Below are 272,279 nucleotides of genomic sequence, written 5' to 3'. Positions count from 1 at the left end.
TACCGTCAGTTGGGCAGTCAGGGCTGCGATTGCTCATATTTAAATTGTTAATTTCCGGGCCGGTATGGTAATTTTCAAAACCCCCAATCTTCGACGCATGTCTGTACCGCTGTCTACCGTTATTCAGCTATTGGTGTTTATGACACAGATGCAATTGATCTGTTCATTTCTCACAACATCATGTCTCTTTCGGAAGTGCATCTGCAGACTATTTTAGGGTTTTTACAGGAACTAGACTAGATGCTACTTCGCATTGCATTAGTTTCTCGCCTACAATGCCGTGGGAAAAAAAATTTCGGACTTGTAAAAACCTAGAAATCTGAAATAGCAATGGGGCAGTGCACAAAAGAGCCGTAATGTGGTTGAAAGCTCATCGAAAAGTATAACACTATCAGAGTGGAATTCCCTCCAAAATCTTTGGAACCGTAAAATAATTTGCCGCATCATACTAAACATTTTTGGGAATTCATGTGCGTGTTTTCGTACTCTAATCGAGTGCCATAAAAAGTCCCTGATAGGAGTGCTGCATAAGAAGCTTATGATAGAAACATATAAGATTGGTTTCAGAAGTTTCTAATAGATACAAACATTAATTAAATATCTGTGACCCACTGTCTTCTGTTCCGCGATAAAAATATAATTTTTGACCCATTCATTGAGAAAGGTTTGCCATCCCTGGCCTCTAGGAATAACATAACTGGGAAAACCTGGATCAGCGTTTCCCAAACTGTGTTCCGCGAGCGTCTTCGATATGTTCCGTGGAAAAGGAATCAAAAATGGTCGTCAATCTATGTCTAAGGAACGTGAAGTTGTCGCCCAACTGACCTGTTCGACATCACGTCACCGTCGGCCTTAAGTGGAGTAACTAGGGTGGGGTAGTGGCATTTTCGTTAACCGTCGGCCTAGCTTGTTGATTGTTAAGTTCATTAGCAAGTTTACATCAATGCTTTTGATTTTGCTATAGGCAAGCAATTAGGTAGAGAGGCAAACACTACGTAATGCAAAGTAAACGACATTGAATAGTAAACTGAATGAATTGATTCATATACACAGCGTTTAAATTAAGAAACAATACAACATTTATGATAAATGTAATATGTTCATAGTTAGGTATGTTTAACACAATTCTTTTAGTTTCCACGGCGCATTCAGCAACTCGCCACGAGAACCCATTGGGAAAATATTTCGAGTTCACCAGACGCCTAACACTTTGAAATGTTTGCTTATTTTTCGTCTTCAAGTATCATATTATCCTTCTTTATTAAAAATAAACACTGAAACCTATTTATTTGACACGAAGTGGGCCTATGAGTCGTTTTCTCAAATTGTTGTTGTTTTTCTTCCTAGTATCCTCCTTGTTGCTGCATTTTTATAACAATAAAAAATTTTCCCTTTAACAATTGGACTAATGAACTATTTGCACTATGTGGCGGTTCCACGATTGCACTTCAACGATCTAGTGGTCAGCGAAGTCGGGAGTTTTTTGATGAGGTAGACCAGGATGGTTCAAACCCTGTCATGCTGATACATTCCGTGCGGCCCACAGACCAATTTTAGCGTATATTTGTATCTAATAGCAGAACGTTTTTTAGCTATTCCAACTGGGGTTGGGATCCCGAGATTCAAACCCCCTTTTCTAATGCTTTGTGCCTTTATTTTAGTAATAAAACACTTCTCCATTTTTAAGCGTGGGTCATGTGACAGTAGCGAAACGCAGAGCCGACTTAACGCCGCGCAATCCAGTTTTATTTTTAGCTAGGTCCCGAAATACCAACTTAGACGGACTTGGTTGTTATTTGACGATGGCACTAAGCTTGCTCACGCTGCAAGTTTTCAAATTACTCAAATATAACAATTCGTAATAAAATGAGTGTCACATGAAAGGTGACATAAGGAAAACACGGCGGAAACGTATTTCTTTGCCCATCACACAGTGTCTAGTTTGACTTCAAGTAATATCTGTCACGAAAGAATATAATGAGCTCTCAAGAAATTTTGTCGAGAAGAGCGCAGCATTAATTTGGCTACATTCCTATTTCTTACGTAGTATAGTTCATCTGTGCCACCCTCCCAGACTGATATTTTCCCGAATAGGGAATCTGTCTGTACATGTTTAAAATGTTTAATATTGTGTATTTTAGCTTTGAAAGTAGCAAAGCGCTCAGTTTTACGAACAGGTTGAATGTAGGAAATAAGTGACACAACAATGACTATTTCTACGCTACATATTGGTAACTAAGGTAAGGTTACACCACAATGTTAATTTTCTATAACCATACACAAAATTAGCTTATCTATTGTGAAGTTCTAATTGCGCTCATAATTTCAACCGTTGAATGGGGTTAAAAGGGCGCTTGTACAATAGCGTTCGTGGTTTGGCAGGCCCGAAAAAATTGGACACTGCTCTCGTTCAAATGCATTCCTTATCACGTAAAAATCGTGTTGTTCTGCTGTTTCTTTTACGTCATTTCATCTTGTATTTAGCAATTTGGTGAAACTTCGGTTTTAGCAGAAAATTACCACAGTAGACCCAGTAAATTATGCCAAAAATAAAAACGTTTTTTGCTCAGGAACTAAAGCAAAAGTATCCATGGTTTAGATTTAGGAAAGATCGAGCTGGTAGCGAAGCGGAGTGCATTACTTGCGACTACAGTTGCTCGTTGACAAGACAAGAATGCATTATTGCATTGTCGTCACATCGTCTATTGTCGCTACTATTTTTAATCCTCGAGAATTTAGTAGATAATATACATATATCTCAGGCACAGGTGGTATATGGATCTACCAAACGATGTGTCCTCCTTTTACGATTTGAAAATATGGTCACCTTAATTGACTCACTTATGTGACTGATCAAGAAGATGTCAATGAAGGCATGAAAACTTAAGTTTAAGTGGCTTCTTGAAACATTTTTCACAGATTTTTGGAAATGACGGTGAAATTTAGCTTGCTTTTATAGCCTATATATATTTTACACTAGCGTCATCTCAGACGCTCGGCTTCACAACTGAAGCCTTATCATACCAACACCGAAGCGTGATATTAATTAAGCATTGCTCTTGTGTTTTGTCAAACGATGCATTTGTAATTTTGTTCAGTAGCAAAAAATGTATCCTTGGAATGACCGGACCCAGGTAAATTTTGTGTACGGTCCTTTGGTAAAAATAGTTGAGTAGCCCTGCTATAGGCTATTTTTAGTTAGTTCACAACAACCCCGCGGAACTAACTTGTCCCATTATGGCGTCATATGGACGCCATTTTCGATCATTCGGCTCGAGTAGTGTAACGCAAACAAGCCTAATTTTAGTAGTTTTAAAAGGCTATTGGGGCAGATTTAAATTAGTAGGTATATTCCGAGGGCGCAGAAATCCGATGGGATGTCTCAATCAGTATCGAACCCAATACGGGGCACTTACATTGAGAACCCACGCCGCTCGGTAACAAACATAATATAGACGCAACGCACAGTTAGTAAAGTAAAGTTTATTTCGATTTTCCGTAACACTAAAACAAATATATAGGCAATGCAAGTCAACACACACACATATAGCCTTCGGGAAAGTAGGCAAAATCTAAAACTCTTCGAGACCTGATTATGCTAGGGCTACCAACCGTCCCGGGAATGGCCGGGACAATCCCGAATTTGACGTCTGGCGTCCCGGAATTTGCTGACAACCAAGGCGTCCTGATGGCGCAATAAAACCTCCATGTTGATTTTCCCATTAGGATAGTAGACACACACAGTTTCACAGTACAACAGGCCTAAATGACTAAAACGAACTAAATTTTTCGACAGTGAAGGCGACGTCAAATGGGACTGTAGCTAAATATTGATGTCAATTTTACATTAGAAATTCGCCCCTTTTAGACACTCCAGCTGCATAACTGAATTGTAAACGTCCTTACACATGGTAGTACAATGAGAGAAATATTTTATTATTTTGTCAACCAAAAAATACAGTCATCAATAAAATAGCCACAACCACAATTTTGAGAAAAACGCAAAAACCAATTTGGATTTTTTTCATTTTTGAATATCTAGCTAGATATTCACACTTAGTAAAGACCTGAGCTCTGGTTATTTTGATGTGCATGAGAATATCTTTGTAATCAATATTTGTTGGCACTTCAGCTTCAATTCCTTCCTGCTTTTTACCCCTATAAAGCTTTTTGGCCCATTCTGTTCTCAACAATTTCTGAAATTTTTTGTATGGGATGAAAGGTAAAACAAGGTGACTTAGGCCTAAGTTGCACTGAACAAATTTTTAGGGATGTAAGTTTCGGACATTTAATTTCTCATGCCCATCATATTGGAACTTAGGACTATCTTTTTTCAATATTTTGATGTTTCGAGCCATGCACTACATTGTATTTATTTACATTTATTATTGAAAAATTCAGGATTTTCAAGAGACCTTGTAGAGTCTACAAGATGGTGGTCTTGAAATCCTGAATTTCTCAATAATAAAATTTTTAGCTGGACTTGGGCCCATTCTGTTTTTAACTTCTACAAAATATTATAGTCCCAAGTCCAGCTAAAATTTTTAATTTTTGAGAAATTCAGGATTTCAAGACCACCACCTTGTAGAGCATGGCTAAAACCCCAAAATATTGAAAAAAGTGAATTTTCCAAAAATGTGACCTAGGCCCCTTCTGTTCTCATCCGGCGATATACGCTGAAGTGATTAATAGTAACACTGAAAAATGACTAGTGGCAAAACTTGAACTATTACGATAATATTTTTACAATAAATTTGTGAACAAAATGAGGGATGTGATGGAAAATCATACTTAACTGATAACTAAATTCAATGGGGTTTGGACGATAATAATCAGAAAAAAAAAAAATTGGCTATATATACAAAGTGGATCAGGGACCAAAAAATAAATATGATGAGAATGTGTCTGAACGTGAAAAATAATAAATAAAATAAAGCGCAACTCAGTGGACATACACATTACACAGTATTAAAAAAAGTAACACACTGGAAAGGGCAAGAGGAATTCTATTCATAGGTTTGTCATAATCTGAAAATGTTTAAAAAATGCATGAACTTTTTATATATGTTTGGAATTTTTGCGAACTTGCACTCCAAAAATGTTAATACTTATAATGTACTTATCAATAAGGTTTAGCAGGTGGGGTTTTGAGAATGTTTCTGACTCACATAAAGGATCAATCAATAGGAAAATTCAATAATTCACATCTTGGGAATCGTGTCTACAAAACAAAGCGAGCAATGATCATCATAGGAATAGTGAACATTTTTATTTAAATCTTTGGTGTTACAGTATGATTCATGAAACCATTACAAATAAACTAATAGTCCAGATCAATTTGGAAATAATTTGATTAACCAATAAAAAGAAATAATACTTATCAAATAACAAAGACACGAGAAATGGACCATTTAATTGATCAAGAATAATATGTAATATTATATGAAATATGAAAGACATAGAAAAGAAGTGCTATTCGATTGATCAACAATTAAAATTTTAACAAATAAATACCAAAGACATGAAAAAGGTACAATAATTGAAACTTCAGCAGTATGTGTACCAAGTGACGGTTAGGCCCATATTTATTCTGACCTTCCTCATCTTAGTTCCATCACGAGCTCTGGACTGCCCATGTCAGCCAAGCGATGGCGACTACATATGAGTGGATGAGAAAAAACGCAAAAAAAGGCACCCCCGTGTTATAATGAAAGTGTTATGTTGTTTCATATCGCAAAAAACGATTAGAGGGAAATCCCCCCCCCCCCCCAATTTTCACATTTTTGTGCTTTTTTATATGACCCAACATTATAAGTTTATGACACAACTGGTTCGTCCTGGAGTCGGATGTTTCAATCAAACCTAAAACGTTTAAGAAATGATTTACAAACATTCAAACTGGCAATTAAAGTTTACTTTGGCATTCACAACTCACTGTAGGGCTATTGTTATTTTTTGAAACTTCATCTCAGTCAATATTTTAGTTAATTCAGGTCTTGATGATTTGAATTATTTGGTGGATTTGACACATCGAATATTGTCATCCCCTTTTATTTAGATTTTTTCCATTTATCCGTACTCTTCGGATCAAATTGGTATTCTTCAAAAATAAGTCTGAAAAAGGAATGAGTTGTAGGTTACACAATGAACGTACTTTCGAAATAACAAGCGTTCAGCATCCCATTTTTAACACAAAATATAATTGACAGTGACTTAACGAAACACGCATTCAGTTCAGAAATTCATTATTTCCACTAAGCTCCGAATTGTCTACTCATAATGCTGCTAATTACTATAAATTTTTGTTACCGCAGTACTTTAAACAATCGTGACAATGAATCTGATACATTCAATGCAATGTTCTGACTTTGCATTACTTAGGAAGATTTGAAAACAGTTTCCCTAACCTGACACCTGAAGCCAGCAGTTAGAAAATCTTACTAATTTAACGTAACTCTCAACTTTCCTGGGGTCAGAGCTAACTTAAATGAGTCGAATCGGCAACGTGACATAAATAATTAAATATGACATCATCCTAAAACTGTGTACAACCTATCTTTCCTGGTGTTAGTTTGACATTAGGCCATTCGTTTGACTAACCTCACACAAGGAACTGCCTGGGCCAGATTTCCAGCCTTTACGTCGCCTACAATTATTTTCCCATTTCCTCCTTCTCTGCATCTGATGATAGCTTCAATAGTTGCACTGTTTTGCTATTCCCGCTGCAATTAAGAGCCGAACGGCCTTTAATTCTATAGCAGAAGTCACCAGCCTAGCCGCGGATCACGCAGAACCGCCGTAACCTCGCAGGCGATGTTGATCGAAAATGGCGGCCAATTTCCATTGTTGCGCAACTTAGGTATATATGGGCTTTGGTTCACAATGCTATGGACCTTTCCCCGACCTTTAACCCCCGGAAAATTTTTCCTATACTTTACCATTGCAAAATTTTCGGGGCTATTTTAAGAGTGGTTTTACGAGTTGGCGCTTGTAAAATGGAGTATGTGTTTCAAACCATCATTATGATTCATCGCATACAACAATCTGTTTTTTAAAAGTACCGGTAAAGAATTTCAGGCTAGTCTATCACAGCTATTTCTAAACTAATTTTTATTACTGCAATTTAATTAAAACTCCTGGGAAGACAGAGTGATCTTTGAATTATCTGATTTATATTTAGGTTTCTGAAACACAACTGAAAACTAACGAATAGAGATCAAAAACGCGAAAACGAGGTAATGTTTACAACCACGCTTGAAAATCTGTCTGAGCGAATGCGAAAAGGAGGCATTGTTACGTCACTTTTTGCATCTTGCTGATTGGCCAATGTCACAAAGTAAACAAGGAAGTCGATGCTCGGGGAAAGGTCCATTGAGAACACAGTCCAGCTACCATCAACGGGTGCACCTGGAACTGCTCATTTATAGAATGATGATTCTCAGTCCAAGCCTGTGTAACTTCCAAAATAAGCGATCCCTTATCACGCGGGACTTTAAATCAAGTACAATTGAATAAATCAACAAAAGATTAATTGACGATATTTTCTAAACTACGATCACATGAATCAACTGAGGAAACCCCCCCGCCCCCCCCCCCCCCCCCCCAAAGAATACCCAACTGAAGAACCTCCACCCAAGTTAGACCAACTGTAGAATCTCCACCCCAGCTAAGACCAACTGTAGAATCTCTACCCCAACTAATCCTAACCCTACTAAATAATTAGTCCAAGTCAAATAAACATAAAGGATCAGCTGGTATTATCGGCTTAGGTGGTTTAGGGGAGGGGGATATTCTGAATTCTGATATTCATACTGAAGAACCTTCACCCCAACTGAGGAATCATGAGGCATACATGGTGACCGTACATTGAACCCATGTGTATATCCGCGGGTTCAATCTGTATGCGGGTGCTGAAACCTAGAAGAAAACTATGGATCAAAACAACGACATCTGACGCAGTTCATCAAATTTAAATTTTGATATATTTTTAAAATTTCTGATCCATGACATTTCAGCAAGCGCAATTTCATCACACGTAATTCATTCATGTCCGTAAATGCTTTATCACGAATCTCCATTATTTGATGCCTCGTGTTATATATATACTGCATTGACCTTAGACATGTGCTTTGTTATCCCAGGCATTTCATTCCAAACAATCCTCGATATAAATATATCCTTTGATATGGAAGGGCCAACTTCATTTCAAGATGAACTCAAAAACATTTCTCTTTTATTAGTAATTACACATGATTGAACTGGTATCTCGTGTTCTCTCTAATCATACTCCAACATTGTTAAATGAATTACCAGCTCAATGTGTGTGTACCTTTGTTGAAAGTTGGCCTGTATTGTCAATATAACAGTAGTGTGAAGTGGAAAACATAAAGTATACAAATAAATTGATAGAACTGGTATACACGAGTTCGGGATAATATCACCACTCACAAGACAGATTAATAATGTTCAGCATGCACAGTTTCGTGTTGCATAATGATGTGAAATGGATAAAAAACTGAACACGGTAAACACGGTTCTATAGAACCGTCTCACGGAATTTTATGATATCAGCGAACCGGTTAGCATTACTGAAAAAACATGACTTTTTGTAACAGAACCGGCGGCAAAATATGACTTTTGTGATGGAACCGGCTAACAAAAAATTTGAATCCCACCGCTGGTTACAACTGTATGATTTTAAGACGTCCACAATCCCCCAATGTTATTTCGCATCAGCCCCGCCGACGGTGACGCGATATCGAATGGTCAGTTGGGCGACAACTTCACGTTCCATAGATCACCATGGCGACCATTTTCGACGTAGTTTTGATTCTTTTTCCACGGAACACTTCGAAGACGCTCGCGGAACACAGTTTTGGGAAACGCTGTCGTAGACTATCACTCTCTTGGTAAATCTACGATTTGTACTGCCCAGACGCTCAGGTTGCAACTTGAACCATGTGTAAAGTTGGGTAATATATATAATAGTGTGACTTAGTAGCATTCTAATTTGACCGATTATTACACCAAACAGCCAAAAACAAAATAAAGTGGTAAAAACTTACTCTAGAATCAGTTCTTTAAATATTAAAGCCTATTGACGGGCGGTCAGTACCGGTACGTTCATTCTGTCATTGCATAAAACGCCATTGCATGATCCCCTTACATTCAGAACTTTCTATGCGTTAGCATTTCTGTTTTCATCGCATTATTGTTTCAATTTTTATAAAACTACGCGATGAGGAACTAGGATTAACAGCAAAAACAGAAGTTAAACACCTTACTCGCAAATGCGCGAGGCAAGTTCTGCATTGAGTTTTCAGTACTACGTGTTCAAGGGTCATTTTCGTTGAAGCGGTTTTCAAAAATCCATAATTAGAAAACTAAGACAACTTTATGTAAATAGTAAGCATCAAAAATCCCCCCAGAGGGGCGCGAGAGATTTCAAGAAACTACACTTGGGACTTTTTCTTTTCTTACCTAATTCAATAATTTTGAAATTTCATGCATCTCTTCGTCTTGTTGCTTTATGTCGATGTAATAATGTGTCGTAAAATGATCCTTTTCTTTCAATGTCACTACTCACAAGTCCAGTTCTCTTCAACCGGGTATATCAATCAAGTGTATACCAGACCATATGTAGGGTATACGAAGGGTGTACAGCCAAAGTCATGGATTAACAAATTCCAATATAATATATTATGAAGTAATTAATTGGAGACAACAATGCAAGCGCGGCGCACTTGAAATATACAATGTCATTTACGCAAGAACCGATTTGAGCACATTGTTACATCACAAATATATAGAATAGATAATGCAGGCGTCCGCGTCTGGGTTGAGGATATCGGCCGCCATGCACGTAGCTTGATTCGCGCTGAACATTATTCCCATTGACGCTATAGGGCCGTCAGTCGAATTTTGACCGTCCACAACTTGTATACAGTAGCCCATCAAATTGCATGGTGATATTGCAATATCGCCAGTTTTTTTTTACAATCTCTGTGCTTAAGATTTAATGTTTATTTAAGCCCTAATAAAGCTTGGTATTTGTAAGGTATACAAAGTTCTTGAAAAATTGTGAAAGATATACCACGGTAAAAAGAAAATGGTTGAAAAACACTGCACTAGACTACGCGTGGCGAAATAGAATAAGCATGCGTGAACATATATGGCTGTAAACGTTTTGTTGTTTTCGTGGTTTTGTGTGTTAGCTTATTTGACAGCTTTCAGTTGTGCTTCCAAAAATAGCTGTATATCGGATACCTTAATTTTCTTTATGTTTTCCGATGACCTGTAGTTTGGTTGCAATCATTGTTTTATCGTTGCCGCGCCTAATAACTAGAGAATACATTGCACAACCAAGCAATCTCGTTATTAATTGAGTCCTTGAAACTGACAGCTGAAAGAAAGCCCAGTCTCGGCACGCGGAGTCTAGTCTAGAACAATACCGGTACCAAGAACCCTACAATCTGACAATGTCATTAGTTAGGCATAAACGTAGCTATTTATATGCGGAATCGTACTAGTAACCGGACGGCAAGACAATTTATATCTTTTCATTTTATAATTTAGCCATTTTAAAATTATAATAACTAATAATACAAAAAGATCAGAACGTTGACTCCGGGCACTCCTTGATGTTAGACCCGCGATTTTCCATACAATCTGATTAGATTCATTGCTAAACTCTGTAATGCCACTGGGTATTATTCCAGTATTGCTTTTTAACTGAGTTATTGTAGAGTGGACTTTTCCATGATTATTCTATGTTTGTGACATACATATTTTCCATGCAGTACTTCCATGTTTGTTTGTCCTGTCTCTTGTGCACGGTACCGGTACCGTAATTTGTTTGTTGGGTTTTTTCAGTGTAATGAAATAAATTGATTCAATTGATAACGTATCATTGTATAATATGTTATTTCTATGGATGGTGACAAAGCCTATTCCGCCTTTACAATTCGACCTTTCGGGGTCCAAAGACAGGTGAGAACTGGTCCAATTCCTAATGTAAGTCACCAATATCAATATTTTCACCCCGGTGTACAATAACATTGCACACTGGCTAGATGAAATTTGACATTTTCATTTCGCGAATTGTCAAAAATGGATATTTCGTCATTCTGAAAAAGCTTTTTTTTGATTTTTTATTCTTTTTGTTCCTTGAGCTAGACAAATTGTCAAAATATCTGGTGTTGGATTGTTATTAATTTCACATTTGGTGAAGAATATTACCTAACTATATAGTAGTCTACTACCAAATAATAGGGATGAAGACGAGCGAGTGAAATATGAGGTAGATATATTTAAGAGCGCTGATTACACTGGTAGACTGGTACTGGTAGAACTATAGAGAATAATTTTGAAATTCAAAGAATAATTTATGATCGTCCCTCGGAAATGAAAAGCCTAATAGCACATGACGTAAAACCAAAATGCGAAACTCGAAGTGTATTACCCAGCTCTAATACTACTAACAATGCACCAGATAGTAATAAAGACGAGGAAGAAATAATTCAATTTTAGTTTAGCATGATAGCCTAATGGTTAACTCATTGTTAATCTAAGACGCCATGTTAAATTATATGATTTTCAGTCATGATCAGCTTATCCCTTTATCCCAGCTTAGAACAATAGTGTTGTTTTTTTTTTGCAAAGGCTGCATTCAGAAAATCTTGTTCACAAAAAACAACATTGAGAAAAGTACTCAATTTAGCTAAAAACCACTAAAATGCCAAGCTACCGTCACCATAAAAAAGTAGGCCAATTGCGCTTGTGTTAATGAATATCGATTTATATGAGACTTGAAGAAGTTCATGTCAATATGAACAGGAAAACAGTTATTTGATACACTTTAGCTTGTAATCAATACCAACCATACAGTTTTCCATTTCCATCGCCATATTTTCTTACCTTTTCTTCAATGGTTATTTCTCTATATTTCTTGCTCAATATACTGGTGATTTCAAGATTAGTTGAATCTTTGTAATTCGCAGCATAATTCTCTCTTTCACCGAGGAAGAATTGGAAGTAAGGAGTCAAAGGTCGTTTGGAATGATCAGGATGTTTCTTCACATTTCCTTTGTAGGGATTCTAAAAATATTAGATGGCTTTTGAACCTGAATTTTCGTTGAATTCAACACGACTTAGTCAGTAGCCAAATCATCTGACAGCAATGGATATTTGTCCGTAACGCTCGAACAAACAGATGCACTGGCTTTTTAACAGAAATCGATCAGTAAAGATCGATAAGACTTTTTTCAAATCGTTACGACCCCCTGTGCAGTCATCACGAACCCCAGTTTTGGACCTTTGCATCGGATGAAGAAACAGGTTGACTTTTATCTTCTACTTCTTTATATTTTTCCTCCTCATCACTGCTGGTAGAATCCGATGTAGATTCTTCTTCTGATGTAGAATCTTCCTCTAAAAGTACTCCTTCTTTGATTTGAATAGAAACTTTTCCTTTTTGATTCCTGTGTGTCGATAAAAATAGTTCGTTGCTATAAAGTTTGGAATCGGAAAGTAGTAAGAATCTCATATTTAACTTGAGTAAAGGATATTCGATAAGACGCTTAATCTTATGGCGTATTTTTCGATTCCAATGGCAAATATAATTTAATCTAGGATTAAAAATGAATAAAGATTTTAACATCAACTCGTAATTGAACCTGAATTTTCGTTAAATTCAACACGATTTAGTCAGTAGCCATCAATCATCTGACAGCTATGGATATTCGTCCGTAACGCTCAAATAAAAATGAAGCTCTATCAAAATATATATATAACACGTAGACGACTAGCGTTATATTTGATGTCTGGAAAGTTATGTGTTGAATTTTTGGGAGACGTGTCTTAAAATTTTTTGACTCAAGCCAAAGATCCCTCAATTAATTGAATATATATAGGAAACATGGTTTTTATTCATAATAAGAATTGAAGATCAGAAATAGGGAAAAATTTGTACGTCATAAAGATTTTTCATTAAAACTTTCACTGATTTCACAACCTCATAGCCCTCGGTACCGTTCGCGATTTATCAATCACCTAACTAACTAACTAACTCAACTCATCGATGAATCTCATTCAATGGAGTAGCTTGCATAGCGACATGATTGCATTTTTAAAAATGAAGGAACCTGTTGTAAATTGGTTCGATACAGAAGAGAACCCGTTCCTAAAATTTAGTATACAACTACTTGATGACAACTGAAAGCTGAAATAATAAAAACAAAGAATGGTAACCTTTGCATCGAATGAAGAAGCAGGTTGACTTTCATCTTCTTCCTCCTCATCACTACTGTCACTGCTGGTAGAATCTGATGTAGATTCTTCCTCAGATGTAGAATCTTCCTCTGACTCCTTCTTTGATTTGAATAGGAACCTTCCTTTTTTGATTCCTGTATTTCTCTATATTTTTTACTCAATATACTGGTGATTTCAAGATTAGTTGAATCTTTGTGATTTGCAGCATAATTCTCTCTTTCACCGAGGAAGAATTGGAAGTAAAGAGTCAAAGGTCGTTTGGGATGATCAGGATGTTTCTTCACATTTCCTTTGTAGGGATTCTAAAAATATTAGATGGCTTAGGGGTTCGAGCAGGAGTAGGCAATTACTTTTTGTGAGGGCCAGTTAAACATGATAGACTTGGCTGGAGGCTTAAAACTCAATATGAAAAACTATGATTAATAAACAGTTTATTTACAAAAGCTTGCCCTTTTCGGTTCCAATGCCAAATATAATTTAATCTAGGATGAGAAATAAATAAAGGTTTTAACATTACCTCGTACTTGAACCTGAATTTTCGTTAAATTCAACACGACTTAGTCAGTGGCCAAATTATCTGACAGCAATGAATATTTGTCTCAAACAAACAGATGCACTGATCTGATTGACTTTTATCTTTTTCTTCCTCCTCGTCACTGCTGGTAGAATCCGATGTAGATTTTTCCTCTGATGTAGAACCTTCCTCTGAAACTATTCCTTCTTTGATTTGAATAGGAACTTTCCTTTTTTGATTCCTGTGTTTCGATAAAAATAGTTAATCTCAAATTTAACTTGAGTAAAGGATATTCGATAAGACGGCTTATTCATATGGCGTATTTTTCGATTCCGATGCCAAATATAATTTAAATCTAGGATGAGAAATAAATAAAGGTTTTAACATTAACTCGTATTTGAACCTGAATTTTTGTTAAATTCAACACGACTTAGTCAGTAGCCAAATCATCTGACAGCAATGAATAGTCGTTCGTAACGCTCAAACAAACAGATGCACTGGCTTTTTAATAGAAATCAATTATTAAAGATCGATCAGACTCTTTTCATATCGTTGCGGACCCCCTCCCCTGTGCTGTCATCACGAATCCCAGTTTGTGAAAAACTGCTTTAGAATATGTTCCAAATGGCCTGGGTTATATTTTTTTGTACTCATGAAGCTCCGTCTCTTTTTGTCATTGTATGGCGCTCACATTGGTAAAAAAAAGAATAACCTATAGACTAGGTTTTAGGAATATTTCGATTTCATTATTTTTTTTGTAAGTGACATCTTGTATTGAAATTATAATTTTGATAAAACATCTACACCTTGTGAGCTGTGAACAGAATAAATTTTCTTTCAACGCGAGTGTACGTTCCTGGAGATTGCAGTGTGCTGCGCTGATAGCCATCAGTAGGATTGTTACAGTGTTCAGCTTACAGTGCTGTTAGTTTTTGGCTTAGGTGAGAGAGAGGTTGCTAATTTAACTGGCGTTAGGTCGGAGACCGCATTTACTTACTTCGTTTAAGAAGAAGTCCACTTGATGTTGTAGGATTTTCCCAGTCTCCGTCGCTATATTGGCGTCGTCAACGAGTCCTAAAGCAAGAACCTTTTGCCTTCCAATTTTTGACCCAGATCTTTTAAGGCCGGGAAGCTTTGTCTAACAGTGTGAACTTCAGCATCCGAAGAGAGATTCTATCTGGTCCGGGAGATGATTCAGTTAGTCCTTTGATGGTGTCTAAGACCGCCTCTTTGGTTATAGGCTCAATCATCTTCCATGCTGTAAATCTTACAGGGGTAACCGGTCGATTGTCCTCGATATTCGGAGCTTCAATGGTGTTTTTTATAACGTTTTTAGTTTTTCTTTGGTGGGTCCATTCCCTTTGGTGCTGTTGGTTTTCCATCTCACGCTCAGCGCATGAAGATCGTTTCTTGCGGTACAACGCCTTAATCTTTTTGCATTGAATTCCGCGCTCTTGTCAGTTTCCCGGGTTGTTGTTTATGTGAGATTCGGTACGATACTTGACGGATAACTGATGAGCGAGAGGCGAAGCATGCTCATTGAGTATAGACTTCAATTCGTCACCGTCGAGTCGATCGTGGATGGCCTCGGTCTGATATTCCCAGAGATTCAAGGCAAGTAAGTACATGATCTTTATATCTGCTTTCAGGGAAGGCAGCTGCGGGATGCTTTTGTATGTCGGGGATTATTGATATCTCATGCTTTCCATTTTCTCTTTTACTGGTATCTTGTGTTTTTTCTTTTACACTTTGTATCTTAAGTTTTGCCTTTCTTTCATGTTTTTCTTGTATCTTTTGTTTTTCTCTATTTCTTCCCCCGGCGATTTGTCGTTTTATGCTTTTGAAATCGTCTCGGATTTATGACATCCGGAGTGCCATGAGAAAGAACTTTTTGCAGACGGGCATATCAGTTCCTTTTGATGCCTTCCCCCCTCCAAGCGTAGGTCTTCTCTGGCCAGCAAAAACACCTCCTCGTGGTTCCACCTCGAGATCGTACGGGGACGTGATCTTGATGGAATGTTGATGTGTGTTGCCTCCTCCGATGTACTCATAGCAGACAGGGACAGAGGTAATCTCGTTAATCCATTCATGCGCGTCACTAATTAGATGACGAGGCATTTGGCTAAAATAGAGGGGGGTGCGAGCTTTTTCTCGGTTCGCCCTATTTGCCCCTACAAACACACAATCACAACAAAATATCAAGTACACTCCACAGTTCATCGACCGGAGCTTGTTGCCATCTTTGCTCTTCGGGTTCTCTTGGAGTTTGGTCGGCGTTTCATCGCGTCATTATGTGGCTACTCCTTCTGCCTCACCAAGGATCTTTTCCTGATGTTGCACATATAGATGTTCCCCAGGGTACGCACAGACATTAACATGAGGTCGGCCCTTGTGATGCCCACGTATTAAAGGTCTCTTGCTGATTGTGGGCACCAGCATCCCCTCCAGTTGTTGGTAATGGAGGAGAACTTAACTTGATCTGCGGGGATCCCTGATTCCCGGGCCACGTATTCTCTCATAGACACCTTGTCATAGTAATCTATTCTTTTTTGGTGGCCCAGAGAAATAGATCCCATGGCGGAGTCAGACGTTATTTGGGCGTCTAGCACCTTGGCGCCAGTGACCTGACTCCAGCAGATTAGGTCGGGCTTGCGCATTCCTTTGTTTTAGTCTGCCGGCGACGAATTTTAAGAGTCGATCGTGCCGCCGGATCATAAGTCCCCACAGCACAGGGCAATGCTGGCTTATGTGTCCTAGGGCAGGGGCGGGCAACCCCTGGCACGCGTGCCAAACTTGGCACGTTAGCTCGTTTATTCGGCACGCGAGCGAGGCCTCAGAAATGAGATCGTCCTATTTCAGATAAATAGTTTCGAGATTGAATTATCTGATAAAACTCGGTGTTCGTTTATTCATCGTTTGTTAACAATCTGTAATTTATTTAAACTATTTTGTCTTTTCGTGACATATGGCTTCAAAGAAATATATACGGTGGATTATGGTGTAACAACTGAGCTCTCTACGAATTTTGTCGAGATGAACACAACGTTCACTTGGCTACATTGTTACGTAATATATATTTCTGATTGATTTATGGAGTTGTGCAGCTCATGTTGGTTAGAGGTATTTGCTAGCTTACTGTTATAAATTGATTTCAAAAGAAAGGAAAGGAATACAAGAGAAAAGTGCAGAAACCGAACTATTACATGATTGGGATGCCATTCCCGAGAATTTTTTTAAACCTAAAAACTTTGCAACTGCATTACTCTACAACAGGGGTCGGCAAACTGAGGGCCAAATGCGGCCCGCGAGCTCATTTGTTGTGGCCCTCGAACAACCCGACATTTATTAAATGAAAAAAAAACTGACCCAAAATTTATTATTGTCTGTACGCGGATTTACGTGGTAACAAGTTCTGCTGTATGGCGCTTGTTTTCTAATATGTAGCGTCAGTTACATGTCGTTCGAGTTAATTGTGATTTTTAAAATTCAAGGGAAACGCAGGGTAGCTCGCGACGAGGGCCGAACATTCCAATGTGTTTCGACAAAAAATTCGACCCGAGACCCAGGACTGCGTCACAGCTGATCTATGCGACAGTGTAAAACATGTGATGGGCACGTTCGGAAGCACATATTTCTGCAAACAGCTTTATCTAAAATGCATTACACTTGGATTAAACTTTGTACTCGCTTGTCAGATCTCCTTTGGACGACGTACCGTGGGCAAGTTGGCATAAAAACATCATCCTTCACATTAATAACAAGTAAATAAAAACAATATGTTGTTGGATAATATATATATTAAAAAACGGCACATACACATCTCATAGTAGCAGGCTTTTAACGCAATAATAGAAGGTGTGAATGCGCCACAATTTGAAATTCAATCTAGCGATTGTTCGAAGGCGGAAATATTGCGGCCTGTGCGCTACAGGGAATGTGTATATTTGGCCCGCAAGTACATAAAGTTTTCCGACCACTGTTCTACATGTTATCATCTGCATATGCTTGTGAATCTTTGTTCTCAGTTATGACTGGAACTTTATAAAGTCTCGTAACAAGAGTAGCCTGGAAGTTGAAACCAGTACTTCGTGTTTTTCTTCGAAAGTTACAAAATATAAACCCAATGTAAAATCTCTATCAGCGGTGATGCAGCAGCAGAAGTCCCAAGGATATAGAATAAGAAAAGCAGTCAAATTAATTTGTCGGATTGATATTTATCCAAATAGTGAATCCGTCTGTAGCCTACATGTTTAAACGGTTCATTATTATGTATTTTTGCTTTGAAGTAGCAAAGCATTGTTTTAATTTTGGTCGGCACGCGGAAGTATATCGTTGTTAACTTTAGCCGATTTTGGCACGCGAGCCGAAAAAGGTTGCCCACTACTGTCCTTTTCCTTCGGTTGGTGGGGCCAGTAAGGATCGGATTCGGGCGGGATCTAGATGACCGACTCTTTGTTCCCACGTTTAGTGTACTTCGACACCATTGATTGATGTTGTTACTTCAATGTAGCAGCTCGTGGGGTATGCTACCATTGATGGTGGTGTTCCCATCCTAATGGTAACTCGTCTAATACTCGAGTGATGTACTGAGTCAAGAGCCTTCTTCAAATCCAGGAATGCTATATGCAACGAATTTTGTTGCTTCCTAGCATTTTCCAATAAGGCGTCCAGCAGCATGATATTTTCTGCGCATCCGTCTATGGGAGGGAACGCCCGTTGTAGTGGTTTGAGAGAGACATGATTCACCCAAGTCGCCTTCCCAAGATCTTATGAAAAACCCAGGATATCAACGGACCTATCGTGATAGGTCTGAATTTCTCCAGGCTCGTTGGGGAAGGCATCTTTGAAATTAGTACTGTTCTTGAATTCGGGGTTGGTGTAAGTAATAAACGGTGCTATCACCTAACTATGATGTGGAGTGATATCGTGTGATCCAATGTGCGAGTAACACCAGAAATACTTAAAAAGCCCGATCCCAAATAGTTCATCCAATATTTGATGCTTTGACTTTATTGCATTATCGCAGTAGTAATGAACATCGATGAGTCAGTTTATTCCAGTAATTACACACAATTTATTCTAATTTATGATCATCACTCCAAATATTAGCTAAATAAGTAAAAACAAACATGAAAAATACGACTTACAAATTGACAAATTACGGAGCTTAAGGAACAGAGGTGCGCTCACTAAAACCACGAAAGAAGAGAGCGGCGTGTGGGAGAATTTACAGATGCGAGATTATTGGTCAGAATATACAGTCAAGTTGGCTCAATAGAATATATATTTGGGACTCGTCTTGTATAAACCATAGGAATAATACATGGAATTAATTATTAGTATCAAATTTTGGATATTAATCACTCCATTTAACCGAATATGAATGTACTACGCTTATAAAATTGAACAATTATCGTAAGACTGGCATGATTGCGAGAAATAGATATTACGAAACACTTTTCTGGAACACAACCTAGTGACCATAATTAAGATGAGGGAACATTTCTTACATACCGGGCCCAAATTAGAGAAAATGAAAAGTATTTTGTGTATTTTTTAAAGCGATAAAAGAAATGTTAAAACAGCACAATGTGTGAGACACATAAAAAAAATAATCAGAAATAACTAATCTGAAACAATGAGCATCATTAGACCCACATAAAAATGGTAAACGAAAATCTCTAGGGAAAGGGTAGGAATGAGGTACAAGCTTAATTCCTGTTGTGTCATATACAATGTGATATGTTATGTGAATAGGTGCATGTTATGTAGAATGTGTGTGTATGTGCGTGTCACTATATGGCCTCTAACAAGCACAATTTGCGAACATCCCTTACATAGGTAGAATTTGCAGTACGGACCTTGACCCTTCGAACAATACCATGCTTGTCAGGGTATGTCTCATCAACAATAGCCTTCGGCCAAGGACTACGAGGGGAACTATCATCAAAGATCAACACCAAATCGCCATCTTCCAGATTTCTTTGTGTAGTGTGCCATTTTTGTCTTTCTTGTAGCAGAGGCAAATATTCTTTCTTCCATCTATGTGTCGTGGTACTGCCTTTATTGGCGGTTTTCGAGAAATCGACGTTCCAAATACGATAATTTTTCGAAACTTCGTATTTGCGGAATATCTGAAAATTCATTTTCCGCTCAGTTAGTCTTTTTTTAAACAATATTTCCTTGTCAAATTTATTCTATTCATTCAGTTTAAAGATTTTTCATGTATTTCCGTGCTACAGTTATATTTTGATCAGCCTTTTCAATTTTTATATGTAACTATAAGTGAACATTATATGCGCGTAGAACATATATTCAATGTGTAAAAATATTCTGGCTGAAAGTGCTGCTAGCTTCACAGTGGTTCACAATTGTACTATTGTGAAGCGACTGTGGTCTTATATAGAAAACTGTACGTTGATTGTGTATGGCGCAGGGCTTCAGTAAAACTGACTTTCACAAACGGAAAGCCTGCCAGTTGTATAATATGCATACAATAGTAGTAGTAATAAATAATTCAACCTTTATGGTAAGAAAAGAATATAATTAAATGTACGAGAGTCTGTTTCTGGATTCAATGATTGCGTTCTGGAATCAAAGTTTAGCACACTGGAATTGTAAAATCAGAAAGGACATGATCAATGAATAAACGGTATTCCACAAGATCAAGATAGGATTAAATGTCTTGTGGAACTAACCGCTTTATACACAACTTGGAATAAATAAAGGTAGATTGATGAAAATCTAACGTCATATGACTCAACGGTGACAAATGTACAAAGATCAAAAAACAATTTACAATCGAATATGGTTTAACATTATAATAATGTTAAGGGTGCCAGAGACCAAGTTCTTAGTAACTTAGATCAGGCTCAAATATTACCAATATATAACTGACTTTGTTCTGATATTACATGGCATCACAGTGGATGACTAGCCAAGGTTTTTTCTTACATAATATCTTCTCATTCACACAGTGGTTCAATCAAAGTTGAATCAAATATGTAAAAAAAAATTCATAGTAGATAATAGGTAATAAAAATGTCATGCCGAGAAAAGACAATATGAGTTTTCACAAGCATGACTGACTGCTTGTAAAGGTGGGATAATTGTCACTTAATAAGAGATGAAACCTGAAATTTATGATTTAGGTCAATAATTAAGCTTAAGCTCACCCCTAGATATATTTGGTGAAATTAAAAATACAGTGAATACTTGTTGTAAGGCTGGGTCCATACAATTTTTGTTTTATTACACGAGAAATTCAGGTGTTTAATTTAAAGGTGTTATCTACAGGAAAGTATGCTTGGGCGAATAAGTAAATTCTCAATGCTTGAAAACGGCAGACTATTTCAATATTCTTCATTCCTTCTGCTGTACATAAAAAATCTAAATTCAGACCATTTGTATCGTTAGCGTCTATTCCTTTCTATTTTTTGAACTGAACTCGATATTTAGATAGAGAATATGTGCTTGAACTCTCGATGACAATATGGTCAATGAAGACATCCGGGATTGCTTAAATGTAGGCCTATGTAGTAAAATCGGAAACTGTAAAGTTACAGAAGGCGTCCCGCTTTGAAGTCAAAAAATATGATAAGGCTACATGAAAAATACATAATTTGGCAAACGGCAAAGATCTAGCCTGTTGTTCTATCATGTGGTGTCTGACATTTAATTTTGTCTACACTTGAATTTTTGTTTGCGTATGTTTATACCCAGCAGTGTCAGAAAATCTAGGACGTTTTGTACAAAAATTATGTTGTTCCTAGAATATATTCCAAATGCTCTCCTCGACATTAAAGAAAGAATTGCATTTATTTTGCAACATTGTCAATCACTCTTCTTTGGGTATTTCTTTATTTTATATCTGCAATTGCAGCCTTGAGTTCACCAATATTTTGAGGATTGTCCTGATACAAATTGTCCTTCGGACACCCTACATATCAAAATCTGAGAGTTTTCAGTCCGATAATTAATGTGCCCACTGGATGTCGTTGTTGACTTTTCTCTCAGGAAAGCAAGCGTCTGATTTAATGTATGGGGCGTCACCTCGTCATGCTGGAACCACTGCTAATAACCTCTATGAATCCCTTAAGTAATGTGCAGATTTTTCTTGGCACAACCATGTAATGTTCTGTATTCACCGTTTAAACTCTTTCATTTCCATGTCCTGACAGCAGAAAACCAAGTGAATGATTGACAATTTTGCGAAACTTCGGAGTATAATCATTCGCAAACAAAAGTTCAAGTGCAAATAAAACTAAATAATTTTTTCGGAAATATTTTTAAAAAAATTGTTTACATTTTCTAGATAACCCTCAGAAGCGAAAATGCACAAATAACATTGGGTTTATACTTTCAAACCCATGTTCAGTGTATCAGTATTCCATATTTTTGGCAACAGAATCAAATTGAAATATTCTCACGTGTGAGATTGGAAAACACTGGTCTATATATTACCGTGTAACAAAAAGACTGGTAACAGGATCAGAAAAGCATATTAAACCCATAAATTATAAAATCTATAGATGATTTGAGACAAAAATAACCTGGTTTGCGCTATCCCACTGGAAAATGTGTTACTGCAAAAGGTCCAGCACAGAACTCGAGTACATCTTGACCTCGATTAGTTGAGTTTGTTGTAATTTCGTATAATGCAATGATATTATTTGAAGATATTCAAACCACTGGAGCGTTTCCAAATGCACCGCCCAATAAAACTGGAACACGGTTCAAAACGAGTACACAGAATGCTATAATTGCTTTTGCAAAATTACGACGACAAGTTCTCACTTCTATGTCATCAACGGGACATACTAATTTTGCGTTCGATTTCAGCAGGGCTGACTTGGAACTTCAAGTCTCGCAAAACGAACTTAGTGCAAACGATGAACGCCAAAAATCTTAAAAAAGTTATATAGAATCAAATGTGAAATAAAAATGCTCGCGTGATAACCCACCATTAACTGTAACAGTTCGCACTGAAAGTGATATTAGGTTACGGTGAAACGCGGATAATTGTTACGTCACAATAGTAACAGTAAAGCGCGAATACGCGTTGCGTATAATAATAAATATCGTCCCTCGTTTCCATGGAAGCTTTGTACGCAAAACATGAACGAGTCATTCATGTTTCTAACATAAAATAGGCACGAATCTTGGAAATAAGCACGATATGGTAACCCTGCGTTGGTGTAATGTTAAAAAAAACGTATCTCACATGCATAAATTTAATTTACATACATATTATCGATAATTTTAATTACATTTGGAGAATTTTATTTGCTGGTGTCATATAAAAAAAAAGCAATAAGGAATGTACACAAAGCAAATGCCCCTTCAATCACTTGCTTGACGCAGTCGAACTTGAAAAGTCATTCTGGAATATTTTTAAACATTCATATATTTTTTATAAAAGCACTCATACATCTCATAACTATGTGAAATACTTTATATGTACGAGCTTGTGCGCATGAATCGAAGAAATATTGCCTTTGAACTAATTTAAAGCATAGTTAAACTGATAGCTAGATTAAGGGAATTTGTAGTAACATTTATGGCTAACCTGAATGTTTAATCATTTAATTTATATTTAGGTAACAGTAAAACTCATTTAGTCAAAAATATATTTCATTTTCTCTGCTCATATCAGGATATGCCTAGATCTTTAGGGCCATTTTTGCATACCACAATTTCCGTATAAATAAATCAAAAATGTCATGCAACAGATCCTTTTTTTCAATTTGGACTGGACTGCACCAGATTGCGAATATTAAATATTTCATTTGAACAAATATTTACTTAATAAAGCTTAGCACGGTTGATCACACTGAAATGCAACGGCACAGATGGGATTGGGTATTTAAATGTATTCGGTACGTTGTCTTGCATTGACAGTTTGAAGCATGAAACGTCAAGGAAAATTAAAAAAAATAACGAAATTCTTACGTTTATTATTGTATAAATATTAAATGCACTGGGAAAATACTGAAATGAAACTAAATACTGAGTGAAATAGTGAATGAACCTTTCGATAACGGTTGAAATCTAGTTTGCCCACTCCTTGGAAGCAGCCAGGGTGCGAAAGAATATTTCCATCACTTCAGGACGTTGGTCTATTGGCGTGACGCTGCTTTAGATCACATTCGGACATTCGCAAACTAGGCAATTGAACGCATACACTTGCGCATGAGTACTTTAAAACAGGGGTGTGCAAACTGCGGCCCGCGGGCCAAATGCGGCTCGCAGAGAAAAATTGTGCGGCCCGCGGAGAAGTGACAACTTTTCAGCAGTTTTTTTTTTAATTTTTGTGTTTTAACTCAACATTTCTGCCAGGACCCCAAACAATGCCGTGAAATCAATAACGAAAAGAAATATTTTTTTGTGCTTGCATCTACAGTAAAAACTCTACCTACGAAAGGCTCTGGATACAAAAAATTGACTTAGGAGAATTTCGTAAAAAACATTGCTTCGGCCAACGTAAGTTTTTTTCCATACGAGAGGCCAAAAACCGAAAACAAAAAACGCGTGTTGTGACATTTTTTTATTTTAGGTTAACCCTGCTAAAACGCCCAAAAACAGTGAAAACCCGTCAAAAAACACCAAGAACCCTGCTAAAACGCTTAATTTAATGCAGTGCTTGAATCACAGTCCAATTTGAATATCGCAAACTTCGATTACCGTTTTTCGTGTTTGTAAGAATATCGAATATGGCACACATATCCTATAGCGCCGCCGTCAACGTTTGGGTCTAAAACATTTTTCAATTATATCATATTTATCGCAATCGAAGGCAGTCGTGTGCGATACGGCAGTAAATTACAGTCGGCATGAAAGGATTTCAATTAGCGCTGACTTGAAGTGCTCATTACACGGCGAGGATGTTTTGGATTAGAAATATTTTACAACTTTTATCGTGTATTTCAATTTTGTCGAGGTAGTTTGTGCGACCTCGGCAATAAATCTGAAAGCAAATTGTGTTGTAATAAATTGTTTTCATCCGTTTATTTCGATAGTGACCGAATATAAGGGCAATTTTTTTCATTTCTTGCGTTTTAGATCGTATAAAATATATTATTTAGTATCTATCGCGGCGTCGTTGATGACAATATCGTTCAGTTTAAGTTAATGGTATTAATTTATAATCAAAAATAAAGTCATAACAGCCGACATGAAATATTTAAATCAGCGCCGACTCGCAAAATAAAATAAGATTTCCGGTCTCAATTCTCTTTTATTGGCAGATGATAATTCGGAAATCAGGTTCATGCATTTAAAAATGACGATGATCGCGTAATTACATTTGCGTTTTTCTGAATCAACGAATGGTGTCGTAAGCAATACGAAAACGAAGTCACCTGCTCTGCCACAAGCCAATCAACTATCTGCCATACCGTTGGCCCGTTCGTTTTCCGCGAGTACGTACAATAAGTCTAACTCAGTTTCAGCTGAGAAGACGATGCTACGCGTAACAGGTAAGACCAAAGAAAAAAACTTAAATGAAAATGCAAAATAAAAGGAGTAAATTCTAATTTTGAATTTCATATGCGTGTGCTCGTTTTCGTACATTAGGTTCTCTCCTAGATTTCAACTTTCAACGCCTCCTCCGACCACCGTCGTCCTACTCTCCATGGTCTTTTTTTAGCCAGTCAAATCTTATGTCCTACTTTTGTGGGGGATTGAACGGACCGTACTTAAAATTTTTTTACTTACGACGGGGCTTAGAACAAATCAATTTCGTCCCAATTACGGAAACCCCTTTACAAGTAGAAATTCTATGGTAACATAAAAGTACAGAGAAATACCGAATAAAAACTACAAATTTTTCGTATCAAGAGACTTTTGTATAGGTAGAGTTTCTAGGTGTGGCCCGTGGCTTCACCCAGTTACTTGTATTTGGCCCGCCTGTGAAAAAGGCTGCACACCCCTGCTTTAAAACATACGTATATTCCCATCTATGTATACTTGCAATAAGGCCAGATATTTTACACGCACATATATTGGCAGCGAACTTATAATGATTTCCACTGAAATAAAATTACTATGATACATATCGAATTCGAGTGACTGATTGAGTCGCGAGACAAAACAAAGAATATTCGCATCTTGATATCGTGTCTGGCTGCATCACGTTCATTATGATAATCAGAACATAGCAAACTAAATTTTGTTTTCAGTATTGTGCAAGTATATTTGAATTGCAGCACTCAAACGTATTGATCAGTGTAACGTGAACGTGCAAAGAAAAATAACATTACAAAAAAGCATGTAAGTAGAAGCTAAGATTGGATACTGTATCATTTGCAATGTAGCTATGCTATACGAAGTATATCGTACTTTATTTTTGTTGAGAAAATGAGCGTTTTGTTTTATAGCTGTTCTATGGCATATGTGGAAAATACCTATTAGTATTGTGCCTACTTCTTCAACTCTGTTTTGAATATGAAAAATTAGTTTGATACATAAATATCTAAAATTCTCTTAATTTTGCTACACGTAACACAGGAGAATTAACAGAAACTTATAATAACTATGATCCTGTGCGTTTCGTTACTTATGATGCCGTTATCATTTGCATTAGTATCGACTGCATCCATATCACAAAGATGCCATCTACCTAAAGTGACAAACGAACTAGACGCCGAGAAAGTGAATCTATAACAAATTGCCTTTTCACTGACTATAAATTCGATAGAGATTCCAGTGTGCGCCTTCGTCAGTTTTTTATGTTAAAATCTTGCAAATATTAGGCGATTTTCAATCTATATTAGATAAATGAAACCACATTCGCAAAATCTTTTGAACCTAATATTTGATCAATATTATAAATGACAAAAATGTTGAAAAAGTTTCCCAGTGTCTTGTGTTGAATTTTAATTCCCCAATTTTGTAGTTGATTGGAACTACTTGGTATGCTGGACTGCAGACCAATGATATTGCAGCGTCGATGATTTCCTGCGCCAGATTTAATAATTTCACTTCTACAAACTCCAGTTTCGGAATACTGCTAACGGAACACGGTGTTAGGTGAGTTTATGAGGAGCTTTTACTCGTAACAAAAAATATACTGTCCATCTGCCAGTAAGAACTTTTTTCGACAAAATGCATCATTGGGTAATTATAGTTTCACCATTTTATTAAATGAATGAATAAAAGAAGGTAGAGTTCGAATCTGTGTACGAAGATAAGCAATATGTGATCAATCTTGCAAATCAAAGCTATTTGTAATAAATAAATTGGTTAAAAAATTCATAACGACAGATGATCACATTCAAACAAATTCACATATCAGGTTATTTATTTCAGGTTTTCCCTGACTATTTTTATGCCCATTTCCTCCCCTGGGTTATAGCAAATCGAAAAGTTTCGAATGAATTTACCAATTCTAATATATTTTAGATTGAATACGAATGTTTTATTCGGTGTGAAACGTAATGCTAACCAGTACGAAAGGAAATGACACAATCGAAAAGTTATATGCTAATGTTAATATGTCAACTTCCACTTTTTCATAGATTTGTTCAATTTGGAGTTCATTTCAATAATGACGGAAATGGAACATATCTTTTGAGCAAATCAGACAGAAGTATGTTGTTTACATTTAATTTTTAAATACCATAAAACACATTCTCATTCTTTGATAAATTAAATTTTTGTAGAACATAATCACGCCAAGCACGAAAGCGAAATGAACGCAATGGATAGGAAAGCGGTGTTGGATATGGGTAAGCATACATTAAACAACGAATATGTCAAATTATTAAATATGTTACAGAGTTTGTTCATTGGGAGCTTATCGATTCACTTCTATTTTTTAAGACAACTTTTTCGACAATGGAGATCATGTGTTCTTGACTGACTATGAAAATTACTTCGCAATTTTTATATGTCCACCTAATGGAGTCGCTGGTAAAGGTATAACACATCACATTCATATCTAATGGAAGCAATATAACAATCTTTTTTAACACAAGAATAGTTCACTTCTCACAAAGATTTCATTAGCTTAATGATAAAGATATAAACATATTTTGTGTTGAGTCAGATCATTATTATTGCATGGAAAAACTTCATCTCTCCAGTGTACCAAAAGCTCAAATTTTGAATACATTCACTTTTCATTGTTATTTCAAATATGGAATGCTTATAATGGAACAGTTTTTCTGAATAATATTTATTTCATTCAGTATAGTAGTACTTATTCTCGTTTGCAGGGCACCGTTTGGTTTGGGGCTGTTTTTCAAATCCGACACCAACTTTGTCACAGGTTGCAGCATTCATCAATGTTCTTCATGAAGTCGGAATATCAGCCAACTTTCATGCTTCAACCTGTTCGGAAACAAACTGGTTGTCGATAGAGAAATGAAAAAATACTAGAACTCAAATTTCAAGAAGTTGATAAAAGTTATTTCTGATTCCGAAAAATTATTTTTAATAGATAATATTTTGAAAATGTTTTGCAATATAGAGTTATTATTGTTAATCCAGAATGTTTCATCAATTGCTTTGAAATATATGGTGTTTAAAGATTGTTGTTGTCGTAAAAAGGGTAAACCTTCAAACGCCGGATTTTCATTTCACTAAACAGACAGACATTACCATTTTTAAATGAAATATCTTTCGTTTGCACTACTTGAAGATTTGTGAGGTACGAAGTAAAAACAAAACAAAAAATAAATTATTCGACATTCACAGGCAACTCTCTGTATTATAAACGTATTCCTTTGTTGAAAAGGGTAATAGTAACAAAAAAATTAAAAAGTTACAATTTCAGACTGTTGCCAAGTACTTTATTGATGATGTTCAGTTCCTTCATTCAATTTGTGAATTTTATATATACACCTCAACTCCAGATCACGCAACAGGTTTTGATTGGATATCGAAGATGTGACGACATCGGTGGAAGCTGGAATTGTGGAACAGCCACGGTAACTTACCAGTACCATGACTGTCCCAGCTTTTCCAGACCCCGTGACGATGGCTAATGCTTTCAGTTTCAACGTGAATTGAAACACCTAATTGTTGTTTTTCGTAAGAAAACGTCCAACTTTCGCAGAGCACGAGGTCCGTTGGATGGCCGTACATTTGCACCCGTATATCCGCGCGTTCAATCTATATGAGGGTGCTAAAATCCATGGGTTAGGGTTAATATGGGTTCAAATATCCGTAAAAAAAATTCCGTAGATGCAATAGTATGCAGATGCAATTATCGTGGGTTCAAATGTAATGGAACCGATCCGTTGATTTTCGCTAAATACAAGATCCGCTGATGGACGGTCGCGGAAGCGCTAAAATTATTTTTAATTTTATATCGACGTCCCTCAAAAAACTTCAGATAGGAAAACGAATCCCACAGAGCCCACAGGAAGTTTTGAAATAAATAAAAGTGTTTAATTCAAAACACATTGCTGCATTCTCTGTCACTGGTATATGGAAATGCCTTAATATTCAAAATCGAGAATATTCGATTTATGGTATGTCAACCCCAAGTCCGCTAATTATTCCTGAGATATGGCCCAATCATGGATCAAGAGTATGAATATGCGAGAATGTATGCTGTGCAGCGCAACTGAACATACCGCCATACGATATCCCAATTGATCCATGAAAATGCAATATAGCATCGCACTCACTGAACTGGAAATATATTTCTGTGATCTACAGAGATAGAGTGCGCTTCTCTCTTATTTCCGAGAGACAATTTCAAGCCTCTCTTTTTTGGCGATAGACTTCCAACTTTTACGAGGCGCGTAATGCATTTCTTATGGGATTTGACAGAAATCAATTATTTGCGTCGATTTTACTTGCATATTCTCCTGATCTTGATTCGTTTCACATTTATGTATCAAACGCTAATATATCCCAGCCCGCCATACGGTGCTAATTTTGACTGTTTTATCAATTTGCGTTAAGTCGTGGATTAATAATATTGCCAACGTATCAGTCAAAAGCATCCAACAACGACCACAGAACATTAACCAACATGGCTTATCGGAATCGCTCCCCCTATATCGCCGTATTTTGCGTGGCGAGCTCAATATCATTGTGTGGCCTGGCTTCGTAGTACCCGAGCTATACATAAAAATGGAACTAAATGGATCTCCAGAAGTGTGTGTACCAATATGGAGATAACTAATTTTGTTCGCCTACTTTACACCAAGTTGTGTACAGGAACTGAAACCTATGTGAAGGGGGTATATTCACTTGACTAACACAAACAGTTCCCGAACTCGTAATAGAACTAAATTAAGGAAAATCGGAATAAAATGATGGCCTAACCCCAACCTGATACACACACTACGGGAGTATCAACTAAAGTGCGCTTCGCCCTCAATCGAAGGCGTGAAATCTTCCCCGTGAAGGTTATTGCGTTTTTATGATATCAGACAACACCAATTGCTTCCATTTATATCATCTATTATTCTATTGTGTAATCTCGTGAACAACCAAATTGTTTTCAGAACGAGATCCACATCAGGCTCTAAATTTATAACTTGAATATCATTGTATTTGAATATCCAGTAAGTGTCGAATATACATCCATATGCGGATCACTGGGTACTAAAATAGATGAAAAACAGGCCAAAACCAGATGCAGCACGAAGAAACTTTGGGAACATAAATGCAAAGATGGCGGCGATCAATTTATCCCGCGCTGAGACAACGCAAAACGAGAGAGAAGATCGTTACATGTATCTTCAGTTCAGTGCTTTGATCGCACTCCAATAATCAAACGCAACGTTGCATGTTTGCTCAACCGAAACAATTTACTAAGTCAGTGGTTAATTTCTCTCGCACTGGTATAAAATCATTCATAGACAGTTCTTTTCACTCCCTCGCGTAAATTTCCACAGAGCGACGGGCTGATCAAGTCTAATTATCTTTGCGCTAATTTGTTCTATAAAATGGATAGTTCTTTTCAAAGGAAAATAGTTTTAATAACGGGTGCATCGAGTGGATTAGGAGCCGCAATTGCTCGCAAATTTGCAGAGCATGGTACATTGTTGTCACTGACTGGAAGAAATGAAGTCAATTTGGAAAATGTTGCCAAAGACTGTAAAGATAAAGGAGCGAGAGAAGTGCTAACAATATTGGCTGACTTTGTAAATTTAGAAGATATTAAAAAAGTAGCAGAGAAAACCATTGAGAAATATGGAAAACTCGATGTTCTTATTAATAATGCAGGAGTGGCAAGATTTGGAGATCTGGAAAGTGTGAAGTTCCCAGATTTTGACTGGATGTTTCAAATTAATATCAAATCTGTAGTTTATCTGTCTCAGTTATTGATCCCACATTTAGTAAAATCCAAGGGAAATATTGTTAATCTCTCCAGCGTGGCCAGTACAATACAATATCCCCAAGCTCTTATCTACGGAATGACTAAATCTTCCTTGGATCAGTTTACGAAAACAATTGCTCTCGAATATGCTCCTAAAGGAGTTAGAGTTAATGCTGTGAATCCATCGGGTATACGGACATCACTACTTCGACATGAATTTGAGAATAATCAAGATGCAGATTCAGCATGGGACAATTTTGCCCAGTTTCATCCAATGGGTAGACTTGGGACGGTTGAGGATGTCGTCAGCGCAGTAATGTTTTTGGCATCTGATGCTTCTAGTTGGACGACAGGGCAATGTTTAGTGCTGGATGGCGCCAGGTCGTTAAATGCCAACTAACTCTAAACGTGGTTGTATTTTTTTTCTGAAGTCTTTCACATTTTTCATTTGTTGAGTTTGATCAATAAAACCATACAGAATGTCAGTTCTCTGTTATTATAATTGTGCTGATTTGCGTTAAACAATACCATACTATACATTCCAAACCTCCAATTCACCTTGTACCAGTGGTGAACTGTGGCCGGATCGCACCGGAACGGCGTTCCGGTTGTTTGACATTTTACTTCATTTTTCGTTCCTGTTGTTGAATAAAATTGTGGTACAAAAAGTCTAGTTTCTCTGGTAAACTTAGTTATTAATTTATGTTTTGTTACATCATAATTCGTACGTCTTTTTACAGTTTTACTTTAGTACAGCAGTAACGTGTAATAGATGTTTCCCCAACTTTTGACCCCGTGAAAGTTCATTCTATACCTTTCTAATAACTAGATTTGTATTGAATTGCTATGAATACTCTTATAATATTATACAAACATATTTCATATAATTTATTCGCAGTTCTGTAAACGTACGCGTCGTGTTGTGAATATATTACATTTTTGCAAATTAGGTGCGTTCCGGTTGTTACGATTTTTTCAGCTCATCCCTGCCTTATACACGTTGGTTGGTTGGTTATACAGCGGATTAACTTTTGCGCGATTCTATAAAGTGTGACAAATAATCACTTTCAAAAAGGGGTATTACACAAACATTGCATCGTTTCAAACATTAGTTTACAAACTCATAATATTCCTAAATTTGGAAAAATGTTGAGGGATTTGTGGGGATCTGGCCATACAGAGTAACTTGCTATCCGCTTCCCAAACCAGTCATAAAACCAAGACAAGTTTATTTTTATTAGCTGATCTAGTATTCAGCATTGTCGCATGCCGTTGGTGTTCACTCAGAGTAGACAGAATGGCCCGTCGCTCACGGCTCTTAGCGAATAAAGGGACGTGCTACGGTGCATACGAACTTGTGTAAAAAATCACTTATGATGTGTACTTTGGGCACATCTGCTATTTTTTTACGACATCTGCAGTTGAACGTTCAAAAATTGAAGAGACGAAGAGGCTGATTATTTTTTCAATTCAAACTTAATATTCTATTACTATTTTTCAACTATAATTTTGCTGAAATTGAATAAAGAGATTTACTCGTTGACTTACTACATTCCCGCCACACAAGGTAACATCATATTTTGACATAAATTTATTAGCAGAAAAGGTATAGGGTGTTACAGAGTTCTATGAGAATGTACTGCTTGAGGAATCCAATTGTACATACATCGCTGCGTTCAACTAGAAAACGAATTAACTTGTAACCTGTAGAGCAGTGGTTCCCAAACTTTTTACTGTTGGGACCCACTATTTATTACCACAGCTTATGGCGACTCATTTAATTTTTATGACATAACACAGAACACAGCAATGGCTAATCATCGCCAAACTACCGTGTTTCCTCGAAAATAAGACCTAATTTGAATTTTAAAAATGATTTTAATTAAACCCTACCCTTAAAATAAATTTAAAATGTGTGGAAGAGGATAGGTTCAATAACCTGATGTAAGGTGGTGATTACACCATTATTCAAGATTGTGTGATATCACAATTATGCTATTTTTTTATAGGAAATACAAATAAAAACAATGGATTTCGGTTTTTATATAATGTTTATTAAAAAATCTCGTGCTTTTCTAAAATGTAATTTTATTTTTAATGTATGAACACAAAAGAAAAACCAAAAAAAAAAAAAAAACCTAAAAAAAAACATAGTGTTATTCTTCAAAAGAAAATAAATCTAAATCCTGTCTAAATTTCAGGGAAACACGGTACAAAGTGCTGTACGGTGTACAAAACTGCTATGCTTAAAAAAAGCCACATGGTCATTCTTTGTGTAGCAAATTTTTGTTCCTTTGAGAAGATCGTAAAAAGGAAACTTTCACAGATAAGAATTTAAATTCAATTTTTTTTTCGAAGATTCACATAGTCGCCACCGATTCTAATAACCAGTATAAATAATCAAAGCTTTCTACATCTTTTCACGACCCACTAAGATTCCTTTTGCGACCCACCAGCGGGTCGCGACCCATAGTTGGGGAACCGCTGCTGTAGAGCATATATTCTGAAATTTAATGTGGCAGCTCGCAAGTCGCAACATCAATATAGGCATTCTACTAGTAAATTTTTATTACTCAACACTCGTGTAGCCGCTGACTAATGCATGAAATACATTAATTCATTTAAGTCTACACTTTGGCACGTAAATCTTTGTTCGTGGAATCGTGGGTTGACTCGCATATTTTATTTGGCGGTATTATCATATGTTCGCGCAATTCGACAAAAAGTGATAACATTGGCTTGATAAGGTAGTTGTTCGCACTAATCAGGCGCGAAATTCATGGTACAAAACTAAGCATGAACAGAAACTAATCATCGATCTCATGAATACCCACTCAAGCCGGAGAAGAATATTTGCAACATTCAATTTATATTGGAAATGAATACCGAACCAGCAAAAAATGCCAAATACTAGCACTATCAAATATACAGCACGAGAGGAGTTTCCGGATCTATCCAACCACAATAACCACATGGCAAAATGTTTGACAAAAGATATTTACAAAACCTTGAGATCCCGACAAAGTCCAAATGGATTCAACATCGACAACGTTATTCAAACCGGCGTTGATAATCCAGGTATAATGTTGATCTTTGTATCATCGTTATCCTTGTGACATGAAGCAATTTTGAACCCAAAATATGATATTGGTTTAGGACATCCTTTCATTATGACGGTGGGATGTGTTGCTGGGGACGAAGAATCGTATGAAACTTTTGCTGAATTATTCGATCCCGTTATTGAAGCTAGGCATAACGGATACAAGAAAACAGCCAAACATAAGACAGATTTGAATCCAGAACATTTGATGGTAAACAACCTAAACTGTGGATGCTCCAGGCTTGATAAAATCAGTAATTTCCCTCTCAGTGATTTTGTAACTTTTCAATAATAAGAGCTTGCTGCACATATTTTTCAACATAAACGTTCTTTTTATCGAGGTGATTATAAATAAAAATCATGCTGGAAAACAATATATGAATCGTTTTGATTGTTTTCAGGGAGGTGATTGCTTGGATGAAAAATATGTTCTTTCATCTCGAGTACGAACTGGAAGGAGTATCAGGGGACTATGCCTTCCGCCACACTGTAGCCGCGCTGAAAGAAGAAAAATTGAAGAAATTTCATACAAAGGTACTGATTTTGATCACTGTTTTACTGAAGTTACAAACATTCAACATCATTTAACCAAAGAACTTTTTTCTCAGCCTTAGAAAAGTTGGACGGAGAATTAAAAGGAATATATTACCCACTGAATATAATGTCAGACAAAGATCAGGAACAACTAATTAATGACCACTTCTTGTTTGATAAACCCGTTTCGCCATTGTTACTTTCCGCCGGCATGGCTCGTGATTGGCCAGATGCCAGAGGAATATGGTGAGTGATAATCATTTTATTGTGAAATTAAAAAATATTCAAGTACAGTTATAAAATGCAAAACACATTTCAGGCATAACGACAAAAAGAATTTTCTTGTTTGGATAAATGAAGAAGATCACCTCAGAGTAATCTCAATGCAGAATGGAGGGAAAATGAAAGAAGTTTTCACCCGTTGGTGCAAAGGACTTAGAGAGGTGCGTTTTGAAAATTAACGAATTCGACACAATTGCTTTGGAAAGTGATGCTCACTGCGTACAACAATAGCATTAAAATACAGTTGATCCATTCATTTTGTAAAATTTATTATATTGCAATTTTAATATGTCGTACCGTAAAAATATTTTAACGTTCCTTTTCAGATTGAAATTCAAATGAAGGAACTTGGTCGCGAGTACATGTGGAACGAACACCTCGGTTATATCCTTACATGCCCAAGTAATCTCGGTACCGGTGTTAGAGCTGGTGTTCACTTAAGGATACCTCTCTTCTCCCAACATCCAAAATTTGACGAAGTTCTCAGAAAACTTCGTTTACAAAAACGTGGAACAGGTGGAGTTGATACAGCAGCGGAAGGAGGAATTTTTGACATATCAAATGCTGATCGTCTTGGCTTTTCTGAAGTTGAACTTGTGCAAATGGTTGTAGACGGTGTTGAATTCATGATCGAATGCGAAAAGAACTTGGAAATGGGAAAATCTATTGAAGATGATGTTCGCCTACTTCAACAAAAATAATATTAGAACCTGACGATATTTGATTTTATTATGGCATTTCTTGTCAATAATATTCGATATGTAAATACATGACCACAGTGAATAAAACTGCAATTGTGTTTTTTTTAACTTGTTTTACCAAATGGGTGAGTTTGAGCTTTTAGGGTATTTGAAATATTTTTATTCGCCAGATTTACCGCTATCTCATAAACTTAAACAAAGTAAAAACAAACGACTAAATAAAAAAATACAGGATGAGATAGACAATACGTATATATATATATATATATATATTAGTTGCATCGAAAACACTTCTTACATTCTTATCAGAGTGAGATGTGATGACCCCACAAATTTTTTGTTCGTAATTATAAGTATTGGACAGGAAAACAATGAAGTTTCGTGTTTCAATTGGTTCAGACAAAATGAATCTTATTTTTGCCGACGAATTGTCGTTCAATTCAATCACAATGTAGCGGTATCTTCCGTCCACCTTTCATACATATCGCGACTGTAGAATGTTAGAATAAATATATTATGATCAATCCCAGAAAATAAGTTTGTAAAATTTCAACGAGTGCTGATTAAATAAAGCAAGAAATAGTATAAATTTTAAATTATGTCAGGTTTCAGTTGTTTGTGTGAGTCATTATCTCTGTCATGTGATATATTTTCGTCTTTGCACGAAAACGAATTGTTGCTTGAACAATTGTCTGTAACGTGATGTAATTGTTGTAAAGTTGAATTGTTGTTGTTATGGACTTGTGGCAAATAAAACAATAATAACCGATACTCAACATTTTGGTATCAAATCTAAGATTCTAATACAAATAAAGAACGCGCGATTGTGTTTTTAATCATCCATTATTAGTAAATAGCGCTGCTAATCGATCCTCGCACCGTTATCTGATACAATTGTCACGCGGCAAAAAAAATATGATAAGGAGTATCTATATGAGAAGCTCAAATGTTCATACTTTTTTGGATGGTTACAAAACGAAACATATATTAACAAACGCAACTTGTAGAGTTACCAGATAAAATAGACACGATGTGAATGGGGTGGACGTTTCCCACTAGAGAGAATAACAAAGGGTACTGCCAATGACGAAAGAAATGGATACTGTATTCATATATTTAAAAACGCGTACTAAGCGAAAAAAAATGGTTTTGGCCCCTTTTTTAAATTTTTGTATTAATCTTCCAGCCTCGGGCACTGTGATATATTTTTGAGATCAAGGAAACAAAAAATTCGGTTATCCAGAGAAGTAGGACTATAATTGTGCGCAAAAAAAATTTCACAGAGCATGTCACAGAGGGTTGTTTTTCATATCAATTTGCCTCATATTGCGGACTCCACATACGATAAAGTGCTTTACTTTGCTGACATTTGGAAATGCTCCTGCACGACATACCGTACTTCAAATGATTATTCATTGTCGATGGATTGTAAAAGTAGAATCTGAAACTCTCAGTTATGTCAGTAATAAAATGAAAAACGATTAGTTCGAAAATGGTTCATTCTTAACGCATTCAATAAAACACAAGTCTTTTTCCAGATAAATTTGTTTAACGTTTCAGTTACACATTGTAATCACGACCAGTGCGTGAACATCGTATACCACTTTTGAATAATAGACCTCACGTGAATTTGCGTGACCGACTGACCGACCAATTGTTATTTTAGAAAAGTAGACAACAGTTATTAATCTGGATTATCTAGGCAACACAACAATAAGGTAAAAACTGAAGAAGTGAAGTGTATAGGCTTCATTGTTCTCCTAAGAAATAATTTCCAGTCTTTATGAAAATTTAGTTTCCATATTTACAAAGAATAATGTTTAAAAAGCTGAGAAGAGTTTTACCTATGACCAAAATGTTCAAACCTCACCCGCATAAGATAAATAACGGAGCAAACATTGGAAGATGTTGTCTGCCACTTGGTAACCACGGTCGTCAAATATCATTTTAATCCTTTCCTTTACAAATCGTTTCCAGGTCTCTGCGTCACAAGAAAGATAGGTAAACATTGAAGTTAGGCGTGGGTCGTCAATACAGTAGATCATACACGATAATTTAACATTCTAGTTTGGAATTAGTGTCTGTACTGACACAATTTACTACCGTTATCTGGGAGATCAAGGTGTTTTATGGGAGTACGTGTGAATCTGTTTGTCTTTAGGCTGTGTTGTGTTTGATTTTGACAGGATTGGCTTAGTTTCATATTCAAGGCTACGCTGGGGCTATTTGAATGCATTGGCTGGACATTTTCAAATTACAAATATTAGCATGTTACCGTAAGACTGTGTATACTCAAGTCAGGTTAGGGTAAATTTATTGATAGGCGTAAAAATGGCACACCAGCAAAATTTAAGTAAAAGCTTTTTTAATGCAAACAGGAGGTTTTAACAATTTAGCGCTGTACAAAAATATGGAGTTACTTACTAATTATGTGGTTAGCTATCCAAAATTAAATATTCGCCATGTTGATTTCTGATCGGCTATTTGCTATTTAGCAATCACTTTTTAACTCTTGCGTGGGGTATTTGTGTCTGTCTACGTATGCGAATATGCACACTCAAATATATACGCAGTATTTGTAAAATACTACATTTGTAACTTATATATATACCAACAATTTTAGTAAGTTGGTTTTTCTCTATCACTTGATAATTTATAAATCTTTTGTTAATAAAAGAAGTTTTTTTGTCATACCTCTTTTTAATTTATTGGGGTTTATGGAACAAATTACCTGGCCATATCCTAATCCTAAATCGTTTACGAAATCTACCAGGTGGTCGCAGATGATGTTGTATGAACGTGATGTTTTACAAAAGGATGATTGCAATTACATAGGCGCTCTTCTTTTGTTCGAGTTCGGTATATGACGTTGTTTATATACAGCATGTGGAAAGGGAAATATAGTACATAATAACAATTTATTAAAAAGTTTCATTTCATTTTGTCTCTAAATATTTCATGATCATATTTGTATTTATAACCTAATTCAAGTTTATTTACAAAGATATTATAATAACATACATAATTGTTTTTCATCATTTCTATTAGGTACTCACAGCCAACTAATTTTAAATTATCTTACATAATTTTATGTACTGCTTAGTATCTTTGTAATGAGTTATAGCCAATATTTGAGATGACAAACGTATATAAGACATTTTTAAAATGACCACATAAACTTGAAAATGTTGCTAGTTAATTAGCCAACAACTCATTTACTTCTAGATATCGCAGTGACATCAGATATATTCTTCTATTGGATTTGCCCCGAACAACGGGATGGTTCAGTGCGCAGAGACAACAATAGAATATTGAATGTTTCTGTGTGTTATATATCACGGTGCACAGACCTCACAATCATATAACGTAATAGGTAGGCTTTCCGATAGGTAGATATATGAAGGGGCAGTGGAACTTTAAAATGTTAGCGAGGAAAGTCTAGCAATTTCACTATAAAGTAGCTCTCTCACTTATTCGTGATGCATTAAATATTATTGCGAACATATCGATTTTTTGATATGTTTTACAATAGGTATTTAGTTGACCAACCATGGCGTGGGTTAATATTTAATATTAGTCAGCTACAAATTTTTTTTTTTTTAGTTGCAGCGGTCGACCAATGAATTGAATACATATCAAAAACTCTATATTGGTGTAGAAATATAAAAAATATGGGGAGGTGAAACAACCAGATTAGGCTAATTTAGAGATTTTCACCTAAGTTTAAATTCCTGACAATCTTATTCATCAGTCAGTCTACTATTCGGAGTTTCATGTTTTCAGCATAAATTGAATAACATTTTTAAATGGTCAACAATTAATGCATTTAATCATTCTTTTAACTTCGATAGCGCGACTAGAAATATCGATTTATTTAGCACCATGGGTCGGCCACTATGGCTGCCTCCCAGATAAGAAAGTTGGTACTGGGAAAACAATTTTTCTGCTGGACTGTGAAAGTCGCTGTCAATGACATAAAATTCTGATAATTTTGTTGCGGTTTACTGAGGTGTCACATGTGAAATTTATTGAAAACAAAGGTAACTTTTCTTGTAGCTATATCCAGTAAATGTAAGTACAACGAACTCAATGAGATTTTTCAATGTCCAAAATTACAGTATTTCTTTTGAACGATTATCTTAATACGTTATGTAATTACGATTTTCAGAATGGTAAGGTGATAAAATAACCAGCTATAATTTATGGATGACGGTGCAGCGAGCAATAAAGGATAGGTCTGATCAAATATTTGCTTTCTAGCCAAGTAATTTTGACGACACAAGAAGTAATTTGTAAGCTATCTGTGGCTTGTCTAACCCGGACATAAACTTTCATTATTGCTTCGAAGAAATATTTTTCCTCGAATTGTTTAATGCCACAAACAATTTATAACAAATTTCGCATTTAAATAAATATTTCAAAGAATTTGAGTGTTAGCATTTGTATTATTTGCGAGTAACGCACTGCACATTACAAACATCGTGTTTTTGCTAAACTCAAACGTTGATTTTGGAATTGTCAAATTTGTTCGAGGTCTTCCTACTAGTGAGCCAATAGATCCTGGTATGGTCGCCAAAAAATCTCCAAAATCAGAATAAGGTGACAATCTATAGCAACAAGTACATACCTAGTACAAACTAGCAAATTTTCAGTCATGTTTTTTCAATATAACTAAGCGTTTACAATCTTGTCTTTTTTCCCAATTTCGTTTTTCGTCAACCTGGCTATTTCTTGTATTTTCTTATATCTATGCAAAATTAAAATGTTCAAAGTATAGTACAAAAACGACACAAACAACTATTCAAAGCACTATTCACTGAGAACAAAAATAATTCAGATAACAAGTTTATGTTTATCAAGTCTGGAGAGACAACCATTTCTATAACGTCATATTTACACGCCATTATTCATAGCATATTGTTTTGACAAAGCATCTTGATTCAACCCACTTCAAATTTAGAAGTATATTTATATAAACACACAGTTTAGACATCGAAACCCTTCACTCCAGAATGAAAATGGTTCTTAGTTCAATAAATTTATTTTCTCAAGCAAATAATATATTTGTTGTCTACCATGGACAAAGGTTAGATTGTAACCATCCCAATTCTCAAGCCATGAACAACATATGACGATATATAGATAAATAAACTCAGTCTGGCTAGGTAAAGTTCCTTTATCATGATTTCCACTTGTATAGCACACAGAGAACCCGCGAACAGAAACTCTCAAATTACGAGCCCACCCTTTTGTTCAAATCAGTATTGTTAAAGACTCAAAACTAATCGTCCTTCTATGTTAAACGTGTTTCTTTCAATCACTACGGACGTGCACTGAAGGGACAGATATATATTTTTTTTCTTGAAATCAACTCCTATCGACAACAAAACGTGGCGCCCGAAGCCCAAATGATAAGAGCAACTATCTATTGTAACTACTACCTTGTAAAGAATAGTATGTGGTTCTCTAGTTAGTGAATTTCACTAGTCTTTAACGCATTTTTAATTTTTTTCCCATTCCAGATTTTAGGTTATTTTATTTTTCATATTTTGTATTTGAAAATTTTTAACGGAAGTCGCTTTCTACTAATCAGCGACAATGTCGTCCGAAGGAGAAGGGTGAGTTTAGCTACATCTTTCATTAAGCAATAACATTTTCATATTCTACCAGTTTGAAGCGACAAAGACTTTTGAATTATTTTATTTTGCACTCAAGAAATGATAGTCAATTGGCTCTAGCTAGAACTTTTTATGTTGCACAGTGGGGTATACGTTTTAAACTTAAACAATATTGATGTTGCACATAAGATTTGCCGAAATTAAGTTTATCAAAATCATATCCTATTGATTGTATTAAATTCTAATTAAGAAAAAGAATATGCCAAATGCCTTTTCGTTAAAAACTTTGTATTTGATGGAAACCCAGTTCTTTATTCGAACATTGCACTAGTTACGGTCGACTTAAACTCATAAATATACACATACCATTACCCAACCTGAAAGTGTTTTTTGTTTCTTCAAAGGGTAAAAGTAGCTGTGCGAGTGCGGCCATTTAATCAGAGGTAAGATTTGCTTTTAGGCAAGGAATGTACATCTGTGATTGATAAAATAAATAATAATTCTAAATGCATAGGTATCTTAACGCATACATAAATTTAGTATCCGGTATGCTGTCAAAATGCCGATATGTATGTTTTTGTTATTTTTAGAGAAAGGGATCGAGGATCAGTATGTATTATTGAAATGGACCGAACACAAACAAAAATTACAAATCCGGATCCACAACCGGGTAAACACAACTTAGCTACTTTTTAATTAAGTTTTACTGCGAACAATTTATTACAAGCAAGTTAGCTGGTTCAGTGAATAATAATCACGAACTTCAAATTTATTCCGCGGAAAACAGGCCAATAAGTCGGCTCAATCATAATGTAATTTCAGAATAACTAATTTATAGTATACGGGTTATTGGAAATCTCAAATTTAATTTTAATTTATTTGTGCACAGTAATATCATACCATAAATTTTAATAACATTTCTTCCTTTTGAAATAAAAAATGTGCAAGAACAAATATTTTATCTGTCCTTCCGCTTACATAAATACTTAAAAATCGATTGGCATCTGGTGAGCAAATGTCTGGGTTTTTATTTCATTCTGTATTGTTTTAATCTTTTCAAAGCAGAATTTAGAACTGTGATATATTAAAATAGTTCTAATAGCACCGAAACGGCAATAAAAAACTTCTACCGGCTAATAAGAGATGGTTAATTTCGATTTGAAAACGATAAGTTGAAAATATCCTTAACTCGAAAGCACCAACTGGGCTTACGTGAATCCTCAATTTCTTCCACATACCCGACTATTATAAAGGTTATAGATATAGGTTTCGGGTTCTCTTGATACAAATAATCAATATCAAAAACGTGGCATAATAGACGTATATTAACATGAAATAAAATATAGGTAAAACATTAATACTAAAATTCTGTAAGCTATTTTTGGCTTAACGAAACAGCTATATACGCACCAATCTATCTATGATAGCTAAATATATATTCTATTTAAGATTGATTTATCGTCGATATATGTTCGTCTTGTTCTTAATCCGTACCATGCGTTGTAAATTACAACCTTGTACAACCATGTTGAAATAATTTTGTTCAAAATGATCCAAAATATAGCTCATTCAAAGAAAAATAGGTAACATCTTGTGGCATTAAAGTAGCGCATTTTATCAATGGTCCAAACTTGTCTGTATCATCACGCAAAATAAACATTATCATGATTTACAACCTGTCACCTTACCAACAAACAAATTGATATCATTTTCGGTGGCAAATCATTCCTTCGTTTTATCTTTCTTTGTTGACTTTTTATGTTGAGTTTCGAAGATTTCATAACAAATGTATTTAAACAGCTTAAATGTTCACCTTTGCATTACAAATCTCTTGAAAAATTCTGAAACAATTTTGAATTTGTTTATGGAATTAGGTACAAAAAACTCCTCTATTGTTCATAGTATGACGTTCACTGACACGGTATATCGGAGAAGCACCCTAGATGAGCAGTCTCTTTGATATAGTGAAATACCTATCGGAAGGTATAGAAATTATGATGACAACTACAGGATTCGAATCTGAACCGCTTTCCAAATAGCGAATTGCGCAATACACCATGATTCCAATTTTGTTTGGTCACTGCGTTTAACAGCTAGTTCCGAATTATGGAAAGGGTTCAATACTACTTTTGTGAACATTTTGAGCAATTTATGACTGTATACAAATAAAAAACACTTGGATTGGCGTAATATATCAATAAATTTGTTACAATGCAAATACTGAAATTTTCGAATTATGTCTTCGAAAATTTCATATTTGTTTATGACTGATGGCCAATGATGCACGGCCCTGCTGTGGCCCAATGATAAGACACTTCACTCTTTATTATTAATGTTCAATATGTTATGTGCTTCATGCCTGCTATGTTGTTGAATATTCTGATACTGTAAGTGGCTTCCAGAATATTATATTTAACGGGGTCTTTTATTTATCTTTCTAGGTGAAGATCCAAAAACGGTGAGTTTTCGACAACGTTACTTCCATAATATTTTACCCTAGATAAGTGCTGATTATGCTTATGGAATTAAATACTGCAATGATTGTTTCCCTTAGTCTTGCTTTGGTTAATGCTACAAATCAATTTTTAAAAGTCATAAAAGAGTTAAATTCTAAATGTGTAGTTGAGGGAATAAATACTTCGGAACATAAGGGAATACTCAAAAATTATTTTAAGAAAAAATAAAGGTATCAGGCACCTTTGTTTAATATATATTTATTAGAGTTCTGAGATCATTTTCATTAATCTCGATGTTTTTGTTTTTTCTATTTTATACCTTACATGTGAATCCGTAAATAAAGTGCGTGATCTGAACAGAATATCAAAGTTATTTTTCAGTCAGATTGATAGCTTAATAAACTGGCAATTACTTTCAATAAACTTCATGTCAGAATCGCAAGCATTTGATTTCAAATTATTTTTTTGAATCAGTTAAAACAATTGATTTCAAGTCAGACATTCTTATGACAAAGGCCATGCAGGATTACTATTCTAACAGTAACAAAGAAAACATATAACAAGACGCTTCGTTCTTTCATTGTTGATTTTATTTTTTGTCGTTTCAGTTTGCATTCGATTACTCTTACTGGTGAGTATTTCATGCGCTTCTATGCACATGTAATTATATATCATTACCTGGAAATAAAATTGAACTCGTTGAACTTTGATTTCTCAATTCCAATAACCGAAGTTTAATATATTTTTAAACTGCCGTATTTAAATCAAACGAATTTATTGTTATGACGTCATACCCCTGATCGACCCATAATATAATATTGCTGTGGTTTTGACTTACGCAAATTGATATTTATTTGGATTACTCAGTTCGTCAACGCTCGGCTATTTGTTCTGCTCATTTTGCGGAGCAGTAGAATTTTACGTCCTCTCTTAAATGAACTTACAAGAAGAGTCTAACCGCTATCGTTTCAGTACATCTCACAAGTTTAGATAAAGAACAAAATCTATTCAGCGGTATTTGCTTATTGGGTGTTCCCAGATTTAAGTGGAACTTTTAACACTAAAACGTCATACTTGCGTGATTAGTTATGAGAACATTGTGTCACACCAGCTTATATAAACTTCCCATTTTAGAGTAACTTTTCACACGAGGGGTAAAAGGTCATTCAATGGATCTGACAGTATTCTTAACAGGAAATAAAAAAAATATTGATTAATTTGTTCAAATAGTTATGAAACGCTTCTTTTTATGAAATTATGTACTATTAAGCGAATGCGAAGTTCATCATTTTGGTATTTTATAATAATTTGATTCATAAGAACCTACTAGTCTAAATGATAGAAATAATGCTTTGACAACGTTTGAATTCTATTTGGAATTGTATGTCACATTCTTTGGTTCCATCGTTTGTTTGGCACAAGTAGAACAAATAGAGAAAGTACATCCATCATTCTTTAGAAATCGTGTAATACAAAATTATTAGTCATTCGGTTTTGAGCATGGCATTTAACCAAACCTTTAACGCAAATATTGCGGAAGAAATTTTTCGTGTTCATTATCCAGTAAAAAACCTGCCCAGACAAGTGTGAACGCGGAAAAGGCCTATATTTACACACCAAATAGATCTATTACCTCGCCCAGACAACACATTCCAAGCCATAACATCTACGTCGAGAACCATCTACCAGGAAAGCATAGGCAATGCTTCCAAGCTATTTTTGTGATACATTATATACTTTTAAATATACATAGTTCTACAAATAAATTTAGGGCGTATACTAGAAGGGAATCTTGAACAACTTTTTAAATGTATCCAGGTCTCATGATGGATTTCATGATGATGATGGCGTATTGGTTGCCGATAACGACAAATATGCAACACAAAGAAGAGTATTTGAAGACTTGGGACAAGGTGTACTTGACAATGCTTTTGAAGGTTAGTCACAAATTACTTATAGTTGCGACTGATAACGGAAAGCAGTAATTTTCAACGCTGTTTGGCGCAACAAAAATTTATTCTTGTATCAGTGCCTAGAAGTGAGTCTAAAACCTGAACCCAATCATTTAAATACTGCTCATCGCCATTTTAACAACGTGTTTTGACATACTATTCAACGACATGGCACACTGTCTTTATATCTTCTGAGTATTTGCCTACAGTATATATACGTCCTTTTGCGCGGAAAGTTTCTAAGCAATTCCTTCCTTATTTACAACATCAAATTTCTAAAACGATTTGAAATGCTATTGTTTTCTGTATTAAAAAAAAACTTCCATTTTGATATACTATTCAGGATACAACTGTTCTCTTTTTGCTTATGGTCAAACTGGATCCGGGAAGTCATATTCTATGGTCGGTTATGGAAAGAATAGGTAAACGAATACATTAGTTTGATTTATCGTGCTGGTGGTAATGTATTTAACGCAGAAAATGAATATTATTTTTTATATCACAAGCTAACGATAAATCGCAATAAACACAAATAATTCAAATTGAAATACTGAACAATTCCTTGAAATAAACAAGGTAAGGTAATATGAAACTCTTGTAACCTTCTAGCAATTTTATTAAATTCGTCTGCATCTACTATCATTCATAATTTTGATGTTCCAACTCCAAATTTTTAAAACTTCTGATCTAGTATAGTATGTAATGAATATCGCGATTCCAAGGAATATATAAATTACGTTTTAGATAGTAGTCGTAGACTAAATATTTGTTACTTACATTTTAGGGGAATTGTGCCTATTTCCTGTGATGAATTGTTTCAAGCAATTGAAAGGGCATCGGGAGATGTCGTAAGTACAATTCTGTTTCGCCAAATTGAAACGTACATATTTTTCAGACAAAAATCGACAATTCTCCAAACGATATTTTATTGTATGAATTGGCGTCGGAAAATATTTAGTTTATAAAGTGTCAGAAAACATTTTCTTGAATGTCAATGAACAATAGAACAAATAATTTTTTTATAACTTTATGACTCGTAAGATAAAGTTTCAGGTTTTAAAATATACCACTCCCACGAAATTGCCATAAAAGTTGTTATTTGTTGAAATAGGTAGTAAGCACAGCTATGAAATATCAATTGATGAAATTTCATATATACTGATGTTTTTATAAAGATATAGCACTTTGATGAAAAGATTGTTGGTGGTTTAAACAAATAAAAATTCGGCATATGGAGAAATACGATTTTGCCATCTAACTTTCCTTAATTAATCCCCCATAATTGAAAATTTGACGAGTTCGTCATTCCCGTGGTAACTAATATTCCCATCTTGTGTATGCAAATGTCAGTATTATTGTGTTCAAATACAATAGGCTTCTTTCCAAACTCCTTATACTAACATTTTAATTTCACTGGATGAGAATATTATTTGTTTTAAATTTCTGTGTATTTCATTCATTTCTGACGTTGTTAATATCTTTATACTTCGATAAAACTTTTTATGTTTACAGAAATACGAAATTACGTTTTCTATGTTGGAAATTTACAATGAACAAGTTCGAGATCTGCTTACAAAGGACAATCCAAAAGGAGGACTGGCGGTTCGACAAAACCCAAAACTTGGTCTCTTTTATGTTGAAAATCAGAAAAAAGTCGCCGTTGGTAGTTACAAAGAAATTGAAAGAAGAATGGATGAAGGTATTCAAACTTTTAATTTAACCTCTCTACTACCTTCAATAGTAGAATGAAAACTGGAATGGATAATAACACGCAGCCAGTTCTGAATATGTAGCAGAGGTATACCTTAAACTTGAAAATTACTATCCCATTACATTATAACCATGCGATAAGAAGCAAACAGCTGTCCAATATGCCTTAAAACGAGAGAGGCCATTCAAATGACGATTGGAAACATTTAACAATGTTACACCTATGACATATGATCATTGAAAACTAAGTTTATATGACAGAGGCTTAGATATCTTATAGATACTTATAGGTTAAGAGTATACTTCTTGAAATGCAAGTTTCTATTGTTCACGTTCAACATTGTTCAATGTTGTGATTGATGAAACTATTTTCTATTGCAGCAGTAATTTGGTAGAGTTGAAACATTTAGAACGAGATAATTTGTACGAATAAATATTAATATTTTTACATAGAATTATACACAGATTAAGAATTATCTACAATTCTTCTTTTCTCAAAGAGACATCTGATGTATATCTGTAACTTTAATAACTATAACAGCTGTGTTTAACAGGAACGGCAAATAGAACTGTTGCATCAACGCAGATGAATGCTACAAGTTCTCGGGCCCATACTGTCGTCACGATCACATTCGACCAAATCATGAAAAAAGATGGAAACGAAACGAAAAAGAGTTCCAGCATTAATCTCGTCGATTTAGCCGGTTTGTTCGCCCTTTCCACGAGACTTTTTTGCATGCTAGCACTATAATCATACATTCAATTTGTTTTGGCCTAATATGACTGGGAGCATTGTCATTCAACATATGCACTACTAGAGTAAATCAATTTTTGTAAAAATTTAACGAGATTTCTATTATTTCCGTGTGTACTCAGGATCTGAAAGAGCTGACAGCACAGGAGCAACGGGTGATCGTTTGAAGGAAGGAGCTAATATCAATAAATCTCTTTCAGCTCTTGGAAATGTCATTTCGGTGAAGTCACGTTCAGCTAATATTTTAATACTTAAATGAATTTGTTAGACAACCTGTAATGATAACCTGCGGTATAGGTCTTGTAAGAACTGAATTTAAGATTTCTTTTTTCAATGTCAATTTGCAGTTCCTGTTTCTGATAAATGTAAAATCAACAGTAATTTGGTAATAAAACCAAACCCATAGAAAGGTTAGGCAACTTCAGTTACTTATGTGCATCATATGATTTATTTAATAAGGATATTCTCATAGTATTTAAAAAACACTCCCCATGGACTTTTTGATTTCTCTGACTCAAACTTATGTCTAAAATAATGAAAATGCCTATAACCGAGTGGCAGTATTATATATCAATCTATCACTTCAACAACTTTACCCCATCCATTTTTTTAAAGAATGCGAGCTGCGTTTTATTTTATCGTTGTTTTAAAACGCAATTCAACACCTAATCATTGGTGTTTGCTTTTGTCACAGGCTCTTGCTGATTTGTCAATGGGCAAGAAAAAGGTCCTTGTACCATATCGTGGTTCCATATTAACTAAACTTTTGATGAATGCTCTTGGTGGAAATTCGAAAACAATTATGATTGCTGCGTTATCTCCTGCTGATATTAATTATGATGAAACTTTGAGTACACTGAGGTATATATTTTCTGTTTTTTTCTAATTTTTGTGCTCATACAAAAACAACACTGCATTATAGAGATACAGATACCAGAATTGGTCGATTGTTTCAACCAAGATAACTACGTCCAGTAACTTACTAAACTTTAGTTTGTTTGTCAACTTTTCACTCATCACTTGCTGAAGTGTCATCGAAATCGTTTACCTTAATAAAATAACATCCCATTTTCTTTGACAATACAAACTAATTTTAATCAAACAATTATAGGTATGCTGACAGAGCAAAGAAAATTAAGAACAAAGCTGTCGTGAATGAAAATCCTATGGACAAACTCATCCGTGAATTGAGGGAAGAAAATGAACGACTTAAGGCTTCGCTAACTGGAGGGGTCGTTCTTACTCAAGAAAAAGGAATGAGTCAAGAAGGTATTATTGGGAAAATGATATTTAAACACCACAAATTTACTTTAAATTTTTCACATCTAATATTTTACACCTCTATTAATGTGTATCATAACTTTTTATCTCGTTATTCAGATGTTGACAAAATGCGTAAACAGATGGAAGACGAAATTCGTGCACAGCTGCTTGCTAACCAAAATGATTTAGCTGGAATGGATTGGGACGAGAAATTGAAAGAGGTGCAGCTATAACAATGTTATTCAATTCTTCACAAATTACTTCACACTATTTATAGTCAATAACAAATCATTCGATCAGCTGCAGATCATTTTTTACATTCCGTAATGTTTCAATAGGCCAGACAAGAAGAAAAGACTTCAATGAAGGAAACGAAGCTGAAAGAAAAGCAAAAGAATGTTCCACATTTGGTTAACCTCAACGAGGATCCAATGTTATCCGGAGTTATTGTGCATGGATTATCAAAGGACAAAGTTACATTGATTGGAAGAAAAGATGCCGATCCGAAGCCTAACATTATTCTGACAGGATTAAGGTTAGTCTACGAACTATTTACTATATTTTTATTTTTCTGATGGAAAATACCTCTGAATATTTTACGGCAAAATACCCTGGTCTGGATGAGAAAACCATATTTAAATTAAGGTCCATTTCCAAGTTTGCCTTTCCCCTTTTTTGCAACTCATTAATTTCGGCTGTTCAAATTCATATCTTACAGCATACAAAAAGAGCATGCTAGTTTGAGTTTGAGCGATGGAGAGGTCGTCATAAAACCCGGAAGTCAAGGCGCAAAAACGAAGGTCAACGGGACGCCATTGACCGGAGAAAGAAAACTTGAGCACAATGATAGAATATTGTTCGGTAATTAAATTAAAATTGATACAATTTTTTAATTATGTGATACAATTTTATCTGCAATTTTATATCTATTTCCTCAAAGGTTCCAATCATTTGTATATCTTCCAAAACCCACTCAAACCGACTTCTCCTGAAGGGACACCCGAAACTATAGATTGGGATTTTGCACAAAAGGAATTGGCAGAAAATAGTGGATTTTCAACTTTGCAGAGTGGCTTGACTAAAGGTAATATATTCATTAGCTTGTATCAAAAAAGTAAAGCAAAGGTTATTCAGGCATGAACCACAAAGATATGAAGATTTCATTTTATAACTTTATACTATATTTAACTTTATAATATTCTTTTATAATAAACAAACGGCTGAATCAGCAACTGTTTGAAACTTTACATATTTTTAGTAAATTGAAGAAACTGACCTTAAGGTGAAACCTTCCTCATAAATGATTATTCTAGTTTACCATAACTTGTAAAATATTGCTGTATGGTGGTATGAGAATAGGCTGAGGTTTCAAATAAATTTCTAGTATCTTTTAATCATATCTACTTGAATAGATCAACAAAAGGCTCAGGAACAGGTGCTTGAACTTCTTCCAATGATTGGTGAAGTGAATGCGGTATCTGAGGAATTGAACAAATATAGACATTTTGAACTTATTCTGATATCTGGTGCGACACAGGACGATAAAGATAAAGGAACACGGTAATACATATAATAGTCAAAAACAATAACGAACTTTTCCGTCAGGGATTATTCTATCATCAATTCGGGATTTAGTTGCAAATTACACATAACATATTTGCATATTAGGCAATTAGGTCGTTTGGCCTCAAGAATCCCATGAAGCGTTTATTTTATATATTCATTTTTCTTAATTTCATATTAAAGTCAACTAATCTATCGATTTTGGACCAAAATCAATCATCAAATACGCTCAATGCTTAGGTTTGATCTGGTTGCTTTTCAGTGAAACCAGACATAAAAATTGAATGTAATCTCCTTAGTTTTTATTTATTTATTCCCCCGTATTTAATTTTGTATTTAGAGTTATGGTTCGTGTAACCAATCTTCTCAATAAAAATGTTTGGATGTGGGAAAGAGGACAATTCATCAACAGACGATATATGATTCAAGTGCGTATACAGTTTTCAGATTATAATCAAAATTAAGTAACTAGAATATAATTCAAGAAAGTAAACCGGCATTGTCTTTATTTTAAACTTTAGGAATTGTATCAACAATTTGTCGATGGAGATGATTCGTACTTGACTATTGAAAAGGAGAAGGATCCGTTCTACGATCCACCGCAAGATTATTTGATTGGTTCGTCGAATGCATTCCTCCAATCTCTATCATATGCTCTTGATTTTGATGACAAACTTACAATAACTGACCACAAGGCAAGCTTTAGACTGCTTTTTGTGAAAAGTATACTCCAAAATTATATTCATTTCTGCGCAATAGAATTTGTACAGTATATCTTTAGCTATCTATATTATAGGCGTATATGAATACAGCGTATAACACTACACATCCAATACTTTGGATGAAAAGCCTCTCTTATCAACCGCAACGAATAACAATAATAATTTCGGTATTTTCTGACATATATATATATATATGAATATATATGTTTATTCTAAACCTGAAAGGATCAGCAAAAAATAATTCTCTAAAACAATGTCATTACAAAACAATTGTTTTGAATTTCATTGATTTTGAACATCGAATGCTTATACAGTTTGCCTATTTTAATAACTTGACAGGGTCAAGAAGAAGGAGGCTTATACGTTGTTGTATCACCATGCAATGCTAAAGGGAAACCTTTGCCAGAAGAGGAAAATTTTGTAGAGGATCCTTCAGAACTGATTGGGCAGGCTTATCATGTAAAGGTAGGAGTTTACTAATGTCAATATTAAAATAAACATTCGCATAATGAGACCCAAAAACTCTTGAATTGCTTTTACAAAAATGAGGACCATTCATTTTACATTCGAACGCTTGAACTTCTGTTTGTGATTGTACCTTGACATTTCAGTAATCTAGGACGGACGCTTAACTAGGTACAGCATTACTTTATTGAGATAAATACTAAGCACACTAATTGTCTAACTTCCGTGTTTGTATTACATTTAAGGTCACGGTAAAATCAGCAGATATTGACAATTCAAGATTTACCAATGGACTCTACGTACAGTACAAGTTCCTTAACGAATCTGAACTGACAACGACACCAGTTATCAAGGTAAAATATTAAATTAATTTAAAAGATGCTTACTATAAAACGAGAAATTCATTTAAAAAAGGGGAGAAAATGGTTACATATATGGTCACAAATGTCCATACACAAACTGCATTAAACAAGTATTGGTAGCCTGTAGTATACACAAAAATCTGTTAGCTGATCATCCAAATGTAACAAGTATGCCGAATAAATGGTGCACTGGCCTGGCGGTATGCTACTATAGCTCAGCTCTACTCTCATTTGTGAAATCTACCCCAAGATAGTACTACAGCGTGAGGTCTACCGCTGCATTTTCTACCCCTAATATCACTTATTTCTACATTTTCACATACTCTATGGATGACTGAAATGGATAACTGTTCTAAAATTCATAGGTCAACTACGAGCACATACATAACCAAATGTTTTTGATTTTTCAACACTAGGGAACACTGCGACCAGATTTCAATCACCAACGAATCATCTCTATCCCGTCCATGTCACAAGAACACTTAGACTTCTTCGACAACAGCAGTATTTCATTTAAAGTTTATGGCGTGCAAATAGATTCGGCTCCAGATGCAAGCGTAAAGAAACTTACCACAAAGGTATAAGAACTTCAGGTCGTGTTACTTGTTTTTTCGTAGCCCAGTACTTTTGTAGATGGATGCTGTTACTTTCGGCATGATTTTGATTTTTTTGCTTTTCCATTGTACAATTTGCTTAAATCAAAGTTCTAAGCTCTCGACAGGTGAAGAGATTCAACCTCGAATGACAAGCTTGCCACAGTGAAATCGGAAAATATCAGTTGACACCTGATTAAAACATAACACTACCGGGGCAATAACCAAGTAGAAGGTAATTCCGCTATAAAAGTTCTACTGGTAATAACTTCGTTTTATTTCAGGAACTGAAAGAGATGGACACCCAAATTCTTGTAGCAAAGAAACCGTTAGCAAGAAGATCAACAGCAATGTCTATCCATGACACACAGCAGAGAGCTGAGCTTCACACATTGCAAGGAAAATATAATCGTTTGGAAAGGAAAGAACGGCGAATTCAGGTAGGAATCCTGGCTTTTAAAAACATTGCTTTTTATAAAAAAATGACGAACTTGTACGACGGGTTGTCAGTCATAATCAAACAAGCGCATTTTGAAATTAATTAATAATTAATTAATAATAATTGAAATTAAAATGAAATATATATTACAGGAAATATGCAAAGAATGGTCAGCCAAACCCAAAAAGGAACAAGATTTCGACGGGTTAATGCGTGCCGTTAACGCGGTCGCTTTCAGCAGTGGAAATAAACTGAGGAATAAGGTTAGACTTGTGACGCAGGTAGGTTAATTTAATCCTATGAGATAGCATGGAGACTTATACAACTTGATTTCAAAATTCCTGATTCTTTTGGTGTTTCCGTATGGGTGAGTCCTTAAACATGTGAGATTGAATATAAACAGAATTTGTTCGTTGTCCTGTTTTGAAATTATTTAAGGTTTTGTTTAAATTGTTCACTGAAGGAGATGAAATTGCTACTTTCGCTAAACTGGTGTTTGTTGCCCCGCAGTAGAATTTAAATAATTATTATGCAACCGAAGATGAAAAAGCAGATGCATGCATCATAGGCATTTCCCAGATGCCAAGATGTTGTCCAAACAGACAATTTTTCCCCATTGGTTAGTATATTTTTACTTAAGTCACTCGTTTATATCGATTATATAATTTGTGAAACGTTATTGAAGCCTACATGGTCAAATGTGCTCGAATGAAGAGTGGTTGTTCTGCTGTTGACTTTTTCACTTTCCTCTCTCTTCTTATCAACGTTATCTCTCTCTCTGTTTCTCTTTTATGAAAAAGTGTCAGTGTTCACTATCAAACTTCAACTGCACAATTTCATTTGTTCGTGCGCTTGATTTTTTGCACAGGTTCTTCAAGCTCAAAAATATGTTCAAGAAAAACAAAGAGTGAGCGTGTTTGCTTTTTCCACAAAAACTTATCCGTTATCTCGCTATAGTTACTTACAATAATAGTGAAAATTGACATATCTGAGCTAATGCGCGATATACGGATAAGCTTTTGTAATTGTAGGTTTATTTGCCTGGTATGAAAATGCGGAAATGCCGGTTGTGCATGTTGCAGTGATAGGTTTGCTTGTGACGTCACTGATCTACGATGTAGTTTTTAATATGACGCATTACAATCATACCACCCATCTTGTGATTTGCTTGCAGTATTTTCAATTTGCTTCTAGACTCTAGATTTGGTGTTTGTTGTGATTTACTTTTTTAAATCAGTAATCGTTCAGTATATTTTATTTGTTAGACAGTAAGAGCAATAAAATTATTGTAATTGTAACACATAATAAAAGTGACATATAAAGAGGGAATACCTAAGAAGTACTACAATTCTTAAGTTGCAATTCGGGTCCATAGTAATTAGGTAATCAATCGAAATAGCATCAAAAACAAACAATTTTTCAACCAACTAATTTGTCGCAAACATTATTCCTAAATGATTATAATGCTCTCCGAGTATATAAAATGTATAGTATGTATTAATAATAGTCGTTCTATTGTATGTACTACATGGTAGAATTCATCTGTCAAGGCTTTAGTATGCTGTGTATTCTTCTTGCCATTAAAATATGAAATTATAAATTATCGAATGTAACACACTAACAAATTTAAATGTAAGTAATTAAATTGAAGAATATAACGTTGTAATACAATATATATATTTCAAAAAATGGTCTTCAAAAGCCGATATTCATGTTTGTTGTTGCTGTTTTCTTAGCAAGTGTGTTATTGAATGTGTCACATCTTCCTACCTTTTAACATATGAAAATATGTTCTCAGGCAGTACATAGTGTAAGCCGAGGATATAACGACTTTCAGTTTTTTTAACATCTGCTTTTTCATTTTCGTGTTGCATTATATAAATGTTTGTTATAATACTGAAATTAACAAAAATAGTTATAGTTAAGATCCCTAAGATGTATGAATTATAATTCGAATTGGTTGAACGTAAAGAGAGATGCATCTCTGCTGGGTCTCCGAAAAAAGTTTCTAACACTAGAGTCTTGTTCTTATCTCAATCCAATAGCCAGCGCACAGTCTCTGTGATCTGCAGCCACCTAATTCTAACCGAGTGACTCTCCTTACCGAGTGACCCTAACCCCTACTCGAATCTAAGAAAATGTTATGGGTACGGAAGAATATATATTACAGAAATTTGAACTCAACAGTATATACCTCAGTATATTCAATTCAACAGTATATAACTCAGTACCGTAAAAGTGTTGCAACTCACAAAACATCTGAGTACAATTTAGTATTATTAGCCAAAATTATATGTTGAGTCTTTGTTATAATTTGTTTCCTCACATGCATGCTATCTATATGCATACTATAGCCATCAATCGACGGGGACTCGTACAGTATATACAGTTTTGAAATGCCGCCTGACTCCAGGATAATTGCCGAACCGACAGAAGGACCTATCAAAGAAGAAGATGAACATGACACGCCAAAATCGAGCGCTAATGGCAAAAAGGTAGTTTGTTTGCCGTCGTAAGTTTGTAAAAAGTTCACGTTTGGGAATTGATAAATCACATTCATATCATTTTTACCAAATAAGATTAACGGTCATTTAGAATTTGCGTCAAGAAACCAAGGTGACGAATCCGCACATCGAAATTGTGCTTTGTCTGTCGCTCGTGTATTGCTACGTTTGATTCATTAAATATGCAAACGCGATTATTCCTTTCATTACATAAACCTTTATTTTAATTCGTCATCAATATTCATTGTCATATTAATTTCTCACTGATAACAAGACTAGACTCACGTTCGTGGTGTTCAAAAATGTGGTGCAGTGTGTATACTGAAGATGCCGCGTAAATGGTATTAGGATTTCGCAGTTGTAAAGTGAAATGATTGAAAACTGAGATTATATATGCATAGAATACCTTACCATGAAATAAAAAAAAAACTGTTTTGTTTTATCGCCCCCAATCAATAAGTCCTCTTCCTCGAGTCTTCCATTAGGTTGAAGAATATAATACTAGCACTTTTTTCGAGTTGATAACTATTTGTGGAGACCAATTGATTTGTTTTTATTGATAAAAAGTCTGGTATATCCGACTTCTGTCACGTACTAACCGTAAGCTGCAGCCGCAAATCTTTTTTACTGTGTTGTTTTGGTTTTATGGATCAACAAAAAATACGCTTTACCTTCTCTAAATGTAAGTTATTGAATCATGGCACTTCCAAATACTTACCAAAATTCTTTCACATTTCACCTCGTAAACAATTTGCATCATGCCCAATATTTGCACCAACGTTTTTCACTTGACATGTATTATAGCGTATTCGATTTACATTTTATAAAAAAAAGTGAGGCTAGGTGCTTGTTAAGCTTTTCTCAAGCTTCGACTAGAATATAATGGACAATATCACGCGTTTATAGTTTTAGTCATATTTTAAAGCTTATTCCACATTTGCATGTTCCTATACTTGTCACATTTTAATTTTCACTATATAAACATCATTCTTAATTCACACTTTTGTAAACAGGAAACGACTAAATATTTAACTTCTATATGTTTTTTTCAGATGAAAACAACAGCAACTACAAACGGTACAAGTAAACCGAAGGTAAATTTTTTAACAAATGGGTTTCACGATTATTTTATCGACCTAAATGCTATTATGTGGCTTTTGTTCAACTCTAAGATGTCTAGTTAAAGTTACATATAATTCAGCTTTGTTTCAGTGCAACTGAACAATTAAAATTATTATTAGGTGATAATGATTATTCAATCAACATATTTGATATTGTAAAGAAACCTAATATTCATTTATGATTTAAATTTTTTACAGTCAACAGTTTTTTTTTATATTTTTTCAATTTCAGTCGGCACCGAGCGGACAGAAACAAGCCGACGCAGGAGCTGACAATGGAAAGAGCTCTAAAGTTTGTGTTCTAATGTGAAAGCTTCCAATGAACTCGCATTGCCGCAGTAATGTCTGAAATATACACTTCAATTTAGCCCGATCAAAATTGCACCATATATAACATACACCTTTCTGGGCCTAATATATCTTTGTTCATGATTGATCGAGTAAAATTGGAGTATTTTTGTCTGAAGAATTTATTTTTGTATCACCCATATGCACTTGTTGTACAGAAACTACTGGCTATGCCAGTATCCTCTATTAATATTATAAGATCACAGTCATAAACTTGAGTATGAATATGAACATTTGATGCAGTGCACCACAGAGGCACGTATGTCTATAAGTTACAACCTGGAAGATAGTTATGACTGGAATATGAATAAATACTATTTTCATAAATAATTTTGTTATCTTTTATTTTTGCACCAATTCCACTGTTTTAAATCATTGCTGCAGATATGCTCCATTTTATTTTAATATTACACGTATGTACTTATTTTAGTGGATAGTTTTTTCCATCACGTTTAGTTCTAGAAATAAAATTGCACTTAAACCAGGATTGATACATTGATTTATTTATTCTGATCGAAAGTGAAGTATTTTAACACCAGATAATATCGCTAACAGTTCCATGTTTCCCTGAACAGACCAGGACCTAAACAAATCGATCAAAAAGTTTTTCATTTCACTTTCAAACTCTAAAAATTCTGCATCAAGTTAAAACTCGAAATGCGCCTTCCTCGGGAACCGCCGCTTCCGATCCGACAGATTATTCCTTATTGGACACGAACTGTTCGCTTTATTTGTGGGATGACATTTGTTGTTAGGGACACTTCGTTTTCTGCGAAACTAAAGGACCAATTGTTTTCAAATTGTCAGTGTATATTGTTGTGGTATGTGTTGAACAGGCTACCGGTACTGCGATGGTTAGACTTTCGTGTCCATACATTTGAGCATTACTAACTTAATATTTGCGAACTAACTATTTGCGAACAGACAACATGTCATTCAACAAAGTATGTCTTCAAGTGCGGAGGCAAATCTGCGAGGATAATCTATGAATCTCTCAATGTACAGTTATGCAACCATGATGAGGCATTTCCCGTTCGTACAAGTATAATGGTGAGCCAGTTTTGACAATTCACTGCATACCAGTGTTTTCACTTATCTGAGACTAATAATTCAAATTTCAAATATGCGAAATGCAAACAAGTGTCATCGCCGACACAGTTGCCTTATGCGAGGTGAACAGATATACTGACTGACAATTGATGGAATTTCCATTAAAAGATTATTTAGGGTAAGGTAGACACTTCGTCTAGCGATTTTGTACCGGAATGAATATACATACAGTATTGCTGATTATGCTGAATCTGGACGGTATAACAACTTTTAGTTAGTGTTCAACATTGAAGGCTTTTAGAGCCAGCAGCTTCAACCAAAAACTAGTTTGTGATCTCGAACAATATTTATACGAGATATGTGTTTTGCCAAACGTATATATATTTGTTAATAGTTCATATCGTGCCACGTTCACGACATATTTGGTGAGATTACTCCGATATTAATCTCTATGCCAGAGTTTGAATATTCTGTGTTACAAAAGAAACACATGCATTTTCCACGAAAAAAAAACAATTTCAGTGAGCTAAGTGATTTTTATTTGTTGTTCATGGTAAATAACAAAATTATTCCATTGGCAACTAATATACATATATAGATAATAATATATTGGACGAAATATCTTAATCTTATTTCTAAAACAAAAACGGTATATACCAAAAACAAAAATAGAACATGTTATAATTATAAAGTGTTTAATATATAAATATGTCAATGTTTTATGAACTAAATGTGCACCAACACCAAAATAAGAAAACGGTATTGTAAATATATAAAATTACTTTAGTCGGTTCAATGTGAGTTCAATTATTTTTATTTAGTACATCATCTGAGGTAATTATTCAGTCGACGTTTTAGCAGCACTTCCTAACTTATGTGTCGTTGCTACCAACTCTCTCTTTCATCATTCATTGATTAATGCATTTGAACATACAACAGAGCAAGATACATTCATTGAAATAGTAATAAATACATCGTAACCGCAACACAAAATAGTTTTAAGTAATTTTCTACAGAATAATAATTGTGTATTATTCGTTATCGGGTGAAGAAGTAAGGTATCCAGAGGAAATTAAATTCTAACTTTTTGTCACAACTAATTAGAAATTTCTCTGAACGAATTACTGAAATGTTTTAAAATTAAAAGGCCTTAGAGAGCATTATACCACGCAATTCATGAAATATATGATCTATGAAATATATCGAGATTTCTTGTTAAATCAAGAACTTAGTAATATAAACTACATCTATATCTTTGCATCTAACACATTTTTGGTTACAAACAAAACTTGTTTAAAATATAATTTAGATTATACGTCACTGTCTCTAAGATATTTTTGATATTCCCGACATTAATATTGAAAATGTTATTCACCGTCAGCATCATCCGAGTTCCAAGATGAGTTTTGAAAATGATTAGTGGAAAATTTCTCATCTGGAAATTGGGATGGATTCTCTGGATCGGGAGAGTTGTCACTCGTATTTTTTTCAAGTTCGGTGTCAGATATATTTCTAGAATTAGATTTATTTATTGTGATATTGTCTTGTTCTATATCCTGTTCATTTGATGACAAACGCGTTATTGGAGGTTTAGTCATTGTGTATCCATTTCCAGAACTAGGATGATTTGAACTTGAATCTCTTGACTCATTAGAAGAGTAATCATCACCGTACAAAGATTCGGAAGAACTCACTCTGAGTTTCTTTTTTGTGACGGAAGTAAAGGATGAACAACCGTATTGTTGTCTTTCATTGGATTCTTCATTATGAAGTCCATATGCTTGCTGTAAGTAATCACCCTCAATAATACCACGCTCCTCTGAAGGAGGATCAGCCCAAGGCTGTCGTTCTCCGGAAGCAAATATGGCGTAAAATATGACTCCAGAAAAATGAATGCACGACGCGATTATAAAGATAATCTTCCACTCGTCTATACTCTGTAAATAGAATTACTACAGCTTATTTCAATCTTTGAAGCGGAATAAAGTTCATATTAATCAGACTGAGTCAAGAGATTTGTGATGAAAAAGATGGAAACGGCAGATATTATGAACCAAAGATCTTTACAATATAATTACGTAAGATATTCAAGCATAAAACTTGAAATTTTGATGCAACCAATTTAATCTGTAGAGATCAAGTTGGCAATTTAATGGCATAGCTTTTGCTTTCGTTTACAGTATCCCCATGTTATTGTCAAAATACTACATCTGGAAGAGTATATTGTAGCCGCAAAATTATGTTTAAGACGTAACGTTGTTGTAACATTTTAATGCACCATATGCTTAGAAATCTTGACCTGACTTTAATTCTCTAGAGAATAAATGGTGTAAAGTGTAGAATATGAATCTAAAGTGCAACTCGAATTTCAGTGACTTTTTCATTTGCTGATTCCAGAAAGGACAGCCCATCTTACGGGCGTATGAAAGTTAATGTATCTATTTTGTAATGCATGCTTCTCCATCCGTGTTCATATATTAGTACAAGTTTGCCGAAACAAATATGCAAGTGTGCTGGGAATTCAACAGAGATCCTAAGTCTCCAATGTATATATAACCTTGACCTTAAAAGTCAGATATCGTCACAAGTTCGAGATTAACAATGCTACGCTTTTAACAGGACAATTTTTACAGGAATGTTTACAGCAGCGCATATATTGTAATGAATCGCAATACGTCAATCTGGAGTTTTTAAATTTAATAAATTTATTAACTAAATATGGTAACGCTATATGTGGTAAGTGTTTTTGAAACTGAAACTTAATATGCAAATTTTTAGATAAATCAATGAAATTGAAATTTTTATATTTCCCGTACTCCAAATATTGAATTTTATGTGTAAATTTGGCGTTACTGATTTTGTGAAGAAATAAAAGCAAATAATATACCTTATTTTTCGTCACGGCGCTGACGACAAGCGGACAAATCATTCCTGACAGAGTACCTGCTCCGTTCGATATTCCCATGAGAATACTAGCATACCTCGGTGCAATATCGAGATGATTGACGTTGAATCCTTGAAATAATTTTGACGATTAGAAAGCGATTATTACATAAATTTAATTTCAAAATGGGCCTTAAAGGGATTAAAATATGGGTCGATAAATTTTATAGCAATGGCACAGAGAATTTCACATACAGTTGTCCCAATGCGAAGTGTTGCATTCATTATTTTGAAATAATCTTAAATGTAAATTCAGGCCTTACAGTTATAATGTGAAAAATTTGGAAAAAAATGACTTGGCTGGAAGGATGTTGGTATTGACTGGAATAACTAGACTGCATTAAAACTTCAACCACCGATCTGTAAGAAAGAAGAAAAACTCAGACCAATTTGGGGAACTCTTGTATCAGAGATATCTTTTTATCTACGTCAATTGTCTACATCCAAAGCATTGGTTAATGATATGTAGGTAGTGGGTGGAAATGGGCATTTGTACCTGAAATACTCGTCTAGTTAAAATTTTCTTATTGAGTGCTATCTGTTTTGTTGTACATCAGACTCAAAATCGAAAAATGTTAGCTTTTATTTAATTTATCTTTTCCCCATCTAAGTGACACATTGAAAATAAGTCGCTCAATCATAATGCGGAGAATGGTATTATCATTCTTTCCTATTTTTCTTCGAACTTGGCTTTCGTATTCCACGGGGACAGAGTAATCAATTCAGTCTGAATTTCTCCGCTGTTTGTTATTCGACAAATAGAATGAAAATAAAAAATACCGTTCTGTAATGGGCATTCCAGAGAACGAATTCAAGCTACTTTTTGAATGATATGATGTACAATGTACGCATTTTGGCAAAATGTCGTATCGTTACTGAATATTTAACATATTCTGGGTTGATTTCATAAACCCTTACCTGATATTGCAAATCCACTGAACCCGACAGCGAACACCAAACACACGATTGCTACGGTCTGTCCGTGACTGCATCCGACAATGAGAAGGAAGAAGGCTTCCAGTCCGAATCCACCACAATTCATAATTTTTCGAACAGTAGTTGTAGTGAGAATATTATTTTTTCTCAAATAGTCGGCGATAACTCCTCCGACCGGCACAACTATAGTCATAACAAGATGTGGAACAGCTGCCAATATCCCCAACTGAAATTTATTCATAGGTAGGTAAGAACATGTAATTTTTAACGAATTTGTATTTATTCGTTAAATATGACTGGTGATCTTAGAGATAGCTGTTGATAAATGAATGGTGCCTTCGGAGTGTGTAATAGGTCTTGTCCGTGTAAGTCTAGACCTAACTATATATCTTCCCATGATAGACCATAGAAATTTATATTAATGATTTTTTGTTAACAAGAGCTTGTATTAATATTTATACGTGAATAAAGATGTCGTAATAAAAATCGATATATTTTACGAAGAGTTTCAAATGGATGACCCAATTAATTTCGGTTCATAGCACCCTAAGTTTTCAGGGCCAAACATTGATTGGTAAGTTGAATACCAGAGTTTAATGTCGTTGAAAAACTAAAACCGCATTATCTGGTTAGTAGTAAGACGCTTAATGGACTGCTTCCCTTTCATACTAGATTACATAAAAATTTAAGCCGTTTTCTAAGAATATATTTCGGTGATTATGTTGTTTTTTTACCAATTTTGTCAGACGAAAATTTTTTAAAAACCCAGAAATATAATTAAAAAACATAATCGTGGTTCATCTGATTAAAGCGTTGATATGAATAAAATAATAATTCAAAAGTTGAATAATATATTTGGTGAGTAATTTTGCTCATGGAAAGAATTGATGATTAGTGAAATATATACTACACAGATAGTCTGCTTTGACCACCGGCAAACTATTAGTCTTGAATCAACATAAAAATCGTAACAATATACTTTAATTAGGCCTACTAAAATTTGGACGATTCATAACAGATGTTATCTCAACAATCGCAATTTTGTCTTACAATTGTTATCGACTATCTAATTATCACGGAATAAGGTAATATATTACGCAATTGCTGTTAATGAGAAATATATAGAAAACAGATACCGTATTTCCCGGCGAATAAGTCTACCGGGTAAATAAGACGAGGCCCGTTTCCAAGCCTGAAAAAATGGGTTTTTGCAAATAACCTGCCAATAAGTCGATGTAGTAAAATAGCGTCATCATCGGAATCTCAAACTACCATGCAATGCCTTTTAAGCGGTCGACGCGTTTGCGCATTGGGTAAAATAGCCTATAATGACGTTTTCTTATAGGGTAATATTCAATCCATAATAACTACGGGAATTCAAACTGTCTTTAAATTTTAACCTAATTGTATTCAACTACCGATTGTGTCCACCATAAAAAAACATTACGTAATACATAATAAAGCGAATCCGAAAAAAAAATGAAAATTACCATACTCGCCTAATAAGACGCCTAAAGCGACTTATTCGCCGGGAAATACGGTAATTAATGCTGCTTGGAGGCTCATTTAAAGCAGCGAACAAGAATGGTGAATTAATGGAGCAATGCAGAATGAAGTCAAAGGTCAATGATTTTTGCATTGAAAATCTTACCTGTGAAATGTCAAAGCCGAAGACTTGTTCAAAGTAGGTTGGTTGACTTATAATCAACAAATAAAATGTCCAACTTCTGCAAAAATTAGCAACAATGATAGCCCAAACCGGCATGGATGTAAAAAACTTCTTCCATGGAGTTCCATTCCACTAAATTAAAAGAATTAAATATTTAGTGCATATAGATTGTATCTTTATACTGTAGTTGTCGAGCCAAAAAGCTACAAACAATTCGTAAGGAGATTTCTTATATCAGTCATTGACATGTAGTTTGGAAGAAGCTATGGTCGGCAAAGTTGATTTAGCGAGATCTGCTTGTAATTGAAAGGGTAAAGATTCCCAACTCCCCTGTTACACAGTTTACCAGGAACGGTAGGTGAAACATATCTCATACATTGTCAATAGTTTCGTACCAAATATTAGCAAATCCATGTAAAATTGAAGCTCAAAATGCAGTTTACTAAAGGGAGTTCCATGGCCATAAAGTGGCCAGGAACTTACAAAATACCTTTTGTATTGCAACTGAGTCAAGCTGGCCGATTGACTCTTTTATATAATTTGCTTCGTCAGTTGAAATTGTTGGATGCACTCCTGGGTTGTCAAAGGCGGTTAATACCCAAACAACAAACCAAATGATGCCAGCAGCACCTTAATATTAACAAAATAATATTTATTGGGACACTACCATCCAAAACTTCCACCATCTGTATGCAAACACATGATATTGTATTGATCGAAGCGTTAAATGAATTAAATCCAAACCACGTTAACATTTGGTGCATCAATAACACTAGATCCATCAATGGTTTCTCGTTTTGAATGAATTTCAAGTATGAAAATATGTATTCTTGTTGGAAATAGTTACAAAAAGACTTCATTTTAACAAATTTTGACCGGGTTCGATAATCAACAGGTTCATCTAAAGGAGTGTGCCATGACGGTCACACTCTTAGCACCATTTTGTTAAAAATAATCTCCACCTACGTAATCTTACCGAATACGTAGAAAACAGAAGGCCAATCCGCATAATCGACAAGTAATCCACCGATAGGCATTCCCACAACTGCGCCAGCATAGCTACCTGTATATATATATAAATCGTTTTGTCCACTTCGATAAACATTTCTTAGGACTAGATTAGGTAATTTCAGCCGCTTATTTCATATGCTTGAATTGGTGCTTTTATTTATATCTACAGACGGCAAGTAAGAAATCAACATTGCAATAGCGAAATAGTATTAATAAGGATTGAGCAAAAATGGACATAATATTTTCTTTATCGTTATATGAATGAAATAGGCAATGAAATTTCACTCGGGAAACCACTGATTATGACTGTGACATACTTGCTTGGGCGATTACGTGCGATTTGTATTCCAACCCACTTTATCAAGAACAAAAGTAGATAAAAAAAGAAGTTTATTAAAAATTTATGTGAATGTTTCGAAACTGACAAAAACTGAGTCTGGCGACGACAAAACTAAATTATTCATTGTAGCGCTCGTAAAAAACCAGTATACTAATATCTACAACATGCGGATGTGCCCGCAAAATGAATGACTTATTAACAAGCCGGAGACTGACACGAACTAGAGAAAGTTATTATTCGGATTAAGTCCAGCTTTTTCTATCAGGCAGAATATAATTCCCCGCAGCTTTCTGTCGCTTGGTAGTAGCGAATCGCTTATCGCCCATTGGGGCTAATTGAGATTCGCATCATCCTTTTACCAGTTGCTTTAAAAAGTTTATACTCAGAGGGAAAGAAAGGCATATGTTTTGATATTAATAGAAAATTTTCTAAAGTGATTCAACTATGAAAAAAAATGTAAATATCCGTAGAACTCTCTCAAAAATCATTGAATCAGTAATTGAAAAATGGTTCATTAAATTTATTCAATTATGGCTCCAAAATCGTAAAATCAATTTCACACTGGGAAGGTCGTTTGCATAATAGCTGATTGATGGGGTCGCCTTTGATAAAACGCCGCTATGACGCATCGTGTCTCATCGACAAGACATTCTACGAAATGTCAGACACGTCACTGCTGAAAACCCGCTTTTTTCTGCATTTATTTCATGCATTTTGTGGTTTGTTGTGTTGTGTAACAAATATGTTTTACAACCGTAACGCCTACGCATCTGTCTCCTAAGGCATGTACTTCAAAAAAAGACATCTGGCATGAATTATTTTAATGGACAGTATGACTTTTAATATCCGACGATAATAATAATAATAAGGCAATATAATTTGATTGCACCAAAATATATTTACATCTTTTTTCGTAACTTTACGTAACAGATGTGCTGTACCGGTTATCAAATTCAGGATCATTATATGTAATGTTCACCTATAGGAAAGTATTAGTTCAGTACTGACCGTTTGTGGATGAAACCGTTTAGGGGGTATCACATGTGATGTATGATTGGATATACAATAAGTTCACATCTAACTTATTTTTTTAAATACTGGTTAGTTCAAATTTATATACGAAATGTACCGAACTATAAAATACTTAAACATAAAATTGCCTACCAGAGAAGGATATTGTTGCAAGCCTAGATCTTTCCAAAGGTGGCGCCCATTTGCTCCATATTCCGTGACACGAGGGATATAGAACGCCCTGTAAAAAATAAACCCTTAATTCTGGAAAAAGTGAATAGTAAAATGCCCCTCGCATGCTTTAAAATTCTAGAGGTCCGCGGGGCCATTTCCCAAAAGATCAAATATTTCAGTATATTATCAATTATTAAGAAGGACGTAAATGTTAAAGTAAAACCACAAACTGAATATTTTAGCGGAATAATACACATAGTCAATCTTGAGAGAAAGATGCAAAAACTTAACGATAGCATCAATACAATGCATGCATGTCGTCTCGGTCACACTCAACTGCAAAATTAAGGAATATAAAAGAATGAATAAGGAATGAACAATGAAAAATTAGTTTTCTATCATCTTGGGTGTCGCTGCTCGATAACAAGCATTGGTTCCCCGTGGTTTCCCTTCCCCAGTAAAACTGTATGATTATATTTTTTAATCTCGAATATACACAGTGATACACAGTGAGAATTCTAAAATTGATGATTTATAATTTTGCACAATGGAAATCTTCATTACTTTAGCTGTGGTAACAATTTTTATACACGGTTAAGTCTAGTACCTTTGAACCAACTGTTACTTTGATCGCAAAAAAAATACTGGAAGTTCAAGTTTAAAACAAGTATTTCTAAATATACTTCGAAAACAGAATATGTATAGTACAAGTTTTAGTTTTTAAGTTTATCGTCCAATGTCGCATGGCCAGCTGGCGTGTTGGTGCAGACTAATGACCGTAAGATTACATGAAAATAGGGTATTTTCCTTCAGTATCCATTACCTCAGCTAATCCTTGCATTATCCGGATGAATATAAATAATGACCAATGAGTTCTTGCTGCGATTGGAAGTAGGAAGTTGAGAACACATGTTGAAAATATTGCACACCCGAACATTCTGAATAGAACATTATAATTTTAGTTTATTTTTCTTTCGACGACAAAATGGTTTAAAATAGGTGTACAGCTTTCCAGATTTCACAATAATTGACCTCTTGGCGTTAATGGTAGACACCATTGATCCCAATCTGACGTGTTCTAGAAGCTTGTAGACTTAAAGTAATCTCATGCCTCCGGCATAGATTTATATTCCCAAACCCAACATGAAATACGTAGATTGGTTTGTATAAATTTGTTCGCCATGTTATTTCCATTTTCGTTTTTGACATATATGAGCATGGAATTTTAACCGAATATTTTACACACAAAGTTTGCTTAATATATGTTTACCAAAAAAAAAACAAGAGAAATTTGAAATGTTAAAGCTTCGATAGTAAAACTATTGCAACATCTCATTCAAAGCGCAGCTCGCCTCCCAAGATAGTGAATATACTGTTTATATAAACATTTACCTGGTAGGAGAAAGCCTAGATGCGAGATATCCGGCAGGTATCTGAGTAACAATGTATCCCCAGAAAAATGCACCATGTACCACTCCTTGAGTTGCAGGACTCCAATTTAATTCTGGAAGCTACAATAACATTTATATTTTATTAATCGATATTAATTTACAGATTTCAAACCTCTAATATTTTATCTATAGGGTGGTATTGCGTAATATTTGAATTTTTTTCACAGCTGGCGATCCAGATTACCTCATTTTCGAAAATGCCATTCCATTTTAGAGGATATAATCAGAACATGTCCTTCGGGACACAATTACAACTACTTTTTTGTGTGATTACAAATTTCAACTTTGTTTTATAACATCGTACTTTTTCATGATGTTACCACATCTTCTCAAACAAGTATTATTCTTTTTTTTGGTCAATTTTTTTCATCGATATTGCATTAGCCAAATCAGATGTTAAAAACAATATTTTTTTGTGTATTCCGAATGATAATTTCGTGGAAACAAAAATTATGCTGATGGGAATTTTCTTCTTCCATAATAAGAGGGCAGAAAAACGTGAATGAACGTCGTCTAATAAACATTCCAAATATTAATTAAATTGGTCTTAATAGATTCCTAAAATAGTGCATCAAACTACCGAAATCATAAATATTTACGAATTAAAAATTTATGTCGCAAACGACGTTTACGCAAATATGAACCAGAAATAAGAATAAAGAAATTCTTTGGTGGGTGTGGAGTTTAAGTATCAGTTTTATTTATAGCTGACAGAATCCCATTTTGGGTATAATTTTCTACAAGATTACAAATTGTGTCACCAATTGTATGTCTATGGTAAGTTATTACGTTGCTTTTAAACAGTTCGAAAAATGAAATAAAATCTAACTTCTGTGTTTTAAATTCATTCATGATTTATAATTTCTTCCTTATGTTGCCTCATCGTTCATTATTTAGCTTAAAGTTATTCTGGATTCCTAGGTCAAATTAATCGGTGAGAATTTGTTAGAAATTCTAAGGAAGGGAAGAAAGCATAGACGAATTCATAAATTTAAAATGGAATATGATACAGGAGGTCACATTACATCACACGTAGGAAGTGCTTTATATCCTCATTCATACTTTTTATTCGAAAATTCTCTTTGTAGAATTTCTACATTGTGATTGAATGAATGATCGAAATTCAAATGTAATTTTAAAGTAATTCGACCTTAGTTATCCCACTACAAAGAATCACTATAGCAGGATGTTGATAATGATTTCCCGTTTTATTGCTATAACATCTTTGAAGCACACTTTGCAAGACGTGTTTCGAGTTATTCTTACAAGACTAATAATAATTTAAATTACTCGAATTTTGCAGTTGAAAAACTGAGAGATAAACGTATGATTGATCACCTTATAAATAATTGACAATTGAAAAATGAATAGAGACGGTTTTAGAGGAAGAATTTTTGATCAAGTCTACTAAATAAATAGGTACTTCTAAAATACATCGATACATACAATTTTGCTTCTATTAATATTTGTGCAATATCCTGTCATAAAAACATTTACTTGACCCTAGAAGTTCACGTTTGTTAATCAATCATATTATGAATTAACAAATTTAAATGACTTATAGTCTTATATAACTTATCTTATAGTCATATTTAATGCCAATTTTATGAAAACTGCCCCAAATTTACCATAATAGTCGTTTTCGTAACCCAAACTGAAGTTTATAACTGAAGAAGCAAGATGCATCGGTGAAATAGGAACCAAAGCTACCATTCGGAGCAGGCGATGTGGTCTTTGAGTTTGCAAACGAGGACTTTTCCAAATAGCCGAAACACGCGGTTTTCATTTTAAATATTAGTCAATGGCGTCTTGAATTTAAGTTTCACAAATACACCGCACCAGAAGTAAAATATTTTACACGTACCATTATAACTTTAGTCCCGTTTTCGCTATATTTTGTATAGTTATTGGACATCCTAACCATCGCCACACCAAGATTGCATCGCATTCCAAATGTTATGCAGAATCCTATTCCACTCAGGAAAGCAAGAAAATATCGCTTTGGGAACCATGGACAACACGATACATACTGAAGCATGGAAACGCTGAAATTAGAAGCAATTTTGTTACATTTGTAAAGATATATATAGATGTTGCAATTTCCACAATTTTTCCGATAGTGTCATCAAAGACACGCAGTTGCAGTAGAAATTCAACCAAATGGCAGAAGACAATTCAGACAAACTAAACCTTGTGAACAGGGTAACGTAATTTAATTTGGTTTTTGACAGAAAAATTTTGAATTGAAGATTTTTCTCAAAGAATAAAGTAAGTCAATTCGTCATTGAATATTTTTCAATTATGCATTCTTGCGTCATAAAGGAAACTAGTTTACATAATTTGATTTGCTCTTATTTTACACTTGATTGAATTTTCAATTTATTGTATTTATCTTTGCCGCATAATTGACACAAAATAAAGTCAAAATAAAGTTCTAGTGTTATATTTTATTACTTAATTGAAATATACTCTTACTGTAATGCATAAATTTTTCTTATAAGTCGCTGGACTTCATAAATGAATCCTGATTTCCTGCTTTCATTAAAATTTGACGAGTTACTTGGCCTCATATTGTAAGGATTCCATTCTTTTATTTCGTTGTTGTCATCAACTGAAAACCGACGATATTTTCCGTCCGGTGACATTATTAGTATATTTGTGAATAAATTGCTGGCAGAAAGAAAACAACTAACAACATATATATGAAATGAATTTTTTTAATAGTTAGTTTTAGCGTGATGAACGTATGATTTATTATTGTTCATTTTACCACAGATAGAGGAAAGGCTGTGAGAGGCTTTACTACGCGTACCAATCCAGGTCAGGTTTATCTGAGTTAAAGCAGTCAAGCTACTAAGAACTTACAACCATTCCAACTGACTAAGTTTCAACACAAATGATTATTAAATTTTTCTTTTCCTCAAATAGACATATTCAGAATATTTACAATAAATTTTCTTGGCTATAGTTGCAGATTTCATCCTATATTTGACCGCCATCTACGATCGCGACGCATAAACTGGAGAATGTCGCACGAGAGAGCCCCTTTTAGCTGCTGGAAGAATTCCACGAAAGAGGGAAATGAAATTTATTGCTATTATTCCGGTCAGGGCCAGATGGAATTCAGATATATTCAAAATTTAAATTCCTACTAAATACCGACGAAGCATGATCAGTACATGTGGAATATCTCCAAAGCGACTTCAGACATGTACCACGCATGGTAAAATCAATCAATTTTCTATCAGATGAGAGCAAGTTTCTTTTAAGCGAGGGCAGCACAACTAAAAGACTCTACAATAAATTATTCATACAGAATCATCGCGTAAATAGAGTGTTGACGAGGTCGCCCTATGTTTTAGTGAACATATGCGACCGTAAACTTTTCGTTAAACTTGTCTCGCCACAAGGTACACGGGTCGCTACAACAGGACTTTCTCAGTCAAAAACTGAACTCGAATCCGGTATTTGCCTTGTTTTGCGTGCCTGCGCGCCCAGATTAGCATACGAAAACATTTTCCAGCGCAATTTCAATATCTAATATAAAAAAACATTCTCATATGCATCAGCATAAAGAGGAAAATTGAATAAGTTCAAACAAATTCTACAATGAAGCGAAATTAAAATCTTAAAATTCAAAACCTTAATTTGAAAATTGAATGTATTTTATAAGAAAAAGTTTACTGATGGAAATATTCCATCAAATCAAAGAGAGGCCAATAATTATACCATTTTTTTAAGCAACTATACGTTATCTATTCTGACTCACCTATCGGTTGGCCTGGCTATCGCCTGTGAGCCTCACTCGCATATATAAACACACTCTGATTATCTTCATAGAAATGTATTTACATTTTCCTGATATCACATATGAAATACATGCTCACCAATGGATATTTACAGTTGAGAAAGAGATCGAAATGTGAAAATATACCTTGATAATGAACAGTGCTGTAACTAAAGTTTGATAATCACACAGTTTCTGGTTATAGATTCCATGCTTAGCTTTATAAACTACATCGATATTCAATCCAATGCATTGCACATCCATTTTATGATTAGTACTCTCGATGTTTAGAAATATTTATAAACGAGTTGAATCGATTTCCTTTTACGTAATTGCTTGGAAATTATTTTTTCTAACACACATTATTAATAAGTGGTAAGTTTAAGTATGATTTTATGGTATTGGAATGGGTGATGTAATAGCTGATAACTTCTACATTGACAAGTAAGATTCAACTCTAATTATTTGCGGTCAATGCCTGACTAAATACAATACTCAGCAAAATCATTTCAATGAATAATAAAAGTTGATGGTAAATCATAGTAGAATTTGCGAGAATTTTTTGAAGTATGAAAACCATTCATTCATGAATTTGTAAATTACAGCGGAACGTTAGTTAGGTCGCAAGGGACAAATTCATTGATTTGAATTGTCTTCCATTTACATAAATGAGAAGATAATCTATCGCTAAATACGAAGTTGCGAAACAATTTCATAATCACGAAAAGATTGTCCAATATGGCCGTGAAAGCGAATTACGTCTTTACGCACGCACTTTCCATCAATAGTAAAGAAATTAACGTTATTCTAATCACTAAATGTAATGAAGGTGATTTTCGAGTCAAGAAGCGTGGGCAGGGGAAAAACATTTCTTCGTCCAGAAATGTTGTACGGCATACCACGATTCCAGACCCAATAACTACTTTAATCAATTATTTAAATTCAGTAATGTTATCGCTGTTTGTTGACGCTGTTTGTGGTATACAGTAAATGGTTTGGTAGTGGCTCACATGATTAAAAATCTTTCCACCACATTTTTTAACATCTTGTTTGTAAAGACTTTCTGAATAGCAACGCCAGTTCGATTTGTATTATAAGCTAAATTCTCCCGCTTTTCGCAAGCGTCGCGGTTGGCATTTTGCCTAATAGTCCAACACATCGGTTGCCAAACTTTTTGTTCATGCGGAACCAAATTATCACGGAAAAAAACTCACGACACACTTACACGAAAATATGCAGCTTTTCGAATAAAACTCAATTTTGTTATCGCTAATGTGTACTTTATGCATTATAAAGTTTTTAAACACGTAGGCATACGGAATAAAAGCAAAAGATCAACTCTTCTTCCTCATCTCTGCTCGATTTTCCTTCGAAATGCTGGAAAAATCACCCATATTCGCTAAACTCGGTTCAGTAGATATTTGAACTGCAGTTCGCGAAATTGCACCATGTAGTTTTTCTCTCTATTGTCATATACCAAATAAAGGCAGACACTACGTAACAGGAAGTAAACGACATAGAAAAGGAAAATAAATTTATTTATTCATATACACATAATTTAAAATAGGAAACAAAAAAACATCAACTCGCCGCGGCGCACCCTTTGGGAACCGCTGGTCTAACATATGTTATCACATTTATTGCTTGTGAAGAAAAAAATAAATAAACTGACGGATAATCGCACCACTTCCCGCTGTTTTCTAGCCTGGTGCATCTGACTAGTATAATAATGACACCGATTGAAATTGCAATACCATTTCTATACTTCAAATGCAACGCAATTAGTGTACATTGTTTAGTTTTAATTTTTCATTGTCATTGAATAAGTGTTGTGCAGCGGTATATATAGACTACGGACTGGTGCCTTCCTTTGACATACTCGGATACTATGATCGCGAACAAATCAGAAATCTTGATGGCTGTGACGTAATAATGACGTGGGAAACATCGTACAAGTCGCAACTATTGCATATTTCTCATATTGACTGTGTCGGTAACAATGATAATTCATCATTTATTTTTGTGTATATGTGTGTTCATTGTTTTATGAAACTTTCCCAGAGCATCGACTTCCTTGTTCATTTCGTGACATTGGCCAATCAGCAAGATGCAAAAAGTGACGTAACAATGCTCCCTTTTTGCATCCGCTCAGACACTTTTCTCACTCAGACAGATTTTCAAGCGTGGTCGTAAACATTACCTCGTTTTCGCTTTTCTGAACTCTATTCGTTAGTTTTCTGTTGTGTTTCGGAAACTTAAATATAAATCAGATAGTTCAATGATTACTCTGTCTTCCTAGAAGTTTCAATTTAATTGCAGTAATAAAACATTAGTGTAGAAATAGCTGTGATAGACTAGGCTAAAATTCTATACCAGTACTTTTAAAAAACATATTGTTGTGTGCGATGAATCATAATGATGGTTTGAAACACATACCCCATTTTACAGGCGCCTTGTACAGGAGACTTGTCGTTGTACTACTTTTCCCACTACTGTTGGGTTACTTTTTGCCCTTCAAAAATCGTGAAATATTGAATATTATTTTATCAAATCATACTTTTGGTCAACTTTTCGTACAGCTTTTTGCTCAAATCGCGATTGTTTTTGTCAGCGTGGCGTGTTAGGCTGTAAACACTTTTAAGTTGTTGTTTATTCTCCCTGATTCAAAAAAATTATTTAACGACAACGATACTTTCTTTTTCTACTCGCCCAGAATTGGGAATTTGTTGAGAGCTATTATACAATAATCGGCGGCGAGTTGCTTAAGTCAAACAAAGGAGTGAAACGGCGACGCAAATTTTTTCATCGAAGAGCGGCAACTAAAAATATCAAAAATAAAATCGTAAACAATTTGTTGTAGTTTGCCCGCGACAGCTCAAAAACGCTTCTTTAGGCATTGTAAAAATGTAAATTACAAAATCACGTATGCCTATGGGTCATGGAACACATACAGTAAGTTTAAGCGGCGTTAAGAATCATAACGCCACTAGAATCGAAACACAGTTAATTGTGCGCGGATTTTTCTATTTTACTTGCCGTCGGAAATGTTCTTGTAAATATCATACGATTCATATTATAAGGTTAGAAACGCGACTTTTTCCCGAGTCGTGGTGATATTTAAGATAAGTAATTAGTATAATCAATCAATTTTTATTGTACTAAAACAAAAAGGCAAAAATACGGATCCATATTGTCGACGCAAACGCGGGTGAAATTGAAGACAATTAAATTATAATAAAGCAAGTCATTTTGAATATGGTCACAAAAAAGTATCCACACTAAATACAACCACGCATGTCTATCTCATATTTTTATACGCTAACAGAATTGAGCGGTATTTTAGACAAGTAATGTTTATATATATTTTGACACAAGAAGACGGAACCGCGAGTTACGTTGGACACAATTATATCAATATAGAAGAAAATTTTATAGATTCTCGTAGCTGTCATGAATTGAATATTTTATGGTATACCATGAAAAGTCGGCTTCATGAGCGCGTAATCGCGGCGTCTGTTTCAGAATGAAATATAAATTTCCTATTTTGAACCCCCCCCCCCCCCCCCTCCCTTGAAAATCCTGGCTGCGCGCTTGGCTGGCTGGGTACCTCACGGAAGTCAAAATTTTCATCATTTCAGCGTGAGCTACATGTAGCCCTAACCAAGATGATGGAATAAATTTTATCTTATTCAGTATTGTCGCGTTCACATTGTTTCTGGCTACAAAACTAATCGTGATTGACCTTCATACCTATGTCCTAAGTCGTGCAAAGACAGGTCGAAGGTAGAGATAGTAGTAAGCTAATTTCCATGCACGTTATCTTATAAAATAAATTTGTTTTTCATACGTTTGCTATTCAAATCAGACAGTTGACTATGCAAACCAAAACATAAAAAGGTTTGGCACGCGAAGGTGCTCATTATTCATAAAATGGCACGCTGAGTTCAAAAGGTTGCCGACCCCTAGCTATAGACGTTACCACATCTGAAAATACAAAATCCCTGTCAAAATTTTAATGAGCAAGTTTAACCAATTTTGTAACCAAAAGACTTATATTATGGTGTATATGGTATATTTTCTTCTATTTTACATTCTGTTGTGACAAAATAATTTGTCACTTTAATAGATGGGGAAGCTTCCCTTACTGCTTTCAGAACTTATATGTGATTTTGAGTCCGCGAAACCGAGATGTATGTTCCTGGTTTGCAAACTAAGCATTCTGCTCCCCATTCCTTCCTGCCTTTCCGGAAGCACGGGTGTTTTGCCTTCATATCGTCAGTAAATTTACATTTACGTTTATTATGAGGCAGCTTCACAGTCAAAACAGAGGACACAGGGAAACACGTCCGGCATCCAACCCAGCCGAGCGAAGAATAGGACGAAGATCCATTTTCTTACGACCTGAGAGTGATCGGAGTCTTACAGTAACCGGATCCGGATGAAGTATATCCAAATTAAGGGTCCTCGAAAAGCATATAGGCAAATCTAAGAAGACAAACTAAACTAAAACATACGGATAATAAAATCCGTGACACAGACACAGTAGGATTTTGAGCCTGGTGCCTGTGTTATTGTAATGTAAATTCATTTCGTTTGAGGCGTCGATCAACTGCAGAGGGATGAATATGATAAACCCGATGAAAAAGAAAAGCTTGATTGAAATTGTGATTCTACTTCACAGTCCAGATTTAAAAAAGAATCACTGTCGCAATTTTACTCGAATACCCATAGCTAAGTAACCTATCAATCAAACTGTTGTCCGTATCTTCAACCAGTTACTTATGCGTTCTGCGAAAAAACATCCTCATCACTAGCTTTAATTAAAACGAAGCAAAGAAATCGGCTGCACGCCGCTGCAGAGCTACGTGTTGCAGAAACTTCTCTGAGACCTCGTTTGCAATCCTATATTGGAAACGAAACACCAGCAAAATTCTCATCAGAGTTAATTGTGTTTGTACATGATTTGGCAAGTGCATGTTTTTTATGTGTGCCTTTCTCACGCATAATGGGTGCTCAACACTGCATTTCATTACGCAAATATATGGTATTTTTTATGTTTCACCCATTTCAATTTTTGGCCTGCACATTATTTGATAGTTTATCTTTGTGTGAAATGTTTTTAAGTGTTCATTTTGGTATAGAAGCATTTTGAGTGTCCGACATTGCATTAAATTACTCAAATATATGTTATTCTTTACTGTTCCGGTCATTTCATTTTTTTGCCGGTCCGCGAGTACATTTAATTTAATTTTACCGGTCCGCCAGGGTAGAAAGGTTAAGAACCACTGCTTATTTAGTTCTATGGACCTTTGACCCCCGAAAAATTCTTTCTATACTTTACCATTGCAAAATTTTCGGGACTATTTTAAGAGAGCTTATGCGAGTTGGCGCCTGTAAAATGGCGTATATGTTTCAAATCATCATTAGGATTAATCGCATACAACAATCTGTTTTTTAAAAGTACAGGTAAAGAATTTTAGCCTAGTCTATCACAGCTATTTCTACACTAATTTTTTATTACTGTAGTTGAATTAAAACTCCTAGGAAGACAGAGTGATCATTGAATTATCTGATTTATATTTAAGTTTCCGAAACACAACTGAAAACTAACGAATAGAGTTCAAAAACGCGAAAACGAGGTAATGTTTACGACCACGCTTAAAAATCTGTCTGAGTGAGAAAAGTGTCTGAGCGGATGCAAAAAGGGAGCATTGTTACGTCACATTTTGCATCTTGCTGATTGGCCAATGTCACGGAGTAAACAAGGAAGTCGATGCTCGGGTAAAGGTCCATTACGAGTCGGGAACTGTCTGTGTTAGCCAAGTGGATATACCCCATGCGCATTGGCTTCAGTCCCTTCACAGAACTTGATGTAAAGTAGGCGAACAAAATTAATTACCTTCATATTAGTGGCAACCTTATTTTTTCCTTTTTTTCTCCTGATCTTATCCTGTGTCCGTGCGTATATCATTTAGTTTTAATACTTTTAAGTGAGCGAACAGGTACTACTTCTTTCAACAATACCTTTTCATCTAAAATCTGTAGGATTTAAACCTTACTTGGGGTTTTGTTTTCTCTCCCGATTGTATAATCAGTTTTATTTATTTTGTTTTTATCAATTATTTTATCGTCTATTATGCTGATTGTGGAGTCGAAATAAACTTACGGTATACTCAATTGTCACACGTCACGCTGTGGGGCAAAGGAGCAAATAAGTATAAGTTTATTTCGACTCCATAATCTGCAATGGACGATAAAGCAATTGATAAAAACAAAATAAATAAAACTGATTATAGGGTCGGGAAAGCAAACGAAACCTCAAGCAAAGTTTAAAGCGTAGGCTACATATTTGAAGTAGTACGTGTTCGCTCACCCAAGTATATTAAAACTAATTAACGCACGCACGCACACACACAAACATACAATCATCGAGACATGATAAGCTCGAGAGTAAAAAAAGCGAGACATAAAATTAATTACTCAGTAAGAAGAAAAATATACAAACAAATAAAAAAAAATGAATAAATTCTTTTGCCACACCAAATTAATAATAGTATGAGGATTGCCGAATTGGATACCGAATTAGTCAAAAGGAGTTATGTACTGTAGATAGAAAAAATATTCCTCAAAAGATATCGTCAAGCTGATTATATTTGGAGTCACCTAATGCCAAATTACCCAATCAGAATTGCCAAGTTGGATGCATGAAGAGGTGGGCTAGACCTGCTTCCCTCACCAGATAGAAGCCAAAACTAATCAAACCAAATTAACGTCCAAATTATTTTAAATATTATTAATCAATGAGGTACCGGTAATTATAATTAAAATCAATTAGGACGGTATGATACAGAGGTAGGAAAATTGGTTACGTGAATATATAGGATATTAAAGGTTCAAGTAAGGTTTCTAAAGTCATGGATTAAAACAAGCAAATTTAATTGAGGTTGTTGATCGCTGCGGTCAGTTCGATTTCATCACGGATGATTCATCAGTCTGCAAGTTTTGTTGATGTATACACCTTTTATAAATATAAATGATTGATTGGTCGATTTGTTCTTAGTCAATTTATTGACTTGATAACGCATCTGGGCACTTTTTGGACAATGCTTTCATTCATTCAAACTTGATAAAGAGTGAATCCCAAGCTTCCATCAAAATTTGAAGAAGCCCGTTTTGTTGGGTGAACTGCATATATGAGTTGTTTGCATAAAGGCTCAGTTGACAGTGTTTTGTAGTTTAATTTAACAGTTTATAACTTCTTGGGACATAACCAGTAGCGGGATTCAGCCGGTTCGCACTGGTTCTGTAGAACCATCTCGCGGAATTTCATGAGATCGGCGAACCGGTTGGCATTACTGGTTACTGTCAGTGTTCTGTTTGTAACAGATCCGGCTAAAAAAAATATAACTTTTGTGAGGGAACCGGCTGACAAAAAATTTGAATCCCACCTCTGGACATAACCCATACCTGGATAACTGAACATTAAGATACATGTATTGGAATTTATTTCTTGCGTGTGCATGTATGCAGCCAACGACTTTTTTATGAAAAACAAGGAAACAGGCATACAACAAAGTAACATGTGCATTTTACAGACAACGATATACATACAGTAAGGTATAGTAATATACTAAATGTGCTACACAGAATATCCGCCCCAGGCGTGCATACATATCATTATTAATAGTTAATCCGAAATGCTCAGGGATGTCTTATGGATTTATTTTGTCCATAAAAACATTTATAGCGTACAAAGCGTACTTCTGATTATTGTTCAAATATAAATCATCAATATTATATTTCAATACACAGAAAATGTGATTTGACCTGTAACCATGTTGTTTCTTGTTGAATTTAATATTCCCAAATGATGGGTGTGTAGCAAAACCAATAATAATAAAAATTAGTTTCCAATAATATCTTCAGTATATTTAGAAGATGCAAAAAATAGTTTGAAAATAACGAATAATAATAAAAAATCATCAAGTTGAGGAATCTTTCAGACCTGAAAAAGTAACATATGGTAATTAATATATTCTAATGATAAGATAAGATGCAGTACACTCGAGATTCATCCTGGTCATAATTAGAGCTATACGACATCAGGATATATTACATTGATAAATTTTACTTGTGCATCTTTACATGCATCTTTAATAATCTCATAATTTCAGGAACTATGGAGAGATAAATTATTTGCTGCAACAGCAAACAAAGTAAAAAAAATGATATCATGATAAACGTATTACAAATATTTAAAAATATCTACCTTTGCTTTGTTTTGCACAGGCAGATAGAGTTTAAATTCTGCTGGTAATTCATCTTCTGAATATAATCTGTCTGAAAAATATACTCTTCTTATCCTGCAGTTTGCATGAATCTGAACAAAACAAGTAATTGTAAGTCTCACAATATTCAAACAATTTTACAAGCTAACTCTTGTTCTAAGTGTTTGCAAACAACGAAAGGGTGTAGTAACAAATCAGATCTGAATGTAGCATGAATGAACAAAAATATAGATGATACTACTCAATTGTAATTTTTGAAATGAAATTAAAAAAATCCTGCCTGAATGTATGATTACGCATAAATAAGGCCTTCATTTCATAACAGGGACTAGACATACTAACTAATCCAAATCCACAGAGCTGTGAAGCAAACTAAATAAAGGTGATACAGTTTACGTTCACCACAAGAACAAACTTTTCAGTCTGCGACCACAAAAAAATTCAGGGCATGCTCATTACAAACAAATTTGTTAGATTATTCATACTGTAAATTATTGTGCAATCGATGTAGTTGTTTTTAAAAGTAAATAAGTCCATACTTTAGATGAATAAAGAAAAATTAAATAAACTAATAACAATTGCTTTCCTATTAATTCAAAAAGCTCTGTAACACATCTGAGTATCTCTCACAGTTTGAGAACCACTGATTCAAAAGACTTGTATAACATTACCGACCTGTACTCGTAGTGTTTCGATGTAGTTTGTTCCATATGCTCTCCGTGTGAAATCAGATAAATTAAATTGAATCTGATTCCAACCATCATCTAGTCTCATAGGCATTGTGCAAATGAATGGCTTCACTCGTGTTGTACTTTGGTAATTAGAAGCTCTGAACCTCCGTCGTACATTTTTGTCATCTAAGACCTGATGTTAAAATTAATGTTTGCCCATTAGGATAAAATCCACTTTTGGTTAACCAAGGCTGTTTTGCATAAAAGCGATGGAGAGGTATTTGTGCACATATCTCTATCAACTGTGATATTAAATTTAAAACAATCATTTATGAATGAGGAAAATCTCATTTATTAATTAAACATCATTTTGGGATATATTTAAAATGAATACACATATTAACATATATTATAATTTTTTTGAACTTTGTTTAAAGAAAAACATTTGATTGCTACTATTAACTCTACAAAGAGAGAATTTTAGCAAACTATTAACATAACAACAGACAGAAACACTTTTGCCACTTTAGTAACACTTTATTGAATTTTACCAAAATAAACAACCTAAAAGATTTTATTCCCTAACAATTATAAAAAACTATTGGTTACCTACCTGAACCTCAAATGTGAAATATTTTTTCAGATTCTTAATAATCATAACAAGAAACGGTAACTTAATTCCGAGTGTTTTGTTACAATCTGCAGGACATGTGATAAATGTGGTGCTGACATTTGTTCCTTCAATTTCTAAAACCAATGACTGAATATCATTGTCTGTGATTCTCTTAATGTGGCCATTTCGAACCTGAATGTAGATTGAAAAGGAAGATCAGTATTGTATAATGATAATAATCACGGGTCGGTTGAAATATTCTGTCAGTATGAAAGATCTGAAGATTAGGATTAGGGTAACGGACTGACAATCAAAGTCTTGCCATAGTGCTAATCAAAAATAATTATTTTGTGATTTCCCATATATGAATGAAAATTGGTTTGCCAACCTTTGTAAACATTGCCTTACTTTGAACTATTGAGTTTTTTTTTCAATGACTAAACATGTGAAATATGCATATGTGTTTAAAAACTATAATAATACCTTACAATATGTACTATGAATTTATCCTGTACAATCGAGCTACAAATAGTAATTTAATTAGCAATTGGTTAGACTTAACATTATGACATCATAATATAAATACTAGAAACAATTTGAAGTTGATGTGAAAAATTGTAAAATTTGAAAGTTAAAAAAATTGAGAATCCCTGCTAAGAAATGGTTTATCCTGATTCCTGATTATTATATATTTAGCCAGATGCAATATTTCACTTAAGCTGTGGCATCCTGACATAAATAACAACTTTGTTTATAATTTTAAGTGGCTCAAGAACTTTGCTGCAAACTAACACAAATGTTGTTTTTCATTATTGTCAATTTCATCAAAGTTGAGCCCCGTGCAGATAAAGGTCGCCATGCAACGTTTCAAAAGAAGCAATGCATAGCTGCTTAATGATGAATACAGAAGATAACAATGACCCAAATAAATGGGTTTTACGAATTTACAACCCTCAAGACTTGGGGTGAAGAAGTAAACTCCTCAAAATACCATCAAACAACATCTGAAGCTGTGATGTGAAATGAGTGCCGAAACTGCTTGAATAATGCAAAACAAAAATAAGATGTGAAATTTTCGTGGTTTTTTGAAAAAAAGTCTCTCTGGCACAGAATAAAATTACTGAAAGACATGTTAACTTAAACTAAACCCACTCAATTTTCAACTAACTGGGACATGTCACATAAGGTACCGATAACGTTCCACGCGAGACAGACTTATTTTTTAGAAAAAATCATAATTTGGGCAGTATTTTCACATCACATTTTTGTGTGGCCTTATATAAGCATTTAAGGTGTACTTTGCTAGCCCCCAGACTTTATATGTAATGTCTGAATGTATTAACTGTGGATTCCAGATAAACATTGGTATTACAGTACTGTATTATGATATTCATAAAGCTGATTAACATAGTATTCAGGTATAAGACAATTATTGAAGCAGATATCCTGTAGCGAGTGATTGCAGTGTGTTACAAGAAAATTTCACTATTTCAGAATGTTATTTGAGCAATGTAGTGAAAAACTAAGACAATATAGGAATAAATAGAAACTACAGGAACAATGTTAATTGTTTTTGTGAGTTTACAGATTTAAAAGATAGAAAATACTGTACTGCTTGCAGAAAACACAAAGTCACATGCACTTTCTGACTGAATTGTAACCTCCCATAAAACATACCGTAATAACACATGCTGACATGACAGTGCCCTAAAAGAATATAGAGATATCTAAACCTACAACCAGACAACGAAACAGAGAGACAGATAATGACAATGGCTCAATCGCTATGATGCCTTAATATCAGATGAATATTCTGCTTTTCAGTCAAACAAGTAGTATATATATATATTATGCACAGTCACTGGAAAGTATTAAACTTACCTTTTTGTCCCAAATTTGTAATGGTTTACTTCCAATACTGTACAAAATTGACAAAAATCCACTTTGAAATGTATTTTTAAACATGACTAACGGCGAAATGTGTTTAATATACGAACTCTAACTAAGTACGATCTCATACGACTGATCTATAAAGCTATCGACTTCAGCAGCAAAAACAGATGAAAAAATACCACGAAACCACTAGCGACCGCCACGGATGATGCCACTCGGTTTCCACGGCCAGTTGTTATGGACTTTTCCGCCTTTCGTCGTTGCTACGAACGGATAGCAACGTGTATTCATCCGCGTAATATTTCATACGTTTTAGAGAGGTGATTTTGTGATATATAGTTGCAATATTAAAAATTGATGCATTTAATTTTTTATAAAATAGATTTTGATGAATTATCACGTACACAAACTATTGTTAACAGAGCAAATTTAGTTCATTGTTGCTATTGGAGATGCGTTTGAATACATTTATCCGACAGCCTAGGCTCAGTCGTCCGTATAAACTAGCAAAAATTATATAATTTGGGGAACTTTGAACATTTATTCTCCCAAATATGGGTAACTGATAACAAAATGTATAACTTTGTATAAATTTAACGAACGAATAGATCAAACGGTTTGGCATGGGGAGCTTATCGAACGAGAGCTATTTCACAGTATTCGTCAAAGGGATTCGACTTATACATTTTTGATATTCAGCAATACAGTATATACACCTGCGGATATGTATTCTTTAAAATCATGAACAACTGAGCCAGAATATTTGAGTCTCAACTAAATAGATTCCAGTTTAGGTAATACGCATTTAACCATTTGTTACGACCGAGACCGCGATTAACATGAAATAATAAATTTATTTATTAATTAATGTTTTTCTGTTGTGTAGTTTGATTGCATCGAGCCTCTCACGCCACAAATGAGGATACTCAGCATGTGGCCCTTGCGCCGGTTTTATGCGGCTCTTTTCGCCATGGTTATTTTAGGGGGGGGGGGGGACACAAGATAAGATAAGTTTATTTCTACTCCATAATCACCAGAAACGCGATAAAACGGTTGATAGAAACAAATAAATAAAAATTGATCATGAAATCAGGAGAGTAAACAAAACCTTGAATAAGGTTTAAAACGTACAGAATATAAGATGGAAGGTATAGCCAAAAAGAAGTGGTACGTGTTCACTCACCTTAAACTACTGAATCAAATCATTCACACTCGCACACACACACACACAACCAAAAGGCATTAATAAAATTAGAAAAAAGAGAGAAGCGTTAGATAAATTATATGGTAAAAAAAAATAATCACATAAAAAAAAATTAGAATAAAAGATAAGAAGTGTAATAAATAACAAGAATTGTTTGCCACACCGTTTTAATAATTTTGTAAAAAATCCCGAACAAGAGTGAACAGTATTTAATATAAGGAAAAAAATGATTTCGCCAAGCTTATTACAATTGGAGTTAAGTGCCGAATTGCCCAATCAAAGTTGATTGCATGAAGAGGTGGACTAGACCTTTTCATTCACCAAAGACATGCCAAAATATTGCTAAAATGTAGTCCAGATTACATCAATTAATAGATAGCTAATACTGGTAACATCGATATTATTACAATTGTTGTTTCGATTAAACATATTATTATTCGTCGTGCATTATTCTTTTACATTGTGTGTGTAGCGTACCGATAGTCTATGAAATAATTATCCAAATTCAAAATATCTTCCAAAACATCCAACAAATCCCCATCCCGCAGTCACAAAACCACAAACAAACATCCCAGATAACCCACCGGAGGACACATTTTATTTTGGTGAGAAGGAACCAGTATAATACAGGAGGGACAAAGACCGTGAATTTTTAATGACAAAGATACTCACTAATAAGTCACTAATTTTGTTAGCATCGCCGACTGTTTTCATCCGCGTCGCGTGATTATTTTGGGAATTAACATCGGCATTATGCCAGTTTTAATTTGATGAGAAGTTACATCCCGTGAAAAGTTACATCCCGTGAAAAGTAACCCTTGTTGCAAATTCAGTAAATACGATTATTACGTAATTTTGGCGATTCAACAACGCTAAAAATAGCGTTTTTGTTCAATTTATCACTGGCTCATAAATCAAGAGTCGTGGTATTTTCGTTAGCATTTACCGCAGTGGTTCTCAACCTTTTACTGACCGCGTAACACTTTACTGTTTTTTACTCTGGCCGCGTACCATTGGAATAGCCATTTTTTTGCGCGGCGAACAATGGCACAAGACACGCGCTATGGGAGTATTTTATAATGTGGCTCAGTGACCTAATTCGCAAGACGGACGAATACATGCCCATCTCAATTCGTTCGTGGACAATAGCAGGCGAGGGCGATTTATAAAGACTGGACTGACTCATAAGACGTTTCTCCTGCCCTTGACCCCAGAAAAATTCTTCCTATACTTTACTATTGTAAAAAAAAAATTACTTATTTTGAGGGTGTTTTGATGTGTTGGCGCTTATAAGCTGGTTTACGTGTTTGAAAACCATCATTTTTATTAAAATTAATCAACCATGTGCCGCTTACAGGCACTGATAGTTTAGATTAGTCTATCGCAGCATTTGCGAGACTCATTTTGATTGCAGCAACTAAATTAATGCTCCTTTGAAGACATAATGACAATTAAGATATTTAATTCACTATTTTATTGAAACGCAACTGAAAACTGACAAATAACACGCAGAACTACAAAATGAGGCAATGTTTTCTGATTGTTGCTGGTTACGGAAGTAAACAAGAAAATTGATGCACGGGGGGGGGGGGGGCATTCATAAAGGCCGTTCAGCGAATACAATCAGTATGGAAGATAAAGAGTTGTCGGCATTTTTTGGCCAACTCAAAAGTTAATTGTTGCAATAATTCAAAGCTGCTCGTGTACCCTTGATCAACTTCCGCGTACCACTAGTGGTACGCGTACCACAGGTTTAGAACCACTGATTTGCGGCTTATCTTCAGTCAAAAATGTGTGTTTCAGATTTACTTTTTTAACGATAAATAAATACGACGATATAGATAACATAGTACGGCGATTTCAGTTTCGGGCGAAATAAAACAATTATCGGCATTATATACCGACGAGACCGCACTCGAATTTTCTCCCGAATATGTTGATATATTAATATCTGCATTTATTGTACTAAATAAATTATACTCATTGGAACTGCAATAATAGCTCAAATTTGATAAATTCGCAATATCGCAAAAATACGAATTAAGACTGGATTTATCAGTGCAGCTTACCACGTATTTTCATATCTAGAGTAGAAATGCTTTTATTTTAACGTAAGTCGATGCAAACGTGAGATACGTTGAACACAGTTATCATGGAAAGACATTTTAAAATGCTCGAATCGGCTACAAATTGAATATTTTGCGCAATGAAAAAATAATTATAAACTGAAAAAGTAGGCGGTATTATCAGCGAGTGTCATGATCGCAGTGACTGCTTCACAAATAGTCGCGAAGTATTTATTATATAAGTATATTTTACATATTTATTTTGAACTACCGACGTAACAAAAAAATTCGAGCGGCAGCTGTCTCAAGTTTTGAACACTTTACAAGATCAACCGAAATTTGAATACAACTCTAAACGAAATGCCTGGACATCCCTAGTAATCAGTATTGATCAGTCACAAACCAGTAACTGCATCTATACTGCAAAATAAACAACATACAGCAACGTAGCAAACAAAATTATGTAACAATGTAACTAACAAAAGTAGCAATGCGCCTAAGGAGGTGAATAAAAGTTGGTATTATATGCTATATTATATATACTGCTCTATTATCCGGTTAACCGTCACAAGAATATCCGGATATCAGATTGCAAAATAACTCTCGGTTAACCGATAATCCAACCCTAGTATCGTGTATTTTTATTTTATTGTGTTATTTGACTGTCTTTGGTGGATGGACGCGTTTTTAACTTTGTCTTTAAGTTATGCTCGTCCTCCAGGTCCTCTGCGTTTTGTTTGTTCGTTTGTTGTTATTTTATTTTATACCAAAGGGACCAAAATGAAATTGATTGATTGATTGACGTCGAAGCAGATACGTGAACGTCTTCATTCAATTTACTTACAATCTTCCATTATTGCGTCACAATTAAATTCATTGTTGTGAGACGCGTTTACTGCACTACAACGGATGTCGTAATCGTATCGAAAACGAAGTTCGGCGACAAAAGTGCAGTTTAACACTGAGTAAAGTAATATAAGTGCACACAAATGTCACAGATTAAGTCATCGACTACTGAAACGAATGGTTTGAAAGTCTCTCTAGTCTCAGAGGAGGCTGCAACTGAGTTGAAGATGGTCCACCTTTATGAGGAAGACCAACTGAAATAAGCTTTGAGAGAAGGGGCCATTAGGTTATGAAAAAGCATGCCAATGAACAAATACCCCAATGTCAAACGAGCTGCGCTTAAGATATTGTCAATGTTTAGGTCAACATACGTCTGCGAATCTGTGTTTTCTACAGTAAACACATGAAATCAATCCCACCAAATAGCAATCTAAACAATAAATGGCTTGTAAATTCTGCCATAATGATGTTGGTTAGTTACATTTACAATAAACTAGCATTCTAACAGAGCTGAAAGTATATCTGATGTTCATGTGTGTTCTTGTTTATAATGTGGCTCTTCGCGTTAATAAAGTGGGAAACGCGACTCTTGGTCTCTGGCTGGTTGGCCACTCCTGGTCTAGATAAACAAATGCCATTGAAAATTTTATTTTTTCAGTGAGAATTGTTAGGCAGTTACCTAAAACCGAGTTTTACATAATTACGCGTATCTTGTGACTATCTTTTAGCAAAATAGAAAACCAAGCTAGTCTTAAGGGATTGAAAAAATAAGCTCTCAAATCTGCTTGAGGGATCTTGATGTTCATTATAGTTCCAACCATATTTCCAACTTTCTGTATTTACAATAGGTTTACACAAAACACAGAACCTATAAATTTCCCAATATGCCCACTTCCCAAGAAAATGAAGAGAATTTACTCAACACCCGAACTTCTGTTTGGGTATATTATTGTACCCAAAACTCTCAGTCTAAGTTTCATCAAGCTTAGCACAAAGATTATGTTGTCTCTAAAATATGTCTAAAATGACTTGGGTTCCGTTTTGGAGCCACTTTGTACTTTCTCACTGATTTGATTTGTATGGATTGTGTATGTATATGATTCCTGCAATTTACAGTATGTGGCCAAAAGATTTTTTACGTTGTAAACACACACAAAAGCCCTTCGTTCACTTCGCTTGCAGTCTCCCAACAATCCCACTTTACGAAAAATGTTTGATTCAATTTTCTGTTTTCAAATTTATTACATAGGATTTTCGGACAAGTGACAAACAAAGGACACTAAATAAAATTTCATCGGGTATATATTCCCCAATTTTTTCATCAACCAAAGCAGTATAACTCCGATATGTACCACAATATAATTATAACTTCAAAGTCGTACGGAAGATAATGTAGAAAATTCAAAGATATTATTTTTATAGAGCAATCATCATTTTAACACGCTGGGGTCAGGCACAAATATAAAACAAATCATCAGAATCTAAGGAAAATTTGATACCCAATGCGGTTGCAAATAACACATGCGTGCCACATTTCGAACATTTTGGTAGATAAACAAGTATAATTTAGCAATTTTCATTTAGTAAATCTAAGTATTCACTATTACAATTTATCGTACTCCGTCCATCCATATGCTCCATTCTGTTGAAGGAAAAAAATATAATGAGAAATGTCATTGGCGAACAAACAAGGTGAAAAACACCAAATATCCCAACGGAGACAAATGTTATTTTCTGATTTGTTTAAAACTGAACCAGCGCCATCTAACTTACCTTTGGCACGTTACTAACTATAATTTACGAAAGCAAATACTTATTTATTGGCTTTTCTTAGTTTCTAGATGAAGATGTATCAGATAGTTTCGTCTTTACTATATTCTTACCTTCGACATCGATGCTTCCATCACCGTTTTTGTCAGCATCTCTGAACAATTCATCCACTTCCCATGTTTCAACTTTAGGATCAACATTTAATGACATCAAAGCATTTTTCAACTCGGGCCAATCAATAAAGTTGTCACCGTTACTAAATTGCAAAAGCAATAAAATGAATTCAAGTGAATAAAATTTCCTACGTTGAAAGTGAACTGAAAGCCGTAGCAGAATGAAAAAAGTTTAGGTGATAAATACAATACAAATGAAGAATTTCTATTTGCAAATAATTATAAGAATGACTATATTCAATATATTTGTATGTATTCATTAGAAAAAAAAATATTATTATTTTTGGTTTCGAAAGATATTATGTTATTTTTCAGTTTTCAGCTAAATAAATTATGATGGTTAGAAATGTATGATTGACCAATCAAATTTAAACAGTAGACATTCAGGATATAAAATTTATTACATGCAGATTTTCTTACACATCAAAGAGTCTAAAAATATCTTTTAATTCTTCCTCGCCCAAATTCTTTCCTTCTTCGGCAATTTGCATAACCATCATAATCAAAAATTCATCAAAATCAATGGTACCACTTCCTGAAATAATATTAAAATGATATTGTTTAATCCTGAATATATACGAGTAAAAATATTGGAATCTATTTGATAATTATCACCAACTATTCAACTATTCAATAGTTATTCTCAAATGTGTAAAATTATTGACCATGGTTGACAGAAATTGTTTGAAAACACGAAAGAAAGCTCACCATCGACGTCAACTTCTTCGATAATTTTGTCTAGTTCATCTTTAGATGGAGTTTGTCCTAACAGTTTCATGACTCTTCCTAATTCTTTTGTGCTGATGTCGCCGCCACCGTCTTGATCAAAGATGTCAAAAGCTTGCTTGAATTCTGTAATACACAAAGTAAAATATTTGATGTTATCAAAAGATTGGTAATCTTCGATAGAGTTGTATGATAATTGATCCATCGTTGTCGCTTCCATTATCTTATTCAGAAAATATGAATGCAATTGAAGGGTTAGAAATAGCAGAAGTTGAAAGAAAAATTTATGTGAATCATTTTTTCATGATTTATTATTAACTAATATACAAAATTGTCAAAGACAATTATTCAAAGACAAAATATGTTCAACATTCAAATTTCATTTTTTCCTTGTCATGCGCAAATGAGTTTCTATGGGGAAGGATTTCACCGTAAAAGAATTTTGTCAACTTACCATTGATTTGTTCCTTCGTGAGAGAAGTTCTAGCTTCTTCTACTGTCATCGACTAAAGATATATTTTTATAGATGAATAAAAGTCAATTGAGTTGAAACACCAAATAAAATAGTAATTGATGCAATAATAAAATCCTATTAAAACGAACATTTAGGTAGAGTAAAAACGCCATTGCTTTAAATTTATCAGCTTCAACAGAAACCGGTATGTGAAAGGCAATCTTTGAAATTTTGCTCGAGCAAATTAGGCTTTTGAACCATATGTCGTTTTAATAACTTCTGCGCGAGAATTCAGAATGAATTGTACTAAATCCATAAGCTAAAAGATATGTTGAAATGTTAAATTAATTAGTCTTACACCTTTATTCTGCGGAAATATGCGCAAACAAATAAGTCTCTTGCCTAATCATATCTACACACCCACACAAACCCAATTTCCACTAACTAAAAGCAATTTTTTCCGAGTTCTGTATAGGAGAGACCAACATAGGAAAAATACCGCTAGCCACAATTGAAAAAATATCATAACAAAATATTATTTACCATTATGATTCCTTCAGTCGTTCCAACTATTCAGCTTAAATAAATTTCCACTCGCACACCAAATATGCCGGCTTGAACTATTTGAACTGCGACTAATAGATATCTGCGGTTCCAACAACTCCCAACGGAATGACAATCGGTCAATAACTTTCCTCCACTAAAGACTCTGGTATAATGATTTGATTAGCTCATTATGATCGACGTTTATTTTTAGTAGGTGCTAAAGTACGCCAGACACATCTGCCCTCGACGACATATGGCAAAGTGATAACAAATGTTGGCAGCGATTCGCACAAGCGTAAAAGATTATTTTATTGAAATGATCCATAAGAACAACCTTTATTGTGCGAATATGGCATAAGTTCAACTCTCTACGGCAGTTTAAAGTCGTACAAACGTGGCGCGAAAAATTGTGATAACTCAATTAGTATTCACAGTTTAGCTCTATTTAGGTTTTGCAACAAGTATATCATTTAATACATCCTGCAGTTTTATTGAGAACTTTTTATTTTGTTTTGCATTTTCCTATTATGTTGAGATCATGCATATTTCCAAACAGAACGCCAATTTTTAAGTTAAGTCATTTCCACTGCTGACGTGATTTTTCTCTATATATTTCGACTGAGTATCGCTGACCTAACAATTAATCAAGCTTGAATTTCATAACTTAAGATTCCAAAAAGGTCGGTTTGAAATGACTGTATATTCTTTTATTCAATTGCGGGGAATTATATGAATAATCTAACAAGTCATTACTGCCAATCCCATCAATTATATTATCTCTTATTGAAAAAGTCTTGAAAATTGGCCAATAGATGCAATATATTGCCATTCACGAAGATACATCTTCACACATTTGCATTATAATATATATGAAACTGATAAAATAAAGCAATAATGTTGACAACGGAAATTATGTAATAATACAGATAACAAGAGTACACTCGAAACAAGGTCCCAAACGGCTCATTTTGTGGGCGGAATATAAAATACTGTGATATCACATTACACAGCCATATTGTTGAAACTGGACCTTCCCAGAGCAAAATACATAGAAAGGCAAAAATATGTAATATGGCTCGTTAAGACAAACATGCATGAATGTATGATTGTCAAGCAAATAATAAAAAGGTATAGTTGACATTACTTGCTTGTAGTCATTTTCAAAACGATTTGTGGAAAATGAGTATATGTTACAATTCCCTGAAACCGTAAAAAAGTAATAATATTTTTATAAATTGACAGAGGTATGATTGTAACTATCACCTCGTAGAACTGCAACTGCTCCTTTTATCATATAAACTCAATTTAACATAAGCAATATAAAACAAACAAATATATAGTCTGGTATTAAGAGTTTTTGCATATTCAATGAAAATGTCTAATTTTGTTATTTTTTCTTATCCACCTTGTCATAATTCAAATGGTAACACTTTTATCAAATTTTGTAAATTATGTTAGCTCTGTTCAAGATTTCACAATACATTATTGCAAATGTTAGTGTGCCATTTTCAGTCTTATTTTTTAACTAAATTCGCTGCAATGTTCTCAAATTCTGAAACAAACTTTCGGGATTGATTTGTGAAAAATATTGATGTTTGTAAAACATATATATCGGCACCGAGTTGCTTTTCCCAGAAAATAAAACAGCAATACTGTTAACAAGTTTTGCTTGTTTCATGTCGACCCACATTTCAAGTGCCTCGTACGTATTTTTCATACCCAGATCCAATTCTTCTGACGTCATAGGACCCCATAAAGCACATTGGGCGATGCTTTGTATTGCACGACTGTCCAGATTTTGTGGTTGTTCAGTGAGTATATATACAATCTTTTTAAGAGCAAAAAGGTGCGGAGATGCGGCCGCAGGTTTTTGTGATCTGGAATTATGTATGTCTGTACCGATTTGGAGCATCCACGATACTAACTTTGCTATTTGTTGCATGATTGGTAACCTTCGAAAGCCCTCATCGTTCTCCGTAGAGTTTTCGTCCGCGCAATCCATATGAGGAAGAATCTGTAATAGTCCTCTTTCCTGGGTTACCACAAGATGGTCTGGTTTTATGCATGAAATACTGAATCCGGAAGAAGATAGATTGTCCATCGCCTGAAGCAGCTGAAGTAACATCAGCAGGATTTGCCTGTGAAATATAATATTTTGGTTTTCACAAAGCGTAATTTAATATTTATTATATATTATCTAATTTTGGCGTCTCATGTTTGGTATTATTGCAAAATATTTTACTGAAATGATGTTCAACATTGTGTTTGAATCGCGTATGCTACCAAAAGGGATTCGCTTTCAAGATTAAAAAAGAAGGCCATCATCTTAACAATAAATTGAAATACAATTCCTAATTGTTAGTATATAAAACAATGTTAATTTTGACGGCACCATTGTTATGGTGGAATTGTCTTTTTCAATGGTTGCGAAATATTGACATCAAAAAGTTCGATTCCATTCGAGGCGACGCCTAATCACTATAACTATAAACTGTTAACTATAAACTAAAAAATCTTATCAAGTGTACACCGCAGACTAAATATGCGTTACCCGAGGTTCTTACTTAGTTTTGAAATGGTTGGAAGTAGGATTACTAGCTTGCCTACTGCCGAGTAAACCTTATTTCGCAGTATGTTAGGATAAATGCTGTTTTTAAACTGCATGGTTGATTTGAATTCTTTGTGACTTGGGACTCTACAATAAATTCCCTATCTCTATTAATTTGGTATTTGGCACTCAAGATAACTATTTTCTCACATTTGAGAAGTGCGTGCCCTCACTTCACTTTGATGACGCCATTGTTTCTATTTTGGAATCAATTAGTCACTTATAAACACAGAAATGCATACGTTAAAATGTTGTTGAAAAAACGTGAGAGTGACACATTAACTCACTTGTGAACTTGTTTGGGTTCTTTTTCTTCTCCCAATCTCTGAAGATATTCAGCTAGTGACATAGCTGGTACGTTTGCCAATACAACGCACAAGGCTTTCACGGGTCTATCTCCATAAGCAGGGTTGATCAGCGAACCAGGCACTTGACAAGGGAAATGGCTGCAAACGCTGCATAGATTCGGGTGCGCCGTCAAAGTAGAGCAGTTTTCGAGTTGACGTATGAGGCGAGAGTTGATATCTTTTTGATCAAACATCTAAAATTAGGGAACAAATTCTCATTATTCTGTGAATGACCTTTCATTAAAATCTTCATATGAAGAAAGGACCATGTGCAGATATAACTTCATATCACTAGTTTTATGTGCACGTCTAAATATTGACAATAATTTTGTCCCGTCAGCAGAGGGCATGGATAGAAAAAAAAACTACAATTATTTTAGAAATAGGATTGAATTTTGCTCAACACATTGTAACAATTGTAACAATGGATTATAAATGCATATCTTTGTTTCTAAAGAAATGTTATTAGTTTGGTTGCACTTAAAAAATCATGGGTCAGAGAAGTTACTTTTGACTTGACAAACATAATAAGTCACCAACTCAACCTTATGAAAACCTTTCTTTTGAGGTGTTTAACGGGTTTGATTGAAATATATAAATTTTTGCACGATAGCTGTAATTGAGATGCTTAAATATGCCAAACGAGGACAAAGATTAATATACATGAATTCTTTAGACAAATACAGATGGGGAAATCGTCGTCGTGTTGTTGTAAATGCAAGTAAGAGCAAATATGCATCCTCAAACAACCTTCATCTAAATCTTCAAAACATAGCCATCTTTTCGTTATTGTAATTTTCTTTTGCTACCATCATGTAGAATGGGTTATTACGTATTATGTGTTTTCTATGGGTAGATTAAAATAGTAATGTTGAAATATTTAAAACGAAAATGAAGAGAAAACCGAACTTACACGTACAGAAAAATATGTTTTCTTCAATAGTCCATATGTAATACTCACTTAACGAATTCTAACTTCTCAATGTGCCTTTGTCTATATTTACCGCGCATGTAATGAGACAAATGAGATATAAAATAGAATGCAAGAAAAACTCTATATACCTGGCAAGCTAGCTTATGATCTGGATTGGTAGAAAAATGAGCAACATATAATACAGTTTTTCCCAAAATGCATTGAGGTCTTTTGCTGGCCAAAACTACGTCAGACCATGACGTAATCAAGAATCCACCAACGGGTAACTGATTTCTCCACTCCGTCAACCATTTTTCTGTAATCTTTAATAATGTTATAATATTAAAGCAAACTAATAATATTTTGAACACTGTGGTTTATGCGATTAAATGATAATTTGTATTTGCAAGTTAAATATAATATGACAGAAGAAATACCTGTAAGTATTCTGGGTGAATTATTGAGGATACACTAAAAAAATTTCATAATCCATACATTTCATCTAATTTACCAGCCTATCATTCGTTTCGGAACAATTAGCAAATTTGAAGGAGTTAGCCTCTGTATATGCAATTGAATTTCTTCAAGAAAAACAAAATACCATAGTCTTTTGTCACAATAAACTATACTGAAAATACAGACATATTTGCTAGGCCGTTAGTGTTTGCCAAAATTGTAGTATACAAGTGGTAATAGCTTATTGGTTATCTCAGTAACTTGTTCATCACTCATCATTTGTTAGAAATAACAGATTGAAATATGTTGAGCAGAAGTTGATATAAACTACCACATACATTCAGAACTGTAACAATAAGATGAGTGTTCATAAATTATGTCTATTTTAATGCTTCTTATTAAAGTCTAACTGTGTCTAATTAAACACAACATAAAAGTATTTTTTGATAAATAGTCAATTATGTTTTTCGTTCTTTGTTGGTGTATAGTGAAATAGTCTCGGAGTTATTTACTCGCGAGCGTGAGAAAAGTGTATAGTAATGTCATATAGCGACGTATTTTGACGTGGATTGTGACGTATTCGGAACCCAGAGCCCCTTTTAACGCTTGATATTTTTGAGCCGAAACTTACGGTGGAATGTAACACTGTCTGGTAGGGAATACGAGGTACACCATTCAACCGGAAATCAAATCCCATGGTTTTGCTTAACCAAACATGAGCGAAATATAGAATTCAGTTTAAAATAATAGTAATGTCTGTTGAAAAGACGAAGTAAGCTCTATTTTACGTTTTAGATAATATAATTTGTATTTTTGCCAATCCTATAGCAGAATGGCAATACTATTGCAAACCTTGTCTGTCAGAAAATTTCATGAACATTTCACAACGAAAACACGAAGTCTATGTGTGAGTGAATGCTCATGAAATGCGCAGTTTGGGCCAAAGTCAGTTTCGGCCTCTATTTGTGTAAATAGCATACATTTGAATACTGCAGAGGTAACAAAATTTTTGGATTCCATTAAAATTATGGTAAATTTTTTAAGGCTTGGCCGGCTCAAATTTCATTATTGGCGGATGTCATTTTATCTCAAAATTGCTTGTTTCTATTCACCAAAGTGTAAGTTTACAGTTATTTTGAATTTGCAAAAGTTGATACAAAAGTGAAGCGCAGCTGTTTTTATTCTATTCGGTGTCATCACATTCTTGCTGTTTTTAGTTCAAAGTTAGCTCTACCGTGGCGTATAACGCAAAGCTTAAAATAATAATATTTGGGACCGTATTTGTCAATTTCGATATGATAATTTGCAGGATCAAAATGCCATACTTTTTATGAGCAGGACATTCATAAATAATATAAATAAGCAACAACAGTAAATATACAACATAGTTAAATTAAAATTATCATTATAATGAAAATATTGAGGATGAACACGAATGTTAAAAAACATTCAGTTCATTTGTTTCCAATTGAAATTTTCTCTATCGTTTTGTCTACAATTTTAGGATCACTTTAGCATACAGATTCGTTTACTAGATGTTAAACCAATAGATATTGCAAACTTCCTGATACAATGAGAAATCGCTGACTGTGACAATACCAATATGGTGTACAAGCAAAATATTTAATACCTTTTTCAAGGTTTGTGCGTTAAGAGAAACGAGAGTTCTGTATTTTTCATGTTGTTGTGATGCATTGTTTGATGGTTGTTGTGTTCCGTCATTGTAATTTCTTCTTTTGTCTGAATGTCGTCTTCTTGGATGTTGTATGCGAGTTCTTTGGTTCCTATCTCTGGAAAATGCAGAGAAAAATATTTCATCAGATCGAAAAACATACCATGTTATATGCTAAGTCTATTTACAGGTTGTACTGTACTAAAATGGGTGGTTTTTTAATGGATTGATAGAATGAATGCTTCGAATTTATCGGAATTATTTTTTATTGAAATGTTAACCGTAAATATTTAGATACTATTGTTAATTTTTACAAATGCTAATATTGATTGACTTTTTATAACTTGCACAGATAGCGAGTTATGACAAATGAATTACATTTTTTCTAAGATGTATAAAACATGCCCTACACAGGCACGGTTATAAAACATGGAATAGGAATAAAAATGTACAGAAATCGGGGCTTGCTGAAGGCCGAACAACGAAAGATAAAGGAGTACTAAAAAGAAAGCCCCTACCTCATCGCTTTGTCATCTTTTTCATAATCATATCTTGTTCCACTTTTTCTTCTACCGGAATAATCGTCAAATCCATTTCCTCCTCTGTTGTTCTGTAAATATTATTTATATTTTGTTTTTTCAGACATGATCACAGAATATCTACATTTTAGATCAATTAAAAATGATGTATAACCGGAGTTTGATGCATTTGAATAAACTGATATCAAGTAGTCGGCTAAATACTCAATCATATACGTTTCAAACCTCATATGATGGTCTGTAGTCTTCTTCTGAATCTGAAGTCGAAGGCGAATTTCTTCGTTGGTTTCGAAAAGAATTGTGATGATCCGGACGTTGTCCACCTTAAATTTAAAAGTTTATTTTTGCTTCTATTAAACTTTATTATGCTTGGAATCATTATTTTGCCCACTCAATTATGGTGTCATAATACTAATATTTACCAAGTTTTGCATTTCTTTGATCATACCCATCTCTTCTATTGGTAATGACGTCACTATCGTCCTCGTCAGATGAACTTGCGTATTCGCGTGCTCTTCTTGAATGTAGCATTTTTCTTGCTCGACGAGAAGGCGGCGATATCAACTGTTTCTCACTGGAATTTTATCGATTGTTTTTTTTATTACTTTTCTACCAAATTACTTGGAAACGATGGCTTATATATCTACCGCATTACATAACTTTGAGAGACACATATGTATCGCAACATAACATATACTAACCGAGGTGGGTCCAATGGTTTCTGATGTCTTTCTGGTTGTGATGTCACCGAAGGGGCCTTCTCTACGGGTGACTGGACGTACAAGTTCTGATTGGCAACTAAAGTGAACAAAATAAACTCGTTGTTGAAGATATTTTCTACCTTTAACCTAGAATATATATGACTTCAAACAATTGAATTTCTGGGAGAAACGTGATTTTACGCTGTGTCATTAGATAGTAATTTTTTAGTTCAATTTCTTTAAAACTTAAAAATCGAAATAAGGAGAAATATTTCTGTATATATATGCATTATTTGTTTTATGTTTAGTCTGAACTTGGCACAAATGATAAAATTTCTAAATCTACAATATTAAGAACAGCAACACAAAATAAATAATATTGCTACTTATATAATCGTGCTGTCGGCTTTCACGATGCCACCCATATAGTAAACAAGGCCGTCATGCAATGCTAAAACATTCTCCTTGGTTTTTGTCTGGCTAAGCTCACCTCAGAGACACTTTTGACGAGTACATGCAATTTCAGTGGCATGTGTGGATTAAATTGCGCTGACGATATTTAAATGACATAACGTATTACAGAATGACATCAATTTCTTACTTGGACTATTTCTGGCAGAGTGCTTGATTTTATATTTCAATTATTTGACCATGCGCCAGGACAGATCGAGCTCAGATTTTGTAGATCAAAAGTTGAATATGCCCTTCCAAGTTTAAATAATGATCACCAAATTTGCTGAAAAACCTTAGCTCCCCATACTGAGCGTTTAAACTAAAGTGTTTTGCACAAATCAATACTGAAAGACAAGCAAATAACGTATTCCCAGAAAACTAAGACTTAGATGCAAAAGTGTGAAACTGTAAATTGCTGTTTTTTTGTGGATGATTCTTATTTTAACATAAAACGTACATTAAATAATACATTCAACCTAATGTATACAATTTTATTAATTGAAATTAAAAGTAGTAATCAAAAAGTGGAATAGTGGTTGACTATATCGCAAAAGAATTTTTTGTCGAGTGATCGAATGCTTTTAAAACCAAAATCTCACCATGAGCTTCCACGTCAAAATCTTGCATTGGCGCTGAAATCTCTTCTGCTGGTTCTCTCGATTTTCGTAGCAGTTTTCTGATAAAATTCACAGGATTTCTACCACGAGATTCGTCCTCATCTCCAGACTTACTGCGATCAGCAGAACGCCCTCTTCTCTCCGCAGTTTTTCTCGATATTCTGCGTGATAGTCTTGACCCTTTGCGTCGACGACCTTTCGCGTCATCGTCAACATCACTGTTGCCAGATTGTTGTGCAACTGATCCGGAATCACTCTGAAATCGTTCTTGGGATTTTGATCGCACGCGAAATTTGAATTTTGATCTGAGAGGAGATTTTTTGCGTTCACGCGAAGCGATTCGACCTAAGGACTTGGTGCTTCCTTTTAAAGATTCACTTGTGTCGAGCATTGATTCATCACTATATTGGGAACCAGATTTCATTGCTAAACCTTCATCTGTGACATTTTGTGAAAACATACCACTGTCACCGTCACTCTCTCTACTCTTCATTCTACGTGGAAGCGAACCGTCTGGAGAGGATGCGGATTTTTCTTTTTCATCAAGAGATTTTGACTTTCTATACATCTGTTTATTTTCCGGAATATTATTTGCAGGCAATTCGTATCGCTCGTCTATTAATATTGAAGGTCCGGAATTTGTTCTGCTCATAACATGCAGTTTACTCTTTGGATTTCCAACAAGTTGGCCTGAACTTTGTGATTTCGCAAAGCTTTTTCTGGGTGCAGGCAAAGGAGGCGGTGCCTGATTTCTATTTTCTCGCGGTCCTTCGTAATACCTGGTGTCTATATCGCTTGGTATTATCTCATCTAAGTCATCTTGTCTGAACTGTTTGTCATTTACATATAAATTATCCTGTGCATTTTCGTGTGGCTTCATTCCATGTAGATTCTGAGTATTGGGTGAGTTAAAAGCTGTGATGTTTGTGGTATTTTGTTGATCATATTTGTGTGAAAGCTCTGACCTGTAGCTAGAACTGCTCAAACTACCAAAACTATTTTTTCGTTTTGGAGATGGTGGGTTTTGTTTTGGTAAAAGTGGTGACTCCATTTTTCTCGCTGTAACTGGAGTAGTTTGCAGATTCTGATTGCTCATTAAATCTGCAAAATTGTCATATTGAGGAGGTTCGTATTGTTTGTATTGCTGTGAGACCGGGAACCTTTTCGTAGAAAGGGTTTTTGACTTCGGTTGTGCGTCGCCAAAATCTGGAATTTCCATTGATTCTAAAATTTCTTGAATGTCGTCCCACGCTTTTTCCATTGCGTCGGTTTGTAGCACGTGATTTCTCTCTTCCTCATCACGTGGTTGGATCTCTTCATACAAATTTACGTCATCTTTGAAAAGATCTTCTTCTTTTACATTGACAGGGATAGGTAGTACTTTCGGTGCTGGTTTTGGTGGAAGTGCAGGACCTTTCATACGTTTATCGACACTTGAGTCGCTGCGATCCGAAGATGATCTGGGTCTTTGACCCTGTATGGATTGCAGTTCTTTACGTCTAAGTGCGTCGCGCTTTTCTCTACTGTCTGATAGAGTTCTTCTGTTTGTACGTTGTTCTTCGTTTTTAACATTTGAACTCCTTGTCATATTTTTTGGCAGTGACTTTGGTGATGCAGTTGAAGGCGGCCTCTGGATTCCCTGCTTGTCCAATGACGACACGGCTGTACTGTGTCGGCCTATAATAGAAATCGATACAGTGTAAGTGGAGCGATAAAACCGCACCTATTTTTATTTAATTTCATCGAAATGAATCAATGAGTGTATTCAACATCAAGATGAAGTAATGAACGAATATATACTATACGGATAAATATATGAAAAGGTACTATTTACAACAAAACTAATCAGAATCCAAAAATTGTGTATTATTATCATATTTTTCTGTCCTTTTGATTGTATTGCTATCATTGTAACAAAACTCAATTTTTAAACACCCTCGAGCGTTGAATTTCAATAAAGTTCAATAAGCCAACTAATTTTTGTGATCTTAAATCGAATGTATACGGGTAATATGTACATATTATATTATCGATACCTTTTCTGGTAAACTGACGCGCCCAAATGCATTAGCCTATGTGATGAAGTTAGAATAAAATGTCTTTGAGTGGCTGCACAGTGAACAATTATTTTCTGTACTGAGTAAAATCAAGAATATTTAGTTACCACCAACATACAAGATTGTCTGCCTTATCAGCAGCAGCACTTCCCTTTTTATTAAAAGGCGAATTAGTGTGAAATGTATTGTTTAAAAATATATATTATATTACAAAGCAAATGTTTGGTATGAGATAAAAGAGTTTGGAAATGTCGGCTAGTCGGTTCTAATATAAAAGCATTTTACTGTTTTTTTTATTCCTAGCCCCCAATCTTTCGGGTATTTCGTAACCCAAATATTTGATTTTCCGTACTTACAATGTAATCCATTCCCTATTCAATTGCACAAAAATGCGATCGCCATGTTTCTGCACTTCGGACCATTGTGAAAACAAAAGTCAAGTTGTCACCAAACACTTGCCAAATCAGCCGAGCTTTTGTTGAAAAGGTAATTTTATATGACGGCTAAGGGCTAGCGTGATTTGGATTATTGGGTAACTCATCTTTCTAAATTAACCAAAATATTTCACAACCAGTCAAATTTTTTCATTTGATTAGACATGGCAATAACATAAATTTGTGAATTTCTTCCCTACCCTAGGTTGGTCGGATATTGCCCAACTTAATAGCCCTTATTTGGTATATCATTTCTGGATAGTTGGTCTCAAGTACTTGTGAGTTGTGAGGGTCTGTTTGTGAAGTATTGGATAACAGCACTGGACAGTTCAAAAATACCTTATCAATCCAAGCAAGATGAACTGGAATGAGGGCGTTCTTGGGCTAGTTTAGATTTTAAGCTGGAAAGTAGCTAGAGATTATTAGAAATTGTGATTCTAGAGTTTTGGGAGTTAATCATAATATTTCACAATAGATGATATGGACTGAAAAAACTATAGTCAAGTAAATCGAAATTTAACTTTCGAGTGTCTTTAGAAAAACATAAACATCACTGTTGTTACGCAAATAATTTTAAATTTGATTCAAAGTTTTTCATATTATTATATTATTTAAAGATTTTCTAATCAAATAAACGTCGAGATACTGGACATTTTAAAATGATGTTTTATTTAATTTAATTTTTTCCAGCCTAATAAATACCAAGGTTTTGATAACGTTAGACTTGTACAATACTAACAGCGACATATAAATGCCTTCAAGGCAATAAATACAAAGAAAGGATCAATGTCAAGCTAAAATAGAAAAATAAACTATTCAAGAATCATTTAAGCTTTTCCCACAATTGAAACGTGCTGCACCTTACAGTACAACTTTTTCTTACTTAGTAAATTTGTTAAAAAAATTTCGATACTGTCATTAAAGAGATCTTATCATTTGATAGACGCAAATTTACGGTCTGACGACTTTAAAATCTCAAAATGACCGGATGTTAGAACAAAGAATTGGTATGTAGGTTCGCTATTAAAAAATTTCAACCGTAAACGGAAACCACAACTTTACAGATTATGACAAACTATTTTTTCGTTAGATAATATATTATTGTGCAAGATTTTAAATAAGCTTATACCAATATGCTATTCGGTGTATATCGACAGTCGTATATATAAAATGTCTTACATTTAATTGTGAAGGGCATGAAAGATACAAAAGCAATCTAATTGATTCTATATGAACTTCTCTGTACTACAAAATTAATCTCGTAAATTTAAATTGTTTTATGAAAATTTATCTGAAATGTAATTTCAGCCGTCCGTCCCCACTTACTCTCTTGACATATACTGTGAATTTACCGTGAACTTATCAAAAAAATTATTTGTTATAAACCGGTAAAAATGCATACGACATATAATTATTTCATTATTTGTTTATGTTTTGAGTTTGAACGCCGCGAATAATAATATGACAAAGCCTGTAATTAAATCTTTAAATGACAGATTTCACTTAAACTCCATCCGCTTAAACTGAGCGGAAGAAATTCTTCGAAAAAACTAAAAATGTTGAAATAAGTTAAAAAAATAAATGATATAACTCTGACCGAATCCAATAATAACAATTCACGAGGACTATAAATCTTTAAAGCTTTTTCTTATATTTTTTTGGATTTAGTAGATAATTACTACTCCTGTAGTATAAACAATCAATTATATATCAGTATTATTTTTTTTTATGAAATAAGGGAGCTCAGCAAAGAATGGACAAATGCTAAGTTCCAAGTTCACTTACCGTTATATTCATCCAAGTTATCATATTCGTTGATTTCTTCCCTAGGTGCATTCTGATTCCTAGAATGCTGTCTGAGTTTGTGTAAATTATCTCTATTCTGATTCGCAAGTTGTCTCGCATCAATGCGTGGTTTTGGTGGAATTTTTCGTTTATTTTCCGCTTCATCGAGTTGTGCAAGATCAACCATACCGTAAGGCTGGACACCATCTTGCTCCGACTCATCATCGATGGAACTTGTATCATATGAATTAGGAAAACTCCCACCCGATCCTGTCTTTGTATTCTGCGTAAATTGAGAATTGTCTTTAGATTTCTGTGAGGACGATCTTGAGTTTCCCGATCCACCAGAATCTGAAATCGAGTTATTATCTGTTATACCATTTTGAATGGTTTTATTCGTAGATTTGCCATTTTCCCTACTTTCATTAAAGTTTGTATTGTTGTTTTTAACATTCGCTTGATCACTAAATGATTCATAAAACACACTGGAAGAATCGTCACTATGAAATGTATCCGATGCTGATTGACTTGGATGTTCTGATAACTCGTCATCCGAACCGTGCAAACTCCCGTGTGGAGAATCTCCTAAAACACTTTCTTCCTCCATAATAGGGGATAAAGGCTCATCAACAATTGAACGAGTTCTTAAAAGTTGTGGATGGCTGCATGTCTGCTGCGTTTGAGGTTGTGGTTCAGGTTTCTTTTCTTTCACCAATTGTTGTTGGCGATTGTGAATCGCTTCTTGAGTTTTAGGCACTTTTGGGGATTCAGATTCTTTCTTGGCTATATTGTTCGATGATTTGGGTAAATTCTTCTTTTTCGGTGGCAGCGCTGGTGGCTTCTCGGTTGGATTCACATTATTTTGCTTTTGGATCTTATGTTTGGCTTTTATATCGATCACCTCTTGGATTTTACGTTGCTCAATTTTCTCCATAATTTCCATATTATCGTAATAGATATTGTCATCTTCATAGTGTTGTTCCATGTTGGTAAAATCTATCTGTGATCTCAAACGTAAAATGAATATTAAATCTTATTGGGGTGCTGGCATTTTGCAACGTATTCTTTACGAAAAATCGTACTTCTCGCCTACTTTGATCGAGTTTCCCTGCTGCCCGCGGCTATCGTAGATTAGATTTCGATCAAAAGAAATTTTTCCATCTATCGCGTGTCCGTTTCGTAACACTGTTTCTGAAAAGTGCGAGGGTTCAGACCTGGTTATCGGTCGACAGTTGTCGCGTCATGCTCGGTGAGGCGTACGGGATTGTTTTTTGTTTGTGTTAGACTATACGGAAAGGAACACGACATACCTTAGCCAGCAGGTCGTGTCGATCGTATCTAAACATAACTCGTGAAATGCCGTGTTAATCCAGAAAGCTTTGATGTAAAAACAAAGCACTACCAACATTAATGTTTTGAGTACATGAATAAAAAATCATTGTGATTTTCTCACATCTATGATAAAAAAGTTAGAATTTGACTGCAGTTAAGTTCCCTTCTGCAAACCCTATTTGTACACTTTCATGGAATATTGTCAAGACAGCCGAGCAGAACAAATCATTATGTTTTTGCAATGTAGATATGTATATATTGGTAGCGATATTTTTTATTCATTATTATACCCAATAATGGCTGACGTATGAAAAACTTAAATTTTTCATAGTTTCATCTAAGGGTTCTTCACGTCAATATTTACCATATATCCACATCACATAACATAAGTGCATTTACAAATTATGTCATTATTGTGCCACGAACATGTGTGTTACAGTTTATTGTATTACTAACTACTCCACGTGAAAATTGTTCTATAGAATTTACAAATAAACCGTATAATCTGGTCCATTTAAATAGAGAGTTACACATACGCATGTAACAAATGTGATGAGGATTGAAAGCAATTGTGTATTATCTAGCGTTTTTGCATACCTTTCAGTTTACATGAAAACGTGTTTATTTTTTATTTCTGTAAGCCAAATAGTATCATGATTTGGAATATTGAAAAAAAAATTATGTCAAAGAAAGTTTTAGTTTCACCATTGCTATAAGCCCACGATATCAGTCAAAGCGCAGTTTATTCGTGGTTTCATTCTTGCTCTCTCCCGTCATCTAGCCATAGGAATTGCAATCCAAAGTTGGAAAATTTTGATTTGACTCAATGGAGACTAAGATTCGTTTCAATTTATTTACATAATAGTCTATGCATTCTAAAGGTAGAGAATATCTATATGTGAAACTGTTCGATCACTAAGATGATATTTCAACGACTTTTGTTCAAAATCAAATTAACTATATATATTGTGAAATCACTACATCTTACATCAGCTTACTGCGTTCGCACTTTCCGATAAACTAAAGAACCATATTTACAAAAACATATTTCTGTTTATTGAATATTTAACGTATCGGATATTGTATATATTGCACGAGTTGTGATAAAAAATGCGAAAAAAAAAATATATATATAGTTGAATAAATTACAATATATCCTAACAAATAATCCTCATAATTGATGAGTTTTATATTATAAAGTAGATGCCAGGTAATTCAACAAAAACTGAACCTTCATTAAATTGACCGCCATGCCATAATGAGTTCCATCAAAGCTTATAACGTTTCTCGTCAATTTTCGGAAATTGAGAACTGGTAAATTATATTTTCTGGCAAATAGTTCTAACTAACTCAAATGCATACTTATCACAGATTTCATTTCCCTGTTGTTTCAAATAAATTGGCGGCTTCAATAGACCAGCTGAGACAGGCGGTAGTATTATTAATTTAGGCCGAAATATTTTTCTGCCTTGTTCTGATTTAGTCTGACTTGTTGAACTGATATTCCGCACTGCATTGACAACGTGTTGAAGAAATTTACGTTTTACGTGGTTAAAGTTACAATCCATATGTAGTCCTACGCTAAGTAATATTGCTGTACCTGGCTTGTTTTGAAGCTTATTTACTAGCGCCAGCAATTTTTGTAATCTATTCACTTTATAATAATTGAAAGTATAGGCGTTAAATGGCGCATCTCCTTTTCCGCCACATAACAAATTTGTGTTTTCTATATCATCGAGTGATGTTCCTTTAAAACGACACTCTGGCCAATAAAATTGATCGTATCCAATGCAAAGTTGTTTCATTTCTTTTGTCATATTTTTCGTAAATGCCCCTTTCCAGCGATCGTCCGTGATTGTCAATATAAAAGCTCTAAACATTTTTCTTGCGAATGAATCTCCGACAAAATATAGTTCAGTCAAATTTGCTTTCTGAATTACTTCGCATGCAGCTTTAGCAGAGTAGTTTTGTGGCTTGCATCTGATATCGGAAGGTATCCATTCGCTAACTTCAGCGTGAAGAATTTGTCTCATGTCGACACACCTGTTGAAATAAACCATAGAACTTAATAATCACAAGAAAAGGCACTGTCTCTCATTTAATAAAGCGAAAAAAATTTCAATACCTTGTGCATCTACAACTGCCTGCTACACATTTCCCAGAGTCATAGTCACTACAACAAGATTTATCGCTGTTAGCATTGCACCAGCTTCCAACGTACGGCCAACTCGAATTTTCGAGTTTTGTCTGTAACCTATAAAGTAGAATAGTTTACAATTAATAATAAACTTGAATGGATGATGACATGCAAAGTCAAATTTCAAAGTCTCTAATATTTCTACGATTTTTTTTCAAAATTCAACACTCTCTGCAGTAAGTCGCCCCGTCAGGCAAGTGCAGTTTTAAGCACCTTGTGGCGTCTGAAGCTGTCGCAAAACCATGGCGGGATTTCCAAACCATGGTCGCTATGGTCAAACTACAGCGGCTGACTTTTTAGCTGCCACAAACAAATGGCGTGAGGCGGGTACCACGGCAGCAAATTAAAAACCAATGGCGGGTAAAATTGTGCTGTCACAACCAAGGCATGTAGGCTGTAATGGCAGGACTGCCCCTGATGGTGACACACTTTGGGTAAGTTGGAACATTTTCTTTATGGATACAGTTTTGATGGATTTGGGGTTAGGTTTCAAGTTTAAGATAATATAATTCAGCATGATAAGCTAAAATCTGACTTTGTGAATATACCGGTAATAGCGCCATAAAACCATGCCAAGAGACGCCGCGGTTCGTTCGTAGGCAGGAGCCTCCATGAAGTGGTAAGAACTGCGCCTCCCTTTTGTAGCCTCTATCTAGGATGTGAAACCGTGCTTACCGACGAAAACCACAGCTTTCATCGTCTCTCCACATTTTTGATTGAATTCCTTTCTCTTTCCTATATTGCTGAATACGATCGCCAATCTTTTTTCCTATTGGGTTATAGTAGCCTGAAGAACTATTATCAGATCTGTAGAACATAAAAAATAGAACAATTGAAATAACAATATCAATATAACAATATCAAAACCTAAAGATCAACAATAATTAATTATTAACATAAAACAATAGTTCCTATATCTTAGTTTGACTAAAATTCGAAATTGATTAAATATTTCGACTTTTGGGATCCATCAATTATTACAAAGTTTGCTAAAATTATCTCAACGAAGTAAAAAATCTTTGAGTTTTCTATAACGCCTGAACTTACATGGGTAGATCAGCCTTACGTATCCATCTTCCATCGGTTAGATTTGACAAAATATTTTCACATGTCGGCTTCAAGTAATTTAGACCAGAGATATCAATTTCATGCAAGTTGGCCTCTTTGAATACACTATTTGCACTGCGTTCTCGAATGCTTAGATACTTCTCTTTTCTAAAAATTGGTTTTATTTTATAATACCTATCAATAGGCGACGAAATTATAACAACAATAACCGCGCAGCACAGAAACAATATACCCCAAAATCGACGACACGAACTAAAACTTTGAGAATTCTCATTTCCATATAAATCCATTCAGAGATCACAGGTAGGTTCGTATAACCGATATGCTTCCAGCACTTCTTCAAAACATTTGGGTATTGAATGTTTCGACGCGCCATTCGAAGTAATAAAATGAACCCGGGGCGGTTCCTAGTGATAGTCATCGTTGGATCGTAATATGCTGTGACAATAAAACGTAATTGAATTGTATTAACGACCGCTTACGATGATTACTCATCAGATGTCTTCATTACCACTTGACGTCTAATAAAATACAATCTATTTATTCTCATATTCAACCATCACATGAGGATAGAATTTAGACATTTTACTTGAAAAAATTGTTGGTCTATTTTCGATTTACCAGTTACGCGATACAATGTTTTCGTGATTATTTTGCTTTCCTAAGAAATCACAAAAACATGCTATGATTCATATAAACCGCGAACTATAAATGCGATTTTTTTCACGTTGTTTTGTACAATAAATAAAAACTTGGCACTACTTAATAAATCTTGTTCTACTGCTTGTGTCCTCTTTCGTCGTTGGGTATTGACCTGCAGATTTTACCCTATAGAGCAGTGTTTCCCAACCCGAGTCCGCGGTCTCAAATGAGTCCGCAGAGCATTTGGATGAGTCCGCAACGAGCCAGAAATTCACTGCGGACCACGAACGTTTTTGCGAAACTTAACTATCAGCAGTTATGATTTACGTTAGAATTTACATATAAAGCAAGTTTATTCACATAACATAATTGCTGGATAATGAGTAGGGCTGGGCATATATTTGAATATTCAACTATTAGAATAGCAATTTACTATTCGAAAATTTGGTAACAGGTGACGCGACAGTTCACTTGCGCATTGCTTAATCAAACGATGGGACTCACTTGCGGATTTCCGACGAAAACACGAGTCTGCACACGTATCCATAGATGGTGTTTTTCGCGAGTTCGAACAACGAGGAAGAATTTTTTTTCTTCTGGTAGGGGTCAATTGTGGCAACCCAAATTTTTTAAATTGAAAAGCGGCAATACAAAATACTAAAAATAAAACGGGGAACACCATAATTTTTTTTATCCGTGGAACAAAAAAATTCCATAGGTGCAATAGCATACAGGTGCAATTGTCATAGGTTCAAATGTACGTGGGTTCAAATGTAATGGAACCATTTGCTTTACTCCCTCCACATTGGTACGTACAGTACCCGCCGTAAGTGTTGTACGAACAGCTCAGATTTGTCGAATTCACAAAAATAAGAATTAAAACAAACTATAATCGGGCAATTTGCCACGCATTTTATGTTCACGGATTGTCATGATATTTTCTGAGTAGTATTGCTTTTATTTCGTCCAGACAAACCGCAGATTAAAAAGATCACATAAAATTAATAATAAAGCAAGGCAATGAATATGTATTTTTGATTTACTAATATATATACTTTAAATATATTCTTAAAAAGTACTAAATCAAGTTGTACTTTCTGATAATTTATAGCAGATAGTCGGATTTTTCTAACGGCGATAACAAATTCGCAAGATCGCAAAAAATATGTATCAAAATTAAATATAATCGGGCAATATATTCTCACATTATTATGTTTGCAGATTGCCGTGGCATTTTAAAGAAGTAATGCTCTCATCCTGTCGTAACCCGTCGACTCAACCGCGAGTTACCATGAACACAATTAAAATAAAATAGAAAGACATTTTAAATTCTCGTCGTTGTCATGGATTGAATATTGTGCCGTTAAAATTCTGTTGTGTTTGGTTTTATTCACTTCTTCACACAGAGTACGGTTGCAATAAACGCACCTTGAGTCCGCAAAGGAAAATAGTCCGCGACCAAAAAAGGTTGGGAAACGCTGCTATGGAGCGATAGAAAGTGTTCGCTTTTAGGCTTCTTTTCCTATATTCAATAAATAAAATTTAATTTTTCACAGGAATTTTTGCTAAGAAATCAGTTGCTGCTTTCCGCTAATGGCAACTAAAGATTCCTAACTATGTCAGTGTTTGTTTTTGCTTTTTCGATCATTTGCGAAACAATTGCGATCACCATTAAGCTCATTATGTTTGATTATATTGAACCAAGTTTTAAATAAACTTTGCAGCATGAAAGGAAAATGGCAGCAATATCAGAAATTTCCCATTTTAGCACTGCCATACAGAATAAAATTTTTCATTACTCTTGACCCCCGTGCCCCGATCGACAGGCCTATCATACTTAGTTAAAGTGGTACTTGGAGCGCGCGCTGGTCATTTTTGTGAGTCACAATAATTGAAAACATATTTATTTTCTGTTCAATTAATCATCCTATCAGATTCATAAAATTTATAAAAAAAATATTGCAAAATTAGATGCATTTAATTGTAACAAAATAAATCCCGAAATGGGATAGTATTATAAGGTAGATTAAATCAATGTATGAACAATGCAAAAGGAAAAGCGTCATATGCTTGATCCATGTATTTACATACTTGCTTTAACTACAGGCGCCAAGCTCGATTAACGCTAACTTTTTCATCAACTTAACAGTATCTGTGGCATATTGTAAACAAAATACCGTAACGAGTGCGCGGTGGTTCTCAACGACGTCAACAAACATATTTTATCAATGAGAATTACTCTTCATCAATAACGGGATAATTAACACGAATGCGGTGTGGTAACTCGTGTACTTTCGTATCTAGAAATAAAATAGTAAACAGGGTTTTCGGTGTTGTTGTTATTTTTAGGGATAAAGTGAAAAAACGACAAGTTTTAAAGGAGCCGATTAAGATGAATATACGAGTAATGTGAAAGAGGAGTTTAAATAGATGAAAGATTTCCGAGTTTGGATTCTGTAAACGATTTTTAATAATAATTTTTGGATATATCATGACGCAGACTTGAAAGCAACCGCGTGTTTTTGTTTGTATACCTTTTTGTGGCGTTTCAATTTAAAATTGTTTCAAAAAAACAATATTTTGACAACGCATCAAAATACTTTTTTTTGCCAAATATGATTACGTGTAGTTGATATTCATTCGTGGATTACAAATCTAATTACTTGAAGAATCATTCAAAACATATGTACACTATGACGCTATCACCCCCGTGTGAAAAAATAACAGTTATATTTTATTGTGGTGATTTTTGCGTGAGAAATGGGACTTGGTTATAAAATAGGTAGAATAAATTTTACTTACCATACTTTTACTACGATACCTTTTTCTAATAGTGGTATTTTAGACGTGGATGCGTTGCCAATTGACGTGTGCTGAGTTTTACCTTGTCAACACGTTAGATTAGATAGAAAGACCAGTAGCTGATTAATTATATTAAAAGTTTTCAGATCAGATTAATTATAGGAAGGAATTTGAGGGAAATTCCCGCTGGTTTCAATAGAAAGATATTGCCTTGAGCAACTATTGTGTTTCAAAAATCCGTCGTATATACAATATGATTTATGTTATTTTTGTTGTACGAACTTAGCCGGACGATTCTGTTCAAGTTAATATTACTTGCTGATAATAACTGATTCATAAGCTCATTTCGGGTGGAGGTTAAATTTTTTCACAAATAATTGCATAATGAATTGCAACAATATTCGATATTTCAAACTTCGTGATAATAGCGTATAATTCCAAAAATATAGAATCGCCTATCCGATTCGGTACGACCTGAGCAACTTGCACACGGTTGCTTCTCGATAGTAGGAAACTTGATTCGACGCTAATTTTTGAATTTCGAAATTAAAAATAAATTGAGCAATGTTAGCAGGACATATAATTTATTTTAAGCCCCGTTTATTAAATTCTTCGCGGTTTATACCAATGAAATATGAGATAAAATATGGGTTATATTATGATCCTTATCGTGGCGGATTAGGTCAATTCGTGTTATGATAGTAAACCGTGAAATCCGGGTACACGGACCCGTGTCAATTTGAGTAGGTATTGTCCTCGTTGGAAAATTGCCATCGAAAAAATCACCATAAATCATAGACTCAACTTAGATAATTTAAGCAGTAGTGATATAGTCTATCTCTGGGACAGGCTAGATAAAACTTCTCAAGTATGTCATATTTTTGTTTAAAAACCCACCTTGACTACGCTAACAAATATACATTTTAATGTGATTTATCAGGTATAGGTATTTTTGATATCAAAATTAAGTTTGTATATTAGCGAAAACGTAATTTCTTTTTTTTTTAATAATTCAGAAATTAAAAAAGTAATGAAACGAAACAAGTGCACGACAGTAGAAAGAGCCTACTTAATGCAATATTTTATACGGCAAGACATAATCAAGAAATCGCTATTTGTTTTATGGTTTCATGTTTGTGAGGTCATAAAGCGATGTTGAGTATATCTTGTTTCTATTTTTTTAGTTACAAAGCTCAAAATAATTTACAGTTGTCAGGGCAAGACGAACATTAGTTCGAAATTTTTTTTCTCATATATATGATATCACACCACCCCCTAGATTCCATTGTTATTATTTGGTATACTTTGCGGTGAATAATAGTAGCATCAATCTTTTTCAATTGATATCTATTGTAACAATTTAAACTCAATATTGAAGTAGTTGCTATTGTCAGTCTTAACTATGTTTTAGTATAAAGTCCAAGTTGTGTTTTTCTCGTGGTTATATAACACTTGTGGCTAAAAATACCCTCCGATCAATCTGAAATGTTTAGATACAGATACACTCGAAAATTAGCTAGTTCAGAATTACTAAACTATGGTTCAGAATAAAATAATATGTGGAGTTGCATCAGTTGTAGGAATCTAATCTTGTGCTGGAATAAAGGTGCGGTTGATGATCAGTGGTTTGCCTGTTTGGGAACGTGAACATGCAAATGCGGAACTTTGTTTAATTCATTTTCTTGTTGTAATTCTACTACAATAAATTTTGAATCTTAGTTTAAAGTACATATACAAGTACCAGTTTATTCAAGTTGTTTTGCTTGGATGAGTTAGAGGAATAAGTGCAATTAATCAGAAAAAGTGGATATAATCTGACGATGAGCGGATGGTACGCATGCCTCTTCACCAGTTTCTTAATTACAATAGGTCAGTATAAGGCATATTCAGTGTAAGATATAGAAATAAGTAATGCTGATCAATAAGATAATTTGTGTCAGCTTATTTACATTTGTCTAAATCTAGATATGAAGTGATACCAATAAAAATATGTAATAGTCATTCGGATTTGAAATTGAGGACATCTTTGGCAATGAACGTTTGAACAAAATGTATGTTCGAATGATCATGTATAAGATTGTTAGTATTACTAAATTGCTATAACTCACGCCTACTTAAATTCTTTATTTTATTACGATTAGGAAATTGTAACTTTTATATACAAGTCAAGAAAATTTGAAATTAATTTGTCGATGTCAGCAGAAAATGATTATGGATTCAGCTCAGACACATTAATCTAGGTCGAAGTTTTACCAAAACAAGTCGTTGTTTAAGTATAGCATAAGGATATAAACCATTGTTACATTAGGGACGAAGTCTTGAAAATTATAAAAATGTTTGGTTTACCAAACAACTTGTTAACAATACATCCATTTTATGCAGGATTAGCGCAGGAAAATACAGGATCAAGTCTTCCGGTTTATTCGGAATGCGGTGGAGCAACAGCGGCTTTAGAGGGGCGGATAACATCTCCTGGCTATCCAAACAATTACGAAAATAACTTGCTCTGTCTATGGACTGTCAAAACATCAAGAAACATGATGGTTGAGGTATGTCTTTATATAGATTAATTGTTGTTAGTATATTGAAATTATAGCGACTTTAAATATTATATCTCAGCAAAAGAAGAAATTAATAAAGTGTCAAAATATAGCGATATAAATCAAATAAGTATAAAATGAAAAGAACCATTAAGTGATGACATTAAATCGTAATTCTATAATATAATTCAAGCCTTACGACTGGTGGTCTCCGGACAATTGGCCACCAAAAACTTACAAATCAGTTTTAAACACCGATAATACAATGCACCAAGAAGCAGTTATATATTTTCCAAAATAGGCGATATATTTAATCATTATCCCTATCAGGTCATAATCGAGAGGATTGGTATTGAGAATTCACAGAATTGTCAATACGACTATATGTCATTTACATTTGCTGGAGAAACAGCAAGAAGATTTTGCGGTTCATCTGTGGATGATGGAGTCAATCCTTTATCCGGATCTACCCCTTTAAATATTACATTGTCGTCAGATCAAACCATCACCGGAATAGGTTTCAGTGCCAAATATAAAGGTTCCTATAGCATGAAGAAGAGCATGTCTTGCTTTTCATACTGATCGATGCATTTCAGTATTTAGATTGTATTAGTGCATGGTCGCCTTTTGCTTTTCATGTGCACATAGTCACCCAATGTCACCTCATGGTAGCGAGTTAGCTTATAAACTAAGTCATACTTAACATTAAAGCAAAGGTTCATAATATAATAGAATATTATTTCGGAAAACGAACAATGTCCAAATCACGTTATTGTACCTTTAACTATCAAAAATATTTATTGTTGACCACATATATTCTCGTCTTTAAATAGGTGCAGTTTTCCTATTTGAACATATCAGAATCCTCACAGTGTTCTGAAGATTATATTGGTTTAGTCTATCATGGGACCTCTGGAAAGGGAGGGCGATATAAAATGTGCGGGTTCGGGGCAGGAAATGCAAAACGAACCTCTGGTTATGGACCGTTTGAAATTGTGTTAAAAACCAGTGTAAACAAAACGACATCTACTGGATTTTCTCTTACATTCAAGGGTGGGCAGGAGTAGATATGAATTGATGTTCCGAATTTAACCTGTTTTATTTATTTTTCAAATGAAGCAAGTTATACGTAGTTGTCCGTGAGTGTTCAAATGTTGTGTGTGTTTCAGCAGGAGCGTAGCCAGAAATTTTCAAAGGGGGGTTCTGAAATTTTTATTTGCTAAGTTTGATCGAAACAGCTATCAGGTCCGACCGATACGGAAAGATGATTTTTTTTTTACATTTCAAAAGGGGGGGGGGGGGGCGACCCGCAAAACCAGCCTCTAGCTACGCCACTGTGTTTCAGTAAAAATTAAAAATTTTACAAAAGAATCACAAACATTTTATGGATTCTTTCCCGTTTTTATGTAGAAAGCCAATTTTATGTATACGACATAAAATCATATATCATCTTTGCAACCAGCTGTTCTGAGCAATCTAGCGATCTTTTTTCGTGATTATTATTTCGAATAGTCGAAATACTGATTAGAAATTGCCGCTAGAAAAAATATCAATAAGATATGTTCACTAATGATGATGAGATATACTGGTGATGATGACCTGTTGTATCTATTTGTGTAAAAAAACATAAATGTATAAATATCTCTATAAATGTAGTTATATTTATAGTCAACGGCATATCATTCAGAATCGTGAGTGTGGATTTGTCACCGGACACAAGACTAATGCATTTAAAGGTCCATGAAACTTCAACAGCATTACAAGTTAACGACAATAGCCGAAATGGAAGCGCGCGTATTTTCCTGTGATAAACCGTCTAAATTCTATATCTCAACTTTACAAAGTTTCAGTTAATTTATGCCATTTTAAATCTTGCACGCTAAATAAATTGTTAGATAAATTCTCTTGCTTTAGATACACGATTGTTAAATCAACCCAATAGATGGGTAGTCTCTATTGCTCATAGACAGCTGCATGTGCACGAAGATAAGCAATATTTACTGTAAAGTAGATGGATAAAACGAACGCTAATAAAAATTTGAAATAATAACACAAATTTTTAATTCTATTATTATCATTCAGTGATAACTCCATGTGCCTCGGAGCCCTGTCAGAATGGTGGAACATGTAATCATTTAAGTTCTACAGAATACCAGTGTGAATGTCAGCCTGGCTACACCGGAACGAACTGCCAAACAGGTACGAAACTAAGCGATATTTTTTGTTTTGTGGAATGTTTCATGCATAACGTATACAAGCAACTAATCAGTGGTGGAAGGCCTACTAAGTTTTGAATGGCCGTTTAGTATGAGTTTATTATAGGATACCACTTTTCTTACGCCCTCGGCCAGGTGAAATGCAGCCCAATAGCGTCTAAACGGGCCGAATGGCATTTAGACCTATTTCAAACTTTGTCTAAGGATGTCTGAGAACATATATCTCATACAAGTTGTTCCATAAATGTTAAACCGGGGAGCTATAGTTGCTGTCCCCTTTTTATCGCTTTTCTATGTGTTGATAACAATGAGATTTTATCTATTTTTTCATTTGAATCATTTTTTATCATAGATATAAACGAGTGTGAAAGCAATCCTTGTCAAAACGAGGGCACATGTGTTGATTTATTAGCAAGTTATCGATGTGACTGCAGGACTGGAATATCCGGTGACCGCTGTCAGAATATAGACGACAAATGTTTGTTTGAACCTTGCCAGAATGGTGCAACTTGCGTCTCTACAAACGATACTTATCAATGTAATTGTGTTGCCGGATACGAAGGCCTTGATTGCGAAACAGGTGATTTTATTCTAAAGCAATAACATCAAATATAATTTTTTTCTATTCATCATGTATAAAAATGTACGGCCAATAATAATAATATAAGTTATCCATATAAGTTTCCCTTTTTTATTTTCCTTTCTTTTCAATTCTGTCATACGAATTGTACGCCATAGATGGTACCATTTCATAATGTCACTTTCTACTGTTTCTTCTACCCTTGATGTTAGTTTTTGTCGAAGGATTAGAGAAACGATTCAGCAATCGTTGCCTGTAATTATTTTTAAGTCTTTTACAAAGATATCGCCAACATCTTCTGCTTTCTACAGAACGGAATGAATGCGTGTCAGCACCATGTTTGAACAGCGGTACATGTTCAGATTTGTTAAATGATTACAACTGTACCTGCTTAACCTCCTTTTCTGGAAAAAATTGTGAAATATACACAGGTACATAAAAATATTACAAACTCAATTTTAGAAAAAATATTTGGAGGTCAATGATACGAATGATTTTAAGTCGAGAGTCTGAACGAATTATTGTAGCAGGGAAACTATATTGTAGTCTCAGTATCTCTTGGCACTTTAGTAGTTCACCATATATTCGACCATATATCAGTCTCCTTGTTTCTGAGTGATTGAGAGTAACCGTTGCTTTAAGCTAATTCCATTAAACAACTATATATTTATGGCCTAAAATTTAGAGGGAAATTGACTACCTTAGTCCGCTAATATTTACAGCGCTGATTCGTGGTTGAAAACCATTTTGAGACGTAACTATATTCAACGTGACTCGCTGGGTTATGAACCTAGTACATTTATACTATGATCGAATGGAAACGGGGTCATGAATTGTTCGGCTCCGAAACTTGTTAAATATTCTAATATATAATATATATATAAATATTCTAATATTTATGAAAATATATTGTTCTTGCCAACATTCCACTCAAAACAATTTTGTGATTTCAGAAACAACAACACAAAGCACTACACAAGCTCCAACCACTGTTGCACCAATTGATTTGTGCTTGGATGGCGGAGAATATAGATGTAGAAATGGAGGAACATGTATAGAAGATGCAGCTAAAAATTTATCTAGTTGTATTTGTGCAGAAGGTTTTGAAGGAGTGACATGCCAAACTAATTCCACGAGTAAGAATGAATAAAATGCGTCACATATATATAATATGTCAATCGGCGAATTGTTTTTGAAGCATCAAAAAAAATAAAAAAATATTTATGAATTTTGCCATTCTATAATTATGTTCAGTTCTAATTTTTAATATACGGGTAGAAACTATGCTAGATATTTGTTTTTGCAATCCATTTCGATACAATTTACATTTAGACTAAATTATTTCTATTGCGTGTTCTTGAATCAAGTGGATCACTCATTCTCTTTTGGCAGACTTCTCGTCATTAATGAAAGCATTGGTTGGAGCATCCGTCGGTGCAATATTTTTTTTGTTGATGATCATGTTTGCCGTCTGCCATGTGATGATGACCGAACGATACAGGAATACTTATCCATATCCGAAACAAGGTTAGTATAAATGTATGTGTGTTCATTTTTTTTTCAACAAATCCTTTACACGTTCTACTGGAAGTCGGGCTCGAATCCGATAATCCAGAGAGCAATTCTCAAATACTTACACACGAGGGTCAAATTGCCACAGCAAATTTTCGGAATCAGATAAATTCAAGGTAACGGGGTCAAAGCCAAATGTATTGAAAAACAACCCAAAAGCTGTTAGTTGAACTAAAGATAGGAACGCATCGGTATTTTCACCCATTGTTGTACTTCTTAATGTGTCTCTCTACGAGTGATACTGTTATTTAACCACCCTCCTCCGCTATATCCGCTGTGGATATATCAATTTTTGGATCCGAAACTGCTGAATTATCCAAACAAAAATTATTTTTTTATCTTCAATATTAGATCACCAAAGAGCCCCACGGAAAAATCTCTCCCACACATCATCAACTGGTTCGCAAACTTACGATGAAAATTCTGATATTCATAAATCGAAACCAACCAACGACATGCAACTTCAAAATATTGATCCTCGAGATGCCCTTGTATCAGATATCATGAGCGGAGTAAGGGAACTATCCGGCAATGGTCCACAGCCAGATGTTGAACTGACAGTGTATCCTCCGGGACTCATTGAACAGTAAGTGGCCTAAATGTGACTTCAACAATGAAGAATTTCTTTTCATGACTTCTGTTATAGAATTACTGAAAAAATCTTTTTCACCATGCATTTATTCACAGAAGTCACCCAGCGCCTCCAGTACTCGCTGTACCTCAACGATCTTCCCGTCTACCAACAAATGTGCCAAGTGAGACAAAAATTTTTTTACCTAATTTCCATCTGTCCGTTCTCCCGATAATAGCTCCTCTGATATCAAAATATTTATGATATTTTTTGGAATCAAACAACTTTCATTGACGGTGTAACTTTGCAATACCATGAACCAATATTAATCTTTTCCTCTGGCAAAAACTTCATTGGCACAAGACCATCCCGACTGGAAACAATATACACATTTGCGGGGCAACAGCTGGATTGTACCTTTCATTTCATGTAAAATAAACACCTAATATTGTATTAGGAAAAGGGTTCTTGCTCAAGTTATTGACTTTCTGCATTGCAGATTTGCAAAAAAATGGTGGGCTTCAAGATGCGACACCAGCATATCCTCTGCCAAATGCTGGATTGCCAATAGAAAATGAGCAACCAAGTTTTGCGCCATTTGTAAATAAAGCAGAAGGAGCACCATTTAAACTTCGTAGAAATGAAACGGGAATCACACCGCGTTCAAGCAGGCAAGTATTTTAGAAATTAAACGAATCAGATTTTTGCTACTTCCCTTGATGAGCTTACAGTGAAAACGATGATCACAATCAAAATGGCTGGGACAGTAGCATTCGATAAAACTGTCTTTACCAAATACTAACAGTTCTCCAAAAACGTGGCGCTGACTGTTACTGCTGCATAGTTTTTTTGAGAGTCACATGTACGTATTGCAAAGCTTTATCCAGTGTAATAACTTGCTTAGAACAAATTATTCACTTTACCTCAACTCTTGTACATTTATACATTCACAGGATCAGTCAGCTGCCATTACAAACTTCACATCTAGCAACTCTTTTTGAAATCCCGGAGAAGATGCCACAACCGAACAGAGCAACTGATTTGCCGATGAAACCAAGAAATTCAAATGCTGTCAAACCTCTAGAAAACCGTCCGCGCAGGAAAAGAATATCAAATCCCGGGAAACGCTCCGACGATCTGGAAGAGTTTCCGCCCCACCGTAATTCAAAGGATGTAATGAACAACTTCGGGAAACAAACAAACAATTGTGCCAAAAATAGAATTTCTTTAGATCCTAGCGCGCTTCAAAGAGACACAAAAAGCAACAGACGACATCCAGAAGAGGAAATTTTTCGATTTAGCACTGGTGGCATGAAAGATGTATCGTTTGGTTTTTAATAACAGCTATGTAAGATTCATAGTATATATAAATGAATCGTGTATGCTACATATCTACTATATTTTTTTTAACTTTTACACAGTTCTACAGCTTCAGTTGTTTGCAGGTGTATTTTGTTCAGTATTAGTATTTGTCGACCTACCTCTGTATTTTTTTAATTTAAATTGTAATACTTTTAATATATTTTACAGATATATATCTAATATGTTTTTTCAGATTGGTATTCAGTTGTTTAAATTAATTTCGAGAATAAACAAATTTTATTTCTTGTAACATGAGTACATCTCAGGATTAAAACCAGTCATTTGAAAGAACATGTTCCTCTGTATACCGTTCGTTGATAAAGATGACAGAAAGTAATACAGCGCATTTTTGGATGAAATATTGCATCTCATAAGATTCATAGAAAGTTTAGGAATAAATAAAAGTAATACCTTTCTGGCAAAAAAATCAATCTTCAACCACTGAAAATTTCAAAGCAATTGGTCCAATGTTCTAAGAGAAAAGCGATTTTTTAATGATGAGGATGACGAAAAACAACAACAACATAATATTGAAACGATCGTTATGTCCACTGACGTGTCCCATAAGACCTATAAACAGAGCTGCTATAACGTCCTTATTTCTAAGATTCGTCCTTATTTTGAAGGTTTAGTCTTAGAAAAAAATTTGTCATTATTTCTAAGAAACGTCCTACTTTTGACTGTGACCTTATTTTTGTTTTATTTTAGAGGTAGAGGTTCTTATACCAGGAACTTAGATTGGTCAATTCGAATGATTGATTTACTAGAAATGATATTAGAACCTCACTGATTGCTACGCGCATTCATGGCGTAATAACAGCAAAAATTAATTACCATGATGACGAAACAATAGCCTACCGGCAAAGATCAGTTCGTGTAACTTGAATCAAAATACAATAGTGAATGAGAGAATTGCAGTTACGAGTAGAATTATTTGATCTGATAGCTTTTATAAGTGTATGAAGGAGTGATACCTACTGATTTAGTTTCGAAGAATAAATAACTGCTGTAGCAAATCTTTTCTAGTACAAGGTATAATTAGACACGGGTCGCACCGGCATGGATACATTTTGTTTTATGTCATTTCGTTCTTTGTTATATTATTATTATGTTTTCAATTTTTCATGATGTCCTTATTTCTGGGTTCGCAAGTTAGGCTAAGCCTAATTGCCTCGCCATGCAGTTTCGAACTATTATGTTTTTAAATAAATTCAACATACTATCCAATCCACTTGTGTGATTAGCCTCGTATTCATCAAATCAAAATTTATTTAGTACGGCATAATACACTTCAAGCCAACCTTAAAGAATCTATTATGACGTCATAACGGATCAATAAAATTTTATGGCGTCACTGTTAGAAGGGGGCATCACAAATGACATAGTCTAGGTCCAGGGGTGCAGCCAGCGGGGGTTACATGGGTCGTAACCTCCCGTTTGGGAAAAATTTTTGTTGTGAAATTTCTTCTACAAAAAGCAACAGCGTCGTTTTACGGTCGCGCATCATGGTTTCGCGGTCAATACGATATTATTCACAGTCAGACTTTTTCGGCTTTACGATATGTTATCATTTTATTGGCACTGATAATGATAAACAAGGATGGGTAATTGTTGATTGCAAATCAGTAGAGCATAGTTTCCTTTCTCTCCATGAAACAGACATGAAACGAATTTATTCGCCGTTATGAGCGCTCAAAAAGAGAGAAGGGTTATAAGCGAATATGAGGACTTTCTTTTCCCGAATCGATAACTTTTATTAATACAAATCACAGCGCATTGAGAGGCAAAATAGAATTTATTAATTAACATTAATTTACAGCGAGTTACGGTTAGGATTTTACCGACGGCTATCGCTAACAGGTATAGAAACGATAAATGTGGGAAATTTCTTTTGTTTTCTTTTTGCACCTATCTAGGTTGAGGAATGGCCAATACCGAATAATTCACTATTTCGAATACATTCGAAATTATTATTTTTGGATATGAAATTTCGAATACTTCGAGAATAAAGTCAAGCTTATCTTATTGTATCGCGGAATTAGCATACAATAAACAATGGAATAACCGTTACCTACAAGCTGGCTACCAGAAAATTTATATCCGCCGATTGCCGTGATATTTTATAGAGTATGCCCTTTTTATTTTGGTAAGTACGAGAGTGCGAATTAAAATTAATTATAATAGGGCACTGGGCAGTTTACCAATAGTTTCATGTCCGCAGATTGCCATGGTATTTTGAGGTTACTTTAATAAAAGTTAACCTTTTTAATTTGCGTAAGACGACGCAAATGTGAAAAAAGCTGTTCTCAGTCATCGATTTGCACAACAGATAAGTCCATACTTTTAACAATCATTATCAAGACGCGGCAGTGTGGCTCAACGGGCTAAGCGTTAAGAATACGCTCACCACCGCACCTCTAATTACTCTGCGTGGGTTCGCAGGTTCGAATCCCATGCGGGGATGGTCATATGGATAAGCCGTCTTATCGCCTTTCCTCTCCCCCGGGTTAAATATGTAAATCCTATTTACCGAAAGTGGGTGGAAGTATAAATTATGAATAAGAAACAAATTATTATAATCCAGCATTTTACCACACATTATATTTCCACAGATTGCCGCGCTATTTTAAAGTTGTATTGCTTTTGTTTTTTGTAAGTACGAAGCTAGGAATCAAAAATTAATTATAACTAGGCAATTACCACACATTTCATGGTCACAGATTGTCGCCGTAACTTAGAGTAGTAACGCATTAATTTATTCGTGTGTCGGCAAAACTTTGAGTTACGTTAAACACAATTAAATCAATACAATAAAATCATTTTAAATGCTGTTATCGGTCATGGATTTGAATATTTTGTCGCAACAGAAAATTATCTTAGTTAAAAGTCCATAGTGTCAACTATTATCATCAAATTACTTTCCTAAAGGCGGGAAATAATATAAATTTTTTTGCGGGAGTGCGAAAATACAAATCAAATATTAATTGTAATAGGGAAGTTTACCGCACATTTTATGTCCACGGATTGTCGTGGTATTTTAGAGTTGTAACATTATTTGTTTTTCGTAAGTACGGAAATAGATATAAAAAATTAATTATAATTGGGCATTTACCACAGCATTTATGTCCGCAGGTTGCCGCGGTAATACTTTTATTTTTTCGTTAGTTGACGCAACCAAGTGTTACGTTAATTAAACAAAATCAAATTAACACGGCAAGGCATTTTAAATACTGTTATTGTTCATGAATTTTAATATTTTGTCGCAACGGAAAATCATCATAGTAAAAAGTCAATACTTTTGACTATCATTATCAAAATTATTTGCCAGGAGCGGGAAAAAGTTTAAATGATTTTTTCTATTAAATCAACTCGTTTTTTGGACTTGAGACAATTTATTGGGTGTGGTAATTTGTAGGGATGGGCCGGGGTTCGGATCCGGACTCGGATTCTAGTCGAATCCAGGCATTTTTTGGACTCGGATTCGATTTCGAGTCCACGTCGTTTTCACCGAGTCTATAATCATTTCTGTTTTTACTAATATACGCCTATGTTTGTACTTTTACCCCCACAAATGTAACTACATACCTCAACTAGTTGAAATTCAAGGTCAGGTATGTAACAATATCACTCGTGTGTATTATAAACACTCCTAATAAAAACGACGACAGATATCCAGATAATATACGGCATGTTAAAAACTATAGATCGCTTATAACAATGATGCGACAGTCGCCTTCAAACTATCTTTCCTTTTCGGTATACAAGTGGTACACAATAAAATATGTATTCGATTCGCGTAAATAAATATGAAACATGCGCAGGATCAACCCAAGGGGGAATCATCTCATCAATAGTTCGATACTTCTTTTAAATCGAGTTTATTACGTGCAATCCTTTCTCTAAAAAGGGAGCAATGGAAGGCATGGAGCGTTTTATAACGTTTACATGAACTACTAATTGCAAGCCTTGTATTGACGACAAGTGGCATCTCTCTACCATTCGCGGACATAGTAAATTTGGCTAGAAATATATGGAATTATCGGAAAGCATTGTAGTCAAAAGCTTTTTATTATTCACATTGACATGTAAGAATTTCTAAATAGCCGCCCAGAATCGACGCAAGGTGATGGGCTGAAAATCCAGTTTACAGCCAAGGCGCACATTGACCCACGTTTGCGTTTGTATTATTGCCGCCAAATAAAAGAAGAAAAATATATTTTGAAATTGATTCAACAGCTTTCTGCGGAACCATTATGGAAAAATATGAGCTACGACGTATGATTGTGAGCGCGCGATGCTGTAGTATGGTAAAAACGTGTTTTTTCTACTTTTACATTGTGACGTCACGGACTCGGAGGATTTGATTCGAGTCCTCGACCTACTACTCGGATTTGTCGAATCTCTGTAATGCCGGACTCGTCCCATCCCTAGTAATTTGTATTTATGCGAGACCCGTGACTCAATACAAATGAATGCGAAAATTAGAAGCCTTGCAAGGGAATGGCGATAGTGCTAATCTCGCGACCGTGCAAATGTGTCGCAACAATACAAGGCGCGCCCTCGCACAGAAGATAACGAACAATCAAAGTGCCGATACTATTTCACCGTCATTGCATTACGCGACAAAGCGCGGGCAAATCGTTTAAAGATTTCTCTTTAAAACGAAACACCTCGCTGGCGGCGAAAAGTGACTATTATTCGGATATTCGATTCGTTTTGGACAACCCTGGGCCACCGTCACTTGCCAACTGTCCTTTATTTCAAAGGATAATCCTTTAATTAAGCTTTTCCGTCCTTGTCCTTTTCAGCATTTAGAAAAGATGCTAATTGTCCTTTATTCTTTCCAACGTCGTTTTCCCCGTTAGTTATAGTACTGTGTTTGATATTGTTCCGATCTCAAAAATCGCCTCCATTTACTTATTTCAACAACTGAAAACTCGTATAATTGGTCTTTATGACGTCCACAACCCAACAATGCTGTTTTTGTAAATGCTTGTGTAATCATAGTATGTTATCGAATTATCTAGAACAGTGGTCGGCAACGCCGGTCCGTGGAAAGGTTACTGCCGGTCCGCAGAGAGGTGACACAAAAACGGACAGAAAATAAAACCTCTACAATCTAATCACAAACCCTGCGACTAAAAAAACAGCAAACCAGACAAACAAAACGCATTTTAGCAGCATGTCTGACTTCACAAACAATTGCCATGTCAGTATATTGCAATAAGGCTGGGTCAATTGTTTCATTAGTCCGTATAAGATATCTCCAAGAAAATGATTCTATATTTCAGAATCCGGATAATCATAAATGTAGCACATCGGGTAAAAAAAATAGTTTTGGCAAAACAAACATCAATCAATACCCAGACCAGAGTCACAAGGTTTACAAGCATTGTTACCTTTCTCGAAATCTTCTATGGCCTGGTTTTCAATATTGATAACTACAAAAACGAAATATCGAAGTAGTCTGGATATAAGAAACACGTTAAGTGTGTCAATGTCGACCATATCTTCAATAATATGGGAGCAGTTAAAGACCAGCAAACAAATACAAATATCGCATTAAATAGCATCACTTTCGTTTTTTAGTATATTGTCAACATTAATTTCCTGATGCGTATAATTTATTGCATAGGCTTAGTCCGTTTGTAGAAAGGTGGTCCGCCAAAATTGTAGTCAGGCTTCACCGGTCCGTCACTTGAAAAAAGTTGCCGACCTGATCTGGAACTAAAACCGGCGAGATATAAATACGCTCGCTAGGAAGCTGATATTTACTGTAGAGCTGTGTGAAGTTTAAGTTATTTAACGCACTGTTGCTCGAGCTAGTTCTTTTATAGGTGGCTCCTAAAAAGTTTGGGGCTTTTTTCATTAATAAAGTTAATTTAATTGGAAGTCTAAGCTGTGTAGTGCTAGGCTAGACTTAATGTTATCGACAGCTGCCTATAAGTGTTGGGAAGTAGGAGTTTGGGAGGTTCCTAAACGTGACTTCTACACGCTCAAAGTGTGTTCTCAACGAGCCTACATAACAGGCATCGAAAAAAGAAGAACAAATTTAGATTCATTTCAAATTACTTCTTGCGGAAGTAACAGATATAAGTAGGTTTAAAACAAATGTATGGGATTCACTGAGGAATAATTCTCAATTTTGTTTCAGCTAAATGTAATTAAAGTAGAATCGTCTTTTAATTAAAATTAAATTTACCTTACGTTTATTGTTTTAGTAATAACTTCATTGAATGCTGTGTTCAGTACTTCAATATTAATTTGTATTGAAAATCATGGAACCCCCAATGAAGATAAAGAAGCGTATGTGTTTATTTAGGGAAGACTGGAAAAAAGACTATGATTGGTTGGGAGAAACTAGTAATCCACAAAAAACAAAATGTATTACTATGGAAGTGTTTTTACTATTGGATACATGGGTTCTTTAGCAGTAGCACAACATGCAAAATCAGCCATTCAAATCACAAAAACATGAAAATGTTTCCAGTCTTCGTTCAGTATTTTAGCTCGGAACATTGTTACTTATACTATTGATTTCTTCGGGAATGCAGGTGAAAGTGCGGATGGAATGTTTACTTGTTTGAAAAACACTATGGACAATTTGCAACTTGATTGGAATAGAGTTCCTTGTTTGAGTGCAGATTACGCAAATTGCAACTTTGGAGAAAAACATTCTCTTTATACTAATGTTCGCACACTAAAGGATGGTATTATTAGGGCTAACTGCAGTGAACACATTGTACACAATAAATATGAATGTGGACATTGAAAATATTGTCTTGAAAATTTACAGTCATTTCTCAATGTCAGCAAAAAGACGAGAAACTCTTAAAGATTTCATATATTTGTAGAGACGGAATTTCAAGAAATTCTGCGTCATGTACCTACTAGGTGGCTATCTCTGCACCCATGCATCAAAAGAATCTTAGTTTCTTGGGAGGCTTTAAGTTCTTATTTCTTGAGCAGACCAGCTGAATGTTCCAAACAATTACTTAAACTTCTTATGATTGATAATGAGTCAACAGAAGTTCCTCGGCTTATTGAAATGTATTTAATATTCTCACAACATGTAATGAAGATTTTTAAATTGGCTGTTCGAGAACTGAAAAAAAATGAAACTTCAACAGCAGATGTTTTTATTATTCTAACTAATTTTAGAAATAGGTTAAAATCTCGATGCGATGAAGAATTTTTTGGGTATGATGTTCACCAACTTCTTGCAAATGTGAGTGCTGCTTAAGCTCAACAGGCAACTAAAGATTTTAGATTATTTCTCAACTCTGCAATAACGTATTTGGAAAAAAAATTTGGCTTTGATAAAAATTCAACATTTGGAAAATTATCTCTTTTGGATAATCTTTTTTTGACTCTCTGAAGTTAGCAAAAGGGTCAGAAAAAATATAACTTTAGGAATTATGAACTTATGCAACTGCAAAATTAGAGCTTGTTTGGGTCAATGTTAACAAAACATTGAATAAAAAACACATGAAGATTTTTTTAATATATCTTTTTAGCTTGTATATAATTTTTAATTCATTGTTTTATATTGTTCTTTCCTGCAAGTTACAAAATAAATGATGACGGTAATCTGTGTCCTTTATCGGAAATTTTCATAGTTGACAACACTACACCTATCATATTTTTCAATTTCTAATTTTGCACAAAGCGCGTCAACACCGTTTTTGTAAATTTAGAAACGTCGAACCAGATGTACTCTATGGAAATTTCCTGAGACATTGGAGACACTGAGCTTTCAAGAGATTACAAATTCACGGAGTTTTTAATTATTATTTAATACGAAAGTAACACGGACACGATATAAAATTTAAAGCATAAAAAATCTGCACTATCCGCTTCACAAATATCGCATCCCGTCAGTGATAATATTGTTCGCTTAATATTGGGACCGTAATTTACAAACTGTGATACAAATCCTACGCAGAAGATAAAAATTAGAATAAAATTAATTTGTGTTGCAAATTCACCCCTTGATAGTTCTTCAACATCTTCGCTGATGTGAACTCACAATTCTGCCCGAAATGTAAAAACTAAACTATGATATTCGCCGTTGCGTGGGAATTAATATTCACTAATGAATGATAAGTGCTTTAATATAGTTAACCAACATTAATTGGGATACCGAAACGATCGCGGTGACAAAAAATATGCTGCGGCCTTCGATTATGACAAAATTATGAAATAAAAAACGCCGCATTGTTACGTTGTCTTCGGTCTTCTAAGAAAATCCGAAAAAAAAAAAATTATCGATTGTTTCGGCGGCTGGCATGCCAATACATGTTGTTTAATATGACAATACTCATTATTCGGTGTTCGTTAAAAATATTCGAAGAATTCGATTGAAAAAATACGATTTTGTCCACTACTAATCACGGCGCATGTAAATAATCATTGAATGGCAATAAAAAATTAACTTGCTTAACATTAAAATCCAAGTAATAGTTTCACATTTCATGCATTAGATTGGCGCTACATGCGAGCGTGTTTTTGTACACATTTTAAACGATTATGACGTTACTGACATCTGCGAGTTATAGTTCTCTCTAAAATTAATTTTCACTATTTTAAAAGTTTTGTTACTAAATGTGGGTACCTGCTGACTACAGATAATGGTCGATGTTTCAAATAGGACCTAATTCACCAACATCGTCAGGAAAAGAAAGACGGGCTACACGTAACTGTGGAAGTTTGCTGTGAACGATGCATACTTTTTAGTTTATGAAACGCCTTACGTCGTCGTGAATTGCACTTTTGGTGAACTGTTTTAGTTTCACCGTAACACACCCCCCCCCCCCCCCAACGCTGGCTGCACCCCTGCCTAGCTTTATGTGCCTCTCATCAACTAAATCTGGTCCTGCCTGTAAGACTTATACTTACCGTACCGTATAGGTTATTTTTTTGTTCATGTTTAAGGATTTAGCAAAACTTAGATACCTAAGGCATACGCTTAATGTACGTGGCGAAATTGGCTAAAGCGACCAGTCAGCGGTCAACTTCCCAGAATACCAATGGGATGAGATTATCGCTCTGTCGGATGTACAAGACTCAAGACGAAACGATGTATGTGAAACACCTTAATATTATTAATAATTTCATGTATAATATTTATTTATATATTATGTCGATTTAGTTTTTATTACGTATCGATTAATTTAGAAAATCAATTCAATTTAACAAATGCCTTTTCTCTAACTAGGTTTGGTTTTTGATCGCCAGTGTATTCGTCGGGAACTTGTTGCGATCGATTGTGGATATGTTGAAAATTATTAAAATAATTTTGATTGAAAGCGTTTGGGAAATAGTTTTGTGGTGATGTCATTGGTGGGAAATTCATTGGATATTGAGAAAAGGGATTACGTGTCATTCCATTTGTCCTAGCAGTTCCCAGTCGTGGAATATTCCTTGGATTCGGCGGTGAAATCGTTGGTGTGGCTTGCATTCGAGTTACTAAGGGAAATGTAGTATTTTCGTGACTCTTGGGATTTCTACTATCAAAAACATCGTCTATTGTAGATATTGATGTAGACGGCCGACTCCTAGCTGACGGACTGTGGTCTCGTGACACACGTCTACGAGATTCTACAGAACGTTTTCGAGTTGTTCTTGGCCGAGCCGAAATGCTATTATTCAGATCATATTCCTGGCTACGCGAATCACTTGGAATGCGCATGGATTTGACGCTTGGTTCATCATTGTGCTGCCAGTGATTAGCATAATTAGGCATATTTTGTACATTGTATATAGGAAATGATGTACTGTTATCAGGTGTGGAAAACAACGACGGTTGAAAAAACATATTTGGATTCTGAGATAAATTCTCTCTCTTGTTTCCATCTGGGAACATATGATTCTGCCATGAAAATAGACCACCTTGAAATGAAGACTTTTGATGTTGATCTGGTGGGGTAGGTTGCATGTTTGATAGAGGGTGAACAAAGCCAGTCTTTCCTCCTTTCTGTAATTCGAGCTTTGGAAGACGGTGTGCAAATGAGGCAGCCTGAACATCGGGCAAATTTGTCGAAGTTTTTGGCCGCAATTCAATCGCTGCCGCACTGTCTTTCTTCGGTGTAACAGTCTTTGATTTACGTTTATGCTTTTTCTTGGATTTAACGGTAAATGAGTTTTCAGTCGGTGGCTGTTTTTTATTATGCCGTTTCTTGTTTTTATTCACACTGGCTTCGGGTAGGTTCTCAGTCAAACCTCTATTCAACGGAGATACTGTGTTGGGCATTTCAGCTGCTGGTTGCAAATTAATTCGCCTCTTTTCAAGTTCGGCCTCCAAGTCATCAATTGAAAAACCTCCCAATAGTGTTTTAGGCGTCGTCATATTGTTTGAGTTGGTTAATGCAACTTTACCGCCGTCCGTAGATTTCACGTTTGCGTCACTAAATACTGCATTTGAATGAACCATTACGTCCTCAATAATATGCGGAGATGAAATGTCTATGTCATCTTTCGCCGCTAGATTATTTTCTTTTTTCATTTTTGAAAGTTGTGACATCAAACGGTGAGCGGCGGTGGCTCTTGCCGTTTTAGTTGGACCCACTGCCGGCACATTTTGTTGATTTTGTGCAGGCGTGTTTGGCATTGACACTGTCTCTTCCCCAATGTTAGATGTTTCAGTAATTGGTTGGAGATCTGGTCTTACTGCAAGTGTAGGTCTTTCGCGCGTCCTGTTTGTCGGACTACAAACTCGTGATCTAATATTTCGGTTATCTGCAACTTCGGTCTCACCAAATATCATGTTGGGAAGACATGTCAGCATTGTCATTTCGTTCAGGTATTTGGTGTCAGTATCTTGTCTATCAGGAAAGCAATTCTTTAAGCCAACTTCTTCCGCGCTTCCATAGCATGAGGAATCCACCCCACGAGATGTCTGTGCGGTCGAATTTGACGAGGTAACACCACTATCAGTTGAATCACTGTCTGCGGAATCTGTAGATTCGTTGACAGGTCGTCTGGCACGTCTTTTACGTTTTCCATTTTCTAAACAATGAATTGCTTGCATTCAACAATGATTTCAATTTAGACTTCAAAGTATTCTATTCTACACAGATAAAAATGCAGAATCGCCAATGATATATATGTGTAAATGACTGTCCATGCACTGAACCGTTAGAAGGTGTTTCAGAATTTTCGAAATCACTAGCATATTGTAAAGTGTAAACACTCTGAACTGAGCGAAAATTTCACAATATACTATGCATGTTTTCATTCCAATAAAAAAGCACGAATTAAAGTCCATAAATTATTTTCTATTGAGAACTGTCCGTTACAAAATTGAATTATGATGAAAATGGTAACGTTTGGTGTTTTTGTTCGATAGAAAAATAACTGTGTTGCTGTATCTATGCCACGTGCCACAATATTATTATTCCTATACATTGAAATTGGGAAATGCATTTCTACTTATAAATCGTCACTTTTCAAGTCGCTCCCACAAGTAACTTTTGCTGGGCGTAGCGAAATCCTAAATTTCCATCGACTTCATAATTTATCTCTCATATATATAGGTTGTCATGGAAAAGTAAACAAAAAAGCAAATAATGACGTATAGATAGTTTGAATGATGCAAATGAAACTCATAACGACAATGACTCATGTACATGAACAATTATATCTCTACGGTGAGAAACTATGAAGATTTAATCGATCGGTACCACCAATTAAGTTCGTGGTATCCGTTTTAATGCACTCCATTACTTAATCAGAGTACTTGTATTCAGCACCAGCTGTTCAAAACTTTTGATTTGAATTGGTCGATCCATCATATACAAGTATCTATCGATGATAAGTATGTCGCACCATAACGCGGATGTACATATTTTTACTCAATATATTTTTATAATTGAACATTGGGGTCATATAATCATCTGTTTCTTTTTGAGCGTCATCTATTCATGTGGAGTACTTGACACAAAATTTATTTTTAGTGGTCAAAATATGTTTTGTATCTATGATCTATATTCTCCTATTCTAAGAAGAGAACATCCACCATCTACCGCGATAAATGGGATGGGCATCACTTTATAACAAATCAATAAATATATTAAGAACTGCTCAATTTAATTTATTACGGAACTATAAAAGCGTTGATTACAATATTTTTCAATCTAAATGGATTTCCATTCATCAAATCATATTTAAACGTAGTAAAATGCTGCCAGGTCACACCTTGAAATCCAATAATCAACGATGTACACGATAGATATTAAACTTTTAAATTAACATAATACCAAAGTTGATTCCATGAACATTCTTCCTATTTTTTCTCCGCATCATTTATTATTTAGAATATCGTAAGTGTGAAAAAACTAATGATGTCTACCAAAATTTGTTTCGCTAGCCAAAGAAAATATTTTATATTAACATAAAAATATTTTTTTTATAAATTAAAAACTCACTTTATGAATATTTCCAACAAATTTACAAACATATAAATGAGGTCAAATTAATGAAATATCAATCTATAATATATTGACATTGACTGTACTATTATATATATTGAATGAAAAAGTCTACATTTGCATAGTTGCGCAATTAGTAATAATAAAATCACGCAAAAATGCAATCAACTTCCAAAAAAGTATTCTTTTTTACAGACAAATAAAAAGAATAAAAAAATCATCATCGGATCTCATACAACCAATCATGCTTCTCAGATCCTTGAACAATCACCGGATATATAGAATCCATGCTTGGCCGCACATGATCCGAAAATGAATTTAAATGGATATGAGGATGTTATAAATGATGGCACTGTATGAAGAAAAGATAAATAAAAAAGAGCGCCCGAAAAGTAGCGGTATATTCGGACAAAAGCTTAAACAATCAAAACGTTTGACGCAGTTTCAAAATATTTATAATTTTTGTATGTCAGTAAATTTAAATTAAAGTAAGTTGGTTTTTCTGATATACAGTAATCGCTTACATCTCTCACGGGTGAGGGTATAAAGGTCTTTTTCATAACCAGCATGACGTAAAATATATGTAAAGTATTAAGACAGCCATGAATTTTTTAATTAGTCATGGCCAATGTTCCCTCTAATTTTTTGTAGTATGTGTGCGCAGAAATTTTGGTGTGTGCGCCCCATTTTGGAAATGACTAATATTAGTGCAAAAACCAATGAAGAAATTTTGGCGTTCTAACCGGGTAATAAGTGGGCCAACAACAAACTTTCTCAACCTGCCAACCGAGCACATTGTTACATTACATCGAAATACATCTGTGCGCAGTAAATCTATGCGTGTGCGCAGCCTCTGAAAGCTGTGTGCTCGCGCACACCTTAGAGGGAACACTGGTCATGGCGCTTTATAAGGCCATGTACTCTATATACCAGTATTGTCCAATAGTTTATGTCAAGTTTTAGGTGCTCATATCGCATTTGAGCATCTTTTGGCAAAATGTCCCGTTCACAATAATTGGAGATGAAAATGTGGGCATGTATGACAGGTTATAATGTAATCATTGTCATGATTCACGTTAAATAAGATGAAGCATGATTGGATGATTATGACGCAATGATGATGGATTTCATCTAAGGTTTCCACGACATAATACCTGACAACAGTTTGTTTTTCTTTTTCGTTTTTTCATGTTCTTTGTCGTCCAGGTTTTGGCTCTGTGGTGGCTCAGTTTCCTGAGCATCTTTCAATAAATCCATTGTTGGCTGTACTTTCGTCGTTGACTTGTTGTTACATTTAAGATAAGCAACCAAACCTAGTACAGTTAAAACTAAAACAATTCCAATGATTATCCCAGCTAAACTAATCGGGCTCAAGACGGCTTCAGACGAAGCAGAAGCCATGCTGTCGAGTTCATCATTTGTAGTATTAGTTTCAGCATTAGAAGTCGTCGAGAAAAAAATTGATAGAGTAGCATTTCCATGTGTAGTGGTCGAGAAAATTGCATCTGTGATAGATATGTAGGAGTATTTATTTTCACTCACTTATTTTCTCTCTAATTTAAATTTAACCAACTTCGATGAAACAGTTAAGTATTCAATAAGTTTCATGTATGGGCCATCCATATATTTTAGATAAAACTGAAGGACAAGCAGTCATAGGACGTTTGTTTCAATTTCATTTTTAGTAATTATGGAATACTTAACAATATGGAAGTTTTTACGTCTTATGGAAATCCCTTCTCTCCGTGGATCAGTCAGTGTTTGTTTAACATATAGTTGGAATCAGTGAATCTTTTTTTCTGTTTGATGCATTGAAAAGAAAGCTTTCCTCTTGTAAGAAATTGAACAATGACTAGAATGAAAATGTACCTTCCACAGAAGTTGGTTCAGTGGTCGTTATTAATGTTTCTGGATTATTGCCATCCTCCTTAGCTGCATTATCTGTATCTTTTGGTGCCTCTGATTCGTTTTCAATATAATAATATAATAAATAAGTATTCAATAAGTTTCATGTATGGGCCATCCATATATTTTAGATAAAACTGAAGGAAAATCAGTCATAGGACGTTTGTTTTAATTTCATTTTCAGTAATTATGGAATACTTGACAATATGGAAGTTTTACGTCTTATGGAAATCCCTTCTCTCCGTGGATCAGTCAGTGTTTGTTTAACATATAGTTGGAATCAGTGAATCTTTTTTTCTGTTTGATGCATTGAAAAGAAAGCTTTCCTCTTGTAAGAAATTGAACAATGACTAGAATGTAAACGTTACAAGTGGAATGTACCTTCCATAGAAGTTGGTTCAGTGGTCGTTATTAATGTTTCTGGATTATTGCCATCCTCCTTAGCTGCATTATCTGTATCTTTTGGTGCCTCTGATTCGTTTTCCGCTTTGTTGGTCTTTTGATCTTCTGAACTGGACTTTGTTGGACTCATTGTCGGAGTCGCAACAGTTGTTTCTGGCTTTGCAGCTTCTGTTTCCAACGTCTCTGGTGCTGAGGTTTCGATAGAAGAAACTGTTGTTGTCATGATTGTGGTAGTTGCTTGTGTCGTTGCTATTGGTTGTGTTGTTATCTCTGGAGTCGTTTCTTCAGCCAATTTTGTTGTAGGTTGGGTAGTCGGCGGTGCTGCACAGTATTATGTATAAATATATATATAGTAAGATTTTAATGATAAATAGACAGGATATGAAATTGGAGCAGTGATAAAAGAAATAAAACATAGCCGAGAAATCATCCAAAATTTAAGAAAACTAATATGAATTTCCATATGATATTTCTACTTCTTTATTTCTGATACACCATAGTAAATAAAAAAAAACTTTATCGCTAGCCAATCTTTTCCAAACCGAGTATGCATGTCCACATTCTTGATAAAAATTCAGTATGAATAGTTTTTATTATATACAGAGAAAGACAGAATAAATACCGTGTCAGCGATTAGGAAGCTAAGCCACAGAACATGTATATAACGCATTGATCAACCAAAGATGAACAATTTCGTTTGCACTCACGTATTTCACAATTTACACCAGTATATCCAGGATAGCAAATACATTTATAATATCCGACAAAATCTTCGCATACCCCCATGTTTTGGCAAGGTCCAGATTCACACTCGTCAAGCTCTGAAAATGATTTTCTTATATTATGGAAAAAAGCTGTGTTTTCGTAACAATCGTATATATTAAGCATTCTGTGTGCTCGTACCCTGACCACAATTCCATCCCGTAAAGCCTTGAACACATTTGCAATCAAATGAATTTGCTCCATCAATGCACGTTCCATTGTTTTTACAAGGCTGTCCTTGGCATTCGTCAATATCTAAAATATACAAAAATTGCAAAATAATTGGAAAGTGAGAGTTTTGTATACACTCCATACATGCTGATGGTAGAGGTTTTTACATCTTAAGCGTGTTTATATTTTGAGTCTCTTATACAGAGACGCGAATTATTGTATTGACTATAGCTACAACGCCAGATATTGCTAAAATGTATATGGTAAATGTATATGCAATATTCATGAATATCAAATCATTATTTGATAAAATATTCAATATTGGTCAATTAGAATGCGCTCATGAGTTCAAGTTATAAGCTAGCCAACTTATATTGAACCTTACCAACTCCACATAATTCTCCCAGAAAACCTTGAGGGCATTCGCAACTAAATTCATCAACTCCGTCAATGCATGTTCCGCCATTTTCACAGGGAGACGAAGCGCATTCATCTATGTCTGAAGATAAGAAAAAGAAGATTCGATTTAAAAAGTAATGGTAACTGCTAGATAGTTTACCAGAAGTATATTTGAGTCGTCAGAGGTCGCTTGGGACTTTTGTATCAGCACTCGTACTTCTTCTAGCTGAGTTTATCCTCTCGTTCGACTTGGCCATGAGTAAACTTGCATATATTCGTATTATTGTTTCGTATTATAAAATTCAAAGTTCATATTATACATGATATATCCATGATTATATATTGCAACGGAGAGTTACAAAATGTCGACGGTATAATATAATTGACCAGTACATCACACTTGAAAACAGTTATTATGACTGTAAACCCCAGACATATCGATCTGATAACGATCACTAATTGGATAGCATATCACTCGCGATGACTTCCAATATTGTAGTTGCTGCATGACGATATCAGTGGTAGCAATCAAGAGCCCTTGTTTTGAACGACAAACGAAACGCATAATTTACTTATTTCGCAATATGTTCCAGTAAATCCATCAGCGCAAAAGCAATAGATCTCTCCCTCTTCTACATCAATGCAATCTCCACCGTTTTTACACGGATCTTCTGCGCACGACGTTGGCGGAGGGGGAGTCAGTGCTTCTGTCTCGGGCTCTGGCGTTGTTGGAGCTTCGTTGATGGGAGCCTCAGTTGTCGGCGGAGCTTCCGTAGGCTTGGGTGTAACTGGAAAATAATAATACATTATATTAATTTCAATAATTTACCCTATTGCAACCTCAAACCGGTATTGAATATTGAAAAAGACAATGGTGGAACATAAAACTCACTCCTATATTTCATTGAAAATCCACGAAAACTATCTTCTGCATCAGAAACCATTTTTAATTTAACTTCTCCTTTTACTGATAAAACTCCCTTAGGACTGATTTTTTGTACTCCTTCGCCGCAAAACCTGTAATGAAACAATGCATGTTACTCAGCTGATGTAGACTCCAGTATTTTATATCGGGTTAATAGTCGGTTTGTGTGACATATTGTACATAGCAAACTGACTCTTCTGCGCCTTTTTATGTTTATTGGAATATATTATGTACGTAGACTGATAGGTGCTCAATATTCTTGTTTAACACAAACAAAAATATTTCACTGAAGCTGTACATAATGTCAAGTGTTATCGTTAAGACATTGAATCATAATCTGAATATAGGTGGTATATAATAAACTGAAATAATTGCCCGACGGCATTCCTACTCCCTTAGTGGCGCTTTAAAAAATTTTTTATGTATATTCCTATTATTCTCTGGTCAAATTCATTGTTTCGGTCATTTTTAAATTGGTTTATTGCGGGTAAATATTGATAAATTCTTACTTTGGGGAATATCCCATAGCAAATATTTGCAATGAATCGTATCGACATTGAGGAGATTCTTCTATATAAAAATCAGTGAATAATAAATCAACTTCATCTTCTGCACCGGCCTAAAATACGTTATGCGACATAAATAACAGAAAAACTTGAAACTACAATTTATGTGTACCCAACTGTCATTTGACATCGTAACAAAAAAAAACATTTAAAAGGGCTATTACGCATTAACAGCTTAGGATTATAAATTTTTTCTTGATGCTGTTGTTTGTCAATTAAAAACCAGCCTTAGCAGATGGAAGAGCTATACATATTGCAGTTTTGAATACTGAACTTTCTACCTAACTCCTACGTAAGCAGTATCGTACTAAGTGGGTGATATATGGACATAGGCTGCACAGCAGGCCGTATAAAATAAAATTTCAGAATCGTCATGATTCAATCGACGGCGTGTTGTTTCAAAGAAAGTGTGTAACTTTTTATTTGTTATTTTACACGATCATTGCCGATCAAACCTTAAATGTCCAATCACATTGATAATTATTCGGATATTCGTTAGGATATCCGTGACTCTCAAGATCTCCTTGTCCTGTTAGAATTGATCCGCATTCTTCTGTGGCACCTCGCACAATATTAGCTGCAACAGAAAAGCGGGGAGTGGAGAATTCTGATACTCTCGTACCACAAGAAATTACAAATTAGGCAAACTCATTTGTTTCATATATGTTCTCTCGATAACATAATATCAATTAATTATTAAACAACTTGCCGTTGTTCCAAAGATAAAGAAAATTGCATTATAAATAACAATTTCATGGAATTTCTCACCTTCATACAGCAGCAGTATAGTTAGTGTCCAGATATGATGAATATCCATCGTCATTCTACATTTGCTAACATTATTGCAAATTTTATGATACAGCTTCGTTGGAGGAAAAATTATAATAACAAACAAACATGAAAATATTTCACCACTTTGAGCAACAGCTGGTAGAAGTAGTCAAACACGGCACAAATGTCGCCTATGGCTTATAAACATGCGGGTTTGCTCACAACAAAATTGGAAAACGAATCTCTCGGCAATATCCAGACTTTTAACCCATTGCTGATACAAATAGCAGTTGTATCTATTACGGATTCCCACGGATTGCGATAGAAAGTGCGTTTGTAACAACTTGACCGAGCTTTCGAGTGCATATCTCAAAAATGTAAATGCTAGCGTATACAACAAATAATATTCATTATCGATTTGTCGTAGGCCATTATTTTTTGAAGTATATATATGATTTATAAAAAGATTTACTATGAACATTGATGTATTGCAACCCAGGTTATTTCAAGATCTAATGCACCGATGTAGGCAAATATTTGTATAACCAAGCACTTTTACCCATTGGTGGGATTCAAATTTTCAGTCGGTTCCTTCACAAAAGTCTTTTTTTTTTCAGCCGGTTCTGTTACAAACAGAATATTGACATTAACCAGTAATTTTAACCGGTTCGCTGATCTCATAAAATTCCGTGAGACGGTTCTATAGAACCGGTGCGAACCGGCTGAATCCCACCACTGCTTTTAACTAAGATAGGCTATTTTGTGGTGAGGGCGTCTTTATTTATAGACAAAAAAATCCATATTGTTATAAAATTATAAAATATATAACTTACCTTTCGAATTTATACCAAAAGATTTATACACATTTTGGGAAACTTAATCAAAACCTCAGACTTATAAATTGCACCCAATTAGAGTTTAACCAGCAATCGTCACTGGCGAAAAATTGCGTATATTCATAGATATCAAAAATTTAGACACCGTGCCGAATTAAACTTGTACAAAATGTATTTATGTATATATTTTTAACTGAAAGCTATTCTGTAATGACGTGCGACTTCGGTGTATATTAGCCAGTTAATATCTAAAGCTTTACCGCCCTTTTCTGTCTGAAGTTTGCACACACATAAAATAAAATATAACACATTTTTATTTGTATTCTAATACAGAATAACCGCGCTATACATACGAAACATTAAAATAAATATGTAGTTCATCGCAGACCAAAATATCACCATAGAAAAATGGATACATTATAATCAAGTGTGAAATATAATCGATAATTTTGACTTTGTGGTAAAGCGAATCATCCCACTTGAAGTTTCTTTTAAATTATCTCGCAGCGACATCTATCTAGTCTAGAATCTGGATTGTTTAAAATATAACATTGCTGAAGAGAGAGAGGGAGAGTTTATTCCGTCAAATCAAGAAAACAACATATACATACATATATAAATATCAAATAAACAGATGTTTTCGGTACATGACTGGGAGGCGACGATACCACCTTTAGGGGTCATCAGAGTCAGTTGCCACCGGCGTCAATATATCAATATCTCTCATGTTTGTTTCGCCATCCTCAACAACTTATGTAACGAAGTTAGTTTATACACGTAGCATATCTGGGAATACGACGTTACACAACCGATGAATCAATTTTTGGGGCATTCCTGCTTTTGGTTAACATCAACAATTCTTTCAATTTTTTTTTCCTGAAGCTATCAGGTATGATATTGATTGTTAATGTTTGATAATTTGTACATTTGATTTGAGTATATTAGCAAATGAAAGCTTCGTTAATATAAAGAAATAGCATTTACTGAACAAATTATCCTTCAATTTTTATATGGCAAACTTTATTATATTTTGTAAGAATGAGACAAATATTTAATATAAAGATCCTCCTTAGAGACAAGAATTTCAGGGACGTTTTTTCGGAATTGTATCAGCTCAATATATATATATTAGCGTCTTCAATATATGATTACTCTAATGGGAAATTTTTCATGTAGAAGTTTCATGTCTCATGTTTAAATTTTATTTAATGTTTTGGCAACTACAAATTTCCGCACTATTGCCGAATGGCGATCAGTGACGAAACAAGAGAGCAACGCTCAAATATATGGACACGTAGACGAGAGCGAATCAGTCCTTACAGATACATTTGACTCTACCTGTACCCTCAAAAAGTTCCGGATTTCCAGTAGCAGGAATTTTGCAGAATTAAAACGTACAGCCAGTCATCACGCAGACTAAAATTCGTGTTCCCATGGATAAAAATAATACAGCAAAATTTTGGACGGAATATCAAATTTCATAGAATTCATACAAAATTTAGAAATGAATAAAAGTAATAGCCTTCTGGAGAAAAATTCCATCTTCAACTACTGAAAATTTCAAAGCAATCGGTCTAATAATCGAAGAGAAAAGGGACTTTTTAATAACTATGTCAAAGAACAAGAACAAGCATAAGAACAACAACAACAAGAGAGCTATGCTCAAATATATGGCCACGTAGCGCCATATAATTTTGATGACGTCATGGCAAAAAATAAAAGTAATAGCCTTCTGGAGAAAAATTTCCACCATTGGAAATTTTAAAGCAATTGATCCAGTAATCAAAGAGAAAAGCGACTTTTTCAGAACGTGTCAAAAAACAACACGAGATAGCGATCAGAGATCGCCGACTTATCGATCTTCCGCATCACTAACTAATAACTCGCTAAGTATACTACATAATTTATCCAAAATTAATAGACTTTTGGTCCGAGATATGATAAATGTACATAAAATTTGAAGCAGATTCAATCTTTCTTTCAATTTCGCGTAACATACAAAAGTATCTAACAGACAAACACACAAACAGGCAAATACCTATCAAAATACTTACCAATCGAAATCAATAAGTAATAACAACAAAACGATCGTTATGCCCACTACGTGTCCAAAAATACCAGAACGATCGTTAGTCTACTACGTGTCCAATAATTAATTAGTCGCTTCGAACACGGTGGTACGCAACCACTATAATATAAAATAGCTATGGACAGACACGGAGTCACTGCCACACGCAATCTCTAAAGAGCAGGGGTCGGCAACATTTTGTCGCTCGCCGGCCAAAATCAAGTGTAACAAATTTCGGCGTGCTGCACATACTTTTTCATGAAAGTTAAAAACTGAACGGGTGGCTGCTGAAACACATTATTTATACAGATCAGAAATTGAAGTTTTGAACTAAAGCGAGCGAACAATGCGACAACTCGTGGACTCAAGTCGTCCTATTATGCAAAATATTTACGAATACCATTTAAAGCTACACTATTTGTTGCATTACGCTTGGTGCCTTTTAGGCATCAGGTAACACACTGAATGAAACCAAAATTAGAACATTTTTTAAATGTGTAGCCTATCACTAATCCTAGTTCTCCGCACGGAAAATTGTATTTTGGTTCAGTAATTGAAAACAAAAGCGATTTTTTCATAACGATGGGAAAAAGTATTATTAATTAATGAAGATGCTTCTTGTGTTTTGTGGTAGTATTGTGAGCACTGATTACCGTATTTTCCTTGCTCGATGTCGCAATAGCAGTAGTTATTATCAAATTCCTTTTCATATTCGAAACAAAACTCATGGTCACGCTTACTCATTGTCTAAATTGCGGTTTGTCCATAAAAACAGTAACCCTAAAAACTAGCAGCAACTATTGTGCGCGTCACAGTTTTCCTGGAAATACAGCATATCCCACCGTTAAAAGAACAAGTTCGACCCTCGTTTCTACGGAGGATTTGTACGCAAAACAAGAACGAGTCATCCACGTTTCTAAGACAAAATGAGCACACAACTCAAAAACGAGAATATCGGTCGGAGACCGAAGACTTATCGATCGGAACTGCGATTTCAATTCATGACTCTATAGTGACACCGCGTGTCCCACCACTAATTAATCAATAACTCGCTAATTATACGACCTAATCATCCAAAATCAATAGGCTTCTGGTCCGAGATATGATGAATGCACATGCAAAATTTGGAGCAGATTCAACCCCGCCTTCGTGATATATCGCGTGCATCTAACAGACAGACAAACAGACAGACAGACAGACAGACAGACAGACAGACAGACGAATACTTATCTACATACTTACCGATCTAAAGATCGATAAGCAATAAGCACTTTTCTCACAAATGAGCACATCGTTACTTTATAAGACGCGGGCTAGAAAATAAGCACGAGTCTTAGAAATAAGCACGATATGGCAATCCTGGCTATAGAAAATGTAGGTGCTTATTGTGACATCACTGTTTAGTTTTATCTTATTTTACTTAATACCACCCCATGACCAAACTCAAACGTCCAATGAAAGTAGCTCTAAAGTTTCATGAAAATATATATATATTGACCTGGAGTCGCACTGGACACTTAAAAGGTGTCTTTGGGGTCGTCCTGAAAAAAGCATGTTCTAGAATATTCGGTTACTTCGTAGCTGGTCTGACTCTGGATATCACATATCAGTACGGCATCTTGTGGCTTCGTTTTTTGCTTTGTCATCTGATGCAGGCTGACGCCTGTCTATACGCTATGTTGTTTGTTGTTGGTCGATGCTCCCTGCTGTGATTTTGTGATATGGTTGTTGTGTATATTCAGAGTTCAGTAGCTGTTTTGCGTATGTCGTTCAAATTTTAGTTCAGTCAGTCAGTAGTTATGGAATCTCTCCAATTGGTTATTGATATTGATGGAATGACATGCACGTCATGTTCTGATAGTATCCAGAATGCGATTGGAAAACTGCCTGGGATTGAGAGTATTCTGGTAAGTTCAACTACATAAATTTTTATTGTTGTTTTTATCATTTACAGATCTATGTGGGCATACGGTAGTCAACATACCGGTACGGTACCGTACCGGTACCGGTCTTACTAGACTGGTCCTGTGCTTACAGTAGTACCATATCGGTACTGCCATAGCCAGACAGCCTACTTAATTCTGTCTGTCAGTCTGTACAGACTTTCTCTGAATGTATATTCACCATTGCCATTGTGCCATTACAGCATTACCAGAGTTTTATCTCCCTCCGTTTGAGGGAGGTGATATTTTGGGTTATATTCTTTCATTCATCGGTTGTTTTTCTGGGCAAATTTGCGGTCAACTATAATTTTAAAAAGATGTTTTGAGGTATCTTGTTACATTATTATGAAGGTTCAATCCTTATTGGATGAGGTATTCGAAGTCCTGGACTATTGTTTGAGCGGTTGAGCATTCGCCATTCACATACTGTTTTCCCCCAGACTTGGCACCATGTCAGCATGTACACCTACAGTATGGCACAGTTTTCCGATTACAAGAATAGCCGCCACATAAAAAGAAATATTTATAAGAGTGCGAGAGTGCACGACAGTCTGTCTCTATATCAGCAAACTGCCACTGCACAATAAACCAAATCTAAATCTAAAAACGCAATCTAAAAACGTCACTATTGGATTCCCCGGAAAAAAAATAATCTCATTAACTAAAGGAAAAATATTTTTACCGTAGCAATTGTCAGTTTTAAGCAAAAAATGCAATTTCGGTCACATGCCAGCCAATGCACGCCCCATTGATTTAAACTATTGCTAGATGCCCTCGTTTCAGAGTCAAATAGAGTTTTTGTTTTATTGAACCAAATGTCGGGACATCTTAGAATCGGAGTACTGTGCCTTACTGACCTAGTACATCATGTACGGCAGTAGGGTATATTTCCAACTAACTATAGTGTCAAAATATATTACTCACTATGCCTGCAGTGTGTTTATATTACACGAGTTAGACGTCCGAATGATACACGTTCGTATTTTTCATCTTTTCTTTATACATGCTTGTGTGTGAGATGGGTAAACTGGCACATGTATTTCTACATGTTTTAAACTTTATTAAACGTTTTGCCAATTTTTCTGGCTTTGCCAAACTTTTGTGTGTTTATTGTTTTTTGTATGTTTTTTCCGGGGAAATCAAAATACTTATACCTATAAATTGTAGTGTTGGGGTTGCTAGTTCATATTGTATTGTGCTGAGATTCCAATTGGTTAGGGCATCCTAGAAGAAAATACATTGTGCATTTTGTGCCTCAATATCTAAATTATAACCTATGTACAAACAAGTGTAACACTAATCTAACTCCTGGAGTGGTATAATAATTAAAATATGATAAAAGGTTGAGAGTGTTTATTTCTCACCTAAATAGAACACCATTCCATTGAGCTCCAGCAGTTTTTCCTGCCCAACTATTGTGTGTCTATTATTCCCCTTTGAGATTGCCTACTACGTTTCTATTTTCTTTTAAACAATTTTTTATTGTTGGTTTTTATTGGAAATAAAAAATTTGGTCTATCTTTGTGAAGTGGGCTATATATATATGTATATATATATTAGTACTCTAAGCCAAGTTATCGTCTTGGTAAATACTAAAAAGATGTGACATTATAAACATGTCAAAAATGTATCTGGAGTATCTGTACAATTTGAAAAGTCTGAGTTTTCAACAAAAAGCTTCTGATTATGATTTATTTACAATATTGTTCACATTGAACTAATAAAACATTGCTGATAACTTGATTTATTTATAGTATGTCTTTATAATATAATATTAATCTCACTATAACAAGAACATGGTTTATGAAATCACATGCTTGATTCGTAGTCTGGATGACTGTCTATGATGTAATAATAAAATTGTTTTCTCTCTTACTTCTTGTTCTGTGGTGAGTGGTGACATTGCAAAATAGTAATAGTGGAATTTTAAACATGCTTTCTTGCTCCTCATTTGAATTTATATGAATCCTGAGTAAATATTAACGGGAACTTGTAATATTGAAAACTTTGCACATTCCATTGGTTATTTCTAGATAATGTGTGAATAACATACATAAAATGTTTATCATAATACTAAAATCCATAGAAGGGCAAATTTTTGTAAACATAGTGATTATAATTTTTATTAAACACCCTTATGGAAAACTCTCTCAAACTTTTGTTATACTTTTGTTTATCTATTCCTATTGTTTAGCTATCTATGTGAGGAAAAATTGTAGTTATTACCGCTAACAATTGGATTTGAGTTCACAGATGGTTGTTATTATCTATTATTTATACCCACTAGAAGGGAGCATTGGTATAAAACCTGATTACTAGGGCATAAACAAATTAGGAAATGAGCTTTTTAAAAACTAGAACCAATGTATTTTTTTAATCATAAACTATGCAGGAAATCCATTATTAATATTCCGGCGATTATTGGATGGGATTAATATTAATTCTGCCCGAACGTAATCATACTATAATAGTATCATTTATCTGTATTTCAAACTAGGATGTGCCATAATTTTTACCGGTATATAACATGTAACAGATGCATAATTTTTCCTGATTTGTTTTATAACTTGATTTCCTGCCTTTGCCCATTTATCTCTATTTACTCTAGTCAGAATTATATTGTCCAAACAAATAGGCAAATCTTGTCAGCAGTGCCCATTCTATTCTATAAATGTCTCCTACTTAGTTGCTTGTTAAATGGTTGGTTTGTTGAAATTGTTCTTTCTTGGCTGCATTTTTTTATTAATTTTACATACAGTAATTCTATTTTTTTAGAATATGTTCAGGATATAATACTATTTATAAGTATGATCATTGAGTTTTGATTTTTTTTTGTTTCAGTTTATTTAAAATGTTGTGAAAGTGTAAGTTGAGCAAAAACACTTTCAAACTTGAACATTCCATTAATAAGAGTGCCTAGTATTGACAACAGAAATAGAAACTGAATTTATGAAAGCATAATAAGCAGAATAGGCTATTGAGGTACTGAGGTAGATATATCTCGTGTCAATAATTCGTAATGATGCACAGGATTTATAGTAATTAAACATTAAAAATTCCCCAAGCTAATACATTTATGCATTTGAAAGCATGTCTGAATAGTGTGATATTTCTATTTATAAATTATATGTTATATGAATAAATAAAGCACTCTAATTTATGAAAAAGTTAGATTTGTCTATTAATATTCAGTTGTTTGATAAATGAATAGCACAGTTACAGTTCATTGAATTTCTTTGACTATTCCTAGTTTTCACGATAACTTTGTTTCAGATGAATTTACCTGTGATATCAACTATCTTTATACATGTTTAATATCACTTAGTAGCCTAGGATATTCATACATATTGTTTGTTGACTAGGCCAAATTATTGTATGACGGAAGGCAATGAAAGGAAGCTAATTTAATTGGGTACTTTTTTCTATTGCAAACCTTAGTTGAGGAGGGAGAGTATCAGTGGTATTAGTGGTAAAGTTAGCTGAAAGAAAGGTTTATGGAGTATTAAAATTGCTTAATTTAGTGTCAAGGACTTTTGATATACACTTATATTCATGCTAAATAGTTACGTTAAGTTTTAAAACTTGTCCCTTGTTGTGACTGACAGTGTCTAATTAAGATTAAACCTGCGTCATCTCACATATTATGTAATGTTCAGAGAAATTGCTTACTTTGTTACGATTAGTTTGTCGTATTTGAGAAAGCCTACCAGCAGTAACTTGACCATGTGATGGTTGGTCAATTTATATATGGCCTATATTTCGATATTTATTTTTTATTTGGTGTGAATGATTTATGAAATAGTTAATGGTGATAACAGATTATGATGGTAAAACCCTTTGGTTTATAACCCAATATTTTACCTCAATTTTCAGGTTTCATTAGAAGGTAACAATGCAGTTGTAAAATTTGATTCGTCCAAACTGAAACTTGAGGAAATTATTGAAAATATCAACGATATGGGATTTGAAGCGAAGATGAGAGGTACGCAAATTAAAATTGAATATTTTGGAAGCTTTTTGTATTTCTGATTGGTGTAGTATTTTAGTATGGTATATTACACCTAATATATTTGCAATGAGTCTGTGATAATACAGTCTGACAAGCTTTGAACCACTTTTAATTGTAGGGTATTTTGTAAGAGTTTTATAGACTTTTCTTTATAGAGAACCAATTGTTAACTTGAATGTATAGCAGGTTCCAGTTACCAACTACAGCTACTTTGGTATTTGATTTTGGCAGTTTTACAGCTCTGTTTCACAAGCTCAGTTTTGCCAGATTTTAATTAATAAATACGCAATATTTTATAGCATATATATAATAGGACATGGGTGTGCAACAAGCAGCCCGCGGGCCACAACCTGACTCAACAAAGCATTCAGTGTGGCCTTTGTCAGCACTCGTTGTTTTGCACTGTGACTTTATTACAGGAAGGGTGAGCGCATTCTCCTCTCTCGCCTTTTCTGCAGTGTCGCTAATTTTTTAATTCACTGTGTACATGGAAAAAACTAATTTTTTCTGTGTCGCCCAGCTAGATGTCTAAAGTTGGTTATATGGCCCAACAATAAAAAGTGTCGCACACCCGTGAACTAAGACAATCTATATATTTCAGAATCTGGAAACCCAAGCAGTGAAATTGTGATTGATATTGAAGGGATGACATGTGATGCTTGTGTACATAATATACAATCTAATATTCAGAAATTACCTTATGTGAAAAATATTGAGGTATGTATATTTGTTGATATTGGAAGATTAATAAATTTGAATATTGACGTGAAACTGAATAAATCAAATCTTTTTAATTAAAAAATCATCCTTCAATTCCAAAAATTTTGTTATTTAAAATTATAAAGTATTATCATTTTCCATACATGCTATAGAGCATGAAGTATCACATTTCTCTGTATTTACTAAATAAGTATTACTGTATGCTTGGGTAATAATCTGTGCAAATATCACTAAAAAGTATGCTCCAATTTTGTATATTGTTGTATAATTATGGTACATGCACACAGGTATTTGCTTCATCAGCTACTTTTATGGGAAAAAATTATCATGTGAACTCTTGAAAAATCAACTCAAGACGTTATTTTGCATTTTTATGAATCTTAATCTCTTTCGTTTCAACCTTCAAATGTATTTTGTCAAGAAATTAGAATTTCAAACTGTGAAGGCCTTGAGCCATTTCCAATACCACATGATACGACTGACAACGCAAGGAATAAGAAATAGTGTAATGATAAGTTTTATACCCTGAGGCCTGTATTATATATAGGCTACATCTTTCGATCAATATCTTGTGATCATTTGTAATGAATGTCGATATCAAATATTTCTTCAACTGGCTTTTGTTTTTGTTCTTAGTTTTTGTTAAATTTATTTTCAATTACAAGCCTTGTAACCCCTATTTTAATTATGAAGTGTTATAATGGGTTTACTAAAAAATTTAGGTGAAAAAAGAAAAAAATCATTGTGTATGTATTTGAATGTTTTTCAGACTAATAATTTGGTTTAGGCATAATTTAACTATCTCCATCTGGAAATTTGTCATTCTGAGTATTTGATATGTCAACAGAAATGGGCTTTCTTTAATAAGCTGGCAATGTGACTGAATAGAAAAAACATGTTGTTCAAACTAATGTAGAAGCAGAGTCGGGATATATAATTCTGCATTAATAAACTGACTTTTTATAATGATTTCTAGTTCATTTTTAATTTCTCTACTGAACATGAACCAATTTCGAACCTTTCCTATTCGAAAATGTTATTATTGATTGTGTAATTTATAAGAATTTGACAGTTTTAGTACAGCATGTTTGTATATGAGCATCACAGGAAAAGCGTTACATTAGCAAAAATCCATGCCCATTTCTGATTAACTTTATCGGAATTTACCTAATTCTCATTTCTTTTGCAATTGCAATTTTTATTGACAGCTGTTTCCTCTTCTCCTTCCTTTACCGCTTGTTAATTTTTTTCCTGTTTTTCATCCTATGTTTGCAGCAAATGAAAAATTCTCTTTTTTTTATTATATGACAAAAAAGAATTATGGTATACTAAATATGTAACGGAGCATGTCTTATTGCATAATATCTAGAAGGCAGATCGGTTTGGCAATTGTAACAAATTCTATAATCAATATCATACAAGCACTGATGTTATATATCACAATATTTATTCGATTAAACTATTCATTCAGGTATCATTACAAAATAAGCAAGGAACAGTCAGTTTTAACCCAGGGATGTCAGATCACGCAAACGAAGTCATTGAAGCTATAAATGATATGGGATTCGAAGCCACAATCAGTGTATCTGGTCCACGTAAACGTACAACGACTGTGCATGTAAACATTGAAGGAATGACTTGCAATTCATGTGTTGAAACAATAGAACAACAACTGGGATCGTACACAGGAGTTCATTCGATTAAGGTAATTTCCAAAGATGCTAGCATATGTTGTAAAATTAAGTTTCAATTTTAGTTTTAATTAAAATTAAGCTGTAGCAACTTGTTTGCGATCTTTGTTTGGAGTTGAAAGCATATTATTTAAATAAAAAACAATGCTCTATGTGTTGTTCAATACCAATTCATTATTAGGTACTCCTGAAGTATGCGCACCAAGATGTCACATAACCTGAATCCTAACCTGGTAAACAACTTCAGGAGGTCCCATTATTATTATTAAAACGAGCGCAATGGATGAATGTCTGGCAAAAAAACAAAGTACAGAGTCCTTGACTTTCGACGCAGTTCCGTTCCTGAGACTCTGTGTAACCCGAATTTCAGTGTAAGTCGGAACATTATACTGTACAGTGGTACAGTGCATGAATTAGTCTATACACATCATACTGTATTTTAAAGTATGGTACTCTACACTAATAAAATGTACAAATAATGCAAATAAAAACTTTATTAGAAAAACAGAAAACAATTCCACATCACGTGAATAAAAGCAAACGCAGTACAGTATCTTAACATCTTTTTTTTGCTTTGAGTCCATAACAAAGGGCAAAAGTAAAAAAAAAAACGATTGAACAAGTTACGAAAAAACCGGCTTAAACAACCAAAATGACGTACAGTATTGTACTGTACCATGTGACTGAAGCTTAGTGATAATTCGTTCATAATCGTAATAGTTCGCAATTGGTCACGTCATTTACGTTATGGAGTGCGCGTTTGTAACCTCGAAACATCGTAAGTGGCGACCGTCGTAACCCGAGGACTCCTGTACCTATTTTTTTAATATTTTATGAGGTTAGCTCGACATTATTGGATTCATTCATAGATACATTTTATCTATAACATAGTCTGATTTTTTTTACAACCATTACTGATTTTTAGAACTAGGAAATCTGAAGAGAATTTTTGTGATTAGGTGCATCATATCACGTTGTCATGTTTACTTAGCTTTAAGCTGAACTATATTTGCTTTGACAACAAATCTCATCTATTGATTTTAAGGTTTTGCTCAACGAGAAAAAGGGCATAATCGAATATAATCCAGAGTTGATTACATTAGATCAAATGCTAGATGCAATAGAAGACATGGGTTTCGAAGTGTCAAGAAAATTCAACTATGAATCAAACATTGTGGATAAAGATGCAAACTCGTCTCTCATCCAATTCTCTCCCAAAGATTCATCGCCGTCTCATCAGGATCGTTTACTGATTACCAATGGAAATCTGAGCACAGATTCAGTTACCGTATTCATAGATATTAAAGGCATGCATTGTAAATCTTGTGTGAGAAAAATTGAAGACAACATGAAAGATGTGAATGGTATTGAACAGATTAACGTTTCACTCGAAAACAAAAATGCTGTCGTTGTTTTTGACAAAAAACTTCTCCAAGAAGATATAGTTGCCAGAAAAATAGCCAATTTGGGTTTCAAAACAACTACATCAAATGGCATCATATATACACAATCTGGAGAAAAAACTCAAAATGATGAGTCAGCAAAAAATTTGTATCCTGCCGTTTTGCCGATGAAAGAAGCTGATGATGCTTCCTCTGCAAAATCTGCAGCAGTGACATCTAAAATGAAAAAATATGGTGATAAAAGACAAATCGAATTTGAAATGGATGAACTCGAGCCAGCAAGAGAAAGTACGACAGTAAAAAGATGTTTCATTGGAATCAAAGGAATGACTTGCGCATCGTGCGTCAATAATATAGAGAGAAATATAGGTTTGTAATATTATTCGAATATATTTTAATATTATCAGCTATGTAATAAGAAGAGCATAGGCTACCTCTTCCTGTAGAATATAAAGTATATTTGTTCGATTTCATAATACAGTGATTTCATAACATCACGGTTCGCAACTGACATCGGTTGGTTTGATTGCACAAAGTTTTGTTTGCGACAGGTGTGCTTAGCAGGTGTCCTTTGTTACCGATGAATTCGCTTGTTTTAAACAAGGGTTTAAACCAGTGTTTCTCAAACTGTGTGCCGCGGCACACCAGTGTGCCGTGAGAGATTCTCAGGAGTGCCGCAGAGCTTTGTGGAATTTTAGAAAATACGCTTTTCATATTACACATAGGCATGCATGCAACGGGGAAGTCTTGAGTGCGCATTATCCATTGTTAGACTGATAACATCATTGCATTTGACTTGTCGTTGTAGTAAGGGTAATTGTCACGCTATAATTGTACTGTTATGGTATAACGTATATTCAAACAAGATGTCCATGTTTCACCATGTTGACTTGCGCGCCTAGTTGGGCTAACAGGAAAGCAAGTTTGTACGAGTTTGGACTGTGCTAAATTCATCGAAGTAATCTGGCAATTTGCATCTCCATGGCTCTGTGAAAACGGGTTTTTTGCTCTGACTGAAATTAAAAGCAAAAAAGGGAGCGATGGAACCTCGTTTCAATTGTTTCTCAAAACAGGCACACACATCGAATCAACATTTGCCGAATAAATTTGTTTAAAGCTAACTTTATTTTTTACAAGTGTGCCGTAAATTTTTTTTTATTTGCTCAGTGCGCCGCGAGCAAAAAAAGTTTAGGAACCACTGGTTTAAACGAAACTCGGTTAACAGAAAGGCACCTCTTTAATTGGCAATATTGAAGAAACGCTTTTTCGAGTATCTACGCTGTTTGAAAAGAATTTAAGCAGAAACTAGGGCACCTAACTTGCTAAAATCGGCAAAAGCACTTTCGCACTTTTTTTTTCAACTGCGAAGCACTTTCGCACTCATAATTTCCTTAGAGTTAACACTGCTCCCCGGATTCATTGAGATATTGAAATCTCTAAGCCAAGATATAGAAGTGATTGACTTTTTGATACTTTGTACACAAAATGTATGAGTTTGATTAAGGAATTTGTTACAAGTGCCAAACCGATTTGCTTTCTAAATATTATGCAATAAGGCATGCTCTGTTACATATTTAGTATCCCGTAGTTTTTCATTTTGCATACTGGTAATTGATCGTGCTATCAGATGAAATCTTTAATTATGAATGTTGAATATCTGAATTGGTGAGGTAACTATTTTGATGAGGTATATGGACATCTATCCTTCGAAATTTATAAAATTCCTGTTTTTTTTTTTTGTAAATTTGGTAATCCTCAAAGAGAATAAATTTACTCTCTATGAAGATATTCAAATTTATCAAATTCAAGTTGTCATCTCATTTTAAATATCAAAATCAAATCCAGGTCGAGAGGAAGGTGTTGTGAGCATTCTCGTTGGATTGATGTCTGGAAAAGCGGAAGTGAAGTATTTAGAAGATGTTATTGTACCGGAAAAAATTGCATCCCTCGTTACTGACCTTGGCTTTCCATCTGGTGTGATTGCAGAAGATCTACATAGAGATGGTCATGTGGAAATTAATGTGAGAGAATTTGTCATCTGTATTTATCTCTGTATTTTTATCAATTTTAAAATATTTGTGTATGTATAGCAGTTTTATTTACCGTTCAGAACTCGTTTTCAACTTTGAATTCTGTATATTTCTGTATATTTTTGCATTAAATTTGAAATTTTTTCATGCAGAACAAATTTGGATGTAGCCTAATTTCTTGTATAAATTTAGTGGATTGTTCAACGCTCAAATTTTCTGAATTGATTGATTTTATGTTTTACTGCAGTAGAGTAAAAAAACAATAGTTTTTGTATTTTAAATATTCATCCATCGTATTATATGGAAATTTGGATATCACAAATTTATGCTTGTACAACATATGAGTTGAACATTCTATAATTCGAGCTGCTTTTTATTTGTTCGATAGGTAAGGTGCTACTGTTTTCAAAAGTACTTGAATCATACAACAACATATGAGTTGAACATTCTATAATTCGAGCTGCTTTTTATTAGTTCGATAAGTAAGGTGCTACTGTTTTCAAAAGTACTTGAATCTTATTTGTTGAGCATTTATGAACTTGTAGCAATCATAGCATTAGTCAAATTTCTCTCTGCCTATCAATACCCACTCAAATAGATAGAATTTTTTTGTCGCATTGGTATTGATTTAGAAAATAAGTCAAGTTTTCCACTCAGTCTTTTTTGTCAATTTGTTACTATTCATTTTGAAGTCGATTTTTACCTTTGTTGGCTGTTCTCCCTTTGTTTGCCTGCTTTTGTAATCTTTCTCTGTTTGTTGATACCCAATATTTAAGCTAGTTGTGTCATTCAATATTTACTGTACTTTTGAACTTAAATTCAGAGAAACTTCAGATCAAGAATGGCTAGGAATGAAACAGATCATCCCATATTGAATATTTTTGAATCTTTAATTTTTAATATATTTTTCATTGAGCTAATTTTAGGAATTCTACTTAAAAAAACTGGGCATGTGTCTGATTTAGATTACCATGAAATTATACTTGATAGCATCTAATACTTCATCTTCTACTATTATACAGGTTTCTGGGATGACTTGTTCGTCGTGTGTTCATAAAATAGAGAGTTCTTTGAATTCAATGGATGGAGTCAAATATGCTTCTGTTGCTCTTGCTACTGCGACCTGTGTTGTCAAATATGATCCAAATGACGTCGGAATTCGGGATATTCTAGAAAATATAAAGGTAGGAAATTTCGAGCAAACTAATTTTATTTCGAGATTTGAAATGTGTCTAGTAATCCTGTTTTTGGCTTCTTCACCAATGCAACCACCTTTTTGTATTGTTTCATACTGTATGTGGAAGTCTGTTAGGAGGTATAAATGTTCAATTGCTTTTTTGAGAAAGAATTTTAAACTGACGGCAACATAGTTCAGTCTTGCTACTAGGCTATTGTGTCTACAAATTAATTTTATGCTAAAAACAATTTTAGGTTTTCCATTCATGTTTTCTAGCCTTAATACTACTGGCAAATTTGGATTAGGTGAATCAATAAAGTCAAACGTTTTCTTGATTTCTCATAAATATGCAAACGCAGCCCAAAACAACCTGCCATTCCATTAGATTATATCTTTTTCGATGTATTATCAAATGCCAAACTTCAAATTAATTGCCCACCAGTATTTTATATCATTCACGTTTTTTAGTAATATAGGAAACTAAAATCTCTTTGTCTCTTTTATGAACCATCAAGCATGAGTTAGTGATCTCCATCTACATGCCATGCTTGGTAAAGTATTAGGCGTCATCATATTCATTTCAGGATATCGGGTTTGGAGCATCCATCCGCAATAGAGAAAACAAAATGGATTCACTGGATCATAAAAAAGAAATTAAACAATGGAGAAGAACTTTCCTATTATCTCTAATATTCGGAGTTCCAGTTATGGGATTCATGATTTATTACATGGCATCTGGAGCTCATAACAATCCAACGATTTTAGTACCAGGACTCAGTCTACATAACCTGATCATGTGGTTGTTGTGTACGCCTGTACAGGTATATAATGTGAATTATTGTACATATGTAAATTTATATATTTCAACTGTAACTAGCTGATGTTATCTATTTGAGTTCTTGAAAATTCTATTGACAGTTATCTACTCTTGCCATACTTAATGAGCTGCTCGTGTGTGGGCTAAATGACAAACCACTAAGTTAAGGAAAATTATTAACTCTGACTTTGAACAGAAAATTCAAATTTTCTGGCATCAAAAATCGATAAATTGTAGCCTTAATTTCTTAATAATTATTTTATATTATATTTTTCTAATTTCTTTTGGGCATCAATTTTTACTGGTAACGCTCCATAATATTACACTCATGGCCCATTAGTGAGAAAATAATATGTAAATCTGAAATCTAACTACTATAGTCAAAAAGTTTGGCGCTTCCTTTCCAAAAAATTTACATCGACTCTATATTTAAGTGTGAAATCTGACTACTATAGGCGAAAACTTTGATGCTTTTTTTTCAAAAAATTTCCGTTAACTTCTGTATGTTACCAAGAAGAATTTTTGTCTCCATTTATATTAATTTTTTCACAATCAGGTTTTTGGAGGAAGATATTTCTATGTACAAGCATGGGCTGCTGTAAAGCATAGGACGGCTAATATGGATGTTTTGATCGTCATGACAACCGTGATTGCTTACGCCTACTCTGTCATTGTCGTTATTGTTGCAATGATACAAGCATCTCATGTAAGTATTACAGATTTTTTTGTCCATTTTTATCAAAATGTTAGGAAATTTACCTTCTATGTGTTCTTTCCTTTTAGTCAACACCAAAGACGTTTTTCGAAACTCCACCCATGCTGTTTTTGTTTATATCACTCGGACGATGGTTGGAACATATTGCAAAGGTATTGTATTTTTGTTGATTTTTAACTCCTAAACTTAACTAGTCCTTTCATATAAAAGATTTCATAAACCTTGACTTTGTTTGGGAGTATAAGCAGGTTATTTTCCAATTACCAACACAAGTATCTCATAAATCAAATATTCAGGAATGGAGCATAACATAATAAATTTTATTTGGGATTAATTGTCAGAAAAGATCTTAATACAACCAAATACTATCACTCAGTCAAATGTCAAAACAACATACACGATGCAAAATATGGTAGCACATTGAACACCATTGGTAGTAAACAATATGCATCAGCGTGAGAATGGCAAAACAGATTAGACAAAATAGCATATCCAAATAGACCTTTAGCAAGTCAAGTCTATTTTTTCCAACCAGTAAATAAAAACAATACAACACAGAAAATATGGAACGAATGAAAATTGGGCTACATAGTTTTACTGGGGAAGAGAAGTCACAGGGAACCAAAGCTGGTTATCGAGCAGCGACACCAAATCAAATATTCGACCCATTTTGTACATTTCTTCACATATTTATACATCGGGCGCTATTTTGGTGTTGATTTTTGTATATTTCAGAAAATTTGCATTCGATTTTTTTCCAGGGTAAAACTTCTGAAGCCCTAGCCAAACTCATTCAACTGCAAGCGACCGAAGCTACTTTGGTTAAATTTGCTGACGATCAGACAACGATTCTAGAAGAAGAGGTCATTGACGTCAATCTTGTACATCGAGGAGATTTCTTGAGGGTTCGACCTGGAACGAAAATACCTGTTGATGGTAGAGTTGTGGAAGGAACATCGATGGTGGACGAGTCTTTAATTACAGGCAAGTAAAATTGTTGCTTAAAAATGGAAAATTTAGTTTTATATTAAATTTGAAAATAACTTGAAATCCAATTTATACTGCCAAAAAAATGAATTAAGTAATAAAATTAATGTAAATTTTAGATTACGTAAGTGATCTACGAAAAAAGGCAATGGGCTATAGTCTCTCCACGGTGAAAACATAACAAACATCAACTGTGCAAGAGAGTACTTTTCTATATTCTTCGCGGCCAACACCCACATTGGGGATGTCCTTTTTTGCTTACAATTTTACTGCTTGCTTACAATTTTCGATGTACTCAAATGGGATAATTTACCCCGTAGTTTAAACACATTTTAAAATTATTTTCTGAAATCAATTTCTGTTTCAAAATATGATAAAATATTGCTTGAAACATATGTATGAAAACACTAGATTAGATCATTGATTTCTGAAAATCTAACTTTTCCCTTTTATTCAGGTGAATCAATGCCTGTTACCAAAAAGACTGGTTCTCCTGTAATTGGAGGTTCAATCAATCTAAATGGATCTTTACTTATGAAAGCAACACACGTTGGTTCTGATTCAGCATTGTCTCAAATCGTAAGACTTGTCGAAGAAGCACAAACTTCTAAAGCCCCTATTCAGCAGGTCTGTTATAGTAGCATTTATATTGTTTGCAAAAAGTCTACTCTTACTGAGGGCTGTGGAGCGGATTTGAAAGCTTTGGCACTCATGTTTTATTTTTTCATCCCTGTTCTTGGCTTTGGCTCCATGGCCATCGATGTTTTTGGGATGTATGAATGTCATGAACCATGATATACTGGTATTCATCTGAACTTGAAAAATATGACAACTCATTACTGTGTTATTGATTTCCGAATAATTTCTTTTCTCAGATTGCGGACAGAATTGCAGGATACTTTGTTCCTGGAGTTATTATCATCTCATTACTCACTTTCATTGTTTGGTTGTCTCTCGGACTCACTCACATTGAGATTATTCAAGATATTTTTTCAAGTCACAAGTAAGAAATTGTGTTTTTGTTTTTTAGGTATTATTTATAATTAGGTTCCGTTTGATCTAAGTATTTTATTATTGTAGAATTCTAAAAATTTTGTCAGTTTTAATTGAATGTTTTTTATAGTTATACTGGGCAATCAAGTTATCAATAATAAAATAGTGATTCGCGATATAATAATTTTCTTGAAATATCATGAAAATGAAACTCATGTTACATCGCGGAAACATTTAAAACAACTTTAAATTTTACTTTTGAGTATTTGACAAATGACCTCTTCTAGCCTAACTCTACAAACATAGCTTTGTATAAGCAGCTACTGCTATATAAAAATAGCTACTTATTTTGGAAGGACCAGAACTTTTCTGGTTTGGCATTGCCTACTCGATTTATTATGCCATGGATAGAGCGAGTGATGGGCATGGAATTTGAACAGAGATTTTTAACAAGTGCATCTAACCTAAAATAACCATAAATTTAAAAAAAAAATTACATCCATGAATAATAAAATAAAAGGTAATCATATTTATTTCTTCAGCTATCTTTCTGACACTGAAATGGCCGTTAGATTTGCTTTCCAAACATCTATAACAGTATTGGCAATCGCTTGTCCATGTGCGTTGGGCCTTGCTACTCCTACTGCAGTCATGGTTGGCACAGGTGTCGGAGCACAAAATGGAATTCTTATTAAAGGAGGAGAACCATTAGAAGTAGCTCACAAGGTATTTAAAATGGTTACCGTACATTTGAACCCACGCACATTTGAACCCCCGACAATTGCACCTGCATACTATTGCAGCTATGGAAATTTTTTTGTTTTGCGGATATTTGAACCCATACTAACTCCCTTACTAACCCTAACTCATGGGTTTTAGCACCCGCATATAGATTGAACCCGCGAATATACACATGGGTTCAAATTAACAATTCAAAATATTATTTTGTAAATTTATTTTGATGTTGGCCCTTTGTTTCTATTTTATTTTCAATGTATTTGAAATTTGTATGTATGGCTGTGACAAGCGTGGCGTGGAGTCTGAGAAGATGCACAATCAGTCCCTGACTCTGGGTTGTTAAAAATTTGGCTCCAACTCCAAGAAAATTAAATTTTGATAATGAAAACTTTGCCATATATAAGCCTTCAATAATAGAGTATTAAGAACACTTGCTGAAATTAACCCTTTCTGATTCTTAGAAGAAAGTTTTGATTAGGATTCAAGAATTTGACTCTTGACTCAGGGGAGTTTGAAAATACGACTCCATCACCTTCTCCGGTAAAAAATGCTGAACTCTTACTTCACAGCTCCGTTTACAAGTTTCATTGGTTTTCACTCCTTTTCTTAGGTAAAGACGGTTGTTTTCGACAAAACTGGTACAATAACACACGGAGAACCAAAAGTACAAAGTATTGAAAGATTCGATACAGATAACCCACAAGCTCCCTCATTGAGATATTTGCTTGCTATGATAGGATCTGCAGAAGGAGCGAGTGAACATCCATTAGCACAGGCAGTTGTCAGATATGCGAAAGAGGTAAGATTTGATATTCAAGTTTCTTTATATAAAATGCTTTTTCCTCTAAACAGGGTCCTGTACATTGATATCTGGTTTTGGAATAAATCTTTCTAGTTCCAAATTTCTGACGACCCAATTTATTACACACTGGGTGAGGTGGTGGGCATGAGATTCGAACTTACTGAATTTAACATTAACATGTACATTTGGATGATGAGATTCCCAGCAGCATTTCTCTCTATTTTCATTGTTGTTCTGGTATCTGGCAGTGAATTTATATATAAAAAAAAGATCAATGTTTAAGCATATTGGCATGAAGGTCGATTATCTGTACCAATACAGTGAGGCCCGAGAGCACAAAGTTTGCTGAAAAGATCGATGGAAAAGCAATATGGAAAAAAAGTGTTCCCCTTCAAATAAAAAAAATTCAGCCAAATTTTCGGTAAAATATCGGGTCCCATAAGAGAAGTTAATTGAATAAAAAGTAAAAGCCTTCTGGCGACTTAAAGTACTAAAAATTTAAAATTGATTGGTCCATTAGTTAAAGAAAAGCGATTTTTCTCAACAACAAGTACTTAGCAAAATGATCCATAGGTCCTCTTCATGTTCATTAAAATTTGACTGAGCTGAGCCAGGAACAAGGCCTGTCTTTTACATTTAAAAGTCAAGTATATTGTACTTAATCAAAATTCAGAATCACTAAAGCTTTTCAGATTATTGTCTATTGTGGAGCGACTCAACTTTTTCCATGATTTTCATTTAGATTCTGAAAGTTGATGCGTTGGCGAACACTACCGAATTCAAAGCGGTACCTGGTTGTGGCATTCAATGTACTGTATCGAATATTGAGAATGTTTTACAAAACAGCATCAATTCATATGGTGGTGTGGTATGTAGTTTTAACATGAAAAATGAGTCACACAAAACTATATAATAGCTGAAACTAACAAGAGAGCAATGCTCGAATATATGGGTCCCAAAGAACTCGAATTAAATTTCAAAAAATAAAAGTAATGTCTTCATAGTTACTTCTCCCATCTTCTAAGTGAAACTTCCTTTTGTGCTTATTAAGGATCATAGCATATCACGGCTGAATGTGCAATACCTACAGTCGCACTTCTCAACGTTATTTTTGAAGTCCTAAATGCGGGCAGATTTTTTTAGAAAATAGGTCGATATTTCATGATGTAATTGAAATTATTTAGAGGCGCCTAATTTTCCCACTGACTTGTACCAACATTTTCTATTTAAACATAATTTGGGGGTGATATATCTTGTATTCTTTCAATCAACTATATAAATTATGCACAGGTTCCAGAATCTCTCGAATTCACAAGCGCAGAAAAAATGGTGTTATCTACTGCTTCGTCATCATTGAAAACAAAAGTATTACTTGGTAACAGAGAATGGATGAAAAGAAATGGAATTGTGATTTCAAAAAATGTTGACAATGTTATGAGTGGTAGGTTAAATTAGTAAATTTTAAAGGTATTCTTAACAGTAGTTTTCCACGTCATAAACTTTTGTACGGACAAACACTAACATAAAACGATTTTGAAGTCCTATTAGTTATAGTTAAATAGTTAACATTATTTATTCTACATTTATAACACTCTGTAGTAGGTGTTATTGGTATGGATTATGGATACCATATCAAGCCTGACTGTTAAATTTCCAGCAAGTTTCCAGAAGATTAAAAGTCTGATACATTCTAAGTCATATATCATTAGTATTTTCTTAGGCTGTTTCCAAGATTTTACTCTGAAAAAAGCTCTGTATAATCACTAAGCAGTTACTGATATATGAGGAGCTACTCATTTTGGAAAGACAAGAATCATTCCTGTTTGGCATTCATCCCTGTATGGGATGATGGGCTGATAATGAGATATTCAAACTGCGATTTTTTTCCAGAACATGAAACCAGTGGACACACTGCGATATTAGTTTGTATTGATGGCAAATTGATATGTGCATTGGCTATTGCTGATACTGTCAAATCTGAAGCTGCACTTGCTGTTCATACTTTACAAAGAATGGGAATTGACATTATATTATTGACTGGTGACAATAAAAAGACGGCCAGAGCTATTGCTGCTCAGGTATGGCGCTTGTGTTCGGTTTCATGTAAAAATTATAATTTATTATGAAAATTTCAGGAAGGTTTAACCGGTTACAAGTAACTAACAATTTTTACTTTCATGTGTGCTCAATTACTCATCCTTATTCAGCTTTTTTCATCATCTTTCGCTAATATTTTGATGATGGCATTGTCACAATGTTCTCTCGTATGCATCATAGTCATCACATTTATATCCATGAGTCAATGCCTATGTAATTTATATCAATCATTTGTGTCGTCGCAAACGTCTTAGTAAGACTTATTAATGACAAACTTAATTCAACTATCATCTTGGTCATATAAAATAACGGTTACAGAAATATAATTACGCTAGTGTGCAGCAAGACGTTGGAATTACTTTTTTCTTCTAGATCTACACTTCTTAATTTTATTGTACAATTCTCACTCATTTCAAAAGAAATTTAAATTCTGTTACATTTCACAAATGAGGTCAAGCTTAAATACTGTCCATTTTTCCAGTGTGGAATTCATAACGTATTTGCTGAAGTTCTCCCATCTCACAAAGTTGGAAAAATTGAGGAAATTCAAAGATCTGGGCACAAAGTAGCAATGGTTGGTGATGGAGTTAATGATTCGCCAGCATTAGCACAAGCTGATATTGGAATTGCAATCGGGACTGGCACAGATGTGGCTGTCGAGGCAGCTGATGTAGTTCTGATCAAGGTCTGTCCATTTATTTGATGATTATTTATTCACTGTTATGCCATTGAGATTGAACAGTGATATATGACTTAAAGAGAGTAATACTCAAATATATTATAGACGTGAAAAACAAATGACGAACACTGTTCCTGTAGCATATCTGGCTTGCACTAAAATTGGTTATCCGATCATTCAATCACTTTGAAACTCAACACCATTCACGACTGGTGACATAATGCCACATGGTCTTGTCATAATTGTAGAAATAGCAAAGTTTTGGATGTTAACCACAAATATTTACAAATTGTATTGTTGTTTAGATGTACCGTATTATAAGTGGTATCCTCATTATTTTGCCATTTACATATGTTTTCAGCAACTATTTAATTCTTATAATAGTAAGGTGCAACTGTTACAATCAAATTCACACTGATCTGCAGAGCTACATTTTTTTGTTTTCAGAATGACTTGATGGATGTGGTTGCAGCAATCGATTTATCGCAATGCGTGATCAGAAGAATTCGAATGAATTTTGTGTTTGCTTGTTTGTACAATTTCATTGGAATTCCTCTAGCTGCAGGAGTCTTTCTTCCACTTGGCGCAACGTTAGAACCGTGGATGGGATCGGCTGCTATGGCAGCTAGTTCTGTCTCTGTTGTCCTTTCATCACTATTCCTAAAATTGTAAGTTAATTTCAAGTTACAGGAAATAATATAAGTGTTGGGGAGGCTTGAGTCATTGACTGGACTCATATTTGCATATTTGAAACTCTTCATTCTTCCTATGCATAAAAATTTGTTGACTTTTGTTCAGTTTGAATAGTTTATAATACGTCCATAAATATGTATTACAATAATGCTTGACGAATGAAAATATCAGCAATACTACACACAATAACAAACTAACATTTTCTCTACCATAACAATAAAATTATAAATACCCTCTGCTTGGAAAACCCTTTCGGATTTAAAGATTGCATGACAATATGTGTTTATATTGTAATAATTTTTTATTTCAGGATTTTTTGCAATTGAAACATTTAATAATATCTTGTGTTTTCAAAATTTGCCATAATGATGATTTACCAAATTCCTTTGTTAAAATTAGTGATTTATATTTTCTGATATCATAAACTAACCCTTCAAATATCTTTAGTAATTCCTCAAGTTACTAGCATGGCTGCTTATGCAGAGCCTTTTTGCAGCAGTATAAAAAGAGCATATTTAACTTTTACAAGATACAAACAGCCGAAGAATAGAGAGCGACTCTGTTTTATCAGAGCTTGACGTAATTCAAAGACTAGTGTTCACTTCGTGGAATCGTGTTTTTCAAAAGTGTAATCATTGGTGATTATTTTGACAAAGATGTAGTTTATTAGGGGTGAAAAGTAAAAGTTATTTTTGATTTCCAGGGAGATAGAAATTGAGTTACGTCTTTATAGACAAGATCTTTAATGAAATTAAACTTTTCTAGTGTAAGTTGGATGTGCCCATGCTTGATAGTACGTGAATTTTTGGTGGTGGGAACCTTTTAGTTTTATACTATAGTAGTGTTGTCATTTTATTTTACGGCATGCATTTTCATTGTCACAACATTTAGTTATTTTTGAACAAAGTTCGAAAATGTTTTTCTGTGCATGACCTCTGATAAAACTGCCTGAATGGCCTGTTTTATCAGCGGCCCATCATCGGCCAAATCCAAAATATATTTTCATGTCGGGTAGTATTTGTTTTTCTTGTAGTTTTGTAGTAGTGCTCATTGTCTCAGAAATTATTTTTTTTTGTTCGACAGTCAGCGCTTTGGGCTTTTGAACTTTACCAAATCTCCATTTGATTTTTGAATGCTTTTTTTGTTATACGATGTCTCGCATTCTTTCCTCAACCAAGTATGAAGCTATTTGTATGATTAAAAGCATAGGCCTTTTTGGATTAGTTAATGTGAATTTTATACTCTCAACCATTTCAGGGGAACAAAAACTAGATGGGCCTGCACCCAAATTCTCTAACCTTAATCTCGATAATAGTTTACCTTTTGCACTGCGTGTTGGCTCATTTTGCCCTTTTCTAAGTATTTGGGTAAAGATGGATTCGTAATTGATCTAGTACCATACCAGCTGTACCGAAAACCGTTACAGTATTTGGTTGATTTATGGCAAGCAACCTGAAATTAAAAATTTTTCAAAATTGAAGTCTTTTCTAAGTTATCTGCAAAGATTGAAAAATAATGTAATGTTGTTAATATACTAAATCTCATTGTACAGGTATCGTAAACCTTCTTCCGACAAGTATGGTCATCCAGTATTTTTGGACAACGAAAATATTTTGAACGAAGATGACATTGTTGTCACAATTGGAGCCGACGAACGTATTCCCCCTTCACAAAGGAAACGAAAAGACTTATACAGCACCAAATCAAGCGCCGCTGGATCCAGTTTTGGAATCTCAATCAAAAACAAAGTTATCGAATCGTTGCATTCCATGTCTATAGGGAGTGGGGGAGACGGCAGGGGATCATATCATAGTGCGAATGGAGGAAGCGTTAGTATCACAGGTTGCAAGAGAAACATTGGGTTTAAAAACGGAAGCTCTGCATCGAAGGCTAGTATCGATTCATCAAAACAAAAACTGGATGAAATATCGTTGTTGGTCGATGGTGAAGATGATGATATAGTTTAGTTTGGTTGTTTACACATAGTCAAGCATAATCTAACATTGCAGAAAGCTTCATATATCATTCATATTTGGCCTATCTTGTGTAGTTGCAATGAGAGTTATCAAACATTGAATATTGAGTTGAATTTCTGTAACTTCGAAGCTAATCAAGTGCTCTTTTATCAATATACATTATAGTATGGAGGATTTGTAGCAAAAAATATTTATTGTATATTCAATCTGATATTTAGTTGATACTCTATTGCACTATTTGTTCACTTATGCTAACTAGAAGATAAATGTTCTTAATTAAATATTTATTGAACTTGAGATTGAATGAATCGTATGGGTATAATAATTCTGGTATCTTGCGAAACCAATGCAGTAAAATTATATGTTTATATCTGTCCAAAATTTGGATTTTATATAAATCTTTTGAGGCAAATCTTTGTGGTATACTAAATTCTACTCTTACTTGACACAAATCTTGTTTTCTTGTGTTTTTGCCAGAAAAAAAGGATTTCAAATATTCGTTTTCTTGAAAATTCACTTTCACATAAACAGACCATTTAAAACCATACGCTTTTACGAATACATCTGTTGTATATTTTCCGATTGCTTTTGTCTACTTTTGACGTAAAGACTATTTTTTTATTAATACATTTGCCGCAGTGACCTTTTGTGATATAAAATAAATTTTGGGGAATATTTTCCAGCAGTATATAAAATTTGCAAATTCTGCATTTTATTTCTCATTCCATTTATTACATACCAACTACTTGTAAAGATTATACATTATGATTTTGTTATGAACTCGATTTGCTCTAATTTCATTATATGTTTCACCTGCAATTCCCAGATTTTAATTTGGCGTGATATTTAAAATCAAACAGTTGATTGAGGTTTTGGAAAAAGTGATTATATTTGAACCTACTGAGTTTGAAATTGAAGACATAAAATGCCATCATTGAAAGTTTATTATCTATTTTTATTGACTTGAAGCAGTAATCCAAATTACATAGGAACATGCAATCTCTAGTTTCGGACGACTTTTTCTGAATATTTGAAGATTGGTTCCCGTACATTTGAACCCACGACAACTGCACCTGCAGACTATTGCACCTATGGATTTTTTTTTTGTTTTACAGATATTTGAACCCATACTAACCCTAACCCATGGGTTTTAGCACCAGCATATAGATTGAACCTGCGGATATACACATGGGTTCAAATGTATGTGGGTTCAAGTGTCTACGGTCATCCTAATAAATGATTACCCAAGTTTTGTTTCAAATATTCACGATGTGCTCTATTGATCATTGAAGTTTCATCACAAAGAGATTTTGCTTTTTATGTGCTTTCAAATTGATTCTTTTCTGAATTTTGAATTGTGAAGCATTTATATATTGTCCTATTGTCTGACTATCCATCTTGTCTCGCTTGTCTACATATTTTTCGTTGTTATTGCTCAACTTGCTCATAAACAAATTATATCATTTCATTGTAATTTGATATTTGGAATCCAGAAGCCAATTATAGCAGAAGTTAGGAAGGACTGCAGTTGCCATGCCTGGTGAGGGTGTCTCCAATTTGCAAAAGGCAAAGCCTATTCTGTCAGCTCTATAGTATGAGTCTATACGTACTGAGATCTCTACAAAGCGAATGCCGCACTTTCCGTCGGAGTCTTTCTGAAAGCAAATGTGCGGACTCCCATTTTCTTGTTGTGCGGAGTTTACTTTAGCGTGAATATGCAGTTCCCGACGTACGTTCGGATGGAAGCTTCTCCATTAGGGCGAAACTGAAAACGTCGACATAGCTTGTGCAAATTTGTTGTTGCAGGTTTGCGACCGATCATCAGCAACATAAAACAGTTGTTCCCAACCGCCGGTCCGCGAGAAATTTCGTTGTCTGTCGCCTCAATCGCTTTACCGAAGACGAAGTTGCGTTGGTTTATTACGCAATTTCGAGTAATCACACTTTTCTCGCTTTTTCGAATCCGATTTATCGCTCATGCGCTCCATCCTATCTTGCTTTTCCTGGTTGACATGACCATCCATATAAAACGTTTAGACCCTATAACAGTCAAGAACAGTATAATATTCCAGTAAGATATGAACTTGTTGCGACCATGCAGGTGGTCACGAGACGCAAAAAAGCATGGGCCGCAGAGATATTTTCCAGTATTCCGGACCGACACAGTAGGATTTTGAGCCTGGTACCAAGTTAAAAAAAATATCACTGTCATAATTTTGGATATTTCTTCTCTCTTGATAACGAATACCTATCGCTAAGTAATCGAGAAATCAAACTGTTTTCAACCAGTTACTGCCTTATGCGAAAAAACCTTTTCATTACTAGCTTTAATTTAAAAAAGCAAAGAAATTGACTGCACGTCGCTGCAGAGCTGCGTGTTGCAGAAACTTCTTTGAGGTATCGTTTGCCTTTTTTGTCTAGAAGCATATTGAGTGCCCGACATTGCATTATATTACGCAAATATATGTATGTCATTCTTTTCCGTTGTGGTCATTTCAATTTTTTAGACGGTCCGCGAGTACATTTAATTGAATTTTACCGGTCTGTCAGGGTAGAAAGGTGGGGAACCACTGACATAAACCACCTTGCAATTGCACGGTTTCAGCCATTGTTACTCATATAATCACATGATAAGTGCGGTTCCATATTAGCTGAGTACTGTAGCTCTTGCATTTTCTTCATAATAAAATTAAAATATCACTCAAATGAAGTTCACATTTAACGCCAAACCTAAACAAACGAAATACGCACCTAATAAAAATAAACGCACAGTTAGTCATTTGTAAAATGCTAATGACTGGCGAATCATTTTGAATGAGATTGTACCAACATTTTATTTTCTAAAACCGGCGCTATTTTTCACCAATTAGTTGTCAAATTAGAACTAACTGTCAATTGGAAAGACACAAAAAAGCAGTCCACATTTAAATCCCATTCTCCGACCTGCGCTACATGACAATAGTTTGAAATTTCTGGAATATTTCCAAGTACTTTCTTTTGCAGATCAATCCAAATTAGTTTCAAACTGTTTCCACAGCTATCATTACACCGGATTTCGTGCTTCAGTTCCCCTACTAACAGCAAAACGATCATACAAGATAGCTAGATATGGTAAACCTACATTACCTACATATGCTAGCCTACACACAATACAATAATACATAAACGAGAATATCGGTCAGAGACCGAAGACTTATCGATCGAAAGTTAGGGATCCCAAAACAGCGCTCTTACCCCATAGTGACACCTTGTGTCCCATCACTAATTAATTAATAACTCGCTAATTGTACGACATCATTCGCCCAAAATCAATAGGGTTCTGGTCCGAGATATGATGAATGCACATGCAAAATCTGGAGCAGATTCAATCTCGCTTTCGTGAGATATCGCGTTCGTCTAACAGATATACAGACAAATACCTATCAACATACTTACCGATTAAAATCGATAAGTAATAACACAGTGACAGACATTTAACATGCATTCAACAGTTATTTACCAGATCAGGGTCTTTACTTCCGAGTTGTCGGCACCGGGGTGCGTCATTTAGTCTAGTCTTCCCGGCGATCTTCTCCTGGCGTTGCACATGTAGGAGGTGTCCTGCAGAGTACGAACAAACGTCAAAGTGAGGTCTGCCCTTCTGATGCCCGGTTGTTCGAGATTATCTGACGATAGTCTATTTTATCTTTTGAGACCAAGGAAATTGATCCAGTCGTGGAGTCGGATAACTTTGGTGTCAAGCACCCAAGAGATATGTGTCTGACTACAACAGGTCGGGCTTGCGCACACATGCTGGTGTTGGTATTAATGGTTCGACGAGAGTATGCATACTTCTTTGTTTCGGTCTGCCGAATCCTAAGCCCTCACAGTCCAGGACACTGTTGACCAATGTGCTATAGCGTTTCTCTCCGACGGTGGGAGCAGTATGAATCTGTTTCCGAGCTCCTGGTGATCGAATCGTGGTTTTTCGGCTTCCTCCTTGTTGGTGATAGGTGTTCGTTTCTTGCACTTCAGCAGTGCCCTATCGTGTGAGCAGGCGTTGAATGTTAGGATGACTGATAATGGCTTGTACAATGGGGTCTTCGGATTTTTCTATTCTTCTAAAGCGCACGCTCTTCATAAGTCCGATCGACGTGGATAGTATTCCAAGGCCGCCATCCTTCGCATCGGCGTTCAAGTATGGAGTTGTTGTGTTTATTGGCAGGCGGAGCGATGGCGACGATGAAGACGCCGGAGTTTGGTCATAGATGTTTTTCCTAGTACTCCGACGTATGATAGATACCTTGATGATTAGGTGGGCTCAAATGAGGGTATAGCCTTTGTTAGGGGTTTTATCCAGTCTGGATTTCATGGCCTTTTTGGACAAGAAATCGGGCGTGCAATCAGAAATTCCCGTTTAAGGGTGCACGAGACAACTGCTCCCGACCTTAATGGAGTTGTGCCAAAGCGACCTTAATGGAGTTGTGCCAAAGTTGTGCTTTACCGCGTCAATGAAGTTTCTACCGAAACGAGCCTATCGTGATTGGTCTGAGATTGACTGCAGCTCAGCATCCACGGGTTAACATCTTTGTGATGGTGGTCAAGGTAATGGCTTCAGCATCCGAAAAGAGATGTTCCACCTCGTTGAATGTACTGGGACATGATCTTGATGAAATGATGTTGGGTTTAGGAATTAGTGGTAAATTCACGATCACGGGATGGGCAAGAGAGCACCACTACTCTTCGGAATCCAGGTGGATTTCAAACCACATCCCCCTGTGGAGGCTAGGGGTTCAGTGGAATTTTTTCAGGGTTGTTACCGGGTTTGGATAACTTCGAATGGGGGCAACATCAGTAAAATGACCAGCAGGCCAATAGATGTGGTGTACCTAATCCACCGACCAAATGTGAAACATATTATGTTGCCTCTGTAGTAATTATTATTAAGTTTGTACCAATGGCCGTTTGTTTTCATGTCTTAGCCAATCGCTGGCCGTGTTTTAATGAAATAAAAAACAACCTTCGGCAGTCAATTGATCTTTATAAGATACTCATTTGCATGTAATATAAATCGTTTTATCGACTTTCCCTTCAACTGAGATGAATGTGAAAATTCTATACCAAAATATATCTATCAATTTCGTTAATATCTGCATTGGATGAAGAAACAACATCACCAACTAACAATTTTGACTTTTGCGCGAGACTAACTCCCTATCCTTCGTCTATGCCAGGGGCGGGCATTTTTTAGTATCAGAGCGCATGCAGCAAGTCAGAAACATGTGAAACCGGCATGCAGTGCGAACCAATTCTGTCACAAGTTCATATGTTCAAGTTGCACGACATTTTGATTTTACAAAGTTCATTACTGGGAATATCGACGCACAGCAGTATATTGTGCTAAAAACAGAAAGGAGTCGTATACTAGCCATTTTAACTTCAAGGTATTCATTGTCCCAAACTATTTATTCCTCTGGGTGTTTAGGACGAGCAATATTCTATGCTATAACAAAACTAGCTTCAGTTGTTGGATTGGATTTCTTGCGAAATGATATCATAGATTTCTGCTGTCGTTTTAGTAATAATCTAAACTCATTTATTGTGTTTCTCTACGGCTGATTTACGAGGTTGGTCTCGTAAGAAGTTTTTGTGATTCGTTTCGTGGCGCCATTTATCATTGCTGACTTAGCAGCTTATATCAGATTAAGCACAAAGGTTTGCTTTCGTGGCTAGTGAATGCCTATTTTTCTTCCCATTTCTGACTTGACAACTCTGTTGTCATCCACGTATTTTTACTTGCAGATATATCGCACTGTAACTGAGACTAACCGCAATGAAGTAGCACCGTCAACGCAGCAACAGACATTTGACCATTGTGACGTAAGATTTGTAGCTTGACTAATTTAAAATTCCACGCTACAACGATTTGAATACTAAAATATAATTTATCTCATTAATACCTCATATCTCCCATCTCATTTATCTCATAATTTATCTCATTAATGAAAACTTCTTCTTCCGCTTCTGCTACATTAATAGTTGATTCAAAAATCGTTCAGAGTGGAGAGCGATAGCTTATTGCCCTTAACCTACGTTCGCTATTATTTTCAATGACCAGGCCGTTTTATCTTTTCCTCTTTATTATGTACATTATATAGATGTAATAGTTTGTTTGTATTCCTCATTAGACCTTATCAATTTTTCGTAAGTGTCTCCTAAATTGCATTTGCTGTAAATATTTTCGATTTACTGTTTGCCTTATATTGCTTTTAGTTGCATATTCCGCCAAACTTGCCCTTCCTATAATTTTTCTGTGCTTTTATCTTGCTTTCCTCGCGTTTTTATTAGTTGTTAGTAATTATTCCGTGAAAGTTACATTTTCTGTTTTACTGTGTCATAATCGCATACACTTCGAATGTCGCTGTAATTGTATCAGTTGTGACTTATTCCTAGGATTTATTCATTTTATACCTCATTCAATTATATTTATTCTAACCTGTAGCGCTGTAGGTGTCGCTGCTTGAAGACCTTCTTAGGTCCCTCGCGACTCCGGTCACACAAAAACATGATTCGTACTGTAATTTATTCATTATGTCACTTCATGTTTGAACGTGTTTTTTTGTGATGACAAAATAAACGATTGATTGATTGATTGACGCTTAATAAATAAAATAAATACTAATACACCACTGTTTCTCTTCGTAATTTGGAAAACAATTAATGCTAGCGAGAAGAGCCTCATAAAAACTCTTGCGAGCCGCGGTTTGCCCATCGTTGCCCCATGCCTTTATGTTTGGGGATTCGTATGCGTATACTGCAAGGATACTGTAGCTGTAGAACCTGCTGTAGCAGGAATAAACATAACTATTCTATCCAATTCAAGAGTCCTGCTGCACACTAACACAAACGTATTTCGCTTCGTCTGACCAAAATCATACTTTCTCAGACAAGCAGTTTACAACAATGGCAAGAAATGAACTATCGCCAAAATAATGATGTGATTCTAGAGTTCGCGCGTACCTGGGGATATTCTTAATTATTTTTTTGGCTTTTAAACAGCCGCAGCGTACGGGTAACGTGCACCGCTGCTGACGACTGGAGTTATTTTCGGTCTTTCGGTGAAAGAAAGAGACAAGGGGGGATCTCGTTAATTCATTCGCTCACTAATTTAGATGGCGAGGCATTTAGCCAAAAAGAGATCGACCCATCTCGTTCGCCCTATTCGCTCTTTTATTACGATACAAACATTGAGATAGCATCCATCACTTAATAAGATCGTGACATCTATCAGAATTTTTGATCCACATCTTCACCATTGTGCTACATCACAAAAGGCAAATCGGGACATTAAAGTACACATCGTTTGACAGATGTCCCATGCAATGTCGTATTTAAAAGTCTTACATACTTCTCACTTGATATCATCTCCGTGGTCATTGCTTTGCCAATAGCATAGAACAGTCCATACAAGTGACCAAAATATACTTTTTGCTTCCCATCTTCCATTATTTTGCAATAATAAATGCATCGAACTATCAGACAACCGAACATACATACATACTATCAGCGTAATTGAACATCTACCTTATCTGCACCCCACGATAAAAATGAGTCCATCGCAATACCGTCGCATACCGTTTTTAGATTTCCCAATTTAATATGCAGCAAAAAGAATCGACACAAAACACAGCAGCAAAAAGACAAAAAATCAAATCTGAGATTTTCAGAGTCTAATTACGAACGAAACAGGCTTGGCCGCTTGCGGCCGAAGATAATCCGTTGTAAAATTAACACTCTAGAAATCTAACATACCTTTTACTCGGATTTTAATAAAATATAGACAGGATGGGGAACGATTCCTGGAAAAATTAAAAAAATAAATGCCTGATAAAAGCAGGCTTCAGAAACACACCACAAATTTGTTTAATAATAACAAGTCATGCTTGGCCTAATCAAATCATTATACCTGGCCGTTTATAATCGTCAACAAATTTCTTGTTTTAAAATTTAAAAGAAAACTCATGATAAACTAAATTAAAATTGATAATAACTGGAGTAAAATGAAAAGAAAAAACAAATAGGTTGTTAATTCCTAGGCAGAAATAAGAATCTAGAATTAAATGAAATTGAGTCCTTGTGGTAAGGTCGTCTTTTGAACGATTTAGCCACAAAAATAAAATTTGTGCAGATATTTTCTGAATACAGCGAATTTGGCAAAGGAAGGAAAATGATGAAATAACAAAAAGTTCAAAAATCTTTTCCACTCTGTATATATCAAAGGATAAAAGAACAGTTAATGCTTTTATATGTTTGCTTGTTCTGATAGTCATTACCACGAATATACAACATTGTATACACACGAATTGAACAGATGTTTGGTTGTATTAAAATCCAGAAATTGTGCCTAATAAAACAGATCAAATCCATTTTTGTCCCAATTTAAATAGCAAATGAAAAGTTTTTTGTAACATAAAAACTGGCAGAAACTGGGTAAATATAATCTCACAAAATGAAACAAATTTAGTCTTTTTTAACAATAATTAATAAATTGTACAAAGATTCCGGCAATACCAGGACTGAATAGGGCAGTAAAGTAATTTTTTATCCAATTCACATCAAAGAAAAATTAAATTATAGATTCTCTGTTCAATTCCTGTGAATGATATAAGTGAACAGGGATGAAGCATATTAATGACAGCACCTATCATTTCAGAAAAAAAATTAATAAGATCTCTTGGCACATAGAACAGAAAATGATATATTGCTCAGATAAGCTCTTGATGACAATTACAACAGTTGTTAAATGAACAAGCATGTCTTATTCAGTAAAGAAAAAGTCTATTTTCTTCATCCGATTCATTTTTCGATATTTTGAAATTCTAAATGTTTTCGTCTAAATTCTCATGTTCTGGCAGGATGTAGGTTGCTAACAAATGAACAATCATGACAATTAATTTTTGTAGATTAGATTGGATCCACGGACTACAATTTAATCAATTTCTCGAAATGATTCCAGTGTAAGATGCACCAAGATCATGACAATGTAAAAACAGACACCACTAACCCAAATTAACATTTCGAACTCATCTTAAATTTTCATCAAAATATATAAACAAGAATGAATACAATAAAATAAAAATTCATTTTCTGCTCGAAAAAGTAAATTATGATTGCCCAAAAACCAGAATTTATTTTTATTTGTTCAAGTTAATCAGTCGCACCATCAGACACCAGACAGAAAAAATCAAAAAACAAATTTTGTCAATGACCATTAGAGTGAAAAATTTTAAGTAAAAACAGTCAGTTGTGGCAAATTTTTAAACAACGGATCAAAAAATTTAAGCTTGCTTGGTTCGATTATCATGCTAGCATAAGGAACACAAACTTCCGATGCCAGGTTGAGATTTTATGAAATAAAAATAACGTAAAGAATTTAAGTATTAGTCCGGTCAGGTAAAAGGCAACGTTTCTCTATATTTTTTAGCAGTTTATTTTACTAAATGTAACTTATCCATACAGATTGTTTTTTTATTAAAATAATTAATTGACAAGTCTCAATGTTTATGACCGCAACTTTACAGCAAAAAGGTTACATGTTCTCCCACGATTACTTAGGCAGTTGAAAAAAGAAAGCAAAAATATAATAAGCTTAAAATCAAAGAAAACGATGTAAGAATAATAATAACAATAATAATAAGAAGAATAAAATAGCTAATTTGAAACCATATACCTCAGCCACACCCAATAAAATCAGAATTTTATAAGCCATGCAGTAGCGATATAGCTTTGCTCAATCAGCCCGTATTATCTATAATAAAACACAAAATTATGATAAAGCAGACAAATTATCATTAATGACCAGGTCTGTAGAGAAGTTTGGCATGCTTTCACTGAAGTCGTATTTTCATACTAATTTAAGAATTTCGATGGTGACCAAAAGTGTTCTCAACAGTATACCAGGAAGGCTTGCATACGCCGAAGCTTGTGTTATGAAAACTTTATCTAGTCTAGAGATAAAATTGATCTTATCCCAAACGCGGGAGACAGAGTACAAATTTTTTCAAGCCAAAGCCAACCTCACAGCCCTAATTATCGCCCCATATTAAGAGAAAAAAAATTACAAAATTAACCGTTCACCTAGGATTCATTTTATATTTCACTTCGAATTCACCCATGCCAGATTTTTCTCAATTCACCACTTTTGCAAATATAAGCTAAAAAGAGTGATTGAACGTCTTTACAAATTATTCAAAATACCTGGATCACAAATTGTAAAGTATAATGTTTCTGTAACTAACCAAGTTCTGTAAGTACTTGCCAAATAACAATTTCAGACCTGACAGTTCGTGAGTGTAGATACAATTAAATATATTTGAGAAAAAGGTAAATTTGACAGTGATTAGGATGTTGATGAAACTTTAAGCTTATTAAACACATCTGTTGTGATATTGGCAGGAATATAATTTGGGAAGATCTATTTGTTATCCTAATTTTAATATATCCCCCTTGATATATTTGTTCAATGGTGATCCACATATAAACTTGCTCAAAAGTGAATGTAACTCAATCCCCTATTCAATGATGCAAAAAGCAGATAAAGTGCCAATGGTGGGACCAGGGAGTAGATTAGTAGTATAGGTAATGGCGCTAAAACAGCAGGATATTGAAATCTATCTGGGGGGGTGGGGATAAAAGACAAGTTTTAAGGCAGGTAATAAGTTGAGCAAATGTCATCACCGAATAACACAATAAAATATCATAACAAGCTCAGCGAAAGATGCTAAATTTTCATCTTTGCTTATAAAGCATTATCATTAATTATGAAAACGTAAAAGTAACTTCAATATTCTTTTCACTGTTTTTCTGATGTCTTTACGCGAGCATGCAACACTCCACACATTTAATAATGCTATAGATAGGACTATTAATGAATTTTTTTTATTTTCTTTGTTAGAAAAACGAGCAAACGTGTTGAAATATAAGCTATCATTGGCACCAAAGATAGTGCCGTAAGTCTTTTGAAGTCAACTTTAACAACTGTACTGAAGTTTCCGCTAATATTCGAGTCTGTAGCGTACATGGAGCTACGATTCAAGCTCAATTTTCAAGAATATTCATGAGATTCTCTCGATTCCGTAATGCTAATTTCTAACGTAATATAAACTCCATATTACGACTAACAGAACAATTTAAACACATTGTTAACTGAACCATGAATAATTAATTAATAGATCCTGAAGCAAAATCAGTAAATTTAAACTCATCCACGTAATGAGCTCAATCACGGAAGAGAATCGCTAGACCATTTCACACCCAGAATTTTAGTCAGTCAGTCAGTACTCGACGATATTTTGACTTGATTATGTACGGGCCTGTCATGTCCTGCTTGAATTTCCGCCCTCATCAACATGTATTGCAATTGTTGACGATTTGATCTCAATATGAGACGATGTGGCGGATGATGTTGTTGCTTTTTTATCGCCTGATGAGTTGTTTTTGTTCGATGCTGACAATGATGTGGAAGGTTCTTTGGATTCGTCACTTTCTGGAGGCTGTTTGAAAAATAATAAGTTTAATTTTTTTATAAGATGCTAATTCACGTCTTTTACTCTGAAGTTCTGAACAGTCTCTTTACAAGCAGTAACTGATATCTAGCGATATGTGATTGTGAAGAGCTATTATTTTTAGAAGGTCCAGGATTTTTCTGGTTCAGTATTGCCTGCGCTATTTATTACATCCAGGGTGAAGAAGCAGGCATGAGATTTGAACCTGACCAGATGTGTTTTGAAAAAATGATTAGTCTAAAAGTAATCTGCAAATGAGTAATGTTAAAAAAATTACAAAGAATAGATTCAATCAATCATAATAAATCCGGCATAAATGACCCTACTCACCAAAACTCTGAAATCTTCTAATTTTTTGTATTTTTCGAGCCACTTTCGCAATTGTGGGTCAATTTCCGATTTAGAATGTCCAGAATACTTCACGTAAGCCCAGAATTTTTCCAATCCATAGAGTTGAGCTGAAATAGAAAATAAATGGAAAAGAGAATAAAATTTACAGTATTAGATGTTTATACGAAAGTATATAAAACTCGAGTGAGAAAAAGGGACTTACAATTCTTATAATCCTGAATTGTGCATTGCTGAAAATCCTTGAATAAATCAACTCGATATCGCTTTTCCAGCCCGTAACTATAAAATCTGAATAGGCATTCCAATCCATATCTAAGCAGAATATAAAAACAAATTTAGTTGAGACAATGAAGTTTTTCACACAACATATTTATATGCCTCCTGCTTTGAACAAGGCTCTACACATGAAGTTGTGATAGTTTGGGAAGACCGAATTCTTTCCAGTTCAACATTCCTACCCATAGGATTTGAACCAGCGGGGCAATCATAATTACGGTAGTCTAGCACAGTGGTTCCCAAACTTTTTGAAAAAAATTCCATGACTGAGCCCTTGCAATTTTTTTAAATGATTCCCGGCCTTGTTCACTGAAACAAAACGTTAAAAGATCACAACAAAAAACTAATGCGCCGTATAATAAAACGAACAAAATAATATAAAGCGCAGCTCTAATGACATGTGTGACATCCAGTCTGTTTCGATGTTTGGTAAACGCACAAAAGGGCAGCGTCAGTTACAGTTCTTCAGTTAGTAGACTTGTAGTAGCATGAATTGAACTCTCTCTGTGATATCACAGGCCAACAGTTCTGCGACATCACAATAGGGCGTAATCGAAATAGAAAGTGAAGTAACAGTGTTACCAGTGGTGATTGCGAAGCAGCAAAAGGCGACAAATGTGTATTTTCAAATTTAAGCACTTAATTTTTTATTATCAAGCTATTAGTCATGTTACAGATTTGTTTCGGGGACCGAAAGTGCTTCACGGACTCCAAAAGGTCCGCAGACCCCAGTTTGGCAACCACTGGTCTAGCACATGCAGTCCACTCTGCCATCAAGCCCACATAAACACAAATTCACATCCCAAACTTCAATAACTTTTGAAAGAAATTTTCCATATCTAACCTGTATCCAGAATTGCTGTCTTCAGTTGCCAACGACTTGAATTCTTCGTACATTTTCCTGTTGAAATTATCTCGCAAGAAAAATGACCAGAATCGAAACAGTGTGTTCATTTCTTGTGATTGTCCAACGCCTACCCGACTCCGTTCTAAAATCATAACGTTCTCCCATAAAATGATAAAGAATAACAGTTTTAAATATCTTATAAATACAAGCCTTGGATCAGTTCAAGTCGAAATAATCAGGAAAAACAAGCTATAACTGACATTCTTATGAAAAACTAAACAATATAGTATTTCAGTATGCCTACCTTTGAGACACTTTGAGTGATATTTTCCGTAAACAAGTTGAGTGAATCCATTTTCTTTGAGCAATGAGTGAGAAGGATGCTCAAACTTAGGCAGTGATTTAGGAGTGCAACTGACAGGGCGAGAAGAAGTTACAGATAAGTTGGAAGGACTGGCAGTGCGACCGCTGAAAACAAGAAGAATCATTAGATTGAAAAAAACAGAAATTTTTCAAATTCCAGATGACTTCGAGTAATTTGAAGAATTAAAATTGCTTCATAGTTGCCTCAACCATTTTTAAGTAAGATAAACTTGAGATAAGTTAGTTGCGTTAGTTAGTTTATCATCTCACTCAGGCAAAACAATTTTTTACCTTGTAGAAGGAGTTCGGGATCTTGATCCATGTTCTCTTATATCCATAACCCACCCAACGTGATGTTCCTGTGGAGGATTTCTACTGTGTCGAGTCTTGATTTTGCGAGGAGTCTGAAAATGAAATTGGGAGAAATGAACAAAAATGACTGGTTAAATTCGAAAAATAATAGAATTTTCCAATTCTGTGCATACCTGTATGCAACAGTTAAAATTCACAAAATCGAATTTCAATCGAGAAAATATATTGCCTAATTTAAAATTAATTGATCTTCAAAAAAATACAATTATATAGTAATAAATAAGAGTTGTTATTGGGCAATCATGATTTAGTTAAGTAAACTTAGCAATATTAATCACTACATCGGGAAACACCAAATATTATATAAAAAAACATGATTAAAAAGAAGCATTCCATATTATCATACACACATACCATGGGGTCAGGAGTGACAGTGTCTTTAACAACAGGATAAAATCTTGGTGCAGTCGTTGCATCTTTGTGATGTGGAGTACGTGGGGTATGTAGTCTTGCTCGTGGACTGGATTGTACAATATCGGCCGGCTGAGATCTTTGTACCGCTGCTGTAAAATGGACAAGATCTATAACTTTTTACAAGTTTCACACTGAAACAAAAATATGCAATTTTTTACATTCTAGATAAGGATGCCGATATATAGAAAATCGCATCCACTTTAGATAACGAATGAATATCTTTGTCATGGAAGTTTCAGCAGCTTTAGATTAAAGTGTAAAAAACACCAGTTATATTATGTGAAAATATGTGCGGGCATGGCTTTAGAGTCTTGAGTTTGGCATTTTTCACTGAATTAATATTTTAAACTATGTGTCAAAGTTCTCAACTCTCAGGGGGTTCGGGAGTCAAATTTACAGACGCATGGTGATGAAAGAAGTCAAAAGTGCACTCTGTGATATCAACAGTCTATAAAAGAAAGGCTTGCATACGTGGCATACACCATAAAAATTTTGGTATCAAAATTTGATTTTTCGAGTTCATAACTAGAATATAAATTTTCACAACTAGAAATTAGAAATCTGTTAAAAATTTGTTCTCAACTCCCGTAATTCAGAGTCAAATCAACACTTTTTTTAACCAGAAGCCAATGTCAATTAATTTTCCCCACAGGTTAATAAAAAGGCATACAAAACGCTAAAAAATCAGTCACATTGTCCGTTCAATCATTCTTAGTTGATCACTCACCTTGAGTTTCTTCATCAGCTGGTATCTGTTTGTAAGTCGGACCAGGCGGGGTGACCTGACTCAATGTTATTGGTATTTTGCCTTCCAAACGAAGATTCTCAAATTCTTTCTGACTGATGATGTTCACACGAGTATATGGGGCTTTTTTGTCCTAAAATGATTAAAAACAATAACGTTATGAATATTTTATAATAATGTGTTTAGTGTAAGTAATAGGGCTGGGAATGGTTAACTGATTACGATGGTTACGATTTATTTTAACCGTTAACTGACATGTCAGGTACAAATCATCTTTATCATGTACAATTTCTTCAAAAATGATTACGTCATCGCAAATTTATCTCCTGTGACGTTTAATCCAAAAGAATATCATTAACTGTATTGGTAAGGACCCAAGAAATGTGAAAAATAATTTAAGTACCAAGTTCGCTGATTATGAAAATTTGACAATGATAAATTCACACAAATATTGTTCACGATTTTATTGCAAAATCGTATATTCAATGCCATCCAACAAGTGCACATTTGATGCTGTTTTATTTTGTGATATTTCAGAGTAGAATTCGCACTTCAAACACTGAAAATTTGTCACATAAATAGCGGATACAGGTTTTACTTCCATATGTCCGAAGCCATAACCATTGTGAAGTAACAAGTCAACATTATAAATTAATATGTTGAATGTCATGCTGCGGTTAACTGGTTAATTTTACCCGGTTAATGGTTGAAGTGTGTTCCCTGAAATTCCCAGTCCCTTTAGTCCCTTTAAGTAAATAAAAATATATTTTCATAAAATTTATCACCATTACATCCACTTCTGTATCGCTGTCAAAATCCCACAAATCTTGTTCATAATAGTAGAGACCATCATTGATGATAGAAGCTAATGATTGTGTCATTTTTGTTCTTGAGGTGAAGTTACCAGTTCTGTCACCTCCAGGATGTTTACGAAAGGCTGGGGGAGTCTGTAACAGAGAAGAATCAAGGTTCAGAGTATTTTTAACTAAATTTGCTCGAACGAAGGTCAAGCACGCTCCCTCAGAAGTAAAGAATGCGTATCTCTGAGCGAAGTTATGGGCAACTTCACTTTGGAAGCCAGACAAGCGTAAGTACACAGATTTGGTAATAAAGTAAATATTCTAATTCTAGAGCGGCACTTACACCGTCTATCTTACACCGCTTATTAACGATATTTGAAGAGCTAGTATTTTCAAAAGAACCAGAATCTTTCAGATTCAGTATTGCCTACTCGATTTATTACTCAGGGCAAGATTGTAACATGTGATTCCAACAGCAAGTTTCTTGCTTTAACCTAGGTGCCCACTGTAAAACAATACAGTAAAAATTAAAATCGTAGTCCAATCACCTGGGTGACTATGATAATTTTGCTGACGTCAGCATCTGTAATGTCATCTTCATCAGAGTCTGAATCCCATTTTGTGAAACTTCGTTTATTGATATTCAGTTCTTCCATTTCAGAATCCAACATGAAATCGAGTTCCTCACGTTGGTCAACGTTCTTTGTTTTCTTGTTTGTTTCGGTGTTAGAGCGTGATGACTGAATGCTGGTATTGGATGAGTCCACCGAGTCGGTCTGAAAATCGTAAATGAAAAATACTTGAATTGGAAGATGTCAGCTATGCAGTGAGGTTTAGAGTCCAAGTTTTTGCATGTTTTATTAATATTGGAGCTAGAATCCTAGAGCTTTTTTTCAGCTCTATGAAGTCAGGAGTCCCAAGTCATTATTCCAGACATCTAATGGTGATTATTTCGAGGAATTTCGAATAGCATCAAGTTGAGCATTTTCAACAGACATAAGAAGGCTTTTTATAAGCCAGTCAAGACTCGGTATTCTCGGAGTACGAAGCTGAAGCAATGGTCAAAAATTTTTCAACCAGCTTGAGTCAAAATATTTGTCAAAGCGAAGTCAAGAATCAAAAATCGCTCAAAGTCGGGTGAAAATATTACAGACTCCAGAGCTTTGGATTTAAGAAAAGTGATATCAAAATATTTCATGGAGATTCAAATCTGAGATAAGCTTATGTGTGCCAATGAAACAATATACAGACAAACCAATGCACCAATGCACATTGCTGAAAAATAAATTTGATCGAGCTATTGCCTGTGACCCCAAGATGCAAAAGCCCCTCTTCTTGTAACTCTTAATTAGTAATACGATTTTGTTCCTTGTTCATTTATGCTCGTCAAACAATACCCAACAATAGAATATGAACTAAAACATAACACCACAGCTTACATGTTTTTCGATGCTTTTTGATGTTTCATTCATTGAACTGTCCATGCTTTCATCTGCAGATTTATGTGATTGATCATATCCACTCTGAAAAGTATAGACGTTGATAAATAAGAAGCCTGTGAGGTCATTTCCTTAGACGCAGGGCGGTGGAGTTCAAGTTGACAATTTTTATCGATATTGGAGTCACTACTCACAAGTCAAATTTTTAAATTCTCAATAGCCAGAATCATTTTTTTAAATGACTAAGTCTCTCAATGCCAGTCTGATAACACCATCCTTGAATTCATCATTAAAAGTCTGACTTGCAACTTCCAAGGATTTACAACAATCACACCAACATTAATGAAAACATAATTGCATGAATCAAACACAAAGACCCAAATCGAAACAATGTATATTACACACAATGATAAGTTCTTAGCAACTTCATAGTTACAAATTTTAAACGTTACGAATGTTCCCGACACCCAATACTAGGGCTAGGAATTCACCGTTTCACAAACCTTTTTACTTCGACCTCCTTTATGTTTTTTGACTTCAATCCAATTATCTTCTGCAGATGAATCTTTTGAACCAAAACCAATGCGTGGTTGCAAAGAAGGTTGAGGAGCAGAATGTTGCTCTGTAATAAACAAATTAAGACCAATGTCAAAGAAAAAAATTTTACTCCGCATATGCTTTACTAGATAGATATTATAAATTAAAAATAAATTATATATAAATTATAAAAAAAACAGTCAAGGAATCCAAAAAAGAAGAAATTCTGAAGAAACAACATATATAGTGGACATGGACCTGGTGTAGTAGTTAAATTGCTCGACTTAACTTGAACAGGGTGTAATAAATAGGATCGGCAAAGCGTAACTGAAAAGATTGAACCTTCCAAAAATAGAAAATCCTGACACATTGCTAGATTTCAGTGGCTTTATGTACAGGGCCTTGTTCAGAGCAGAAGTTTAAATATTTGTTGAATGAAAAAAGAATTTTTTTTAAATGAACCTATTCTAAGATCATTTCATAAGAATTATTCTAATCATAAGAATTTTAATGAACTTAAAATATTCACTGCAATTAATTTTGAATCGATTCGAATATTCCAGTCTTAGACTGATTCTGACTGTTGTTACAAAAAAAACATTTTAAAAATTTTATATCGAAGTCACTCACCATCATGAGGTAAAATAAAGGAATCGAATCCACTATCCTGCACTGCATGCCCAACGTATGGTTTTCCAGGTATGAACGCAGGAGTATCGATGAGACGCCAGAAATCAGAGTGAGCTACTTTTTCTTCATCAACGATTTCTCCTAATTCTTCAACATGCTTACTGGGGAATTGCCGTACCGGGGATGACAAGGCTTCTTCTGATGTAGTGGGACTTATCGATACAATCACCTGGTTCTGAGAATATACGTAAAGTTAGTTCAACTTTGGCTTGATATCCAATATAATGAAAAATATTTGGTATGAAACAATTATTACATGTAGACATTATTACATTATTAATTAATTATTAATCATTACATTACATTAATTGACATTATACAATGAATTAAATTAAAAAGTCACTTGATTGAGGTTAGTGTGAGGGCTGAATTTGGCCTGGGGAAAATCAGCCAACTTTCCATGGGAGGAACATTTTTCAGTATTTTTCATGGCTCAAATTTTTCTAGTACCAGAGGGTGTGTGACCAACGACAGTATGACTGTTGATTTTTAGGGCACCTCCACAAGATGATTTATTAACAATTTCACAGAACTTTGGTCATTTACTCGATGAATATTCGAAATATCTGAAAAATTTTTGATTAAAGAAATTGACTATAAGAATGTTCCTTAGTAGCAAATACAACAACAGTTCATAGGAAGCCAATTCAACAGGACTGAACAAACCTGGATAGTTGGCATCTTATGAAACGAGTTGAGATCTGTGTCTCCTTCAAGAACCCAAGATGTTGGATTTTCTTTGCAACGTAGTTTGCCATCAATCATCTCTATTATTTCACTCTCACAAACAGCCTGAATATGGTGAAAAAATAGCAATTACAATTATTATTTATATTTTTCAAATTATTAAACAATTAAATTTATTGCTTGTTTCATACTGCACGAATGTCAGAATTTTCAGAATAATAAAACATTTTGGACAAATAATATTTCAGATTTGGTTTACAATAAATTCTCTATTCATTTACTATTATATTTACATATTATTTGCAGCAATTTAAAAGGAAGGACAAGCTAACCACAAGAGATACAACAGTTTTGGAAACAACAATATAATGACATATGAAATAATTGTAACTATTTATAAAAGAAATATAGAATTTCTTATAAGACAACTAGGGAAAAAAACAATACTGACTCCAGAATAACCAAAGATGTATTGTATGAAATAATAATTTGCTTTTTAAGCTTATCGAGGCTGTAAATCAACGAGCACTGAAAAAAAGAAGAAAAAAACAGCACGAACCTCTTTGATAATATCTATATCGGTGGTAATATTCTGAACTCTCTGGAATCCCGATATTAAACTGAGAGGAAGAAATCCTTCCACATCCATCTGAATATTGAATTGAAAAATATGCTATGTATAAGAAGCAAAATAAAGACGGCCTAAAGCGAATATCCAGTATTCTGAATACATTCTAAAACCACATTTGTGACTATGGAATATTGTATATAAACTGTAAATTCGGGTATGTTCAAGAAACACATAATTCAGCGAGTTTGAGTTTTGATATGTTAAAAAGATAAACAATCATTTAATTGGATAATCACAATATCAGTTTTCAGAACTTACAATAAATAAATTTTAGTCACATCTTGACACTTGAATTGTTTAAAACGTTAATGTTTCAAAAGAAACTAGTTTGATAAATTATTATTATCCTGAATCAAGAGTTTAAGATAATGAATAAAATCAATTTTGAATCAATTCAAATTGTTATGAGCATCCGTAGAAGTAATATCAATCTTATCAGTGAAAATTTTAGCAGCAAAATTTCAGTATAAATTCAATATTTTCCACAATTTTGCTACAAAAGTGTATATCAATGCAAGAATTTTAAAATTGAATGAAAGCTCAAAACAAATTATTATTTGTGTATGTTGGGCACCCATATAACAACGCCCAAGCATCACGTTTTACTTAACTTATACTTATAATAACTATATACCGAACAGTTTGAATGAAAGCGATCATATCGAATAAAAAGAAGTCAATCAGTGGTATGATTAATAGATTGGGCTATTTCATCAATTAATATACATTGCAAGCAGATAAATGTCAAAATGATGGTGAAATATTACCACCAGGTGATTTGAATACAAAATGGAAAAGCATATATGGAAAAATTTACTGATATATATATATATATATTTAAGCAAATGGCATCCAATCAATTTACCAATAGATATTGAAAAAAATAAACTCTAATCCAAATTTATTTTCAAAATCTGCACCAAGTAATCAAAATTGTGGAAATGAAGCTGATTTATATAATTTTTAAAAAAAAAAGAACAAACCTTTCTACGAAGGAAAAAATCTCTTTCCAAATTTTCATGGCTGAAGTAATACTCACTAAAACACAAAAGAAACAAGTTATTAAAAATGAAATTCAAACCTATACTAAGAAAATGCTAAGCTATGTGTAACTATATCCTAATATAATATTTCAGAATTCAGGGTGACCTAAAAAAACAGAACCCAGGTCATTTGAAACATATTTTAGAGAGAACATAACTTTTGTGCAAAGCATCGTAGGTTACTGAACCTTTTGGGTACAATTATACACAAACACAAGTGTTAAATCAATTTTTTTAGTTAAACAAGAAATTTATGGGCTCTGTTTTTCTAGGACCCTGCATAATAAAAAAATGTTAATTCATATTCATTTCAAACAATATTTCTAAAATTTGACAAAAAGTCATGATACCAGCACAGAAATACAATTTGATTGATGTTTTAGGTACGCCATATTCATACTTGCTCTTCCATACAAACTTACAGGAAATGGAGACGCCATTTTTAGTAATATAAAAACTCATAAAGCAATATCAAAAATTCCAGCCAGTGTTCCAAGTTTAACTAGAAATAATGCGACATGCCGGTACCGGCAATGCGGCACAACGCGTATGCATGTCACAAAAGATATGTTTAAGTAATTTTTCTTCATAGTCAGCAATTCAGCATAACCAAATTAAATTCAAATATGAATCTCCCTTAGGACAGAATTTCATATATATTTGCAGTACAACATCACTGAGGAAGTAACTTTTATAATAAGGTTTATATGCTGATATTTATGGTAAAAAAAAGATTTCCAAAATCGTGGTCACGGGGCAAAACATAGGAAAAGACTTGTATTTTCAAAGATGCAAATTCAAAACATTCCATTACAAGCATACAGCTGATACCACTAGATCTGTATATTCTAGCAATTCATATGGAATTCCAAATATAGTCTGGAATTTTATATTCAGATCATGGGTACAATACTTATACCAAAATAGCATCTAGTTATAAAAGGAAAACCAATTTACATCTGCCATTTGACGTAATCTTTTTGCTGGGCAACAGTAAGTGACTCATCTCCATATAGCTGATAGTTAGGCAGCCCGTCTAAATCCGCTTGCATGAAATTTGTCATTCCCATGGCGTTATCGAAAACAAATAAAGCGTTGGGTTGAAATTCAACTAAACCCGGAAAATCAGGATCTGAAATTGAGGAAAATACACAATATAGAGTTACATACTGGTTATGGATGTTATTATTGCACACAACTTCAATAGCAAAATTCTATAATTGATATTATTATGAATTAATATATTTTCCCGATGTATTCGACATTCTGTTATCTGTTTAACGCAGCCAAATTGAGGTTCTTCAAAACATTTCAAAATAATTCATTCTAAAAACTTCAATTTTAGAAAAAAATTGGCATTTGAGGAAAATAAAATAAAATTTGTTGCTAAAAAATCAATTGTGTTTTAAAATACAATTATTTCAAATATACCTTGATTAAATAGTCTTAGTTTCAATCTGAAGGTGATGTATTTTATTAATGTAAAGACAAAAAAAAATCAGAATAATTTAGAATATTAATAATCATAATTTGATGATTTACAAATCAAACATATTTATCATACAGCCTTTTATAAAAATTTAATCACTCTACTAACCCTCTGTACTCTTAGATTTCACTCTCGGATAACCTTCATGGCCTCCTCGCCCTCGATGACGACCTCTTCTTGAGTGAGATTTTTTATGTCCGTGGCCATAAGGTTGAGGGCTACTGTGACCAGGGTGAGGATGATTCCGCCAATTGTCATCCATATCGGAGGCTGTATTGTTGCTGTTGTTGTTTTGAGAATTCCTAGGAAATCCTACAATAAAAATGGAAATAGACGAAAGTAACAAGAAATATTCATATATATTTGCTCATATATTATTTTACCTTCAGTGAAACAGAATGTAAGTTTCACAAGAGGCATAGGACAGATATTGAAAAGCGAATAAAGCTCTCATTAACTGTCATAAATGAGTTTTTCAGATTCCAAAAGAACTTTGCAGCCTAATATATCTAAAACCTCCAACATTAAGGAATTGTCAAAAAAATGTGTTCTTTCGTTTAATCACTGTAGAATAGCACCATTAAAAACATCGTAAAATTTATTACCTCTCACAGTTCTTTGATAAAAATAATTATTTCTTCTGTTGTTGCCAGGTGTTCTGCGTGTTGGTGATGAAGATCTTGCACGTGATCCTCTCCCTCTTCCCCCACCTCTCTTCGAATTTACTGGAACTGGGAGTGGAACCCACTTATGACGTCCTAAAATTGAGATTATGCAGCTGATAAATAAAAAGTGAGTCAATGAAATGATGATTTCAGAGTACAGTGTAACAGTAAATGGTTTTGCCAGTAAATGGTTTTGCTTAGTATGATCTCAGATTCAAATAGGCACTTCATGAATGAGCAGTGAATGGGAAAGACAATGATACGACTTAATCACATGGCGAACAATAGCTTCGGTCCATATCAGGGAGGTAATAGCTGATAAGACATGTTAATCATACAGCAAACTATAGTATCTTGCCCAGTCACTGATCCAGGTTGGTGTGGCAATAGGTAAACAGATATTCGTTTCATATGTATGTACTTGATGATGGAAGAAGATGTTACCGACCAGTGCTTACATTAACTATCCTACAATCAATCCTCTCACACATAATTATCCCACATGGAAATCAAAATGAAGAATAGCATATAAGGAAACGCAAATCAGTTACCCAACATATCATATATATAAAGATTATAACAAGTTCCAGTAATTAATTATAATAAAACTGCAAAAGAAAAATTTAATTTAGCTGCAAAAGATAACTTTCCACTTTGGTCACAATGCGGCATATCATACCTAAATTAGTTTTGAATTAAATACAAAAATCACCAAGGGTGGTTAGTAGAGTTCATCAAAAACATGGAAGGCACAATATGGCACTTCAAAAACACTTTAGTCAACCAACCTTTCTTTCTATTGTTCGGAGTAGCCGGTGCAGACCTTCTTCCTGGTACATTGTTCTCTTTCCCTTCTACATCACCGTGATCACCCCCAGCGTCTTTACTTTTTCCATGATCTCGTTTTCTCTGCTTGGGTGTAGTGCGAGGAGTCTAAATTGAAAAACATAATTAATAAACTTGAAGTGATGTCAGACAAGACAAAAACAGATCTCTATTATGGTCCTGCATAGGAAGCACAATTTTTTCATTCATGAGGCATTTCTAAGACAACCAGGTATTGATACGGAGGAGGCTGCAATTCTGAGAGGGCTGTATTGCCATAGAACTTTAATATAGTCAATTCCGAAGAAATTTTCTCCCAATTTTGGAGAAAATCTTCACTAAACGTAGTTATAGTTTTCCGGAAAAGGTTCATTTAACATAATTGTAACTAATACAATCTATTCATTGCTGTGATATATGAGAAAAAACATAAAAACAATGCTTATGGCATTTTCACAATAGACCATGATTAATTTATGCATTATGCATATTTGTGTGTGTATAGACTTCTTTGTTTACTTCTGTAACAGCAGGAAATCAAGCCACTCCAACATTTTTCCCTTTCTGGAAATTCAAATATTTTAAACATTGTTGTTAGTGGATTCATTTGGGTATTTTTACTTGAATCAGATAAAACTAGCTGTCTTTCCATTATGCATAAAAAATATATGATTTTATGCAATAAACCCGAATAGAAAAAAGTTTGTACTATAGACTATGCTAAAATCAGTAGCCAGTACTTGTAATGACAGCTGGTTGAAACGAATAATTTGAGACAAAATGGTGTTAATAAATATGATAACCAGGCTGCGTGCATCGAATCTCAAAACTAAAGATATTTAAAAAATATATATATATTATATTGGTAAACAATAAGAAATATCGGTGCTCCCGAAGTATGCGAACCAAGATGGCGGACATCGGAACGTAACATGGGTAACAGGTTAGGGTTAGGCGATAATTTTTTTCCAATTTTCCTTATTTTAGTCCTATTATCAGTTCGAAGACTAGCCAAGAGCCTCCCGTAGTATTTATACCTAAAATTATGGCCTAACCCTAACCTAGTACACATATTACATTCCGATGTCCGCCATCTTGGTTCGCATACTTCGGGAGCCCCGAAATATCTTTCTAGGCTAAAAGGTCGGGAAACATCCATGACCCAACTTTTAAGTGAAAAGTACATTAGATGCAAAATTGGACATATTCAGATTCAATTTTGAATTTGAAGTCTATTCTATTTTTCATTGCGGAAATCCCCCTGGAAAACTGAAATTGGATTGCCATATTCTAAAATGAACAAAATAACTCTCTTGGCTCAGGAGTCCAGGACCACCCAATTCCCTGTCAAATACCAGTAACATAGAAAGAAGTAAATGCACAAATGTTCTGGCTTTTTGCAACAATTGCAATACTGAATTCGTTAAAAAAACTTAAATTATTAGCATTATTAGTAAGTCTCTGCATCAAATTTATAATATGTGATAACGATAGGTTATACAAAATTAAAACTTAAATTTCAAGTGCAGAGAGGATTCAAAATTCAGGATAGACATTATGAGTGAAAAAATATTTTTTCTTCAAATATTGAAATTCATGCCTTATTGAATATTGTCTCCAAAATTACACAAAAAAACTTCAATAACATTCCAAACACAAGTTGCTTAAAGAGATAAAAATATTTTATCAAACAACTGCTCCATGAGAACGGTACATAATGTCATGACTCAATGGCAAGCATCATTAATAACCTTCAGTTACATAGGATGACAAAATATAAGTAGAGCAAGAATATGCAAACTTGCAATCTTATACAATTTGAAAAATGAAAATAGGGGACACACACATATATGGGAATAGGGATTGCTGCTACTGACTCAGAACTACATACCTTAGTATCGCTCTCTTCAACATTAACTGATTCACCACCATCTGTTTTCACAGTCTAAAACCAAAAAACAATAATAATAAAAACTAGCATAAGAATGGAGGTGTTGAAAAGAACTTCAAAAACACTTGAACAATATTGTTTGCATTAGTCGATAGTATACGATCTCTTCCACAATGCAATGCATTGAAATTGATTCCCTTTGAAAAGTTTTTATATCTGATATAAGCAACGAAACTGTAAAAGTTCAATCACCCACATTTCTACCAATGCTTAACAATTTCTTATTACTGTTCACTTAATAAACTTGTAGCAGTTGACGTGCAAGTCTAAGTGTTAGTAATCTAATCACCATCGCAACTCTGATTATCCTGTGTGGGCTCGTAGGTTTGAATTCCATAGGGAATGATAATTATGTGTGAGGAGATTGTTGGACTCCTCACCGCCGTATGGTGGTTGGCATAACCGCTGGGTGGTCATGGCTTCCTCCACCATTAATTAATAAGGCCGTTTGATACAAATAACTGAATAGCTAATGCCATACCCAACATGGACTGGCAACCGAACGAGAGGCCGTGGTTCACCACATGATTGGTCCATCTTGCTCACTTTCCTCTCCCCTGAATAAATTTTAAAACCTTATCCTATTCAATCGGCTTAAGCAAGGTTGGAACCAACTATCTCCAACCCAGCTAGCATTGTATCAATGATATTGTTATACATCATGACGAACAAACTTTAATATATTAATGAAGTGGGAACTATCACTCATAGCAAACATCTCTTACAATAGGTATATTATTATCATTGCTTGCAATTATTAAGTAATTTGCAAGGAAGGTCTTATAAATGACTATGCAGCAATGTTGTGAGTACTTCAGTACATTGATTCAATTTCCCAAACCATAGACTTGTAAAATAGCGCCTGATGACAGATTATTGGAATCTATCTGACCACATTTGCCAGATGTGTCTGAGTGATAAATTGCTCCAAGTGATGTAGGGAGGCTGATCATCAAATACTATACACTTACTGGAAAAAAGTACTTAAATACTGAGGCACGAAAGGTGCTACGGATATAAATACAAAACAAGCAGAAGCTTGGTAACAGCTGACCTAATTCTTGCTTATGTGAATTTAACCAACTAAGTATTGGAGAAATATATACACAAATACGCTAAAAACCGACTTCTTAAGGTTGTCACATATTCATACATGTTGTTTATCTCAACAAAAATTGAAAATCATAGAGATGAGTATAAATAAGCATGTATGTTACATTACCGGTTTAATTGAATCAGTGAGAGAAGGCCATGCATCGGAACCTTTGTTTTTGCTGGACGGTTTCTTGTTCTCTTTGTCCTTGAGAAGCAAAATGGAGAACATTTTAATAAAAAAATGAATATTGACGAAATGTACCTAATTAAAAGTTGTAGCTTTGATTCATTGATATTTTTACACAAAAATGTTCTGGTCACCGCTTGCTATAAAATTGAAGATACTTGAATAATTTCACACATCGAAATTTTCGAAATCATATCCAGAGGCACTGTTTTGTAATTGTGAATTGTGTAATTGTGTTTTGTAAATGCATATAAAAATTGAAAATTTAATCCTCTCATTGAAAATTCAGAATAGCATACCTTTGTATTGTCAATTTTCTCCCCACTGCTTTCTTCTGAAATAGATAGATCTAGTTTTATTTCTAGTTTTTCAAAGTATTTTAGATTCCATTTTATCTTATATCTTATTTACTTTTACTTTTTTCGAAGCTCAAGAAATGTGTATATATATATTATATATATCAGTTTAAGATAAACATTATATCAGTGGTTCTCAACCTGTGGTACCACTAGTGGTACGCGGAAGGTTTTTAAGTGGTACGCGAGTGGTTTGAATTATTGCAACAATTAACTTTTGAGTTGGCCGAAATATGGCGACAACGAGCGCTAGCAGCAGTTCTTGTCTTGAGACTGCCCTCGCTCGCTACTGCCCACCTAAATCGAAACGATGGACGAAGTCTTTCAGCCCTGACGGCAATCAACGCAAATTCTCTCGTGAAGTTGCACGCAATTTACACGTTGTTACTGCATAAAATAAATACGTTGAAACTTTGCACGAAGATCTAAAATGAATTGAGGGCTAAATAATATACTAGCGCGTTTCTTGTTCCATGGTTCCCCACCACAAAATAAGGTTTTGTCGGTGGTACGCAGCCAGAGTAAAAAGAGCAAAAGTGATACGCGGTCAGTAAAAGGTTGAGAACCGCTGCATTATATAAATGGGATTTCTCCTTGTAGTTATCTGAACTTAAATTACTCTATTATTTTTTACAGTCACAATTGCTCTACATGACAATTTTTCTACAAAAACATTTTAATATCAAATCATTACTATATGTAGTTCAAGATGTATAATGATATTCGATTCATTCAATTTACGTCCGCAAGTAAACCATTAAAAATGGAAAAAAAAAATAATTTGCCATACTTGTGTCATTTTCCGGTGCCATAGTCACTTCCGCAGAAAGACTATTTTCTACTTCTTGGGCCCAGCTTTCTGATGACAACTGCATTGAATCTATGACACTAACTTCTACTTTTGCTGGAGACTTCCATGTCTTTTTTGGTTTTTTAGATGCTGAATTTTCTGTTGATTTAGTAGTGGCGGATTTTTTTGACCCAGATGTCTTACGGGTTTTTGTTGCCTTACCATTAGTTGCACTAGGCTTTGAAATCTTTTCATTTTGTTGAGGTTTTGGCGAAGAACCCCAAGGATTTACTTTAGGTAATGGTGCTGCAACAAATTCCACTTTATCCTTGTCTTCATCTGCATCTTGTGAATCTCTCCCTTCCCCCGAATCATTGTTATTTTCCTTTGTGTCATCTTCAGAAGGTGAATGCTGTTCTTTATCCTCATCAAGATTATTTGCATCAGATTTTTCGCTCGATTTTTCAGCGACTTTTGAGTGGTTGCTATGGTTATACCCTCTGTATCTCCTTCGTGTATCGTGGTATGGACCGTGATGACCCCAATCGTTATGATATGATCGATTTGATATTGAACGATTTTCATTTTTCTTGTTTCGAACTTCCTTCCATCCTTCCCCAACCTCATTTTGATCAGTTTCTTGATTCATGTTATCGTCTTCTCCAGATAAATGATCTGCCACGGCGTTACCACAGTTTTCTTCAGGCAAAACTTCTGCTGGACCCTCATTTTTGAGTGTCGAAGGTAGCTGCGGATTCTCGGACACCGCCATCACTGAATGATACCCTTAGGGAAGTAAGCAAGACGACTGCAGTAGGATGCACAAGCACCTACAAGGTAACCCTAACTAGCGCTTTCACTACAGTAAAATTGACCTTCTAAAATAAATCTTATAGATCAATAAGAGTCGCTGAAGCGTGATTTTCAGAATAATCTTGACCACGTGGTAATAAGCCACTACTACTACTATTTTACCTTACTTCCCTTGGTTAACCCTTTCCATGCGATTTTTATTTTTTATTATATCACTCATCGTATTTGCTCAATCGTATTTGCTAAGTCGATTTTATGCATTTGTACCCGCACAACTAAACGATCGACTAACGAAAAACCAATGATCCTCTGCTGCCCACTGACGGCTCGTTGGAAAGCTTATTTGAAGAGCTTGCAATTGGCGATTGAAAAAAAAAGTTTTTTCAAAAGTGGTGGTCTGAGTCACAAACCGGATAGAAAAAATACATTTTTTTTTCCTGGGAGTTGAAACTTCAAACTGTGATGAAAAATAGAAATATTCGCTAAATCCTTTACTGTTACCGCTTCGTGGTTGGCAAACAATAGCATAATGTTGCTGTAGCAATTTCCTGATCTAACTCAAAATACTTTGATAGATGGAAGGGATAATATGTCTTCTCTTATCACCCAAAAAACACCGAAATTTGCATAAATTACAAAAACACTCCCTCGTTCCGCCGCAAATAAAATTCCCGTCGTAAACTAAAACCCGGAAAAACTAGACCAACAGTTTGCGACCGATTGCTAAATAAAACAGTGGAGTACATCAACGTACCCGCCGCAATCTAGCGAGTTTTGTCATTGGTATGTATATGTGCTCACCGCACGGAAAGGGTTAAGAGTGATCAAATATGTAATTAGAGAATAATATCATGTCCAATGCCAATATTTTCATTCGCACTTATCATATTATTTTCTGATACAGGGTAGACCCAAAGTAGAGTAACAGATATGATAATCAATTTGATACCTGCTATTCCCTATTGATGGCCCAGCCTGTGTACAGGGTGTGGGTAATTCCATTATTCCAAATTTGAGCTAAATTTTGAAAAAGAAAATTTCACAACATTTCAATAGTTCATATTTCACCTTCAAGCAAGGTCCCAAATTATCCACTATTCTAAATATATTCTAGAATAGCATTTTCGAATATCATATACCGGTATGTTTATATTGGGTTATGTTCAGCTAAGAAGATATCGATTGATATGTATTGCAATGCATGTTCAATGAATTTGGAAATGCAAACAAGTTAAAATAAACAATGACTTGACTGGTTTTGTATTTTCTAGTCTTCAGAAATTAATAGAAAAAATTTGTCTCTGTCTGTTTGCGAGATATTAATTTCTGGAAATGATAATTTTGCATACATTAATATTCTAAAAGATTCCTAAATCAAAACATTGAATATGATTAATTTTGTATAGATTAGGAAATCCCTGGTTCAACTACAGTCAGACAGTCGCGAGGTAAAAATAACCGACCATGCTATCACTGATGTATTTGAACTTGTATATCCAATTCAAGTCCAAGGTCATTAACTTCAATATCATAAAAATGGGAGTGTTTCGAATCGGAGACTTATCATTGGTCAGACATTTTTCGTCATGCAATGTGAATTGGGTGTGATAATTCTGTTAATGAATTATTATTAAAAAAAAGGAAATATATGAAAATTGATCACAATCTGTGCAATAGCCGAATACTGAAATAGCAGACTGGAAGGATCGCCTAATACTGTATTACAGTACTGCAGTAATAGTAGGCTAGCTACAGAGCTAACCGGCAAAACTTGCATGTCTTGAGCCAGCAAGTGCAAAATTGACTTCTGGCCTTCTGGTTATATATTTTCTCCAATGTACAGTGTCATATTTTTATTTCTGTATATTCTGATATCAGTCAGTCAGTAGACTATATAGTAAAAGTAGCATGTGAATGCAGGAATGTGTGGAAACAGACATTATTTATTAGGTAGCGATGCACTATTTATCTCGTACTACCATTAAAATCGACGTTATATATCTGCATATAGAGTAATCAAAAAATCCCGGCAAGTACCGGTACCACTGTACCGGTACCAGGTCTACCAGTCTACAGATCCGCAATGTCAGAATGTTAAACAATTATATTTCGATCTTTCGTTCGTAACACATAACAAATTTCACGTTCATAATGAGAAAAACTATCGGTTCGCCGACCCGAGAAGATGGTAAAATACCTGCCTTAACATAGGTTAAATGATAATTCAAACAACAGCCTCCTATTTCTTGCACATTTGCACTGGTCATTGCGACACGCGGCTGCCATTTTCTAACGACCACGCGGCACGTAAAACCATTAAAGGCAAATAATACTAAAGCAGGCGACGTTTGCGGCCTTCGCAAACGTGGCTGCGCTCGGTGCTTGCTCCCTGTCGCCCTTCTGTGTCGGCATGGCTTGACTAGCGACTTTCTTCTGATCCAACAAAAAAAATGACAATGTTTTCATACCTACAAATTATTTACTGTATAAAATATATAGGATACCAAGCTCAAAATGTATATAATTGTAAAATGCAGGTTGATACTGTGCTGAGTTCATTTTATTTTTTTTTTAATTTGTAGGACAATTTTATGAATACAGACATCACATTTTATAGACACAATAGATAACATATTAATACGACTGCACTTACCATGTATAAAAATTGATTTATACAGCAATTTGGGAAAAATATTAATGCATGGTTAACTGCTAAATATGGTTAAAACTTAATTTAACACATAAAGAATTTTTAATAGGAGTGAGACCAAGGTAAAACCTGTATATTAATATGTGCTGCATGATTTGAAATACATTGTCCGCAAAGATATTACTATAATGTGTGAAAAGGTTTTCGAATCTATATTTATTGACATATTATTGGAAAATAAAACAATAACCTGCGGTACTATTTATAGATCACCACTAACTGATGAATTGAACAATGCTAACTTTCGGAATCTCTTGTCCCAAGTTCTCTCAAAGATGAACAAGTTGAATTATATTTATATAATGGGTGACTTCAACTATAATCTTATTGATGAGTCCAATATGAATACCAGTCTATTTGTTGACATTATGCACAACCTGGCCTATTATTTGCTGATAAACTGCCCCACCAGGATAACTTCAAGTTCTGCTACCTGTAGGCTATAGACCACATTTGGACAAACGTATATGATAAAAATGTGTTTCTGATCATCTGCCAATTGTACAATGCTCTCTTCTAGAAAAGCAAATTCAGAACAGAATTGAAACGCTTTACCGCCAGTTTACTTCGTCCAACTTGAATACTTTTATGAACGAAATGAATTCTATTGATATTGATGACTTCAGCAGCATAAAGGATCCCAACACTTGCTTTGAAAAAATTTTCGAAAAATTCTCTACTGCTTACTCTCAATCTTTTCCCTACAAAAAACAAACAAACAGATCAAACAAACCTTGGTATGATACTGAGTTACGTAAACTTAACAAAGTCAAACAAAAACTTTATAAGAAATTAATAAACAATAAAAACATAAATGACAAGCACAAATTACAGTTCAATGAATGCAGGAACCTTTATACTCGATTGCTCTACAAAAAGAAATCAAATTATTACAAATCTAAATTTGCCTCTCACAAAGGCAACATCAAGGCAGTGAGGAAAACAATTAATGAACTATTTGGTAAAAATAAAACAGGTTCTTGTCCTTTGATTGGACTCGATTGCAGAAATACACAAATTGCAAATAAATTTAATGAACACTTTTCCCAAGTGGCACAAAGCCTGCTCGACTGTATGCCACAACCAGCTGGCTGTGACAAAAACTACATTTCATATCTTGGGAGGCAAGAATCCTCATCCCTGTTTTTAAGGTCAACTACATCATTAGAAATAAAAAATATTATACGCGAAATGAAGCCCAAGTCAAGTTTTGGAATCGATGGTATTCCATTCAAAGTATTGAAACATGTTCCAGAACATATCATTGATATCCTGACATATATATTTATTCTTTCACTATCTAGTGGATTATTCATTGAAAGCTTCAAGACATCTAAAGTTCTTCCTCTATTTAAAAAGGGTAGTATTTCAGATCTTGGAAATTATACCCCTATTAGTCTTTTACCATCATTTTCTAAGCTTCTTGAAAAAATAATGTATAGTAGAATGTCAAACTTCTTTGAAACGAACAATGTTTTCCACTCTCATCAATTTGGTTTCTTCAAGCATCACTTCACTGCCATGGCTGCTAATGTTTGGGTACACAAACTGACCAAGGCCTTTGAAGGCAAACAACATGCAATTGGAATATTTGTAGATATTTCAAAAGCTTTCGACACCATTGACCATTCCATCCTTTTAAGTAAGCTCTATCACTATGGAATTAGAAGCGTCCCATTCAATTGGATCAGGAGCTACCTGCAAGACAGGAAACAAATTGTGCAATATGACAACTCATTCTCTACAAATATTTGTGTCATGAAGCACGGAGTTCCACAAGGATCTTTACTTGGCCCATTATTTTTTCTAGCTTACATTAATGACATGTCCAGGTGTCTGAAATCCTCTGAGTCGATCATGTTTGCTGATGACACTGACTTGATTCTTCATGGGAAAAACCTTGAAGATCTATTCACAGTTGCAAACCAAGAACTAACCAACATTCATAGCTGGATGTTGGTTAACAAATTATCTCTTAATGCTAACAAAAAATTAAAAATAATGTGAAGCAAAAATTTCACGATTTCTAATGAACACATCATCATGCTGTGTAAATAAGACAGTGTCTTCAATTTTATTCCGAAAATAATACTAGGGCTTATTTTGGGGGGATGTAGAGAATAACGAGATTTTTTATTATACAAAATATGAATACCGATTAGTGGATTACCATTACTTATAAATAGCACGTCTTCATTTAAAATAACTGCTCATATAGATTATTAATTAACCGTTTAAAAAGTATAGTGTAAAATTACTGAGTATAAATTTCTTGCTATCGACTAGGACTCAGTGGTTCTCGAACTTCATTGTATTGTGACGCCCTCCAAAAATATGCTCAAATTACGACTACCCGTGAAAAATACGTATTGATACCTTTCAATAAAAGACTTTTTTTGCAATGAGTTTCATATAATAGAACAAACAAAACATAACGACAGTCAGTGAAATCATATTTAATGAACCTTGGTAGAAAAGTCTGCTTCATATAAAAACGAAATCGCAAAGGGGATTGCAGTTCGCAACGCTTTTTGAACCAAGGAAAATAATCTTTATCTACAGAAAAACGAATTTTCAGAATTAAACTTTTTCATTGTAACACCATCACAGGTAAGATCGATATAATCTTTCCTGTAATCTTTTTTCTGTAAAAGTAGAAGATATTTATGGGTTGTTTGAAAGGTTCACGAATCACGAAATTTTGCGACGTCCTAGCAAAATTGAAACGACGCACTTCCACGAGATTAAATCAAAAAAATTTGCGCTATCGACTAAGTCTTTTTTAAGGGAGCGCTTATATTAAAATAATTTCTAAAATTCATGCTTGGTTTTATTTTCAGGGAACACAGTAGAATCATCGCGCTTGCATAACAGTGCATATTCTGATCGTAAGACCCGATTTGCGTGTGCTTTAATTATCGTTAAGCTAGCGGTTCCCGAAGGCGATTTGCTAAGTGCGCCTCGAAATATGTTACATATTTTATTTATTCTAAATGTTTTATTGTTGCAAATGATGTGTATACGAATCAATTTCATTTTACTGTTCTATGTTGTGTATGCTCTGTTACGTCGGGTATCCTACATGCTGCAATTTCGTAGGCTGCAGTTTATTCATTTGCTGAACATGAGTGATTTTTTTAGCATTTTGAAGAAAAACCAGGCAGAGATAAGATAAGTACATATTAACGATGACAAAATTGTGTTTTATTATCAGGCTTCATATTTTTCGTGTAGTTTCGCCATGAGTTTTCTTCATGATAATTTGGCCTTTGGCGTCACACAAACCGCTGTCTTATGCCAACAATTCCGGAAAGGGACCATGCCGTCGGTGGCCAGACATCGTAATTCATCATTTAGTCCTGCATAAACAAACATTGAGCCAGGGCTGGATTTGCTATGCAGCAAAAAGTATTCGCACCCATTACACTGAATAATTGAATAACGTTAATCTGAATAAATATGTGCTTGTTTTTGTAATTGAGTAGGTCTATTAAAATTTGAGAATTAGCTGTGTCAATAACACATCAAAAATGCATATTTCGAGCTGTTTAGCATTATTAGCGCGAACAAGGGCCGCGGAAAATTTTAATATATTGAAAGGGGCCGCGAGCTCAAAAGTTTGGGAAGCCCTGGTCTAGCCCAGTGGTCGGCAACCTTTTTTCGGTGACGGACCGGTAAAGCCTGACCAAAATTTTGGCGGACCACCTTGTACAAACGGAATAAGCTTATGTAATAAATTATATGTGTTAGGATAAATAAGTTGGTATTAAATTCAGAGAATAAAGGTGATGTTATTCAAGTAATGTGTTTTCTTCCGTTCAGGCTACTGCGATTTTGTAGTTGTCAATTTTAAAAACCCGACTTCACATAGATGTAAAAATGCCTGAAAAGCTTTTTTGCAGTGCCGGGGTATTCAGTTAGTAGTATTGCCCAAAATACTGCCGAAATACCCTATAAATCGCAAAGACTCTTTTCAACTTTTTATTGTTTGAGTTGTTAATCAACTAAACATGTTATTAGGACATTGTCCGTCGTTTGTGCCACGCTTCTGCGGACCGATAGACCGGCGATGGGCCGCGGCCCGGTGGTTGCCGACCACTGGTCTAGCCCACCTCTTCATGCACCCAATTCTAGCAACTTTGGTTGGGCATTTTGGCATTTGACTCCATCTATAATCATCTTGACAATATTTTTTTTTATAAAAGTTTATCTTTACTGTTCACTCCCATTTATAAAATTGATCAATTTGCCACTGGCAATCATCATAAATTTATTAATATGGCGCGGTAAGTAATTTTTATTTATTTGTTTTTTATTAACTACCAGTATGTAATTTTTCATGTTTCCTTTACTTAATAACTTCTATATGGTTGTGTGTGTGGGTGCGTGTGAGCGTGTGTGAAATATTTCAATTATTTTAGGTGAGTGAACACGTACCACATCTTCTTGGCAAAACCTTCCATCTTATATACATTCTGTACGTTTCAAACCTTATCTAAGGTTTTGTTCGCTCTCCTGATTTCATAATCAGTTTTTATTTATTTATTTTTACCATTCATTTTATTGTTTTGCTGATTATGGAGTCGAAATAAACTTATACTTATTTTTCAATTACAAAGCTTTCAATTGTAATTATATGTATATGTTATCTAATTTTATCAATAGTAAGACAAATAATAAATAAAATTAGAATAATTTGTGTTGTTAATTTTGGTTATTTCATCGTTTCAAAACAAATTAAACAATAAAACCACACCAATACCACTAAATAAATTATAAGAAGAGTAAATAGTACATATGATATGAAGAAGATTAACGTCACGCGTGAAAAGTACTTGCCTATCCCACTTACATCACTCAAACCACGGATACTAATATCTGTCACACAGAACCTAACCTACAAAATCTATTGACTTTGGCCTTCACTATAATACAAATTCCCAAAGCAACGAAACAGTTTACCTCAGTGTTATTACATGAATGTGATAATTGTACTAATTTTGAAGGAAAACAAATTAATAAGAACAATATCAATTCAAATCAACATGACTTCCACAGTGACTATTGTACTTAGAATAAGAGTTCCCCGGGGTTTCTCCATGTTTTAAATATTTCTGAATGAGTTAAATGAAGAATTATTCAAAGGGTGTATTGCGATCAATATATTTTGGCTATTGGATTCTTTCCCTGCAACAAGACGTGTCAATTGCAATCATCGCATCCACTGCGACACTTATTTTGCTCAGACAGATAATCAAGCATAAGTGCAAACATTGCGCCATTTTCGTAGTTTTGCGTGTTAGTTGTCAGTTTTAAGTTGTGTTTCCAAGAAAATTTCACCTATACTTTAAAATTACAAATAATTTTTGACGCTTATTTTGAGAGTGCTCCGGAGAGTGCTTCGGTACACAGGTTTACGTGTTTAAAACCATCATCTTTAAAAAAAATATTCAACCGCTCACAGATACTGAAAGCTACTTTAAGCCTAGTCTATCGCTCATAATATTTGTGTAGTGGCAATTTATGGTTGTCAAGTCTGATGGTTGGTTATGATGAGTTGTAGTTTTATTTTTGTCTTTACACGAAGAAGAAGGTTTTGTATATATACTAAATCTCCGTGACACGTGGAGAGTTGGTGAATGTATCGGATTAGTGAAAATGGTTTGCAACGAATTTGATTTTCAATAGGGTCTAATCAGTAGTGGATTGGGTTTGCACAGGTTTGTATGAGCTCGTTCTGGAATGTGGTGATAATCAGCGAATCCGACCTTGTTTTTTACACCTATAGAACCTATAATATCTGCATGTTTGTTTTTTCAAATGAGGTAGCCCGTTGTTAGTGAGTTCAATACAAAAGAGAACTTGCTCATGAAATTTTGAATCTCATCACTGGTCGAATTCACTTTATGTCAATTTCGCCGGGTTGACGACAACGTTTTAAACCAAATACTGGTCGCTCCAATCCTTGATTACTTTTTGTAAATGACCATTGGCATCTCGGAACATCTCGAATTTTAGCCTGGAGTACTGAAATCATCTTCTCGTGGGAACAAGTTGTAATAGCAATATTGACCTATTTATCACGTTGTTTTTATTCTGAATAAAACTACCATTTATTTTTTATTTCAAATAATTATAAATATTGAGCTCATTTGCTGAAAGATATTGCTGTCGCCAGTTGTTTTTTAACTCAAGGTTCATTGTATATATTCAGAAAGAATTATAGAAATTGAGATTTTGCAATAGTGAAGTATAAAAGAATTTTTTACAAATTGAATTCACGAACTGGCGAAACATGCATTTCTCCTCAAATCATAAAAAGATTTGCCAAATCATCGTAAACGCTTTTTAGTACATCGTGTTCATGCAAATTCATGAATTCCATAAATTTACTTATCTAAAATTTTCTCAACCTCGATACAAATGGCAAATTCGAAAAGCTTAAAACAGGGTCGCCCAACCTTTTTTGCCGAAGGGCGACATGTGGTCTACTAATAATTGCGCGGGTCACTAAACATGGTAGGTATGTTCTAGTTTTGCTTCAATGACAGGTTTTAATGGGAAAAAAAACAATACCCGCACACCCAATTTCCACAATTATTATCACAATAGAACTGTTGTTTTCCCAACCATTGATGGGGCGCCATCAGTGGTTATTCCCGAAAGTTTCGCCAAAGACAAGCGAAGACGCTTGATCATTTTCATCACAGTTCCCAACAAATCAATGTCGTCGTGCGGTCACTCGTGCCGTTATCCATAATAGGCTGCAAGCTTTTCGGTAAATTTAAAATCATCATATTTCCCCACACCGCACGAAGATCGCCAATTGATGTCTGTGCTTCCGTCAAGCGCCAAGGAATACGATGTAAACTTTCTCGTTTTCGCATTTAAAGTTTCCTCTATAGAATTCCCTAGCTTTTCAACACGATGGGACTGATCTGTCATGAGAGGCTTTTTGCAAACACTTTTTATTTTATTGTTAGACATAAAACATTGACAACCCGAACAACACATTCCTTAACGAATTCTCTGAGAATGGCTTGGCTGTTTTGCGAATATATCTCCTACCAAGTAGCCCGCTTTTACAACTGAATCCAGGTGCATAAAAAGTTTCTAGACAATATTTTAATAATTTTTCACTTCATCTTTTCTATCGCCGAAACATCAAGGATTTGTATGTACGTACCACGCCTAAACAAACAGCATTGGCAATTATTACTTATGTGAGTGTGTGTGTGTGTGTGTTTATTCGTCTCGTAAAAGCAAAAACACAGAAGTTAGTAAATATCAACATTGAACATGTCAAGTAATATTTGGTTAGGGATATATTTGAATGAGAGAACACGTGAAAAAATAAAAGAAGATTGTCTCACAGATCAGATAACACCATATAAAGTAATAAAAGACCAAGAGTGTAAGCGAATGTGACACCTTTATGTATCGATATCTCCTCCCAGTTGGTTTCGATTCAAAATGGCACTGATGGCTCGTTTAAAAGGGCTGACAGAGCGCATTTCAGGGAAATAAATAAATCGCTTATATAACATATTTGTATACTACATCAATCGAAAAATAGTTTTACTCAATTTTTTTTTTCAATTCCGAAAAATACAGCGCGGGCCACTCGAAATCATTCCCGGGCCACATATGGCCCGCGGTCCACGGATTTGACGAGCCTGGTTTAAAAGTACCAAGCCAGGATTTGAAATAGCGGAAACAGGAACTTTTTTATTGATGAATTGATGCAGATCGCTGTTTCATGGATTTTGTGACTGATACAGATTATAATCTATTGCAGTGCGTATACCAGGGAACCCCTAGGAAACGATTTCCGTGGTATCCCAGCGTGAGGTGTATTCACACAACCCAATACGTCCTCTTTTTTCATAGAAATAAAATCAAAGTTCAAGACAAATCAAATAAAGTCGCACATATAACATTCACGTGAACATTCTTTCACTATTTATAAAATCTAGCACATATTAACTTGTGCTAAAACCAATAAAGTAGGTCTTCAGTAACTTGTTTATAAGCTTCATAATGATTTGAATCCACCAGGTTAAATTAAAATTTATTTAAAAAAATGGTCCAATACAGGGGTCACCAAACTACGGCCCGCGGCGTCATTTTATCTGGCCCGCAATAACACGCAAAAATGGCGAATTTTTTTTCCAAGAGAAATTTTCCCCCCGAGCATCGTTTTCCTTGTTTATTTCGTAACATTGGCCAATCAGCAAGATGCAAAAAGTGACGTAATAATAGGCCTTTCCGCATCCGCTCAGATACTTTTGTTTTGTCACCCTGACAGATTTTCAGTCGTGGTTGTAAACAATACTTCGTTTTTGCGATTTTGAATGCTATTTGTTAGTTTTTGACTGTGTTTGGGAAATTCAAGTATGAATCAAATACGTCAATCGTCATTTGCCTCCTTAGGAGTTGTAGTTTTAATAGTAGTAATGAAAAATTAGTCTAGAAATAGCTGTGACAAAATAGGCTGAAATTCTCTACCGGTACGCAACGTTTTCTGCGAAAGATGCACTTGTGGCGCGTGCTTTCGACGAAACTGTTTACGTTTCTTGTGCTAAAATGAACGTCGAATGTGCATGTTGCGCTAACAGTACTGTAATCAATCGCGTACTGCTCCAATTTCACAAGTCACACTAACTTTTGTGCTGCTTTAAAGCGATATTCATGTAGGTATGTTACAAAAAAATTAAAGTTCATCCGATTTAAATACAAACTGCGCCAGTGGATCTGAGTGAAAATAAGAAAACAATACCAAGTTTATGAAAAACGATCAAGAAATAACGGAGATATCGGAATTTTAGTACCACCAGACAGGCCAATTCTTTCCATAAGGATTGTATTACTTTTTTCATAACACCTGTAATAAATATGAAAAAAGAACGCATATCAATCACTAGTCTTTCGATCTGCGTCACATCTATGGAATATTGAGACTATTTCAGGATTTTATTCTGGCAACGGTCTTGATACCGCCGAAAGATCGTCGCAAATAAACGCTGGAGTTGTGCACATTAGTTTGACAGCGGTACATTGTCGGTAATAATTAGCGATGTTCCGATTGTACAAATTTCATAAAAATTGGTAAGTATCAAGTTAGAAAAGAAATACACACGTCCGCATGAATTTTATTGGTGTCCATAGACAATATCATTAATCTGTACTACGTATAAATAGAGCGTAATTTTTAAAAGCTCCGAATGTTGGGAAATTTATGCACTAATGAAAAAAATCAAATACCAGATAATAGTTGTTTATTTTATCTAAATTATGTCAAAATTTCATGCTACGGCAGGCAGTCCCTTGGCCTTTTTTATGAGCGGTATTCCGACACGGCGTAACGGTACTTAGCAGACGTGATGCGTACATTTTTTTGGGCGAAAAAGCGGATTTTGTAACATTCCTAATTCATGACTGCAACGTTTTGATAACAGCTAAACTCAGGATAGTTGTCTAGATATAGAAATCTTGTATATTTGTTTTCCTAGAATGTTCTCGATCTATATTCTGCGATATAGATAGAATTTAATATTCAAGTCTTCAGAAATATAGAATATATATTGTTGAATAAATTGAATGGATTTCCCAACTTTTGTGAATTTATTGTATTGCATTGACCAAAATATTTGCCCGGCCCGTTTCAACACAGTTTAGGTCATATCCGGCCCGCGGTCAAAAAAGTTTGGTGACCCCTGGTCCAATACGTCCAATTGAATTACAATTAGGAAGATGTAATGGCGACACCTAGTGGATTATATTATGGAGAATTTATTTCTAAGGTTGACCTGGTTGGATTGCATCGCAGACATCGAGTAATTTGAAAGCGTTCGCTCGAGAGAAGTATTTTCGGATGAATAAGCACGGCGACCATCGCTTATTTGAACACTTCATGTTCGTAGGTACGAATGAGACCTACTTTCAGCTTTAGTTAATGATTTGCCCAGGCAGTTAACTTTAAACAGTCACTGTGTGTTATGAGGAGAGTGACGTATTGATCAAGGAATTGGCGAGTCAGTGTGTCCACATATTTTATCCAAATATATAGTGAATAAAAATGTATTTCTTATAGTAATGAAAGATTAGGCCATTGCGAGAATATAGTAAAGTAACAGATTTAAGTATACAATATTAATAAGAATAACATAATCTCTTTCCACGAAATAGCAAGTCACAAATATGCTTGCAACTTCGGGGAAAGATATTATGTTATTCTTATTTATCACTTTAATACTATTTCGTTCAGGCATCTTTATGGCAACGGACACATACGGATTCGAAGTAGTTAGTAAATGAGGAGAAAGAAACTGCAGTTCAATACACAATATCCTAGTACAGGTTAGGGATTTTACAGAGTGCTCAGTAGCCAGTTAGCCGAGGAACAAGTCAAAGTATTCTAGAATAGACGCGAATTCAAATAAAACAATTACAAACGTACATACTGATATAAAGGCCATTGTATATCACATATGAAAGCATCAACAACTCAGCGTTGTATAATATTAGTACAAATGGCGATGAAGGTGGTATCACAAGAATATGGTATAATGGTTTTACGATTCATATACAAATTGGTGTATATTTGAACATATTTACAACGTTACATGGATAAGGCAGGGCGTGAATTTTTACTGATAGTGGGTGAGACATTGATCTAATTACCGAGAATAAATACCATCTGCGACGAATGTATATCTATCTTCGTGGCCGTGGTCTAGGCTTATCTATTAAATAGTGTTTTTGTAAAAAACGTAGCAGGCTATTCACCGTTAAATAACTGCATAATGCACTGCCCATGCCTGGTACGTATATCTAAGGCCGCATGATTCAGTCAGTCGACTCTATTGGATATAACTCAACTAACTATCTTCTTTTCAGCGTATTAGCTCGTACGCTCTTTTAGTGTTTCTGAGGCTATTCTTAAAATGATCTAAATTTAATAGTAAAAAGCACGTACATGTACTGATTTGCGGTTCCGTTATTTAGACACCATCCACTTAAAGGGATGATAAAATTTATCTTGAAATTGGATTTATTGCCATATCCCGAATGATTCATAAGAAGGGCTTCATTTATCACTCAATGTTATAGTAATATTTTAGACGATTATTTTACAACATCCATTCGTTGACATACTGTTAACCATCCCCGTTGGCAACAATTTCTTCTGCTGTTTCTCCTCGGCGCTTGAAGAATATCGATGAATTAAACTGAAATCGATTGCCGTTCGCCCCAGGGAGATTAATAAAAATCCAACAGTTTTGCCTCCTTGAACTAATCCGCCACCTAGAGATAAGTCGTATGGCAAATCGGTTTTAATTTTTGTACAAAAGAATCTTTTGACGCCCACATGCAGCGTAACCGCAGTGCGCCGCATGTAAAACGCACAATATGACGGAGTGCTGGTCTGAGGAAGTGTTACAGAAGTGGTTCCCAACCATTTTCGATAAACTTGTCCCTTAGCATATTTTGGATCTTTTTATTCCTCCCTCACTGTACATAAAAATATGTTTCCATTATTTGTTCAAGCCTTGAGAGTTCATAGCTATTGTTACGCGCAGGTCGCACTTTTAAGTATTTTGATAAGTTTATAACGCGCCCATAAATATGTATAAAATAGTCCTAAATAACTGAAACAATATTAATGAAACTTCTGTATTTCCTCTTCCAAAAGAACAAAATTTCTTCCCGATTGGGAAACATTGCGTTACAGAGTGAAAGTGTGATGTGTAACTTTTGAACCACTTAATATCAATTTTGGAAACTGTACGTATTGCGACTATTGTTTGCAATCTTTGTAATATAAATATTCCTGCCCCGCCCTGAACGTTTTCCAAACATACAATGATCGGACTATGTAAGGAACTTTCATAACTTTAAATATTTAGCTTAACGTAATGTTGTCTTTCAATCCATCGCGTTGGAGAACTTTATAGTCATGGGGTTATTGCTGAAGTAACTACGTCCAAAGCCCGTATTTCATTAGCAATCTCCGCATAACAAAACTGAGATATATATATTAACAATGGAGAGTTTCTTATTGCATCTGCGCCTCTTTTCACAATACAAAGATTTTATATCGTCCGATCATGTCCGGTGTTTATCACGCATTCAAATATTATTTATTAGGTTTTATTGTTTTTTTCTGAAGCCATTTGTGTGTTTTGAAATGACATTAAAAAATAAATCAAATATTTGTGGTAAATTAACCTATCAAATAAACAAAATTGAACAAACTATGTTGGTTCGTGAATCGCGATAAAATATTGGCCTGATATTAAAGTACGGGTTGCCTCCACTTTGTATAATCTAGTTGATGGCTATGATGCGAACTATAATAATTAATATGATTGCCTTGGAAACTGACCTGATTGTTTCATTTTATCTGAAAATAATAAAATTTCGGGGCTCCCGAAGTATGCGAAAAAAATTATCGCCTAACCCTAACCTGTTACCCATGTTACGTTCCGATGTCCGCCATCTTGGTTCGCATACTTCGGGAGCACCAAAATTTCTTTATATTAAATATTCTTGAGGTTGGTTTAGAAAAAAAGTGTTAAACTATGAGTGTGCAACAAGACTCTTGAATCACTTAGATTAGTTATCTTTACTTTTGCTACAGCATCTTTGCATTATATGCATACGGATCCACCGGCACAAAAGCATAGGAGAAGGATAAGTAGTTAGTCTCGCAGAAACCAAATCATTAGCGTAAACTACGAGTGTCGTCATCCTGCAAGACTCAGCTTGTCATCGAACTACAGCGGATATAAATCTGAACCTCATAATTACTGCTTATCTTTTGAGCATTGTGTGTAATAATGCATTGCCGAGCTCGTAGTCATTATTTATTCGAATACAAGATGCCCTGAGGGAAAAATACCAATCTTGTGCCATCATTCGCAATCTGCGGCTATAGTTGATTTTATTCGAGTTTATTTATGTTCAGTACAATGATACTCAATGGCTTAGAAAGACGGTACTGGTTGTTGTGATTTTAGGACGTCTATTCTGTGGCATTGCGATTTGGGTATCATGACTAGGTTAGACAGGCCCCTGATTGCTGTAATCGTAACCTCCCCATAATGTATTGGCATTTTGATATGCGGAAAGGTAGACTGCCGTAACAGAATACCATACAAGACTTCAACACTGTGGTCATATTGAAATTCCGTTGCCAGAATTTTAAACATACCATGGGTTGATTGTATTTGTACGTTACTTTGCTATGACCACAGTTGTTTGCTCTGCTGGCATAGTGATTGATATTGTGCATTTTGTTGCACACTCTTATGTAAAATTAGCTTAAATATCAGAATTTCAATATTGCATTATGGCGATTTTTGTATTGTGACGAGAGCAACCAACCTTTTCATTTGCTAATCTTTTTTGTGGATGAAATCAGTAGTCTAACAGGCTTTTGAGATATTTTTGTTTGTTTTGTTTTTCACAAAAATAGTTTATTTTTAACTGACTTCACGCCTCACGAGACCTGAAAGGCATAGCATCTCACACAATAGTGGTGCCATATTCAAAAACTGAAAAGTTAAGTGTCGATAGTAATCTCAAAGAAATCGTGTATCTTCCAGTTTTTGAATGAAATTTTTCTCCGACTTTATCTTATAATTGTCACTGGCTAAACTCATTACTTTTAGGCAAATTCCGCCAGTGCTTTGAAATTGCATTTAACCACTTACCCCCAAAAGTTATTGAATACCACACGACAGATCGATAAATCGATTTGCAGCTGCTCTATGATTGTTATATTGTAGGAATTCCCAGCCGCAGTTTCTCAGTTACATGACTTAGACGTCTTAGATAGCAGTTATCATAGACAAAACATTTTTATATGGCCCTCAAATCTCGTAGGCCCCAAGGAATTCAATTTTCACTAAGTGTTTATTTGTTGATTCGCATTTGAATGAATTCATACGTTCTTGTCACCGGTAGGCAGGCGTTTAATCCGACAACAAAGCCCTAATTGACGTTTCGTTTTACTCCAGAAAGAAGCTTAAATAATTGATAAGTCAAACTTCAATGAGCCGTAAGGTTTCAAATGTCTGAATTTTATATGCTAAGTTTAAAAATGCAAGCCTATAAATACATTATATATAATATAACATTTGGATGCTACGTTTTGTATACACCGCATGAGGATGGGGTAATACAATCTACAATGTCATTTGCAAATTGAGCTATAAGTTGGTTAATGGACTTCGGTTTTCCAATCCCCTATAATAGAAGTAATATTTTAGTATGAAAATCGAATGATCATAATATTTTACCTTTTTAACAATGTTATATACAGAAGTGAAAACGTTACATTGTCAGCATTGCTAGATATAAGTCAAATCTGAACATCTTTTTCGAGTCGTATTGAAATTAATAAGGTAAATTTTATTCATACACGTGATACAGAGATTTTCGGGTTCTCGGACTGCGAAAACTCATACATACGCTGACCTGGTCTGCACTGTCAAGTCAAGCGCCAAATAAAAATTCTAATATCAGTACAAAATCTTCGAGGAAATTTATAAAGCTAATCTAATAATGATTTTATTTTCAGATTTAGTGTCAACAATATCTAATATAGATTCCTCAAGGAATTGAAAAGATCATGCGATGTGGCGGGGTGCTACCTCTGCTAATTTTTATAACGTGGGCTAGTATTGGATTGTACGTTGGAGGAGGATATTCCGGTCTTGCTGGAACTTTAATTTTGTTTGAAAAGTATGGACCCGTGGAAGGTAATAAGTTGTTTGAATCGTATTGACGAAATCCGAATATGAATTCAATTCGGATTGATGCAATTGCTTGATTTTTTCTTATTCTTGAAACGCAGAAACCCCAATTATACAACAAAACAAGTAAATATAATGGTATTACGTCTCAAGTTTTCTCTATATGCGTTATTGTATAAAATATCCTGATAGCTTAATTTATATTCATACATATAGATCATTGATTTATATTCATACATATACAACTTCTGCCTCTGCCAGTTAGAGCAATGCAACATATTACCTCTAAATTTAAAAACTAGGAGAAGGCCTCTTGTCTTGTTGTAATATGCGTATTTCGGTGGTTATAGAAATATATACTGAGTATCTGGAACGACGGTTCTTTGAAAAATTCCCATCTTTTTTGCAAAACCACCAGCAAACGATTATATTATATTACATAACTCTTTATTTCGTGATAAATGGTTCCCATTTTCTTATCTAAACTATAAATATAAATACACGTTGAAAATTTCGGGTTTGTTTCGCAATATCTTGGCAATTGTCTAGTCTAAAATTGAATTATGTCAAGTGATAGAAGCTCTGTTCTGCGTACGCAGGTTATTCTGCAGTGCAAGCACGAAATATTGCCAAATTTTTGCGACCAGCCCTTGTTCTTTCAACTCTCACGAATAACTCCTAATTGTTGTTGTTACAAAACCAACAAACCATGTAGCTGCATTTGTGTTAATTAAGCAGATAATATTACAAAAATCATCGAATTACCGACATTGTTTCTTCAAAGGTCGAGGTAATCCTGCAACAGATCCGGAACCAGACATGTGGGTGAATCCAGAAACAAATAAATGGGAACCGAGAAACCCAAATAATCCAGGAAACAGAGTGCCTCAAGCGTGAGTATTATATAATAGTGAATATTTAAGATGACCGAACATGATGACAGATTTCGCACGTTATTAGAGTTTTAATATATTCAAAAATTAACCGTCCTGTGCCTTAAAACGGTATCATGTCTTCATATATTCTGGAGCTAATGCCCGAATTTCAATCATGAACCTGAATTCTTCATTGTTGAAAACCACGGACTTCCTCGATTACGTGGAAATCACAATAATAGTAACAAGTTATACGTTTGCTGGAAATTAATAAACATTACCTGAATCAGTTTTATATCAGTATTTGGATGATGTTTAACCTTCGAACTTCCTCTGATTTACCAGGACGAGAAATACCATTTAATAAATACAATTTCAATTCAGATTCAAGATTTGCCAATACTTCCTCGTTGCATGGGCGATATTTATGTTTATTAACACAATTGTGTTCATCGTTGATTCTATGAGAAGTAGAAAGGCCATTCAAAGTCGAATATACGTTGGGAGCCGAGTTGGGGATTCTTCAATTAGCTGTACGGCGTGGGTAAGATTATTGACAGAAGCTTTTATCCACAAGTACACACCAAATGCCAAGAATATAAGAGCATATTTATGCATTAATAAAGTGTGAAGGTAAATTTGAATTGAAATAAGTGCAAGTGCAAGCACAATGCGCAGAAACGAATGATGTACGAGATTATCAATTCTGTAATCACTAATCAGTGAAGGCGAAACTCTCTTGAACTCTTCCTAGAATTAATTATTAATTAAACGTACGCTCGTTGATCGTACATGGTTTTGACAAGTCAAAACCCTTGTCGATGACGTATATTTACTTGAGGTGCCTTCGATGGTTAGAATGAAGTTTGTTGTTTGTCACTGGAACAGATGTAAAATATATTTACTATGTGAAATGGGACAAATTAAATGTCAATTTTGTAACCTTTGCTTGTGGGCTTTTTTCTCAAATGGACGAGGTGGTCTGGCGATTTTTTCGTTAGACTTAACTTTGTTGGCATAGCCCACAGGTACCACCTCACCCAGGGTATAATAAATTGTGTAGGCGATGCCTAAACCGAAAAATATCAGTCCTTCAAAAAATAACATCTCACACATCGTTAGATCTCGATGTTTGCTTGTCTTGTACAATGCCTTATTCAGAGCGAAACGGGGACGAGTGCCGTACGTGAAAATGTAAACAGTAAATCAAAATCTATACGTATATTGTCCGGTTGTTAATGTTAAGTTATTAATCGAAATGTAAGTATTAAAATCTTCTTTTTGACAGCTTACCGGATACAGCGTCTTCCTTGCAATATTTTGGTTCATTCAAGCAGCCTTCGCTGTTTTGCCTCTCGTTGAATACAGAATTACTATGCAAAGATGTTGGGATTTGAATAATCCATCGTTTTCTGTGGTCTCTGATCAAAATATATGTGTGGATCTAGTGCAGTATGGTAAGTATGTCAGAATATCAGGAAAAAACACGAATGTACTCATGTGCCGCATCACCGCATATTAGGCTGTCTGCCGTGATAGACAATAATATTCTTGTCATTCATTTCATTTATTTTCTCTATACAAGGCTCTGTACTGGAATTTCTGTACCCAGGGAACTGTTATGCTCTGGAAAGAGCGGCCACCTCACGTTAACACAACCTTAGTATATTAGACAATGTACTTATGTACCGCGTATTAGGTTAGGTATAGTAGACATTGATATTCATGTTCAATAATTTTACACCTTTTATATAAGCAAGGCTCTGTACATGAAGTAACTTATACGCAGGCAGCTGTAATTATTTGGCTAGAACGGCCATCTCTCTTTAGCAAGGCCTGTCCAATTTATTATATCGGAGTCCAGGGGTTATAAGCGCGCGTAAATTTAACCCATGAAGGTGAATTTGACCTGCATCGGTGTGAATTTTTGAGAATAAGAAAGTGCATGTGTTAAACACATAGATGATTGTAATACTCTCTTGAGCAATTGATGTTCATTATGCTCCAGCTGGACTGCTCAATTTAGAGGGTAAATTTACTACTAAATTTGCCAAGTGGTGAACGGAGGAATAAAAATTTGGAACCCCTTCCCCTGACGAGGTGGTTGATGTGGCGTTGACGGTATATCTGACAATATCTTACGCTTAAATTGTTAATTTGCGACCGAGGTGTTAATAGGCTTAGATACAACCTATATTTTGCGTCATTGTTCCATGATGAAGCCATAACAGACACCAACTGTGGGTGTTTTCCGACTAAATATGTTTCTAAATCGAGACTTGACTTGTAGCAGAACGTACACCGTCTGGATTGAAATCAATGAAACACTGTTTCACTATTACCGTATTCTGTAATTTGATTATTCTAAGATCGTTAACCAATAGCCAGGCTTCCTACAAAATCATATTACATTTCCTAGTAACACCAATATGGCTTAGTGTTTTAAACTGATCTCTAAGCGAAGTCGACACAAGAGCTACTGAAAATATATAGAATTATAGCGGTACATTGTGCGAAGAATCCCTTATAATACAGCGTGTTTTTAAAGGTGTTTGGACCAAAATGTCGTGGCGCTGTCCATTCTTCTTGGCACACGAGTAGCGTGCGCCAATGATATGCCATGTATACTGTGAATTCGATTAAATAACAACATAGTATTTCGGTGCGATACTGACTACATTGCGCTGTCTGGCTGGCTGATAAGGTATAGGTATCCATATATGTTATCGTGAAATGTATATAGAGTTGCTTCGTCACGCATTGTCTACTACTATTACTGCAATTTGAGAATATTTTTTTCATATTATGGGTTTTGATAACATGTTTTACTGGAAATATCTGGTTTATAATAGATGAATAACAGCTGAAAGTGAGGTGCTTTTTATATCCGCAATAAGGCGAACGATTCAAACCCTGGAGGCCCATACGCTGAAATAGTGCATTAAGATGAATCATCTTTGGTAACGTGCCAGATGTAAAATTTGTTGATGAACGATCATGATTTGAACTAAACCCGCATTTGCTAAGTTTAAAGGCAAGGACGAATGCGAACTAATGCTGGGGTATATTGGCCCACAACTAAGAATCGGGGGTTCATAGACAACACTTTGAAATATTACATTGTTATTTCTTTGTACAGGCTTAGTCATGTTCCGAGAGACGAATGATGCCGGATTCGCTCTTGTATGTGGACCTGGAGGAAACTATAATCCTCAGAGAGGAGATCTGAAAGGATTTTGTGATTCGGTAAGATTAAGAAGCTTAATATAGAATAGAATAAATATTGGGTACTCCTGGAGTATGCGCACCAGAATGTCGCATAAACTGAACCCCAACCTGGTACACAACCTGAGTTCAGGTTGTGCGCCATCTGGGTGCGCATACTTCTGGAGGTCCAAATATTGTTTATAAGGATGTGATGTGTGCTCAAAACTTCAGCAGTACTTAATGATCAAGCAGTAGTTCCTCCTTTTCGACAAATTCCTTCTATTGTATATTTCGAATGTTTTTATTCCACTCCCACTGTGCATAAACACCAATTTCGTCCAATCTCTAAAAAAACAGTGTTGCGTGCAACTCGTACTATTGAATTTGCACAGTTTGAATATTTAATGATGTGTACATAAATATGGATTATAAATAAAACTGAATGAGTAAACAATATTAGTGATAAAACACTACAGACAACAAATACGAAGTAAAATTTCGTCCCGAAATCAACAAATTTTTTTCCCGTGAAGAAATTCTTCCCCGTTTTTTTGATTTTCCATCCCATTTTGCGGAAAATAGTTTTGAAATCGAAAAATGGAAGTTTCAAGATAAAGACTAACATCTTTCTCGAACCAGACTCAATATGATACTTGAATTTGTAGTCTTTCAACAAACCATTTCAATAATCATGCCGTCCATGCCAATACCATCGACATATTGAGCGGTTCTTATATAAATGTCACAGCTTCAATTAGTCATATTGTTTGATAATACGTTTTGCATTGACCGTATGAACCATTTCTTTCATGTGAGATAAAATGGCGCCATGTCGTCATTCTTCGTCCTAAGTGCCTTCAAAATACCATTCGTGAGTTTATCGATGTAGTGAATATATGGATAAGGATGTCCATATCAACATAGTTTGGTGTTCTACAGTTCCACCTCACAATTAATAGTGATTGCGAATTTTGAGAAAAACGCGCATGACCACATGACAGGGGCCGGTTAAACCATTGTCCTTATAATTATTGTTATTTATTTTTCCAGTATTATCCTACGTTTGCTGATTTCATCGTCTGTTTTGCTGGAGCTTCAATTGGAATGATTGCTATGGTAATAAATAACTTTCATTTTTGCGCAAAACAGTAATGTGAATTGAATTCCATCGTTGTTTTGAGGATCTATTTGACTAAAAAATATGCTAGTCTCAACAGACCTTTTTGCATCATATTCATCTATATTCTGAATAGAGTTACTTATTTTATACGATGTTCAACTTATTCAAATCGCACAAGGCTCAGAACAAGCAGACGCTTATATGTTTCTAACTATAATAATCTGTAGATCAGGCTTAACCAGTCAGATTGAAATTGTACAAAATTAACGAAATTTAAAGCTTCAAGCTAACATTCAAGCTTTGTGTTAATTTTCAGATTCTTTTTGCGATTCATCACAGTACAAACTTTGCGTATCTGAAAATCAGACGATATGAGGGTCCAATAGCCGAAGCTTATTTACAAACTCCGAAAAAATCTATAGAAAGACCGCCTAGTCGACCAAGGAAATCAGACCCTCCACGCACCCATCCTTCCATGTCTGGACCTACAGGGTACATGTACGACACTGAGGTCCCTGCTAGATCGAATGGAACGAATATGTACAATCCTAATTATGATTCTGGTATCGCTGCATCCGCCAGAGCAGCGCAGCCGAGACAGCCTGTCCCAGAAGTTATGGCATTTCAACGATATCACCCAGGTAAATAAAACGACATTCGCCTCTTCTGCTATTATAATTTTAAAAGATAGAAGTTAAATTCAATAGAGTGGTCCCATAATATTCTTTGTTAAGAATACCCTTAAATATTTCAAAGAATAAATAAAATAATAAACCAAAAATAAGTTGAGGACAGTTATCTGTAATGACAAATTCTAAATTTTGTAACACACTTTACAGAAATCTTAGTCACATTTATTACAATTATATATTCAAGCAAAAAGCAAATGAAATCGTTTAAAGAACAGTCTTTACTTATAAAATTGCAATCGATGGAAACATCTTATGTAATTACCATAATAATCAAATAGGCTGCCTCTATGGCAGTCCAACAGATCTACAGAGAAAGCCAAATATTCAGTCCAAACTATGAATTCGATTCAATTGGAATGATTTCAGGTTTAGGGTTAATTAGGGTATATCTTCAACGCAAATTTTGCATTCAATTCCCACAGTTTACGCACAAAATTCAATGAATAGAAAATGTTTGTGCGCAAAATATTGCAAATAGAATTCTCAAATTAACACGAATGCAGTTTGGGAAAACAGAAATACTATCATCATGTTCAACGACGAATTCATATTGTTAGAAAGTAATCCATACGCACAATAACATTATGCCGCCAACCTACGTTTTACCAGTTACCACTCCCAATTATATTTTCTTTTATCCAAAAATTTACTAAACCAGCTCAATGAAAAGTTACTCAATCAAAGTGAATCCAAATATGATCATTGTTTATTCATCTGCACGCCGTGCTTTCACGTATGGAATGTATTAATTCAATAACTGTTGAAGCATATAGTTCTTGCTTATGATTTTTTTGAAAGTGTTTATTGTTTTCGATTATTCTGCTCGGCTGGCCTTAAATTCAAAACACACCTTTAATGAAATGGATTGAAATTGAAACACGAACTTGTGGTTTCAAAATTGTATTGCGCGAGCAATATCATTCAGACGTTTCTTGTTTTTATTATTTTCATCGAGTCATAAACTTTAATAATCGTGTTTATTTCCACTAGACCAACGTACATTTATTCAGCATCAGACCACCCAATGAGAATAATTCTTGATTAGTTTGCTCATATGTATTGAAAACGAGTTTAATTCACGGGCGCGATCACATAGTGGGTAATAGGTTCTACCTAGTTATATTAAAGTATTTGGTAAAAGCTTTCCAATTAAAAGTCCATTCCCACCACCTTGCATAGAGTGTAATAAATTTGGTAGCTGCATGGTCATCATTTTCCGATCTATCCAAAACAGTGTCACCTTTCAGCATATTGCACTTACTAATTTCGGAGCGAAAAATTGTAAAAAAAAAATCATAAGGTATAGCACCATTTATTGAATATTGTAGCTTGGCAAGCACAGAATGCAGCATACGAATATAAACCTATAGTTCATAATTACCTATGAATGCATAAAAATTTAATTGGTGTTTTATATATGTGCGTTTTTCATATTTTATATGTTAGCTTTCTCTATATAAACAGATGAAGAAGATGAAGCAATAGAAATGAGAACAATGTCAAGATATAGTGACGATGAAGATCGACATCCAGGTAGAAATTGTTATAGATCCTGCATGCAGTAGGTGGATTCAGCCGGTTCGCACCGGTTCTATAGAACCGTCTCACGGAATTTTATGAGATCAGCGAACCGGTTAGCATTACATGACTTTTTGTAACGGAACCGCCTAAAAATATGACATTTGTATGATGGAACCGGCTGACAAAAAATTTGAATCCCACCACTGCCTGCATGTGATAACCATCTCTAAATGACAATTATTTGTAATGGCGAACCTCCTAATATGCCAGGCATTGAGTTGGTCATATTTTTCAGATTTAAATTATTTCAATTCAAGATTATGGCCGAGTTATTAACGTCCGAGTCGAAATACAGCCTGACTTGAAAAGCAATTGGCTTGAGACAAGTTCTATCAAATTTTGCTGAGGTTGATCAATGTCAAGTCATCTACCATTTATAATCTCAGTGGTGTTTAAGTTATGTTTTGGCTCATGTGTCATGCAAAAAGCAAGTCGGTCTAAAGCACTGTTAAACGAACCATCTACGTAAAAAAATGTTATCTGTGTCAGATTGTGTTGTGAATTCCTCTAAGCTGATTTGAGGGAAAGTTGTGTCACTTGAAAAATTATGATCCAAGTTGGAGTCGAGTCGTGTTAGTTGTGTTTTACATAGTTTCATCAATTCGATTCAAATCTATTTTATTTTACAGAAAAAGAGTCACATAGAAGCTATGAACCATCCCCTCCTCCATATAACCACGATAGTGACGAACCATCGGCAACACGTGACTCAAGGAAGCGCGGCAGAAGACGACACGGTCGTCGTCCTCGCCACACAGACAGAAAAAGATCTCGCTCTAGATCTGAAAAATCAGGTGGTCGTAGCAGACACGAGAGAGCCTCATCGGATGGAATGGAAAGCGTTGGGTATTCCAGCTCGCACAGAACAGGGCGAGGACGCCATCATAACAGCGAAGATGATGAAAGGAGCGCTCGGCGTTCCACTGACGACGAACATTATTCCAGGTCTAGTAAAAGTAGAAAACGTAGAGAACAACCCACTAGGGCGGACAGTAGGGAAAAGTTATATGAGCAGGACGAAGATTCTCCAGCCAGTGATTATTATATGAATGAAGACAGAAGAAGGGGGAGAGCCGGTTATTGATTCCAAGCCATAAAAGCATGCCAAAAACTGACAATAAAATGAGTTGCAGTAAATAACACTCTCAATTTAGTTCGCACTGTTGACAGTAAACACTATCGGAGTAAATACCTGGAATTTGCAATTCATTGGATTTCCAACAGCCCGAGTTTCATAATTTCGCCTAAAATAGGACCTGGTGGTTAATTTCATTTGGTTTCAATATACATAGTTCTATGTCCTAATTTTTTAAGAGGTGTGCCACTGTTCAACCATTGATTTATGACTTTATATATGATTTTATACTTAATATAAAAATCACTTATTTCGTATCGTACAGAAGTACGTCTACAAACGAATCCAGCTCCACCGTTCCCCTCTCACTCTAAATGAAAAGTACATTCAGTCACATACGGTGCGATGGTTTAGTTCATTCAGCCTAGTTATGAGCCTTTATTCATCCAAACAGTTCAATATTGTGTGGACTGATATATTCAAATAATCTGATAAATTCTTCAATGAACCAGTTTATTCGTCTCATTAAATTATGTGCGGAAAAATTTGAGTAAAATCCTCCTTTTTATTAACTATCATGCCAGTATTTACATTTTTAAAATATAATTACAGTACACTTAGAAATTAAAATAGTAATTTAAGAAACATCCAAAAAATTATTCACCGTCATATTCGATACATTCATATATTGTGAAAAAAAAAATTTAAATACTTTGTTTCGCCAATTTCAATTATCCTCGTTTGCATAAAGCCACAAGTTTAGTTATTAATTATACAGTAAGTACAATTTGGCGCTGGAGGAAGAACGACTAAATGAATAACGCATTTACGATATATGCCACACAAAAGACCAATGTATGGTCTTTCCTACATTTTCGTTTCGAGAGTTCGATGAAAAAAACTACCACAAGGTTTAGGCTCCCTACCACAATCCGCCAATTCCTACTTCCGTTTATTTGTGTATTATACTATTTTAAAACTCCCGAAATCTTAATAAACACTGAATTAATGAACAGTTTCTTTGGTTGATTTTTCTATGAAAATGATGGCGTTGGACTAATGTTTATATCTTGTTATAAAAAGGTAATTCTGTTTAATATTTAATTCTCTTGTTCTTGTTGTTTTAGAAAAGAACAAAATTCATTGCTTTTGCAATTATTGCATTTTGTACTTTTGCGTTTTATGTATTCAGCGTTTTAGTGAATGATAAAATTGGAATAGGAACTGTTAAAAATGCCCAAAACATTCGAATTGTTTAGTCAATAACTAAAGGACCGAGTAATCAGAATGCTGGATGACAGTTCTGACCATATTTTACATGTGAACAATGGAGGAAACAACTCATATTATGACATAATTGTCAGCTTTCAAATTTTACAAATATCCAAAATAACAAATATTATATTTAACGTATAGGTACTATTAATTATGTTTCAATTTAAATCATTTGTTTCAGGTGCAAAACAAAACCATAGTGCGCATACTCTGTGTATATTTTCAAATATTAGTCTAATTACTTGACCATTGACTGTGTGATTCATTCTCAATCATTGTAAAAATTTAATTTAATCAATTTTAGTTTGAAAAAGAATCGACTAAAATTTAGTCTTATTTATATTATTTTCTTTCTTTCAATTTTTTAAATATTTTTGAATAATCCATTTTCAACGCAAACATTCTTTGGTCATTGATCGGCCTCTGATAATTCTCGCTTTTGTATTCTGGTGCACATGCGGTCTTCTTTGATCATGTATATTCCTGCGATAACCTTTTCCGAGGTTCTTTTAATAATTTCTTTTTTAGTATAATTTCATATCTATAATTTCACTTTTCTTGGTAAATACACGATCGCGGTCAAAACATGTTTGTATTTTATATATGGCATGGTCGGAACCAGATGTTGGTGCCCTATTTAATATGTTTAAAGAAAGCGCATTTCGACTAAGTAAATTTGTGATTGGTAGATCCCAACATATGGAAAGATATGTCATTGAAATGAATTATCAAGTTTATTGATGAGAAGCTTCATTGGTTGTCTAGTTCTACTACTTTATCGTGCTGTATAGTGTGTGACAGCCTGTATGCATATTTCATCTGAACAAATCCAGAATGCACCTTTGTAATGGGTAGCGATGTCACAGGGTAGCTCTCACATATTATTGACTGCAAACATTATTGGTAGCCTGACCTTGCTCCAGGCTTTCTTTCACAGACATCATAACGCGCTCTGTTTGTCTGAACTCGGAATATAGGAGGAGGATCAATCCAGCGGTTCGCAACCTTTATTCTCTTGTGGTTCACTTTTAGTCCCAACCTGATATGTGAAAGTAAACAAACCTATGTATGTAGCTCTGGTGTGCCAGAGGTCACATGCATGCAGAGGTCTCTTGAATCAATGCTTGTCTAAATTTTGGTTGTTAAGTGAGCTTGCATGAAACCTAAACAACTGTCCCCCAGTCTTGCCTATACAAAACAATTAATCTAAGTCGAGACATATCCGTATTCATAAGTTAAGTCCGTTTTCAATCTGTTGTTTTCGGCTATTTCACCATAGACAGTTTTTAACTTTGTCTGTAGGCTCGTAACATTGCATACGGTAGTTGTTATCCAATATATTGAAGTTTTTTGGGGGGAAAAAATACGATATACCGCCAAGGTAAGTGTCATCGAAGACTTGTTCTAAATCATATATGTTTCACCGAACCATGGTCTGCATAGGGTTTTCAGAAAATAACTGCCTTTAACGGTGGACGTTTCGTAATCAATAACAGCAATATATTCCAATGCAAAATCATCATAATTTCCTAAGCGTTAATATTCGATTTATTGTCCATAAAAACAACGAATAGACTAGCAAAGTGTGCAGAAAATAAGACTAAAGGTTACGTAAAATACCAGTGCAGTATAGATCTCCATAAAACTGTCATTAGAAATTCTGGGCGGCAGGTCACGAAGGGCAAAGCACCAATATTAATTATACTTCAACAAGAGGATCAGAAACCAAAAATAAGATAAAAAAATGAAAACATAAAGAATAATTGATATTAACTCAACAAATAAAAATATTTTGTGAGATCTTTTCTTGAACATTTTTCCCACTTGAGAAATAAAATGGCAATTATGACAGTCGAGATCATGCAGTCGCTGGATATAAATTTGCGATCCCACACCGAGAGCTCGTTTTCTTTATATTTTATATGTAATCGTACATAAATATACTTTACCACAAAGTTGGAAATAACATGTAATGGAGCCAGAGATTAAATAAAAAATACGATATGGCGAGATTGGGGTAAATTTAGTTTCAGAATTTTAGCAGACTTAGACCAACAACTTATTCGAAAAAAGGCGGACTCCAAATCTTGGGCAGTGGACAAAAACGTTGACCTAAATTTGAAATTTTTGATCTTATTCAAAGTGTTGAACCAGGATTTTTTACAATTTAATAATGTAGGATTTTGGATGCCATGACAAATCCGTTTTTTGACATTTTTCCAGACAGTTCAGACATAAATATTTCAACGCGAGTAAGACAACTTGAATCAAATATGCACGAATAAAAATAATCACATCACGAGGAAAAAGATGCATTTAAAGATAATTTGAGATACCATTAGAAATATTGTTCGATCTAAACGCTATCGTAATGAAGCGGTGCACTTTAAGCTTGTATAGATAGGCGATGATGTGTTATGTAAATATATTGCTGCACCAATCAAATTTTCAACATGATCAGTATCACTGACGCATTGAATTATTTACAGTTTACAGTCAGAAATTATGGTTTAAAATCGGATTTTTCCAGATTTAAAATGATTTTTGGGCGTTACCTCCAGAAATCGGTGGGGCAACAAAGCCATAAAAAATACAAATAAAAAATGACCACTCGTATGTCTTTTATAAAGCACCAAGCATCTGCTAAGACATTTGTACAGGATAGAGAACGAATAACTTTAATGGCAATATTTGATTTGTCTCAAATATACTTTGTCGAGCATGTACTGGTAACCAAAAATTTGGGCTTCATGACGCGATTCATTATGAACTCATACTCGCCTGTCGATACCAACTAGTTTTGACAAGGATTGAGTTTGTATAAGAAGAGTCAATGGCATCAATTTAGTTGTCAACACTGTCATCACACATTGTCATCATCTTCATCGCCTTCCTCCATACTAACTGAAATAGCAGCAGCTTTTCGCGCCAAAAAGTCAGTCGATTTCAGTTCTCGAGGTGGTGGTGGTACACCGGAACCTCGACGATGGTTCATTCGGTGACCAGTGTAAGGCGACAAACCACCAGATAACATCAAATCAGAACTATTGGGAGGCGCTATCTTAGTACTATTTTTGTAAACAAATTCCAGAGTCTCTTGTGTGGCATGTTGGCGATGCTTCAGCATGTCCGTGCGTGATAACGGTGCTGACGTCATATCAAAATCGTCTTCGTCAGCTTCACCGGTACTTGTTTCGTTTGTAGCGTTAACTGTGCTCTCCGGAGCACTGTTATTGTTAGAGTCTTGATTCTCTTGGAAATCGTTTAGTGTGTTTTTGTTTTCTTTGTCCATATTGTCATTGTTGGTAATCACATCATCTTTTAAAAACGATTTGTCGTTAGTTGGAGGCGCTTCGTGGGAAGCCATCATGCCAACTTTAGCAGACATTGCCGACGTAGAAACGTTAATTCCGTTTTGTGTTGGAGACGTTTTATAAGATTTATCCACGAATCCTGAATGGTTACTTGAGATCTCCTTTGTGTTATTTAATCCTTTCTCAGCAGCTTTCAATGTTATTTCGCAATTTGATTTATTGTTCGTATTTACATTCTTGGCGGTATTCGACCCATTCTCTGTGAATATATAGATTTTAAATGTTAAACGTACAATTTAATGTATTTCGCCAGATTTCTCAATGTCAAAATTCTCATAACAAATAGAAAAAATTGATTTATGATCAATTAACACAAAAATCTTAATATAAATGAGGCTGATTTTCCCAATCTCGAATCAAGTTGGTAGAGTACAATATTAATATACCCAGGGTGTTTGTGTTCGCGATTCAAAATTATAACGTCGAATTGACGCAACGGAATATAAGGTTAATTGCTTTCACTGACTCAAACGAATCGATTTTCAAATCAGTGATTTTTTCAAGCCTTTTCATTCATAAAAATTAGGAATTCATTTAAAAATATATTCAACAGCGAAAATATACTAGTCTCCAAATAGGTGGAAATTGCACTTTTGAATTAAGCTCGGCGTACTACAGTAGAGTTGGACAAAACGACAATCTGACCGACTCATTCATGACAACTTTTTAATTATAACAGAGGCGCCGGAAAAACAATTCAAAGAAATGTGTTGTAACTAGTGTCAAGTCTTAGGTCATCATAATTGTTTACAAAATGATTTTTCAATAAGAAATTGTGGATCGGTCGAGAATGATCTATCAATGCACCACGCGCCAAATCAAGAGCCCACACTCGTTCATGTATAAATTTATGAATATTTCATCAGATTGCGATTTCGTCAGTCTTGCCAATTCCGAAATCACAATTCTTATCACAAGCACGACAACAATTAGTGTCTTTTACGAGAAAAACTTCTACAAGAATCACCAATTTTGCCACGAATATCACTTTCTTGCATACTTTTACAATTGCTTAATTAAAGTTTTGTATCTATCCTGAGCAAGAAAACATTACTGAATTCCAACAAACAACAACCTACCGCTTGTCGCGAAATACCGGAGGCTTTTGCACAAACAAAAATTCTGCTAATCAGAGAGAGCACTCATCTCTCCCTCTGTCAAATTTCACATGCTTCATTTAGCGATACAAATTAAGTTCCATATAAGTTGTTTTCTTATTAAAATATGGAGGTTTTGATTTTCTTAGTAATTCTAGCCTCACGAGCAATGCCTCTACGACTGATCACTGTACAATAGACAATCGTCAAAACTGAGTCTTCTAAACTGTCAAATAATACGCCTTGTTTTAGTCAACACGTAAAATACAACTTTAAGTCGCTGTTAACTCCTTGTCAATTCATACCAAACAAAGCCCGAAGGCCTAATTTCCGTAATTTAAATTTCGGAAGTTTAGTTAATCATTACTTTTGAAAATCTCAAATAGCGGATGACGTCTCAAACTAAGACGGTTATTGTAATTGTGCTGCGGTATATTATTTTTTAATCACTACAACGGCTTCGCTTCGAAACGATGTTAAATATCGCGCTTAACTCACAATTTAAATCTTAACCGATAGTAGGCTGTTTTGAACAAAACGATCAATCTAAATTTATGTACAAAATTCAGAATGGCACAATTGATTTCTTCGTTTTCACAAAACAGCAAAATAGGACGACCAATGCTGTAACAGATTGATTTTTTAATAGGAAATCCCGCTTTAAATAGAACGTGTAAATTGGTGAACGAGTTGGTCCCGACTCCCAGGAGAATGTCATGGAATCATTACAAAATCCTAATTACTCAACACAAAAGAGAGCGTAACATTATTTTAACCTTACAGCCGTTACTAATTTTCAGCCTACAATTATGAACTTGAACAAACGGTAAATGGCATATACAATAAAACTTGGGCGAACGTGGAACTTTCACAAGCTCGTCTGAGACTTAACCGACCAACAGATTAAAATCAAGACTGCATATGATGAAATGAAACTTAACAACTTATCCTGATAATTTTCTCACCACTAATTTTCTGGTATGACATAACCCAATTCCTAACCTAAACAGAATGAAGATCAGAATATAAGTGATTGGACAATGATAGGATGGTACACAAACTTCTAACTGATTTAAGCCTCGTCGTTATTCTTGCTTGCAATATTGCTACAAACTATACACATACAGGGCGTGCCATGACTTACTATAGAATATTTGTATAAGCTCCGCTTTTACGATACAGAGGGGTGCAATATACGTCAATGCTGCATTCAGACTGGGGAATGCATATATAGCGTAAAAGTCAGGCGTATTTTATGTTAATTACTGCAATTTTGAAGCAGGTAACAAAGCTACCTCTCTACACCCTCATTTGGGAAAAATAACTGCTTCGCCATCTTACAACGACAGATAACATATTGCTGCACTGATACGGAAGGTAAACAGAGTTGAAGTGTGCGCAAGACGAATCTAACCTACTGCGTATCGCATTGTTTATCAAGGCCTTTTACACGACGTCAGATTCAGCGAATATAATCTGCAGTACAGTAGTCTCTCCCTTATTTCGACCTATCTCCAGAGCAACGTCTGACCACAAGCACAAATGCTGACGACATGACGAAATACTGATCCCTTTAAACTAAGTCACTCTAATTTGAACTGACGATCTCAATGAGGTTTTCTTCGTATTCTCGATCAAGTATAATACAAGTTTGATGGCATCCGTGGGCCACAGATAGAAATACTAACACGTATAATCACGTTAACGTCAAGAACAAATCAGGCGAAAATAAGTATGCTTCAGGCCCTGCTACTTCTCGGTTCTGTTCTAATTTTAAAGAGAGATTAAATTGAAATATTTTTCGATCTAATTTAAGATTTACCCGTTCGTACCCTTGGTATTATTTTAATCCATATTGAAAATTTCTCAGAACATCGTCTTCGCAATAATAATAATACCACCATACTTAGCACATCGAGACCATACTTTTGCAAGGTACAGCGATTTGCCCACATAATAATGCTACGTGAAAACACGGCTTCTGAGATTATTTACACAGTCATCCAGTTTAACCTTGTACTCCTGTCTTCCCCGGAGACCAGATTATATATATAATCACTTGCACGTGAAAACATACTATCATTAGTGGTCTATCCCACTTCTTTTACTCAGGTAGAGAATATCGACAGAGTCGAAATGAGGCTCTCATGCCTGTTTTACCTAGTTGACATATAGTTAGATATCATCGCCCATCACAGACACATACGAACGAGTTTGGACACGAAACTACTATATACAACAAAGCGCTATAATCGACAAATCGCGAAACTCTTAGACATCAATAAACGTCATTGGATAAATGATGAGACCATATCGCGGCTAAATTCAATCTATGATTCTTGTGCGAATCCCTGATATACCTGTCGTATAGGAATGCCTGCATACCTATACCTACACTCTGGTGAGCTGCGACTTCCAATTCTCCTTGACCGAATTCAAAAAGCATCAAAAGTTTTCGGAGTTGATTGACTTCCGTATTGCCTGCCGACCGCTTTTCATCATCACAGCATGACTCGCTTTGCCTATTTTATGGATATTGTGGATTGAGACTGCCTATGTTCTTCGGATTTTCTCGATCTGCCAAACCAACTGTAGAAATTTATTGCCTACGAGCTCTGACACTGATCCTATTACTGCCAGGGAAGCTGTTTGTGAAAGAAATTTCGAAACAAATTCCCCGAAAATTTTCAAGTGCGAAATAATTTCTTTCTTGATCTGTTTTTATGTGCATATTGATTTATTTAGATCTCGTGTCATTCGGTATTTTCTAGCGTGTGACGCTCCATTATCTTCATAGCTGGCGTTTCAGCTAATTTCTTTCACTTTGGAGTGAGTGCGCGTGAACTCGCTCGTGGGAAAAGTAATTTTACTTGTTACTGCTGCTCTACTTACTGATTAAGATATAGACCAAAGAGTCTCACTCGAGACCCTAGTGAAACATCATATCGTTTTTTACGAACCTACGTATTAAATGCGATAATGAAACCAACGCTGTTTGTTTGTATGGAATAAGAGATAATTGAATGCGCAAAAACATCTCAAAATGATTTAAATTTCAGCATGAAATCTATAGCAAAAAGCATCGCCCTATCGAGAGACCATAGTTGGTCTACATAGAAACATATAACCTGCGTGTCAATGTAGGTGACCGTACATTTGAACCCATTTCTATATCCGCGGGTTCAATCAATATGCGGGTGCTGAAACCCACGGGTTAGGGTTAGTATGGGTTCAACTATCCGTACAACAAAAAAATTTCCATAGGTGCAATAGTATGCAGGTGCAATTGTCATGGGTTCAAATGTACGTGGGTTCAAATGTAATGGAACCGTCAATGTATATTTAAATGACGTAGTCTTATGTATGATATATATACTGAAACTAAGGTTATTGCGTCATTATGCGAATTTACTCATAACATATAAGTGACGCCTGAAAATTGGGTTATTTTGATACAAATCATTCTCAAATCACATATCATGAATAGCTTATGTGACCAAAATTTAAATTCTTGTTGGCACACTATTTATAACTTTACTTAAACATTGTCATTATCTGCGTACGTTGGCTGCTCACTGAGTGAGGGAAGGTTATAGCTAATCCTGACATGGGCGAATTACGTGCCAAATCCGGCCCGTTGGGTAATTCAATCTGACCCGCTTGACGCTGCTACAACCAAACTGAAACCAAATTTTTATGTTTAAGCTAAAAAAAAAATAGCTCGATGAATTTGTTGAGATTGCGATCAAATTTGGTTTTGGCACAAAGCTTATTGTTTTTTGCTTTTGTAACACTGTAAATATTTTTCATAAAATGCATTTTTTTAAGTCACGCTTACATGGCCCGCCAGTCTAGGTGGGCAAACTTTATGACCCCTGGTCCAAAAACCTTGCCCACCCTGAGCTAGCCACTAGTGGGCACGAATAACTGGATTTACTACCAATCAATAACAAAAGGGTCCAATAGTTGTCGAATTATCGGGGTCTGTCCGTCTCCAACTTTATTCTTGTGAGTTTTGTAAATCTACTACAAGCGATCTCGGCACATTTATCACAATTTTTCATTCAGGATAAAGACATTGGAATCATCTAAAAAAAGTTTTTACGTAAACTTAATTGGCAGTAATCATCTTGCGTAGCTGCTCTAAAAACCAGCTCTGCTGCCTATATGGTATCCCGATGACCGTATACGGAGGGGACCATTCCAATAGTGATTGGGAACCATCCATCTCTATCGCAGTAACTATCAATGTATATCTGTCACAATTTTATCTGCCAAAATGATCGAACCCAGCTACTTGTGTTTCATACCATTACGATATTAGCGATATCGATACCAACAATCGGAATATATGAAAAGTTGATTAGAATATACTTTGAAACATCCACATGCGAAAGGGCGTATGCACCACGCGGTTTATTCGAACTATACGCCAGAACAAAAAGCGAGCAGGTGAACTAGTTCAACAACATACCGTCTTCAAGATTTTTTTTGCTATACTTCACAATAATGTCTTTTATTTCCTATTTATCCAGAGATGTACCAAATTATTCAAGTTAGTTATCGGTATCACTATCAGTATATTATTATATTGATTTTTCTCGAAATATCGCTATAAATCGCCAATTTTTAATGTCGATATTTCTGATATCTTCAAATGTAAAGAATAAATAAGCATATTCAGTAAATGAAAACATTTTTCAAAATTGTCGGGATAAATTTTTGTCTTATCTTATCCTAATAGATCTGATTTTAATTTATATCTACAAGGATCGAAAATGGCAAATTGAATCAATATACTAATCCATTATTTCAACTATCCAGATTTCAACTACGCAATAATGAATTACAATCCAACATGTAAAACTGTTTCAATCTGACTGAACGCAAACATTTAGGAAGCATTTTAGTCCACTAAAAAGCGATCTTCTTATCTTTTCTACGCCTTGTCATTGCCATACCAGACATCTTGCCACTAAAAATCATTACTCTGTGACGCTGGATTTTGTTTGTCAAACTCATACCTATAATTAAGGCATTGCTGGTTCGAAACTTAAATCAAATTCGTAAAATATCCTATATTTCAATGAAGATAAATTCTTGTATGCTATTTTAAAGCCATACAGTTCGCTAATTGATGAAATATAAATACATTTGTCCTAGATGTCACAAATAATCTCTACCCCTGGTAGGTGTTGTGGTATAAATTTTCGTTTATGTTTTATCATAAAATGCAAGTCGATTTCACTAGTTTTGAATATTTTAAAGCAAAGTCGATACCAGTAATTACAGTATACTTGTCGGTACCGTATTAGGTTACCTAAAAGTGTAAATTGTGAGCTACGCGCCAATGGTGCAAGCATATACAAGAAATCACATTGGTTAGCGCGATAATTACGTGTTTTCGTTGCTGAGTTTGGGGCAAAACTGTGGAAAAATTCCTTTTCTGGTAGTCTGGTAGTGGCCATTGTAGACGATGGGAAATATAACATTTTATAAAAGATTTCGAAATTAAAAGTACTGCCCTTTTCATTAAAATACCTCTGCTTCCACTTCGGCCAGAAAACTAGATTTCCTAGAAACGTTGTCACAATAACACATAAAAACAAACATTCTAACACCTGTTCTGCTCAAGCCGATGTACAATGAGCCGATGTATGAACGTGTTTTATGGCTCTTTCTCGGTGAAAGTTTTCTCTGAACTCGAAAAAGTTTTAATGAAATTTTCAGTTCTAATAATACTGAAAAAAGTCAAAACATTTTGCGGTAGCAAAAATTACGATGATAATAAGATTTAATTTTTCTAATTATAACACGAAAATTACAAGACCAATATGACATTAATTAATATTTAATCGCATCCCCATCGATAAATAATACCTTACAAATTTATAAGTATTTAAAAGTTATCAGAAACGATGGTTTATCATCTTCATCATTAATTATTAGTGTAATTTTATTATAAGCGTCGGAATAAAGTACATAATTACAAAGAAATATGTTATATATACAATTACAGTATCATCACCATAATATATATGTTATTCCAACCCTTAAGATTATTTACCTGGTTTTTAACATTCATGATCAATTCTTGCCTGATTTTAATTAAAACGAGCCCGATTAGAACACTATGATCTAGCTAAATTTTCTCAAAATGATATTGAATTCTTCGTGATTTTTAACAGTACATTTTTCCCACTGGTACGTTTGAAACCGGATGTAATTTTTAGTAATAGGAAAAAATATGTAAATTAAGCATTCACGCAAGTGGCTGATAAGCGGAAAGGATTTACAAAAACGAATTATTATAAAACCATTCCAAAGGAACCTAATTTTGAACTGAAAGAGAACTTGCGTGAGATGTGATCTTTGTGTGTGCTGTGATATCAAATTTTCATATTTTGACAAATTTCGGAAAGGGTACAAATGATTTTCAAATCCAATCATGTTGGATTCAAATTACAATTTCTTTTGTTTTTAAATAAATAATATAATTTTTCAATGACTCAGTGATTCAGGAAATTGTGCGCTAGTCAAATATTGGAACACTTTATTTATGAAACTTTAATTTTTATTAAAACAAATTAATCTCTACCGAAGCAGAGTCTTCATAAACGTTAGAAGCAAAGAGATTAGTGAGATCATAATCTCTTCTGACATAGCCCAACTAATGATTTTCTGTACTGTGGCTCAACAAAAAGCTTACATTCTTAACTTAATTTTTTAATTTGTTAAAATTAAAATTAAATTACTTTTGTGAATAATTGACTCAACATACACCTGGTAAATTTAAAATTAATCAGACAAGAATACGATCGTCACACCTAATTAAGAACCCACTCGCATGTAAGTTAAGGACAATATATATGTACCCAATCGTTATTTGATACACCAGGCCTTATAGCAGAAATAAGGAAGGTGTTTCCTCTGGCATATTCCTGAAAATTATCCTTCAGAAATAATATATACATAAATATATATTTTTTTTTTGTCAATTTTTTTCAATCAAGATTCGATTTGTTTTTAAATTCACATTTGAGATATGAACAGACTGGATTAAAAGGACGTTTTTAAGAATCATTATCTTACCATCATTACTTGCAAATGCGGTCAGTTATTTGCCAGTAATTGCAAAGTTCTGACACTTAGATGCAAGTTTAATGAACACACGATGACACTGTATACGTCGTTATAAAATATAGATATCCTAACCCAATATGAAAAGCTGAATACTACTGCATCATCATTGAACATAGTATATTACACGCATAGTACTCGCGCAATCTGAAGTATAGGGTGAACAAAAATGTATATTCTAACTAGCAATCGCGATTCAAACGTCTGAGCACCTGTTTGGATGTACCGAAAGCACTCTATAGCTCGCTACACTAAATATACTTCTCATAACATTTCTCCTTTGTCACAATTGTTTTAAAACTAAAATCCTTCGAGAATATGTGGTTAGGTTGGTTTGGCTTTTCAACAAACTCACAGTCAATACGACGATCAGTCAGATCTAATAAATAGACGAAAGAAACCACATAAGATCAACATTCGAATATGAACTTCAGTGTAACAACTGGCTGATACGCGAAATGAATGAATTTGTAAATGTTTCATGTTGACGATACACCAGCGAGTAAGTGTGCAACACGAGTTTCCGGATCCGTGCATGCAAGCGTCATCACTCTATGCAACAAGATACAGATGTGCGTCAGACATAAACGCTGCCTAATTCACGGTACATATGATATGCTACCGGAAACGAAGTATGTTTCCGACTAAACTCTTGGCCTGATAACGCCTTGCGCGTGCGAATCGATCTTATGTATCAATGCCTAACATCATAATCGAAAAATTCGTGATGTGCATCAATCATAAAAGATGTGAAGTGAATCTAAAGAGTGTATGTTGCCAAAATTCCAATGAACTCGAATTTCTTCCTGCAATTGAAATATGTGTACAGGGAGACTCAGATCGTTTAGGCATACATATTCTAGAGAGAACATAAATTTGATGCAAAGTTTCCTACACCTAGAGTACTGAAACTTCCGGGTATAACCATATACAAACAGTGTTAAAGTGTTAAATCAAATTTCTGCACTGTCGTAAAAGTAATTTATGGGTTCTATTTTAGGCGAGGACCCCATATATTCAAATACCCATCCGTGATGCATAACGTGGGTTATTTTTAAGTCTTTGTTAGAACAATTCAATATTAATTAATTACGAGCAACCCCCACAAAGTTTTCAATTGCTAAGTAAACCCTTGCTCAAATGCTTATCATACGACAAAAACGAGGATCATACCGTTAATTATATATATGTTTATTCAAAATACTAGATCAGTTTTATCATCAGAATATGAATCCTAACACCACGCTTCTATTGAATCACCTCAACTGAAATCTGTGAAATTCCGAGAGGCTATAGGAAGATTGTTTGCTAACAATACTCAGTAATTCTTTACAAATTTATCGGAATTGATGTTGATTTGGCAATTTGATCACGTAACATAAATTCCAAGATTTCATAACAAGTATTATGACGTAAAATATTAACTCCACGCCATAATTCAACTCCGCAACAAGCGTTGGATGTAAACAAACAAAACGATCACAAGACAATCGCCAGCCCGTCTGCTAAACAAACAACTTCAACCGTCTCCTATGAGCCAGTATCTCAATTTTTCTCATCACGAAGCTTGACTTATGGATAATTTAAGTTTGTCAAACCTCATTTATTAATGGCCCACGATTCCCCATTCCTAACCATAAAACCCGAGTCAGTTTCTAGCCGTTACGAACAGTAGGCGCAAGGTCTAGGAAAAATATATTTATGCGAATTTGTCATCGTGTGCTTAATTCGGGATCCCGGGGGAACAATATTGTCTTTATTGTTTCATTGCGATAGATTTTCATGGTTTTCAGTCTGGCTTTGTCACATAATAAAACATTGAGGGAATAAATAAATAATGTCTGCCTCTCGTCAGTAATCTTTTTACTTTTAGTAGAGACATTTTCTATCTTTGAACATACAATATACCAACAAGACAAAAACAAACTTGTCAGAAATTAAAGAGTTTTAGGTGTCCAATGGTCTTTGAACTTAACGAGGGCAAACACGCATTGATAGCTTAAGAATCTGTGAACCTTGGGTTCTCTAGCATCCCGTGTGTGAAATCAATGACACTGTAAATGAGCAGAGATCGAATCCGATATTTCTAGCAAGCAATGCTAACATATTTGGACAACTAGAAAGCCCACTTAAAATTGTACAAATAATTTTGGTCAATTAGCTATATATATCAGCGGTATTTCTCATTCATTGGTGGTTGCGGGTGTTCAACCAAGTTTCTACACCACAGTTTTTAGCGAGTTATCAATTGCGAGCCAATTCAAGTAATATGCTTAAACAAGTCAAGACTGTTTGCGCTAACCAGCACAGAGGAATGAAACTGGTGAAATCGACAAATTTGTGGGAAATATGAATTTATGGTTCAAAAGTCTGTCACGCAAAAATTTGATTAATCGATTTCTCAGACATGTAATTCAAGCACTGCCTGACGTTTGAATTTGTTTCGTCGATCTGCAATTCGATAGTTTTACAGGCACAGTATCCATGTGAATTGTGGGTTTATATCTTTATTGACAGTCAGGAAAAGAGGTGTTCTTGATACATTCCCGTTGTTGAAAACGATACTTCGCGATGTATTCTGAATTGCTAACCCATGCCGTAACAGATAACTTTACAACTATTCCATGAAATCCAATTATCGTCTCCCATAATCCCACCGCTTTCACTCTCATGTGGTGTCTTACAAGAAGCAAATTTCAAAGTATACATTGTGCCCGTTAAGTTCAATATTTGTGTCTACGAGCGTCATATTATGGCATAGTAAACGAAATATTTTATATGGCTTAGTAACCAATAATTATGTATACTGTCACGTATTCGTATTATGATGGTTGCACATGACGATTTCAGTACAATCGCCCTATCGCAAAAAATAGGGGGGGAGTTCTATATGAAATAAACTTCATATATATATACGATATGGCCAATATCGAATAAACAATACAGTAGTTCATAGCATTCATATGGATTTTCTTGCTACATAGACGTTTAACACATACTGGTAGTAGAGGAACTTTTATTGGCAAAAAATATGTCAGAAATGTATGAAATAGAGACAAGTCGGACGGACCCTTTGCGCCCGACTAAACTGATCTCAACTATATCTTGAAGATCACGGTTAGCATGCAACAAATTGACATAGAATAAATCAATTATTTTATATGTTATTTCATTTACGTATTTTCGAATTTCTTGAATATTTTATTTTTTATACCACGTAACAAATTAAAACACTTACTTTGCTGGTCTTTCGACTTGCTCCCTGTATCTCCTTCCACAACTACAGATGTTGATGTTCCACATCCCATTGTAATATTTTCAATTTAATTGAAAAATATCCAAACATATAACATCAGAGCATATCTCGGCAACATTAACTCAAAAGTAACTGAGATAGTAAGTGGCGCCTGAATATACATATATGTATGTTGGAATAATATTATATACAACCAAACAGAAAGTCTGTCAATTTAGGACTGCTATTTGCATTCAATTCGATGATATATTATAACATCCCGCCAGATTTAGCGTCAGCTCAAACTTTATTTTGACGAGTCTGCTACATTTTGCATTATTGCCTATGTTAGATGAGACTCACTTTCCTGGGTCCCGCTATATTTGGACCGGCGCCCTATATTTGAACATCAAGATGGATATTGAATTGAAATAAACCACCCGACTTCCAACTCAACTTATTATGTGGTTAGGTCCTAAATCACTTTAATTTGAAATGATAAAATTAAAATTTCAACCATTACTTCCACATTAACCACACAAAGAATCAAAAACTTAATCGCACTTCCATTTTTCAAGAATCATTAATTTTTGAGTTCGTTCAGCTGATAGAATCTTGTGACAGAAAACTAAGTTCAAAAACTTGACACTATAGTCTCAAAATACCTGCATGGCAACATCAACATGTTAAATCACCATCATATTTCATTTCATACGCCTCGAGAACGCTTACAACTTAAAATGTTTGCTTAGACTTTCTTCGTTTATTTATACGGGAGAAAGACCCAGTAAAGTTTATAGGTTTTCACGTCATTTAAACACTCATACATACTTCACTATATAAACTTCAGCCTAAAAAGATAAAAGATGAATTTCACCTCGAATCATAAACTGACAAAAATGTATCAACTAACCTGTTTTAATATTAATATTGTTGTTAACTACAGTGAAATTACAGTCAATTACTTTTTTCCGAATGTATTTTTAAAGGCTAACAGAAAATCTCAACCGCATGCTCAAACGTATAATCCTGGGATGGGTTGCCACAAGTCGTAAAACCATAAATCTAGTTTAGGTAAAGAATAAAGTGATCGCCATTGTGTAAATACAACATTTATATGCTCAGAATTAAAGACAATGTGGTCACAATATGTCACGAATATAAAGGATCGGTTAAAATGTTAAATTCCATAAGAACAAAGGCTGTTTTAATTTAGCTCATATGCTGCTTTGTCATGTGTGGAATTTTTTATACACATTCATTTATTTTAGACCATCAGCTTTGAAATTCCAGGAAAATAATTTTTACCCCATATAAGAAGGTATAGGCTGAAGTTTGGGTCTTGAAGTGAACTGTATCCTTTCATCTTTTGTGAAATTGTCAACAGCAAAAAATTATTCAATTACAGACTTGCCAAGTTGGCTCAATAGTTAGGCATGTATTGAAAAACTGCACCAAAATTTCGATTTCGTTTAACAAGACACGAGGATTGTACACCAAGATACAAATTAAAAAGAAAGCCATATTTTAGCCACTTGAAATGATATATTAAGATGAATAATGTTATTCTCTTTGAAGACAATACCAGCTTTAATGACTCGGATATTGCGTGACCTCACGGTCAAACAATCCCTCCATGGCGCCAGCTTCCGGTGACTACAAAAACAAAAATGAAAGGCAGATTTCCTGATCCTGTTAACAAAAAGAAATATTCAAAAATACACAAACAGAACATTTAAATCAAGCCGTACAGTTCGTTTCAGGTCTACAAAATCAATCGCTTTGTTAAAATATTGCTTTGTGTATAGTTCGTAATGTTCTATGTGTCTGTAAGTGAAGCAGGACTTTTACAGCAAGAACTGTTGAACAAAGAGCTGTTCTAAACCATTGTGATTTTAGGAAAATACAATTTTTTTTTATATTCTCTGAGTTAAGATTCACCTATATATATATAATTTGCAACATACGATTCACGATAAAAACGATTGTGCTCACAAAGGATTTTCTCCCAAAACACACCGATTATTGTGAGGGTATGTTTTTTTCACAAACCCATCATTAGAATAATATTTGTAGTTTGCCTTTTGCTCGACTTTCTGATATTGATTGACTGGTGCAATGTTGCTCAAAACCCCAAAATGAGATAAAAGGAGTTGCTTCAATCTGTATGCGAGGTTGTGATTTGGTCAAAACAATGCCTTTATCTGCAGATTGTTTCGACATTAATTAAGTCCAATTTTGTATGATCTAGGTCAAAGATTGATAAGTCTCGTTCTGGTGGCGAACGTAGCTAAACGTGAAACGACATAATTTTCCTCTACTCATATTAACCACGCCATATAACTTGACCACATATGTCTATAAATGTGGTCATAATTTAATGAAGAATATTTTGGTCTGTACATCAAGTGTTCGTTTTCGAGGAATAACCAAATCCAAAACAGCTGGTGTGAGTTGATTGGCAAATCAGTTTGTTTTGATTGCCAACAAAGAGCAATTAACATACAGGTGGTGCAAAATGATAAACACGATACTGGCTATATGTCGTGTTCCAGTTGAGGCCAAGCATTCGCTTGTGGGGTTACGTCAGGGCGCGTTTCGCCGAATGCTTTTCGACTTCTATAAGTGAGGAGTGTGTATATGGGAAAGTCATTCTCAAGTCCTGAATGACAGAAGAAAAGTCCTTCAGACAGTTTGAGCAAATAATGTATAGATTTTATATTCGAGTACAAGTTTGCCCACATCATAAGTATTTAAAGATCGCTTGAGAAACCAGCGATACTTTTTAGGATTAGGGCACTCTTTGCCTTGTATGACGTACAGAATATTAAGAATTTGTGAAGTTGACAGAATGACGAGACAAACAGATGTACTGTAATTAGTAAGTTAATTTCTAGTTTTGTATAGAGCCAGATCGGCTCTGGTGATACGAGCATTTAACGCTTTCCTGCAATGCCTTGTTAGAACAGAAAATCGAGCCAACAGAGCACCATTGATCAATATGCGATGAAATTAGTTCTTTGCAAAGTTGGAATTGCAATATTGAATGATTTCATCTGCAATACTTCGGATCTTTGCCTGAACAGTATCCCTTTCAAAGTTTCGGCAGTGTTATAAACCGTGTTCCCCGAAAATAAGACCTACCCTGAAAATAAGACGTGGACTGAGTTTTAAAAATGATTTTAATATAAGTCCTTCCTTTAAAATATGACCTAGTCAATAACGCGAAATTTTTGACCTAGTCGATAGCAAGAAATCTTTACTACACGTTCTAAACTAATTTCTCCAATAGATTTTAATCGAGAAATGGACTGATGACATCTTGGTGACAACCGCATCCAAAATGAAAGAAAATTAATAAAACGTGACGGTTAATTATATTTTCTCACATCTACGTCAAACATTTGGGAACATACCAAAAATTTATGTAAAGCTTTTTAGTAACTCCAATACAATCTTGTCAACATGACAGTGTTGCTACAACGGATTGCCAAACCTTGCAGTGTACCTACCGTTGCGTGACGCGATTTTTTAACGGCCAAATGTCGGTTCTGGGTATATTCTGATCCCGACTGCAGTTCAAGCAGGCCTCGTCGGCTTTATGAATGGGAAATTATTTAAAATGAATTGAGCAATCAAACTGAACTATATGATACTTCCAAAATTCAAGTATGTTTTCTTCGGCTTTAAATTACTTGTGTGTGTGCATACGGCGGAATATAATGCTCGACCGTATCGTTACGTCACCACGCGCTTAAAAGTTGGAAAAACCATGTCAATTCATATCCAAAAATAGCACAGTTCGCTTTTACTTTTATCCAAATTATATTTGATTGAATATAACATATTTATGTAGCGTCCAATTAATGTTCGAATCGTACATGGTCGACCAAATTCCTGATTTAGGTATTAAAAATAAATTGCTATGATTAATAGGTAGTTGAATTTCGTATCCTAAAGCAAAATTGATTATTCGTCTACATTACGATCTGTGTTAGCATGGCGCTTAGAAGCTATCTGCCTGCTAGGGACGGTACATACATGTTGGACTATAATATAATCCTACTGTCTGTCGCAACTTTCGTTCCAGTTTCTAAATTACTATTTTAGTTTAAAAGTTTAGTATACGTGTATACTGCTGATTGTTAGAAATGTCTGCCAGTATTCCATCAACTGACGGCTATAATATTGGATCTTCGAGTGTAGACCTAGACACTTTATCGTGTATTTCAACATTGACATCGGACCTTACAGATGACGACCGAGCGGTAAGTTTTAATCTTACCGACACTCTTTTTTCATGCCAGACATTGGTTAGCTTCATAATTGTTATGCAACTGTTCCCTGCTTACTTTGGTGAATACCTGTGGAATGTGAAAACTGTAAATAGGTTGCATAAGGTATAGTCAATAATGACCATCCACGTACAAGTAGAATTGTAACAAGAGAGCAATGCTCAAATAATTGAGACGAAGCTCGCACACATGTACGGAGAGACGTCAGCTGTTAGACCGAGTTTGCTGAAAATATTGGCGGACAAACGTGACAGAAATCAGTTCCAAATATTACTTAAAAAAGATTCCCGTAAATTAGAATGAAGAAGCAACATTTTGAATAATACCGGGCCTCGTGCGTCTAAGTGGAAAGTTGGAAAAAATAAAAATAATAGTCTTCTTGCACCACTAGGTATTGAAAATTTGAAATCGATTTGCCCATTAGTTGGGTAAAAACAACATTTTAGCGAAACGACCTATAGGTCGACTACATGTCTTACAAGCGTCCGAGGTTCAAATTCAGCGCGTGAATTTTCAATCCGCAGAATATGACTCAACAAGCTACTAAATTGAACTCAACAGGCTCTCGTTTTTTTTTTATATGATAGTGTGCGTTTCATACCACATTTTCATGAACGTAGAAGTAAGCCTCTACCCTCAGTCAAGAAATTCTTTTCTGTGAAATTCTGTTTTGTGAAATATGGTTTGTTCCAAATAGACTTTACCAATATATTACTAGTATATATCCGATTGATCTACGGTTTCACCTGTTGACCTACCATGACGTAATCAAACGGATATCGTCATTTACAAAAAATTACAACAAATCTGATACTTGTCAAGTATATTTAATAACAATTTCATTAACTACAGCCCAATAGCAAACCCGAATGAACTCCGCAATACAAATCAATTCGGATAGGACTTTGCAATGTCAGATCCAATTCCGTAATATAATGTACGAACGCAATTTGGCTTAATCGCTCTGCAGTGTAGAAATAATCGATATGGGATTGTATAATATAAATAGCCCGAAATTCTTTAGCGGACAAATGTTACGTCTGGTAATATGGGATAAAGTGGTGTGCTAAGTGTATTTTGCCCTTCACGTATGTTTTGTTAGCGAGTAACGATATCTTAATAAATAGGTTGCCTTTGTTAGTGTGACAGTTTATTGATGCATGGGACTCGCCATACACCTGTAGTCAGACATGGTTTGTGTATAACTTGCTTCCCCCAAGAATGGGCTACGTTTCTCGAGTGGCTATGTTGTTAAGGCCAAGTTGAAGTTAAATATTAGTTGGTTTGTTGAATATCTTTTATTCAAGAAAGGATGTGGTGTCGACATGCTATTTTGAGACGATTAGGGGAAGCAAGTGGGAAACATGCATCTGTTATGGATAAAATGGTGAGATTCGTCATCTTGTAATCTTCATAACAGACTATTGGTGGTTATATTATAAATTATATTTTAAGAGAGAAATCCCAGCGTCTGTTAAATTGACCTCTTTTATAGAGTGGATATAGACGAATCAGAATATTGTGGTAAAACACCATCACGGCGGAACATAATGATAAATGTTATAACTCTTCGTCGCTGTTGTTGATGTATAGTGGACAACAGGAAAATAAGTTACCTACCTCTTTGTTAAAAAATAAATATAGTGCAAATTTTCGCCATTAAGTCGATTTAACTGGGTTTGAATTATGCCGCGTTTATATACGTACTACAGTTCGTTCAAATGGATATACAAAAAAATTTAGATTCAGACTATGCAGTCGCAGTTAATGTGGATAGAATATCAGTAAACAATAAAATATTTCAGTATGATTACATTCCCTTTATCAAGTAGGTTTTGACTTATCCGGCAGACTCGAGTGCACTTGTGACATTTCCACAGCGGCTTGATTTGTATTATGGCCAAGTATATACTAGCTACCTCGCTTATTACAATACCCTCTGGCCTGTTGAAATATAGAAAAATTTATTTAATAATATTGTATACTCCTGAAACTAGGGATTTTATTGTATTACGGTTATAACATCTGTTCAATACAATATATTCCAATTTCCAACTTTGTATTTAAAATAACCATGACCTTTGTGAATAACCTTATATACCTAACGTTAATGTATGCATTTAATATTATTATCATGCGAATAATTATTTTTAAGCAATCAATACGTTATTGTTTCTTTAATGTTCATTAGTCGAAGTTTGTTGTCTTTCTGCGAATGCCATCTGGTTACAAAACATTAAGTCATGATAGTCATATACGGAATAATTAAAACTTTTCAAGCGTAGTTGATGAATATATCGTCTTGAAACATAATTGATCGAACTTGTTCTGATCTCTTAAATTATATTTTTGTAACAACCAGACACTAATATGCGAGCATGACAGCTTGTGGCCTCGTTTTGATGTATCCTCGCTGATTAAATCGATCGTTGACTCAAAAGTTGTTATTACAGAACACAATGACTTTCCCCGATCTTGAAATTGGTTTTTATTACATTTTTTGAAGGCTTGTCACGCGATAAAATATCTTATGTGAAAAAAGCTAATTCCCACAAGCCAATGCACAATAAAGCATTTCAGAAATGGAACTAGCTGAAGATAATTAAATGATGCTGAACTTGCATCACTGGTCGACAAGTCAACCTTGTATATTTTGTTAATATTTCGATTCTATCCGCGACTGAAATCATTCGTCACTCGTCAGTTGTTTACAAATCATTTCCCAATACCAGGTCATGACTAGGGATGTAAGTTTCAGAATTTCGAATCGAAGCGATTCGAATCAACTTCAATTCGAATTGATTCGAAGCAATTTGGGGAAAAACGTCTTGGTTCTATTTTGGTTCAAAAATATTTTTTTCTTATATATTATGTAGTTGATGCATTCATTCGATGTGTTTTTCTATTTACATGACTCATTCTTCAAGTTCCTTATTGATATTTTATCACACTTAAGGTTAACGATAATGTGATGTTATACTAAATATAATCAGATTCGGAAATATTCGAATCGAAACATTCCGATTTGGAATTCGATTCGAAAATAAAATATTCGAAACTTACATTCCTAGACTCATGACCCAATATGTCAAACATAGGTTGCTATGTGATTAACGATACCAGCAAATAAAGCAATACCTAAATCTTTTTATATTCAGGTTGAGAAGTATGGAAGTTTGTTGCTTTGTCCCGTCTGTAATCAGTTGTTGACACATCCAGTTTTGCTTCCCTGCCAACACAGCGTATGTTATGGATGCGCCAGATCACAAATTCTCGCCACCGAACTGGAGGAAAATCCGAGCGACGTCACACTAAATACCACTCCATTGACAAGTCGTTCGTCTGCATCGGACTTGAAACAACGCTCACGACGATTGACGTCAACTCCATCAGAGTCGTCTCTAAGTAGAACGCATAATGGAACCAAAAATGGTTGTGATGCTTCACCATCACTTCGAATGAGACCTGATTCTTCTATTTCGGAAGTTAATGGTACTCACAATGAAGACAGTCAAGTCGATACAAGCAAATCCGAAAGTCAGGTGTCTGCTAAAAAGAAGTCGAACAATCTTCGTGCTTATCTACCCAAGTATGATTGTATTTGTCATACATTTAGGCTAAAATTCCCGCCAAATACTATTTGAACGATTAAACCAATGCAAATATCGCTTCTTACGTATATATTCTAACATTTTTATGTTACTTGAATTATGAATAACGTTTTCTTACTTAAGATTCTATTCATCTCCTCGTGGAACAAACTCGACTGCAAGCAAACGCCAAGATGCAAATGCATCAGCTGTTACTTCACAGGTAATTTATTTTACCCACCCAAATTTAGTTATAAACCATTATTATTGTATATTAAAACCTGTTTTCAGACTAGTTTTCTGGCATCTTCAACTCCAGAACCAAGGCCCAATTCGCCCAACTTTTCACGACAATCGTCACAACGAAGCATACAGTCTTTCGATCATGATCTGTCAGTTAAACGTGACTCAAGTTCCCGTAAGTTAAATAAGTAAAATCTCTTGTATTTCATGCCAACGACCTTTGAACTTAGAATTATCAATCGAATCTTTTTTTCATTTGTACAGGACTTGCGATTAACGGTAGTCCGACACCCCATCGTCACGGGTATACTTCTCCAACATTTACGCCCACTTCTGACGTAATCAATTCATCATCAGGGTCGCTGAGAAGATCAACATCAGCGTCATTTATAGCTGGACGATCTTCACTCCGGAGCAGTAAACGCAGAGGTTAGAATCGAAATAATACGATTGACTAACATGTCGCCCAGAGTTTTTGAAAGTATTCTACTGCGCGTATTTCCAGCCAGGTCGTTAAAAAGGTGTTTGTGGTCATGAACGAGTGTTTTAATTATATTTTGGGGAATTGTTATCTTCGTCTTTGCAGTGTTTCTCAAACATATTTTTGGTGATATAATGGTGAAGGTGCTAACACTACGTTGCGATTAATATTTTCAAAAAATTGTCATTAGTTTTCTGTGAGTTCAGGTTTTGTCATAGCCAATCTATTGTATATTTGCTTACATATATAAAATAGCCCAAAATTAGGCCAAATTGAATTATTCATGTAGTATAGCATTACCAAAAGCGAACCCATGACCCCCTTGATGAAAAAAAGAATTATTGATTGAAAATAAGTCCCGGCAGTGAGTATGTTTTAATAATTATATATTACATTCAGCCATGCAAGTGCAAATCCGAACCTAATTTAATATTCCTCGATGGGAAGCGAGATGATTTGTTTTGAAAGCCGATTATATAGGCACAATATCTCGCCAATTAGTGGGGCGATTATAAGTTGTATTGTTTGTGGAGCATATGAAACAGTCGCTAACAGACAACAACATTTTTTCGAGTTTATAAGTCGGAATCATTACATCACATCATACACGAGCGTCAAACGACTACCCGCAGTACCGCAGAACCTATGCGACCTACACCGCTTTATATTCAATCATCAAGCCTTCAAAACAAGATTCAAATCAAGTCCTACCGCCGCATTACACCGGTGGTACCGGTTACGGGCTCAGCTGATCAGAGAGTTTGTCTGAAACGATGGCGGATTAGATTAAGGGAATGTCAGGTGGTGGCACAATATGCGCGAAATAACAATTACGTGCAATATCGACTTTAGTGGAATATGCAGGAAAATGTCACCCCTGCTGTGTCATCGCATATTTTATCTCAAAAAGTGCTTATGCTACCATGTTTTCAGATACAAACGCGATTAAGAGAAGCAAAGTTTCCTCTTTATTCTGTCCAACATGCGAAGCTTCGGTTCAACTCGGAAAACTGGGAATCAAAGGATTATTTCGGTGGGAATATAGACCAAATCAATATTTTGTTCTTTTTGAAGCAATTTCATAGAATTATTTTATTCCTTTTCAGTAATTTTGCCCTTGAATCAATAGTGGAAAGATTTCGAAGCGCTGCAAGAGCAGCTGAAGCCATCAGATGCGGATATTGTAAACCACCTGCCGCAGATGCTACCAGATCATGTCTTGATTGCAAGGTACGGTATTCCCGTAGTATGCATACCAGGTTATGGTTAGGCCGATTTTATTCCGATTTTCCTTATTTTAGTTCTGATACGAGTTCGGGGACTGTCAGTGTTAGCCAAATGAATATACCCTTTTCCAATAGGCTTTCGTCCCTTTACACAACTTAAATGTAAAATAAGCAAACAAAATTAGTTACCTCCATATTGGTACACATGCTTCTGGGGGTTATTTTCTCTTATCAACGAACTGCTAATGAGTTTAGTCAGATGTTCGCGAAACGAAACAAAAATATACCACCCGTTTCAAAAGTTTTACTCCGTTCCATATGTATAGTTCAAAGGAGTTCAGTTCACCCCGTTTTTCCGATCAGACGATAGGCGACGCCAATCATTGGTATAATCAGTATCGCCTTTGCTACTTTTACAGCAAACCAGAACGGGATTTCAAATATATTTTGCTACAGTTCTGAAAAGTATATATTTTTAACGCCTGTAGTTACGGTTACTGTTGCGCAATAGTCACATTAATAAAAGATTTTAATTGTACATTTACTGTGGAAAAGATAACTTTTAGGATAAGATTCAATAACAACAACTATTTGAATTGCAGCTTAGCTACTGTAACCAGTGTTACAAGACTGTTCATGTTTGGGGAACGAAGAAAGCACAACATGAATTCATTGGACCGACGAGTAATTTTTCCAGACCTAAGGTTTGTGACAATTTCATTGCCAATAACAAACATATGGCTTCACTAATACCTACATAAGGTTTTAGACACTAATTTTACTCTTGCTAAACAAAAGCTATGATTTAGATATATTTAGATACTATTCCATTAGTTGAAGCGGTTAGTTCGGTGTCTCAATTTTTTGGCATTGCCGGTTACAATCCAACGTTTGGTTCTTCTAATAAATCATGCGTCACTCCCATGCCAGCTACCTCACACGATGAAACGAATTAGCTCAAAACTAAATAAATTGCATATCAAACGCAATTAATTTATTCTGTGTATGCTCGAAGAGCTTGTACAACGGCCATGGATATTGAAATCTATTATGCAGCCTAAACTGTCGCGTTGTAATGTTTAGGTTTAGAATGCATCACCAAAAATATTGTTTTCTAGGATTCAAAGCAGTATAGTAAAATTAGGCTTGGAAAATTCACATAATGAATGATATATTCATCTCTTTTTTTCCTGATATTTCCATGTAGGTGATGTTATGTCCAGAACATTCTAACGAAGCTGTGACGATGTATTGCAACAGATGTCAACATTCTGTTTGCAAAGTTTGTAAATCTAGAGGAGGACATTCTAATCACCCAACTATTTCTGTTAAAAACGCGTACAAGTAAGTAATATTTTTTCTCGAATAAAAAATATTAAGAAACAATGCTTTAAAGCCCGAAGAAAGCGGTCAAAGTTTCGTGTTAATTTTAACTTATTAAATTTAAATAACATTATGTCATAAAATTAATTGGATTAATTCGAAAATGTTACAAAACAAATATTCAAAGTTTCTTGCTAAATCTTAATTTATGAAGAAAAAGCTACAAATATGAAAATATGTCAATAAAAATTCTCAAATGGAACTTTTAAAATATCCCTCAAGAATCAAGTTTTACCATTATATTTCATTTATTGTTACATTAAAGCGTACATGTGCATTGCAAATTATGTTTCTGTATAAAAAGTCGCTTTGGGATGTCACAAGCCAATTAATAAATTTAGAAATTATCTTCCTTCGCCTTTCTCCATCTATCTCTCTTTTTTCCGAACCATATCCATATTTACTTAAATTTATTCAGGAAAAATGTTGTCAAATTGTAATTTCATTTATGATTGATACTTCCAGAGAAAGCAAAGCACAGCTTCATTCTTTGTTGGATGAATTAAGAGAAAAAGAATTAGAAACTCAAGATCAAATTGAGAGAGTGGAGAGAGATGTCAAAATATTGGCGGTAAGAGATTATCGCTGTATATCGTCACTGCTAACTATAATGTGTCAAGACTGGCAAGTGCCCATAATTTCATATTAAACATGTTCACAAACTCAACCAACACTTATATACCAGATTGTAACAAAGTTTTAAATTCTCTCAAAACTAGATTTCGTGAAAATTTCTCGAAGCTCTCCAGAGACTGGTGGTGTATAGCCTCAAACGTGTGAAAGCTAATTATAGAAAATCATCAGAAGTAAATCGTATTCTCTGTATCTGACATAGGGTGTCGAAATGTCAAAAGCTTATGGGGAATATAACAATATGAGTTGTTAAATTTTGAATATCGCGAATATAATTTGCTATCAAAGATTACAGAGTATTTGTTGTTTTCGATATTATTGTAGGCTGAAGAAGCCGACGTACGTGACGAAATTCACTCCGCGATCGATGAAATGCATAAATTATTAGAGATAAAACGAACCGAACTACTGGAATCTGCCGACAGAACAGCAAGGACAAAAGAAAAGGATCTGAGACGAAGTAACTATCATCACTTTGAGTTTTCTTTCTTGAAGTTCAACTAAAATACTATTTTCTTTGGCAAACGTCATATTCAAATAACTTCAATCTACCAATTTTTGCTCATCGAAATTAGAATCAGCAAACGGATTTAAGTCCCCATTAGGAAATCATGTTTTATCCTTTTAACCATTGTCAATTGTAACTTTTATTTGAGAAATCTTTAAAGAATATTACTATATTCGTTCCTTCTATCTTTGTCTGTTCCTTTTTTGCAGCGCTACAGAACTTGAAAGATAACGTATTATACTCGAGTGTTATGGCATTCGCGGAAGAAGTTTTACTTGAAACAGATCCAGCTTATTTTCTACAAACATACAAAATGGTGGAAACTAGGTGAGTCTTGAGTATTTTTATGCCTTTCTATATTTCGCGTACTTACAATATTTGAGTGATTTCCACATTTATTCTGACATGTGCTCTTATTCTACGATAAAACTGATCAATAATGCTATGATTATTACTGCTCTATTCATTTTAAGAAAGATACTTCATCTTAATATAGTTTGATATCCTTATTACCATAAGATTACTCATATTAAATGCTTGTATAACATTAAAAAAACCTACCAATATCATTGCACTTCGGAAATGTTGACAAAAGGTCGAAATTGGGTAGGCAACGTCCTAATAAAGCAAATCATTACATATCAGTGTTTGCTTGTGGAGTTTTGGGTTCTACTACTCCCGTAGTGTTTGCACCAGGTTAGGGTTAGGCCATAATTTTATTCTGAGTTTCTTTATTTTAATTCTATTACGAGTTCGGGGACTGTTTGTGTTAGCTAAGTGAATATACCCCCATCCCATAGTCTTCCGTCTCCTTACACAATTTGATGTAAAGTGGGCGAACGAAACTAGTTGCCTTCATATTGGTACACACACATTTGGAGCGCCTTAGTTTGAAGAGAAAGTTGTATAAAGAAAGCTATGTTAGCTACATTTATTCATTATAAATAAAATTATTAACAAATGCTAACTTTTTGTTTTCTCAAGAACGAGAGAAGCTATCAGTCATTTGTCAAACTCTGTGTATGGTTCTCGTGATACCGAATCAGATAATTCTCAATTTCGAAATTCTTTCTACGTGGAAGAATCTCCTCTGCGATCGTTACTTCCCGTATATTTGGATGCTGAGGATATGAAAAATACATTGGGAGCACTCGACTTTATTAAAAGTAAGACGACAATAAAATACATTTTGTTCTACTTTCAACACTCAACCAGAAGTTTTTACGGACTCTTTCTTTCTTCTGCATTGATTCCAAGTAACGGTTATATATCTATTTTTTTTTATAAAATTATTGTATTAAAGTTCGTACAACAGGCATTGCAATGCACATTTGTACCTCCCGCACAACACGAAGTGGAACACGGCATTTTCGAGACACCAACTGAAAATATTTATTGTTGAACGTATATGAGCATTCGTTGGCGCGGGCTATATTGACCACGCGTAATTCTATAATTCAATTTTGTATTACCTCACAAATACAACGTATATACATTTAACTTATATTTACAACTTTGTGCAGAACCTGATTCTCTTATCAAAGTTGAACTCAAATCAATACAATCTGAAGGAAGTGTTATTGCCGATGACGCTGCATTAAGGCCAACAGACATAAAATGGACCCTTGGCCACAAACTACAAAAAGCTGATTATTATCAAATTTCATATAATAGTATCCAGGTATGTCGTACAGAAATAGATTCGTATTGGGCAGTTTTTTGTGCTCAAAAGTATTGCTCAGTACTCAGACATACATGAGGAAGGCGGCTTTTAAAATTGGACAATGTGTAACATCATCATACATCATGATTTTGTATTTTACACAGCGGTGATTATACCGTAGCTTCATATTCGATGGTCATCCATTTGTATTATTACGCCATAGCGAATTTAACTTAACTAAATATATCAGGAGTCGTATTTGAATTTTTCAACTGTGCTTAAAAGCTGTAATACAACGCCATGGCACCAAAAAACGTGAAGTCAAAATGTCCGAATTTAATCGCGAGGGGGGACATAGCCCAATGTCCCAATTCCCCTTCCTCCCTCTCGTAGAAACCGATGATGAAGCCTCCGAATAACCACTGCGCGTAAACTTCAAGGGAGACACGTGTCATGAAAAGTCTCTGGAAATAGATCATAGATATACAATGAAATTAATTTAACGAATGAAGATGTTCGGCACGTTCACTCGAGTAACTTATTCTTTCGGTTCCTTATTTGTACCTTGCCTTATCGCGTATTCAGTAAAGTTTAAATACTATAGATGCGGTAATAGCATCACATTTTGGCGCTCTCGGAGTATGTGCACCAAGATGGCGCACACCCTGAACCCTAACCTGGTACACGTACTATGTCAAAGTTGTGCGCCATCTTGGCTCCCACATTTTTACCCTTTGTGCTACAGAATGGTGTTGATAATCTTATTGAATCTCATACGGTACCTGGCTTGGAATTTCGAATTCCACCTTCAAGCGAAATTCTACAAGAAAAGAGCGATGTTAACTTGAAAGTACGTGCCGCAAATAAGGCTGGAGTTGGATCGTGGAGTGATGTAACGACAATAGCAAGCAAATTTTTACGGAGTATGTTATTACAGTATTCCTGTCCATGATCTCTTTCAAAACTGTATAAAAGAGTCACGCATTGTGCACAAATATATTTGGTATACCTTTCACCAGCTTATATGATTTTTTTACGTTTGTGCGGTTATTTTCTAACCATTCTCGTAATGTTCAAATACGTTTTTTTATGTTTTGTTAAATTTAAAAGCAAATAATCTAAGAGCATGGTTACAGTCAGTAATTGATCCCAGCGTCAATCATAGCGATTCAAAATTGGTCTAGGGTAAATTCGTGTCATTGACTCGACTCGGAGTTGGACTCGATTCACCATTCACCGAAGACTCGAAGTGGCACTAGTCATCTAAATGAAATGACTCGGATTCTACCAGGCACGAAACGCAATGCGCTGTTCCAAAACCGCCAGAATATATATCGCTTTTATCTATATTCTATAACGCACTTAAAATCTTAAATGTTAATGTCATCTTCGTGGTTGTAAAACAGGAGAAAATTTAAAATTGGTGCAAAAGCAGCTGCCGTATATTGCTACGATTGAGTGGAATGGAAAAACCGTAAAATTGAAGGAAGGACAAAATATGGCGTCGTCTATCCAATTCATTCCATATTTCGGTAAGTAAATTTCTTAATAAATTAATATTCAGAACGCGTTCAGATTACTAATTTAGGAGTAATTTATATATTTTTATCTGGTCATGTTGCTAACTTCCATCTGGATTTTACACACTATGAATGGTGAGCTATATCGTCGACGAAAAAATGGCTACCAAGAAATAAATAACTAATAATGTTCGCTGTTTAATATCCCCGAGGGATTAGAAAACCTTTTTTTATTTCGTCGTGATAATATTGTTGTTGTTTACTCGATTATAGCCAAATTACGGCTGAATTTCACCCAGAGCTATAAGGAATTGCTACTGCATTTACCCCAAAGCTATGAGGAACTACTACTACACTGCACTAATTAGTTCTCAGATCTAGGCGGGACTAGTCTAATATGTGAAATTCTCCATTCCTCCCTCTTCCAAAAAGGTTTTTCTACTTCATGAGTTCATAAGCCGATTCACTGTGAATTTCTTGCCCCGTGTTTTGTTTCTTCGTCCTCCCTACCCCTTATGAGGAATTTTATTCACTTTTTCTACTCAGGAGAAGCAAGATTTGAAAATGGGAATCATTACTGGGAAATCGAGGCTACCGGTGGTTCGGATTTCCATCTTCTGATTGGTGTAATAAGCATAGAAAATATGGTTGATGGCGATGAAAACTCTCAAACGAATGATTATGGAATGTTTGACGAAATGTGAGTTTTATGTTTCAATTGATAAATGAGCTTTTCGTTTAATTCTATGGAAACTTCATTTGGGATTATCCTCTATAAGTATTTGAAAATAACTGGAATATGACAATTGACAATGTACGCGACTGGTGAAGTATGGTAATTTTGTCCCACAACTCTCTCATTATTAGGAGTAATTGTTTGGCTCTGCTTAAACAAGATTGGTTGAACTTCAGTCACCATTCTTTTTTCTACATTGGCGCCTTGAAATTATGAGTTTACGACCGATATACCTTCTATTTAAGTGGCGTCACCTAATGCAACTTATATACTATAGCTTTTTTTTATGCGAGATTTGTTTTCTATCTCGTTGTATTTTAATCAGTTTATGGACCAGTTCTCGTTTACAGAGATCAACCGAGCTTTACGTTCATTCTTGCTACAACATTAGTATGTGGTTCATTGACGGTTCAATTTTGGAGCACGATTAAATTTGTAACGCTGTCGGTTTTCTGATTACGGTGAAAAAGTATTCTACGCCGTTGGCGCCTTTTGTTGTAACAGATGCTCCAATATCACATATCGTCACGCTAATAACCTAATTGCGTAAGTCATTTTTGGCGATTTTGAGTTTTTTATAAAATAGGTATTCATGTAATGCTGCGCACCTGTCTGTTAACTCAGATTTTATTTTAGGAAATCCGAAACCCATAAAAATGGAGATTTAGTATGACATGCACATTTGTGCAATTGTTTCGTCATAATGAATTAGCCTTGTTACCGCAGTACTATTGTGACGTCACAAAGGCAAAATAACCTCGGCGAAGTATTTTCGAGTTTTTGCATCTCGGATTCTAGCTTAGCGCGTATTAATTTGAATTTTTACTACAGTATAGGAAGACGTACACTTGTGATATTCACTGTCCGAGTCAAATTTACCTTGGTTGGCTTTTATATTGGGTGCATTGCTGTTTTATTCTTTATATTTAATCTTAGTCCTATTTCGGTGGGTGTGCAGAACGTGTTATATTGATGAAATATATATTTTTAAACATAAAAAATGATTTAATTGAAACTGATTAGCTATTTTGGGGATTAGACATTGTAGATACTGAGAATTACATTCGTTTTTGGAATGTTTAGTTTTCAGGACTGTTGCATATAGTGAAGTTGCAAATTGCGTATGTCACCAAGTCATAGACACATTTCTGCCTAAGTCACAGTGCGCCATTATGACGTCACTTAACTGCGTCATACAAATTAACTTAAATCCGGCTACGAGCAAAAAATTGAACCATGGCAAATTATTGACTCTCAATTGCATAACAAAATCATTAGGAAGTTTTTTACGTTTTTCTCAAAACTGCTAAAAATGACTTACGCAATTCGGTTATTAGCGTGACGATATGTATCAAGTAATAAATAAACCCATAGCATGCTTAAGTCGATTACCGGTGTAAGCGCAAAAACTTTCTGTCATATTCACTTTACTGAAGATCGCCTCAAGACTTCGGTCTATCAGGAAAGAGTTCGTGTGGTGGAAAACTGTCCAACGTTTCAATATTTAAACCATATTTTCTTTACCTCTTTATGCCTTCGATTTTTTCATAATATCGATAATTTATTGCAACAATCCTGTTTTATAAGGTTAACAAAGGCGATTATAATTGGTCGGGGAATGTGCGGCATCGTCGAATTTTCCGACAGCGCACCCAGCAGTCGACGAAGTTCATTTTCCGTCGAGAACAACAAAAAATCAAAATCGAAACCTAAAAGAACTCCTTCAGCATTATCAGCTTTAAAACCTCTGAAAAAATTGAAAAATTCTCTCCTGCGAACTTCAAGTATATCAATGAATGACCTGAGCATGAAAAGCGATACAAGCAGAATCGACTCACAAGAAAACGTCGTTGTCAAGAATGGCTCTGAATACCAGTCTACCATCCTTAGATCTCCATCGGTAACATCTCTGCCTTCTATATTATGGCGCGAACGTTCCGATCGTACGTTTGAATCATCGACATCACGAAACGTGAGAGCTTTCGAAAGCTACCGGTACTTTCGTATCGGAATTGAACTTGAGTTTTCCGAAATTGGTAAAAGCACAATTTCATTTACTGATGTATCGGGATATAATTCGATACCAATGTACACTATTGAATGTAGCAACAACACGAGTTCTTTGAGCCCGTTCTTTGCTGTTTCGGGAAAAGGCAGGGTTAATTTTCTCTAAGTAGTCGAATTTAAGTATAATGAAGTCGTGTGCAAGTTATATTACATTACACTAGTGCTAAACATATGGAGTAGAAAAAAAGTTGTTAATGTTGCTAATAGCGACAAAGTGTTCACATATTTTGCATTTTCTCTTAGATTGTGTTGCCAAATGCTTTATTAAAAATTCATATATTATACGAGTTTGTTAAGTAACTTGATCAGTGGGGTTTGATAGTCACTGGGAAGAAAATATATATTAAATATTATATTCAACCTTGTTTATTATAACATTCGTAACGAGGTTTATCGCCCTTGCTTACGTACAAGTCTGTGTTGTCGAAAAATTTTTGCAATCAACTCGTCAGGGTTGTTTCAAACCCGAAATTGATTCCGCTAGATGGATACCATGATATCGTTTTTGCCGAGTCCGAGCATTTGATCGCAAATAGAATGAATGCATGGATTTCTTAAATAACATTTGTGTAATGTTCACAGACTCTTAGATGTGATCGATTTCCTTCATACCACAGGGGTTGTTGCCGTCGAAGAAAATTTACAGTCGATTGGTATCGAATTCACATTAAAAAATTTGGCTTCTACCCCGACTATGTGTTGTAAAAAATTTCCGACTCCAGTTTTCAAATATGGAAAAATTGAATTTTGACAAAAATAATTTAGGTGTCCACAAGTGTAGTTTGATTGATTGAGAATGCCCAGTAAAATTAATGCTGCCCAGGTTTTAGAATTTTTTTGACTTATTCTATCTCCATTGCAATTCCGACTCCCCAATTCCGGGTAATTCATAATTCCGACTCTGGTGAGTTCGGAAAGGTGAGGTTTGGTCGGGTGAGTTGTCCTGAAATTTTGGAACAAATCTCGCTAACCGTCAAGCTCGGACTTCAAATGCTTCGCCTCAGGTCCTGGTATGACAGCAATCCCAGTCAGAAAGGGCGTAGTAGACATCTGTAGTAGACATCTGGACAGCGGTCGCCGTATATATAATTCTCAAAATAACTTGTCCTAATGTCCTTTCAATGTTATTGTTACGAGACATTGCGAAATAGGTCTTTCAGCAAAGCGGCAAGTTATTTAATTAATATATTCATACCTCTCCCACAGGGATACCATTCTTCGAATTACGGTTATGGAAACTATTCATAGACCGACTATAAAGGTTGTCCCAGAGGGCAATTTGACCTTCAAATATCAACATCGTGTAGGTCATATTAAAGCAAAGTTTGCCTTAGATGGATTCACCTCTATCTACGCCCTTCACTCGTGTGATATGGTTGGTCAAAATATATAGATTACCATTTCCGAGTTTTCCCAAAAAGGCGATGCCTGCAGGCTGGAAACCCTATCTACAAATTAGTTTCATCGGGGCAACAAAATTTGTAAAGGGACTATATATTGTTGTATTAAAAAAAATCTACGATTGTATTTGGTAAATTAAGTATGGTTTTTGCCCGAATTAAGATATAGTGTTTTTATAAGATTTTATTCAAACGCACGCGCACTCAGCTATCGTATTAGAGACTAATCTCTAAGTTACTTGTCAGCAAATGCCGACTCCCTATCAGCAGAACACACGGTCTGTCAGCTTTAGAAGCATCACCTCACAAATGACATTAACAGAAATGTTCCTTGCAAGAAAGTTATTATTTTCAATGACACTTTTTATGTCACTGAAGTTATCTATTCATTCCTCCTTAAAAACAAATCCTTGGAGATTGTGTGACCAAACAGACAAAATTTAGTCTATTGTTAAAACGAATCGCATATCGTTGTATCGACGAGTTCGCTGTCAAGGCAATTAGTATTGATGTACATTAATATAATACCAATAACACTGAGTTGAAAATGGAATAAGAATTGATGTGCGCGTTCTTTTATGCAAAACAATCCAAAAGTACATTACGCGACTTCTAGAATCTAGAGCATAATTCATTTCGCACATTAATCGCCAAATTAACTGAATTCTAAATTCGAGATTACCACCCTGGACGTAACGTGACCTGTAAGACACACCACTCTTATAATGACCGTTTTCATAACTACAAATACACATAAGGTTTTCCATCATTTTAAAATCTTTTTGTATAGCAACATCGATATATATATATATATATATCGAAAAAAATTATATGAATATTAGAATCTGTATATATTTAGTTTTTAAATTACAAAGTAAAGAAATTTTCACAAACAAAAAGTAGAAATATAATATTTAACCTTCACAGCACAAATGCCCAGGGCATTTTCATCATTTCCAAATAAGAACGAGACTCTCATTTCATTTGGAAAACGTCAAAATGACTTGGGCACTTAAGCCACTAGGATGATGATCACATTATAATAAAGATAAAACGAATATTAGTAAAACCCACACAAAATGAAATAAATTGAAGACATCGAAGAAAGAAAAACGAAAAAATCGCATTTGTGACCTCACAATAACAATTGAAAGTACTTTTCGCAAATAACGAACGTTCATAATAAGATTACTAATGTGGCGATCATTTGGAGACTCATAGAGATAGTCAGACTGACTGGAAAACCTCAGTCAATAGTTGGATAAACATAAGTCAGCATGCAAATCAGTGTAGAAATAATTTAGAAATACTACGAATTCAAAATAAATTTGGCATATTTTGCTTACCCCATATCAAAGTAGTGTAATTTAGCGTTCGAAATAAATATGCAATTGATTTTATTGGGTAATTATAATTTATTTTCATTTCAATTTGATATCGTCATGTTTAAAATTAAAAACAATAAAAATGAATTATATAACAAACGTAATGATTTGTTACAATTGCTCTACTTATTTGTTATCGACTTTGTATCGCCTATCCTGGGCAACGCTGTACGGCCCATACTCATAAAAAATATTTTATTAAATTTTTGTTAGTCATGAAGTGCCGTTGCTTTGTTCATGCCTTCTAACCAATTTCATCTTAAATGGTTGAGGCCGTGCAGTGAGTCCAAAATTTTCACCTTCAGTTGCCGGATAATTCGGATCTTGCATTAAGTCATATTTATGCAAGAGAATTGAAGTCGATAAAATCAACCAATGAAAAGTAATCTCGTCGCCAGGGCACTTTCTCGCGCCTGATGAAAATACCAAATACTTGTTTATGATATTTTTATTTAATTCTAACCGGCCTTCCAATGAATGTAATAAAAACCGTTCCGGGTGAAAAACTTCCGGAGACTTCCAAAAATTAGGGTCATGGTTGACCGCGTAAAAGTTGAGGAGCACTAAAGAATTTGAAGGTACGTGGTAACCCTGGACAACGGAATCGGCCAGAGTACGATGAGGTATTGTAGTTGCTGTTAGACTTGAATGTCGGAATACTTCATGTACGACAGCTTCTGTGTAGGGCAAACTGGGACGATCAACGATTGAAATAGTTCCGTTTTTCCCAATTACCCTGTTCACTTCATTCCGAATTTTTTTCGCAATTGATGGATATCTGAAAGCACGAATTTTGTTTTTAAATAGTCTGCGTATTAGACATAACAGCTAAATTAAATTGATGGAAGCGAAAACTTGCTCAAATTCGAAAATAAAATAAAAAGTGGAAGGAAAAATAATTAGCATTAGCCACTTCGCAACATTTAAACTCATCAAAGAAACAAGAATTTACACGTCTATACAACATTGTACTTGATTGGGAAATGCTTCGTGTGTAGCTACCTTTAAAATCCAACCTGAGCTCATATTGCAGTCCTAGATGCTTTCTAAGGACGAGGAAATTTTTAAATTGTGAATGGTGCCATATAATCATGGGGCTTACAGCTAAACTAATTCATTAAACCATGTTGCTAAAAAAAAAAACTCATTCTCAAATGCACAACTAGACTTCATACCTGGGGGTTTTCAGAGATGGGTTTTAATAGCTTATATAATTTTATCACCAAGTTTCTGATAAACAAAAAAATTTCAATATATGTCGTTACGAATACTTACTTCAGCATGTAATGAAAAATGAATAGTTGAGCACTGACAAGAGTATCTTGACCAGCTCCAAATATATCCACAAAAAGAGCTACAAAATCGATCTTGTTCATCCTTGAGTTTGAATGATTACTGCCGTTTTGGCAACCATTAATCAAATTAGAAGTCCAATCATCTTGAAGAAAAACGTCTACAAGAGATTTGCATTCCCCCCTTTCGTGAATAGCAAGATTCTCATCAAATCTGAAAAATAAGATAGAAATAGTGAGAGATGAAAACGGAAATTATTGTCTAATTATTGGAAAAGACTGGGTATAGTTACCAGTAAATAGTTATTGGTAAATTTTAAGGCGGATAAGGATTACAAAACAAGATTTTGCGTTTTTTTTCTAACTACCATTAAATTTATTACATAACTTACATTTAATTTTTCGAATCCAATTACTTAAAGAAAGAATGATTCAAAAACAGAACCCAGATAATTTGAAACATATTCTTGAGAACATAACTTTTGTGCAAAGATTCCTGGTTTACTGAATCTTTTGGGTACAATCATACGCAAACATAATTGAGGTGTTAAATAAACTTTCTTGATTAAAATTTATGCGTTCTGTTATTTTTGGGGTCACTATGTACTTCCAAATATCAAAAGAAGTTTGCATCTCTTCTGTAAAAAAGAGAATAAATAAAACAATTAGTCACTAGACCATTTCGAACCGGGACTTTTCCAGCAACGTCTGTGCAAGATTATGTAAAAAAAACTTCAGAATCGGAGCGTAACGACCCTACTTTTCCATTATTAAACTTTATGGTGGCAATGTTACTTTATGCTGCGTATTTGATACCAACGGCGGCTAACCCGGTTGACCGATCAATTTTGTCAAAACCGTTTTTCAATGACACCTCCAGTTGAACTAATAGAAGTTATACAGACAATTTGGGGGTTTTATTTTTTGGGTTCAGGTGGGGCACCTCTGACTAGAGTTGTTGGTTGGTTTTCGGGTCGGTTATGGGCTCTTGAAAACGAACACGTTGCCTAAAAATTTCCTCCGAGTTCTATGAAACCCGATATTGCACTCAAAATTTTGCTGTTTCACTTTAAAACACGAATCTCAATTATCTGTTTTGTAGGGCTGATCACAGAAGTGGGTTACAATATGTCAGGTATAAATCCCATGCACACTATTCCACCTACAGTATGACTGCTTGTGAAGGCCTTGTTAGGGGTAAATATAGCGAATAAGTTCCGTATAAGTAACAGTTTATCAACGCCCTCAATTAATTAGACTATTTAATCTTACATGACTATTAATGGCTTCGAATGACAATGATAAATACAAAATATAAAAGAAAGATCCTCGACTCAGACTCCATGACAACGGAAAATTGACTGCTTCACTTTCAATCAGCCTCTTAACTTTGAGCTAAAGAATTTAAATTCAAATTCTGGCTTTGATAATAAAATTTTACCTAAGGAAATATGATTTGGACGAAACTAATTTTATTTAAAATTAACTGCGACTACAAATGTAGAGAACCTTCAATTAAGACTACGTCTCTCGGTCATCTGAAATAAAGGGTGTTCATAAAGTCCTGTTACTGTTTCAATTATTTATGAAAGTTAGGTTCCCAATATATTTTAACAGGGTTTGTTTTATTTCAATCAGTGTTTATTTAAATTGATACCTCATTCAATAAAACTTTATATGCCCCAGCAGTGCTGCAGAAAGCATATCATAGTTATTTTACCTAATTTAATACAGGAGTTTATGCGCACTCTGCGCGCAATCATTATGGGTCTGACTTCTGGACCTTTGACAAAATACAAGTTCTGTTCCGACTTCATTACCATAATAGAAATAGGCAGTCAGGCTAGGCTAGGTATCGTCAGCATTTGTATTTTGCAACTTTACCAACATTAGCGTCCGTATTACATAGGCCACGTTATACAATTACAAAGAAATATACTTCTATCATCTCAAATGTCAAAGCGTAGGGCGGTGCAACCTATGTTTACCACAGTCCATTGAATATGTGTAACGCCACGGTCGACCTCCGATAAGTTAGAGATCAATGTAATATATTGCGGATAAAATATTCATGAGCGTCGTTAGTAATATTAACTTACTGAAAGAAGTCTAAATCTTACAATAAATGGTGCATAGCAATAAAAATGAGACATGAGTGGAAAAGTCATACGAAATTAAACCCATCTGTGAGGGAGATACATTTTAGCGGGTAGAATGAATTTACTTTAAAATTATGAAGTCATGGCAAACAGTACACAGGAAAAGCCTTTACCCGTGGCCTCTAGAGTCTAGACCAGGGGTTGGCAATCTTTTGTCGCTCGCGGGCCAAAATTAAAGGTTGCAAGTCATTGGCGGGCCGCCCATATTTTTAAAAAGTTAAAAATCGAATGAATGACCGATGAATCACATTCTATCACACAGATCAGAAGTTAAATTTTAAACAGCGCGCGAAGACTGACCATTTGAATATTTTTTGCACCATTAAACCATTTGCACTTAGCATCAACTTTTTTGCGTTTTGTTGCCATTTGTCTAAATTATAATTAAATTATAGGCTCATTAAACGAGTAATTGTGAATTATATACTTTATAATATAATTTAGTCTACACGTAAATTCTTTTGCGTAAAGAATATAATCGACAAAACAGCTATAATTTGTTACTATAATTCAGTGGAGCGTCGCGGGCCGGATTATATTGCTCCGCGGGCCGGATCCAAATGATCTAAAATAAAAAACAGGTGCGGTTCGAACCAAGTACTCAAAAGGTCCGGATTCGGACCGCGGTCCGCTAGTTGAGTAGACCTGGTCTAGATTATCGTTACATTTCCATTGTGTTTATTTCTTGACCAGTACATGATGTTAATTTTTCATAACTGCTAGTGTTATAAAGATTTTCTTACCGTTCATAAACCCAGTTTCGAATTCTTTTACTTAATGTCTCAAACTCTTTTGCCGCTTTCCTATACTTGGGCATAATCTGAAATACATTGGCATAGTAAGGTATAAATGATAGTTGGATACAGATAAATTGTTTTCAATTATATTTTCTGATTATGCTTTGGTTTCTTTTGGAAAATAATCATGTCTTTTAGAAGAGATCAACATAAAATTTCCAATTGCCTGTTCCATTGTAAATTGCATATTCTTAATTAGCACTTTGACACCGAGTACTAAACATTAGATTAAAAGTTCGTTTATAGGTTCAATTTTACCTTTAAGCACGGCATAGTATCGATGCGATTCCCCATTCCAGCTACTTCGCCAAATTCTTTATTATTGCTGAGTAGTCTGAGGAATACCTTGAAAAAATGTTGTAGTTATAATAATGCAGAGCTCCTAATTGAGTTTTAGGGGATGCACGTAAATTGCCCCAAAGTGCCATCTAAACATATGTTTGGGAAACAGCATCATTAACATATTGCAAAATGTATAGTTTATCAGATCGAGGAAACAAATGAAACAAGTATTTGGGTATTCAGCGAGTATTGAAAAAAGACATTAGTTCGTCGAATAACAAGATCATTTTCAATACATTCTCATAAGTGGAATAAAGTTCCAAGTCAAGGGGATGAATGGTGCAGATCATGAAAAAATTTACAATGACTCCGACTACGCGACTCCAGGAAAACACGCCAAACTATGACCCATAAGCCCTTGTGCAGACAATAGCATGAAAAATGATTTTCCTTGTATAATCTTGAATGTCTCATATCGATTTAATGAACATTTTCACGGGAATGTAGCAAATGTCTTTCATATATTAAATACATTCGAGGTTTTCCAACAGAAATGTAATGTCAGAGGTTCACATTTAACGACGTACCGGTATTTAAAAAAGTCAAAATTAAAAAAAATGACCTATACAGTTTCGACTTTTTACAAATTTTTAGTATGGCGTTGTAACGCAGGCTTCAGCACATTCAGATTTTTAAACGTCTATTTGTGAATGAAAACATGTCGATCTCATTTGTGTTTTACACGGTGGCCCATCGAAAAAAAAGTAGCCATAAACTTCTTAATTACTTCTATACGAAAATGAGGAAAATTTATTTAACACTTGAACTTCTGTTTGTGTATGATTCTACCCAAAACTTTTAGCAAGTAAGACGTTTTGTTCTGTCTAGAATATGTTCCAAAGGACATGGGTTCTATTTTTGTGGGACACTCTGTTATTTGTTACTCTTTTACTGGTCAGTTATGGGCCTGACAAATTAGTTATGTAGATAAAGGGTTACTTCGAAAAGAGTGCATTTTCGCAGCGCCATAATAAAACTACTATTGATATAATATATTTTGTAATTCGTACAAAACACAACGGCATCTTTTGTGACATAAGACCGTACAAAAATCCCTGAAAGTATTGAAAAACTGAAACATAAACCCACCCTGAGGCAAAGTCTAAATACTCGGGCAGCCTTATCTCTTCGTGTTGGCATATATTTTTCTATACAATTAAGGGTTTAGCTAAAGAAAATCACTATATGTATGCATACTATTTCTATTTTAAATAATATGTTCCATTGTATAAAATTGGCAAATTAAATTATATATAACTATATGTTTGCTCGTTCGGTCATTTGAATGTTATTAAATTTTGTTTTATGTGGTTTTTAGAAAGATTTACTAATCTTGCACAGCTGAATATACAATTTACACGCTTCGAATTCAGAAGTACTGATGGAAGACAGAATCATAGAAGTATGGGTGCATCAGATTTATTGTCACTCACTCACACGAGAGAGAGAGAAAGAGAGAGAGCACGCCCGTGAATGAGATGTGCATTTGGGCACTAAAGCCAGCAAATTGATTCAAAATATATATTTCTAAAATGAATTTCCTATGTTTCGTTTATTTTTCTATTTACTTTTTCGCTTCTAGATCTCTAGTTCCCGAGTCAGCAGCCCTCAGCGTAACAAGAAAACGGGTCGTGTGACACAAAGTAAAAGGCAAAATTATGGCAGATCTTAGAAAATGCCGCGTCATTGTTCAATAGAGACGTACATATTTGCAGTTGAAATCCGTCTCTGCATAGAAAATGTTTAGGGTTACATACATTTGCGAGATCACACGTGCTTACGAGTTTAAATAACGCAGATCCAATAAAAGTTAAAAATTAAACATTTGAACGATGTCGAATGAGGTCTTTAAATCATGACGACGGGGTCGGCTATTTGCCAATTCCGCATTAAATCACGTAGAAGGAGAGAAATGATTTTCTCATCTATAAATTTATAACACTGCTCTAGTACTCCTGACCCAACTCCATTCTAAACAAAATCTTGTTTTTGTTATTGACATTTTCTCTGACACAATTTAAATTTTTAAGTGGTCGTTCCTAAGGTATTTTTTCGAGTTTTAAAATCGAATTTCAGTTTTTAAATACATCACGGGTACCTGACTGCGACGATATACAATATCAGTACAAAGTATTCAAATATAAGAAATGAATATTTGGCATATTTTCTTGATGTTTTACAAGAATGGCCACGAATATTGGTTGATTTTCTCTGAAGTACCTATTCTCGATTTGCTTTATTTTCTGGAAATAGTTTGCATGAAATTTGACAGGTCCCTCCCAGAAAGAAAATATTCGCTTGAAAATGCACTCGACTACACGGGTCGTTTGACGCAGTCAAAATCGATGTGCCGTACTGTTCACATAATAATCTATCTTTCAAATTAATGAATGAAAATATTTGGATATAATGTGATCAGTTATGAAGAGTATATAATAGTGTCTGGCATATTATGCAATTCCCACTGACAAGTGTGAATCATTGTCAAAGCATCTTGATCTTTATCGGTAAATAAGAAACAAAACTAATTTTGTAGCGTCGCTTGCAGCCCAGGATTGAAAAGTGCAGTGTGCTCGCATCAATCACATCAGTCCTCTTACAATCAAAATTTGGTTCTGAAATCAGTTTTGTATATTTCATTCGCTGCATGCAATCTCGTTTCGAGGTGGATTCAAAGGGCGTGACACTGGGATCCGAGATTTTAAGGGAATAGGACAGGAACATAATCCTCCGTGTTTAAAAATTCATAATGTGTATTCATAACCAACATTACTTCGAAAAGCTTTCTCATCGACGAGAATAGGAATCACAAAATCGCAAAAGGTGTTAAGTCAATTCCAATTCGGGCCTCTACGTAAACCAATATTTGCAATGTCACAATGTTAAAATAATATACCGCATTGCTCTAATATACATAGATTGCTTGTAATGCTTTTGAACCATATCATCGTGCTTCCTTTTTCGAAATAAAATAAAAATATATTAACACGGACTAATTTTGACTCCGATGCACGCACCACAAGGGGGCGGGAGAATAGTTCTTCTTTTGCTTATATATCCTGTGGTCTTTTAAAACGAGATAACAAGTGATTATAGTATAACTAAACAAACATAATTTCAGTTAATCGCTTTGCTGTTTATATTATGGTGTTTATATTACGAACAACAAACGGAACCAAACAGTAGACTTAGAGTGTCACAAACTAAGGTTATTTTGAAAAAGTACTACTAAAAAAACGTAGGGCCATCATTTTTATACTTTCAACGCATAAAATTGACTAAAACATAGATACTCAGTTTACAAAAAAAGAAAAACCGATATCGCACGTCAAAATAGGTGCGATATGAGTGACTGGAATTGGCGGTAATTAAAGATTGATGCAATTTGCAAATTTATTTTTGTGTTGACGCATTTTTTAAATACCTTTTTTGTGCGACTCATTAAACAGAAACGCTATCAACATTTCTTATCTTTGTCTGAAATTCACAAAAATCCCAACTCGGAACATATCGCCGACTTCAATTTTTTTTAAGCACTTCAAATTAAATCAAATCGCTTGGACCCTTTACACAAAATGCTTTGATTGTTGAAGGCAATGAACTTTTAATACTCACTTCGTCTGTAACTGGATAAGATCTTCCGAAGCAAACTAGACACATGAAATTCCCTATTGATGTTTTTACAATATCTGCCGGATCAATATAACCTGAGACTGATTTTTTTGCTTGCTGTTCGACAGTAGTTCCAAGATATAATATCATTTTTGTGGCGTTCTGTTCAAGTTTCTGTTTTGTTTCTGATGACACAACATATAAGTGCAGCTTTTTTACCATAAATCCTTTGCGTTTATGCCAATCGGGCATTGTTGTCCTGTCATTAAAAGCGACTCCCCTACCAAACGAAACGACTTCGTTCGATTTGAATATGGGCCTTCCAGAATATATATCTCTATGCTGATTAATGGCTTGCTTGATTGCAGATAAACTATTTAGCACCAATGTAAAATGAGTTCCCAGTTTTATTCGATAAACTGGCCCATATTTTTCCGCCCATCGGCAAAACGTGATATGCCCGTCGCTAATCTGGGAGGCATTCCCCACGATGGGCCATGAAAACGGACCATCTAGTCTTTTGGCTTCTTGCACACTCCCTCTTCTCTTTTTAGCATTTTTACGAATATTTCGAATGTATATGTAATATAAAATTATCAACAGCGTTCCGAAAGTTGCAGTGGTGGCAAGATCGTTTTGAAATTGTTGAGGTAGATTGTTCCAAATGTTGGGAAACATCTTTATTCTTTGGTAGGATGTTTTTGTTACAAATATAGTCCAGAAGAATCATATCAAGTCTCATCCATATTACCGACAGAATTTTAGTGCTATTTCTGTCAAAAAAAGTCAAATGCAATGATATAGTAAGTCTGTTTTTAGCTACCTCTTAAAGTCTGTTAACTAACGCTCAAGATATGTCACAAGCTCCACCTCAACCAGTTTATGAAGACGAGGGACAGCTACGATGCTCATATATTACTCTACTTAATTATGCAGAGTCAGTATACAAATAAATACTTCTCACGCAGCCCAGTTAATAAGTCACATATAAAATCAAACGCTAGTTCCCGTGATTTGTGAACTACTAAAATGAGCAACGGAAACATGTCCGGGCCATAATTAGATCGAGCATTAGGTGAAGCGTGCGAGTAAATGAATTTTATTGTTTCGATGAGAGTGAAACAGGGCCGGGTATCATGTTTATACATGGCCCGTGACTGGAATATGTGTCCATCTCTATATCAAACTCGTGGAAGTGACCAAATGTCAGAAATGACTAGTTTCCGATAAAACATCGCGTGACAACTTACGTGGCTGAAATCCAAAGACAAGATATTTCGATTGCACGATATGTCCTAAGTGTGTCCTCACAATAAAGGTTACAGCCTAATACGACTTTCATAGCCGGCATGAACAAACATACCAAAGGTTAAATAGCATGACTCGGCTTTCAGTGATAGAAATACTATGGCCTGTAGCAACGTCTTCAAGCCCTCGTCAAACGATACCTATACTGGTATCTCCGTAGCATAAGAGTTCTGTATTAATTACCGTATAAGATGTCACGCCGAAGCTCACTAAAAACTCCTGCAGTACGAATTAACTCTCTGGATGCTTAGCGCTGGTTTATTGATGTACAACACTAATACGCGACATGACGTAATTTGTAAACATAGGTAAACCCACTCCACTTTTTTCACGAATGGCGGCAATGCCCGCCAATGAAAACTTTTCGAGTGGACTCTCAATAGAATTGTCATTCTTTCGTCAATATTAATTTAATAACGCACAGGACTAAAACTAAAAGGAAACACGTTTATGAGAATCAGTACATGTCCATTGTTAAAAAAAATGAAACCCTAATTATTACGTATATCATAAAAAATACTGTGGTAGCCTAACACCATACCGATCTTGCAATATTTGACTCTAGAGTTTCTCTGTTTGTTTTCTTTATGCCGGCAAATTAATAATTTTAGTTACATAATCAAAACCTGGAAGAGTGTTTGTTGTAGTTTTGACGAAATCAATGACAACATAAGTCAAATTAAATTGCGAGTCCGAAATTTACAAGCAATTACAATAATAACCTGCCTAACTTCAAGTGGTCATGCATCTCTAGGTAACTTCACTGTCCGCATTTTCACTTGCACACTATAAAATAAATGTTTTACAAAATATGGGACTTTGTGGTCTACCCTTACTGAACCGCTATCGCTAAGCCTTTCAAAGGCGGACTTAATGCCATCCGTCGACTTGGGAAATAAACCTAATAAAGTAGGTCGTCCGAGATTTTCATTTCACGGCATTGAGCTTTAATAATAAAGAACCGTATATCCATGTCTCGCATTCAAGCCAACTGTTTTTCTCTCTGTTACTTTTTCTATATGAATTGAATGTCTGATCATAAACTCTCTAAATACCCTTAAGTTTGACAATAAATACTCTAGGGCAATTATTAGGAAAAAAAACTATTGTTTGACAGACGTGTATATGTAATTTATCGGCGTATACCTACTGCAGGCGTACATATGTGTCTGCCGTGCTGGCACTCCTCTTGTGTCGTTTAGGAATTTTTCTCGCGTGACAGAATAACCGAGAGATTGCGTGAGCTAACGCCACGATGACCCTGCCGGCTAACCCTTTTCTATCTCTATTCTCCTACGTGAATGCGCTCCTTCACAAGTGGTCGGATCCAATTATTTAATCTTTTATTTTTATTTTTGAAGGTGGGCTGGGCTTGTGTGAAGATATTGCTTACTTAGCCCATTCATAAGTTACATTTATAAGTTTGGTGGAATAATTACATTCCAGTAATGTTTATACATTCGATCAAAGTGCAGAATATAGGAAGCTTCACTTCAGAAATTCATCCAATTTAAAAAATTTAATTTTTTGAGAGTATGTTGTGCATTGACTATTAGACAGTCACAAAATCGATCGACATCCATTAATGTATTTTCAATCTAAAATTTGAAAAGTTTTAATTATATAATCCCAGTGCTTCTAACTTGTTGCTGTAACTTGGTTTATAGTGTTGTCAGTGAACACCTATAAAAGTCAGCAATTATTTAATTGTTTATGATGTATTTCTGAAGCCCGAAATAGACAAATTTAAGGTTCAATGTTGTTCACGTTTATCCGATCTGGCTGTGATCTTCCCAAAAATATACCATATATATGTAACTGCTTACCTTGACAAAAATGAACATGTTTTATTAGGTGGGGATACACGTTTTCAGCAAAAGAATGGAACTTTCGTAAAGATTCTCCACAAAACCTACTAGGAATGTCAACAAGTGAAGTCTAAAAATATAAAAAAGATATCGGGCCAGAACTAAAATGAGAATTTTCACCACATTTTAAAATTGATACACTGATATTTCTGAAAGCTTTTCAGAATGGCAAATCATCGTGACCCTCTTACAACTTCGAAATGACCCAAAGCTGACACTCATGTTTTGCGCTATATTTTTGCACTACATCTCTTAAATACATATTTGAACACTTTACGAGTGCGTCTATCACCTTTAATAACACCAGGACATGAATAATACAGGTAAATTATATTTATGGTTTGTCATACAAATTGCGCTGTGACTGCGGCTTAATGCTAAATCTATTTCATTCTTCTCCTATGTACCCGCGAATCGTCAAATTTTCTCTGCCTATAATTATCGCAAGTAGACCGATCAACTGGATCATTGTCGTGATTGGATATTTACGAATATGTATTATGAATTGGAATATCAAATGCATCAATATATGTCTGTATAGTCCCTCTAATAAATATACTACAAACTGCTGCCATGCTCATATTCTCTGATATTACCACATTGTTTTGTTTTCGTTGTTAAATCTACCGTTTGTTTAAATTAATATGCCATTGATTTTACTCAGACCAAATATGTTTGCTTTGTCGTTAAGCATGTACTTCTGTGAGGGTGTGTCGGCGCGAATACTGAATGCAATAATATGATAATGACAGAAGAATAAATACGGTTGAACGACAATAAATCTTGCACCAATCTCACAATGGTATTGCCAGCTTTCTTAGACAAGCAATTTTATTTATATCTTATAACTGGTTTTTCTTGTCAACTCTTTCCGCCGTTTGGAAGATATCTGTACATTCTACGGAATATCTCAGCTATTTCGGCTGGAAAACTTGTCTATCAGATAATTAAATGAATAAGGTATAAGCTGTGTATCTTGCAAGAATATGAAGCTTGAGCTTGGTCTATCACAATACAAATCGACAAGAAAACACACAAGCGTTCCTATCCAACATAATTTGATTTATGTTCAAAATTAAGCCTCTTTTCATGAAATAATGATGCATGGTTGGTTTTGGGTGATGCTATCAAAACATATTCACGAAACAACAAGACTTTGAAGTCGAAGTCAAAAAAGTCTTCAGAACACGTTAATCGCGATTTAAGATTGCAGTAGAAGTAGAGTATAGCTTCTGAGCATTAATCCTTATCGTGCTTCGGTAAATTAAAACTATACAGAACGTTGAGCAGCATATTCCATACCAAAGGCCAAACTCTACGATCCTACTGAAATACCTTCTAATTGCTCGAGTGATGAGAATACCGATTATTGAAGATAAAAATTATTTAGCAAAGGCTAAATATTCGTTGATGATTGCCTCTCTAACTACAATGCTGCATACATTTTTGCATCAAAAAATTCATACTCGATGGCACAGCTTGAGTTCGTTCACGCTAAATTTCAAATATTTATAAACGGGTACCGGTATACAACCTAGCTGTTTGCAGTCGTTTGATTACTTCCGCCCTCTGAGTAATTCGGTAACCTCTCATTGACTCTATTTAACTTAACCACACAAAGTTACCCGTGATTGTATGTGCTACTCAATATAGTTAAATTTAAACGTATTTCTGAGTATATTTACTTTATTAGCCCCGAACGGTTAAACATAAATAATGTATCAAAGATATAAGTTTCTAATTGGTGAAGACCTTTCAATTGAACCTTTCAATCGACCTTAGGTTAACATACTTGCTTTTTCAATAATGTAATGCTTAACTAAACTGTTAGCATGCAATTGACACACTAACCCACTTATGATAGTTTTATTGTGTACAAAGGCGATATAAATCTAATTTGAAGAGCAATCGGCAACCGCACTTCATTTCTTAGCATGCAATGCAGCAAAATGAATGTTTGTTCTGTACATTTTTGCAAATGCAAACTTTGGTTATGATGGTAACAAGCCCACATCATGCTATCTAGGTTATTTCTCCCCTATTTCGAGAGGTATGGTTCCAGGTCGTATTAACTAATGAATAATTAAGCTAATATTCATTGCACTTGATTCCCGTGATGTATCAGTCGGTTTACGATTGTCTGTTGTCCTTTCACCTAACCCCTTTTGCTTGAATTGAAAAGGATTTTTGCCAACGAAATCCCCTCTTACACGCTGTACTAACTTAGTATAATATGTCAATTTTGAAAACCTAGTTAGGTGTTTATAAGAATAAAAGAGTGCACTGACCCAAACGTGCCGAAGACTAGATATTAGTGCTACCGCATACATGTCTGTGGAGTCGCTCATGTAACTTTATTGACGCTGCATCAGTCGGGCAAAACGTTATCTGATTGAATATTTTACTTCGAAAAATACATTCAAAACTATCAAAGATACACAACTGATATGCATATTTCAACATTGCACAGGCCACTAACACGACGCGGAAAGCGTGAATATCAGATAGCGATTCGTTCAAACCACCTACCAGTATGTAAATGAGCGGTAACACGATGACGTAAGTCAATTATTTTTTTTTAAGATTATTAAAAGATGTAATAGTCATACGAATACTGTATATTAACCGTTACAAGCTAGCAGACTTTTTTTTATATCGGATTTCATAGCTTAACTGCATGTGTGTTTGCGCTAATAACGCTCAATTAACCGCAGCCAGTGTCGAAACAGTTGAACACGGCAATTAAGATATAAAATATGCTATCATAAACGACCTTTTTTGAAGTGAGAAAAAGAAAAAAGTTTACGGTACGATGTTTCATGATACGACACTAATTCAATCCCAATAAAATAGAAATTTACTCGTGCACGGTTCTTGCGACGGCAACAATAAGTATACACTATATTTGTAATTAGTATCAAACATTGGTCTGATCTAATATCTAATCATACAACAAGTTCACACAAGTAATCTCACCTTTCCCAACGCCTTTTTAGATGGCACATCAAATTATCAACAAAAATTGTAGTAACTTGCTAATTGTTCTTTAAGCAACTTGTGCTATTCGTTGTGTAAAGTTTGCCAGGATAGGGAAATTACACTATACACCGTTAGGATAGTTCAACAATAATTTAATAAATTTTCTTTCATTTCAGCACAGAAAGATTTTATTGGATAATTCAACTTGCGTTTAACTATGCTACATTATCTAGTCTAGAATATACTAAAACTGAAAGCTGGAATAAGAAAGCCTTTAATTGTGGTATCGTAACACGTTTTTGTTTCACATTTCACTACAGTTTTATTAAATTATCAGGAATTAGATACCGTTAGTGATTCAAATGCTTTTTGTAATTTTGAGAAATTGTTCGGTATAGTT

General features: G+C 34.8%; 17 protein-coding genes and 1 long non-coding RNA gene across 24 annotated transcripts; 8 read left to right on the top strand and 10 right to left on the bottom strand.

The window, feature by feature from the left end:
- Positions 1-4,878: 4,878 nt before the first annotated feature.
- On the bottom strand, positions 4,879-6,843 carry LOC120333085 (uncharacterized). Its single transcript, XR_005568189.2, has 3 exons — positions 6,601-6,843; positions 5,936-6,114; positions 4,879-5,862 (listed from the first exon to the last, which is right to left on the bottom strand). It is a non-coding gene; the product is annotated as an uncharacterized LOC120333085 (long non-coding RNA).
- Positions 6,844-26,068: 19,225 nt separating this feature from the next.
- LOC120341149 (uncharacterized) lies at positions 26,069-28,833 on the top strand. Its single transcript, XM_039409592.2, has 6 exons — positions 26,069-26,434; positions 26,679-26,812; positions 27,301-27,371; positions 27,445-27,510; positions 27,605-27,700; positions 28,000-28,833. Exons 1-6 carry the CDS (start codon positions 26,318-26,320, stop codon positions 28,149-28,151), a joined length of 636 nt encoding a protein of 211 aa, XP_039265526.1. The 5' UTR covers positions 26,069-26,317; the 3' UTR covers positions 28,152-28,833.
- Positions 28,834-29,827: 994 nt separating this feature from the next.
- Positions 29,828-31,549, top strand: LOC120341148 (3-oxoacyl-[acyl-carrier-protein] reductase FabG-like). Its single transcript, XM_039409591.2, has one exon. It carries the CDS (start codon positions 30,691-30,693, stop codon positions 31,462-31,464), a length of 774 nt encoding a protein of 257 aa, XP_039265525.2. The 5' UTR covers positions 29,828-30,690; the 3' UTR covers positions 31,465-31,549.
- Positions 31,550-33,884: 2,335 nt separating this feature from the next.
- LOC120341147 (creatine kinase, testis isozyme-like) lies at positions 33,885-35,768 on the top strand. Its single transcript, XM_078119916.1, has 6 exons — positions 33,885-34,142; positions 34,221-34,375; positions 34,566-34,698; positions 34,773-34,944; positions 35,018-35,141; positions 35,307-35,768. Exons 1-6 carry the CDS (start codon positions 33,965-33,967, stop codon positions 35,679-35,681), a joined length of 1,137 nt encoding a protein of 378 aa, XP_077976042.1. The 5' UTR covers positions 33,885-33,964; the 3' UTR covers positions 35,682-35,768.
- Positions 35,769-41,203: 5,435 nt separating this feature from the next.
- Positions 41,204-58,038, top strand: LOC120341103 (kinesin-like protein KIF28). Of its 3 annotated transcripts, XM_039409539.2 has the most exons (29): positions 41,204-41,299; positions 41,704-41,742; positions 41,890-41,969; positions 43,741-43,757; positions 44,364-44,386; positions 45,574-45,692; positions 46,051-46,129; positions 46,492-46,555; positions 47,220-47,406; positions 47,972-48,121; positions 48,294-48,391; positions 48,866-49,032; positions 49,283-49,440; positions 49,552-49,655; positions 49,773-49,969; positions 50,153-50,295; positions 50,375-50,518; positions 50,847-50,994; positions 51,338-51,425; positions 51,519-51,692; positions 52,059-52,184; positions 52,430-52,537; positions 52,963-53,124; positions 53,424-53,579; positions 53,731-53,859; positions 54,447-54,485; positions 55,933-56,073; positions 57,135-57,176; positions 57,436-58,038. In XM_039409539.2, exons 1-29 carry the CDS (start codon positions 41,280-41,282, stop codon positions 57,511-57,513), a joined length of 3,180 nt encoding a protein of 1,059 aa, XP_039265473.2. In that variant the 5' UTR covers positions 41,204-41,279; the 3' UTR covers positions 57,514-58,038. The 3 variants fall into 3 exon arrangements, with proteins under 3 accessions (XP_039265473.2, XP_039265475.2, XP_039265474.2); XM_039409541.2 differs by lacking the exon at positions 54,447-54,485 and having other exon boundaries at positions 53,731-53,841; XM_039409540.2 differs by lacking the exon at positions 54,447-54,485.
- Positions 58,039-59,123: 1,085 nt separating this feature from the next.
- LOC120341404 (vesicular glutamate transporter 1-like) lies at positions 59,124-72,155 on the bottom strand. The gene is made up of 12 exons (XM_039409904.2): positions 71,906-72,155; positions 70,612-70,806; positions 70,001-70,181; positions 68,078-68,196; positions 67,509-67,623; positions 66,665-66,752; positions 65,126-65,212; positions 64,640-64,779; positions 64,132-64,281; positions 62,463-62,706; positions 61,489-61,616; positions 59,124-60,538 (listed from the first exon to the last, which is right to left on the bottom strand). The coding sequence occupies exons 2-12, from the start codon at positions 70,779-70,781 to the stop codon at positions 59,969-59,971; spliced, it is 1,992 nt and encodes a 663-aa protein (XP_039265838.2). The 5' UTR covers positions 70,782-70,806; positions 71,906-72,155; the 3' UTR covers positions 59,124-59,968.
- Positions 72,156-79,411: 7,256 nt separating this feature from the next.
- On the bottom strand, positions 79,412-83,640 carry LOC120341519 (cilia- and flagella-associated protein 20). Its single transcript, XM_039410045.2, has 5 exons — positions 83,377-83,640; positions 81,496-81,687; positions 80,887-81,075; positions 80,193-80,303; positions 79,412-79,928 (listed from the first exon to the last, which is right to left on the bottom strand). Exons 1-5 carry the CDS (start codon positions 83,458-83,460, stop codon positions 79,923-79,925), a joined length of 582 nt encoding a protein of 193 aa, XP_039265979.1. The 5' UTR covers positions 83,461-83,640; the 3' UTR covers positions 79,412-79,922.
- A 5,076-nt stretch (positions 83,641-88,716) lies between these two features.
- On the bottom strand, positions 88,717-91,331 carry LOC120340739 (troponin C, skeletal muscle-like). Its single transcript, XM_039409087.2, has 6 exons — positions 91,171-91,331; positions 90,628-90,679; positions 90,156-90,299; positions 89,868-89,982; positions 89,388-89,530; positions 88,717-89,146 (listed from the first exon to the last, which is right to left on the bottom strand). Exons 1-6 carry the CDS (start codon positions 91,171-91,173, stop codon positions 89,115-89,117), a joined length of 489 nt encoding a protein of 162 aa, XP_039265021.2. The 5' UTR covers positions 91,174-91,331; the 3' UTR covers positions 88,717-89,114.
- A 542-nt stretch (positions 91,332-91,873) lies between these two features.
- On the bottom strand, positions 91,874-104,939 carry LOC120341528 (uncharacterized). Its single transcript, XM_039410056.2, has 10 exons — positions 103,756-104,939; positions 99,462-101,156; positions 98,410-98,506; positions 98,131-98,282; positions 97,934-98,031; positions 97,688-97,779; positions 97,128-97,287; positions 95,191-95,364; positions 94,069-94,322; positions 91,874-93,311 (listed from the first exon to the last, which is right to left on the bottom strand). Exons 1-10 carry the CDS (start codon positions 104,738-104,740, stop codon positions 92,699-92,701), a joined length of 4,320 nt encoding a protein of 1,439 aa, XP_039265990.2. The 5' UTR covers positions 104,741-104,939; the 3' UTR covers positions 91,874-92,698.
- Positions 104,940-106,267: 1,328 nt separating this feature from the next.
- LOC120341023 (uncharacterized) lies at positions 106,268-108,714 on the bottom strand. Its single transcript, XM_039409440.2, has 4 exons — positions 108,332-108,714; positions 107,960-108,091; positions 107,213-107,341; positions 106,268-107,130 (listed from the first exon to the last, which is right to left on the bottom strand). The coding sequence occupies exons 1-4, from the start codon at positions 108,640-108,642 to the stop codon at positions 106,407-106,409; spliced, it is 1,296 nt and encodes a 431-aa protein (XP_039265374.2). The 5' UTR covers positions 108,643-108,714; the 3' UTR covers positions 106,268-106,406.
- A 4,825-nt stretch (positions 108,715-113,539) lies between these two features.
- On the top strand, positions 113,540-120,721 carry LOC120341371 (uncharacterized). The gene is made up of 12 exons (XM_039409861.2): positions 113,540-113,665; positions 114,179-114,345; positions 115,170-115,389; positions 116,419-116,535; positions 116,905-117,132; positions 117,444-117,563; positions 118,086-118,268; positions 118,525-118,659; positions 119,056-119,290; positions 119,392-119,459; positions 119,775-119,946; positions 120,229-120,721. Exons 1-12 carry the CDS (start codon positions 113,617-113,619, stop codon positions 120,611-120,613), a joined length of 2,079 nt encoding a protein of 692 aa, XP_039265795.2. The 5' UTR covers positions 113,540-113,616; the 3' UTR covers positions 120,614-120,721.
- Positions 120,722-129,757: 9,036 nt separating this feature from the next.
- LOC120341373 (uncharacterized) lies at positions 129,758-139,642 on the bottom strand. Of its 2 annotated transcripts, XM_039409862.2 has the most exons (12): positions 138,964-139,642; positions 138,651-138,772; positions 138,139-138,248; positions 137,597-137,721; positions 137,277-137,492; positions 136,691-136,804; positions 136,276-136,389; positions 136,080-136,193; positions 135,352-135,693; positions 134,935-135,024; positions 134,220-134,570; positions 129,758-131,644 (listed from the first exon to the last, which is right to left on the bottom strand). In XM_039409862.2, exons 1-12 carry the CDS (start codon positions 139,016-139,018, stop codon positions 129,819-129,821), a joined length of 3,579 nt encoding a protein of 1,192 aa, XP_039265796.2. In that variant the 5' UTR covers positions 139,019-139,642; the 3' UTR covers positions 129,758-129,818. The 2 variants fall into 2 exon arrangements, with proteins under 2 accessions (XP_039265796.2, XP_077976321.1); XM_078120195.1 differs by lacking the exon at positions 134,935-135,024.
- Positions 139,643-143,463: 3,821 nt separating this feature from the next.
- On the top strand, positions 143,464-166,814 carry LOC120340347 (copper-transporting ATPase 2-like). Its single transcript, XM_039408585.2, has 21 exons — positions 143,464-143,777; positions 147,687-147,795; positions 148,424-148,539; positions 150,014-150,247; positions 151,279-152,005; positions 153,482-153,657; positions 154,689-154,850; positions 155,428-155,664; positions 156,217-156,366; positions 156,444-156,527; positions 157,137-157,359; positions 157,820-157,989; positions 158,238-158,365; positions 158,898-159,081; positions 159,704-159,892; positions 160,638-160,763; positions 161,186-161,336; positions 161,786-161,973; positions 162,474-162,677; positions 163,119-163,339; positions 164,917-166,814. Exons 1-21 carry the CDS (start codon positions 143,670-143,672, stop codon positions 165,329-165,331), a joined length of 4,302 nt encoding a protein of 1,433 aa, XP_039264519.2. The 5' UTR covers positions 143,464-143,669; the 3' UTR covers positions 165,332-166,814.
- A 6,137-nt stretch (positions 166,815-172,951) lies between these two features.
- LOC120341646 (la-related protein 1B-like) lies at positions 172,952-194,337 on the bottom strand. Of its 3 annotated transcripts, none has more exons than XM_039410198.2 (24): positions 193,437-194,337; positions 192,590-192,624; positions 192,231-192,308; positions 190,949-191,002; positions 189,021-189,165; positions 188,173-188,325; positions 187,676-187,879; positions 187,036-187,210; positions 186,019-186,073; positions 184,964-185,053; positions 184,384-184,509; positions 183,658-183,892; positions 182,994-183,112; positions 182,491-182,574; positions 181,600-181,827; positions 181,037-181,198; positions 180,234-180,384; positions 179,447-179,595; positions 179,012-179,124; positions 178,662-178,825; positions 178,355-178,499; positions 177,437-177,546; positions 177,214-177,341; positions 172,952-176,871 (listed from the first exon to the last, which is right to left on the bottom strand). In XM_039410198.2, exons 1-24 carry the CDS (start codon positions 194,206-194,208, stop codon positions 176,695-176,697), a joined length of 3,852 nt encoding a protein of 1,283 aa, XP_039266132.2. In that variant the 5' UTR covers positions 194,209-194,337; the 3' UTR covers positions 172,952-176,694. The 3 variants fall into 3 exon arrangements, with proteins under 3 accessions (XP_039266132.2, XP_039266133.2, XP_039266134.2); XM_039410199.2 differs by having other exon boundaries at positions 179,447-179,592; XM_039410200.2 differs by having other exon boundaries at positions 192,590-192,621.
- A 16,934-nt stretch (positions 194,338-211,271) lies between these two features.
- LOC120341702 (uncharacterized) lies at positions 211,272-222,131 on the top strand. Its single transcript, XM_039410281.2, has 10 exons — positions 211,272-211,370; positions 211,547-211,727; positions 212,506-212,614; positions 212,981-213,140; positions 213,885-214,053; positions 215,736-215,842; positions 216,854-216,919; positions 217,240-217,564; positions 219,080-219,148; positions 219,826-222,131. Exons 2-10 carry the CDS (start codon positions 211,598-211,600, stop codon positions 220,278-220,280), a joined length of 1,590 nt encoding a protein of 529 aa, XP_039266215.2. The 5' UTR covers positions 211,272-211,370; positions 211,547-211,597; the 3' UTR covers positions 220,281-222,131.
- Positions 222,132-223,071: 940 nt separating this feature from the next.
- LOC120341703 (uncharacterized) lies at positions 223,072-236,547 on the bottom strand. The gene is made up of 2 exons (XM_039410282.2): positions 236,396-236,547; positions 223,072-225,119 (listed from the first exon to the last, which is right to left on the bottom strand). Exons 1-2 carry the CDS (start codon positions 236,463-236,465, stop codon positions 224,410-224,412), a joined length of 780 nt encoding a protein of 259 aa, XP_039266216.2. The 5' UTR covers positions 236,466-236,547; the 3' UTR covers positions 223,072-224,409.
- Positions 236,548-240,477: 3,930 nt separating this feature from the next.
- LOC120340848 (uncharacterized) lies at positions 240,478-255,019 on the top strand. 2 transcript variants are annotated; one of them, XM_039409232.2, is made up of 18 exons: positions 240,478-240,660; positions 243,846-244,276; positions 244,422-244,500; positions 244,569-244,695; positions 244,785-244,949; positions 245,935-246,034; positions 246,108-246,231; positions 246,830-246,931; positions 247,435-247,571; positions 248,076-248,181; positions 248,568-248,703; positions 248,961-249,078; positions 249,736-249,917; positions 250,275-250,432; positions 251,160-251,337; positions 251,821-251,946; positions 252,481-252,634; positions 254,258-255,019. In XM_039409232.2, the coding sequence occupies exons 1-18, from the start codon at positions 240,544-240,546 to the stop codon at positions 254,841-254,843; spliced, it is 3,126 nt and encodes a 1,041-aa protein (XP_039265166.2). In that variant the 5' UTR covers positions 240,478-240,543; the 3' UTR covers positions 254,844-255,019. The 2 variants fall into 2 exon arrangements, with proteins under 2 accessions (XP_039265166.2, XP_077976007.1); XM_078119881.1 differs by lacking the exon at positions 240,478-240,660 and adding an exon at positions 241,730-242,074.
- Positions 255,020-256,973: 1,954 nt separating this feature from the next.
- Positions 256,974-266,942, bottom strand: LOC120340658 (cytochrome P450 1B1-like). Its single transcript, XM_039408973.2, has 5 exons — positions 265,728-266,942; positions 262,029-262,115; positions 261,717-261,793; positions 258,798-259,028; positions 256,974-258,300 (listed from the first exon to the last, which is right to left on the bottom strand). Exons 1-5 carry the CDS (start codon positions 266,400-266,402, stop codon positions 257,736-257,738), a joined length of 1,635 nt encoding a protein of 544 aa, XP_039264907.2. The 5' UTR covers positions 266,403-266,942; the 3' UTR covers positions 256,974-257,735.
- Positions 266,943-272,279: the final 5,337 nt, after the last annotated feature.

Source organism: Styela clava, chromosome 14, assembly GCF_964204865.1.
Source record: "Styela clava chromosome 14, kaStyClav1.hap1.2, whole genome shotgun sequence".
Lineage (NCBI taxonomy): Eukaryota > Metazoa > Chordata > Ascidiacea > Stolidobranchia > Styelidae > Styela > Styela clava.
Note: the sequence above shows the minus strand (reverse complement) of the source record. Positions and strands in the feature narration are given on the sequence as shown.

Coding starts and splice junctions, on each gene's coding strand:
- LOC120341149 (XM_039409592.2), top strand. CDS start 26,318: ATGATCCTGTGCGTTTCGTTACTTATGATGCCGTTATCATTTGCATTA. Junction 26,435..26,678: donor ACGAACTAGACGCCGAGAAA/GTGAATCTATAA, acceptor CCAATTTTGTAG/TTGATTGGAACTACTTGGTA. Junction 26,813..27,300: donor CTAACGGAACACGGTGTTAG/GTGAGTTTATGA, acceptor ACTTTTTCATAG/ATTTGTTCAATTTGGAGTTC.
- LOC120341148 (XM_039409591.2), top strand. CDS start 30,691: ATGGATAGTTCTTTTCAAAGGAAAATAGTTTTAATAACGGGTGCATCG.
- LOC120341147 (XM_078119916.1), top strand. CDS start 33,965: ATGCCAAATACTAGCACTATCAAATATACAGCACGAGAGGAGTTTCCG. Junction 34,143..34,220: donor AACCGGCGTTGATAATCCAG/GTATAATGTTGA, acceptor ATATTGGTTTAG/GACATCCTTTCATTATGACG. Junction 34,945..35,017: donor CCAGATGCCAGAGGAATATG/GTGAGTGATAAT, acceptor AACACATTTCAG/GCATAACGACAAAAAGAATT.
- LOC120341103 (XM_039409539.2), top strand. CDS start 41,280: ATGTCGTCCGAAGGAGAAGG. Junction 41,300..41,703: donor ATGTCGTCCGAAGGAGAAGG/GTGAGTTTAGCT, acceptor GTTTCTTCAAAG/GGTAAAAGTAGCTGTGCGAG. Junction 50,995..51,337: donor GATAAAGATAAAGGAACACG/GTAATACATATA, acceptor TTTTGTATTTAG/AGTTATGGTTCGTGTAACCA.
- LOC120341404 (XM_039409904.2), bottom strand. CDS start 70,781: ATGTCACCGGACGGAAAATATCGTCGGTTTTCAGTTGATGACAACAAC. Junction 70,182..70,611: donor AGAAAAATTTATGCATTACA/GTAAGAGTATAT, acceptor TTCTAATTTCAG/CGTTTCCATGCTTCAGTATG. Junction 68,197..70,000: donor ACGGGACTAAAGTTATAATG/GTACGTGTAAAA, acceptor ATGTTATTGTAG/CTTCCAGAATTAAATTGGAG.
- LOC120341519 (XM_039410045.2), bottom strand. CDS start 83,460: ATGTTTAAAAATACATTTCAAAGTGGATTTTTGTCAATTTTGTACAGT. Junction 81,076..81,495: donor ATTTCACATTTGAGGTTCAG/GTAGGTAACCAA, acceptor TTTTAACATCAG/GTCTTAGATGACAAAAATGT. Junction 80,304..80,886: donor TCGAAACACTACGAGTACAG/GTCGGTAATGTT, acceptor TGTTTTGTTCAG/ATTCATGCAAACTGCAGGAT.
- LOC120340739 (XM_039409087.2), bottom strand. Junction 90,300..90,627: donor CACGAAGGAACAAATCAATG/GTAAGTTGACAA, acceptor TGTGTATTACAG/AATTCAAGCAAGCTTTTGAC. Junction 89,147..89,387: donor TGGAAGCATCGATGTCGAAG/GTAAGAATATAG, acceptor TTCCTTCAACAG/AATGGAGCATATGGATGGAC.
- LOC120341528 (XM_039410056.2), bottom strand. CDS start 104,740: ATGGAACAACACTATGAAGATGACAATATCTATTACGATAATATGGAA. Junction 98,283..98,409: donor AAACCATTGGACCCACCTCG/GTTAGTATATGT, acceptor ATAAAATTCCAG/TGAGAAACAGTTGATATCGC. Junction 94,323..95,190: donor ATCATAAGCTAGCTTGCCAG/GTATATAGAGTT, acceptor CCCTAATTTTAG/ATGTTTGATCAAAAAGATAT.
- LOC120341023 (XM_039409440.2), bottom strand. CDS start 108,642: ATGGATTTATATGGAAATGAGAATTCTCAAAGTTTTAGTTCGTGTCGT. Junction 108,092..108,331: donor CGTAAGGCTGATCTACCCAT/GTAAGTTCAGGC, acceptor TATGTTCTACAG/ATCTGATAATAGTTCTTCAG. Junction 107,131..107,212: donor GGCAGTTGTAGATGCACAAG/GTATTGAAATTT, acceptor TTATTTCAACAG/GTGTGTCGACATGAGACAAA.
- LOC120341371 (XM_039409861.2), top strand. CDS start 113,617: ATGAGCGGATGGTACGCATGCCTCTTCACCAGTTTCTTAATTACAATA. Junction 115,390..116,418: donor ATTTTCTCTTACATTCAAGG/GTGGGCAGGAGT, acceptor ATTATCATTCAG/TGATAACTCCATGTGCCTCG. Junction 118,660..119,055: donor TTATCCATATCCGAAACAAG/GTTAGTATAAAT, acceptor CTTCAATATTAG/ATCACCAAAGAGCCCCACGG.
- LOC120341373 (XM_039409862.2), bottom strand. CDS start 139,018: ATGACGATGGATATTCATCATATCTGGACACTAACTATACTGCTGCTG. Junction 138,773..138,963: donor TATACTGCTGCTGTATGAAG/GTGAGAAATTCC, acceptor TTTCTGTTGCAG/CTAATATTGTGCGAGGTGCC. Junction 137,722..138,138: donor GCTATGGGATATTCCCCAAA/GTAAGAATTTAT, acceptor GTTTCATTACAG/GTTTTGCGGCGAAGGAGTAC.
- LOC120340347 (XM_039408585.2), top strand. CDS start 143,670: ATGGAATCTCTCCAATTGGTTATTGATATTGATGGAATGACATGCACG. Junction 143,778..147,686: donor CTGGGATTGAGAGTATTCTG/GTAAGTTCAACT, acceptor CTCAATTTTCAG/GTTTCATTAGAAGGTAACAA. Junction 163,340..164,916: donor TCATCACTATTCCTAAAATT/GTAAGTTAATTT, acceptor CTCATTGTACAG/GTATCGTAAACCTTCTTCCG.
- LOC120341646 (XM_039410198.2), bottom strand. CDS start 194,208: ATGGCGGTGTCCGAGAATCCGCAGCTACCTTCGACACTCAAAAATGAG. Junction 186,074..187,035: donor GATTACGTCAAATGGCAGAT/GTAAATTGGTTT, acceptor TTTGTGTTTTAG/TGAGTATTACTTCAGCCATG. Junction 177,342..177,436: donor AATTCAGGATTATAAGAATT/GTAAGTCCCTTT, acceptor TTTCTATTTCAG/CTCAACTCTATGGATTGGAA.
- LOC120341702 (XM_039410281.2), top strand. CDS start 211,598: ATGCGATGTGGCGGGGTGCTACCTCTGCTAATTTTTATAACGTGGGCT. Junction 212,615..212,980: donor GGAAACAGAGTGCCTCAAGC/GTGAGTATTATA, acceptor ATTTCAATTCAG/ATTCAAGATTTGCCAATACT. Junction 219,149..219,825: donor CGATGAAGATCGACATCCAG/GTAGAAATTGTT, acceptor TTTATTTTACAG/AAAAAGAGTCACATAGAAGC.
- LOC120341703 (XM_039410282.2), bottom strand. CDS start 236,465: ATGGGATGTGGAACATCAACATCTGTAGTTGTGGAAGGAGATACAGGG. Junction 225,120..236,395: donor CAAGTCGAAAGACCAGCAAA/GTAAGTGTTTTA, acceptor ATATATTCACAG/AGAATGGGTCGAATACCGCC.
- LOC120340848 (XM_039409232.2), top strand. CDS start 240,544: ATGTCTGCCAGTATTCCATCAACTGACGGCTATAATATTGGATCTTCG. Junction 240,661..243,845: donor TTACAGATGACGACCGAGCG/GTAAGTTTTAAT, acceptor TTTTATATTCAG/GTTGAGAAGTATGGAAGTTT. Junction 244,277..244,421: donor CTTCGTGCTTATCTACCCAA/GTATGATTGTAT, acceptor TTCTTACTTAAG/ATTCTATTCATCTCCTCGTG.
- LOC120340658 (XM_039408973.2), bottom strand. CDS start 266,402: ATGTTTCCCAACATTTGGAACAATCTACCTCAACAATTTCAAAACGAT. Junction 259,029..261,716: donor CGAAACTGGGTTTATGAACG/GTAAGAAAATCT, acceptor CTTATTTTTCAG/ATTTGATGAGAATCTTGCTA. Junction 258,301..258,797: donor ATTTTTCATTACATGCTGAA/GTAAGTATTCGT, acceptor TCGTGCTTTCAG/ATATCCATCAATTGCGAAAA.